At 39.5% G+C, this 288,358-nt stretch overlaps 3 protein-coding genes across 4 annotated transcripts in view; 2 read left to right on the top strand and 1 right to left on the bottom strand.

Moving 5' to 3' along the window:
* Positions 1-56,927, top strand: part of GPR149 (G protein-coupled receptor 149) — a gene marked incomplete at its 5' end in the record, with an annotated part of 71,636 nt that extends 14,709 nt beyond the window's left edge. Inside the window, one exon of the mRNA XM_082625492.1 lies at positions 56,265-56,927. Coding sequence (XP_082481618.1) covers positions 56,265-56,837 — 573 coding nt within the window. The 3' untranslated portion in view covers positions 56,838-56,927. The remainder of the gene's footprint in view (positions 1-56,264) is intronic.
* A 6,357-nt stretch (positions 56,928-63,284) lies between these two features.
* On the top strand, positions 63,285-116,072 carry DHX36 (DEAH-box helicase 36). Its single transcript, XM_082626123.1, has 25 exons — positions 63,285-63,614; positions 76,609-76,733; positions 77,504-77,735; positions 79,725-79,763; positions 81,149-81,319; positions 83,039-83,118; positions 83,857-83,931; positions 84,077-84,243; positions 85,830-85,911; positions 89,730-89,870; positions 90,159-90,261; positions 90,644-90,731; positions 93,763-93,818; positions 95,277-95,341; positions 96,056-96,199; positions 98,697-98,814; positions 99,816-99,914; positions 104,477-104,650; positions 104,799-104,885; positions 105,828-105,911; positions 108,095-108,194; positions 108,287-108,377; positions 111,263-111,383; positions 112,045-112,197; positions 112,599-116,072. The coding sequence occupies exons 1-25, from the start codon at positions 63,366-63,368 to the stop codon at positions 112,782-112,784; spliced, it is 3,030 nt and encodes a 1,009-aa protein (XP_082482249.1). The 5' UTR covers positions 63,285-63,365; the 3' UTR covers positions 112,785-116,072.
* Positions 116,073-122,255: 6,183 nt separating this feature from the next.
* On the bottom strand, positions 122,256-268,695 carry ARHGEF26 (Rho guanine nucleotide exchange factor 26). Of its 2 annotated transcripts, XM_082625676.1 has the most exons (15): positions 268,636-268,695; positions 267,079-268,213; positions 265,680-265,719; positions 261,751-261,896; positions 233,721-233,777; positions 230,293-230,453; positions 189,805-189,957; positions 186,252-186,381; positions 182,553-182,627; positions 171,032-171,121; positions 163,139-163,293; positions 144,759-144,968; positions 132,479-132,546; positions 131,078-131,182; positions 122,256-124,471 (listed from the first exon to the last, which is right to left on the bottom strand). In XM_082625676.1, exons 2-15 carry the CDS (start codon positions 268,156-268,158, stop codon positions 124,329-124,331), a joined length of 2,613 nt encoding a protein of 870 aa, XP_082481802.1. In that variant the 5' UTR covers positions 268,159-268,213; positions 268,636-268,695; the 3' UTR covers positions 122,256-124,328. The 2 variants fall into 2 exon arrangements, with proteins under 2 accessions (XP_082481802.1, XP_082481801.1); XM_082625675.1 differs by lacking the exon at positions 268,636-268,695 and having other exon boundaries at positions 267,079-268,258.
* Between the last annotated feature and the right edge of the window lie 19,663 nt (positions 268,696-288,358).

Here is a 288,358-nt window from a genome sequence, read left to right as displayed (position 1 = left end):
TTGTAACAAGCACTAAAACACTATACTAAAAAAAATGGACAGTGAGAACCCTAGGACAAGTGGCAAAAGCAAAGCTATACAGACAAAATCACACAAAGAAGCATGCACATACACACTCACAAAAAGAGAAAAAGGAAAAAAAAATATATATATATATATAAAATTTAAAAAGGAAGAGAGCAACCAAATCAATAAACAAATCTACCAATGATATTAAGCTCTAAATACTAAACTAAGATAAACATAAAACCAGAAACAAATTAGATGCAGAAAGCAAACCCCAAGTCTACAGTTGCTCCCAAAGTCCACCGCCTCAATTTTGGGGTGATTTGTTGTCTATTCAGGTATTCCACAGATGCAGGTACATCAAGTTGATTGTGGAGATTTAATCCGCTGCTCCTGAGGCTGCTGGGAGAGATTTCCCTTTCTCTTCTTTGTTCGCACAGCTCCTGGGGTTCAGCTTTGGATTTGGCCCCGCCTGTGCATGTAGGTCTCCTGAGGGTATCTGTTCCCCACCTAGATAGGACAGGGTTAAAGGAGTGGCTGATAAGGGGGCTCTGGCTCACTCAGGTGGGGGGAGGGAGGGGTATGGAATGGGGGGCGAGCCTGTGGCAGCAGAGGCCAGCATGACGTTGCAACAGGCTGAGGCGCGCCATGTGTTCTCCCGGGGAAATTGTCCCTGGATCACGGGACCCTGGCAATGGTGGGCTGCACAGTCTCCCAGGAGGGGAAGTGTGGATAGTGACCTCTGCTTGCGCACAGGCTTCTTGATGTCTGTAGTAGCAACCTTAACGTTTCATGCCTGTCTCTGCAATCCACACCGATAGCCTCGGCTCACCCCTGTCTCTGGAGCTCGTTTAGGCGGTACTCTGAATTCCCTCTCCTCGCACACCCTGAAACAATGGTCTCTTGCCTCTTAGGCAGGTCCAGAGTTTTTCCCAGATTCCCTCCTGGCTAGCTGTGGTGCACTAGCCCCCTTCAGGCTGTGGTCACGCAGCCAACCCCAGTCCTCTCCCTGGGATCTGAACTCTGAAGCCCGAGCCTCAGCTCCCAGCCCCGCCCGTCCCAGCGGGTGAGCAGACAAGCCTCTGGGGCTGGTGAGTGCTGGTCGGCACTGATCCTCTGTGTGGGAATCTCTCCGCTTTGCCCTCTGTACCCCTGTTGCTGCACTCTCCTCCGTGGCTCCGAAGCTTCCCCTGCTGCCCACCCCCCGTCCCTGGCGGTGAATGAGCTTCCTACTGTGTGGAAACCTTTCCTCCTTCACAGCTCCCTCCCAGAAGTGCAGGTCCCATACCTATTCTTTTGTCCCTGGTTTTCCTTTTTTCTTTTGCCCTACCCAGGTACGTGGGGAGTTTCTTGCCTTTTGGGAAATCTGAGGTCTTCTGCCAGCATTCAGTAGGTGTTCTGTAGGAGTTGTTCCACATGTAGATGTAGTTTTGATGTATTTGTGGGGAGGAAGATGATCACCACGTCTTACTCCTCTGCCATCTTGAAGGCGCCCCCCTGTAGCAGGTTCTTATTAGTTATCTATTTTTTACACATTAGTGTATATATGTCAATCCCAATCTCCCAATTCATCACACCACCACAGCCACCGCCCGTTTCCCCTCTTGGCGTCTATACGTTTGTTCTCTACATCTGTGTCTCTATTTCTGCCTTTCAAACCAGTTCATCTGTTCCATTTTTCTAGATTCCACATATATGCATTAATAGATGATATTTGTTTTTCTCTTTCTGACTTACTTCACTCTGTATGACAGTCTGTAGGTCCATCCACGTGTCTACAAATGACCCAATTTTGTTCCTTTTTATGGCTGAGTAATATGACATTGTATATATGTACCACACCTTCTTTATCCATTTTGCCTATTAGTCTTGCTGGAACTAGTCCCTCTAATACTCAGCGAAGAAAAAAAGACCTATTCCAGAATAGACCCAAGTGAATCTTTGCAAAAACACTGCTAAATGTTCCATCCTTTTAAGGATTGAAGAATAGTTTTTTTTTGTTTGTTTGTTTGTTTATTTATTTATTTTGGCTGCATTGCTTCTTCGTTGTTGTGTACAGGCTTCTTACTGCTGTAGCTTCTCTTGTTGCAGAGCATGGGCTCTAGGCACGTGGGCTGCAGTAGTTGCAGATGTGGGCTCTGTAGTTGTAGCTTGCGGGCTCTAGAGCGCAGGCTCAGTAGTTGTGGCACACGGGCTTAGTTGCTCTGCGGCGTGTGGGAATCTTCCTGGACTACGGATCAAATCCGTGTCCCCTGCATTGACAGGCAGATTCTTAACCGCTGCGCCACCTGGGAAGTTCTTATATGATGTTTTATAATGAAAGAATTTGTACCTTTAAGCTCATCCCATTCTTTCCTAGATTTAAGCCTGCCTAGAATGATGAGGGGTACTTCTTATTTTATTGCAATTGTAGTGTGATATTGATATAAGATTGTTCTTTCCTCCAAACGCTCATACCTGATAGTTAAAGTTGCTCTTGCTTTCCACACAATTGATTTACTAGGAAAAGGTATCTTTTTCTACATGACTTAATGTAAATCAGAGTCCACTTGCCCCTAATCTCTGGAATCTAAACTATAGTTTTTCAAATATCTGCTAGTAATGTGCAGTCATTGATCACAAGTATGACCATCTAACACCAACTATGAATATGAACAGAATAATCTGAGATTTCCTTTATTCTCCTTGATTAATTAAAACTACTAGTTTTTCTTTGATATCACTAGTTTTAAAAGTTGGATAATAAAACAAAATATACAAAATATATGATTAAAAATAATTATTCATAGTGTTTAGTGATTAGGTATCTCAAAAAAATCTAAATATTTGCTGTAAGTTGCAAAATACAGTGAAAATTGTATTACTGACAGTATACACTGCTCAGTATTTTTAGAACAATGTGATACCCCAGCTAAGAGGGGATTCCCTACAATATCATCATCAATTTGTTCCTAAATAATCTAAACCTCCTGGTTTTCTTGCACTTAAAAATTAAGTAATATTATGAAGCATGTATGTGTGTGTATATCTCAGTAACTTGCAACTACAGTACCCTGTGTGCCACTCCACTATTCCATCCTCATGCTCACCCCTTAGGGGTTTCAGCTATCTTGAATCTTGCTCATGCTTTTTTGTTTTACTGTTTTAACACAAATGAATGTATTTCCTTTTTTTTTTTTTAATTTTATTTATTTATTTATGGCTGTGTTGGGTCTTCGTTTCTGTGTGAGGGCTTCCTCTAGTTGCAGCAAGTGGGGGCCACTCCTCATCACGGTGCGCGGGCCTCTCATTATCGCGGCCTCTCTTGTTGCGGAGCACAGGCTCCAGACGCGCAGGCTCAGTAATTGTGGCTCACGGGGCTAGCTGCTCCGCGGCATGTGGGATCTTCCCAGACCAGGGCTCGAACCCATGTCCCCTGCATTGGCAGGCAGATTCTCAACCACTGCACCACCAGGGAAGCCCCATGAATGTATTTCTAACACAATATATTCCTTAGTTTGCTTATTTTGAGCTTTCTAAAGATGGTATCATTTCTGGGACTTGCTTTTTTTCTACTCAACATTACTTTAAATGACTTCATTTTCTATTGTATTTTGTCAAAGCAGTGGGAAATGCCATCTGAGCTATCACAACATACAGGCCTCATTTAAAAGCCTGAGTTATATTTTGGAGAATATAATCAATTAAACACATCTAGAAATATGTGAAAATATCAGGTACTGTTTACACATAAGCATGTTGTCTTATGAGAATGATGAAGCACAACTTACACACCTCTGTAAAATAAACAAACAAAAATGCTACATGGAAAGCACAAAATGTTTATCAATTCAGGTATCTTTCAACTACAAAGATTTGCTTATTGAGTATTAATATTTTAACATTTATGAAGAGCAAGTAGTTCAGGAAACTAATTTAAAATGATACTTGTAAAAAATGTTTAGTGGTTAAATAGATAATACAATATTCAGGAAAAGTAAAATTTATATTTTAAGAAACTAATTAAAATTAAATGAAATACTATCATAAATTTAAAACAACAGTAAGAAGTCCTTATGCCACAGGCTGATGTTATTGGTATGACTTTCCCTTAGCAAAATCACCTATGGACCTAAAGATTAACATTATAACAAAAATACATTTAGAGTTGAAAAGCTTATGACAACTTTTCCTCTGACCAAAGACTGGTTTTAACTCTTACCCTATTCTTCACCAACAGATATTTCATGGGAGTAGGTGGTGACTTAGAAAGCACTTTCTTTTCATCCTTTTCTTCCAAGTTCCTTCTTTGCTCTGAAAGCAAATTTAACTTAGTATCTTACAGTGATACAATAAACTGATAGATACTGTAATAACTCTCTGAAAACACTATCTCTTTTTATTTTCTATGGTTGTACTTTCAAATATTTAGGCTCAGTTTATCAGTTCACATCTAATGGTACTACATTGAATTGCGTATGTTCTTTGTTTTTAGGGTATAAAAAAAGCAGGTTTGATTTAAAATGTAGTTAATGAGCCTTACTATATTTTTACAATACACATTGCTTAATTTTTTTTAGAGTTTATGTGAGTAAACAAATTCTCAGTATATCTTGTTGGAAATCCTGGTAGGAGTGAGAGTGTCAGATCAAGGTTAAGTTATAAAGGAAATGGGAGTAGAATGGCTTCAGTAGGTTTAAATGTGGTCCAATAAAATGTATCACAGATGAGAGTGTTTGTAAGACTAAAATTGTGTTACACTTAGCCACACAATCACTTCTTTTTGGACCCCTAGTAGGTAGAGTCCTAAGCAGTTTACTGTTTAAAATTTCAGAAAAAATAGTCAGAAATGCCAGAGTTCTTCGGTTACAAAGTTTTAATGTGGTCACCATGGTATGACTGTTCTTCAAGTGAAATAATGATTTTCCACAACCCCAAAGTTTTATCAACTATGAATAAAGAAAATTGTACTTATAAAATAATTTAGTAACTTATGGGAGATCACTCTAATTTTCTCTTTTAATACTAAGCTCATCAAGTTATCCATGGATCCCATTTTCTTTTGTTTCAATGTGTTGTCTTAGAGCTCTAGAAACTCATTTATTACTGTAAACCAGAAGCAAGATATGCTGTCACTATGTCACTTAGTCCCACTAATAATTCTGTATCATCATAGTATTTGACAGATGAAAGGTCCTTCACTATGCCAATAGAATATAGACAACCAGATTCTGAAAAAATCCTTCTCAAATGAGAGTCAAATGGGGGAAGTGATTGCTTTTGAATTAGCTGCACACAAACCATTTAGTATAAGGATGAATAAACCAACAGAACTAACTTTACGGTCACTGGGGAATCAAAGAAATTTAATTTTTCTTTTAAGGAAAATGTTTTAACTACCTAAAATTAACTATCTAAAAATAGTTTGACAAATTAAAGTTGTGTTTGCTCACAGAGTTCAGGGGCAATATTGGTTTCTGTAATCTTTTTTTAATATTATTATTTCTTTAAATCCTTTTCGTAGAAAACTATAGAAAGCCAGTGCCTATCTAACTGATTTTGGGTTCTTTAGATCCGAGCTTCTCAAACTTTAATGTGCAAATAAGTCAAATGGGGATCTTGTTAAAATGTAGATTATGATTGAGCGGATCTGAGGTAGGGTCTGAGATTCTGCATTTCTGACAAACCCCCAGGTGACTGGTGCAAAATCAAAGTCCCATCCCAGACCTACAGAATCAGTAATGTGCATCTGAACCAACCCCAGTTTAAGTACTTAATTTAAGTACTTCTTTCTAAAATTTAAGAAGTACAGTTTTAACATCTAATCACTAGGAGACGGATACTAGTTTAAAGAATGGGGCAAAATCAATCCTCTTCATTTGACATATGCCCCATAAAGTGAAATAAGACTTGAAGAAAATACCCCAGTATGCATATTGCTTTCCTCTCCCTAAAAAAAGTGCATCTTCTCTTTTCATTTTAAAAAATAAACTATTTTCCTGTGACACTGTCAGCTTGATAATTGCAAATGCTGAAACTTGCTCTCTGAGTAATTTTTGACATTTTTAAGTGAAGTGACTAGGAGAAAAACTTACTTATCACCTATTTGTAGCCTCAAGGCAAAGATGTAGTCTCATCCTAACACGAAATGAGTGTTTGGAATATAGATATTTTATATTTAGCTACATCCGTTTGTTTGGAGTGGTTAGTTCCACTCACTGTTCAGAGACCTGAAAAATTGTTATACTGCTTTCTTTTTTCAAAACATTTATAATCTTTATTTTTTATGATTATAAGGTAATATAAGTATTGTAGAAAATTTAGAAATTGCTGATAAGCAAAGAAAAACACCCACTTCTAACCACCCAGAGTTAATCACTGCTTACATCTTATCATATAAAACTTTAGGCCCTTTCCTAAGCATATATTTTCACTTTTGACAAAAATGGGATCATATTGCATGTACTGTTTTGGCATCTGCTTTGTCCACTTAAGGGTATAATTTTCACCTGATTTAAATTGTTTGAGTCATTTGTGTGATTATCTGGTATAGTTTAGAATGGCTATTTAGAGTGTGGTTTAAAACTCATTCACAAATGTAAATTTGTTCTCAAGTATTTAAAGTCTTGAAAGTTGAAACTAAGGGAATTTCATTGTAAACTAATTTGAATATTTCATGACACATTTTGTGATCCTCACAGCATGTATCATTTGCTGAAATGAAGTAAAATTGAGCTAACTGTTCACTTTCTATGGATTCAAGGGGATTAGCATTGGATTAAAGCTTGTGTAGAATCCTATAATTCACTTTTTAAGCTAAGGATTCTGTTAATATCCTCAAAAAAGCTTCATGGTTTAAGGAGGCCTTACAGGCTATGTGTTGGAACCGCCCAGTTATGGCTTAAATCTCTTCTACAACTCCTGTTCAGTGTTATCCCTTATTTGAACTCAAATGGCTGGAAACACTACATTTTTAAAACATTTTATTATGAACTAATTTTAGAGTTACAGAACAATTTTTTAAATAGTATGAGAGTTCTAATATATCCTTCATCCAGCTTCTATTAATGTTAACATGTTATGTGATAATAATGTAATTATTAAGGAATTAATAACCAATTTATAGACCTTATTTCAGTTTTGCCAGCTGTCCTGCTGATGTCCTCTTTCTGGTCCAGAACCTGATCCTCAGTTCCTTGATGCATTTGTTCTCATGTCTCCTCAGATTCTTCAACCTATAGCAGTTCCACAGTCTTTCTGTGTCTTACATGATTTTGACAGTTTTGAAGACAACCAGCCAGTTTGTTTTGTTTTGGTTTATTTCTGGAATATCCTTCAATTTGTAATTAACATATGCTTATTAATCAATTGAGCTTATGCATTTTTGACAACAATAACACAGAAGTGATGTTTGCCCTTCCCAGCACATCGTATCAAGAGATACATGATGTTGATATGTCTTATGATGGTGATGTAAACTTTGATCACTTAGTAAAGGTGAGGTCTGCCAGATTTCTCCATGTAAAGTTACTATTTTTCCCTTTGTAATTTATAAGTATCTTGTAGGGAGATATTTTGAGGCTATGCAAATATTCTGTTTCCTATCATACTTTTGCCCACTAATTTTAGCATTAATTGATAAATCTTGCCTGTAACAATTATTATGTGAAGGTGATTTTCCATTTTTATAATTTCATCTATATTTATTATTGGAATTCTCCTGTAAGAAAAGGTTATTTCTTCTTCTCTGTTTATTTATTTGTATCAGTATGAGATCATAGGTATTTATTTTAATCTATAGGTTATTAGCCATACTATTATTTATTTTATTACTCCAATTATCCTAAATTTGGCCACTGGGAGCTTCTTCAAGTTGATGCCTTTATCCTCAACATGCCATTCTCATCTTTTTGAGCACTTCCTTACTTTCTAGCAACACAAGATATTCCAGCCTCATTTTGTATTTTCCCTGACCCATCCCTAAAATCAACCATTTTTCCAAGGAGTTCTAGTCACTTTTGTCAGAGAATGGGATTTAGAAACCAACATCTGAGTATGCTTATTGTTACAGAGGTGTCTTGGCCCTATCATTGGACAGATCTAGGAAATACATATATATGTGCTCATGTAGAAATCTATATTTCTATATCAGTTTCTCTGTATAAATCATTTAAAACCATGAGTTTATACTGATAGTTCCAAGTCCAATCAAATACCACAGAATTCATTCACACCTTTCCCTTTTCTTACTTATTACTTCTTTTTCTGACAGTGAGGAAACTGGTTCTCATTCTCTACAAATTTCTTTACTTATCTGCTCAATCCTGGTATACACATAAAATAGTTTTAGAATTGCTAACCCACACCACTGTGGGAAAAAATATTAACTAGAGTATAATAGTTGTGTATAGTTCTTTATCTTTAACCTTACAGTTTATCATCACAATACAATCTTCTACATTTATTAGGTTAGTTATTTTCATTTCCATTCCCTTCATTTTATATTACATTTTGAGTTCTTTTGATTCATTTTGATTCTTTTTGATTTTGATTATTTATGTTTAAGTATGTGAAATTATTACCATGTTTCCAAGAGTCAGAACTATAGAAAAGGTATACCATCCTCCCTCATTCCTTTTTCCCTGTTCTCGTTTTCCCATTCTTACCACCCTGTTCCCACCTATCCCCTGTAAGTAACCAATATCATACTTTCTAGTTTAATCTTCCTGTATGTCTTTTTGCACAATGAACAGATACATGCATATCTTCTTATGTCTTCTTCTTCCTTACATATACTCTTTCTCACTTTGCTTTTTTCACTAAATAATGTATCCTAGAAGTCATTCCATATCAGTTCATAGACATCTTCCTCATTCTTTTTATAGCTGCATGATAATCCATAGTGTGGATACACCATAGTTATTTCAACCACTCTCTTAAATGGACCTTAGATTGTTTCTTATATTTTGCAATTAAAAATAATATCACAGGGCCTCCCTGGTGGCGCAGTGGTTGAGAGTCCGCCTGCCAATGCAGGGGATACGGGTTCGTGCCCCGGTCTGGGAGGATCCCATATGCCGCGGAGCAGCTGGGCCCGTGAGCCATGGCCGCTGGGCCTGCGCATCCGGAGCCTGTGCTCCGCAACGGGAGAGGCCACAACAGTGAGAGGCCCGCATACCGCGAAAAATAAAAAAATAAAAAAAAATAATATCACAGTGAATAACCTCATGCAAATGTATTTTCATATTGTTGGAAGTGTATCTTTATGATAAATTCCTAGAATTAGAATTTCTGGGTCAAAAGTTAAGTGTAATTTTGTTAGAAATAGTCATAAAAGTTTGCACTGCCACCAGCAATGTATAACAGAAGACCCTTTTCCCCACCACCTCAGTAATAGCATATATTACCATGCTTTTTAATTTTTGCCAGTCTGATAGTAGAGAAATACTATCTCAGGTTGTTTTAAATTATATTTATATAATTATAAGTGAGTTTAAATAGTTTTCATTTGTTTAAGAGCCTTCTTTATCTTTTTATTTTTTGTAAACTGTTTTTATCTCTTTCCCATTTTTCTATTGGAGTTTTGTCCCTTTATCCTTCAATTTATAAAAGTTCTTTATATATTAAGGATATTAGTTTTTTGTGATATATATTGCCAATATTTTTTCCTAGTTTGTCGTTTGTATTTTAACTTTACTTATGAAGTTTTTTAGCACGCACAATTTTAAAATTTGTTTATAGTAAAATCTATCAATTTTTTATTTACTTGCATCTGGATTTTGTCATAGTTAGAAAGCCAGTTTTATTTTTTATTTTATTTTATTTTATTTTATTTTATTTTATTTTTTTATTTTTATTTTTTTTGCGGTACGCGGGCCTCTCACTGTTGTGGCCTCTCCCGTTGCGGAGCACAGGCTCCGGACGCGCAGGCTCAGCGGCCATGGCTCACGGGCCCAGCCGCTCCGCGGCACGTGGGATCTTCCCAGACCAGGGCACGAACCCGTGTCCCCTGCATCGGCAGGCGGACTCTCAACCACTGCGCCACCAGGAAAGCCCTATTTTATTTTTTAAAATTTTATTTTACTGAAGTATAGTTGATTTACAATATCATGTTAGTTTCAGGTGTACAGCACAGTGATTCAATTTAAAGAAGTTAAAAATAAAGTTTGTCCGGGGCTTCCTTGGTGGCGCAGTGGTTGAGAGTCCGCCTGTCGATGCAGGGGACACGGGTTCGTGCCCCGGTCCGGGGAAGATCCCACGTGCCGCGGAGCGGCTGGGCCCGTGAGCCATGGCCGCTGAGCCTGCGCGTCCGGAGCCTGTGCTCCGCAACGGGAGAGGCCACAACAGTGAGAGGCTTGCGTACCGCAAAAAAAAAAAAAAAAAAAAGAAAGTTTGTCCAGATGATTCTGATGAGCACCTATCACCCTAGGCCTCGCATGTGCCCTGCTTCTGCCTCTTGGGCCCACCCAGAACCATTCTGTTACCTCTCCCACTTGCTGTTAAGTTAATGAAATATGGTTATCCAGTTCTTCACATTGCTGTCCTTTATCATTTATGCTAACTAAATATTGTTACTTTCCTCAGCCTTTCTTGTGATAAATTCACTTACAGTAGCCCATAGGCTTTAATTGTGTAAAACCTAGAATCAAACAGAATGTTCAAGCTGTCTTTTCTTCTTCACTCTGTGAGCTACACTTCTCTTAATGCATCTTAAGGTCACATTCACTTATTCGGCAGCCATATCACACTGCTGGTGTGTTTAACATCAGCTAACACCCTTAAGCCCTTTTGCTCATGCTGCTGCTTAGACTACCTTTGTAGTCTATTGTTTAGACTCAATCTTATCTCTGCTCAATTTCATCTAGTTCCACTTAGTTAACTCTTCCATTATTTTCAATAACCTTTTCTAATGCCATCAAAATGCTTTCAGATGCTGATTCTAAGACCTGACTTCTATGCTGTAATACCCAAATTTATATCACCCATGGATTTAGTAAATCACCCTTCATATTTTTATATAAACAGTTGACTAAAAATGTGGGGCAAGACAGGGCCAAAGAAAGAGGCCTGCTGTATACCACCAGAAACAAGTCCCTCCTTTAGTTTGGTTTATTTAAAAACACCTTTAGTATTGTGGTTCCAATAGTTATTAATCTCTTTAGTTACCCTTGCAATCAATATATTTTTACTCTCTCTTGTTCACATGGATGTAATTAGTATATTATGCAATGCTTTAATGAAACACTAATATAAAATTTTCTAACACATTTCTTTTATCTGCCATTAATTAGTTTATTTATTCAATAAATATTATTAATAAAAACACTATGGATATAAAGATATAAGCTTCCTGCCTACAAGTTAGGAAGTAGACTTTCAAGCAAATAGCTGAGCCTTAGAGAGAAAAGAGTGGACAGAATACAGACAATGCATTTTTAGACCATGGAGGATGGAGTGATTATGTCCAGCAACCGTGAGGAAGAAATGAATTGCTCTATTAAGACATGGTTTTAGGGGCTTCCCTGGTGGCGCAGTGGTTGAGAGTCCGCCTGCCGATGCAGGGGACATGGGTTCGTGCCCCGATCCAGGAAGATCCCACATGCCGCAGAGCGGCTGGGCCCTTGAGCCATGGCTGCTGAGCGTGCGCATCCGGAGCTTGCGCTCCACAGCGGGAGAGGCCACAACAGCGAGAGGCCCGTGTACCACAAAAAAAAAAAAAAAAAGACACGGTTTTAGTAAACTAATACTGTGTCATCATCTTAAATCTTCTTTTTGTTTTTTGGCGCTCAAACTCTATCTTTTCATCAAGTAAATCTTAGAAATGTCCCAGGAATTGATGTAAATATCACTTGTCTATTTTGTTGATTTCATTTCTTTCCATTTGGAAACGGAGAAACATTTGCACATTTCCAGTGTTTGATTTCCCGTCTGCATAAAGGTCATCAACCGTGTTTATATACAACTTTTCCTAGTAACTTTGCACATGATTCTTTTGAGGGATTAATCTTGCACTCTTGCAGTAGCAAGTTTCTCCCCTATTATTTCTTTTCTTTTTTTTTTCATATTTTTTTCTCACATCTTCATTAGAGTATAAATGCTTTACAATGTTGTGTTAGTTTCTACTGTACAACAAAGTGAATCAGCTATATGTATACATATATCCCCATATCCCCTCCCTCTTGAGCCTCCCACCCACCCTCCATATCCCATCCTTCTAGGTCATCACAAACCACCGAGCTGATCTCTCTGTGCTATGCAGCAGCTTCCCACTAGTCATCCATTTTACATTTGGTAGTGTATATATGTCAGTGTTACTCTTTCACTTCATCCCAGCTTCCCCTTCCCACCCGTACCCTCAAGTCCATTCTCTACATCTACATCTTTATTCCTGCCCTACCACTAGGTTCATCAGTACTGCTTTTTTAAGTTCCATATATATTCATTAGCATACGTTATTTGTTTTTCTCCTTCTGACTTACTTCACTCTGTATGACAGTCTCTAGTTCCATCCACCTCACTACAAATAACTCAGTTTTGTTCCTCTTTATGGCTGAGTAATATTCCATTGTATATATGTGCCACATCTTCTTTATCCATCATCTCTTGATGGACACTTAGGTGTCTTCCATGTCCTGGCTCTTGTAAATAGTGTTGCAATGAACATTGTGGTACATGTCTCTTTTTGAATTATGGTTTTCTCAGGGTATATGCCCAGTAGTGGCATTGCTAGGTAATATGGTAGTTCTATTTTTAGTTTTTTAAGGAACCTCCATACTGTTCTCCATAGTGGCTGTATCAATTTACATTCCCACCAACAATGCAAGAGAGTTCCCTTTTCTCCACACCCTCTCCAGCATTTATTGTTTGTAGAATTTTTTGATGATGGCCATTCTGACTGGTGTGAGGTGATACCACATTGTGGTTTTGATTTGCATTTCTCTAATGATTAGTGATGTTGACCATCTTTTCATGTATTTATTGGCCATCTGTATGTCTTCTTTGGAGGAATGTTTATTTAGGTCTTCCACCCATTTTTGGATTGGGTTTTTTGTTTTTTTGATATTGAGCTGCATGAGCTGCTTGTATATTTTGGAGATTAATCCTTTGGCAGTTGCTTCATTTGCAAATATTTTCTACCATTCTGAGAGTTGTCTTTTCATCTTGTTTATGGTTTCCTTTGCTGTGCAAAAGCTTTTACTTTCATTAGGTCCCATTTGTTTATTTTTGTTTGTTTTTATTTCCATTTTTCTAGGAGGTGGGTCAAAAAGGATCTTGATGTGATTTATGTCATAGAGTGTTCTGCCTGTGTTTTCCTCTAGAGTTTTAGTGTCTGGTCTTACCTTAAGGTCTTTAATCCATTTTGAGTTTATTTCTGTGTATGGTGTCAGGGTGTATTCTAATTTCATTCTTTTACCTGTAGCTGTCCAGTTTTCCCAGCACCACTTATTGAAGAGGCTGTCTTTTCTCCATTGTATATTCTTGCTTCCTATATCAAAGATAAGTTGACTGTATGTGTGTGGGTTTATCTCTGGGTTTTCTATCCTGTTCCATTGATCTGTATTTCTATTTTTGTGCCACTACCATACTGTCTTGATTACTGTAGCTTTGTAGTATAGTCTGAAGTCAGGTAGCCTGATTCCTCCAGCTCTGTTTTTCTTTCTTAAGATTGCTTTGGCTATTCGGGTTCTGTTGTGTTCCCATACAAACTGTGAAATTTTTTGTTCTAGTTCTGTGAAAAATGCCATTGGTAATTTGATAAGGATTGCATTGAACCTGTAGGTTGCTTTGGGTAGTATAGTCATTTTCACAATATTGATTCTTTTAATCCACAACCATGGTACATCTCTCCATCTGTTTATGTTATCTTTGATTTCTTTCATCAGTGTTTTATAGTTTTCTGAGTACAGGTCTTTTGCCTCCTTAGGTAGGTTTATTCCCAGGTATTTTATTCTTTTTATTACGATGGTAAATGGGACTGTTTCCTTAATTTCTCTTTCTGATATTTTGTTACTGGTGTATAGGAATGCCAGAGATTTCTGTGCATTAATTTTGTATCCTGCAACCTTACCAAGTTCATTGAATAGTTCTAGTAGTTTTCTGGTGGCATCTTTAGGATTTTCTATGTATAGTGTCATCTCATCAGCAAACAGTGACAGTTTTACTTCTTCTTTTCCAATTTGTATTCCTTTTATTTCTTTTTCTTCTCTGATTGCTATGGCTAGGACTACAATACTATGTTGAATTATAGTGGTGAGAGTGGACATCCTTGTCTTGTTCCTGATTTTAGAGGAAATGGTTTCAGTTTTTCACCATTTGAGAATGATGCTTGCTGTGGGTTTGTCATATATGGCCTTTATTACGTTGAGGTAAGTTCCCTCTATGCCCACTTTCTGGAGAGTTTTTATCATAAATGGGTGCTGAATTTTGTCAAAAGCTTTTTCTGCATCTACTGAGATGATCATATGGGTTTTATTCCTTAATTTGTTAATATGGTGTATCACATTGATTGTTTTGTGTATATTGAAGAATCCTTGCATCCCTGGGATAAATCCCACTTGACCATGGTGTATGATCCTTTTAATGTGTTGTTGGATTCTGTTTGCTAGTATTTTGTTGAGGAGTTTTGCATCTACATCAGTGATATTGGTCTATAAGTTTCTTTCTTTGTAGTATATTTGTCTGGTTCTGGTATCAGGGTGATGGTGGCCTCGCAGAACTAGTTTGGGAGTGCTCCTCCCTCTGCAACTTTTTGGAAGAGTTTGAGAAGGATAGGTGTTAACTCTTCTCTAAATGTTTTGTTTTGTTTTGTTTTTTGCGGTACGCGGGCCTCTCACTGTTGTGGCCTCTCCCGTTGCAGAGCACAGGCTCCGGATGCGCAGGCTCAGCGACCATGGCTCATGGGCCTAGCCGCTCTGCGGCATGTGGGATCTTCCCGGACCGGGGCATGAACCCGTGTCCCTTGCATCGGCAGGCAGACTCTCAACCACTGTGCCACCAGGGAAGCCCTCTCTAAATGTTTTGATAGAATTCACTTGTGAAGCCATCTGGTCCTGGACTTTGGTTTGTTGGAAGATTTTTAATCACAGTTTCAATTTCATTACCTGTGATTGTCTGTTTATATTTTCTAATTCTTCCTGGTTCAATCTTGGAAGGTTGTACTTTTCCAAAAATTTTTCCATTTCTTCCAGGTTGTCCATTTTATTGGCATATAGTTGCTTGCAGTAGTCTCTTATGATCTTTTGTATTTCTGCGGTGTCAGTGGTAATCTCTCCTTTTTCATTTCTAATTTTATTGATTTGAGTCCTCTCCCTTTTTTTCTTGATGAGTCTGCCTAAAGGTTTATCAATTTTGTTTATCTTCTCAGAGAACCAGCTTTTCATTTTATTGATCTTTGCTATTGTTTTCTTTGTTTCTGTTTCATTTGTTTCTGCTCTGATCTTTATGATTTCTTTCCTTCTGCTAACTTTGGGTTTTCTTTGTTCTTCTTTTCTAGTTGCTTTAGGTGTAAGTTTAGATTGTTTATTTGAGATTTTTCTAGTTTCTGAGATTTTTCTAGTTTCTTGAGGTGAGCATGAATTGCTAGGAATTTCCCTCTTAGAACTGCTTTTGTTGTGTCCCATAGATTTTGGATCATTGTGTTTTCATTGTCATTTGTTTCTAGGTATTTTTTTATTTCCTCTTTGATTTCTTCTGTGATCTCTTGGTTATTTAGCAGTGCACTGTTTAGCCTCCATGTATTTGTGTTTTTTACTGTTTTTTTCCTGTAATTGATTTCTAATCTCATAGTATTGTGGTTGGAAAACATGCTTGATACGATTACAATTTTCTTAAATTTTCCAAGGCTTGATTTGTGACCCAAGGTGTGATCTATTCTGGAGAATGTTCTGTGTGCAGTTGAGAAGAAAGTGTATTCTTCCACTTTCAGGTGGAATGTCCTAAAAATATCAATTAAGTCTATCTGGTCTATTGTGTCATTTAAAGCTTGTGTTTCCTTATTTATTTTCTGTCTGGATGATCTGTCTATTGCTGTAAATAGGGTGTTAAAGTCCCCCACTATTATTGTGTTACTGTCGATTTCCCCTTTTATGCCTGTTAGCATTTGCCTTATGTATTGAGGTTCTTCTATGTTAGGTGCATAAATAGTTATAACTGTTATGCTTTCTTCTTGGATTTATCCCTTGATCATTATGTAGTGTCCTTCCTTATCTCTTGTAACCGTCTTTATTTTAACATCTATTTTTTCTGATATGAGTATTGCTACTCCAGCTTTCTTGTGATTTCCATTTGCATTGAATATCTTTTTCCATCCCCTCACTTTCAGTCTGTATGTGTCCCTAGGCCTGAAGCAGGTTTTTTGTAGACAGCCTATATAAGGGTCTTATTTTTGTATCCATTCAACCAGTCTGTGTCTTTTGGTTGGAGCATTTAATCCATTTACATTCAAGGTGATTATTGACTTGTACATTCCTATTACCATTTTCTTAATTGATTTGCTTTTGTTTTTGTGGGTCTTTTTCTTCTCTTGTGTTTCCTGCTTAGAGAAGTTCCTTTAGCATTTGTTGTAAAGCTGGTTTGGTGGTAGCTTTTGCTTGTCTGTAAAGCTTTTCATTTCTCCATTGAATCTGAATGAGATCCTTGCCCAGTAGAGTAATCTTGTTTGTATGTTTTTCCCTTTCATCATTTTAAATATGTCTTGCCACTCCCTTCTGGCTTGCAGAGTTTCTGCTGAAAGATCAGCTGTTAACCTTATGGGGATTCCCTTGTATGTTTTTTGTTGCTTTTCCCTTGCTGCTTTTAATATTTTTTCTTTGTATTTAAGATTTAATGGTTTGATTAATATGTGTCTCAGCGTGTTTCTCTTTGTGTTTTTCCTGTATGGGACTCTCTGTGCTTCCTGGACTTCACTGAATATTTCCTTTCCCATGTTAGGGAAGTTTTCAACTGTAATCTCTTCAAATATTTTCTCAGACCCTTTCTTTTTCTCTTCTTCTTCTGGGACCCCTATAATTCAAATGTTGTTGTGTTTAATGTTGTCCCAGAGGTCTCTGAGACTGTCCTCAATTCTTTTCATTCTTTTTTCTTTATTCTGCTCCCTGGGAGTTATTTCCACCATTTTATCTCCCAGCTCACTTACCCACTCTTCCGCCTCAGTTATTCTGCTATTGATTCCTTCTAGATAAATTTTAATTTCAGTTATTGTGTTGTTCATCACTGTTTGTTTGCTCTTTAGTTCTTCTAGATCCTTGTTAAATGTTTCTTATATTTTCTAAATTCTGTTTCCAAGATTTTGAATCGTCTTTACTATCATTACTCTGAATTCTTTTTCAGGTAGGGTGCCTATTTCATCTTCATTTATTTGGTCTTGTAGATTTTTACCTTGCTCCTTCGTCTATAACATACTTTTTTGTTCTTTCTTTTTTGTTTTTCTGATGGTTGGGGTCATATTCCTGCCTTACTGGTTGTTTGGCCTGAGGCGTCCAGCTTGGAGTTTGCAGGCAGTTGGATAGAGCTGGGTCTTGGTGCTGAGATGAGGACCTCTAGGAGGCTTCACTCTGATTAATATTCCCTAGGATCTGAGGTTCTCTGTTAGTCCAGTGGTTTGGACTCAGAGCTCCCATGACCAGAGATCAGGCCCAACCTACAGCCTGGGAACCAAGATCCCACAAGCCACGTGGTGAGGGAAAAAAAAAAAGAAAAAAAGGAGCAGTACAATAACCAAGAATAAAAAGCAAAATAAAATTAGAAAGATAAAAAATATATTAGGAAAAATAAAAATATAATTGAAACAACTACAACAAGGTAAAAGAAAACCACAACAGAAAAAAAAAAAGGGAACAGCCAAAAGGAGCAGAATAACAAAGTATAAAGAATAAAATAAACTTAGAAAAATAAAAGATTCATTAGAAAAAATAAAAATATAAATGAATCAACAATAATGAATCAACAACAAGGTAATACAAAACCCCAATCTAAAAGAGGAGAAAAGAAAACAAACAAAAAAAAAGCCTTGGCTATGGGAGGCAGAGTTTAGGCAGAGGTGGAACTTAGGGGTGAGGTTTAGGGTGGGTTGCCACCTAGGTGGGGGCATGGTGACGTTTGAGTGTGGGGCGTTGCCAATGCTTAGGACCTGCGCAGAAGGGGAGAGGCGGCACATCCAAAGGGGGGCTTCTGGAGTTTGGAGGTAGAATTCTGGCTGAGGGTGTGTGGGTGGGGTTTAGGCCCAGCACATTGGAGGGGGTCTCCGAGTGTAGAGGTAGGGCCCTGGGTGGAAGTGTAGGGGCGGGGCTTGGGTTCTTTGTGGCAGGAGGGAGGCTCCAAGGGCAGAGGATTAGGCCTAGGAGCCCAACAGGCTCCTTGGTGCCTACGTGGACAGGGAAAACACTGGCCACCTTCCCTTCCATTCCTCCACACCCTGCCCCCATCTCCCCCAGAGTCTCCCCCATTGCCACTGGACCCCTAACCGTGGATGGGTCTTGCTGGGTGTAGGAGCTCCTCCCCTCCCCCAGCCACCCCTCAAGGGTGCCGGTCTCAGAGGTCCAGCCTTTACTTTTGCTCCTCCTTCCCTCCCTCCCACTCCTTCAGGATCCTCTATTATTTCTTGCTTTACATCGTTCTTCCTTTATTCTCACAAGTGTTTTCTTTATGTTTTAAAATTCCTTTACAAAGGATACATAAGCAAATTAGGATTTGAGGATATCTGCTGTTCCTCCATCATCCTTCACTTATGGCACTGGCTGCAAGCAGTGGCCTACCCCTTTCTTTGATCTTCTGATCTGAACATGTTTCTAAAGGCCGTTTTGGTTGCCCTTAGTATGTTCACAAGCCAAAGATCGTTTTCTTCATTTGTCCTTCTGAATACCAATCTTCCCATCTTTGGTGATGAGTCATTTATTCTATAGTTCCCCTTAGGCCTGACCTGACCTGCACTGAATTTTTAATATACAATCTTCTTTTCTTCCTCAACTGGATCACTTATTATTACATAGCCAGAATTGTAATCTTGATGCTCATACCACTTTTGTTTTTCTTTTTTTTTTCAAATTTGGCTTAAAGTTTAAAGGTACACAGATGACCATGTCTGAACTTTCCCTCCCAGATAGCACATATTCTAGGAATAAACATTTTTCTCCTTATATGTCCAACTCTTCCAATTTTGCCAGTCATTTCTCCTTATTGGTCAGAGTCTAAGACACTGTACCCTATTACCTCCTATACTCTCTGTGAAGTGAAACTATCAGCAAAGCAAGGCAAAAGTATGCTAGATGATCTGCTTTATATTTAAAAATACCTTTAAGCAGAATCATTGGAAAACACTGCCTTGCCTCTGGGCAAACATAGATGCTCTGCCTTCATGAATATATCTCTGTTCAAGAGCCACTTTCATATATCTTTAGCTATGATCTAGAAATCTATATTCAGTTCACTGGCATTATCTGCAAAGCCAGTACAGTTTTGAAACAACCACTAAATTAATATCACTTACTGTCAAGTCACCAATTTATGATAGCGATTTTAAGCAGTTTTAGCAATAAAAGGGGAAAAAAGCTTTTAAGAATTTTAGAAAATAACTAATTTCTTTTTGAGTTTCATCCTTCAAAGAAAGATAACTTTTGAACCTGTTCCCTCATCCCATGAATCATGTAGCTACAAATGGTCAAACAAGGGTTCAAACATGTGGGTCATCCTGTGAAACAACAAATTCCATAGTATTTTAGTGTAAAAGTCCAGTAAGTATGTTACCGACATCCATTCTTTTTGGAGCAAACATTACTTTAAACAAAATGATATTTAATACACTTTGATGAATTATATAATCATGAATTATAATGCATTTCCACTCTAGTAGTGGCTAGTCTCTGATGGAATGTTGCAAGTAGAGCATGAGCTTTGGAAATAGGCAGGCCTGAATTGTCTTGCCTCCACCTCCCTGTACTCTATCCCCCTAGATAATAATATAAGCAAATAAAAAACCGATGTTGTGAACTTAAATAAGATAATGCATATCAAATATTTATTTCAGTGTATATTTCATAATAATATAGAAATAATGTTTGATACTATTATGTTATTTATTCCTTCCTTCCTTCATTCATTCATTCAGCAGCTGTTCAATGAATGCATACTAGGTGCCAGGCACTACACTTGGTGCTGGTGATAGATAGGGTGATAGATAACAAAAATGACATCCTCTGTGTCATCGTGCAGTTAATTCCTAACATAAAAGAAAAATTAAATAAATGAGTATTTAATAAATAGAGGGTATAACAGGAGTGTCTAAATGAAAACCTAGGATAGACTTGCCAGAATATAAGGAATCTATTTAAACAGAGACCTGAATGACAAGCAGGATTTAGCCATGCAAAATGGGGGAGAACACAACCAGGAAAAGATCCATCAAACTCCGAAGTTTATCTTCTTTGTAGAATTCCCTCATCTCTACAACCTTATAATAAATGAAAGAGGATGATGGACATTCTAGATACATTTCCCCAAATCTATTGAATTGCTTTAAATTTCCCTCAAAGATATTCAAGGGTACCTATAAAATGCTTATCAATTGAGTACAACTTAATTCCAAGAACTTAGGAAGGTGGTTTTACAACTTCTGTTTCATTGCAGTATAAATGAGGGAGGAATCACTTAGAAGTGATGTCACCTAATTCAATAGAATATAGTATTGTATCACCATGGGAGGCTCCAGGATTTTTATATAGATATAGCATCAGAATGCCAATCTTGTAGAAGGGACTTATGTTAAAGTGGTGTTTAACTCACTGGTTATGTTAAGTGGTGGTAAACTCACTGTTTTCCATTGGAAAGCAAATTTATTGAAGTGGCTTTGGGAGCATCAATGAAGAATATTGGGGAGGATATGAAGACCTTCCCCTAGATTGTCCATTGGCACAACCACTATATATTACAAGAAATATTGTATAAGACAAGGAATGTAACCTCTCTGGCCCTTAGTAAGCTCATAGGACCATTATGAGGATTTAATATTGTAATATAAATGATTTCAAATACATGAAACCATTTACACATGTATATGATTATAATAATATAGAAGCATCAAGCAGAGAAACCTTTGGATATGTATGTATGTCATATAGTAGGGACTCTAATATACTGTCGAATTAATGGACAAATGTCAGTGAAAGCAATTTTGTGTTTCAAGCCGGATTGTGGAGGTGACTTAGGTGTTTGTAATAGAGTTATTTTCCTGCTCTCTGGTAAAGAGAACTCAGGGTGTCAAATGGCAAGGACTACTTAATAATAGTGCCACAAAGATACTTCAGGTGATACCTTCAAATACTTCTAACAGTCCTGCCTGGGTAAATGGACCATCTATCTCTGGGCCAGAGGAAAGCTGCCAGCAACTCTGGAAACACTCTATGGGAATTTTTATTCCGATGTGGCAAGTCAAGTTCCAGAAGGGATTTGAGTTAAAGATAGGATCCGTAATGAATAGAAAGGAGGAGTCCAGGGGCTTCCCTGGTGGCGCAGTGGTTAAGAATCCACCTGCCAATGCAGGGGACATGGGTTCAAGCCCTGGTCCAGGAAGGTCCCACATGCCCCGGAGCAACTAAGCTCATGTGCCACAACTACTGATCCTGTGCTCTAGAGCCTGCGAGCCACAACTACTGAGCCTGCACACCTAGAGCTCATGCTCTGCAACAAGAGAAGCCACCGCAATGAGAAGCCCGCACACCACAACGAAGAGTAGCCCCCGCTCGCCACAACTAGAGTAAGCCCATGCGCAGCAACGAAGACCCAACACAGCCAAAAATAAATAAATATTTAAAAAAAGAAAAAAAAGAAAGGAGGAGTCCAAAACTAGTCTAAGGATAAAGATGATGTTTGTTACACAAAATAATAATTGACAATTTTTAAACATTTATGGGAAAGGATAGGTTACAACTTGCTTTTCTTATCCTCAAGATATTAACTTTATAGTAGCATTTATTCACTTTTTAATGTTACTTAAGCTGAACTTTTACATGAGAATTATAGTTTTATATAAAGGTGGGAAATTATAGCCTGAATATTTGATAAGGTATTCACATTATGAATACAACCTTTGATTTATGTTTAATGAGCCTAATCTCTGGAGAAGTACCTAATAACGAAAAACACCCTAAATCCAGCCAGTGGTTCTCAACTCCATCTGGACATTAAAATTATGTGAAGTGCTTTTAAGAAATACCAATACTCAGGCCCCACTTCAAACCAACCAAATGAGGATCTCAGCTGGCTGATTCTAGTATTCAATATTTTTTAAACTATTGATTCCAATAAGCAGCTTAGGTTGAGCACCACTAGTCTGTACTTTATAAACCAAAGTTATAAAATAATGAGAAAAACTGCCCCAGTTGTAATTAATCCCGTCCTCCACCTCTTATTTTTACTGGAATTACGTTCAGCTCTATGAATGGGATGAGATATCATTTCATGCCTTAATGGTGAAAACTAAACAGGGTTGACTTGATGCAGTCATTCTTCAGTTGGCCAAGTCAGTCAAGTGCTAATAACTGTATCACTGAACAAATGACATTGCTTCCTCTGAGTCAGTTCCTACATTGATAAGCTGAATAATGGACACTTTTAATTATTTTGAGATCCAAGATCATATGCAAAAATGTTGGACTTCAGAACTTGTCATTTCAGCCAAATCTCAATTTTAGTAACTATATTCTGCTTACCTCATTTCCTCGTGATATTTCAAGGTTATTCTTTCTTTCTTTCTTTCTTTCTTTTCTTTCTTTTCTTTCTTTCTTTCTTTCCTTTTTCTTTCTTTCTTTTATTTCTTTTCTTTCTTTCTTTCTTTCTTCTTTCTTCCTGTCTTCTTTTTTTAAATTACACCCAAAACTTCCTGTTCTCATTTGTGTATATTGGGAAACTATAATGGTTTCAATTCAGATACAAATAGAAATAACCATTCTAAATGGTCCAATTTTTAATTTAGGACAAAAGACCATAAAAATAAGCAAGAAAAATATCAGACATGGATAAAATTGACAAAACTTTACTTAACCCCATAAAGCAACTTTCTTCCCCAGTGAGTCTTTATTTCATAGAGCAGAGATTCTTTCCTTTTAAAGCCTTTGAGAAAATCAGAATGAAAAGAAAAAAGGGTGCTTTAACTTCCTTAATCATAATATTAATTGGAATTTGTATAGCACTTCACAATGTATAAAGAACTTTCACATATATTGCCTAATTTTATCTTCCCCCTAGACAGTCACAGATGTTTTCATCTGCTTTGAGGGATAAGTAAATTGAAATGAGATTAATATTCCAATGGTGTGAATATATACCTAGGTATGTAAGTACATAAGATTATTATAAATTTTACTGATATAATGAATATGTAGCACACAATCCTTTTACAAATAATATTAAAAAGATACTACTCTTTATTGTAAATTCCATATAGTTCCTTGATTATCACAAAATGCTTTCGCTGATTTTTGCCAAAATTTCAAATCCATAGCCAAGTTGCAATCGGCAAATAGATGTATTTCTAATATGAATGTGGGTTAACATTCTCATACGTTAATGAGTAAGATGAAAGTGAAACAACAAAGGCATATTGTCTTTTGTTTGCCAATGATATAAGAAAACCTTTATTGAATCAGATAATAGTTTTCAATTTTCTGTGCTCTTCAAATGTAATGACTATGGACAAGACACACTTTAATTCTAATAGTAGTATTAATATTTTCTCCACTACTTTCTTAAGTCTAGGCAATTAATAAAACAAACAAAATCAAGTACTAATTTGTAGCATTTGCTAACTTCCATGGTATAAATACTCCCACCATGGCTGATTTCAAATTACCAAAGTAATATCACTGAATGCAGAGTTAGGAAGAAATGTGCAGCTGCACATTATATAGTACTTCCAATGTACAGATACAATAGATGTAAATAATCTTAAGAGCATAGATAATGACAAAATGTAATAAGATAAATAGGAAGGGTGAATTTTGAGTGTTCATTATCTTTGTTTTAAATATAATATAGATTATTATCCTGTTCCGTTAGGGAGATGGATACAGGCTCCACTGTGGAAATCGATGTCTTTTAAAACATCTGTACAAACAGCCCTTTCCTGTGATCACAGAGTCACACCATGAGACAGCATCATCTTCCTCCCTCAAAAGAGTATTCTCTTGAGGTCAGGTCTGAGTCTTTTTAGGGGGTACTTGTCAGGCTGATCCTATACTGGTGCAAACAAAAGCAGAGGGGGCACTCTTGGGTCTTAAGAAGTGACGTCTAGTTCTTTGCAGTTGTGTAAGTTGTAATTGTGGTCTCAGGAGCTCGAAGCTGGCAATTTCTAGTTCTGACTTATGACCATTCTTCAACCTCTATTTGACCCTCAATTCCCTCAACTGTGAAGGGAGATAAAAATATTCACCTCACAGCATATTGAGGTGAAACAAGCTAAAAGTATGACACATCTTTCAAATACTAGGTGTTTAATGTTGATTAAATATGTATTAATTCATGTATTCATTTAACTAATATTTGTTATGAGCCATTAGTCATTCCCCTTATCTGTACCAAAGAGTCAGAAGGTTACAGAAATCTGTGAAAATTACCACATTGGAGACCTTTGAATTTATGCCTGTCCCTCAACCAGTTCTTAAGGGTATGTAGTCCATGTGTAGACTTGATGGTAAACAAACAAACCAAAAAGGAACTCCCCTAAAATCACATAGCTGGTGAGCACCTGGTCAAGATTATACTCAGAATGTCAGACTCCAGGGTTCTCTTTTACCTCACCTAGTCACTCCCCCGAGTAGCTCTGAGAGGACTAGGCAGTCACTCACAAGGGGTGAGTGTCATGCCTATAGTAAGGGTGTCAGGCCTATGGTAAGAGTTCCTCTTGTGAGTTTTAAGCTTCTTAGTACTCACCACCAGTACAAAAAATATATGAGTTCCTACTCTGGATTTTCCATCTCCAAAGGATCCCCAGGGATTGGGGATGAAAACCAGGTCAGATAACCTCCAAACTCATCATCCTTGCCTGCCCTATAGCAGGCATACTTCAAGTTTCTTTTCAGCAAATAACTTCTCTACCTAACCATATCTAAACACCAAGACCTCAGACATAGACTGACTCATATTCAACCCATAAGCTTAGATATGCACTACACACTCGTATCATTTAAGAAATAGTATTTCTCGAAACACAGGCATACACACAACCGTACTCACAAAACAAATAATATGCATTCAAGGCTGTAGCTTACTGACATGTCCATTTAGGGGAAGTCCATAAGAAAAGTTGGTAGGAGACGAGGTGAAGAAGAATCAGCAATGTCTCATACATCATCCTCTTCTGCCTAGGAGAAGTGCTAATAACTATTCTATAGTTATTCTGTAGCCAGAAAGAATAGCCATACTGATGATGGAATTCCAACTATGAACCCCAAGTTAGCTCTACCCTGACACACAGTAGTTATACATAAAGGCACACAAGCCCAGGATCTTGGTTGGCTTTCTTGTTGCTGGACAGAAGTTGGACTCTATCTCTGACTCAGGGACTGATTATGTGACACTGGGCAGGCTCTTTGCCATTTTTTCTCACCTGAAAAATGAGACATTTGAGAAAAATGAAAAGGTTGGAACTAGGTAACCTCAGGTCTTTTCCTAGCCCTAGAATGGTATGGTCTATAATTCTTTCATACATTGCACTGTACCCACATTTCACTTCAAAAAGCTTCTCTCCAGTGTAGTAGGGTTTTCTCTATCACAGTTATATAAGCCCAAATTTTAGGCTTCCATGGCAACCATGTAATCGCCTCAGTTGGCATTTCTTATTGAAGATGTTTGTATCTACTACTGAGCTGTATACCTTGAGGTAGTTACTGATGAGGCAAACAGACTTTGGTTTTGAATAAATCTTTTTAGGTTTGAGCTGTTCCTAGTTACTCTATATAATTAAAGAGGCTGGAAATGTTTCTACATGAGAAAATGGCTAGACCTTTACTAGTAATAGCTATTTATAACTTTGCTTCTTTGAAGTTTAGTTTACTAGAAATAAAATCTCACCTGAGATTTCAGGAAGATGCCTCAAGCTTTTAAATCGTCACAATTTTCTAAACCTCCTCTGAACTTTCAAGTGCAGAGGGCTTGGTTTCAATTCAGTATCTGTATGTAACTTTCTTCCTCAAAGGTCAAGGTACAACTGTAACACCTCTGTGTTTCAAGCATATGCCTGTGAAATATGAGATTCTGATTCCTAGGGAATTTGCCATATAAAGCATAAATTAGAATTTGTCATGAGAAAGGCCATAAATGATTTGACGTGAGTTTTCAGGAGTCCAGATATAACTATATCAAGTCAACGAGCATTTTTTAACCTATTTTGGGCGTGCCCAGTACTGTGCTCCATATTCATTGCCAGGGACTAAAACAAAATAAGAATTGAAAATACTGCTTCCTTTCAAGGAGAGAAATCTGTAGAGAAGTAGGTTCCAGCAGCCTCAGCCATACTCTACTTGAAGTGTCTCCTATCTTGGGACCACCCATGACTTAAAGGAAGCAGAGATGACTGTGTGGTCTGAGACGGTTTAAATGTGGCCTGCTCAGTAAAGCTTCTCAGCCCCAAGCCTGGTTTCTGAGCTTCCTCTTTCCCCAGTTCTCCCACAGCTGGGTCAACTAATTTCATCTTCTGCAGATCCAGCCTATTTATTTTCAGAGGAATCTGAGGCTATAAATAAGTAGCCTCTGGTCCAATGCCTCCATTCATCCAGGCTTATTATAGCAGCCCTTTTCCAGATATGGGGCATAGGCACTGTGCCCTGGGCTACCCTCATGACGATCTATACTAGAGCCATTTTCTAGTCTTTCCAGACCCCGACACTCCCATCTCAGCCCTAATCCTCCCCCAATCCAGCCCACAGAGCAATTCACCAAAAATCAACTCCCTGAAAGAGCAATTTTCTGAATGACTGATTCACTGAATTTAATAAATTTATCAACATACTCACAATTTGTTTTAGGGAACATTCTTTTTGAAAATATTAAATGAATTTGGATATATTCTTATTGAGAATATATTTGAAAATATATTTTACTTGGATATGATCAAGAATATATTCTTAAATATATTAAATATGAATATTCACCTTATAAAATTATTCTTCAAGAACATACTCATAAGAAAAGTTAATGATCCTATGACCCTCAGCATTTAATAAACTGAATATTATTTAAAGTATAGCTAGAGTAAAACACATTAATTATTCAAGAAAACTGTTTCTCTGTCTGAGCTTTTGATAATTGGTAAATTTGATAAATAGTCATTTCACAAATTGACCTTTTAGTAAGTTGGCTTTCTGCAAAATGATTTTTGGTAAAGGGATCTAGATTCACCAGGGTGCTGCATCCATGCTTCTGTGGACAGTCTCCTATACCTTCCTAAATTTCTGAGTATTTCCTTCACCACCCACCCCTGGCTGAACTCTGCTACATCTGGCACCAGGTGTTGATGGGAAAATGAATGTCACTTCCTGAATAGGTGGGATTTACCCATATGTCTGAAATGGTTTTGCTGGCTATTTTGTCTCACCAGTGGGCTCAACTCCTCTCCTCACTCCCTCCTGCTCAGCCCCACTGGCAAAATATAACAGATCCAAAGCCCTGTCCTCTTTTCTTTCAAACAAGCAGTTTTTTTGTTTTGGGGTTTTTTTTTGCGGTACGCGGGCCTCTCACTGTTGTGGCCTCTCCTGTTGCGGAGCACAGGCTCCGGATGCGCAGGCTCAGCGGCCATGGCTCACGGGCCCAGCCGCTCCGCGGCATGTGGGATCTTCCCGGACCGTGGCATGAACCCGTGTCCCCTGCATCGGCAGGTGGACTCTCAACCACTGCGCCACCAGGGAAGCCCTCAAACAAGCAGTTTTTAAATGTTTCCTATTCTCTCATAGTAATGCCAGAGTTATAAGAAACCTTGAAGCCCACAGGGAAATATTAACTCCCTATGTTGAAAAAAAACTTTGACTTTTAGCAGAATAACTTCTGTTGGAAGATGTCTTATTGTTTGGAGATGATAGAAGTAGTTGGGCAGCAAAATAGGTAATTTTAGCATCAGTTGGACTCATTTAGGTTGAGAATATTAACCTCTTACTCTCTTCTAATGACAAATGCATATTTCTAAGAAACTTGTACTAGAAAGTAATCACATCTTTTAAAAATTAGTGCATATCACCAATTCAGTTTTTTTTTTTTACCAATTCAGTTTTGAGTGCTATGACTTAACAACATATGACTGCCATGCTCTTGCATAAGAGGACTTCAAATCATTACCTTTATTTCTCCAATTAGATCTTAGCTGTTAGTTTCACATCAAGTATCTTAAAGTCTGTTTTAATCTTGAAGCTTCTCACTCCCACCACCACCAAAATAATGACTTTATATTAAAAATATTAAAGCAACTAGACATTTCTTGTATGGTAGGGAACACTTAAAAACAATCATTGTACAAAAAACGAAACCCTAAATATTTGGAGACCAACAGAACTGAGTTAATTTAAAAATACAATAATTCAAACAGTAAAACCTTATTTTGTTGGCACTCTTGAAAAATGCTACCTCAAAAATCTTGATTTCTCAAATCAAAATGATGTAATGATTGTTGATCTGCAACATTTATAATATAGAGTTATCTGACAAGCAAGTATATGATGAGGAACAAGAACACCAAATCTTCAGATTACTTTCTGTCAGTGGCAACATGAATGGGAGAGACAAGCTCACGTGAATAGCACAAGTCTTTGAGGTCTAGTGAATGCACCTTGAGAGTCTGCAGTGACCCGTCTCCCAAGGGCATCCATGTTGTTTTCAATATATTTTAACGAGGGAAAAAAAAAAATCTCACTTGCATCCGTCACGATGTCGCACTTAGCTGCCTTTTTGAGGTTTTGTTTAGAACAGTGATTCTTAAACCTGAGTGCACATTAGAATTACCTAATGATGCCTAGTCCCCACCTAGACTAATTAAATAAAATTTTCTGAGTGTGGATTCCTGGTATTTGTATCTTTTTAAATTTTCCTGAAGAAATGCTGACGACCCTCTAGACTTGGGAACCACTGGTTTAGAGCATAATATCTGCTAGATACAAAAAGTAAAATAGCTGTAGGAATTTTCCTCCTGCTTTTTCTGCCCCTGGGGCTTGGCTATTAGCTTTCATGTTCCTACTTTTAAAATCCTGTATCTGACATTGGCTTAGCTCAGTATATGGTGGGTTTGGGTTTGCCTGGCATTTATTTGGACACACGGCCTAATGGCAGGTAGTTAAGCTAACAGGCTTTTTTTTTTTTTTAACTCTGTATGAATAATCTAACCCTTAAGTGCTTTTACAGAATTGGATATTGGCAGTTTGGATTTAATTTACTTAGGTACAACAATTTTGACCTTGAAATAATTAGTGTTAATTATTAGTTTAAATATTAAATTTGAAACATAATCATTTCTTAAAAAAGGATGGGAAGGAGAGAAATTAATCTGGGGAGGTTTAAAGGGCTATTTGCAGAAGCACCTGATGAAGGAATGACCTCTATTTTTCTCAGCCATAATAAGACCCAATGATTCTCATCAGTGTAAATGTTTATCATTAATGAGCAATTGTCTCTACAATTTTAGTTAAATTAGGTACAAAGAGAATCACAAAATGCTTTTAGAAGATTCAGAAAATGGATTTGTCATGATTCCTTGGACACACCTGTTAATAATGAAGTCAGGCATCTAGATAATAAAATCACTATCTTTATGAGTTATCTTTTGAGTTATTCATGCTTTAATATTTCCATCCTGTGAGAGCAGTACTATGCTCATGTGTGATCCCATAACAGTAAACTGAGCACAGCACTGTATGTAGATGGAACTCTGGGATGAGAGGTGGAGAGCACAATAGTTAAGTCAAAGAATGTGTCATAATAATCTCAATTTTTCATGTAAAAGGGAGTTTAAATGGGGCCTTAGATGGAATAATATCATTTTATATCTATAAATCATGTAAATAAATAATTTAATGTAATCACATATATGTAGGAATAAATAGTGTAGAAGCAATTCTCTTGCAAAAAGGACAACTTTCCTGCTTACTTAATTTTATTTTGTTTTGTTCCCTATTTGTGTTAAATGACTGTGGCAACAGCAGGGGCTTGGGGAAATGGGCATCAGTTCAAATGGTAGAAAAATCTTTCCACCAAACAATAATTTTGCAATCATTATTTGGGTTTCTCTCGTACAAAATAATGCATGCAGTTAACTCCCTGGAAGTAAACTTTCAGAATAAAAGTTCAGTTTCATAAGGAACTGCACGTCATTGATGCTTACAAGTTTAACCAATAGGAAAACACACTCTTTAACAGAGGTGTTAATGAACAAGGACTAGCTGATGTAAAAACTGTGTGCCAGAATAAAAACATTTATATTCATTTACCATACAATCCTAAACCTTTGATTTTCTAGAATATATAAGAAGGTTGGGGATATTTTGTTGTTATTTTGTTTGAGTGTTTCAACCAAAAAGATGAACAGAAAACGCACACACATACCCCTGCATTTACATCTTCTTTTTTTTTTTTTTTTTTTTTTTTTTTTGCGGTACGCAGGCCTCTCACTGTTGTGGCCTCTCCCATTGCGGAGCACAGGCTCCGGACGCGCAGGCTCAGCGGCCATGGCTCACGGGCCCAGCTGCTCCGTGGCATGTGGGATCTTCCTGGACCGGGGCACGAACCCGTGTCCCCTGCATCGGCAGGTGGACTCTCAACCACTGCGCCACCAGGGAAGCCCACATCTTCTATTTTTTAAATGTAAAGGATGCTATGATAGCAGAACAAAAGGAAGAACAACAGAGTTGTAGGTCATCGACCACCTGATTTCAAAACTTCCTATAAAGGTACAGTAATCAATACAGTGTGGTACCAGCATAAGGATAAAAATATAGACAAATGAAACAGAATTGAGAGTCCAGAAAAGAAAATCTTTACATTAATGGACAATTGATTTTTGACAAAGAAACCAAACAATTTAATGGGTAAAAGATAGACTTTTTAACAAATTGTGCTGACAATTGGATATCAATATGTTAAAAAAAAGAATAACTTAGACCCTTACTTTACACCATATACAAAAGTAAACTCAAAATAGGTCAAAGATATAAATGCAAGAACTTTACTTGTGAAGGAAAACACAAGGAAAAAAATCCTTATAACCTTGGATTAGGCAAAGAATTCTTAGATACTGACATCAAAGGCATAATTCATTAAAGAACAAACTGATAAAGTTGAACATGAAAATAAATAAATAAATAGCTTTAATTTATAAAAGAAAGTAAATAAATAGCTGTGTGCTCCAAAAGACATGATTAAGAAAATTAATAAAACAGCCACAGACTGGGAGAAAATACTTGCAAATTATACTTCTGATAAAGAAATGTTTATCTATGATATATAAAGAACTTGCAAGCAATTATAAGTAGAAAAACAACTCGGTTTTTAAAATGAGCATATTTGAAAAGATACCTAACCAAAGAAGATACAGAATGATTAATAAGCAAAGATCCTTAATATCATAGAGAAATGCAAATTAAAGGCACAATCAGATACAACTACACACTCACTAAAATGGCTGCAGTTTTAAAAATATGGTAATAAATGTTAGCAAGGATGTAAAGAAACTGGAACATTCCACATTGCTGGTAGGGATGTAAAATTGTATACCCACTTTGGAAAAAATGTGATGGTTCCAAAAAAAGGTAAACATAAACGTATACAATCCAGCACTCCTAGGATTATACACAAGAGAAATGAAAACATATTCCCAAAGACAGGTACTTGAATGTTTATAGCAGCACTACTATTTATAATAGCCCCAAACTGCAGGCAATCCAAATGTCCATCAAGTAGAGAATGGATAAAAGGTGTGGCATACCCCTACAAAACAGGGATTCTATTCAGCAATGAAAAGGAATCAACTACCAATACATACTACCACATGAAACCATTTCAAAAACACTGTGCAAAGTGAGAGAAGCCAGACCTGAAAGACTATATATTGTATGATTCCATTTATATGGAATGCCCATGAGATTTAAATCTATGTATACAGAAAGCAGATTGGTGGTTGCCAGGGGCTGAAAGCCAGAATAGGGATTACCTGCAAATGGGCATGAGGAAAGATTTTTGGAGTGGAGTGATGGAAATGTTCTAAAACTAAACTATGGTGATGGTTGCACAACTCAATTTACTAGAAATCGTTGCATGGTACATTTACGATGGGTGAGTTTAGCGGTATGTAAATTATACCTTAATAAAGAATGTTTAAAAAAAATAATAATTGCAGAGCAAGAAGATGTTCTAGCCCAGAGCACACTGCTCATATTGGCTTACACAGATATGCTTTATAGATTTAAAACCAAAACATCCTTTGCCTAAAATCTTTAAGACTTTATTCTTGCTCAAGGGCTATACTATTGAATATTCATTAAGTAATGATACAACATATTCTCTTCCCACTCACTTTAAAATTATGTTCCACGGCTTCCCTGGTGGTGCAGTGGTTGAGAGTCCGCCTGCCGATGCAGGGGACACGGGTTCGTGCCCCGGGGAAGGTCCTATATGCCGCAGAGCGGCTGGGCCCGTGAGCCATGGCCGCTGAGCCTGCGCATCCGGAGCCTGTGCTCCGCAACGGGAGAGGCCACAACGGTGAGAGGCCCGCGTATCGCAAAAAAATAATAAATAAATAAACAAACAAATAAATAAATAAATTATGTTCCACTGCCAATTTACATCTTTTTACTTTCTAAATTCCTGCCACAATTTACCACCCCCATTTACCCTGTGTATTTTATTATTAGCTTCTGTTTTAAAATTCAGGAGTACTGGTGCTCAGGGCTTACAGTAATAAACGCTTCTTGAAACATACCCTCTTCGACAATACTTTACACATCTGTTTTATTTACTTCTCACCTTACTTCATTTAATTCTCAAAATAGCCCTATGAAATAAGCATTATTGTCATCCCTGTAATATGTTAAAGGAGACGGAGGCACAGGGAAGTCGCTTAATGTTACCCATATCTAAAGTGGTAGAGCTGAGATATGACTCCCAAGCCCAACCTCTTAACCATTGAGCTGAAAAGTCTCTCTAGAGCATTGACAGAGAGGGAATGTTTTGCAGTTATATTCCATTTCTATTACAATGGCCTTGTTGACTTGCATATTTTTACATAAAGCTCTCTAAAACAGGAGTGCTCTAAGTGTATACTGCTGTTTTCCTCCTGGTTCCTTAAGACAAACCATGAAATGTGTGGGCACATTATATGAATTTGTTATCCACTCCTCCAAAATAGCATTTGTTTCATATTAGTAATTGGGGAAAAGTATAAAGATACATACATACAATGTGAATACACACACATTGGTTATTTGACTTCCTGGTAGAACTTTGAATTTAACCCCAATAACTAATCTCTTTATACACATGGCTTCATCCTGACATGTATAATGTATATAAGGAGGAACAACTTGAACAGGAAGAATTGGTTTGTGAAAGAACAAAGCTACTATAGATGCATTTTTAGAAACTTTAGTTGTAGCGGAGGAAATGAGTCTTTTTAAGAAAATCGAAGGCCTGACTCTAAGACTTCTTTGTAAACAATGAGATGGGCATTGTGAAAAATGCCTCTTCCAGCAACTAAAGTTTGAATAATTAAGGAGCAAATGATAAAAATAAGGAAATTATTATATACTTTTCATAATCAGGGATATGAACATACACCCAACTTCAGTATAAGTCCTTTTATGACTTTTTAGACTGCCACTATGGATTATGAGTTATGAGAAAATATAATTTGATTCATAACTTTCAGTATTAGGATCTATTCAGCATGTTAAAAATTAACATTCTGGCACATCTAGTCCTCTGGTGAAAATAGTGTTCTAGTTTCAAGTTGACAAAATAGCCTAAAGGTATTTTGGACAGGAATTTATACAGATTTAATACCAGCAAAGATGCCCTGTGGTAAGCTTTCATGATGATATTGAAGAGAGTTCACTGGGGAGAAAAAAAACTTTTAAAAAGATGAAAGTCATTTGAAAAAATACAATATTTACACAATATAATATTTTGGCATGGAACTATTGAGGACAAAATGTTCTCAAACCATTTTAAATTTTTTAAGGTAATGTTTCCTACTTAACACAAATAAAATTGCATATTAAATTGTGTACCTCTACCGGGAAAAGAAAAGGAAGAAAGCAATATTAAAAAGTGGCTCTTGGGTGAATATTTGGATTAAAATTTCGTATTGAATACTTCCTAAGGAGCATAGGATATTAGAATTTTTAGAAACAAACCTCTGTCAAAAGCTGCTATAGAGCTAGTCCTAAATAGTTCTCTTTGTTCAAACTGTACCACATCATGTAAGACTTGAGAGGCTAACCAGAGAGAACAAGTCTATTAAGCAACTCTGCAATAGCATTCTGTTAGAAAGGATGGTGGGCTGTTGGAAATGCTGGTAAGTTTGCTTAGCCCATTTCAAGAGTTTCTCTAAGGACCAAAGTCTACATCTCCAATGATGCTATCAAAAAAGCAAGAGATGGGCCAACAGTCAACTGCTTTCCAATCTTTCCTTGCTTTCTAAGATTTGCCAAGAATGGTTTCTTCTACTAAAACATGACCCTTGAGCTATATACACTAACCCAGATTTGACATGTCTGTTTGCCTCCCCTTTGCTACTAAAAATATTGGGATATTCATTTTTGGGCATGTTGACCGAGCCTGGTTTGAGTCTGGAACACCCCTTTATTCCTGGATATTGTGACAGACTAGAGCCCTTGCCCTCAACCACTTGCCATTTGGGTGCTCTTGGAGAATGTTAAGACTTGTGTGAGCCACTTTAGATATGTAGTCTAGCTCTCAAAGAGTTCATAATTCTTTTAAAAACTGGTCAGACAACTCTAAGCATGCAAAAGATATTTTCTGTAGCAGTTCTTTTCCCCACTTTTCTATTAGTCATAAAGATTCAAATTGCTTCCTACATTTTCCTTTCGTTCATTTGATACATATTTATTTAGGGCCTATTATGTGCTAGGCACTGAGAATGTAGCAATGAATAGTCATCTACTTCTCTTTGCAGCATATTTCTGTTACCTAAAATCCCACGCATCATACTGGTGCAGAAAGGTTGACATGTAGACTCTTGAAAAAAGAGTCCTGAGGGAAGCAGGAAAGGTTCAGAATTCTGGAACCAAACTGTGTGCCTTCTCTTTAGGCTATCAGTATACAAGAAGGTGGAAAGCAGGGTAAACTGCATCTCTTGTTCTCATTATGTCTATTCCTAAAAATATACAGTGACCATATTTCCTTCAACAACCAACAAAAAAATCTGACTACAAATTCTGACTAATATAAACACATTTGACAAGAATGGATTTTATAAACTGGAACTGTCAGACAAAACCAGGTTATTTGATTAAAGTATTTGGCAATTAGTGATGAAGTTTCATGGACTTCCTTTAAAATTTCCCAAGGGCTTCTCAACATGGGTGGTTTCATCAGCCACTGTCCCCATGTTGGACCCTGAGAGAAAAGAGTATATATGTGCATCTTTGCATTGACTCCATTTGTGGTAGCTTGATTCTCCATCTCGTATTCCCTACCTGTCCAGGGATCAATGGACTTTTCAGTCTTTATCCTACCTGACATCTCAGTAGCATTTGACACTGTTGTTATCTTTCTTCTACTCTTTCCTTGGATTCCATTGCATTTTACGTTTCTGATTATTCTCCTATCTCTTTTTTTTTTTTTTTTTTTTTGCGGTACGCGGGCCTCTCACTGTTGTGGCCTCTCCCGTTGCGGAGCACAGGCTCTGGATGCGCAGGCTCAGCGGCCATGGCTCACGGGCCCAGCTGCTCTGCGGCATGTGGGATATTCCCAGACCGGGGCACAAACCCATGTCCCCGCATCGGCAGGCGGACTCTCAACCACTGTGTCACCAGGGAAGCCCTCTCCTATCTCTTTTGCTTACTCCTTCATGGACCCCTTTATGATCTCCCCTATCTCTGCCCATTCCTTAAATGTTCGTGTTCTTCAGGATCCTCTTCTCATTTCACACACTCTCCTGATTCAGTTTCATCTCAAATATATATACAAATATATACACAAATGTATATTTCAGATAGAATCTCTCCCGAACCCCAAGCCCCAATATCCAACCTCCTGCCGAGTTTCTCCATTTGGACACCCATCAGTCATCTCAATTCCAGCTTTCCAACACTGAACTCTTAATCTTCTCCTGACCTCTCTATCCCATGGCTCCAAACTTGCTTCTCCTCTGTGTTCCCTTTCTCTGGCAATCACACTAACACCCATCCAGTTGCCTACGCCAGACACTTGGTCAACCTCCTTGATTTCTCTTTCTCTGTCACAACTCACATCAAATCAGTCACCAATCCTACATCTTAAAAATATCTTGCTATTCTCATGACTCACCATAGCCATTGTTTCTCCCCTAATTTAAATCACCATTGTTTCTCTCTCAGTTGCCTCTTTGCTGGTCCTCCTGCCTCTCAGTGTGAATCCTTCCAGTCTATTTTACAGACCACAGTCCAGAATAAATTTGCAAAAATGCAATTTTCATCACATCAACCCCTTGTTTAGAACACTTTGTGGTTCCTTTATCATTCAGGACAGGGTTGAAAGTTTTTAATGTGGCTTAAGTGATTGTTTCCTGTGGTTTCATCTCTCCTCTTAAACTCTCTGCTCCAGGTTTTCTAACTATTAATAATTTTACTTCTTGAATATGTCATTCTTTTTCTTTCCACCAGAACTTTGAACCCTCTAGTTAAGGATTCCCTCTAAGAATCCCTCTCAGAGATTCTTCAAAAATTACCTAGTACTGTATACTATTATGTGATCACATGTCTCATGCTTCACCAGTGGGGTGTCTCTAAATAAGCCTGATATTCATACTATGATTTCTTACTACTGACCCTTAAGACAGGTATGTATACAGGTTATGTGGAATTGAACATTACATCTTTGGGGGCGATATCTTTTTTTTAAAAGAATACAAATCATCAGAAATCCCCTGGCGGTCCAGTGGTTAGGACTCTTCAGTTCCAGTGCAGGTTCAATCCCTGGTCGGGGAACTAAGATCCTGCATGCCACGCGGTGTGGCCAAGGAAAAAAAAGTAAAATAAAAAATAAAATAATAAAGTATACAAATCATGAATACAAAATAAGGTATGAAAATGAATATTTATTTAGAACAAGAGAAGAAATCATAACAAATGTACTGGTGCCCTGGAGATTCAGGTGTCTTTTTTCTGAGATCTTGTTAGGCCATTTCCCAGGTACACTTACCTAGAAATGCTTTCTGGTTGTAACCTCGTTTCCCCTCCCCACTCAGGGCACTACAGCTTCCAACAGTAATCAGTTTTCAGAGTAGCCCATACTTGTGAGTGGCTCTGGAACTTTAAATTTATGATAAATCTGTCTCCTCCTTAATAGTTTTTACGTGTCCCAGCCAATGCAAATGCCCATTGGCTTTTTTATTTGTCATTCTGACTAAAGCTTGGAAATCAGAGAATAGGAGCTTGTAGCAAGATATTTCTTAATGTCCTTTTCTGAAGTGTTCAGTAAATTAACTAGGAAATTATTTACTCTGTGTGACATCACATCTCTATCTTCATTTTCTTGTATCTTCTAAGTTAGTGGGTCCCAACCCTGGCTATATGTAGGAATCATTTGGAGAGCTCTTTACAAATATAAATTCTTGGTTCCAGTTATAAACATACTGAGTTAGGCTCTCCCACAGTGAGGCCAAAAATCTGTATTCTTAACAGACTCTGCCGGTGATTCTTATGGAGTCAGTTCAGCACCAATCTAAGAATGGCATTTGGAAACAACTGGTCTAAAGAATTGAAGAAGCCAGGTCAAAGGCCCGACTCATTGAAGAACGAATAGTCTCAATCGGTGGATTAAATTTTCTTCAAACACTTTTATAATACAGAGAATCATTGGTTCTAAGAACCTAGATGGTCTATTGCAGATTTCTAGGACTGCCACATTAGGATAGGACTGCCAACTTATTCTGAAACCTTAACTGATGGGGAAGAGAGAAGAAACACTATGCATTGGCCCAAATTTTTAAAAAAAGACTGGAGCATCACCAATTTTCACTCTGTGAAGTTAAAAGCATGCATTCGTGCATATGGTTGTCCTGTCATCTACTACACAAATGATTTACATGAATTAAAACCAAAATCCAGGAAAAGTTTAAATTTAAGTATCTGAGTAATTCCATCAATTAAAGATGCACTATCAGGCATGTTACAAATATGTAGATTTTATTAGGACAAAGACTTTAATCTATTCCTAATGTTGTTTTATATGTGTATATTATTCTCTTCTCAGAAATAAAAAGACTAGTCAGATATGGCATTTTCACTTTCACAGGACTCATTTCCTCTGAAGGCAAGTGGTTAATTTCTGAAGAGTGTTCATATGGGTGATGTATAACTGTATCATTAGCATTCTCCTTCTTTGAGATCAAATAATATCACTAAGACTTCTAGTTAATTTTTTCTAAAGAAACTTTGTAATGTTTTTAAAAAGAATTGCTTTAGTATTTGTTGTGTGGGATGGAAAGATTTTGGAGACCTTGACTTCTAACTCAGTCTGAGAAAACAATTTCCACATGTCCTATTCTTTTGCTTTGTATGTAGTGAGAAGAAAGAACGAAGCAGTCTTTTCATACTCCTTTGAGTTTAAGATTTGAAAATTTACTTTCTATTTCCTTCAAAAGAGAAACGAGCTACATTAGGTTTTATCTTAAGAATGATGACTATTGTTTTAATAAAAATAACATATGCTCACTATTTTAAAAATTCAAGCAATACAGAAAAGTACAAAGAAGAGAGAAATTAACCTAAAATTATACCACCCAGGAAGAACCATAGCTCTCTATGTGCATATATATAGAGAGAGGGATGGATGGATGATGGATGGATGGATGGATGGATGGAAAATCATTTCATACCCCCAGTCCCTGGAATAGTGTCTGGCTTATAGTAGGTACTCAATAAAAATACAGTAAATGAATGAATTGGATCGAATAATTGATTAAAATAAATGATTTTTTTTTCTGGAACAATACTGCCCAAATTGGAATCTCATTTCTATCACTTAATATGTGTTTGACCTTGAAAAAGACGCTTAACATCTCTGCAACTCAGTTAACTCATCTGTAAAATGGGGATAATAGTACTACTCACCTTCATCAATGACATCCTTAAGTGAAATTGGAGTGTGTGTGTGTGTGTGTCTGTGTGTGCACGCATGCACATGCATGTACAGTGGTGGAAGATACAATGCCTACTAGTAGATTTGGTGTTGACTGCCATGAAGCATGTTAAAGTGCCAGCAGTTTTACCTATCACTGCTTTTGCACCAGCAGTGAACATGCCAACACAGTGAAAATGGCAAATAAAGCTTTCATATCATTATGAAAATAGTCTTGACTACACAGACTCCCTCATTTTGAGAGCCACTTTTCAAACCAACTCTTGCCAAAATAAAATTTAGAGCCAGAGTTATCAGGATATTTAGGCATCTTCTTTCTGTACAACTGCTTTTGGAAGTGGGTGACTCCTTTGTTTCTTTTTGTAGCCACTACTGTACATGAGGCTGCGCCCTTTATTTCGTTGTTGCTTGAACCCGTGGCTGTTATTTTTCTTCATGTTATTACTGGATGAGAGAGATTCTGTGATTGGACTACATTCCCAACACCTTCGTCCATAAGCATAGTTGGGTTTTTGAGTTAATTAAAAATAATCTCATTTTTTTTACTCTTAAGGTCGGGGTTTCTCTTCCATTGAATAGGATTTTGGTCAGCTAAGGTTTAGTCAGGGGAGCAAAAGCACTGTTATGGGATAAGAGACTTATTTAGAACTGTGGTAAATCTAGGGAAGAGAAGAGTCTAGAAGAGAAGTTGGAGGGCCAGATGTGGAGTTACCAATTAGTCAATTTAAGAAGCCACATATGTCTAGTCCCAAAGTAGGAACACGAAGGGGGAATCTTTGTAGAGGTCTATGAAAACTGTTGCCTGTGAATAAACCACAACCTCTGTGGATCCATAGCCAAGCACCTAAGGGTGGATCTGAGCCACTGCTGGTCAACACTGCCAGGAGTCAGTAAGCAAAGCTAGATGTGGGGCAGGAGAGTGAGATGACATGGTGGCACCTGCCACGTATCTCTTCTTCTGTCTCTATACCTGCCTGTGAAAATAGTTCCAGGTGGTTATGACCACTATCTTGTTCCTACCTTCCAAATATGGAGCAAGCCCTGTCTTGGCCAATTCTAACCTGGAAGCATACAAGGAAGGGAGTTCTGGAGAATGGAGTCTGATGTCATGTACTGTCTTTTTTTAAGGTATAAATATTAGATTTATCAAATGATTTTCTAGACAAGAAGTATAAAAAAAGTTTCCAGAGAATTTCGCCACTGTTTTGCAAAAAAAAAATTTTGCAAAAAATTAGGAGAAAATCCCATTAATTTAGATAACTCATGCTATCCACATAGGCTGTATAGCATTGAATGAATCTTTTTTCAAAAGGATTAAAATTCTTAAAACTATAGCCACATGGAAGTTGTCCTTAATTTGCTATACCTAAGGACTGTTTGGTCCATATTCTTCAGATATTATTGTAATTGCAAAAATTTACAGTAATGTATTATTTTTACCATCAGGAAAAAGTTAGCTATAAATTATTATACACACATATATAATACACACATACACAAACCCCATATATACTCATATATGCAGGGTTCTACATGGTCTTTTAACTATATCTAGTGTTCAATAAATATTTCCTATGATTGAAGATTTAAATTAGAACTATATAAGCGTCATGAAACTCTCCTTACAGGTTTCTTTCTAAACAGTGGTTTATAATATTCTTCACTTTCTTTCTTGCTATTTTATTTTCCCACCACAGACATTTTCATTGTACACAATGCATGGTGGCTTAGGTTTAATATATTTTGAAAGCATAAAATACGTTCCATCAGCAACAATGTCCTATTGGTAAAAAAGGGGAGGGGTCTTTGAAGGGGCTTGGATCCATAATTTTGGGAGCAAGTTTTTAAAGGAAATTTTTATATTTCAATTTCTTTCAGAAGAACATCCCTGCTTAGATATTTTTCAAGGAACAAAGTGCTTTCTTTGAGGCTAACTTTGCCAAAATAGAGTCAAAGAATATTGAAATGGAAGTGCTGTTTTTCAGGGTCTCCTGAATATCAGTCAAATGTTCTTTAAAAAAATACTTTATTGAGGAACATTTTACATATTATATAATTCTCTCATTTCAAGTGTACAATTCAATGATTTCTAGTAAATCTGTTTTAGAACATTTCATCACACCAATTAGATCCCATGTGCCCATTTATTCTTTTTTTAAAATTATTTTAAAATTTTTATTTATTTGGCTGTGCCAGGTCTTAGTTGTGGCAGGCGGGATCTTTGTTGCCATGTGTGGGATCTTTTAGTTGTGGCATGCAGGATCCAGTTCCCCAACCAGGGATAGAACCCTGGCCCCCTGCATTGGGAGTGCAAAGTCTTAACCACTGGGCCACCAGGGAAGTCCCTGCCCATTTACTCTTAATCCATCACCATCCCCTGTCCCAGGATACCCCTAAACTACTATCTCCATAGATTTGTGTTCTTTTGATTTCATCTTTTTCTTATATTATGCTGTCTAATAACAACATTTTGTCTTCTGTACTTTTTTTTTTTTTTGCGGTACGCGGGCTTCTCATTGTTGTGGCCTCTCTCGTTGCGGAGCACAGGCTCCGGGCGCACAGGCTCAGCGGCCATGGCTCACAGGCCCAGCCGCTCCGCGGCATGTGGGATCTTCCTGGACCGGGGCTTGAACCCGTGTCCCCTGCATCGGCAGGCGGACTCTCAACGACTGCGCCACCAGGGAAGCCCTCTTCTGTACTTTTATAAATACCATCAACATGAATTTTAACACCTTTTCTGAAGTATAGTAATCTTACCAAAAACACTGTATTTATCCTTTGAAACTGTCTTACAAATGAAAATATACATTCATTCCTGAGCTAATTCAGGTTCATGAAGTATGAGAAAAAATATTTGTGCAACAATTTTTAGTAGGGTATCCCTAACTGATACAACATCCAATTGAATGGGTGTTTACCATTTAGATGAGAAAAACTATTTCACTTCTTAGGATTCATTTATTCCTGATAAAATTGTATATTCCAAATAGAATCAATGCATGCTTTCTTTCAAGTTACAGTTTATTCTCTATTTTGTTAGAAAAACAGAAAGAATTGGTTTCTTCTGGAAATAAAGAAGAAATTTATTCTTTATTTCCATTTATTTCACATGGAGATAAATTTGGATACATATGATATCTAAACAGAAATGTCATTGTTCAAGTTACAAGAGATTTCGTTTCTATTAGATCAGAGAATGGAAAACCTATCCAATAATCCCAAGAGCTACAATTTTACACACTTAAATTCAAAATTCCCACAGGGGACTTCCTGGTGGCGCAGTGGTTAAGAATCCGCCTGCCAGTGTAGGGGACACGGGTTCAAGCCCTGGTCCGGGAAGATCCCACATGCCCTGGAGCAACTAAGCCCATGAGCCACAACTGCTGAGCCTGTGTGCCACAACTACTGAAGCCCACGTGCCTAGAGCCCATGCTCCGCAACAAGAGAAGCCACTGCAGTGAGAAGCCAGTGCACCGCAATGAAGAAAACCCCTGCTCACTGCAAAAGCCCACGCAATGAAGACCCAACACAGCCAAAAATAAATAAATTTAAAAAAAAATTCCCACAGGATTTCTTATAGCCTGTGCTGATTGTGCTCATGGGCTCAGATAAAGCCCAAAAGTATGAATTGAAAATATGAGAATACTAATTTCCATAAATAAAAAATAGAGCAATTTAAATGCAATGATATATTCATTTCAGAAGCTTATGTTTTGGTCGTAAGATCAATGTAAAATGAAGATTCATGCTGAAACTTGATCATTTTTCATCAGGATGGTTCATCATTTGAAATATGTGTCATTTGAAAAAAATATTAGAATATATTAAAGGCATGTGAAAAGATACGAGTTTGTTTCTCATCCTATTCAGCTATAAATTAGCTTTGGAGGGGCTTTCTATTATTCTGTCAACTGATACTGAATTCTCTCTACTTTTCTAAACTGCTAACACTATAAAATAACAAAATCTATTCACCTGTGAAATCATGTAATTTTAGAATTGTAAGGAGCCTTACAGATTTTGCTACTTAATGTGTGGTCCATGGACCAGCAGCCTCAGCATCATCTGAGAAATTTTATTAAGTGCAGAATCTCAGACCAGCACAGACCTACTGAATCAAAATCTGCATTTGCACAGAGCAAAAGTTTTTAATTTTGATGAAGTCTAATTTATTAATTTTCCTATTATGAATCATGCTTTTGGTACCAAGTCTAAGAGAACTCTTTGTCTAGCCTTAGGTCTCAAAGATTTTCACCTATGTTTTTACTAAAATTTTTATAGTTTTACATCTTACATTTAAGTCTGTGATCCATTTTGAGTCAATTTTTGAATAAAGTATGAAACTTAGTTCTAGGTTAATTTTTTTGCCTATGGATGTCAATTGCTCCTGCATCATTTGCTAAAAAGCCTATTGAATTGGTTTTGCACCTTTGTCAAAAAGCAGTTGGGTATATTTGTGTGGGTCTACTACTTCTGGGTTCTCTATTCTATTCCATTGACCTATGTGTATATCCCTCCACCAATAACACAGTCTTGATTTTTGTAGCTATATTGAAGTTAGGTAGATTGATTACTCCCACTATATTCATTTTTTTTCAAAATAACTTCACAATTCTGTTCATTTGTCTTTTCATATTCATTTTAGAATAAACATGTCTGTATCTGCAAAAAAAATCTTGATGGAATTTTATTGGGAAGTGCATTAAATCTATATATCTATTTGGGGAAAACTGACACTTTTACTATAATGAGTCTTTCAGTCCATGTACGTGTTATGTCTCTCCTTTTATTTAGAACTTCTTTGATTTCTTTCATGAGTCATGTAGTTTCCAGCATGTAAGTTCTACATAGGTTTTGTTAGACTAACATGTATTTCACTTTTTTGAGCAATTGTAAATAGTACTGTAATTTCCAATTTTCACATCCATACATTCATTTGCTAGTATATAGAAATAGAAATGACTTTGTATGTTTAACTTGCAGGCAACCTTGATTAGCTCATTTATTAGTTCTAGGAGTTTTTGTAGATTCCTTGGGGTTTTCTGCTTAAACCAATGTAATCTAAGTACTGACAGTTTTAGTTCTTCCTTTTCTTGACTTATTGCACTGACTGGAACTTCCAGCACTATGTTGAGCAGAAGTGGTAAAAACTGACATCCTTGCCTTATCCCTGGCTCTTAAGAGTAAGAAGTCTCTTACCATTAAGTGTAACGTTAGCTATAGGGTTTTTATAGATGCTCTTTATCAAGGAAAGGAACTTACTCTTGATCTTACTTTTCTTTTATCATGAATGGATGTTGAATTTTGTCGAATAGTTTTTCTGCATCAATTCATATAATCATGTGATTTTTCTTCTTTAGCCTATTAATATGGTGGGTCACATCAACCTATTCTGGAATATTGAAACTAGCCTTGCATTTGGAATAAACCCCACTTAATCATGAAGTTTAATTCTTTTTATTGACTGCTTAATGCCACTTGCTAATATTTGTTAAGAATGTTTGCATTTATATTAATGAGTTATAGCTCTCTGTAGTTTTCTTTTTTGGATTATCTCTGTTTAGTTTTAGTGTCAGGGCAAAATTTTAAATCATTATAAAATGACTAGGAGATGAAGACTGTTAAAGTAGCATTAAATTATCAACATCCTCCTAAGCTCCTTATCTCAACTACTAGTACTAGACACTAGCAATAGAATCTCAAAAACATCGTGGTTTCCTGTCTCTTACCTCACCAAAGTAGCTAATAGTTATGGAGCACTTAACTTTGTGTGAGGCACTCAGCTAATCATTTTACATTCATTAACTCATTTATTCTTCATATTTTGCAAATGAAACAGCTGAGGCTTAGGTAAGGATTACAAAGACAGTGACTCGACAGAGTTCAAAGACAGGTATACGTGACTCCATAGCCGTATTTCACCAGGACCCTCCACAATCTCAAGAGTTTTGCCTATGCAATTCCCCTATAGTCCATCCCACATATGTGTTTCTACTACCAGTACTGAAGTTCAGATTCCCTTTTCTTTTGTACACAATGATTTTTAAAACTACCTAATTGGTCTCCCTACCACCACACTCTTCTTCCCCAATCTGTATTTCACAGGCTACCCAATTATCATGTTAGACCAGAAGAGGCATAGCAGAAAGCATATGGAATCTGAGATGAGTATATATCACAATTCAAAACTTAACTTCCTATGTAACCTAAGCAAGTTAATTAACCTCTTCACACCTCAATTTATTTATCTATAAAATGAAAATAACTTCACCTTCCTTATGGAGTATTATATTAAATTAGATTTCACATGTAAAGTGTCAAGATGAAGCGCCTGTACATAGTAGACCTTCCATATATCTTAATTTCCTTCCTTTTGATAAACAAAAATAGGTGGTTCCTGCTTGCCTATGGGATACAATCAGAACTTGTTATCCTGGTGGACAGGGCTCTTGGCCCTGGGCCCAAACTCTGTTTCCAGTCTCATTTCCCTCGACTATGTCATTTCCCCCAAATTCCAATTGCGTTTGTTCTTACTGTTCCCTCATCCTGGATTACATTTTTCCTACTTTTCTGCCAACTGAAGTTATCTTTTAGGACCCTATTTAGAAACCATTTTCTTTTTTTCAGTTTGGAATATGGCATTTGACTTTATTCTTGACAACGTTCAGGTGGTTTTACAACCATCTTGTGGAAGCACATTAAAGTTACATAAATATTACCAGGGAGCCTGGTGCTCTTCACTTGCTGTGCCGTAAGTGCTTGTGAGATATTTGCAAAGTGCATGATAGTAATGCTCTGAGTTTTCTAATTTTAAATTTCTTTTTCAGCCAAGCGTTTTGTACATGTATTTTCAGTAAGTGCCAAATATGTCAGTATTGCATGTAAATAATTGTGGTGGGGTTTTTTGTTTTGTTTGGTTTGGTTTGGTTGGTTGGTTGGTTTTTTGGCTGCACTGAGTGGCTTGCAGGATCTTAGTTCCCCAACCAGGGAGCCTGGGCCCACAGCAGTGAAAGCACGGAGTCCTAACCACTTGACCACCAGGGAATTCCTTTTTTTTTTTTTTTGTCTTATAATTGTGTTAATTCTTTTACTGTAGCATAGATTCTAGTTACAAAATGTTTGTTTATAAAGTTTTATGGATTTTTACAGTCAAGTATAGAAATGCTTTTCTTAAAGATCTTCTCTAAATACTCCCTTCACTTCCTAAAGTGAATAAATCCCCCTTCTCCCTTGTTCCCACATGACATCGCAGGTTTCAGCTGGATTAGAAGAGTGAGGTGTTATTCATGTTTTATTCCCTAACACTACGCCTTGAAGTAGCAAAACAGCTAAAAACAGGGGGCTTAAAACAGATAATCCTGGATTTGGATTTGACTATGCCATTTACTAACTGGAGTTACCTCCCTATGACTCAGTTATGTCCTCTATAAAATTGGGGTGATGAGTGTCTCTATTTAATAAGGTTGATGTGAAAATTAAATAAGAAAATGTATATAAAGTGCTTTAGTAAGAAGTCTGATATATGGGCTGTGTTCAGCAGATCAGTAAATATTTGTTATGATGAATATCAATCCTAAATCTGTCACTCAGTTGTGAGACTTTTCATCACTAACAAGGCAAATCTTAATTTATAGCTCGAAGGTCTGTGAGAATTAAATGGGAAATGTGTTAAAATACCTAATATTTTCCATGCCACATAATAGGACCTTTATAGAGGCCCTTATTTTCTCACTCTTACTCTTTTCTTTAAGCAATTCATGTATGTTCTTCTTTTTGGTTTACTAAAGATTTAAATGAAGGCGACAGGATGACACAAGGACTATTTGGGGACTTGAATATATGAAAATATAGTAATCACACAGTTTTAAATAAAATTCCAAAAGTAAATTATTAAAAGTCTAGTTTATTGTTTTTCTTACAAAGTTCTCACTCTCCCTGCTATTTTTTTGTGTCCCTATCTCTTCTCCTCCAAGCTCTCTTAGATGGTCTGCTTGACTTAATTCCTCAATGTCTGTACTTTTTGATGCCTGAAAGTCACCTAAATCACATAAAGATCATCTATATGATTTTAATTTAGATTAAAATTGTCAGTCACTTGGATTATTCATGACTTAGTGATAGAATTCTAGCTTCCTGGATAGAAAACCCATGATCCACCATCCCTGGCTAAAGCAGATTTCTTTCAAAGTAACAACATGGTGCAGTGGGAAGAGCATTTAGCTGGGAGTTAAGACACCTGAGTCCTGGTGCCAGTCCTACTACTATTACCTGTGTGACCCTGGGCCGGTAGTTTCACCTCTCTGGCTGTCAGTTCTCCCTTTATAAAATGGTCTCTGGTGAGTCAGTCCTATGATCCTACATGCTGTAATACATCTTTCATAAATTGAATGATTCAGATAATCAACAGAAACTTCACCTGTTAGGAGAGATATTTTGGAGCAACTCTTTTATATTATAATTTCACCCTGATTTCACTTAGAGGCTTATAGTGAAGAAACAAAAAGTTCATTATGCTCAAGGTCAGTTAGTCTGAATCAAATATCACAGCAGATTATTTGTGCTAATGTGTTTACATGGCATGATCTCTCCTTCTGAAGCATTTCTGAGGTTTTGAAAAACGCTTTTCATTTTCAAATAAAAAAGCTCCCAGCCACCTACACTCAGGAATACAGCAATAATGGATTGGCACTATTCCTGACAGCATATGCTAATTCATAGGCTTTTAAATGGAAAGAAAGCAGAGACTACGAAATGAGTAGTTTTATGTTCTCTGAATCTACCATTTTTTATCATGCAATCAACTTTCACATACAATTCAGTCCCTCAATATCCTATTTTATTTTCAAAAAAGAATATGTTCCGGGCTTCCCTGGTGGCGCAGTGGTTGAGAGTCCGCCTGCCAATGCAGGGGACACGGGTTCGTGCCCCGGTCCAGGAAGAGCCCACATGCCGTGGAGCGGCTGGGCCCGTGAGCCATGGCCACTGAGCCTGCGCGTCCAGAGCCTGTGCTCCGCAACGGGAGAGGCCACAACAGTAAGAGGCCACAACAGTGAGAGGCCCACGTACTGCAAAAAAAAAAAAAAAAAAGAATACGTTCCAATATGACGTTCTGATGCACTTGTAAGTATCATCAGGTATTATATAGGGCTGTTAAAATAAAAATAGATAAATTTTAAACAATAATACAGGTGTCCCCTGCTTTTCGAAAATTCACTTTTATTCCACTTCGCTTTTACGAAAGACCTACATTAGAACCAGTTTTCGCTAACTGAAAGAAATCCAAAGAGGATTTTTGCTTTAAATAAGAGAGGCAAAAAGTGAAAATAACATTCAGTTTTTGATTTGCAACAAGCCTTTATAGAAGCAGTGCACACCCAGAGCTGCGAGAATCGCAGCACTCAGCTCCTTCTCTGGAAAATATACTCAGCATCTCGGCATCAAGCCGCCATAGCTTTGAACCGTGTCTATGAGCATCTGTGCTTTATCTCAATTAATTTTGTGCATCTATTGGCAAGATGTGTCCTAGGGTAATTGCTTCTTCACTTTACGCCATTTTAGCTTATGTAAATTTTCACCCGAACACTCTACTTTCAGACAGCAAGGGAAACCTGTATTTTTAAAAATTGATCTTACGTTTTGTGCTTTAGAAAGTTAAGATAAATAAGGTCCTATTGTATAGCACAGGGAACTTTATTCAATATCCTGATAAACCATAATGGAAAAAATTTTTTAAAAGAATGTGTATATATGTATAACTGAATCACTCTGCTGTACAGCAGAAATTAACACAACATTGTAAATCAACTATACTTCAAAAAAAAAGTTAAGATATGGAATCTAAAAACTCTACAAAGTCAATGCTGCAGATTCATTCATTCCTGCACACATTTATTCACTCAACAAATATTTTTTGAGGGGCTCTGATGTGCCAGCCGCTCTTAGAGATAGCAGTAGCAGAAAAAATAAAGATCAACAAGGAAATGTTCCCTTCCTTTGAGGAGATTACATTCTATGTGGATTTGACAGAAATTCCACATAGTTCCAGTCTCCACAGGAAAATAGGCAGTTGTAGGGCTTTGCAAAATGTGTATACGCATATGTATTTTTGTGCCTCTTTTCATAAAACATTGTATTAGTTTCCTAGGGCAGCTGTAACAAGTTGGATATCTTAAACAACAGAAATCTATTGACTCACATTTCTGGAGGCCAGAAATCCAAAATCAAGGTGTCAGCAGGGCCATGTTCCTCTGAGGCTCTAGAGGAGGATTCTGTCTTGGTTCATGACAGCATGACTCCAAATGCTGTCTTCTTCTTCACATGTCCATCTTCCCTATGTGAGTCTATGTCCAAATTTCTTTTTTCTTAAAAGAACACCAGTTATTGGGATTAAGGCTCACTCTAATCCAGTATGACTTCATCCTAATTTGAGTACATCTGCAAAGATGTTATTTCCAAATAAGGTCATATTCACAGGTCATGGGTGGATATGAATTTTGGAGGGGATGCTATTCAACCCAGTACAAAAATCAAGATAAATTAAACCAAATATTAACAGTCTTTTGTATTATCTCCTTCTTACAATTAATTTTCTCTTAGGATTTTATTGCTTTTTATTTTAGTCCCTTTTTGAAATTGTTTTTGAACTTTTAGAATGGTTTGTAAACCTGTGGGCTGAACTGTAGTTTGTGACTCAAGATCTATAGTATTTCTCTTTTTTTTTTTCCTGAAGTGGAATTCTTTGTTTATTTGAACTCAGTGTTTACATTGACATCTTGTTGGACTCAAATGTTTATAGTAGTTTTTCCAGTAAAATTAGTGAGGAGACTCACTAATGTAATGTAGTGACTCATTACAGACCCTAGCCACTTTGAGAGTGCTATAAATTTGCGCCTGCCTAGGATCAGAGGGTCCTTTTCCTTTCTAATAATTAAAAAATTTTATTTTTCTTGTTGTCTACACTTTTAAAATGTGAATGGAAAATAAGCTGTACCCCAATGGGGACTCTCATTCTAACCAACCAAACTGTTAAGGCAAAATTTTGAGACAGTACCCTTCATCCAGCTTGTCTCCTCTCTCCTGACCTAAAACTAGCATAAACCCCATATGCAACACAAACCCCAAATGTAGCACAAACCCCCAAAGCAGCACAAACCCCAATCTGACTACCTAATTGAACCCTGAGGCTGATTACTATCATAGGCATCATCCTACCCTTGTAGTCTAGATTTCTTTCTAATGATATTTTCCACTCTCTGCCTCTTCTACTACCTAATCAACTTCCATGAGCAAAATCATCAAATAATTTAAAAATAAAACTCAAAATCCTCCCTCCAGGGCTTCCCTGGTGGCACAGTGGTTAAGAATCTGCCTGCCAATGCAGAGGACACGGGTTCGAGCCCTGGTCCGGGAAGATCCCACGTGCCGCGGAGCAACTAAGCCCGCGTGCCACAACTACTGAGCCCATGCGCCACAACAACTGAAGCCTGTGTGCCTAGAGCCCGCACACCGCAATGAAGAGTAGCCCCCACTCGCCGCAACTAAAAGAAAGCCTGCGTGCGGCAACGAGAACCCGATGCAGCCAAAAATTAAAAAAAAAAATCCTCCCTCCCATCCACTTACAGAGAAAAGAATTGTTTGGTATGTAGCCTTTCAAACCTTTTCTATGACTATAGTATACAGGTGTGCTTGTGTCTGTGTATTTTTTATTCCTATACATGTGTAATTTTCTGGGTTGATTTCTGGTGTTTTCCTGGGTGTTTTTCTGCAAGAAAACTAGATTATACCATACATATTACTTTGTAATTTGCTTTTGTAACTTAAAATGTATTGAAATTATTTTACCCAGGCACAACTCATAGTTTCACCTCATTCTTTCAAGATAGTTTTCCAGTATATTACTGTATGATAATTCATTCAACTATTTTCTGAATGATGGACATTTAGGGTATTTCTACTTTACAATAGTACTGAAATAGACATTACTATGGGTTGAATATCTGGTGGTGGAATTGACTCACAGAAATAGGATTGCTGGTAAGTATATGTAGTTTTTATTTTATAGTCAAATACAATCAAAATACACTTGAAAGATGGCATCTTTTTTTTTCTTTTTCTTGGTTTTTAATTTTTTTTGATGGAGGGCAATCTGAGATGCTAAAAATGATCAAGTGTTTTTACTTACACCTTTTTTTGATTATCAGTGAAATTGCATATCTTTTCATATGTTTATTCTCCATTTACATTTCTTCCTTTAATTGCTTTGCTCACTTCCTATTTCCACTTTCCTACTGGGATGTTTATCTTATTGATTTTGGAGAAAGTCTCCATATTATGGCTATTAAACTTTGTTTTATGCACACTACAAATATTGTCTCCCAGGCTGCCACTTGTGTTTTACCATTGCTTTCAGCATGTATTTCTATACAGATATTTTTAATTTTTCTGCAATCAAATCTGTCTATCTTGTACTTTGTCATTTCTGATTTTCATTCCTGATTTGGAAAGGTCTTCTTCACTCAGGATTTTAAAAGAATTATTAAGACTCAAGAAATCATTTTTGCATATAACATGAAAAGTGGTCTAACTTAATTTTGTAATGAATAGCCAATAATATGTAAAAGCTCACGTAAATCCTTATTTTGAAATGCTATCTTCATGATATACTATGTCTGGTTTCTTGACTCTGCTTGATTGATCAAATCTTGCCATTAACACCCTGTCTTAATTACATAGCTTCATATTATATTTGCAAAGTCACCTCATTAGTCTGTTTCCTCATTTCTTGGTTATCCATAAGCATTTACTCTTGCAAGTAAATCTTAGAAGAAATTTTCCAAGTTCTAAAATAAAATTCCATTGGAATTTTTATTAAAATTGTATTAAACCAATAAAGTAAAAGAAAATTGCCATATTTACAATATAGAGTTTTCCCACGTGGAAACATTGTTTCTTTTGTCTCCTATTTATTTCCAACTTTTTTTTTCAGGCCTCCTTTTCCCTCACTCCACTTAGGTTAGGTGCTTTTATTCCATATTCTCACAATACTCCAGCCTGGGTCTATTGTAGCACAAATCACAGGGAAATGCAATTGTTTATAAGCTTCAGTATTTCTGCATTCTATGGGCTCTTAAGATATGAGAGCCTCTTCATTCCACTGCTATAGACCTACCAGCTAATCAAGTCCTAGCATATAACAGTGGTTCAATTCTTCTGTTCTCCTAGCTTCTAATCTCTCTCCATTTTAGTCCTCCTTCCATATCCTGAAAGAGGTGGAAAATCCTGTTGATTTTACTCAAATTCTGTCAGCTCCCTCCCTAAATCTCTATTACTGCTCCGTTAGTTCAAGCTCCATTTTCCCTCACCCAGAGCAATGTTTCTCTAACTTAAATAATAGACAAGAGAAAAGAGAAAAAATTTTATAAACCTCATTGTCAAATCAAATTTTATGATTTTGCTTAAAGACATACAAACAAAATTTGTTGTAAACACCTTACGCTTGTACTTCTTATACAAATCTAAAACCAAAACAATTTATACATTAAATACTTTCATAACCAGTAAAATTAAAATAACTGAATTAGCTTAAAATGACAGTACTGTTTTCCTGAAACTAACCTTCCAATTTTGAATTAAGAGTATAAAATATGCTCAGATCTATTTCTATATAATCTGTCTCTGTGTTTTTACTTCTATGACTCTCAATCATAGTCTTTTGAATGTTTCACAAAATAATTTTTATAACTCAGCACTCTGTGTGCCATTTCAGAATAATCAGACTTCATACTTAGCTAAGCTCTGGCACTATGCAGCTCTCAGTTGCCGATTTTAATGAGCTGTCATTTGATAACTCAGTAAAGCTTGTTTTTTCATTTGAAGATGAGGTTAGCATGGGGGAGCTATTGAAATCTGCAATATTTGGATGTATAAAATCAGATGCAAAAAAAATCACATTTGCTTTTGCTTTTATATTAACTGCTCATCAGTGATGCAAGTTGGTACATATAAAAATATGGTTATGCTGTTGATCCTACAGTGAAAGTTCTTTTAAAAAAATATGCCAAGGGCTTCCCTGGTGGCACAGTGGTTGAGAGTCCACCTGCCGATGTAGGGGATACGGGTTCGTGCCCTGGTCCAGGAAGATCCCACATGCCATGGAGCGGCTGGGCCCGTGAGCCATGGACGCTGAGCATGAGCGTCCGGAGCCTGTGCTCCACAACGGGAGAGGCCACAACAGTGAGAGGTCCGTGTACCGCAAAAAAAAAATATGTATATATGCCAATACTGCTGGGTGCTGATAACTTAGTTTTCTCATCTCGTCTTTTTTAAACTAGCATACTCCATAGGGCTTTGTTTGTATAGCGTACCATGCCAAAGAGAAAACTTATGAACAATTTTTAAAGTACTGATTAGGGATGTTTTTTCTCCTTGCAATAAAGTATAATGTAAGGAGGTCAGCTTTCAGGTTAACTAGCTCTCAGAATAAAGAAGGCTGTACTTAAAATTCACATTATTAAATTACAGTCAAATTTTCTGATTAAATAATGTCTTGGTAAATTTTGTTTTAAAAAAGAAACAGAAGTTTCTGACTTTTTCTCAGGATGGAAAGTTTTTAGGTTCGTCCTTAAACTCATGATTTATTACTCAGAAAGCAAGGCTCTAAAACTGTTGATCTTTTCTTGATTCTTAAGATCAATTTCAAATGCCACCCCTACATGAAATCTCTCTGTCAGAGGTGGTCATTCCTTGAACACCTTTGAGCTTGGTTCCTAGCTCTATTACTATAGTTAGAGATGAAATTTTTACTTTCTTACCTGTCTTTCCCACCCAACCATCTGTGAGGTCTTTGAATGCATCCAGTGCAAGCTTAGAAACTTGCAGATAATATTCAGAAAATGTTGAATGAATGATGAATAAAAAATAAATGAAGGCACTCCTCCTTTACCAAAAGCACTCAAACAATGCTCTCGTATGGTAATGAAATTAAGTATTTTCCCTCTGTCTCTTTTGCTTCAGTCAACTTCACACAAGTGAAGTTGGTCAAGTTCTGCCTCAGCAGAAGGGCAAACTGATATTTATGCTGTAAGTTTTCAAAGTTTATGGCCCTTTAGGGTGCAAGGCCCTAAATGTAGGTCCCCAGGTCCCTTTATGGATAAACAGAATTGAAGCCTACTCCATAGGGAATAACTGGGAAAGACTAGTGCAATGTCTCACACATCCTAGACTATATTTTTCTTGGTCCCGAAATTCAGTGGGTGTGGCATGAAGCCACCTGAACGAAGCTCATGATGTATCCTCCCTTAAAATTTCCCTAAGTAGGGCTTCCCTGGTGGCGCAGTGGTTGAGAGTCCACCTGCCGATGCAGGGGACACGGGTTCGTGACCCGGTCCGGGAAGATCCCACATGCTGCGGAGCAGCTGGGCCCGTGAGCTATGGCCGCTGAGCCTGCGCGTCCGGAGCCTGCACGTCCGGAGCCTGTGCTCCACGACGGGAGAGGCCACAACAGTGAGAGGCCCGCGTACCACAAAAAAAAAAAAAAAAAAAATTTCCCTAAGTAGATGAGAATACAAACTGTTCTTTAATGTGGGACCCTGGTCCTAGGCTTTCTCTAGCTACTCTTAGGTCCAGATACAAAATGCCCATGGAAAATAGCGTGACCAACCGTCCTGGTTTCCCTGGGACTGAGAGGCTTCCTGGGATGCAGGAATTTCAGTGCTAAAACTGGGACGGTCACAGGCCAACTGGGAAGGGTGATCATCCTAAATTGGCAAAACATTAAGAGCCCTCACGCCCATTCCCCTGGTGGAAGGACACATTTAAGCCAATCCAGTGAGTAATTCCACGCTTTACAGATGGTGGGCACACGTATAAAAAGTGTCTGTTAACCACCCCTCCCCTCACCTTTTCTTTCTGGGCTACAGCATTTCTTTAGTTACAGCAATGGATCTTGAATCTCACCACGCAACAGAATCACCTAGAGGGCTTGTTATAACACAGGCTGCTGAACCCCACCCCTAGCGTTTCTAATTCGGTAGGCCTGGGGTAGGACTCAAAAATCGCATTTCTTATAAATTACCAGGTGGTACAGATAATGCTGGTCTGGGGATCTAGCTTTTAGCACCACTGCTCTAAGGTTGGCATATTACTGCCTTCTTCTGAAACTAACATGTAATCAAAAAGAGTCAACTGAAAGTATGAAGGTATGGATCAACAATATAAAGCACAGACTATCATAAGAATTAGTCTTCATTTCTTAAGCAGTTCTCAGTGGGGAGTACAATTTAAAAACAAAATTTTAATACTTCTAAATATAATATAAAAGTTTTGCAGGGATGTGAGGGCATTCTCTATTACTGGGTTTACTTTAGTGACTGTGATTGCTCTGTGGAAAAGTAAGCACACCGTACCACACAGTTCTGGTGACATTTGGTTCCTCTTCTGTGTGCTCAAACCTACAGTCGAAATATTCTTTGTATTTCATTTGAACCATAGTTTCACAGGTGTCACTCTCTCTGGCATACTAAACAGGAAAAAAAAGTGCATTTTGATAACACATTCTGCATTTCTTTCAACCTATATGAAAGCTTTTTAATGTAACTGAACATGTTACAAAAATATAAAAGCAATTCCAGAGTGTAAATATGAATTCGATTTTATGCCCATATTCTGCCCATCTCCTGCTGGCCACAGTACACAAATTGTGCCTTAAACTGTGGAAATATGTCTCTTTATCATCAAAGATAGGTTTCTGACTGCCCTCATTTAGATGTAGTATTTGACCTAGGAGAAACTAAGCTACAGAGCTTTGATGACAGAATTTCAGTCCCATGTCTGTAAAAGGTTTCTATGGAATTGGGTTTGAAATAGAAAAACGTTACCATTTTGATGAATAAAATGAATTACTAAATGGTCCAATCTCAGACACCAGTTTTCAATAATAACCATTTTGTTTTTGTCCCCAGCGTTCCGGTGGTGCCCTGGCCATTCCCCTGTGTGCATTTCAGGGGACCGTGTCTCTCCAAGCCCCAACCGGGAAAACCCTCTCTCTTTCTACCTATGAGGTGAGCACAGAAGGACAAAAAATAACCCCAGCCTCTAAGAAAATAGAAGTCTATCGATCCAAAAGTGTTGGCCATGAACCAAACTCAGAAGACTCTCCCTCCACATTTGCGGACACCAGCGTGAAAATACACTTGGAGGTTCTTGAAATTTGTGATAATGAAGAGGCCTTGGACACGGTGTCAATTATTAGCAACATCAGCCAGTCCTCCACACAGGTCAGATCTCCTTCCCTACGCTACTCACGGAAAGAAAACAGATTTGTTTCGTGTGATTTAGGGGAAACAGCCTCATATTCTCTCTTTTTACCCACAAGTAATCCTGATGGTGATATCAACATCTCCATTCCAGACACTGTTGAAGCACACAGGCAGAACAGTAAAAGGCAGAGCCAAGAGAGGGATGGCTACCAGGAGGAAATCCAGTTGTTAAATAAAGCTTACAGGAAAAGAGAAGAAGAAAGCAAGGATAACTAGTGATCCTTTGGCCTAATAAAGGCAAGAACGGCTCTGCAACTTCAAACTACTAAACTAACACCGTTGTTCTGAGGCTATTTGATTTCCTTTTTTTTTTTTTTTTTTTTTTGCGGTACGCGGGCCTCTCATTGTTGTGGCCTCTCCCGTTGCGGAGCACAGGCTCTGGACGCGCAGGCTCAGCGGCCATGGCTCACGGGCCCAGCCGCTCCGCGGCATGTAGGATCTTCCCAGACTGGGGCACGAACCCGTGTCCCCTGCATTGGCAGGCGGACTCTCAACCACTACGCCACCAGGGAAGCCCTGATTTCCTTTTTTATTTGTTGGTTTACATAAGCTTTACAGACTTAATAGTTAATTATTTTTAGTGCAAACAGCTGGAACTAGTGCAAACACTTGAGTGCTTTTGAAGTGCTACAGATCGCACACTGTGGCAATTATAAGATTCTGTTTCTCATCTGATTTCTAAAAACCTTTTCTAAATCAAACCTTGGTCTTGTTTACTAATGTTTTCGCCTACGTTTGTCAACCTCAGAGTAAACAGAAAATTGTATAAGCTCAATGAATATACTGTTCTCATGCATGTGTTTCTACACATAAAGTTGGCCTTTACAGCAAGGGGAAAAATATTTTGGGAATGGAAGAAATGTAGCAAAACTCTGAGTTGTATTTGAAGAGGCTTGCCTAAATGTGGCTAGCAAAGCAAGCTTATTATTACAGTTACTGCTTTAGCTTTACACTGATGTCTAGGAAATATACTCCTGTATAAAATGACAAATTAGCCTCCAACTTTGAAACATGCATGTCCCTAGTCTGTAAATAGTTGTTCCCTTCATGTCTGTAAAATACAAATTGTTTACTGAATTTTTTTTCTTTCTCTCTTAAATATGAGGGTTTTCCTTTCACCTTTTCAGTATGTTGACTGCTCTTAAAACAGATATGTTTTGTATGTTAGAAGTAGAATTGGAAGTAGCTCTTAAACATATTGGAAAAGTTTGTAGATGTATACTTACCATTTCTAGAATCCTTTTGTTTATTTGAACAGAAACTAGGGAAAAACACTAAGATTAAGTTCTGTGAGGTGCACCCAAGTAGACTAAAAAACTTCTGGGCAGAGCAGAAGGAAAATCCTCTAAGTCCAAACAAAAGTATCTGTTTCTAAAGCAGCAGATATGGCAAACCTTCTTCACCACTCTTCACCACTTCAAGAGTGGTGAAGAAAATTTTAGTTCACACATTATTCTAAGTTTAGGTGCTTTTTCATTTCCTTCCCAAAGATATGTGTATCTCAGCAAAGAAACAATTCAATATACTTTATTAAGTGATTGTGAGGTATACATATCAAGATTAATTTTAAATGTTACATTGCAAAAATGCAGATATCACCTTGTCAGAATATTAGTAATGTATATTTCAAAAAAAAATTAGTAAGTGATTTTTCCTCAAATTGCTTTATTCTGATCTTTCTGTAAACATATATTAAATGTATTACCTAAATGTTTATTTTCCAAAGTTATTGAGTTGACATTTTACGTTTTAAACTTTGTACACTCTCAACTCACATATCTTAGTTATTATTTACAGACTGAGTGAATTATTTTTTAAATGATTTATTCTGCTTTCTATTTCATTATATTGAATCAGAATTCTAAATTTCTTGACATGGGCTTTCAGACTGTTTTATCTTCAGATGATTATTTTGCTACCAAGAAGTTATTTTCAAAATAATTATCTCAGTGGACTTTCCCTATCTTCCACCTAACTTCGCAATATATCATTATCTAAACTTGGGAAGCAAATGTAATGCCACTAGTCATGTTTGTAAAGAAAGCCTCAAAGAATGCATAACGTATAAATTCAAATTCAGATGTATTCTCATTACAAATACATTTAACTTAAGATAATACTTTTTATCTCCAAACCTGAGGGTTAATTTAACATAACGACAAATGGCCAGATCAATCTGATGTTCTAAATCAACAGCATTAAATGTCTGTTATAAAAGCAAAAGTTGAATTGAATATTCTAATAATGCTTTGTAAAAGATAGGTTTTGATATATTAAATTTAGATGTATAATTTTATAAAAGAGAAAAGTGATTTTGCTGCTTAAAGTATAATTTCTGGCAGCAAGGAAATTAGAAACAGAATCATAATAAAACTGAACAAAATAATAAAGACAAATCCTTTATAACTGCACAGCACTTTGAGTGGAGAGGAGATGATGAAAAACAAGATTTAAAGAATACAGAATTGGATTGGAAGACAGTAATACCCATTTTCTCTCCTCTGTTCCATTTTCTTTTCACTGGACTTGGGCCTATGCTGGGGGAATTGAAAAACAAACAAACAAACAAACAAAAAACCTAGGATATTGTATCCCCATTTAACTGTCCTTGGTTGTTGAATTAACTGTATAATGGATACACTTAAAAGTTCAGACGTATTCATACAATACCAGGATTATTTACCGTAAAGCCACAGACTTTGGCATCACATTACTAACCTGTAACAGTTCAAACTTCAAGGCAACAGTAGTGGATCTACAAGAAAAATCTACAGGGGGCTATGCCTAAGCATGAAGAGCTCCTACCAATCCCTATTAAGAGAGGGGATGGTTCAGCTACACCGGTATAAAGTCTACTTTCTCTTTAATGTGATTACAATTGTAAAAATGCATTCTGGTATAGGACATACCCTTATAGATATTTTGTGCTATATTTAAATATCTTACCTTTGCATTGTTATATTGTTCTTATTATTAATAAATGCTCTATTTCATATAGTTTATCTCTTTTCTCTATACATTGATGTATCTGAAAACAAAAACTATTTACCTAATAAAAATATCACCATCTGGTGGTGACTTTTATAAACTGAAGACATAATCCCTAAGATTTCCCAGAATATAAACACGTATTACATAATCCCAAAGACTTCCAAGAATTATGACTGACAGAGGCAACCATTTTGAAGACAGCGAATATCACAGTATTACTTAGAATATAATTTTTTAAAAAAAGGCTTGGTTATGCATTACGTGGAAGCTTTTTCTCAACATAGTTCTGTAGTATTGGATTTCAAAAATAGATTTTCTCTTAATTTCTTATACTATTCAGCTACTTTCATTCGTGTACTCATCATAATATTTAATGAATGCCTATTTCATGCTAAAAATAGGTCTAGGTACACAGGATTATAACTGCAAACAAAACCAAAACAAACATATACACTGTGAATGGACTGTGAGCACACAGTCCACACGAGACTCCCCTCACTTCTGACACCACGTGCAAGTTCAGGGTGTTCCCTAAGCCGCTATCAATTTTAATAATTCACTAGAAGAACTCACAGAATTCCTTGAAAGTTGTATACTCTCAGTTATGGTATATTACAAGGAAAGGATATGGATCAAAATCAGCCACGAGAAGCACATACAGCAGAATCCAGAAAAAAGGCCTAAGTGTGGAGCTTCTGTTTTCCTCTCCCCGTGGAGTCAGGAACAGCAGCACTTCCCTAGCATCAATGTGTGACAAAACGCATGGAGTATTGCCAACAAGGAACAAGTCTTGATGTCCAGTCTTTAATGGGGCTTCATCATGGTAGGAGTAGGGTAAGCATGGTTGACTGCTCATAAGAGTGATCTCAGTATCCAAGTCCTCAGAAGGTCAAGCTTATATGGAACGAATAACTCAAAGCCTCCACCCTAAATCATACTGTTACTGTCTGGCTGGTCCAAGGCCTCCAAACAAAGTCACTCCTATCAGGCATAACATTCCAAGGGTTTAGAGATTACCTCCTCAGAAGGGCAAAGGCCAGCCCTCTCTTTGGATAGGATTAAGTTCTTCACTACACATATGTAATATATATACATATATATGTATATGTATATGTGTATGTATACATCTCAGGTAATGCTAAGTATTTTGACAGAAAATAGACACCAGAGATAATAAAAATGAAAAGAAGAAAAATAAGACTAAAGGGATAATGACAGAAGGAGTGCTTTTTCAAATATTTTAGTGAGGAAAGGCTTCACTGATTAAAGTAACATTTCATCAGAGACACAAGTCCAAGATCAAGGTGTTGACTGATTTGGTTCCTGGTAAGAGCTCTCTTCTTGGCTTGTAGACAGCCTCTGTCCTCACATGGCCTTTCTTCAGAGGGAAGACAGAGCAAGCTCTGGTGTCTTTTCTTTTAAAACATTCAAACAATCCACACTATTTCCTTCTCATTTTGTCCCTACCATCTCCAGTATGACTACCCAGTCTTTCTCACTGAACAGTTCACATACTTGTTGTATCAGGCATGCCCAATGGGTACATTTATTGGAACTACTCATTCCTATAATGTTAATATTTGCCAGAACTCCCAAAATGTATAATCTCAGTCTCCTCTCTCTGCGTCTTTAACTCATATAACCAACTGCTTTCTAGACATCTCAATTTGTATGTTTACAGGCACCTCAAACTCTACAAGTGTTAATTATACACATTAACTCAACCCTCCCCCAACCCCCCCCCCCAAATCTTCCTCATCCTATGTTCCTCATATATCAGGATATGGTACCTTTCCATTAGGTCATCTTTCAAATCTTAAACTTGGGAGCCATCTGACCCTTTCCTCTAATTCTCTACCTCCAGTGAATCATTAAATCTTGACAATTATTTTTCCTAGTAACTCAATTCCAGTCCTTCCCATATTCTATCTTGCTCTGTCATCTCATTTTGTCTCCCCTACACCACAGCCTGTTAACTAGTCTCTCTACATCCACTCTTGCCTCCTCCATTCCTTTCTACTCAAAGCAGTCAAAGTAATCACTCCCCAACTTAAAATGTATTATTGTTCTTTTTGTGGCATGTAAGATCTTTTATGGTCAGGCTCCTTTCTATCCCTTTGGCCTTCACCACCAGTCTCTTAAGTTTCAGTGTGGAATTTTCCCACTCCCCAACATTTTATCATCTTTCTTCACGCACATCATTCCCTCCACCTGTAATAATCTCTTTCCTCCCCATCAGTTTGGCTAAAGTCTACTTATCTCAGTCACTGCTTACCCTCTTATACCTTAGAAAGAACTAACCTGACTCCAAAATTAAATTCTTTTTGCTGTAACATCTCATGGCTGTTGCAAAGGGGTACTTTTTCCTCTACCCTCCCATGTTTAGTTCCTGGAGACTTGCAGACTACACTGACACAAACGGATTAGCAAGCGCTATAACAGATATAATCACATATCTATGGGAGTTCACAGAAAAATGTGACTCAAGGCAGTGGTTAGAACTTGGGGCTTATATACCATCTTTTAGGGAAGGGAAGGAAGGAGGAGAATGGTATTTATGGGAAAACAAATGACTTTTAGGAAAGATAAATGAGCTCTTATGAGAACAGATGGAAAATGTGTTGGTTTTATTATAATGTCTTTTTAGGTGTGGTGCTGATTTGCAGTCTCCCAATGACAAAAGTCAATCTTCCCTGGGTCCTCTCCCAAGGAAGGGATTTATGGCAATAGAGTTCTTCTGAGTTCTTTTGGGAGACTCTGTTTTTAGGCAATAAGCGATTTCAGGAACTCAAATGCCTCTGCTCAAAATAATTCTTCTGCCACAGAGATGCATTCTGGAACCCTTCATATGGCATTTTCCTTCCTTAACTCACAACACACATTTCTTTAGCCTTTATCTTTTCCTCAAGACTGTAAGCAAATAAAAGCTGATGCCAATCTTCTCTTGTTCAGTGAGTATTCCCAGCACCTTTAAATCAGTCACATGTGTAAATGAACTAGATATTCCCTGGTAAACCTGCAAGCCTATGTGGAGCAGCCACTTGAGTATACAAGAATAGCCTGTGCTAATCAACAATAGACGGCTTCACATGAACATAGGAATCTTCAGCTGCTGTTTTATTTAAATTGCCTAAGTGCTTTGCACTGAATTTGGGTAGACAGGCTTATCTTATGCCTTTGGATAAAGGTGGTAAATGATGATAACCATTTAAAAGAGGCAGGGACATTTTTATACTTAATTATAGATTTGAAACAGATGCTAGGCTGTTTTCATGACATAACCACTAGTTTAAAAAAAAGGAAAAAATAAGGAATTCATTTCATTTTTTTAAGGACTTTAGGAGACAAAGCATTCGATCCACAGGTTCTTTTACTGTGGCAACCGACGTTTACAGGGCCTACTGGGAAGCAAACTCCAGATTTTACCGAGAGAAATAAAGTAAAACCCAAAACCCGTTTCCTCACATGCTGGGCGTCGGGAAAGAAAACCTGTGAGCCTCCTGCTGGCTCTGCCTCCAAAGGTACAAAGGTAAACAATTCAGGGCACAGCAAAGATTTCACCTGATGCAACCCGCGAACGTCCAGGGCCGACGGCCCGTGACGTCACCGGAAACGTCTGCTTGTGACGCTCAACGTCCCTCCCTCTTGAACTGGGCGCCGGAAGCAAAACGGAAGTGGACGCGCACCCCCTTCCGCGCCCGGTCGCCATTTCCAGTGGTTGCAGGTTCTCACGAGTTTTGGCCTGCGGGGACAATGAGTTATGACTACCCTCAGAACTGGGCCCGCGATGGCGGGCCTCGCAGCTCCGGCGGGGGTTACGGAGGAAGCTATGGAGGGGCCCACGGAGGGAATCGAGGCTCCGGAGGTGGCGGCGGCGGCGGCGGAGGAGGGGGTGGTCGAGGCGGCCGAGGCCGACATCCCGGGCACCTGAAAGGCCGCGAAATCGGCTTGTGGTACGCGAAGAAACAAGGCCAGAAGAACAAGGAAGCGGAGAGGCAGGAGGTAATCTGAGACTCGGTAGTGGAGGGGGATGAAACCGGACAGGTTTTCTTTTCCATCCTAAGACCCCTAACTTTTTCTTTCCTTTTCGGTTTTTTAACTGGTGCATGTGCTTTGTGAAGTGCAAGTAAGTGTTGAAGCTTCCAGTAGTGGATATTATAGCGGTGAACGTTAGCCATGCGCATCTGACCTGAAGCAGTTGGGATTTATGCGAGTGTATACTTTGCTTAAAAGACGTGAGAACTGGGGACAAAACAAATGTTAAATTCAGGGTCCATCCGAAATTAACTTTTTGGGGGTGTCGCTGTCATAGTATAGCTGGCTACCCTTTCTCCTAGTAAAATTAATGTCACTTTAAGTTCTTTGCCTGATGAGCTCTAAAATTACGGCTTTATGTATTAGACACTGGTTTGCGCGGAACAAAAACTATCAAGCACTATTTCTGTAGATCCTTCAGAAGAGTACTCCAACTTCTACTTAGTATTAAAATAGGCACAAACCCAGGTTTTTTGTTTTTACGTTGGGCTACGGAGGTTTCTGCTGATTAGCAGCTCCTCTTTGAGAAGGAAACCTAGGATCCTAGAAGTGGAAGAAATTTCAAGAGATGATTTGGCTTAGTCCCTTGTCTTCAGGTTGGTAATTGTCCATTTGATTTGTATCCTGAAGACTTGTAGTAAAGGAAACATTAAAGTTCCCTGAGTGGCCTGTTCTAATAATTATATATGTGATTAAACCGAAGTTTTCTTAATATAAGCTTTATAAAAGCTTTTTACTGACTTTTTTCATATTAGATACAGAGTGTAATTGAATCACCATTTAGGCTTCTGTTTTTAAATCATTCCATTTCTTTACTTTTCTTTTATCCATGTCATTTTTGTTGACTTGGGGCGTTATCTATTTATCTTCACAACTTAAATTGTTCTTTAAAAATATATATATTTCTTCAATAACTAAAAATTAACTTGTTCATTGAGCAAACTTTTTTTTTTTAAAGGGAGGCACATCTAAGTCATCTTGAAATTGGAAGAATAATTGAGTGATTAGTACAGAGTAACTTCCTAAGAACTCTTTATCAAATTTTATTTACCCCTTTTTTCACACAAGATTTTATGCATGTTGCTATGGGGGTCTGAAGAAGTATGATATTCAAGGAGCTTACAGTTTAGTTGGGAAAAGTAAGAACTAAACAGACAAAACGTTAAGTAAATCAGGAAAAATTCTTCATTATTATTTCCATCTGAAACCAGTTGTGCAGTGGGTCATTATGAATTAAACTCTTGATTTCCACCACCTCCCCACACCTTCTCCATTTTAGTAAAAGTCACTACCATTTGTTCACTTGCCAAGGCCAAAATGAGATTTATTTTTGATTCTTCTCTTTCATTTCAGCAAGTCTGTTTTCTCTTCCTTCTTAATATATCTCAAATCTAACTACTTATCTCCGCAGCAGTTACCATAGATCAAGCCACTATTTTGTTGTCTGTCCATGGCTCTTAACTGGTCTCCTATTTCTACTCCCTGTTAAGTCTGTCTTTTGTAGAGCCTTAGATCATCTAATTCTGTAGCTCACAATTTGAAAGCCAAGTGAGTTCTGTCTCAGTCTCATGTTTCAGTGCACCCTAACATGTTTTCCAGGAATCCTGGCTATTTAGCTTCTACATATCAGGGTTCCCTCTATGTACTTACCTTTCTGAGCCTATGTTCCCAAGATGTAATGAAAGCTTTTGTAATGATACTTTTATTTTTGCTTTTTTATTATAGTTCTCATATCATTCTCTAAAATGTATGTCTCCATTTTCTCTACTAAATATGATCATATTTCAGTAATTGGCTCATCCTACCTCTTTCTTTGATCACGTTCAGCCCTTTGTGATCGCTTCCCAGTCAGAATTTCCATAGCTTTTACTTTTTAAGTAATACCTGTGTTTACAAAGTGACTGAATTCTAAGGATGCACGCTTATTCTTTCAACAGATATTTTTTAGGATCTAATATATTTGAAACAGTATCATAGGCACTGTGTTTATAAGCTAGATATAGTCCCTATCCTACAGAAATTGTGGTGTGTTAGGCACTATAGGGCAGTTAGAATACAATGTTAAAGAATTATAATAAGGAGGATGTGGGCTTATCCCCTAACTCAAATTAGGAAGAGCCTAGAAGATTTCCCAGAAGAGGTAACCCTTAAGCTGAAACTTGAAAGGTAGCAAAGTATGTCTGTGTTTGTGATTTGGGGGCTTGGAAAGGGATTTTTAGGCCGAGGCAGCAACATGTGCCACAACCTAGAGGTCAGGAAGACCACGTTCAAGGAACTGAGAAGGGGGTAGAGCAGTGGCTTTTACACTTTTGACCGTTTCCCACAAAAAGGGATATATTTTAATTTGCGACCCAGTGCACACACATATGTAAGTGAACAAAAAGTTTCATAAAATAATGTTTAATTACCTGTACATTGCCCTGGGGCTTTTGTTCTTGTTGTTTGTACCTTTCTGCCTTTTTTAAAAATTAATACTGGTCATGATCCTTTAATTTTACAGATTGCAGTATGAAAGCCCCTGGACTAGAAAATAAGCAGGGCTTTGAAATTCTTTCCCTTAAGAACTCTGGCAAGTCATTAAAGTGTTTCAAGCAAAACATTAAATGATTGGATTTGTGTTTAAATTCACCCTAGGTAGCAGCATAAAGAATGGATTGAAAAAGAGGCAGTCCTGGGACCGAGAGACCAGTTAAGTAGCTCTTGCAGTAATTAAGGTGAGAAATGACAGCTTGAATTAGGATATTGCTAGTGGAGATGGAGGGAAGCGGACAGCTTAAAGTGATTTAGGCGGTAGACTCAAAATGATTTTGAGGGAAGGGGAAGGCAGGTGTGAATGGATGACGCTAATTACTATATAAAGAACTGGCTTGATGGAGGAGGACGATGGACTCAGCTTAAGCACACTGAGTGTGATATTATAAGGCATACAAGTTAGAGGCTGTGTGGACCTGATGCCTAGAGAAATCTAGACTGCAGGTGAGTATTTGACAGTTTGTAGGCCTATGGATAGTAGTTGTGATATAGAAGTGAATGAGAAGAGGAGTGGGTGCAGACCTGAACTCTGTAGACCATTGCTTCTCAAACCTGAATCACCTGGCATCTTGTAGAAATGTAGAACTGGGGTGGCTCCAGAGATTCACCTTTTCTCACAGCCTCCCGGATGATGTCAGTACTGCTGGTCTGCAGAACACTCGGGCTGTACAATGTAGAACAAGAACATTTAAAGTATGGGCCGGGGAAGAGAAGCTTGAAAGAATCTAGGAAGGAACAGCCAGAGAAGAGAAAAATAAGGAGATGGATGTTGGTTTGGAACCCAGGAGTGTAGATTAGGGAGAAAAGAGTATATGAAAAAGAGAAAGTAATCAATAGTGGCAAACACTGCACTGATACCAAGTGAGGTAAGAGTTCAGAGTGTCTTGGATTTAGCAGCAGGGTAATTGGTAACCTTGATGAGAGCCCTTTTTGTAGAGTGGTGGAAGTAAAAACCAGATTGCACTGGAGTGCTAGAGAAGGAGAGAGGAAGAAATGGGGGTACCTCCAGGCAGTTCTGTGAGAAGGAGGGGGAAAAGTAGGGGTGGGAGAATTCAGGACAGGATTTTTGTTTTTATTGTTTTAAAAGTGAAGAGATTTGACTGTGTTCTAGTTCACGGACTGATGGTAAGGAGCCAGTGGAGAGGAAAAGTAAATATATCAGAGAAGACTAAATTATCATGCAGTCGTAGTAGACAGCCCGCAGATCTTAATGGCTTATAACAACAAAGGTTTGTTTTCTGCTCCCATTACTTGACCGTTGGAGTTCGCTAGAGTTCTCATGAGAATGAGGTCCACATAGCCTCCCACCCATCTGGAGCATAACTGTTTTTGGTGGCAGCAGGGAGGGATACAGGAAATCGCCCCTGATTCCTAGAAATTCCCATTCACATGGCCATGGGAAATGCAGTTCTGCCTTATATCTGTAAAGAAGCAAACCAGAATATTGATGTACAACCTAAAGACTACTAGAGAAAGAGATCTAGGAAAGGAGGATAAATCTTAATCGGAGATAGCCCTGAGGAGGTGGAAGGAAGGCTGCAGGGCTTAAGTGGAGAGATTAACTTTAACTAGGAAAATGTATTCCTATTCCATTTTAACAGGAAAGAAAAGAGCAAAGGATGGGTTCTGATACAGGTGGGTTTGGGTTTGGATTTGGATTGAGTCCTCAAACGATTGAGGACTTTTCCTTTGGGTTTTGTTTTCTTTATGAAATACCGTGTGTAAAATGTCGAGGGTGAACAGCAAAGTGGTGTCGGTGTGTTACAGAGAATGGAGAAAGTTTGAAGCAGTTACAGATAATTAGAAGCTGATGAGAAAAGACAATTCGCTGGATATAATTGAGGGTCTCCTTTGCTAGGAATTTCCAGTTAGAAGCAGAAAGAATATTTGAAGATGTCCAAAAGGGGGGGAAATAATAAAAAAATCAAATGGCTTGATAAAATAAGAGTCGTGAACCATAAAATGTGTGTCTGAGATTCTGAGATTCTTCAGGCAGGGGGTGAGGTAAAGTGAAGGATGATGGAACTGGAAGAAGGTTAGGAGGGAGATAACCTACAGAGAATCAGGCTAGATCCAGGTTTGGAATTTCAGCATTCCTAACTTCACTGCCCACAGCCTTTGGAGGCTCATTGGGCAGAGAATCACGTTGAAAATAATTTTTTTTAAGTGTATATTATGTTTTTATTAAAAAGTATAAAATTTCCAGGGGCTATTTCATTTTTCAGTCATCCCACCTTTTTCTGGATATCTAAAATTCATTTAACAAGGTGAGGAGGAGAACTTTGTTCTGCTAGTAGAGGTAAAAGCTTCAAAATGTGAAGTTCTCTGGTTGAAGAAATGCGTTAGTGTGATTGAGTTTCATTGGGAAAGCAATCGGTCTTAAATTACTTAATCTTTGCCGTTTTGAAAGTGAATGAAAGAAACTATGGCTATGAACCCTTGAGGTGTTTGGAAAGGGTGTAAAAATTAAGGAACTTGTGCTTAAGGATGACTTTATGTCCTGGGGCTTCCTTTTCAGAGGAGGCTTTAATCAAAGTATTGCTGAGGATTCTTAAATTTCTAAGGGCCAAGAAAAAACATAGTAATCAATAACTATCTTATGTAAGTACACAGAGCAGTAAATGTTAATACGTACTGAAGACCTACAGAATTTAAAGCATAGGGCAAAAATGTTCTAATAATGATCCTCTGTGTTGGGGGTCCCCAAGACCACCCTCAGGTCCTGAAATTTACTGGAAGGAGTCACAAATCTCTGAAAAGCTGGTGTACTCACAGTAGCTGTTCTTAACAGCAAATTATTACAGATTAAAATTGGCAGAGGTAAAGGTGCATAGGATAGAGTCCAGGAGAAACCAGGTGCAAGCTTCGACTCCTAGTAGAGAGGGCATATTCTATACCACGGAGAAAGGATACATTCGTCTAATTTATTAATCATTGTAAAAAGATTCAATTTAGTACAATTATTAAAAAGCAAAAAATTGGGACTTTATTTTTTGAATTTTTGAAATTTATTTTTTATACAGCAGATTCTTATTATTTTATACATATTAGTGTGTATATGTCAATCCCAATCTCCCAATTCATCCCACCACCACCACCACCACCCCTGCCACTTTCCCCCCATGGTGTCTGTGTGTGTGTTCTCCACATCTGTGTCTCTATTTCTGCCCTGCAAACTGGTTCATCTGTATCGTTTTACTAGGTTCCACATATATGCGTTAATATACGACATTTGGTTTTGTCTTTTTTTTAACCTCTTTATTGGAGTATAATTGCTTTACACTGCTGTGTTAGTTTCTACTTTATAACATAGTGAATCGGCTCTACATTTACATATATCCCCATATCTCCTCCCTCTGGTGTCTCCCTCCCACCCTCCCTATCCCATCCCTCTAGGTGGTCACAAAGCACCCAGCTGATCTCTCTGTGCCCTGTGGCTGCTTCCCACTAGCTAGCTATTTTACATTTGGTAGTATATATAAGTCCATGCCACCCTCTCACTTCATCCCAGCTTACCCTTCCCCCTCCCCATGTCTTCAAGTCCATTCTCTACGTCTGCGTCTTTATTCCTGTCCTGTCCCTAGGTTCTTCAGAACCATTTTTTTTCTTTAGATTCCGTATATATGTGTTAGCATACGGTATTTGTTTTTCTCTTTCTGACTTACTTCACTCTGTATGACAGACTCTAGGTCCATCCACCTCACTACAAATAACTCAGTTTCGTTTCTTTTTATGGCTGAGTAATATTCCATCGTATATAGGTGCCACATCTTCTTTATCCATTCATCTGTCTGTGGACATTTAGATTGCTTCCATGTCCTGGCTATTGTAAATAGAGCTGCAATGAACATTGTGGTACGTGATTCTTTTTGAATTATGGTTTTCTCAGGGTATGTGCCCAGTAGTGGGATTGTGCTGGGTCGTACGGTAGTTCTATATTTAGTTTTTTAAGGAACCTCCATACTGTTCTCCATAGTGGCTGTATCAATGTACATTCCCACCAACAGTGCAAGAGGGTTCCCTTTTCTCCACACCCTCTCCAGCATTTATTGTTTGTAGATTTTTTGATGATGGCCATCTCACTGGTGTGAGGTGATACCTCATTGTAGTTTTGATTTGCATTTCTCTAATGATTAATGATGTTGAGCATTCTTCCATATGTTTGTTGGCAATCTGTGTATCTTCTTTGGAGAAATGTCTGTTTAGCTCTTCTGCCTATTTTTGGATTGGGTTGTTTGTTTTTTCGATACTGAGCTGCATGAGCTGCTTGTAAATTTTGGAGACTAATCCTTTGGCAGTTGCTTCATTTGCAAATATTTTCTCCCATTCTCAGCATTGTCTTTTCATCTTGTTTATGGTTTCCTTTGCTGTGCAAAAGCTTTGCAGTTTCATTAGGTCCCATTTCTTTATTTTTGTTTTTATTTCCATTTCTCTAGGAGGTGGGTCCAAAAGGATCTTGCTGTGATTTATGTCATAGAGTGTTCTCCCTATGTTTTCCTCTAAGAGTTTGATAGTTTCTGGCCTTACATTTAGGTCTTTAATCCATTTTGAGCTTATTTTTGTGTATGGTGTTAGGGAGTGATCTAATCTCATACTTTTACACATCCCTGTCCAGTTTTCCCAGCATCACTTATTGAAGAGGCTGTCCTTTCTCCACTGTACATTCCTGCCTCCTTTATCAACGATAAGGTGACCATATGTGTGTGGCTTTATCTCTGGGCTTTCTATCCTGTTCCATTGATCTGTATTTCTGTTTTTGTGCCAGTACCATACTGTCTGGATTACTGTAGCTTTGTAGTATAGTCTGAAGTCAGGGAGCCTGATTCCTCCAGCTCCGTTTTTCTTTCTCAAGATTGCTTTGGCTATTCGGGGTCTTTTGTGTTTCCATACAAATTTTGAAATTTTTTGTTCTAGTTCTGTGAAAAATACCTGTGATAGTTTGATAGGGATTGCATTGAATCTGTAGATTGCTTTGGGTAGTAGAGTCATTTTCACAGTGTTGATTCTTCCAATCCAAGAACATGGTATATCTCTCCATCTATTTGTATCATCTTTAATTTCTTTCATCAGTGTCTTATCATTTTCTGCATACAGGTCTTTTGTCTCCTTAGGTAGGTTTATTCCTAGATATTTTATTCTTTTTGTTGCAGTGGTAAATGGGAGTCTTTTCTTGATTTCACTTTCAGGTTTTTCATCATTTGCGTATTGGAATGCCAGAGATTTCTGTGCATTAATTTTGTATCTTGCTACTTTACCAAATTCATTGAGTAGCTCTAGTAGTTTTCTGGTAGCATCTGTAGGATTCTTTATGTATAGTATCATGTCATCTGCAAACAGTGACAGCTTTACTTCTCTTCCGATTTGGATTCCTTTTATTTCCTTTTCCTCTGATTGCTGTGGCTAAAACTTCCAAAACTATGTTGAATAATGGTGGTGAGAGTAGGCAACCTTGTCTTGTTCCTGATCCTAGTGGAAATGCTTTCAGGTTTTCACCATTGAGGACGATGTTGGCTGTGGGTTTGTCATATATGGCCTTTATTATGTTGAGGAAAGTTCCCTCTATGCCTACTTTCTGCAGTGTTTTTATCATAAATGGGTGTTGAATTTTGCATCTATTGAGATGACCGTATGGTTTTTCTCCTTCAATTTGTTAATATAGTGTATCACATTGATTGACCGGCATATATTGAAGAATCCTTGCATTCCTGTAATAAACCCCACTTGATCATGGTGTATGATCCTCTTAATGTGCTGTTGGATTCTGTTTGCTAGTATTTTGTTGAAGATTTTTGCATCTGTGTTCATCAGTGATATTGGCCTGTAGTTTTCTTTTTTTGTGACAACTTTGTTTGGTTTTGGTATCAAGGTGATGGTGGCCTCGTAGAATGAGTTTGGGAGTGTTCTTCCGTCTTCTATATTTTGGAAGAATTTGAGAAGGATAGGTGTTAGCTCTTCTCTAAATGTTTGATAGAATTCGCCTGTGAAGCCATCTGGTGCTGGGTTTTCGTTTGTTGGAAGATTTTTAATCACAGTTTCCATTTCAGTGCTTGTGATTGGTCTGCTCATATTTTCTGTTTCTTCCTGATTCAGTCTTGGCAGGTTGTGCATTTCTAAGAATTTGTCCATTTCTTCCACGTTGTCCATTTTATTGGCATAGAGTTGTTTGTAGTAATCTCTCATGATCTTTTGTATTTCTGCAGTGTCAGTTGTTACTTCTCCTTTTTTATTTCTAATTCTATTGATTTGAGTCTTCTCCCTTTTTTTCTTGATGAGTCTGGCTAATGGTTTATCAATTTTGTTTATCTTCTCAAAGAACCAGCATTTAGTTTTATTGATCTTTGCTATCGTTTCCTTCATTTCTTTTTCATTTATTTCTGATCTGATCTTTATGATTTCTTTCCTTCTGCTAACTTTGGGGGTTTTTTGTTCTTCTTTCTCTAATTGCTTTAGATGCAAGGTTAGGTTGTTTATTTGAGATGTTTCCTGTTTCGTAAGGTAGGATTGTATTGCTATAAACTTCCCACTTAGAACTGCTTTTGCTGCATCCCATAGGTTTTGGGTCGTTGTGTCTCCATTGTCATTTGTTTCTAGGTATTTTTTGATTTCCTCTTTGATTTCTTCAGTGATCTCTTCGTTATTAAGTAGTGTATTGTTTAGCCTCCATGTGTTTGTATTTTTTACAGCTCTTTTCCTGTAATTGATATCTAGTCTCATAGCGTTGTGGTCGGAAAAGATACCTGATACAATTTCCCTTTTCTTAAATTTACCAAGGCTGATTTGTGACCCAAGATATGATCTATTCTGGAGAATGTTCCATGAGCACTTGAGAAAAATGTGTATTGTTGTTTTTGGATGGAATATCCTATAAATATCAATTAAGTCCATCTTGTTTAATGTATCATTTAAAGCTTGTGTTTCCTTATTTATTTTCATTTTGGATGATCTGTCCATTGGTGAGAGTGGGGTGTTAAAGTCCCCTACTATGAATGTGTTACTGTCGATTTCCCCTTTTATGGTTGTTAGTATTTGCCTTATGTATTGAGGTGCTCCTATGTTGGGTGCATAAATATTTACAATTGTTTTCTCTTCTTCTTAGATCGATTCCTTGATGATTATGTAGTGTCCTTCTTTGTCTCTTGTAATAGTCTTTGTTTTAAAGTCTGTTTTGTCTGATATGAGAATTGCTACTTCAGCTTTCTTTTGGTTTACATTTGCATGGAATATCTTTTTCCATCCCCTCACTTTCAGTCTGTATGTGTCTCTAGGTCTGAAGTTGGTCTCTTGTAGACAGCATATACACGGGTCTTGTTTTTGTATCCATTCAGCCAGTCTGTGTCTTTTGGTGGGAGCATTTAATACATTTACATTTAAGGTAATTATCGATATGTATGTTCCTATTCCCATTTTCTTAATTGTTTTGGGTTTGTTATTGTACGTCTTTTCCTTCTCTTGTGTTTCTTGCCTAGAGAAGTTCCTTTAGCATTTGTTGTAAAGTTGGTTTGGTGGTGCTGAACTCTCTCAGCTTTTGCTTGTCTGTAAAGGTTTTAATTTCTCCATCAAATCTGAATGAGATCCTTGCTGGGTAGAGTAATCTTGGTTGTAGGTTTTTCCTCTTCATCACTTTAAATATGTCTGCCACTCCCTTCTGGCTTGCAGAGTTTCTGCTGAAAGATCAGCTGTTAACCTTATGGGGATTCCCTTGTGTGTTATTTGTTGTTTTTCCCCTTTCTGCTTTTAATATGATTTCTTTGTGTTTAATTTTTGACAGTTTGATTAATATGTGTCTTGGTGTGTTTCTCCTTTGGTATATACTGTGTGGGACTCTCTGTGCTTTCTGGACTTGATTAACTATTTCATTTCCCATATTACGGAAGTTTTCAACTATAATCTCTTCAGATATTTTCTCAGTCCCTTTCTTTTTCTCTTCTGCTTCTGGAACCCCTATAATTTGAATGTTGGTGCGTTTAATGTTGTCCCAGATGTCTCTGAGACTGTCCTCAGTTCTTTTCATTCTTTTTTCTTTATTCAGCTCTGCAGTAGTTATTTCCACTATTTTATCTTCCAGGTCACTTATCCGTTCTTCTGCCTCAGTTATTCTGCTATTGATCCCTTCTAGAGTATTTTTAATTTCATTTATTGTGTTGTTCATCGTTGCTTGTTTCGTCTTTAGTTCTTCTGGGTCCTTGTTAAATCTTTCTTGCATTTTTCTCTAATGTATTTCCAAGATTTTGGGTCCTCTTTACTATCATTATTCTGAATTCTTTTTCAGGTAGACTGCCTATTTCCTCTTCATTCGTTAGGTCTGGTGGGTTTTTATCTTGCTCCTTCATCTGCTGTGTGTTTTTCTGTCTTCTCATTTTGCTTATGTTACTGTGTTTGGGGTCTCCTTTTTGCAGGCTGCAGGTTCGTAGTTCCCGTTGTTTTTGGTGTCTGTCCCCAGTGGCTAAAGTTGGTTCAGTGAGTCGTGTAGGCTTCCTGTTGGAGGGGACTAGTGCCTGTGTTCTCGTGGATGAGGCTGGATCTTGTCTTTCTGGTGGACAGGTCCACGTCTGGTGGTGTGTTCTGGGGTGTCTGTGGCCTTATTATCATTTTAGGCAGCCTCTCTGCTAATGGGTGGGGTTGTGTTCCTGTCTTGCTAGTTGTTTGGCATAGGGTGTCCAGCACTGTAGCTTGCTGGTTGTTGAGTGGAGCTGGGTGCTGGTGTTGAGATGGAGATCTTTGCCGTTTGATATTACGTGGAGCTGGGAGGTCCCTTGTGGACCAGTGTCCTGAAGTTGGCTCTCCCACCTCAGAGGCACAGCCCTGACTCCTGGCTGCAGCACCAAGAGCCTTTCATCCACATGACTCAGAATAAAAGGGAGAGAAAGTAGAAAGAAAGAAAAAACGAGGATAAAAGAAAATAAAGTACAATAAAATAAAGTTATTAAAATAAAAAAGAATTACTAAAAAAAATTTTTTTAAGGAAAAAACAAAAAAACGGACAGATAGAACCCTAGGACAAATGGTGAAAGCAAAGCTATACAGACAGAATCTCACACAGAAGCATACACATCATACACACTCACAAAACGAGGAAATGGGGAGAAAAGAATAAATCTTCCTCTCAAAGTCCACCTCCTCAGTTTGGGATGATTCGTTGTCTATTCAGGTATTCCATAGATGCAGGGTACATCAAGTTGAGTGTGGAGATTTAATCCACTGCTCCTGAGGCTGTTGGGAGAGATTTTCCTTTCTCTTCTTTGTTCGCACAGCTCCCAGGGCTCATCTTTCGCATACAGGCTTCTTGGTGGCGGCAACAGCAGCCTTAGTGTCTCATGCCCGTCTCTGGGGTCCACGCTGTTAGCTGCGGTTCGCGTCTGTCTCTGGAGCTCCTTTCAGCAGCGCTCTTAATCCCCTCTCCTCCGTGTATTCTTTTTATGTGTGTTTTACTTCTTTAAAGAGGAAAATGGTTTAACACAAAAGTCATATATGCTCATTCAAAAAGCTAGATTCATCCATTCATTTGATAGACTTCTCTGGGGTATGTACTATGTGCCAGAATTATAACTGGAAGAAATACTGCAAAAGGCATAGAATATGAAAAGCGAATAACCTTTTAAAAAATTAATAGTAGTGAAAGCAACATCCCATTGCACATGTTTTCTGTATCTGGCTTTTTTCATTCAATAACTTGGCCATCTTTCCTGTGTGGACACCTGGGGAAAAAAAATCTATGCACTCTTCTTTTTTACCTACTGTGTTTACTTATAATTTAGCTAATCATAATTTGCAATTATAGAAGGGCAGTCTTTAAAAGTTCTTATTCTTACTGTGTACAGTGTAACTCATATTTTCTCTTCCATGTATTCTATACTAAAAAAACAATCTAACTCATATTTTCTCTGGTGTCTCTTTTTAAGTAAATCTCATTCTCTGAGGTAACTGCATCGTTTGAAATATTATTTTCATGAGCACTGATCATTTTATTTATTCCCTCTGAGCTCAGCCGTCTTACTTCCCATTTTACTCCTCTTCATAATGTAAGAGATTTAAATGCTCTTAAAATGCTCATTGCAACCAAAATAGTATTTGCAGTTTTTAACTTTTGTTTTTACCAGAACACTTGGGTTTTAGTAAATTTAATTGTGAGTATCTTTTAAAATTTAAGGTAAGGAAAAGATTGTAACAATTAGTATTATGCAAGGGTAGGAAGTAAGGGAACCAAAGTTTTAATAAGTGACATAAATATGATTTCTTTGCCAGTAATAGTCAAGCTAATTTTATAGACATATAGTAGAAAAGGGTCTAGAGAGCAAGTGTGGGGTGACTTTAACTTTCTTTTATATATGTTTGTTGAACACGTTACTTTGCCTTTATTTTTTCAGTCGTCAAATAATTTTGCACATGCTTTCTCAAGCTGATGAGGATGCTTTTTCTTTGCACAAAATAGAGAGCTGTGGTACATATGGATGAACGTCGAGAAGAACAAATTGTGCAGCTTCTACATTCTGTGCAAGCTAAGAATGATAAAGATTCAGAAGCACAAATATCCTGGTTTGCTCCTGAAGACCATGGGTAAAACAAAAAGTATTCTTTTAAAAATGAACAAAGAGTGACACTTCTTTCAGAGCACTGGCCGGAAAAAAAAGATAATAAAAATAACATCTTTAGACTCTTCTATAAGTGAAATTTAGCCTCAAAGTAATCTTTTCTCTTATGTAGATTGAGCAAATTTAGTGAAATATTTTAAAATTTAGGTGGCATATTTATTCTCACAGGAGATCTAAATGGTAGGAATTGTCTATATAGGATGTTGATGAAGTTATTACTTAGTTCTTCCTACCCATCATCTTTGTATATCCGGAATTTTCTTGTGGAGGAGATCTGTAAGAAGTTAAATTGCTGCTGTTTTAGGAAAATCATAGGAACTGTATCATCAGGGGCAAATTAGGAGTAGTTTCTCTGGGACTGTGTAATGTAGCATCCCATTTATAGCTCAGAAGGGGTGGCAGGAAAATGAAGTTGTGAAATAAAACATGGCTCAGAAAACCTGATAAAGAGAAACACTGTGAGTCTTTGCAATGGAGGAATGACTATTGGGTGGATTTTTATTTTTTTAACTACCACAAGGAATAACCTATCTGGCAGTGTCTTATTTGTAGGGCGGGGAAAAATTGAGTTCATTATAAGAATCTAAGTATTTTCAAATTGCTCTACTAAGAGAAAAGAATAAAGGCTTCTGATTTTGATAACTTTGAAATCATTAAACAACATATATTATTTTGTTTCAGGGCTTGAGTGGCTCTTCATTCAATGTTTATCATTTTTTTATTTTGTCAAAATAGATATGGGACTGAAGCTCCTGCTGAGAACAAACCAAACTCAGTAAAGAAAGTTGAGGATCAGGAAAAAAAATTGATAAATCAAGAAAAGAGGCCATTTAGAATCAGGGACAAATATATTGACCGCGATTCTGAATATCTCTTGCAAGAAAATGAACCAGATGTAACTTTAGACCAACAATTATTGGAAGATTTACAAAAGAAAAAAACTGACCTTCGGTATATTGAAATGCAGGTAATGGAAAGCAAGATGGGGAAAAATTTTTTACTTGTCATCTCTTCTGACACTTGATAAAAGTGTATTTATGGTTAGAGGTAGTTGCCTGATATAAATCCGTGAGATTGCTCAACAAGCCATCCTCTGGGAATTTTTTCCCCCTTACAGTGCAGAAAAGTAGTGGGAATCGAATTACACATAAGTAGCCTATCTCATCTACAATAGTTTATGTATATGGTGAAGAGAAGAAATATCTGAGAAATGGTAGTGCAAATGAAAAAAAATCACACTTAAGTTTAACATTTCTAGGCCATTTTAATGAGATGTCATGAGAGACAAGGGTGGTTAGAATTGTAAAGTTTCTTCTTTTAGAACATCTAATCCAACTCTTTCGTTTTACAGATGTTAAAATTAAATTCCTCAAAAGTTATATGATGTGCTTATGTTCACCAACACTTTAAAGACAGAGGTGTCTTTAAATTCTGAAATTCTCCTGAGTTTTTCCAGTATTTTCTTTTCCTGCTAGGCAAGATAATTTAAGGTCCCTTACTGTTAAAACATAAAATTGAATGCTTTATGGATATTCTAGAAAGAGATGTAATAAAATGTTCAATTTTTTTTTTTTTTTTGCGGTACGCGGGCCTCTCACTGCTGTGGCCTCTCCCGCCGCGGAGCACAGGCTCCGGACGCGCAGGCTCAGCGGCCATGGCTCACGGGCCCAGCTGCTCCGCGGCATGTGGGATCTTCCCGGACCGGGGCATGAACCCGCATCCCCTGCACCAGCAGGCAGACTCCCAACCACTGCGCCACCAGGGAAGCCCTCACTTTTTTTTTTTAAGAGAAAATACTGAGGGAATTCTGAGGCTATGTCCTTAATATGCAAATATGTACTGCCTTTTTTTTTTTTTTTTTTTTTTTTTTTTTGCGGTACGCGGGCCTCTCACTGTTGTGGCCTTTCCCGTTGTGGAGCACAGGCCCCGGACACGCAGCCTCCGCGGCCATGGCTCATGGGCCCAGCCGCTCCGCGGCATGTGGGATCTTCCCGGACCGGGGCACGAACCCGTGTCCCCTACATCAGCAGGCGGACTCTCAACCATTGCGCTACCAGGGAAGCCCTGTACTGCCATTTTTGAGAAAGGCAGATTATCACATCCTCTGTAGGAAAGAAAGGATCTATTGACTGTCACTGCAGGTTGGATATCCTCATTAGAACAGATCAGCTGAGGTTATCCAGGACCAAATTGTGTAGCTCTTTGATGCCTTTTGAGTGAAAATATGATTTGGGGACAGGAGATTTCAAGATGTATTAATTCAGAATATTTTAGTTGTCTTATAGCCTTAGGAACAAGAAGAGTTAGCTACTGTCTCTGTTTGCTTTGTATGGAAGACAGAACTCAAATATTATTGAAGATGAGTAATTGATCTAGTTCAGAGAAAGTTAGAAGAAATGTGCAAAACAAAAACAGCTGGTGGTCTTCCTTTTGGTCAGGCACTGTTGTAAAAGCTTCACATGTACTACATTATTTGAACCTCTCAACAGCCCTGTACAAGAGATTACGCATGTCTGTTACAGAGGAGGAAAAAGAATCTTAGGTTAAGTGACCTATGTATGGTTGTACAGCTCGTAACAAAACCAAGTCTAAAATTTAGGTGTGTTTAAGAGCTCAACATTTTAATCCTTGGTAATAGGCCATATTTTTCTTTCAGTTATAAATTTTTTTAAACATTATTTTTCCACTTTCTAGATGCCTGTTATTCTGCTGTGTTTTCCAAAGACTAAATAAGACATTCCCTGTCCTCAGACAGCTTATAATCTCATTGCTAAGTTCATTAGTTCTTTTTTATAAAAATTCTTTTTTTTTTAAGTCTTGACACCTTCACATAAGCTGTGAGGTAATACTTTTGCACTCTTAACATATATATCTATGATATATTCTATTTACCAGGTTTATAATTTGATTACATTTCTTTTGTAAAAAAATTAAAAACTTTTTTTTTTAATTTCAGCATTTCAGGGAAAAGCTGCCTTCATATGGAATGCAAAAGGTAAAATGAATATACACTATTTAATTTGATTTACAAAATGTTTAAATACATTTTTTTAAAGCTCTATATCAAGAAGAAATATAAATTAATGAACCTTTCCCTAAAGGATATTCTTCGAAGTTCATTTTATTCCTTTGAATTGTTGAAGGACTTAAAAAAAAGACCCAGTTCTGAAACAATTTTTCTGAAGTTTTCTCATATTTATATGTCCATGAGTTTAAAAATAGAATTTTCACTTGTAAGTTGCTTTGGATAAATAACCCTTGCTCTTAATTTGAGATCAAATATTTTAATTAAAATTGGGGCACTGCTGAAAATACAGTGCTTTAATTAACTTATTATGTTTCCTCATACAATCACCCTATGTAGAATAATATAGTCTCCTATCCTTCTCTGACTTCTCAACCTTCCTTTATTTTTCTTTCCTTTTTATAGCACTTACTACCACCTGACATGTGTATCTTCCCCTCCTAGCAGTGTAAGTTATTGAGGCCAGAGTCTGTTTTGTTCACTATGTACCTCTTGACTCAGAACAGTGCCTAACATTCTATAGACCCCCAGTAAATATTTGTTGAATGAATGAATCACATTCTACTTCTCAGCACTTGCCACCTGTAATTTCAGTGTTCAAACTTGGAACTTGTTCTGATATATATGAGGTGGTAGAATAGATAAGAAATTTTTAAGCGGTGGGTTTTCATGTTAGATTGTTTCATAGATAAAGATACCTCATGACACCCCTTTGAAGTAGTGGGATGGTTTTGCTAGTATGGTGAATATTACTTTAAAAATACTCGTGTTTATCTAAACCTTCTAAGAAAGAAGATCTTTCCCAAGTAAGCAGTTTTCCAGATATCTGAATTTTAGTCATTTGATTTAGGTATTTAAAACTTGTCTTTATTTTAATTATTTGAAAGGGAATCATCTTAAATTATACTCTTCCTTGTTCTTGAAAACAGTATACAAAACTTGTCCTGCAGAACAAAGCCATATTTATGATTTATGATATAAATCCTTAATGTTCCTAGTAATTTTTTAGGTATCAGGGGATTTGCCTTTTACTCAGGAGCCCCACATGTCACCATTCTTCTTAATTTATGTTAATTCTTATGTATGGATTTATAACCTGTCTCTTCTTGTTCTTGTCAGTGTGTTTTTCATTAACAGAGCCATGGCCCTCTTCTTTTTATAATTTGGTGCTTCTTATCTCTTGAAAGCTAGTAGATCCAGATATCCAAACTGCCAGCATTGCATATAACAGAATTTTTAAAGTATTAATATGCTTGTTAAAAACAGTTACCTTCAGTTCAGTAGGATTTTGGTAACTATCTTTTCAGACTTAGTCAACATGTGATGTCCTTCACTTATTTTCCCTTTTGAAATAGGAATTGATAAATATGATCGATAACCATCAGGTAACAGTAGTAAGTGGTGAAACTGGTTGTGGAAAAACCACTCAAGTTACTCAGTTCATTTTGGATAACTACATTGAAAGAGGAAAAGGATCTGCATGCAGGATAGTTTGTACTCAGCCAAGAAGAATTAGTGCCATTTCAGTAAGTAATCTCTCACTTTTTAAAATTCCCCACTTTGTTCTCCGTTCTCCTATGTAGTCCTGTTAGAAGTTACTGATTCTGAAGGTTGGGGTGATTTTTTATTAGGTTTAAGATATGTTGCTATAAAAGCAAAATTTGGTTAACAAGTATTTGGCAGTAAAGCCCCCAAAATTGACCTCTCTCTGTTAGTGATAATAGATGTTTAGGAGTTGAAGATAAATTAAAAATCCAGACAATTTTCAGTATAAAACTAAAAGAACAAAAAATTGATAATGTTTATAGAATTGATTAGGAGCCTCAAATAATCTGCATCATTAGATGCTTTACATTTTACTCCTTGATTCATTCAATACTGTTTTCGGCTCTCTCTGATTGTTTTTTTCAGTATATAAGTACACTGAGTGGTGGTAGCTGTATTTCTGACTTTTTAATGCAAGTCAGTAAGAGGGAATTTATCATAAAAAAAATAAGGCATTGTTTCAGGTTTATCATGAAGCAGGTATAAGTACATGTTTATTACAAATAACATTTTTTGTTTGTGTTTAGTTAGATGACCTAGTTAAATATATGAGTTATATGTTCTTTAAAAATGTTTGGGGCTTCTTACAACATTCAGTGTGTATAGTACATTTATTTCAGTGTTATGTAATTCTGTGTGTAAATTTAAATTATGAAGATTTATGGTTGTATTTGGTTTTATGATAGTACTATTTATTACATCTCTAAGTCATTCAATACAGAATCTGGTCAGGAACTGCATTACCAATTACAGCATTGTTTTGTAGGAGCTACTATATATTTTTTAAACTATGGTTTCTAAGAGATACTATTTAAAAAAAAGTAAAGCAGCAGTCTTTATGGGAGGACGATATTCCTAGAAATGGCATACGTTCATAGAATGGTGAAAAATAAGCCATTTTTGTCATAACACTGTTATATAGCCTGACTTAAGTTAAAAATCTAATCTTACCATTTTCACTAATATATGACTATATATTGACAGTAAGGAGAAATGCAAATTAGGTTATTTCTTTGCTTATTTTTCTAAGATCTGTTGGTATTTGAATGGGCAGTTTAATCAGTAGTAGAAAGTGAAGTAATGGTCCAAGTCAGTTTATATGGGATAGAATGATTGAAAACTTTTCCTTCTGAAGTATTTCTTAAAAACTAATCATGTCATTTTCTATTTCTAACCTCATAAATCACTGTTCTGTCACTAGATGACTTGGTTACTTTTAGCTATACAAATCAGTGTTGGATTATAAGATTTCATCTGTCTAGAGCTTATCTTTGGCAGTCATAACTTTAAGAACATAACCAAGAACTAGAAATTAAGCTTACCAATCTCTATGAAAAAGAAGCAAATGAAAAAAAGTATCAACGTATGTTTACCCTCAAATTATATACAAGTTTTACAAGTTTAGATTATGATTTCCAACTTTTTAAAAAAAAGACAAAGGTAGAGAGGATTTATAGAAAGTCACTTTGAAAATAGTTATGAGGGAGAATTTCAGAGGAAATGAGAAGTAAACATAAGAAGCAGGTAGTCTTCAGCTCTTAAGGGACACAGTTTTAGATACCTCAGATTTTAATGTTTCTATTTTTTTAATTCTGAAAATCTAATGGATAGTGTTTCAGCAACCAGATTTTCATAGGCATTCACGATATTTACTCTAAAGGAAATGTTTTCTTTGTAACTGTACTTTATTTTAATTAAAGGTTGCAGAGAGAGTGGCTGCAGAAAGGGCAGAATCTTGTGGCAATGGTAATAGTACCGGATACCAAATTCGTCTCCAGAGGTAAAGAATGTTCACTTGTTTACAGGTAGATTTTACTGTAACTTTGGAGTTAGAGATTCAAAAGAAAGATCTTTCCCCTATTTTTATGCTGATTATTGCTATTAGAATTAACATTTCAAGTAACTGCAACATGTGAGGCTTGCAACCCACAAAATCATTTTTTTAACCCAAATTCAGATTTGGATTGCCATTTTAAGGTGTCTTTTACATTATGGAATGATTAGAGAAATAACATTTTTCCTGGGTATATGTTAGTAGACCATCACTCACCCTGAAAAGGAGTTGACCTCCTGTATATTTTGATACCACCATGCAGCCACTGACTGACTGAATTTAGTTTTGTGTCTTTAACCCCCTATCCCATTCCACTGTATTTCTTTAATCCTTCTCTGCAGGTCAAGATTCCATTTACCTTTTTAAATGAATTGATTTTCTAATCACTGAACAGAAGTTTAGTTCCCTAAATATTTGGTCTTTTTCTGAATGGTAGCACTTTTGCTTTTAAAAAGAAATCATGAACATTGTATCATAACAGAAATAATGTGTAATGAACTTGAAGCTAGTATGTCTCATTACTGTATCGTTGTAAGGCTTCCAGTAACTAAAATTTAAGTATGAAGTTTTTCATTAAAACTGAAAACATTTTTTAAATTGAAGATATTCTTTTAAACTTTTGTGGTACTTAAGTAATTTATTAGTAAAGAAAACCAAGAATTAACTCATGTCTTTCATTCACAGTCGGTTGCCAAGGAAACAGGGTTCTATCTTATATTGTACGACAGGAATTATCCTTCAGTGGCTTCAGTCAGACCCGTGAGTATGTTTCAACTCAGGACATTTAGTTAAATGTTATCAGAAGACGTAATTATTAAATTGGATTTTATTAATTTATGTAAAAGTAAAATGGTTCTGTTTTTCAATTTTGTGCTGAGTAACGAACTTTACACTTCTGCTTTAGGCATTTGTCCAGTGTTAGTCATATCGTGCTTGATGAAATCCATGAGAGAAATCTACAGTCAGATGTTTTAATGAGTGTTGTTAAAGATCTTCTCAATTATCGACCCGACCTGAAAATAGTTTTGATGAGTGCAACACTGAATGCTGAGAAATTTTCAGAATATTTTGGTGAGTAAAATTTATGGTTGTTACTTTAGAAAGTTATCACAAAGCCATTGAATTTAGAAACAATTTTTTAAAGAAAACTAATACAGTGCTAGGTACAGAGTAGTCAAAATAAATGTTTAGCAGTTCATTTTATTTGAATATTCATCTACCCTCTAGTCTCACAGAGAATTGGCCTGTTTTTAAAAAATGTGGCATCATCTCTGTTCTTATAGTGAAGACATGTAGCCTTTTGGTGCTTCCACCAGATAATTAAGGTGACATCAATGAAGTCAAACCACAGATTTGAATAATTTTATAAACTTTTTTTGTGATTCTTCTGTGTCTTTTATGTAATATCACAGTGGTTGCTAGTTATTACTGTTATTAGCAAACTGCCACAGGGCGGCAGTTTGCTAATAGTAATAACTAGCAACCACTGTGGAATACCTTCACTGTGCCAAGTAGTGTATTTGGCATGTCTTCATCAGTCTTCATAATACCTTGTGAAGTAGGTGCTATTCTTATTTTTACAGATGAGGAAACAACCTCAGAGTAATTAAGTAGCTTACCCAAGGTTACATAATTAACAGAGAGTCAAGATGATTTGAAACTAAATTTGAGGGAATTCCCTGGCAGTCCAGCCGTTAGGACTCAGTGCTTTCACTTCTGGGGCCCGGGTTCAGGCCCTGGTCAGGGCACTAAGATCCCACAAGCTGCACAGAGTGGCCAAAATATAAAAAAAGAAACTAAATTTGACTAGCTGCAGAGTACATTCTTTTAAAATTATGCCTCACTGTCTCTCCTGCTTAAATTGTTGGGGCAAGGAGGAGAAAAGGGAATTAAAATGGAATAGAACTGTATTTAATGTCTTTGTATTCAGCCCAGTTGACCCTCAAAGCCTTGTGAGATTAGTTGAGCATATTATACTTTGTCTTTGTCTCTGTCTCAGTGCTTTTTGATGAGAAATCCAGAACTAACTTTGAGTAAACTTACGCAAGTCTGGTGCCACCTCAGATACTTTGATCTGTGTCTACAGTGTTGGCCTTTGTTTACAGTGTATATGGTTTATTTTGTTCGATACAAAAAACCTAAATAGCATTTAAATAACAATACTAAGAGACTTATTTTTTAACTAATGATTCTAAAATAGTAAGCAACAGTTTAATATTTGGTTAGGTCTTGCTTTAACTACGTTTCTTCTTTCCATAATTCTGGATACCACGGGTTATGTTTCTTGTGTAAATTTCACTAAAACTTAGGTTCTGATGACACCATCTTGGCTAATGATGAAGAGAAATAGACTTAATAGGTCTTGAATCCAACTTAAATACTCTATTTTTTTTGGTATTCTGGGTTACTTTGTAGAACTGTGAGATTTGTGTACAGTTTGGTAACAGTAAATTGGTACTGAGTGAACACTAGACTGCTGGTTTTATTAAATTAGATATGGAAAAATAAGGTAGAGCTGTAAAAGTGTCAGGACCATTTTCTGAAGTTAAAACTAATGGAGTCATTGTCCTATTTACAGTCTGTTGAGTTGTTTTTTTTTGTTTTGTTTTGTTTTTGGAACATTCAAGTACAGATTTATGTTTTATCTACCATGATAGGTAACTGTCCAATGATACATATACCTGGTTTTACTTTTCCGGTTGTGGAGTATCTTTTGGAAGATATAATTGAAAAAATAAGGTAAGTAAATATTAGGAACTAAAAGAGATTAAAAGTACTAACATGTCACCATTTTGTCAAACTTTAGTCTCAGAAACTCACCCTTAGAACTGTTTCAAACTCATCTCTAAAACATTGTTTTTCCTTAAATCAGGGATTCCCAAACTTGTTTGCACATTAAAATGACCTGGAGCTTTTTAAAACCCACATTCACACTTCATACCTTAATTATATTACAGAGTCTGGGCTGGTAGCCAAGCATCAGTGTTGTTTAAGGACCCCTGGCCAGTAAAGTTTGGGAACCTCTGTCTTTAGCACTGAACCTCTCTTCTGGTTCTCCTACCTGGTATTCATTCTCTTTTGCTGGCTTCTATTCCCCATCCTTTAAATATGATTTCCCCCTGGAGTTCTTACTTATACTTTTCTCAGCCTTTTATGATTTCACTGTTAAATCTTTTTTCCATGACCGTAGTTCCAAATTTTCAGAACTATTTTCCAGTAGCTTGCAGAACTAGAGCTTCAGAACTGAAGCTGTTCCTGAATTCTAAACTTGTTATCTAACTCTATACTCAACAGCATTGCAGTACCACAGATTTCTTGAACCCCACATTTTTCAAACAAAAATCATGATCTTATATTTGATTCCCACCATGCTTCCACCAAAAAATTAAAGCAGTCTGTGTTGTTTAGTATGCCTTATTATAATGGTTACTCCTGTTATCCTCCACCCAGTTGTCTAAGCTGTAAGTCAGAAGAGCTGGTGTTTATCAGGCAGTTATGTACCAGGAGATGTTAACTGCTTTACATGCTCAGTAACCAAACTACTCTAAGTTATTCTATATGCCATCCCACTCTCCCGCCTCAAAAACCCTGAGAGCTTTCTCCTGAACATACCTTCTCATTTTTATTTCTTCTACTTAAGGTCCTTCTTATCTCTCCTGTGTTAATATAATTCCTCTCTTGGCACTGTGGTCTTCACTCTTACAGCTGCTGCCATCTATTTTCCAAAGAAAGCTGGTCATGTGAGCTTTCTCCCCCAGGGCACGCCCCTTGAGATTTCTTTTTGAAAACTGATTGAGGAACCTTTATTGGTGTGTCATGGCCTGTAGCAGAGCAACCTCAGCTGGTAGGCCCAAGTTATTGATCCCCTGGTCAATTAGCTGCTAGCAGGCTTCTCGAGTAGCCATACAAAATTATGTTAGTATTCCTTGATGAGAAAGGGCTGGGAGAGCACAGCCCCATAGGATCAGGTTCCAGTTCCTTAGCCTGTCATGCCAAGGCTCTTTTACAGTCTGGCCCTGTCCTCTCTTTCTAGCCTCATGCATCGCATGGTCTGCCCATGCTAAATGCACTATTCTGTAGTCTGCCAGCTTGTGCCCTTTCTTTCATGACTTTATGCTTTGTTACGTGCTATTTCCTCCTTTTAGAGCTACGTTTGCCACCTTCTTCATCTTTTAATCTATAAACTGTTATGTAAGAACAAATCCCAGCTTCATTGCCCATTAAGCCTTCTCTGATACCTCTCACAGAGTGAGTTACCTTCTCAACAAGACTCCCAGAGCACTTCTGTCATATCTCTTGTAACACTTATTGCCATGTAATGTATCTTTTTATATTTACCTCTTGCACTAGATTTCAAATTTTCAGTGTCGAGGATTTTGTCCTGTTCATCTTTGTGACTAGTGCATAGCATAGTGCCTGGCCGGTAGTAAACATCTGAGAAATATATGGACAGATGTAGAAACATTTGTGCTGAGATTTTTTTTCAAGACTCCACAGCTTACTTGTTAAAGGAGAAAATGAGGAAGTGATAGTGGGAAGGTGAGAACAAAGATCCTGCTGCATATTTCACATGGAGAAAAGTCAGCTTTTGAGTGGACTTATTGAACATACTTTTTAAACTTTATGGCTTGCACTGTGCACTAAGATCTGAGCATAAAACAAGTGAAAGGCTCGTTACACACCCTCAGAACTTTTATCTAGATAGGGAGACATACAAGCTATTACTCTAAGGTGTGATTGACCTGTTCTGGAGAAGTGAGAGTACATTGGAAATGAGTTTATAAAGCAGGGATAGGCTGGACAAGTCAGGAAAGTAGTGAAATCAGTGTAGCAAAGAGGGAAGTGTGTATGTCAGGGAGGAACATATAAAAGTGAAAGTGTATGTTGGTCTTCCATGCTCTGGTTTTATCATCAATGCTTATAAATTTTTATGCTCTCCCTCCTCAATTCCACTTTCTGCCATGTGTCCCATTTCCTACCATAGCACATTTACCAGTTGTTTTCTAAGATAATAATAGGCAACAGCTTGACAATAAAAACAAAGTTCCAGGGATCAGTAATCTAAAATTACATAAAGATGGATTGCTTTCTTAAGGTCCCCATAAGGCAGGGAGTACAAGGAATTGTAGCTAAGGGGAGTCTCTTGAAGCAAAAGGATGGTATCTGTGCACTTGTCATTCTTTAGCCAGCCTAAGAGGGGAGGTGAAGTAGGGTGGTCATTGAATAGAAGTTTTCAGCAGAGGCCCCCAGCTGTTCCTTTCCCAGAAGAAGAGCTGCACTACAGGGAAGTAGGGAAGAAAGTAGGTGAGGTGTTATGGAGGGTTGTGATTGGGTTCTTGGGGAGGGGGGTTAAAGGTTACCTCTGTTTTTGGAATTGCTGGGAAGGGAGCCAACTCTGGGTCCATCCTGCTGACTAGACTAATCTCTGTCTCAGGTTGCCCTACCTCACGTTGGTGCCTCTATATGTATCGAAGACTTAGGGGAATCCTGGGTCACAGGTACTGAATAGGGAAGGGGATTGATTAATACTTTTGGGGTGTCTGCTGTGTGTCAGGCACTGTGCTTTATCACTTTTTTTTTAAATTCTCATATAATACTGTTAAAAGAGTATTAATCTCTCAAAGAAGGAAACTAAAGACCAGAGGTTTATACCTTGCCCAAGGTCACACAGCTAGTCAATGGCAGAGCAAGGACATCAGTCCCATTCTGTCTGACTCACGAAGCCCATGCTCCAAATCCCCCATTCCATCTAGATGCTCTCCTCCAGGTGAACTCTGAGGTGCTTTGGGGTTAAAGTGTAGGTTCATTTTTCTTTGTCCCTCTCTACTCCCATGCCTCTGAGAACCCACTTATGGTAGGTGACATTCTTGGGCAGATATGCCCTCTGTTTTTAGCAGTCACTGCAGCATGGTGGAGTCAAAGCATAGCACTGGACTGACACGTAAGAGATTTGAATGCTGATTCTCGCTCTGCTATTAGCTATGTCTGTGAGACTGAGCAGAACTAAGTAGTTCTCAATACTGTAGATCTCCATACTGTCTGAATCTCCTGGGGCACTAATTAAAATTCCTGGATTAGCAGACTCCAGCCAGACCTACTGAATCCAAATCACAATATAGGATTTAGGAGTCTGTTTTACAAACTCCCCAGGGGATTCTTATGTGCACTCAGGTTTGGAAACCTCCTGTATTCAAAATCTGAGTCTTCTAGGCAATCATTAACTTATTTTAGACTTACATTAATGTTAACTTTTGATTTAAAAGCAAATTCAAACTTAAAGATGGAAGTTACTCTAGTTATTTTTAAATTTTTATTGCTGAAGATGATCTAGAGGTTTATATACTTTGATAGAGAAGAATGATTTTTATCTAAAATGTCATTTTATATGTTAATACTTGGCAATAAATTTATGTTTAGCATTCACTAGAAAGGATAGTGAAGATGTTCTTTAAAGTCTCTTTTTAAAATCCTAAATGTAAAAAAGTCAGAGATATTGAATATTAGCTAAAACCAGAGTTTCAAAAAAGTGAAGCTATTTAAGAATGTTTTTATTTTAGATATGTTCCAGAACAAAAAGAACACAGATCCCAGTTTAAGAGGGGTTTCATGCAAGGGCATGTAAATAGACAAGAAAAAGAAGAAAAAGAAGCAATCTATAAAGAACGCTGGCCAGGTTATGTAAGGGAATTGAGAAAAAGGTAAGTAAGTCTGTTTTGTTTGAAAGTGAACACGGTGGCTAAATGACTAAAACAGAAAGCAGGATTGTCTTGATTTTGTACACATTTAAGGATAGCATTGCAAGTCTCATATTCTAGCTGAATACTCTACTGATTTGACTTGTAAACGCTATCATAATCCCAGTAATTCTTTCCTATTTATTGATTATGTTTTCCCATTTTCAGATTGAGTTAATTATAAGATTTTATAGCAAGTTAAACTTCAGGAAACTATCAAGTATTTCATGGCTTTCTATTTGACTTTGATAGGTATTCTCCAAGCACTATAGATGTTTTAGGAATGATGGATGATGATAAAGTTGATCTGAATTTGATTGCTGCCCTTATTCGATACATTGTTTTGGAAGAAGAGGTTAGTTTTGTTTTTAAGTTTCAAAATTGAAATATAATTTCAATTTTATTTTTGTATCAAGCCCATAAAAAAAGAAAATTTTCTTAAATGCTTTAAAAAAAAAATAACCTATGGAAGAAATGGCTTTTGACACCAGAAATAGGAATTTCAGAATACCAAAAGATTTAGGCATTTAACCTGTTTGAAGAAAAGATTAAACAAATGAAATGTCTGGATTATAAATCCTATTTTTAAAAAGTGAACTTATATTCTTTAGTTATAATTAGTAACTAAAGTTATCTTGAGCTAGTATAATTTTAATGAAGGCTTAATTGTGCACAGAATTGTACTTAGTGTATTTTTTTATGTGATCCTTTGTAATGGTTCTTTCCCCTCCATATAGGATGGTGCAATATTGGTCTTTCTACCAGGTTGGGACAATATCAGCACTTTACATGATCTCTTGATGTCACAAGTGATGTTTAAATCAGGTATTACAGAAATGCATTTTATTGTAATTCCAAGAGTGGTACTTGAATCGTATGTAGCCTGGTTATTTTCTTTCATTTGAGCTTGGTGGTCTTAGTCCAGGTTGGGTTTTTTCAAAAGTTGGATCTTACTTTTTTCTTTTTTTGTTTTTTTTCTTGGAAGTTCTGCGTCAGAGATGAAGATGGTAGGTATGTAGTGAAGTTCCTTATTTAGTATTATGGTGAGACTATTTTTCCTCTCTTCCTAAATTTGCCTAATAAAATTTGAGTTCATAAAGTTAAGATGTTGGTTTTGAAGTTTTTGCTTTTTCACTCACTCCTGCATTTAGTTGGGCAGAAAAGAAGTTTGAATTTATCCCTTAGTCCACTATATCTCAGCTGACTACACAGCAGAGTCACCCATGGCACTTCTTTAAAATGCAGATACCCACATCCCAGAATATTAGAATGTGACCTGAACATCTGAATTAAAAAAAAAAAAAAAAAAGTCCTTAGGTGATTCTGATTGTTTAGCAGCATGTTTTGAGAGGTATAACCTCTTACATCTTAGAGAAATGCATGGGAACATTCTTCTCCTGTGAAATTCAGTTAAAGCTTTTTCAGGAGTCGTCATTAACTTCAGCAAAGCAAATTCTATTTAGTATTTTATAGTTCTGAATATACTTCCTAACCTTACGCTTTTGAAGTGCTTTTGATACATTTTATTTTTACAGAACACTAAAAAATATTTCGATCTAATTTTATTGGCTAAAATATTTTTTATTCTTTGTTAAATCCCATCATGGTAATGCCCTCAAGGATTCTCTACAATTAAAATTATTTATAATTATTAATAATTTAAAATTTATTAATAATTTAAAATTATTTATAATTAGAATTATTTATTCTCTAGCCAGAAAAATATTTTTGTCTGATCACCATGATTCCTCTCTAATGAAATACTGCTTTCTCTTTTCCTTGTCATTGATAATCTTTCTCTATAGAAAAAGTATAGCCGTGATTGAACTATACAACCGAATTATTTTTTTAAACAATTGAATACTTTTTTGACTGAACCTTCCAATTTTGGCCTTTCCTTCCCCCGTCATAAACACTATTGTATGATCTACTTTTATTTTTTTTTTATTTTTATTTTTTTTTGCTGTACGCGGGCCTCTCACTGTTGTGGCCTCTCCCGTTGCGGAGCACAGGCTCCGGACGCACAGGCTCAGCGGCCATGGCTCACGGGCCCAGCCGCTCCGCGGCATATGGGATCCTCCCAGACCGGGGCACAAACCCGTATCCCCTGCATCGGCAGGCGGACTCTCAACCACTGCGCCACCAGGGAGGCCCTGATCTACTTTTAGTTTTAAAAAATACGGGTGTGTATATATTTTCCTAGAAAAATGCAGGGAAGGTCATTTTGGGGGGAGTGGGGAAAGGGTGTGACATTATACATTATTATAATTGACTTGATTAACTTTCTAATTGAATTATTCTCAAGGATGGAGGTATTAATTTATACTTCTACCACCAGCTTAATTTCTTTTAAAGGAAATCTTTCAAAAATTTAACATACCTAATCTTTAACATCATCTGATAATCATCTATAATCAGATTTTCCCATTTTTCCCCCTGAAGTGTCTTTCACAGCTAGCTTGCTCAGACTATAGAAAAAGTCAAACTGATAGATCGTTTATTCTAGTTCTAGAACATCACTCCCATCCTCCCCTTACTTTACCCATAGCGGAAAAGACTAGGTCTGCAACATTTGGGAACTGTCTGAATCTTTATGGTATCATTTCATTTGATCCTCTCTTACCTCTATTCCCTTGCAAACTGGAAGTTATATCTGAAGGCTTGATTCAATTCAAGTTAAGTATTTAGAGTTGATGTATTTCGTGTCATGTCACAGAGACAAGTAATTAAGAGCATTCTTTTTTAGCAATACCAATTGTTTGACAGCATTTTACTGCTTTTTAAGTTCAGAGGGGTCATAGAGAGTCTATGGGGGAGCACCATATCTCCTTTGAATAACAACAGTTCTTTATCTGGGGGAAATACAGCTATCTAGGGGTCATTTGGACACTTGCTGGAGATGTAAGTCAGGTTGCACTTTGCTAACTATATCTAACTGAAATTTACCCTTGCTTCCTTAACATTCCCTCTCTTTCCCATTACCGTATTACATCAAACTTTCTGTCTATTGGCTAATAATTATGAATGGGCTTGAGCAACTTCATTTTGAAAGTTAAAACTTCTTATATTCCTAACAATTATTTTTTTTAATGTGGGTCACTTTTAGAATGTATTACATTTAACCAGTGCTATTTCATTATTTTTAAGTAGGACATGGAAATTTAGTAAGTAATTTGCTTTAAAAATTTAAATATTCTTTGTATGATTAAAGTAGGATTACCCAAAGTCTACAAACATATTCATCCATATTAAGCAAAACCTTTGGTCTTCAGTTAGTGGTGGGAATGGAGTTAATGATTTTTTTTAGTATAATTTGAAAAGAGAGCTTCCAACTGTTTTAAGCATTCTTTAGGAATTTAGAATTAACAAAAAAATATTAACAAGAACATAAAAAGAATAAAGTTGGTTTGATTATCAGGTGGCTTAGCATCTGAATTCATTGTTCCATATATATATATTTTTAAATAAATTTATTTATTTATTGTCTGCATTCGGTCTTCGTGTTGCGCGTGGGCTTTCTCTAGTTGTGGAGAGCAAGGGCTACTCTTTGTTGCAGTATGTGGGCTTCTCATTGAGGTGGCTTCTCTTGTTGCAGAGCACAGGCTCTAGGTGCGCGGGCTTCAGTAGTTGTGGCTCGCAGGCTCTAGAGCGCAGGTTCAGTAGTTGTGGTGCACGGGCTTAGTTGCTCCACGGCATGTGGGGTCTTCCCAGACCAGAGCTCAAACCCCATGTCCCCTGCATTGGCAGGCGGATTCTTAACCACTGCGCCACCAGGGAAGTCCCTGTTCCATATTTTTTTGATGGAGCTTTTCTGCAAGTATTTGTCTTAAAGTTTAATTTTCTTTTTAATTTTCAGACAGGTTTCTTATTATACCTTTACATTCACTGATGCCTACAGTTAACCAGACACAGGTATGTTGTTAAATTTATCTTTCAAACTGCGGCAGGCTTTAAGGACTGCTTATTGTAGGTTTTATTTTCTTTTATTATTTAAGGCACATTTTCAAATAGTAATCCATATAAAAAAATACTTCTTTGAGAACCTCTGCAAATGAATCTTCAGGGAATGATTGCACAAAAAGTTGAATAAGAGAGGGTAATACACAAATCAAATTAGTTTTGTCAGCATTAGGGAAATGTTTAAAGATTGGTTTTACCAAGAACTTGTTTGGGTTTCCTGAATAAAAGAAAAAGGTATGTGAATACCAATAAAAATAACTCAACCTAGAAATTAATACAGCTTGATATTTGAAATTTTGATTAACAGAATTAGTACATTTGCAGGCATGAGATTTCAATAATGTATTATTATGGTTTTGGATGTTTTGGGTCTGTCAGATGTAGGGATTTCTCTAGTTAGAATGAACACTGCTTTCTCAAAGGCAAGGTGATTTTCTAGTGTTTGAAGTTCCCGGTAGAATGAGATGGATCCATTTTTCCACTCTTTGTAAGAAAATATGACATTTTTTATTGAGAGCTTTTTAATATCCTTTCTGCTGGTACCTTAGTCCTGAGTAAGGCTCAGCCAGCTGGATTAGATACAGAGTGCATACCTGAGGGAAGAGAAGAGGAAAGAAAGAGAACTTTGGATTCCAAAGATTGGACAAAATTGTATCCAGTGTGGAGGTACTGCCATCTCTGACACCTTCATCATAAATTATTTATTCCTTTGCTAGAGAATATGTGACTAGACTGGCAAACAACATTTTCTTTATTGATTATCACTTTTATAAACGAGGGGATAAGTTTATGCATTTTTTTGCTTTTCGGACAAAGTTGGAACTTGCCATCATGACATTGTAGGATTTGCTATGTGAAGGGGATTTTTTTTTTTTAATCCAGTCCAGTCAAAAAGCTAGTACACGGTAGCACAGCCAGCTGACATTCATTCTGATGATTGGGCATCTGCCTGGTTGGTTGGTGATCTTACCTTTATACTTTTGGGTAATTCATAATTCTTATCTTTAAACTTCTGTCCCTCTTCCTTAAAAGTTTGCTTATACAATAAGACGTTTATACTCTCCAGCATTTGTTAAAAAACAAAATTATCATATTTAAATATCATTAGTAATTTATATACTACTTAAATATCTATAAATTCAATTTATTTCTATATTTATCACATTTCATTTGAAATCTTGTTTGTGGTAAGGTTCTGACATCTGTGGGAGATTCAGTTTGGTTTACCAAAAGAATTCTGTGGTATTGAAGATGATGTATACCGTATAAATATATCTATCTAAATATTAGGTGCATATGTCACACAGAATTGCTAAAAATGAATAGTACCTGAAGTAATTCCTCTATTTGCAAGAATGATGTATCAGAAGTTAGTTTACTTTTGGGATTTTGATGTATTTATTCTTACAGGTATTTAAAAGAACCCCTCCTGGTGTTCGGAAAATAGTAATTGCTACCAACATTGCAGAGACTAGGTAAAAATTGTTTTAATTACCAACTACTGATGATTACATTAGTTTTGAGCCCCATAAATTATTAACATACTTTAATCTTTTTCTTCTACAAAATACTTTGTAATTTCTTAAAAGTAAAGCTATTTTAATTTAGTTATGGTAGTGAACATAGGTTTTGTGGGGTTTTTTTCAATGTATACTAATGTTCTAGCCTCTTTAGAAATAGCCTATTAAGTGGTTGTTTTAACGCTTTCCTAAAGAAGCATGGGAACTGAGGTCAGTTTTTCTGGTTGGGAGTAGAATTGTTTGGTAATTAGTTATATACAGCATTTAAAATATATTGTATTCCCTTGGAGGTGCTATTATACCAGTATGTCGCTGCAACAGATTGTTCTGTGGAAACTGATATTAAATCATGGAACTGGAGGGCTCATAAAGCTAGGTACAAAAGTCCTCAGGCAAGCTGTGAAGTTTGTCTGTAGGCAAATAAGAATTTAGCACATGATCTGTAAGATTGGCCCTATGTGCTGCCACTGAAGCTGCTGATGCTGCCTGTGATTTGGTGCTTGATCCCCCTTATGTTGGTAACTGGGAAGAGTGGTGAAAATCCTGAACTGCTAAAAATCAAACTGATTTAATAAAAAATGCTTTAGAATCCCTGTTTGTAGGCCTCTTATCAGTTAATGTATTTTTCATGTGTTTTTAACATTTTTTATATATTTATTTTCCAAACAGCATTACCATAGATGATGTGGTTTATGTAATAGACGGAGGAAAAATAAAGGAGACACACTTTGACACACAGAACAACATCAGTACAATGTCTGCTGAGTGGGTTAGTAAAGCTAATGCTAAACAAAGGAAAGGTCGAGCTGGAAGGTAAGATGGGACCTTTGAATGAAGCCTTAAAAACCAAAAAAAATTTTGTGTAGCAAAATGTGTTGGTGGCATTTAAAAATATTTAGAACAGTTAGTTACCTTTCATATTTTTTAAAACTAACTGCAGCACGTTTTTAAATGGGAAAGTTGTTTTAATCATAGCTGCTTCAGAAAAACTATCTACCAAGTTTTCTATTTTATGATATTTCTACCTCTAATTCCTCAGTCTGGTTAATTAAAATTAATATTCTTTATTCTTTTTTTTTTTTTTTTTTTCTTTTTGCGGTACGCGGGCCTCTCACTGCCGTGGCCTCTCCCGTTGCGGAGCACAGGCTCCGGACGCGCAGGCCCAGCGGCCATGGCTCACGGGCCCAGCCGCTCCGCGGCATATGGGATCCTCCCAGACCGGGGCACGAACCCGTATCCCCTGCATCAGCAGGCGGACTCTCAACCACTGTGCCACCAGGGAGGCCCAATATTCTTTATTCTTTATGTTATTAGCTATATTACTTATAATTGTGTTTCTTTTTAAAAAGCATATATTACTAATAATGATAGCTATTAATAATATTTGAATGTCAGATCATCTCATAGATACTTTATATACATTAACTTGCTTAATCCTTACCACAATGCTATGAAGTGTAGGTTATTATCTCTATTTTAAGGGTAAAGAAATTAAGGTACAAAGAAATTAAGTCATCTGTCCAAAGTCACACAGTTTTTTAAGTAGCAGAGCCAGGATTTGAAGCCAGGCAGTCTGGCTCCACAGTCTGGACTCCTCATCAGTATACTTCACAGCTGTGCTGGTTTTTCAGTCTCAGTTACCAATGAAAACACAGGGAAAATACCTTTTCCCCACTGATGTGGTGATAGCAGAAGAAAGAGAAATATCTCTGTTTTAATGGTAGGAGAAAAGATTTGCCTTTAACACAAATAATTGCACTTATTATTTGCTGTAATGCATACTTCACAGTATTTTTACACCCTTACTCATATGAGTAGTAGAATCATGTCTGGAGTTTTAGAAGAGAGTTTTTATTTTGCCTCTTACACGTAGAATAAAAAGATTCCTATTAATCTTCAAATACTGCCTTAAGTAAGGAAAGGAGAGTTGAAAGAAAATTTTACAGACCATTTTATCAGTCCTTTAAGTTGGTACTATATCTTTAAAGCTCTGACTCACTTGCTATGGTCTTTGCTGATTATCCCAGGATAACTTGACTTCCAGGTAATTTATTAGATTATGCAGTTGGTGCTGTTGAGCATAGTCATGGCTTAATTCACGAAGTGTACCTTCTAATCAGTTAACCAGGGCATACCTTGATTGGGGGGGGACCTAGCAGGATTGGAGTTTTCCCGTGCAGACCTGTCATTACTGGATACTGATTCAAAAAGTATTCACTGTGGTGAATGGGTTTTGGCACACTTTTATAAATGAATAGTAAACACACTAGGTACACTGGGCCTTGGATTTGATCCATGAAAACAGTTATGGAAATAGAGTAAGTGAAGTATTACATTTTATCTGATTCTTCATCCCCACTATCCTGGTGAAGGTTAACTGTGGAATTACAGTGGGTTTTTCTCCTAATTGAAGTATAGTTAGTTTACAGTGGTGTGTTATTTTCTGGTGTACAGCAAACTGATTCAGTTATACATATATATGTATATATACACACACTGTTTAATTCAAATGGAAAATAGTCCCTTGTGGGCTCTCTAGATATAAATTCCTTTAGCAAAGCTAATTAGATTGATAATTATGTTGAAGGCCAGAGCAAACTATATTAAATACCTGGTCCTCAGTGGAGACCCTCTTACTTTTAGTTTCTGCAGACATGTAATATACTAGATAATGGGTCTTTGTAGACTCGTGACAGAAATAGCTGAGATTTTTAGAATTCATTTATTCCTATAGGAAAAGGGTCTCCCCCTCCTTTAATAGCAAGCACCTACAGAAATACTTTATTCTGCTTGAAGATAAATGAATTCATTAACCTCTTCATATCTGTCCTTAACATTGTACAAAGAATAGTATCATTCAGGTCACTAGATGCAAACAATAACCATTTCCAACATCCCTCTGAAAACTCAATAAATAGCACATACCTAAAAGCTTTTAAAATAATATAGACAGGTTAACATAATACTGGGATTTGTTACATAAAATGCTCACAAGGCCAAAGAGATTAACCTACGTATACTGCTGTTATTGTGAATAGAAGTCTGGAATCTGTAAGATAGAAACAGGGAACCAAATTATTGGTAGGGGGAGGCAATCCTGTATCTTTTAGAACTAGGACTTAGGGTTAATGGATTTAAGCTTATTCAAAACAGGTGGGGAGAAGGAATATGTGATTAATAAAAATGAAATAATAAGTAAATTAGTTATGGTGTGGCTTGAAAGAAATACTGACTACTTCCCCTGCCTAGTCTTTTCTCTGGAGTTCTAAAAAGTCACTGATAATACACCCCCCGCCCCTTTTTTTTTAAGAGTTCAACCTGGTCATTGCTATCATCTGTATAATGGTCTTAGAGCAAGCCTTCTAGATGACTATCAACTGCCAGAAATTTTGAGAACGCCTTTGGAAGAACTTTGTTTACAAATAAAGGTAAGTTAGCTGGGAGAGTTAAGAAAGTAAATAGGGTTCTATTTTTCAGCATCTTTTATAGAGGAAAGTAGTATACTAATCTGCCAGAAAGAATTTTTACCATGCATTTGTTTTCCTCTCTGTGTTAGTACGGTTGATCCTTGAACAGTGTGGGGATTAGGGTTGTCAAAAATCCACTTGCTGCCTTTTCTGCCTCAAAAACAAAGGAATTGATAAATGACTCACCCAGGGGTGGTTAGTTGAAACAGTTCGGGTAGAATCAGGACTCAAACCCTAGTTCTTTTGATTCTACATATTGTGACCTCTAATTGAACACAAACCTTTCCCCATGCTTAGTTAATTTAAAAATCTGTAAAATAAAAATGCAAGTACTATATTTATTGAAAAAAAATCTGTGTGTAAGTGGACCCATGCAGTTCAAAAAAGGTCAACTGTAAATTATATTTTTTAAAGCTTTGATCAGATATTGACTAAACAGTTTTTAATTACATACTGCTCTGGAGCCAGACTACCTGGGTTTGAATCCCAAATCATCCTGTGGCAAGCTGGTTCTGTTATATTGGGCAAGTTATTTAAATTAACTTCATATAAAATTCTTAGAACAGTGTCTGGCACATAGTAAGTGTTCAGTAATTGTTAGCTACTGTTATTATGTCTTAAGATCCCTCATTATAGACTACTTACCATTTTTTCAGCATCTTAATGTATTTTGATAAAATTAGCCGCCTTATTTTGTAGGTAATTGGTAGTCACCTCGTTTGTTGAGATTTTAACCAGCTACTTTTCTCATTAATAGAGTTGGTGGGTGTTAGAAAGTAGTATGTTGGCCTTTAAACATGTTTTTATAGAATCACAAATATAATTTTTACTTATTCTGGTAAAATAACTAACTTGAAAATCGTGTATAGGTTTGATGCTTTATTTTGAGTCAGTGACACAGGCAGGATTAAACTGTTATGTCATTATATGATATATGTTTAATTATATTTGTCTCTCCCCAGATTTTAAGGCTGGGTGGAATTGCTTACTTTCTGAGTAGGCTAATGGATCCACCATCGAGTGAAGCAGTGTTACTTTCCATAAAACACCTGATGGAACTGGTAAGTTTGATTTTTTTTTTAAATTCTAGCTTAGAGTGTTTAAGTAAGTAAGCCAGCTAATTATAAAATTTACTTTCATTATGGCAAGGTAGGCCAATGAATGTGCAGTGCCAGATTGATTCACTCTTTGGCTATTCGGCTTGGAGTATGAAATATAAATTAGAAAGTTATAAAATGATACCTTTGTGAGTTTTCTTATACTGGGCTCTTTCCACACAAGTTTTTTCATTATAGGCCTGATTTTAAATTACATAAAATTTTGAAATCTTTCAATTACTGGTCCTCTTCATTTGTATTCTAGAAATGAATTTGGTTGCTTTATTCTACTCTTTCTGATTACCGTAATGTTTTTAGAGCTTTTGTCAAATCCAGGTAACTTAATAACAGTATGAACATTTTATAAAGGCAACTCTTCTATTTTTGAAGGAATACTAGCAGGTGGCTTTTCTCCAAAATATTCTATCCCCCTACCTATCATTTTATTCTTACAGCTTTTTTCCTTAGTTTCTTTTATGAAGTCAGTGTTTTGAGGAACTAGTTTCAGTGTCTTCGTCAAGTGACCACTTAGTTGGTAGCCATCCCTGCATGAGACCATGTTGAGAAGCGGCACAGGACTGGAGAGAATTAGTGAGTGAGTTAATACCCAAAGTGGAGAGAAAGAATAGAGCTGTGCTGTCCAGCACAGTAGCCACTAGCCACAGGTGATTGTTTAAATTTAAATTTTGAATTAAATTACAAATTCAATATCTTGGTTACACTTACACATTTTAGATGTTCAGTAGGCACATATGGCTAGTGGCTACCACATAATCAGTGCAGAAATAGACATTTCTGTCAATGCTGCAAGTTCTGTTGATTAGTACTGGGTTAGAGGATGCTGAAGATATATTTTACGTATTTCAGTTTTATTTGTGCCCATCCATGTAGATAAATTTGAGAATTTGGTCCGTGTAAAAATAAGCTCTTAATGTGAGTATTAAGTTGTTTAAATGAAAAGCACTGTAACTTATCTGACCATCTTTGTTGGAATTTGGATTAGATTTAGTGGGGCTACTGGTATTTTAGGAAGCAGTGCGGTTTTACTCCTGACCTCTCTTCCCCTCCAGACTTTTATCGAATAGAACAGCAGTAGAGAGCTACGGGGAGATGAGAGAATCAACGTATTATTTGTGGTAGAGACAGACAACCAGAGGACGGCTGGAGTCTGAAGCCAGGGTGGGATGACTTCCTCTCTCCCAACTGAATTTAAGAACCAGTCTTTACTTAGCCATTTGTAGGCAACGAAATTGTGAAAAGGCTTGGAAAATCCTGGCCAACAGTAGGGTCTGAAGCCTACATTTTGAAACAAAACTTATTGTGCAATACAGCATGCCCATCCAGGGTAAAAGAGCAAAACAAAAATGTCCAGCTTAATGGTTTATCACAAAGTGAGCACTCTTATTTTTATTCATGTCAAGAAGTTAAGAACATTTCCAGTATCCTAAAAACCAACTTCCTACCCTCGCCCAATTACTCTACTCTCAGGCTCAAAAATAACCTCTATCATGACTTTAATGGTAATCTCTTGCTTGTTTTTCTTTATGGTTTTACCATACCAGTATACATCTCTATAAAGAGCTCAGTTTAACTTGGCCTTTTGTGAACTTTACATGAACTCACACGGGATGTGGGTGTTTTTTTTTTTTTTTTTTTTTGCAGAGGGAACAGGGTTCTGGATTCTTGCACTGAAACATTGTGAGATTCATGTGCATTATTGCTTTCAGCTATAGTTCATTCATTTTCATTTCTTTGCCATATTTTATTATATGACTACTGAAAGGCATTTTTGTTATTTCCAATTTGAGGCAGTTACATATAGTGCTGGTATGACTGTTCTTCAGTATTTATTGTTTCTTGGTGCACGTGTTTAAGTATTTCTCATGGCTGTACACTTGAGTGAATTCACTGAGCCATAACGTATGTGTATGATTAACTTTGGTAGGTAATGCCCAACCATTTCCCAAAGCTGTCAGACTACTTACACTCCTACCAGTGTCAGTGGTAGGTGAGCATTCTCAGCTCTGTAGCATCACCAACCTGTAGTCTTTTTATTCTAAGCATGTTGATAGGTGTGTAGTAGTTTTGTGGCTTTAGTTTGCATTACCATGACTACTGTTGAATTGTAGGCAGCTTTTTATGCTTATTGACCATTTGGATAGTCTCATTTATAAATTATTGATGCCTGTTTTTCTGTAATGTTGTAGGAGGTCATTATATACTTTTTGTGTACTCTTGATCTGAGCCTTTTGTCAGCTGTGTATTGCACATGTCTGTATTTTTACCTTTTCACTTTTTAACAGTGGTTTGATAAACTGAAATTCCTAATTTTAATGTGGTCAAATTTATCAGTCTTTTTCTTTAATGTTACTGCTTTTTGTCCTTTAGTTTTTCTCTACCCTGGAGTCATGAGGGTATATTGTTTTAACTTTGTTTTCTTTTTCACACTTACCTGTATAATCCATCTGCAGTGGATTTGTGTGTGTAGGTGAGGTAGGAATCAAAGTTTTTTAGATATGTAGAGCAGTTGACTGAAACCATTTATAGAAAAGTTCATCCTTTTCCTCTTTGTTCTGCAGCCATAGTCATAGATCAGGTGTCTATGGATTTATTTGTCCGTTTGTAGGCTCTCCTTTATTCTATTGGTGTATATTTCTATCTTGAGCTGGTGTCACACTGCCTTAATTACAGTATTGAGTCTTACCAAACAAGAACAGGATCTGTCCCATTGATTTAGTTATTTAATCTCTTGGTGTTTCAGCGTTTTCTGTGTATTATAGAACTTTTTAAAAGATTTATATCTGGTTTGTGGTATTTTTGGATTATATTCAAACTTCAGAATTTTTCGTTTTCTTGTGAGTCTGATATACAGAAATCAGATTGGTTTTGAATGTTGACCTTGTATTCATCAACGCTGTGAAACCCACTTACTCTGATAACTATAAGTAGATTTTTGAGTACACAGTCACATCTATAAATAATTGCACTTTTATTTATTCCTTTCCAGCTGTCGTCCAGGATCCTTAGTACAATGTTGAGCAGAAGTGTTATGATAGTGTGCATTCTTACATTCTTATTCTCAAAGGAAAAGCTGTCAAAAATTCGTTGAGCATGTTTTTTGAAGATTTTTGGTAGAAACTATCAAATTAAGGAAGATTCTGTTCTTAGTTTTCTAAGAGATTTTTATCATGCATGGATAATGGATTTTATCAAATACCTTTTCTGCCTCTAATGAGATTATACAATTATGCTGTTTTTTATGTTAAATTTGTAATATATTGAATTACATTGATTTTTCAATTGTTAAACCAACTTTCATTCCAGAAACAAACCTATCTTGCTGGGATTCAGTATGCCATTATTTTATTTTGAGTTTCTCATGTGTAAGATTATTTAGTTTCCCTTTCTCCAGATGTCCCTTGTCAAGTTGGTACCAAGATTATGCTAGGCTCAGAAAACAAGTGGAGAGTTTTTTTTTTTTTTCCTATTCTCTGAAAGAGTTTTTATAAGATTGAGGTTATTTTCTCCATAAATGTTTAGTAGAGACCTTTGTCTGATGAGACATTTGAGTTATTTTTGTTGTTTTTTAATTTAAATTTTTATACAGTTTTTAAAGGTTACACTCCATTTACAGTTATTACAAAATATTGGCTATATTCCCCATGTTGTACAATACATCCTCGTAGTCTGTTCTACACCCAATAGTTTGTACCTCCCACTCTCCCACCCCTATAACAAACTGGTGGTTGGTTGCCAGTGAGGGGGGGGGGCAATTGAGTTATATTTTTTATTATTTTTGTTGTTGTTGTTCAAATCTTGTTATTTTGAATGTATACTAGACATTGTATTTACAGAGGTCTTTGTAGATAAAAACTTGGAGCTTGGGGTGATGGTAATTTCTTCCAGAGAGGATTTATGTTGCTTCTTCTGGGAAAAGATGCCCCAATGTTGGGTTCACTTCCTTGGACTTCTGTCCCTCCCCTAATCCTGGACTTGTGATTTTTGTAATTCTTTTGTAACTCCTCAGTCTTCAAGCAGCTTTTCCATCTGTGCTCAGTAGGATGGTTGGATCAAATTACCTAGGTAGTCAGAGCAGAAGTCACCCTGTTGTGGGGGTTCTAGATAAATATTTTATCTCTTGCTCTCCTGTCTCATGTCTCCTAAAGTACTAGAATCTAGGGGCTATGCATTCTATATTCCAAATATGTAATAGTGTCTCATTTTTTGTTTTATTTCTCCTACAACTCTTATACTTTACTGGGTGATTTTATTTGAAGACTTACTGGTGTGTTATTTCTCTCGTTTCTCTTCCATCATTTATAGTAAAGCCAAGTTGTTTCTGTTTAAATAAGTTTCTAACCTTTGCTGACCTCAAAACTTATGTTGCAAACTTATGTTTTGATGAAGAGAACTAAAGCTGAACAATATGAGAGCATTTGGACTTAAGAGTGGCCTATTATTTTTTCTTAAGCAAACTAAAATGTGGTGCTTACAATGTGTTTTAAACATAAACTCTTACTTTACAGAACGCTTTGGATAAACAAGAAGAATTGACACCTCTTGGAGTCCACTTAGCACGATTACCAGTTGAGCCACACATTGGAAAAATGATTCTTTTTGGAGCTCTGTTCTGTTGCCTTGACCCGGTGCTCACCATTGCTGCTAGTCTTAGCTTCAAAGATCCCTTTGTGATTCCATTGGTAAGAAAGATACAAGTAAAAGGCCAGGTATTTTTAGATACACAGGGTAGTTGTTTGCTTAGATAGATATTTCATTGGCTTTTTATTAGAATGCCATTCTCTGTTATATACCATCAGAGCAATTTAAGTTGCCTTCATCTGTTTTAAGGGAAAAGAAAAGGTCGCAGATGCAAGAAGAAAGGAATTGGCAAAGGATACTAAAAGTGATCACCTGACAGTTGTGAATGCATTTGAGGTAAAAGGAATATATTTAAATTTTTAAAATCTGTATTATAGTTATCAGGAATGAACTGCTAAGTGAGAAGGCCTAAAATTAGGTGAACATTTGGGAGAAAAATTGTACATCATTTTTCAATTTTGTGATAGCTCATTACATTTACCCTTTTGGAAAAAAGTCTGTATTTGTGTTTTGATAACAATAGAACAAGTGAACAATTTATTTTAAAATTTTATTTGCTATTATTCTTTTGTATCTTTGTCTTACTGACATTTATGACAGAAGGTCCCTTTTTGTTCATTAATAAACTATACCTGTATTCAGATTTAACATTTTTGATAGAGCATGATAGTCATGTACACTATTCAGGATAAAGAGGCTTTATCTCTTACAGACAGGCTTATCCGAGGATAAACATTTATCATCCGTCTTTACAACATTTAAATGTAATTTGGTGTATAGAGACAGCATCTTTTTACTGTAGTTCTAGTCTCAGTTTTGTACTACGTATTATGGGAAAGTTTATATTTTTTTTCTTTTGAGCTCATTCAGTATTTTCTTTTTTCCCATCTTCCCTCCTTCTCTAGCTTAAAGCAAAGTAAAACAATATATTTTTGAAGTTGAAAATATATAATAGCATTGAAATTTGTTCAGCAAAGTGCTCATTTTGATTAATACAATCATGTACAGAATGGTGCTATTTTATGTAAAATGCACAGTATTTTACTATATAACTTGCTCTTTTTTGTGTAAAGAAAGGTCTGCAAATTCAGTTTTGGTTATCTCTTAACGACTAGGATCATGGGGAGTTTATGTTTTTTTAGTTTGTTAATTTGGAAATTCTTTGAATTTTTTACAAGAAAATGAAATATCAGTAGAAAGTAAAATTATTACCAAAATAAAGACAAACTGGTAAGCAGTCTTTGCTTTGGGGAACAATATCAATACTTTTCTTCATAGGGCTGGGAAGAAGCTAGACAACGTGGTTTCAGATATGAAAAAGACTATTGCTGGGAATATTTTCTGTCTTCAAACACACTGCAGGTAATGGTGAATGTTTTGAAGTGATTCTCATATGTTAGGTTAGGGACTCATATGTATTTTGTGTAGTCAAATCTATAGCAAAAAGTTAAGTTTTTGCTTAACTTTTGTGTGAGTTTGTCTTATGAAGTTGAATCATTATACAGAATCATAAAAGGAATCTTTATTAAATCAACTGCAACAAAACAAAAAGGGTGTATAGCATAATAAACAAAAAACTGATGTCTAAGGAAAAAAATGAGTCCAGATTTTAGCAGGAAAACACAGAGAGGTTCGATTACTGTTCCTGCACCCACACTTTAGTTGCCATTTTGATAATTCATCCTGAAAATTTTCACTAATACTCCTAAAATCTGTTTTAAAATCTCAGATAGAGCGAGTATCTTTTCTTTAACTTTTGGGTAGGTATTTTTATCTTCAACTGACTTAGTGTAGTGAGAAAACACTGGACAGGAGGCATTTGTGAAATAGAAGAAAGTGAACAATTAATAGGGCAGATGCACATCAGACTTCAAACTCTGCACTGAACTGGAGAAGTGATCTCAAGCCAGTGGGAGTAGAAATATCCTCACCTTCCCCCATTACATGTACACTCCATCTTTGTGGCATAGATTTAACAAATCTACGGGAGTAAAAGAATCCAGAATCTAACATATTTAATCAAAAGTGCCCAAACATTAACAGAATGAAAAGAAGGGTAATGACTGAAAGGTACTACAGCCAATGGAAAAAAAGGTAATAGGTGTCTCTACATAGAAAATTTAAGAGTAATTGAATATGTATTTAGAGATATATTGTAAGAACATTTCCCTTAAGTGGAAAAAATGAAGTGAAGTACAGTATGAAAAGATGGTTGACTCCAACCAAGTGTTTTTTGAAAATATTATATCCAGTCAAGATACTAATTCAAGTATAAAGAAAAATGACAGGCATTCAAGAAAGCACTTGAGATACTGTGCTCATGAGTTGATCTTGAAATATTTACTGACAATGAAATGCTGCCTATTAAGAAGTGAATCAGAAAGAATTCAGGAATGGAGAGTACATGCTAAGTCAGCTGGTGGTAGATACTGAAATTAAATATGGAAAAATGCAAAACAGTATTGGGAATTATGGATACAGAATAAAAGTTATTATCCTGAACAATATAAAATAATGGTGATAGAAACCAGGAGATGACCTAGAGAATCAGTTATAAGAGAATGTAGGTGGGGAAACTAAAGTCACATAATTCATAAAAGGAATATGTACTTAAATGTGACAATTTTGTTTCTCATAATCTCTCACTTTAAGCTCACAAGGATCCTTTATTAAATATCTCTTATGATTATAAAAATGTAAGATCCATCTAGTTCAGTTTCATTTCTTTTTAACTTCCTTAAATTGAACTAAAATTAATTTGAATGCTTTTATAAAAACAGCTTCTGTATTTACGTTATCCCATGGTTAGGGATAGCATTTTTGTCTAATTCTTCTGTCCATATAAATGCATAGTGTCTGCAATATTATTTACTTAGTTAATGATATTTCTGACAGTATTGAGATTAGGGTAGTCTTCTTTTGTACCTTGCTATACTACTTGAATGCTTTTTATAATGAGTCATGTATCATTTTTACCCAAAGAGTGATTTTTCTTATAAATAAACACAAGAAACAGGCCTTAAGCTTTTGTGCCAGGATGTAACAGTAGTTAATTTTCAGTAGTGTATATATATGGATGTTGGTTATTTTCTCTATGCTTTCCTGTTTTTTTTTTTTCAAAATATGGGGTAGAGAGCAGTTTTGAAAATTATGAGCCTTTTTGTAAACTGAAGTAATCCTTAAACATCAGTTGTTATTCCCTACAGCAGGCAAGCCTTAAGATTGGACAATAAATATTTTTGGCTTACAATCCATACAGTTTCTGTTGCAACTGCTCACCTCTGCCACTATAATGCAGAAGCAACCAAAGATAGTGTGTAGATGAATAGGTGTTGTTTTGTTCCAATAAAACTTTATTGACAAAAACAGGTTTTTATAAATTTTGTAGTTTACCAACCCCTGCTCCAAAACATCACATTTTTGCAAAAGTGTTTCATAAAGCAGGGAAAGCTCAAAGCTGAATTTATTTATGAGTACATGCTTTATAACCCCTGTCAATTTGTGTGAAAGGTATTCTAGTTCTGTTTGTTACCATTGCTCCCTAGATGCTGCATAACATGAAAGGGCAGTTTGCTGAGCATCTTCTTGGAGCTGGATTTGTAAGCAGTAGAAATCCTAAAGATCCAAAATCTAATATAAATTCAGGTAAAGCAGAAAATACAGCGTAAATAACTTGCTGCTGTTGTCAGTTGTATCCGTATTTTACTTTTTTTTCTCTACCTTCCCACCCCCAATAGATAATGAGAAGATAATTAAAGCTGTCATCTGTGCTGGTTTATATCCCAAAGTTGCTAAAATCCGACTAAATTTGGGTAAAAAAAGAAAAATGTAAGCATTGAAGATTATTATGAATTATTTGTAGTTCTCTCAAACTTTCGAAATCCTCTGATGCAACAGGGCTTATATTGTACATTTGTTCTTACTCATAATAGGGCCATATTCTTGTTACTGTTGGTCATTGAAGAGAAGGCAGACTGTTTACCGTGGGCATCACTTTCCCTCATAGCACATCCCTGGAGTCTGCTCCTTCATCACCCAGTTTTCCCAAAGAATGTTAGTGAAATATAATCAATGTAAATTTGAGAACAGTAAGCCAGCTGTACCTTGTTTAGAGTAAATTTTGTTTCAGGATTTTTTTTTTCCTGCCTTTTAAAACAAGTAATTTTCTACTTGAGCTCTTTGAATAAAAATGTGATTTTACTATTTTGAGAAATAAAGTATAACTTTAAATGTATGTACAAATAGAGTCAGCCTTAGTAGTAATTGGAGACAACAAATAAGGCATATTTTTGCCCAGTAAAAGAATTCATTCCAGTGAGGAAAAAGAGAAACTGAAAGTCACAAATGGCTAGTGGTATGTGAATTGGTGCCACCCTTTTGGAAGACAGTTTAGATTAGAGTTATGTATCAGCAGTCATTAAAATAGTCACTGGCCCTGTGGATTCATAAGTGAATATTTTAATTTAATATGTTCTAAGGAAGTAATTCCAGATGTTTTTTGACAGGTATATTGTAAACAACATAGATGTCTAGTAGCAGTGGGGAAATTATGGTTTTATAAGACCATATTATATGGCATTTCTGTTAGGCGTATAAAACATCACTGTATATTGACATAAAATATTTGAACTGATGTTAGCTGAAAAAGTTGGATGTTCTGTAAACATGAAAAAATATAGACCTCAAAGATAGCCTGGAGTGCAGCAGTGCAGTGGTTCTCAACCTGGGTGATTTTGCCTCCCTGGGGACATTCGACAATGTCTGCAGACATCTGTGGTTGTTATAAGTGGAGGAGTCTGTACTACTAGCATCTAGTACATAGAGGTCAGGGATGCTACTAGGCATTTCATAATGCACAAGACAGCCCCCCACAACAGAAAATTCAACATGTCAAGAATGCTGATGTTGAGAAACCCTATTCTCACGTGGAAGATTATTTAATCACTGAAGTTGGAATATCCACATTTTAAGTGATCTGAGTACTTTTTTGACATCAGTACTTCTTCATATCTATCCCTAAACTTACAGGTAGCTTAACAGAGAGACTCCTTGAAATACAAACATTTTATATATCCCTCTGCCATCCTGGGAAGGCTTTATGAAAGAAAGGTAGTTCTCTTTGGGTTTATGCTTTGTTTTGGTCTAGTGCAGGGGTCAGCACATTCTGGCATACTGGCTAAGAGTTTAAGTCTTTGTTGGAACACAGCTGTGCCTGTTGGTTCACATGTTGTTTTGTTTGTGCCTGCTTTCCAGCTGCACTAGCAGAGTTGAGTAGTTGTGACAGAAGGTCCACAAAGCATAAAATATTTTCTCTCTGGTCCTGTATAGAAAAAGTTTGCCAAACCCTGCTGTTCTGGTGATGTAGGGTTGCAGGATGGCATTGGTTAAATTGACTGTGCGGTGAGGAAAAACAGTTGCTGATTTTATTCTGAATAATGGTTCATGACTGTGATTCAGATTTTGGTAGACATATTATGGATTCTTAGAACCATGAAAAAGATGCTCTTAAAAACAAAGAGGAAGGATTAATGGATTATCAGCTTTATTCTGTAATTACCACTGACTGTATAAACTATCAGACATCTCCCTGTTGAATAATATTAATTAAAGACTCCTACAAATTGAGGTGAAATTTTTGTGACCATCGAAGGAAGGACCCGTAAAAATGGAGAGATTGAACTAGAGCTGTGTACATTTATTCCAAGTATTCCTGTTTTGAAGGGGGAGCAGTTCAGTGAATGAGAGACCATTTAAAACATATTTTAGAATAGGTTTTGTGGGGGTTTTTTGTGTTTTTTTTTTGCGGTACACGGCCCTCTTACTGTTGTGGCCTCTCCCGTTGCGGAGCGCAGGCTCCAGATGCGCAGGCTCAGCGGCCATGGCTCACGGGCCCAGCTGCTCCGCGGCATGTGGGATCTTCCCGGACTGGGGCACGAACCCGTGTCCCCTGCATCAGCAGGTGGACTCTCAACCACTGCGCCACCAGGGAAGCCCTAGAATAGGTTTTTAAAAACCAGTTTTAACTAACTCCCTTTTAAACAAATTTCTTTTTTCTTTTTTTTCTTTTTTTTTTTGTGGTACGTGGGCCTCTCACCGTTGTGGCCTCTCCCATTGCGGAGCACAGGCTCCGGACATGCAGGCTCCAGATGCGCAGGCTCAGTGGCCATGGCTCACGGGCCCAGCCGCTCCGCGGCATGTGGGATCTTCCTGGACCGGGGCAAGAACCCGCGTCCCCTGCATTGGCAGGCGGACTCTCAACCACTGCGCCACCAGGGAAGCCCCAAAATACTTCATTTTTAATTTTAGATCATTTCACAGAGTTATTCTGTAAATTGACAGCTGTTTATCAGTATCATGATTTACAGTAAAATGTAGACTATTCTCTTGGTCTGATTCCCTTAGAATTATATCAGGTATTTCATTTTTTGTACTTTACTGGTATAGTATATATACTAACATAATTAGGGAATATTTTGTCATCTTTCTAATATGTTGAGTAATTATACCTATAAGAAAAGGATTTTGTATGATTTAGAGTATTCTTATTTAGCCAATTATTTTTCCATGTCTTATTAAAATAAAAATTTGGAAATTTATATTGCAAAAATAAATTGAACTCATCTGTGGAGTTTGTTTTGATTCTGGGATTAGTTTGGAATCCTCTAGAGTTTTGTTTTGTTTTGTTTTTAAACTACATTTTAACTTTTCTAAAGGGTGAAAGTTTACACAAAAACTGATGGACTAGTTGCTATTCATCCCAAATCCGTTAATGTGGAGCAAACAGAGTTTCACTACAACTGGCTTATCTATCACCTGAAGATGAGAACAAGTAGTGTAAGTGAATACATAAAATAACCATGGGTCTGAATAACAGTCTTGTAGTTTTAAAATTGTATAGTTTTCATAATTATAAACAAAATTTATTTTCTTTAAAAAAATTTTTTTATGACATGACTTAATACCTTCTTTAAGCAAATAACCTATACTTTTAATGTGCAGATCTGTCATGATGTATCTTTGTATTTTAATTAATTGGGATGGTTATTTGATTTGCATAATTTTCTTTCAGAGCCTGCTTTCAAGACATACTGGCATTTTATGGTATATAAGAGTTTACACTTCTCAGAGAATTTTGTTGGCCTGTCAATATACAAGTATTGGTCAGAATATTAAGTGGGAATTCTGTTGATATATAAATAAAAAGAACTTCAGCTACATTAGTGTTTTGGTTTTATCACTTAGGAAATATTTTGTTTACAGAACAGTGCTATTGATTGAATTGAAACAAAAATATAAAACTCCTTTGTTCTCTGAAGTAAGAATGGCTTGTTTAAATGGTATTTCTTCAAATTTAGTCTCTGTAATTACACTAAAAGGATAATACCTGTTTTAGAAGGAAAGCACTAATAGATTGATACTAGTGATATTATTGAATTAATGTGGCAATAATCCTTTGACTCCTTAATGTATTAATTTGCCTTAATTCTCATTATAGATATACTTGTATGACTGCACAGAAGTTTCTCCATACTGTCTCTTGTTCTTTGGAGGTGATATTTCCATTCAGAAGGATAATGATCAGGAAACTATTGCTGTAGATGAATGGATTGTCTTTCAGTCTCCAGCAAGAATTGCCCATCTTGTTAAGGTGACTGACTTTACATGATTTGTCTTTGATTCTGCATACAAGTTAGTATGTGGTCTTGTGGTTTTGTTCTTCCAGGTGTTATACATGTTACGTTAAATATTTCTTGCTTTATTTCAACAGAGGAAATTGTGTTGAGAAATGGATTCATAGTTTTTCTGAATTGTTTTCTGAGATAGTTACAGACCAACCATTCTAAATGGCTCAGTGTGATGAAAGTTTGTATTTTTTTACTTAAGTTGGCTACTCATAACCACACTTTAGTTAGTTGCTCATTAGATAGTTCAGTCTTTTTGTATAATAGCTTATTAAATTTCTTGTACCAGCTGAAGTCACTTTTATTTATTACATTGTTTGATAGTACATCTGCCTTTGTTGAACATGTATAATTTTTCCAACTTCAGGAATTAAGAAAGGAACTAGATACCCTTCTGCAAGAGAAGATTGAAAGTCCCCATCCTGTAGACTGGAAGGACACTAAATCCAGAGACTGTGCAGTACTCTCAGCTATTATAGACTTGCTCAAAACACAGGAAAAAGCAACTCCCAGGAACTTGCCACCACGATTTCAGGATGGATATTACAGCTGACGGCTTTTCTGTGGTGCCCTGAAAAGCCAGTTTGATAGCCATTTTCCATCATGGTTTAACTTTTGACTAGATGTCAAACCCCAGGACATGAATAATTTTCATGTGTAAGGTAGAAACCTGCAGTAGGTAGTAAATACACACTTAATGTGCATGAATTAACAATGTCATCTGTAGCTATTATAAATATACCATAAAAAACAGTTACTCTGTAGTGGTCATGTCCACATTTTGAGAGTATTCCTCTTATATATTTTGAATGTTGTACCGCTTGAGAAATTTCTTTGTTCTGTTATGAAATATTAATCTCTCTGCCCACAATGACTGAGTATAGAATCAGTAAAAATAGAATGGTTAGCCAAAAAGCAGTATCAAATAAGAATTTGAACACATCCACATTTCTTCTAATGAAACTTCTATCAGAAGTAAATTAATTTTTTGTAATAAAGCCCAGTATTTAATAAAATGTACAGTGTGTAAATCTCAGCTAGCTTTTTGGGTTGCTTTCTGCATCTCCACCTATCCCTTGGTTTATCTGATGGTTTTTTATCTTAGAATATATTTGTACCACTTTTACATCACCCTGTGCAGTGTAATGTAGCAGTTGAGAGCATGGGTCTAGAGCCTATCTAAGTTCAAATTTTAGCTCCGTCACTTACCACATATCTTAGGCAAATTACTTGGCTTCTCTCGGTTTCCTTTTCCTTATCTGTAAAATACAGGTAACAATTATGAGGATTAAATATGTTATCTTATATAAAGTGCATAGACTAGTGTCTGGCATGTATTGTGTACTAAGTTATAGTTATTATTTGAAACATTTTTTAAATAACAATCCATTATGTTAAACTTTTCTTCCCCATGCTCTGAGTGCTATTTTACCCTCTCAGCCAGTGGAAGCTATTGTGACATGTACTGTATGTTTTCAGCCCTGTCAGATTTTGACAGATACTATTGGTTGCTATCCAACAGCCATTTTGTCCCTCCCTTCCTGCTTGCTTGTTCATGTGTCCCCTCCTCTGTGCAGCCTTGTTCCCAGGGATGTTGGACCCTCTTCCCCAAGGATGAATTGGATTGTTCTAAGCCAGTCATGCATGGTCTTTTTCTCCTTATAAGTAACTGATGAGGCATGAATATGTGAACCTGTCTTGGCTAATGGCAGCTGAGAAGAGATCTGCAAGGGGGCATCTGAGAAGATTTTCCTCACTTTTAGACTTAAAGAAGGAAATTCTATGTTCCTCCTTTGGACATTGTTTTGTCTGACTCTGGCACTTGGAACCGCTGCAACCCTCTTAGGATCACAAGGTTGGCTCAGCGGGCAGGTGGAAATCACCAGAGTCCTTGGTAATGCTAGTGAGCTGTTGAATTATCCGGACTCTGCAACTGCCCTGCACATGGACTTATTCTGACGTAATAAACCCTTCTTTGTTCTAGCCACTTTTAGTAGGGTCTTTTATATAACTTGGCAGAAGGGTATTAACTGAAACACATACTATCCATTGTTTAATGTTTGCTGAGGCTTCTATCACTTATTTTGTGACCTAACAGTTTGACCCTATGTCTGAGAAAAGTTGTAGTACTGGAAATACTGCAAAAAGAGGCATAGGAAGAACATCCTGCTGCACCCTAAAAACTACAGATTTTATTGTGCCTTCCAAAGAAGCCAAAGGAAAGGAGTATCGTATGATGACTGAGATTGATTGATAATTCTATGATGATCTTAACAGCACTGGTTCAGGTACTGCTTCCATTTCTGGGAATGTATGTCAACCTATCATTGCCTTCTAGGGTTCTGAATGTATTTGTGTGTTCTAAGTCAATTCTCTTGGCTAGTATCCCAAAAGTGATCTGCCTCTCACTGAATTCTTGTACTGGGTCATTTTGTGGCATATTAGTTTTGCCCCTAAACTGAAGGTGATCGTTAGGTCCTATTCTATAAGAACGTTTGTTTTTATGTTTGTGCCTTTTTTTTTTTTTTTGGCTTGCTTTTACTATCCAGTTTAAATTCAGTCAGTTGGCCAAAACGGTCTTGGCAGAAAGCATTTAAAAAATCTGTAAAAACAGATTACTAGTTAATTGGCTGCATGTTCATAGACAAATATTTAATCTCCATAAATGGGGAAAATGTTCCTGCAGAACTGTTTAATAGATGAGCTATTCAGAGAGATCAAAGGAGTTATCACCACCTCCAATTTATGTCTTCTCTATAGCCAGTCAAGATCGAAATTTTGCCTGAAGGTGCTATTTATGTTTTTCTTTTGTTTACAGAATAAGGTGTTATTTAGTGAAAAATGTATTCCAGGTCTCAAAACTATCTGCTGTTTGGTAGCTTTAAAGAATAAGATACTAAATTACGAAGAAAACTATTTGCCTCACCATTCTGAGTGATACCAAGGATAACTCTTAAAAAAAATGACCCTGAAACAGAAACTTACAGAAAAACAAAACAAAAGAAATAAACCACTGGATAATCTTTACGAAGTGTCTTCGAAAAGTGAGTCCATGCGACACATTTCCTAATTCATTAACTTGGGCAAAAGCTCTAGATACATTTATACCAATATTGCAAGTGATTTTCACTTCTTCATTTTTAAAACAAGGTCCACCCTACAAGTTAGAAATCATAAGAGCTAAAGCAAGAATTTATTTTAGTACTCCATTACCCAAAGTAAATGGTAATTTTCCTTCCCCTCTTTTAGCTCTGAGTTTGTGTATATTTTTAAGTAACTGTGATCATGTAGTATAATCATATATTTATAATATGCTAATTGTTTTTACATGGCATTTTTATTCTGATTTTAAAAGTACATATTCATTATAGAGTATCTGGAAGTGCAACATATAAAAAAATGTTACTGCTGTTACAAACTCTTTTTTAATAAGCTTTAAGGTATTATTTTATATATAATAGTTACCCAAGTATAATTCTGTGAATTTTGTCAAATGTATAAAGTCATGTAATTGCTATCACCACAGTCTTGATATAGAACATTCCTGTCACCTAAGAATCTCCCTTTTTCCCCTTACAGTCAATCCCCTGCTCCCACTGGCAACCATTTGGTCACTAGTTTTGCCTTTTCTAGAATTTCAAATAAATGGAACCATATGTAGTCTTTTGTGTACAGCTTCTTTCACTTAATGCTTTTGAGATATTTATGTTGCTGTGTATATCAGAAGTTAGTTCGTTTTTTATTATTTAGTATTGCATTGTATGGTTGTACCTGTTGATGGACTTCTTAGTTATTTTGTTTTTTTGCTATTATAAATAAAGCTGCTATAAATATGTGTGTACAGGTCTATGTGTAGATAGATGTTTTCATTTCTCTTGGGTAAATACCTATGATTAGGATTGTTGTGTCATATAAGAAATTGCCAACCTGACTTACAGAGTGGGTATACCATGTTTTACACACCCACCCTCCATATAGTATGGTTCCAGGTGTTACAAATTCTCACCACTCCTTGGGTATTTTTAGTTATTTGTTGTTTTAATTTTTGCCTTTAATGGATGTGGAGCCTCATAGTTTGCTGTGGTTTTGTTTTTTATTTCTATTGAATGTAATAATCAGTGATGAGCATATTTCATGTGCTTACTTGCCATTTTCCTTGGTTGTCTTATATACTTATATGTGTGTTTTGATTTTCCACCTCATATGTTAAGTAATTGGGGCTTTAGGGATATATCTGATTAAAAAGAGAAAGGATTATTCTTTATGAATTTTAGAGCTACAGAAAATTTTAAGTTCATTGACCTTTAAAATGGCAAAATGTGCCACTCTTCAGTTGGCTAGTACAGTGGCAAGAGTTAAGCCACTGTTACCAAGTGCCAGAAGAGAAAAACACCAGTTTTAGGGGTCCATGATGTCAGGAGGTTGCACATCCACCATGAGATGATGAATAGGGCATAATACAAAACATTTCTGGTGTGGGTAAAGGCATGGGAGCGAAGGAAGACGGCTGATGTGGAAGCACTGCAGAGCCAACCTTCAAGACTGCTCAGAGTTTTGGTAGTTTGTGGTTTTCAGTGAATTGGTCCATTTTATCTAAGTTGTTAAACTTACGTCGAGTTGCTTGAATATCCTCTTAACCCTTTTATATCTCTGGAATCTAACAATAGGTGCTCTTTCGTTCTTGACATTGACAGTCTCTTTTTTGGTCAGTCTTGCTAAAAGTTATATCAATTGTGTTCGTCTTTTCAAAGAACTAGCTATTTGTTTCATTGATTTTCTCTGTATTTAAGTGTTGTAGTGCCATAAATTCCTTTCTAAGAACTGCTTTAGCTGCCAACTACATGTTTTGATGTATTCTCATGGCATTCAGTCAGTGTGTTTTTTATTTCTTTATATATTTACCTCTTTGATCCACAAATTGTTTGAGCGTGCTGTTTAATTTCCGAGTGTTTGAAGATTTTCCTGTGGTGTTTCTGTTGTTAATTTCTAGTTTGATTCTTTTATGCTGGTTGGAAAACATACTTTGTATGATTTGTTCCTTTAAATTTGTCAGTTTATGATCCAGAATGTGATCTGTCTTGGTGAATATTACATATCTACATGGAAAGAAAGTATAATCTTCTGTGGTTGGGTGGAGTGTTCGCTAAATAAATGTTAGGTCCCATTCCTTGATGGCGTTCTGTTCTATACCTTTAACCACTATATTATGGATTTGTCAGTTTTTTCCCTTAAGTTCTGTTTTTGCTTCACGTATTTTGAAGCTCTATTATTTGGTACATACACATTTAGGGTTGTTATTGTCTTCCTCACAGATTGACCCTTTTATTATGATGTAGTATTCTTTGTTCCTGGCAATCTTCTTTGCTCTGAAGTCCACTTTATCTGTTCTAGTATAGCCCCTCCAGCTTTCTTTTGATTGGCATTTGCTTGATACTATTTTTCCATTCACTTACTCTACACTTACCTATATAATTACATTTTAAATGTGTTCCCAAACATATAGTTAGGTCACTTTTAAAAACTACTCTGGGGTTTCCCTGGTGGTTCAGTGGTTAAGAATCCGCCTGCCAATGCAGGGGACACAGGTTCGAGCCCTGGTCCGGGAAGATCCCACATGCTGCGGAGCAGCTAAGCCCGTGCATCACAGCTACTGAGCCTGCGCTCTAGAGCCTGTGAACCACAACTACTGAGCCCGCATGCCACAACTACTGAAGCCCGCATGTTTATCAGTATATCTCTTTAAGTTTGGGGGGGGGGTTTGCTTGCTCTATGGATTACAGTATACATGTATAGCTTATCATAGTGAACAAGTAGCAACATTTTGCCACTTCAAGTAAAATATATGTAAGACACCACCATTGAAGCCTGTGCCTAGAGCCCGTGCTCCACAACAAGAGAAGGCACTGCAGTGAGAAGCCCACTCACAACTAGAGAAAGCCCCTGTGCAGCAATGAAGACCCAACGCAGTCAAAAATAAATAAATACAATAAATTTATTTTTTTTAAAAAGACACCATTTAGTTTTCCCAAATAATTCCTTTACATACGTTGAGAACCAACCATATCAGACAATGTAATATAGCTTTCAGCCAACTAACATTTTAAAACCTTAAGGATAGTCTATTATATTTACCCAAATGTTTACCTGTTCAGTTGTTCCTTCTTTGTTCCTGATGTTTCAAGTTTACTTCTGCCACTTCCTTTGTTAGAGGAACTTCTTAATTACTGGACTATATTTTTTTAGAGCAGTTTTAGGTTTATAGGAAAACTGAGCAGAAGGTACAGGATTCCCATATCACCTTTACTCCCTCCTAGTTTCTTTCCCCTATTGTTAACATCTTGGTACGCTTGTTCAAGGGATGAGCCAATATTAATACATTATTAACTAAAATCCATAGTTTTAGTTAGCTTAACATTAGCTTCTTTGTGTTGTATATTTTGATCAATGTATTGATATGATGACAGGTATGCACCATAACTTAACCATGCAGAATACTTCCACTGCCCTGAAAAAAGTTCCCCGTGCTCCACCTATTCCTCCTTTCCTCTCCTTGAACCCCTGGCAACCACTGATCTTTTTACTGTCTCCATAGTTTTGCCTTTTCCATAATGTTATATAGTTGGAGTCATACAGTGTATAGCCTTTTTACATTGGCAACTTTTTCTTAGTAATACGCATTTAAGATCCCTTCATGTTTTTTCATGGATAGCTCATTTCGCTTATTGCTGGTTAATATTCGATTGTCTGGATGTATCACAGTTTATCCATTCATCTATTGAAGATTATCTTGGTTGCTTCCAACTTTGGCCATGATGAATAAACCTGATATAAAAACTTGTGTGTAGACTTTTGTGTGGACATAGTTTTAAACTCATTTAGGTAAATATCAAGGAGCGTGATTGCTGCATCATATGGTAAGTGTTTAGTTTTCTAAGAAACTGCCAAACTCTTCCCAGTGGTTTTTGCATTCCCCACCAGCAGTCAGTGCAAATTACTCTTGCTCTGTGTCCTCACCAGTGTTTGGTGGTGTCAGGGTTTTGGATTTTATAGTCATTCTAATAGGTGTGTAGTGGTATCTCATTTTAATTTTTCAGTTCCCTAATGATGTTTTATCTTGAGCATCTTCTCGTATGCTTATTTTCCATCTGTGTATCTTTGGTGAGTTTTCTAGATTTTTGCCCATTTTTTTAATTGGGTGTTTTGTTTTCTAATTATTGAGTTTTAAGAGTTCTTTGTATATGTTGGATGCCAATCCTTTATCAGGTATATTTTGCAAGATTTCCTCCAACTCTGTGGATTGCCTTTTCATTCTCCTGTCTTTTAATGAAATTCAGCTTCTCAGTTTTTTCTTTCACTGATCATGTCTTTGGTGTTATAGTTTAAAAGTCGTCTCCAAACCCAAGATTACCTAGATTTTCTCCTGTATTCTAGGAGTTTTATAGTTTTGCATCTTAAATTTAGGTCAGAGTTTCCATATAAATGGATATTTCTTAATTTTTTGTTATTGATTTCCAACTTAATCATGTTGTAATCAGAGACCTCACTGTGTATTAACTTCAATCCTTTAAAATTTGTTGAAACCTGTTTTACGACCCAGGAAGTAGTCAAAAGTAAATATTCTGCGTGTGCTTGAAAAGCATGTATATGCTGACATTGCAGCGTGTCCCATAGAAGCCTGTTATGTTGTTCTTCTCCAAAGCTTCTACACCTGCATTGATCTTTTATTTTTCCTATCAAATGAGAGAGGTGTGTTAAAGTCTCATTCTGTGACTTTTGATTTAATTCTTAGTATTTCTGCTCATTTTTGTCTTATTATTATTGAGGCCATATTGTTGGAAGAATATATATTTAGAATTGTTATATCTTCCTGGTTCAATGAAACTTCCATCATTATGTAGGCTCTATCCCTAGCCATACCCTTTATCTTACAGACCTGTTGTATCTAATATTGCATTGCTACAGGTAGTGAATGTTGTGATATTCTGCCCAGATCCTCTGTCAGGACTGATGGTATTCCCTTAGCTGCTGGAAGTGCTACCAGATGACAGCCTTCACTCACCAGCCCTCTGCAGGAATTGTCCTCGCCTCACCCAAGGCCACAGCCTGCATCCTATGACTGGTCAGAGCAAGGTTAGAAAGACCTAGTCTCCTTGCCAAAGCTCCCTCTCTTTCCCCTCTCTCTCCTCTGAGACTCCAGTTAAATCCTGCACTTTCCATCTCTCTCCTCTTCATGCTTCCTTGTAGGTTTCTTCTAGCCTCTCTTTCAGTTCACCAGAATCTTTTAACTATCAAATCTGATGTTAAATCCAGTTCCCTAATTTCTAGTTGTTTTTTCTCTGTCACTTCTTGTGGTTGTTAGTTCTATATTGCTTTTTGAAGTTTGGCTTTATCTCCATAAATGTAGCAATTGTATTTTACTAACGATTTTACTATCTAGAGTCCCTGTGAATGTATCAGTTTTTTTGTTTTGTTTTTGTTTTTCCTGTATCCAGATGCTGTCTCTCCAGAGGTTTTTTTTGTTTTGTTGTTTTTTTGCTGATCCTTTCATTTGAGAATCTGTTCTTTGGAAATAATTGAGAACTAAGATGATGATAGCTTTCTCCAGAGCAAGGTTTTATTTCCTCCTGTCAGGACCTTGGTATGCTAGAAGCCTGAAGAGTGAAGCTCAAGGTTTTCTTCCTCACTCCAGAGCAAGCCCTTTGGAGACCGAACCCACAATGGAGATTATGGTAGGCACTAAACTCTGACCTGTGTTATTTAACTCTGTCTGACCTGTGTTATTTAGTACTGCAAGTCTACCAAACAAACAACTGCCTCTCTGCTGCCTTCCAGAGTCCAAGGAAAATGCAGCAGTAGTTTGGGTTGGAGGAGGGACCAAAGAGGAGGATGCATCTGCTACTTCCAAAGATGATATTCCCCATCTCTCCCCTCTTTCGTCACTACCTTGAGCGAAAATCCAACAGAGATGCCTTTGATTTATGTATCCTATCACATAGCTGTATTTTAGCTGCACAGAATGCTGGAAAACTAGCATTTTAAGGTTTTATAGAGGGCGTTGTAGACAGAATTCTAAGATGATCCCCATGATCTCTGCTTCCTTGGTGTTGCAGCTACTATTGGGTTACACTGCATGGGAAAGGAATTTTACAGATCTAATTAAGGTCCCAAATCAGTTGATTTTGAGTTCATAAGGGAAATTATTCTATGGGTGTAATATAATTATATGAGTTCTTTAAAAGCAGAGTTTTCTACAGCTGGTAGCATAAGATGTAATGAGAGAGATTCCAAGTGTGAGAAGGACTGAACACGCCACTGCTGCCTTGAAGATGGAAGGAGCCACGTGGCAAGGAATTCCAGTTCCTGGAAGCTGTGAGTACCCTCCAATCTCCCCACCCTCCAGCAGCCAGCAAGGAAACAGGAGCCTCAGTCCTACAATCACAAGGAATGGAACTCTGCAAATAACAGGTATGAGCTGGAAAGCAGTTAAGCCAACACTTTGATTTCAGCCTTTTGAGACTCTAAGCAGTGAACGCAGCCAAGCCATCCTAGACTTCTGACTACAGAACTGTGAGACCATACAGGAATGTTTTAAGCCGCTAAGTTTGTGAAAATTTTATTCAGGAAAAGAAAATAACACGGAGTCATTCTTTGTCTTCCACCAAGATTCACAAGGTGGTGCAACGTCCCAAGCACAGAGGTTCAGATACTGAGTGGCCAAAATGAATGATAAGGTGTATACTCTCAAGGGTCAGCAGTTAGGAAGCCATGAACTATTTGAGATAAGGTGTTCAGTCATGCAGTTTTGTGGAAACTATAAGAAGAAACAGGATGGCCCAGTTCTTAAAAATGCCCCAGCCTTCTAGGGCAGCTAAGGCCCATATGTACCCAAAAAAGAAAGATCAGACACCTTCAGTGTTAGCTGCAGATACCTTTTGAGTAGAACTCTGATGTGGCCCAAAATTCAGCAAACTGTGTACTGAAATGAACACATCCTACAGTAAATTAAATCACATCAGCACGAAAGAACAAGTATATACAAAATCTTTATAAACTCACATATTTTGCCAAAAGTGTACAAGCAGTCTTAATTCATTGGGACAAAAATGAATATTTTTGTTCTCCACAGGTCACTGAATGAAGTCACTGTACAATTCAGAGAAGCTACTAAGTTTGAAAAACAATACTGTGTCATGTTCACGGTTGAACTGAAACACTGTGAATGAGTTAATACCTGCCATAAAACAACACTTTATCTAATAATAGTATTAACCTGCTTGCTAAATAGGCTCTGACTTATAAGATGCACATATTTCCAAAACTGTTCACCATCTCTACTGATAAATTAATTCACAGGATTCATATAGTTCCTTTTTAGTGTCAACAGGGTGTTAGCAAAAACAATACGAAACGGTCTCTTTGCAAGCAACACATTTACCTTCCTTCCTAAATGAAAACATTCCATTAGATTAGATTTTAATTTGTTAGCTTCTCCAGAAATTCTGTGACATCAAAGAGGAGATAGATTTCTTGTTTTACCAAACCCAAAACCTTGCTTGCTGGGTCCACTGCTATTCTCCATTGACAGACTGGCCCAGAACTCAAGGAGCTCGGGGCCTGGCATGTCTTTATACCCAGAAATGTGTGCACTGATAAAGGAGAGCAATCCACAGGCGAGGCGGCTGCAGGTGCCCCCTGCAGGCTCACTGCTGCAGTGACAGGACACAGAGCATGTGGGCTGAGCACACTCACCTCCTGCACTGGGCTTCTGCAAAGTTACTCACAATTGAGTAACTGGCTGGCATTCAGTAGCTGGGGACATGTCACACATGGATCTGAGTCCTTGAATGATGTACCCTTTGCCAGGTTTTACCCCTCCATGAAAGAGAATGGAATAGAGAGGGAACGTAGCTGCCAGTAAAAAAAATCACTCCTCCCCTCACTCTTCTAAACCCTCCAATTCCCTCTTTATGAAACATACTATTACAATGACTTTTCTCTCTCCTTGCACTAGTGGAAGAAATAAAGTTCTACTGACACCCGCAGTTAAGAGAGACTTCAAATCCAGCAAGCAAGGCCTTTAGTGCAAATAAAATGAGTTCTCATTAAGGTCAAAATGTTATGTTGCAACTAGGTACATACACCATGTTGCCTTCTTGATACCTTTTAAGGTCCAATTTTATCTTCCTTAAGATTGTTAAAATGTGTTTCAGCCAATTTCCTTTTGGAAATGGGAGTAGGAACAGTCAGAAACCTTACATTATTGAAGGCAAAGCAGCCTCACGTCAGTTTATCATCTCATATAGGTCTATTTTTAAGAAGTACGACCCCTGTCCTATATTCAGGATTTCCTCACATATATGAACCATCTAAATTCTATGTTGTTAGAGTAGCTTACGTTTTATTAGAATATACTTACCAAAGACCGAAGTTGGGTGAGATGGATTTTTTTTTAAAGATCTTTAAAGTAAGGCTTTTACTTCCCTTCTAATGAGGAAAGAGGTGGAAAAAATTCAAGTGTCAATTTCCCTTTCCTGGGAAGAGGTTTAGAACAACTGAGCTCACCTTCAGAACTCTACCAGTTCCTTTTGAAATCAAGAAAGCATTAGCATCAGATCTAAAATATAAGAGGCAGGAACAATATTTACAAAACTGGGTATTCCTTAAAGACATAAAACCTTGCTCATACTGGAAGAACCATATGAAGGAGAATTGTTTAAAGAGGGATAGCATACGTTCCTGGTTAAGTGAGGATAGAGGAAACCAGGATACAGCATCTTACATACATATATATATTTTATGTCAGAACATGATACAGCTAGGAGTGGCTGAGGCTGCCTGATCCCTGAAGTGGACTGCTCAGCTATTCTGTTTACCTAAAGAGGTTTGCAAAAGGATTGCTATGCACAAACTGAGCTTCGTGGACTAACTATCCAGTCCAGTAGCTGTTCTCCTGAGAGAACCACCTGGCAAGCTTAAAGGCAAGTGTTTCCTTTCTTTAAATAGGCTGTGTTAAAATTAACATCAAAACCGGCCTTGAACCAGCCAGCCCACCATGATGTAGTGCAGATCTCCCAGTGACAAAATACCATCAGAGAGGCTACACGTTGGTCTCCAGTCCCAGCAAACGTCCCATTCTCTCCACATTCTTATCAATTGTAGCTTGACATGTTATCTTCTTGGCACATTCCATAGGAAACCAGCCCCTTTCTCCATCTCGCAGTCTTTCCCCTTCATACCAGCCTGCAAAGAAGAGCAGAGTCCTCATGGGGCACCAAGTATTTGGATGAATCTTGACTGTTCAGCTCCGAGCGAGGACGATATGGGCAAATTTCAGAGGCAGTATCCTGCCCCAGGTTGGGTACCACGGATGATGCAAGGTGAGAGAGAGAGGTGGAACAGGGGGAAAGGTTTCAAGAGGGAATCAATGGCATATCATGATGAGAGGCAGAACATGATCAGAGGCCCTGAAGTGAGGTGTATAGGAGAGTATTGAGCTTGGGCTGAGTTGCAGAAAGGGATGATGTTTTGGGTAGGAAGAACATGACTTATTTTTTTACTTTATTTTTATTGAAGTATAGTTGACTTACAGTGTTCTATTAGTTTCAGGTGTACAGCAAAGCGTTTCAGTTATACATACGTGTGTATATATATATATCTTTTTCAGATTCTTTTCCCTTACAGGTTTTTACAAAATATTGAGTATAATTCCCTATGCTATATAGTAGGTGTTTGTTGGTTTTCTATTTTATATATAGTAGTGTGTATATGTTAATCCCAAACTCCTAATTTATCCCTCCGGCCCCCAACCCTTGCCCTGTGGTAACCGTAAGTTTGTTTTCTATGTCTTTGGGTCTGTTTCGTATATAAGTTCATTTGTATCTTTTTTAGATTCCACATGTAAGTGAAATCATATATTTCTCTTTCTCTGTCTGGCTTATACTTAGTATGATAATCTTGAGGTACAGCCATGTTGCTGTAAATGGCATTATTTCATTCATTTTTATGGTTGAGTAGTAGTCCATTGTATATATGTACCACATCATCTTTATCCATTCACCTGTCACTGGATGTTTAGGTTGCTTCCATGTCTTGGCTATTGTAAATAGTGCTGCAGTGAACATTGGGGTGCATATATCTTTTTGAATTATGGTTTTCTCCGGATATATGCCTAGGAGTGGGGTTGCTGGATCGTATTGTAGCTCTATTTTTAGTTTTATAAGGAACCTCCATACTATTCTCCATAGTGGCTGCACCAATTTATATTCCCACCAAAAGTGTAGGAGGGTTGCCTTTTCTCCACACACTCTCCAGCATTTATTTGTAGACTTTTTAATGATGCCCATTCTGATCAGAGTGAGGTGACCTCATTGTAGTTTTGATTTGCATTTCTCTAATAATTAGTGATGTTGAGTATCTTTTCATGTGCTTTTTGGCCATCTGTATGTCTTCTTTGGAGAAATGTCTATTTAGATCTTCTGCCCATTTTTTGATTGGGTTGTTTGTATTTTTGATACTGAGCTGTAAGAGCTGTTTGTATATTTCAGAGATTAATCCCTTGTCAGTTGCATCATTTGCAAATGTCTTCTCCCATTCCATAGGTTGTCTTTTCATTTTGTTTATGGTTTCCTTTGCTATGCAAAAACTTTTAAGTTTAATTAGGTCCCATTTCTTTATTTTTGTTCTTCCATTATTCTAGGAAAGAGATCCAAAAAGATATTGCTACTATTTATGTCAGAGTGTTCTGCCTATGTTTTCCTCTAGTAGTTTTTATCATATCTGGTCTTACATTTAGGTCTTTAATCCATTGTGACTTTCTTTTTGTGTGTGGTGTTAGAGAATGTTCTAATTTCATTATTTTGCATGTAGCTGTCCAGTTTTCCCCACACCACTTATTGAAGAGACTGTCTTTTCTCCATTGTGTATTCTTGCTTCCTTTGTTGTAGATTAAGTGGTCATAGGTGCATGGGTTTATTTCTGTGCTTTCTAACCTGTTACATTGATCTATGTACTGTTTTTGTGCCAGTACCATTCTGCCTTGATTACTGTAGCTTTGTAGTATAGTCTGAAGTCAGGAAGCCTGATTTCTCCAGCTGTTTTTCTTTGGCTATGCATGGTCTTTTGTGTTTCCACACAAATTGTAAAATTTTTTGTTCTAGTTCTGTGAAAAATGCCATTGGTAATATGATAGAGATTGTGTTGAATCTATAGATTGCCTTGGGTCTTAGAGGCATTTTGACAACATTGATTCTTCCAATCCAAGAACACGGTATATCTTTCCATCTGTTGGTGTCATATTCAATTTCTTTTATCAGCATCTTATAGTTTTCAGAGTACAGGTATTTTGTCTCCTTAGGTAGGTTTATTCCTAGGCATTTTATTCTTATTGATGCAATGGTAAATGGGATTCTTTCCTTAATTTCTCTTTCTGATCTTTTGCTGTTAGTATATAGAAATGCAACAGATTTCTGTGTATTAATTTGTATCCTGTGACTTTACTGAATTCACTGATGAGCTCTAGTAGTTTTCTGGTAGCATCTTTAGGATTTTCTATTTATAGTGTCATTTACAGTGTCATGTCATCTGCAAACAGTGACAGTTTTACTTCTTCTTTTCCAATTTGGATTCCTTTTATTTCTTTTTCATCTGATTGCTGTGGCTAGGACTTTCAGAACTATGTTGAATAAAAGTGGTGAGAGTGGACATCCTTTGTCTTGTTCCTGATTTTGGAAGAAATACTTTCAGCTTTTCACCATTGAGTATGATGTTAGCTGAGGGTTTGTATCAGGATGATTATGGCCTTGTAGAGCGAGTTTGGAAGTGTTCTGTCCTCTGCGGTTTTTTGGAATAGTTTCAGAGGATATGTGTTAACTCTTCACTAGATGTTTGGTAGAATTCGCCTGTGATGCCATCTGGTCCTGGACTTTTGTTTATTCGGAGTTTCTAAAACAGATTCAATTTCAGTGCTTGTAATTGGTCTGCACATGTTTTCTACTTCTTCCTCGTTCAGTCTTGGGAGATTGCACCTTTCTAAGAATTTGTCCATTTCTTCTAGGTTATCCAATTTATTTGCATATAGTTGCTTGTAGTAGTCTCTTTATGGGCCTTTGTATTTCCATGGTGTCAGCTATAACTTCTTTTTAATTTCTAATTTTATTGATTTGGGCCCTTTTTTTCTTGATGAGTCTTGCTAAAGGTTTATCAATTCTGTTTATCTTTTCAAAGAACCAGCTTTTAGTTTCATTGACCTTTTCTACTGTTTTCTTAGTCTCTATTTCTGCTCTGATCTTTATGATTTCTTTCCTTCTACTAATTTTGGGTTTTGTTTGTTCTTTCTCTAGTTGCTTTAGGTGTGAGGTTAGGTAGGTTATTTGAGACTTTTCTTGTTTCCTGAGGTAAGCTTGTATCACTATAAACTTTCCTCTTACAACTGCTTTTGCTGCATCCCATAGGGTTGGATCGTCATGTTTTCATTTTCATTTGTCTTTAGGTATTTTTTGATTTCCTCTGATTTCTTCAGAGATCCATTGGTTGTTTAGTAGCATATTGTTTAGCCTCCACATGTTGGTGTTTTTTCTTGTAGTTGATTTCTAATCTCATAGTGTTGTGGTCAGAAAAGATGCTGATATGATTTCAATTTTTTAAAATTTACCAAAGCTTGCTTTGTGGCCCAGCATGTGATCTACCCTGGAGAATGTTCCATGTGCACTTGAAAAGAATGTGTATTCTGCTGCTTTCAGATGGAATGCTCTATAAATATCAATTAAGTCGATGTGGTCTAGAGTGTCATATAAGGCCTGTGTTTCCTTATTGATTTTCTGTCTGAATGATCAGTCCATTGATGTGAGGTGTTAAAGTCCCCCACTATTATAGTGTTACTGTCAATTTCTCCCTTTACAGCTGTTAGCATTTGCCTTATATATTGAGGTGATCCTATGCTGTGTGCTTATCTATTTACAATTGTTCTTTCTTCTTCTTGGATTGATCCCTTGATCATTATGTGGTGTCCTTTTTTGTCTTTTGTAACAGTCTTTAGTTTAAAGTCCATTTTGTCTGATGTGAGTATTGCTACTCCAGCTTTGTTTTGATTTGGAAATCCTTTTGCATGGAATTCCCTTTTCCATCCCCTCACTTTCAGTCTGTACATGTCTCTAGATCTGAAGTGGGTCTCTTGTAGACAGCCTGTATATGGATCTTGTTTTTGTATCCATTCAGCCAGCCTATGTCTTTTGGTTGGAGCGTTTAATCCATTTATGTTTAAGGTAACAATATGTATGTTCTTACTGCTATTTTGTTAATTGTTTTGGATTTGTTTTTGTAGGTCTTTTTCCTTCTTTTCTCTTTTGTTCTCTTGTGATTTGATGACTATCTTTAGTGTTGTGTTTGGATTCCTTTTTCTTTTTTGTGTGTATATCTATTATACATTTTTGGTTTGTGGTTACCATGAGGTTTTGATATAGCAGTCCATATATATATATCATTGTTTTAAGTTGCTGATCTCTTAATTTCAAATGCATTCCAAATATCCTGCATTTGTACTCTCCTCCTCTCATGATTACTGATTTAGATATCATAATTTTGTGTGGATGATTTCCTACCTTTACTGTATGTTTGCCTTTACCGGTAAGCTTTTCCATTTTGTAATTTTCTTGTTTTTTCTTGTAGCCTTTTCTTTGCTGCCTAGAGCAGTTCCTTTAGCATTTGTTGTAAAGCTGGTTTGGTGGTGCTCAATTCTCTTAGCTTTTGCCTGTCTGTAAAGCTTTTGACTTCTCCATCAAATCTAAATGAGAACCTTGCTGGGTAGAGCATTCTTGGTTGTAGGTTTTTCCCTTCTCCCTTCTGGTTTGCAGAGTTTCTGCTGAAAAATCAGCTGATAACCTTATGGGGATTCTCTTATATCTTTCATTTTTGTCAATTTGATTACTGTGTGTCTCGGTGTCTTCTTCCTTGGGTTTATCCTATATGGGACTCTGTGCTTCCTGGACTTGAGTGACTGTTTCCTTTCTCGTGCTAGGGAATTTTTCAGCTATTATCTCTTAAAATATCTTCTCAGGACCTTTCTCTCTTCTTCTGGGACCCCTATAATGCAAATGTTGGTGCATTTGATGTTGTCCCAGGTCTCTTGAACTGTCTTCATTTCTTTTCATTCTTTTTTCTTTATTCTGTTCTGTGGCAGTGATTTCTACCACTCTGTCTTCCAGCTCACTTATCAATTCTTCTGCCTCATTTATTCTGCTATTGAGTCCTTCTAGGTGCACTTTTCATTTCAGTTACTGTATTCTTCAACTCTGTTTGGTTTTCTTACCTTTTCTAACCTTTGTTAAAAACTTCTTGTAACTTCTAGCTCTGTGCATCCATTCTTTTCCCACATTCTTGGATCATCTTTACAATCATCACTTGGAATTCTTTCTTAGGTAGATTGCCTATCTCCACGTCAGTTAAGTTGTTTTTCTGGGCTTTTATCTTGTTCCTTCATTCTGGAATATATTCCTCTGCCATCTCATTTGTTTAAATTTCTGTTTGTATTTTTATGTATGAGGAAAGTTAGTTATGTTTCTCAACACTGGAGAAATGGCCCTCTATAGGGGATGTCCTGTGTGTTTCAGCAGTATACTCCCCTCTCATCACCGAAGGGCCAGGGACCAACTGGTCTAAGGGTAGGTTCTGATCTGCATTTGTGTACTCGGTTCTGCAGGCTGCTGGATCGTAGCTTTCTTGCTTCTGGTGGCTGCCCCTGGTGAAGGGGGCTGGGTCTTGGCCCTCTGGAGGCAGGGCCGTGTCATGGGGTGTGTCTAGAGGTCCCTGTGGGTTCAGGAAGTCTTTAGGCGGCCTGTCTGCTGATGGGTGGGGCTGTGTTCCTGCCCCGTTGGTCGTTTGGCCTGAGGTGTCCCACTACTGGAACCGACAGGCTGTTGGGTAGAGCCAGGTCTTGGTACTAATGAGCCAATATGTCATCCACCAGGATTGTTCATGTGGTTGAATGTAGCCCAGTATGTCTGCCACCAGTGTCTATGTCCCCACAGTGAGCCAAAGCCAACCCCCACTTCCAAGGAGCCCCTCCAAGACCCACAGGTAGTGACTTCATAGGAGCCTGGGCCAGACCTGCTTTTGCCCTGGGTCCTGGTGCACACGAGACCTTGTGTGAGCCCTCCAAGAGTAAAGTCTGTTTCCCCCATTCCTGTGGAGCTCCTGCACTCAAGCCCCACTGGCTTTCAAAGCCAAATGCTCTGGGGGCTCCTCCTCCTATATGCCAGACCCCCAGGCTGGGGAGCCTGACATGGGGCTCAGAACTCTCACTTCTGTGGGAAAACTCCTGTGATATAATTGTTCTCCAGTCTGTGGGTCGCCCACTTGGGGGCGGGGGGGTATGGGATTTGATTGTATCACGAGCGCACCCCTCCTACTGTCTCATTAGGTTTCTTCTTCATGCCTTTGGATACAAAAAATCTTGTTTGGTAGGTTCCAGTTTTTTTTTTTCTTTTAATCAATGGTTGTTCAGCAATTAGCTGTGATTTTGGTATGCTCGTGAGAGGAGGTGAGCTTAGAGTCCTACTCTGCCATCTTGTCTCCCAACTGATTTTATTTTCTAAGTGAGGAAGGAAGAACCTCTGGAGATGAGAACTAGGTCACTGGGGGACTGGGAAGGAAGGAAAACATTTCATGTTCCTTTTGAATAACAACCATGTGACCAGATTCTATTAAAAAAACATTTAGGAGCAATAAAGTGTAGATAAAGGAGAGGCAGGCGCATATGAGGAAGCCAAAGGGATAGGGAATATGAGCAGTGATGACAAAATGAGACCCTGAACACTGGACCACCAGCACCCCCATCAGAACACTCCCACTCACCATCGCTGACACACTGATAAATGAGGACCACGTCTGCCACCTGCAGGGAGAGTTCATCTGGTTGCTTGGCAGTAAATGATCTAATGATTTCCACTTGAGTCAGTGCTAAGGGCAAAAGGGGACATAATGAACTTCCGGTAGCAGTGGAAAAACAAAACAGGTACAAATCAATAATCTGCATTCACTTAGTCTTTCTGTGCAATCAAAGCCAGCACAGATAGAAACAAGGTAGACTCCTAAAAAGCAGAAAATCTTTCCCAGGAATTCTCTTACTTGGCTAAGAGCTTTAGGATTTTAGAAGCTCAGAATCGAGAGAGGCCTTTTACGATACATGAATCCCCTCAAAAATAGCCTTGATAAGAAGTCATTAGATACATCACACAATAGAGCAGAAAACAGTCATGTGCATTGGGGAAACTGAGTCAAGATAGATGAGGTATGTGCCAAGGCCATGAGGATAAAATGCACAATCTATCCAGTTCTCCTGGCTCTCATCCAGGGTGTTCCCCCAGCCCACCCAACAGCACATAAAAGCTGCCAGAGAAGTTTAGAAATAAAAGGAGCTCCAAGCAAAAGTTACTTAGAAAACATTTTAGTTTCCCCCAAATTCTCAATCATAACAAATCAATTTTTACTTCAGTGACTTGCTACTGGCTGGCCTGAGTTTTTACTGTTTTTTTAATATGAAACTTGACTCCAGAGAACTTTCAAACCAGTCACTTTAGCTCTGACTCTAAGCTTAAAACTATGATTTTTGAGTGCTCCAGAATATCCACTTTTGCTGCCCTAATTCTTTGAATTTGACCTTCCAGCTGGAATAATCCAGAGCAGCATAACAAGATGCTTAGCATATGACACTAATCTTTACTGTACCAGTACCTAGTTCCCTAGAAAAATAAAATATATTTTTTAATATTACTTTAATTTAAAAAAAAAAAGTCAAAAGGAAGGGTCAAGTAATTTACCTTAAGGTTAAAAATCCATTTCAGCTTAGATTCACACTGTCAGTATGGAGAACGTTTAAACATGCTACTATTGCCCATAACAGGAATTTAAGAGCTTTATAGTATAAGCAGGGCTTTCAATGTACATTTAACTTAATCCTCACTATCATAACCCCATGTTGTATATAATAATGCACCTAACTTGCAGATGATTTAAGAGGCTCAGAAAGGCTATGCAGTGATCTGCCATGTTTACACAGCAAAGAACTGCACTTTGAATTCAGTCCCCTTGACTTCCAAAGCAGGGAGCATCCAGAGCTGAGGTGGGGCGGCAGGAAGGAAATCTTGGAGAAAATTTACAAAGCAGGTACTGTGGAGGTTAACCACTAATAACCCAGCGACCAGCAGGGGGCAGAGCCCTCCACGTTCCAGAGCAGACGGCCCTCCAGGTACTTACAGGTTCGGTCCGGAGGCTGCTTCCCGCTGCTGTGTCCCAGGGCAGTTATCCAGCGGGCTCGCTCGCTCCTAAACACAGAGGGCAGATCCGGTTGAGAGATTCAGCCGTGCTTAGACACAGAATGAAGTATGTTCTAGAATGCAAAGGCATTCCCCGAAAACAGGGCAGACATTCTCTAGAGAGGTAAGTGGCTGGCCTTCAAAGCTAGGGTAAGAGTTAGTTATTTAAAAATGAAAAACAATAAAATAAAAATAAAAATGATCATCTGGGAAATCTCAAATAGGCCTCAAACGAGTCATTGTCAAAAGATTCTGAATGAATTTAGCTTGTTATTAAGTGGAATTTCTCATATAACAGTTTAACATTTAACAAATATCTGATTACACTAATACATTATAATCACAAAAAGATATTTCATACGCTCACAATCTGATGTTTAACATTTCAAAAAAGTAAATTTCATTTAAAAATATCCTAGTAAATCAGTCTCTCGCCACTCCCTCCCCTCTTCTCCTTCCCCCACACTCAACCCATTTCCAAATAAATGAGAAACCTGACATTTAAAGTTGTTCTGTTCCTCGTACAACAGATGTTGCCAAATATGAGCCTTAGTGAAATAGAAATTATTTGTTCTCAAATGCTTAAAATAATTTAGTGATTTTTAAGGTAAAAAACAACCAAAAGCTTTTAAACAATATTAAGGTACAATTACATGAAACAGAATAATTATTTAACTAAAGGATCAAAAGTTTCAGATGAACAAGCATTACTCCATAATATAGTAACCAGGTTTTTGATTTAGAAAGTCAAATTAGTACTGTGAATAAATAAACCACACACTTGAAAATCTTTTAAGAAGCATTTACATGGCAGATACAGCACTTGACATGCATTATTTCCTGTAAGCTTCCCAAAAGCCTGTTTGTTTAAGGGATGAGAAGACTGCACAGAAGTTCGGAGGTAAGGGACCCAAACGAAGGTCAGATTCTACTATGCCACTCTACCTTCTTAAGCAGGGATGCCTTATAGAAATAAAAAGTAAAAATTTTTTAAAAGAAATGGGACCTAATCAAACTTACAAGCTTTTGCACAGCAAAGGAAACCAGGAAAAAAAAAAAAAAAGACAACCTATGGAATGGGAGAAAATATTTGCAAATGATGCAACTGACAAGGGCTTAATTTCCAAAATATACAAACAGCTCATGCAACTCAATATCAAAAAAGAAACAACCCAATGCGCAGAAGATCTAAATAGACATTTCTCCAAAGAAGACATACAGATGGCCAACAGGCACAAAGATGCTCAACATTGCTAGTTATTAGAGAAATGCACATCAAAACTACAATGAGGTATCACCTCACACAGGTCAGAATGGCCATCATTAAAAAGTCTACAAATAACAAATGCTGGAGAGGGTGTGGAGAAAAGGGAACCCTCCTACACTGTTGGTGGGAATATAAATTGGTGCAGCCACTATGGAGAACAGTATGGAGGTTTCTCAGAAAACTAAAAATAGAATTAATATATGATCCAGCAGTCCCAGTCCTGAGCATATACCTGGACAAAACTCAAATTCAAAAAGATACATGCACCCCAATGTTCACTGCAGCACTATTTACAATAGCCAAGACATGAAAGCAACCTGAATGTCCATTGACAGATGAATAGATAAAGAGGATATGGTACATACATACAATGGAATATTACTCAGCCATAAAAAAGAATGAAATAATGCTATTTGCAGCAACATGGATGGACCTAGAGATTATCATACTAAGTGAAGTAAGAAAGAGAAAGACAAATACCATATGATATCACTTATATGTGGAATCTAAACATGGCACAAATGAACCTATCTCTAAAACAAACAGACTCACAGATATAGAGATCAGACTTGTAGTTGCTGGGGGGAGGGGGGAAAGGGAGAGATGGATTGGGAATTTGGGGTTGGTAGATGCAAACTATTATATTTGGAATGGACAAACAACAGGTCCTACTGTATAGCACAGGGAACTATATCCAATCTCCTGGGATAAACCATAATGGAAAAGAATATTAATAAAAGAATGTAAACATGTAAAACGGAGTCACTGTTATACAGCAGAGATTGGCACTACATTGTAAATCAACTATACTTAAATTTTTTAAAAAGTAAAAAAAAAGTGGGGGGATGCCTTTATGCCTGGTACTTTAAACAGAATAACTTGGAGAAAAAAAATTTTTTTTTCTCCCACAACGGCCTGCACCTAAAAGATGCTTCTCACCATCACTCTATCTTCACTCCCCGACGTGTATCCATCCTTCCATCCAGACAGAGCAGACTTCTTACAGTCTGGAACTCGACATGCTGTTCCACACCTTTCCTATTTGTTTTTCTCACTCTCAAGTATGACCTTCCCCCTGTTTTTACCGAGCTGTGCCCATTCATCATCACTATTTGATTGCTTTATTCAAGAACACACACATAAAACACTGCACTAATCTTCAGTGTATACAGATCTGTGTTTACTTAGGTACAACCGCGTACACATGCCCATAGATCAAGACACCAACGTGCCAGGAGGTTCCTTTTTTGTCCCTTTCCAATCAATAACCTCCTGCAAAGGTAACTGCTGTTCTGATTTCCATCACATAGACAAGTTTTGCCAATCTTGAACTTTATGAAAGTGGAATCCTGTAATATTGTCCACTTTGGTATCTGGCTTCTTTTGTTCAACACATCTACTCAATATTGAAAACAAAAGCCTCACCTCCTCCAGGTGGCCGCCTCTGATGTGTGAACCCACACTTCCGTCCCCATCCCATTCTTGGGAATCCTGTTCCCACGCCCCCCTCTGCACAGCTCTGTCATACTGCCTGGCAGCTGTAGGCCTCCTGAAGCCAGGCACCTTATCTCCATAACTGCCTGCACATAACAGGAGCTCTGTAAACCCTGACCTCACGTAAATCACTACTACTCACTGACCCCCCGATCTTTTATGGACTAGTCTGTTTCTCTGACTGGGCCATAAACTCCCCAAGGACAGTAACTGGATCTTGTTCTAAGTAGCATAGGGGGTCACATATTTGCCAGGTACTGTGCTTTTCTGTATTTGGCAAGTACCATCTAGTCTAATCTTTACAACCATTTTGCAAGTATTACCGTTATTATTCCGAATTTTTTCCAGAGGACGAAGCTGAAGTCTGAACTGTTAAGTGCCTGCTCACAGTAAAACTGCTAAGTGGTAGTGTCAGAATATAAGCCAGGCAGCCGGGGATCAAAGACGTGGTGCTCCCTAGCAGGTGCTCACAAACTAACGAGGGACGGCAGGAAGGGTGCGAACTGCAGTCTGCTGAAAGACAGACAGACTGAAAAGAAAATGAGGCTGGGCCCTGGTCGAGCTGGTGAGTCAAGTAGTAATGTGCACAGTTTATGTAAAAACGGATGACACTGTCTTGCTTTTAAAAACTCTGTCTCTAATACAGGACAAAAGCCTTCAGGGTGGTTTTATAAGGAACAAGTAAACCACAACCTCCTTTCAGATAATCCCAAGCAAACACTTAAATCTTTGATACGTCTTTGTTGGGTAAGATTTTTAAAATTCAGGCTCAACTAGAATTTCCAAAGTACAAAGGCAATTGAAAGCTAAACAATATCTTAAGGATGGAAGAGCTGTTTGCCAAGAGTAACCTAAAACGATCCATTTGCGTCTCCACATGCCACACCCAGACGTGTCAGACTCATCTTTGGCTTACCATGACATCTTCACATGGCCCTCACTGCTGTCTGCAGTCCTTCAGGTCAGACCTCCCAGCCGTGGACCATCTCTGGCATTTGAGTGGCCGGTCGTGGCAGCAGCCTCACCCTGCAACCAGTTTCTAGAAGTCCAGGTGCAATCTTCCACTCCTGTAGCATGCTGCCTGAATGCTAATGGCATCCCTTCGACATGGCAGCCCCTCACAGGGGCTCCAGAGGACAGAGCAAGACAGTCCTTATTGCCTCGCTGGAAGGAGCCGCTTCTTGAAATGTCTTCAATTGAATCAGTCCCACCCCCTCTGAGATGCCATCAAAACCGCATGACGTTACCCAGGGCTTCCGAGAGCCATGCCAAGGAGCTCCCTCCCATCACGAGGCAGAAAGCACTGCATCTCTAAAGCAGGGAGGAGACTCACTCCACATAAAATGGAACTCTTAAGAACAAGAAAACCCCGGGCCTAGACATACCCATTATTAAATTTAGATATCAAGTCCAAGGCTCACACCTGTTTTCTCCAGGGACGAGGTAAGACAACACGAATTCACAATCCATGCCACACCCAGCTGAGATTTCCCTTTGCCCCAAGTGCCAGAATCAGCAATGCCGCTAATGGGGACCCAGGGCAGATCAACTTCTAAGGCGCTCCTGACCCCTCCTTCCTTCAAACAACATTCACCAAGTCCCTGCCTTTGCAGGAGCCCTGTGCCAGGCTGGGGCTGCCAAGTGAGTAAAATGGAGCCTCTTGCTCTTCACAGCCTTCCTTCAATGAGGAAGCAGACAGAGCAAAAGACAAAGGCACACAGATTCAATTCAACGAGATGAGTTCAATAAGCTGATCCATTAAAGAAAACCCACAGGGCAAAAATCATCCTCATGAATGCTGTGCAACAAAGCCTTATAAAGCTGGACACCAGCTCAACTTAATAATTTAAAAAATCTAACCAAAGCAAAGTAGTTCCCCTAGCCCACTAAGAGTTCTAGAAATTTAGATTCCATGACATGTTATATAGTTAAATCAACTGTTTCCTGTTTATCATATCAAACAGCTCATGAGATCTAGTCTGGTCCAGAATCCTGAAGTTAACCTTAAGTGGGTCAATTACCTGTTTCCTTGGAAAAAAGACCCACACCATCACCTGCTCTCCTGTTTTACTGGAGGTCAGTGATGAGAAATCACCAAAGATTTAAGTATCTTGACGGGCACTGTACAAATGTAAAAGATTATTGGACATAGATTCAACGAAGAAAAAAATACTACAATCTGTAATAAATACATTTTTTTCCATACAAATTGTGATCTCTATATGTGGATTTTTCTTAAAGGATGAAGAGTATGTCAGACGACTATTTACAATTTTATCCCATCCTATTTACTTCCTGTTAATTAAATCATTAACAGAAGCAGGAAGAGAGCAAAAGACTGCCTGCAAACAATGCCCCTTTATCAGGAGGGCCCAGGAATGGGTTGTCAGAATGGCTGACAGGACTATTAGGCGTCTGGTTCAATTTGTGAGACAGAAACTTTGAAAAGGGCCTTTGCTTACAGCTGAAGGTGATTATATCTCATAGCTAAATAGAACGGGTGAAGAAAGTTTTCGTTCATTACTGAACGTGTCCTTGTGTCTCATCTCTGCACAGGCTGGACCCAAATGCCATCCAAATTCCATTATGGACTCAGGAAGCCAAGGACGCCACTTGCCACAGCGTTGCTCTGTGCCAGCTGCAGCTGTCTGGGCTTCATTTTAATGAAGGCAGACAAAGGGGGCTCTCGGCCTTCAACATTCCTCTTGGAAGGCCCAGAGGGAAAAGTGACATTAGTAAAACATTCCTCCCTTGTCCTTTTATCAAGGGTAAGCTTCTGTATTTTCCACCAACCACTGTCTCATTAATAATGCAATGACTTAAGATCTTTAACAAGCAAACAGATATAACCCGGTATGGCTTAGAGGTACATGCTAAAAAGAAAGTTTAACCACATCCTTGACAGAAAATGTTGAAAAACAAGTGGAATTTAGATAAAACTTGCTCTAGCAGCACAAAACAAACAAACAAACAAAAACCCCAGTGAATAGAGACTGATAGAGAGGAGCAGTATTTCTCTACATGCTGCTACTAGTCTACCTTGCCTTGGATATAGAAAAGCAAATTTTATTAGTTGTAGGGCAATTCCAAAAAATATTTATTGGGAACCTGCTACATACAAAGTGAGAAAAGGACAAAACTGAAGCTGAGTGTGGGGATTAGTAATAAAACCGTGAAGAACTGATTGGAGAGAAGAATGGTTAGGAGGCTTTGAGGGTGGTTCAAAAGATAAGGGATGTATGGGTTGCCCTGGGAAGGAGGTAGTGGGATGGAACCATGTGGGAAGATGCAACAGCGTTTCATACAGAAAGAACCAGTCCAGGATGGATCTGTTCAGATCTAGAAGCATCAGAAATGACACCAAGTCTCCAGACTGGGTAACTTGAAATGGTGTCAAGGGTACCATTCACAGAAATGTGTGTGTCAGGGAAAGCAGAGCGTACTGGTGATGACTGGTTCCAGACAGGCTGCATTTCTGAAGGGGAAGTGAAGAGGAAAGGTTACATGTGGGAGAAAAACTAAGAGCACACAGATAACAGCTTGAGAATGTCGCAAAAAGGGGGTTAATGTCAGAGCTGGGCAGCTAACAAAATTAAATGATATTAGAGGTAAAGAAAGTGGAAGACTGACCTGCTGGGTGTGGTACCTAGGAAGCCACTGCTCATCTTCTGATGGAGCGCCCTCAACTGGGTGGCAGAGGAAGACACCATACTGAAGACGGTCAAGGAGTAACTCAATATAGGGCGTCAGCTGCTCAAGCCAAAAATCCAAAGCATCATCAATTCCCCTCTTTCACTCACAGCCACCCCAACTCATCCTGTTCTTCAGTTGGTCCTGTTGTCTCCACCTCCACAATGTTAGGTTTCCATCTCCTCGCACAGACCACAGTCCATCTCAACATCAAGACTCCCGTGGACTGGGACTTCCCTGGTGGCGCAGTGGCTGAGAATCTGCCTGCCAATGCAGGGGACACGGGTTCGAGCCCTGGTCTGGGAAGATCCCACATGCCGCAGAGCAACTCGGCCCATGAGCCACAACTACCGAGCCTGCGCATCTGGAGCCCGTACTCCGCAGCAGGAGAGGCCGCAACAGTGAGAGGCCCGCGCACCGCGATGAAGAGTGGCCCCCGCTTACCACAACTAGAGAAAGCCCTCGCACAGAAACGAAGACCCAACACAGCCAAACAAAAACAAACAAACAAATAAGTAAATAAATTTATAAAATAAAATGCTCTGGGCTCCACCAGCCTCTCAACCACCCACTCTCTCCCTGGCTTATTCTGATCTAGCCAGTTTCACTACGTTCAAGCCAAGTTTGATGGCCTCGAACTTGTTTCTCTAGGAGTTTGGCACTTGCTGTGCCCTCTGTCTGGACCGTTCTGGCCCTGCATTTTCCCATGGATGGATTCCTTCCAGGCACTCAGGGCTCAGTCCCAAATGTCACCTGCAGAAGTCTTCCTCTGCCATCTAATTTAGAGGACAGATCCCCATCCCAGCACTTCACACTCCGGAATACATTCCTGGCTTTACTGTTTCCACTGCACTTATTTATTTTTAAAATTGGATGAAGAAATGCTTTCCCACCAGTTCACTGTAGGCCATCTGCCCAGGCAGCCTGGCAAAAGTTCAGTGCCACCAAAGTCACCTCCTTGAGGGCAGGAGGCACACAGGCATAGGTTCTTCAGTGGAACAGAAGCCCCCAGAGGGCAGGGGTCTGGTCTCTGCACTGTTCACTGCTACATCCCAGCACTTAGAATAGCACCTGAAAGGATGCAGGTGCACAACAAAAATTCACTGAGTAAATAGGGAGAAATGAAAGCTGCTCTCTTGAGAGGTGCAGCTGTAAAGGGAAGGAGAGACTTAGGGGTGAGTCGGGGGCCAGGAGCTGTACAGCAGAGGGTGGGCAAGACAGAAAACAGCAGGAGAAAAATGAACTAATAAGAGGGGCACACACAGCAAGCACTTGGAATTCTCGGGGACAAGATCACTGAGGGGCCTCCTTGTAGAGGAAAGACTTGGCACTTGGCGTGAGCCCTGAGAAGTAAAATATTTGGTAATTCAAGGAGTTCTGAGAAGGGCATTCCAGGAAGTAGAAAAAACATAGGCAGAGGAACAAAAAAGGAAGTTTTAAATGGAAGATAATTTGAGGGATGCAACATCTAGTCAGCATTTTATTATAAAATATTTCAAACCACATGATGCCTTAAATTTACCACCAACTTTTTCATTTTAAGTCTATGAACTTAAAAAGTCACATTTTAGTAGTTTTTCACATTTAATAGCAACTAGCTTCCTGGAGTTTCCCTTCCAGAGCCAAGTTGAGCAGCAAGATGGGGGTGGAATAGTCTCCAAGATGGCAGCTTCTCAGTAAGAAGCTTAGAATTTGTTATTAGAAAGAATTTCAGATTCAGGAAGGCCAAGGTCCAGTCCCATTTTGGCAGTAACTCACCTCCTGTGTGACTTTAGGCAAATCGCTTCACCTTTTTGAGTCTCATCTTACACCTGGGAGGAAACTGAGGGAGTTGGACTACAGACCTATAATTAGGGTCACAACGTATTTTATCGTCTAAAGACACTTTGGAAAGTCAAAGAGGGTGCTATTCTTAATTTTGCCAGAACAACAGACATAACACTGATCCCAAAGAAACCAAGATGTACAGTCATCTTACTTATATGCTTCAGCTCTGAAGCACCATCCTTTCTCTAGAAACAGCCAAGGCTCCCTTCATGCTCTCTAGCTGGCCCTGTGCCTGGCACATCCCAGATGCTCACTAAGTGTTTGCCCCATTTCCTTTTGGTGAGCTTTTCTGCATTCTTTATGTCATCAAAGCTATTGATCTGTTCTTCCACAACTTCACTGCCTTATAATACTTGAACCGTCCTTGGGCCAAACAGCTGCACCCACCCTTCCTTCGGCTGATTTCACATTCCCTATAGCCCCAGGTGCCTCTACTACCAACAGTTTCTCAAAGAAGGTAAATATTTAGGTACAAACCCTATTCTTTTTCAAACCAAAGAATAAGTAGCCAAAGAATGTAATCGACTGGTCTGAAATTCTGCAATTACTCAAGGCCTGGGTGGTGGTGAAAACCTTCTCAACTCGATTGCTAATGGACCATTTTAACCATGTATAACATAAAAGAGAGAAAAGTTAAAAAACATACTCACCTATACATCTGGCAAATCTTAGAAGCAAAGAAAACATCCTACATAGGCCAAAACTCTGATTGCTCAAAACCAGGTAACCCAGAGCTGGCCTGCACATTTCCAAATACAGCATGTAACAACTCACTAGACTTTTAAAAGTTGATTGGGTGTTTTTTGGTTTTGTTGTGTTTTCTTTTAAGGAAAGTGCATCCTGGCTGTCATATATTTTCTTTCAGTACCAATGATACTTTATGCCTTGTAGGTTTAAAAGTATTTCTCCAGTTATTTACTTTAACTGTAATTGAGTTGGGGGGGGAAGGGAGTGAGGGAGTCACTCCTTCCGTACCCAAGGAGACAGCCGCCCCTCGCCCCTTCTGGAATGTTCTCTTGCTATTAATTAAAGAACTACAAATATGAGTCATACCCACGGGTTTACGGGTGACATAACTAGATAATCTGAGAACATTTCTCATTGAGGAAATGAACATCCATTCAGTCCATGGCAAGATCAAAAGGCAAGAGGGTGGAACAAAGGCTACAGAACATCCCAGGAAAGGATCTAGCCTTGGTGTAAAAACTGGACATGCTGGTTTACAGCCTACTCTCTTGGAATAATCTCAGAAACCAGCAGTAGAGATTACATAAATTATGAACGAGACAGTCAGGAAAAGCTCTGCTGATAAAGAGCAAACGATCCTTATAAACACAGAGAAAAGGAAAATGTAAAGCGAAACCAACAACACTTTCTCCCTTACTAAAAAAGACAAAATAAAACCTTCATTTCTGAGAATTCTTTATAACAAGCAGTAATCTCCAAAGTGTTTAAAACTTTTTCATCTTCAAAGTCCTTTAAGATCCAAAGGTCAGGCATATTAAATTCTCTCTTTTAAGAGAGGCTTCCCCAAACAGAAGAGGTCTAGGTCTGTCTTCGCAGGCCAAGGGGTTTAATCATTTTTAGAGTCAAAGAAATGCCTTCCTCAGCCCTGGTCTTGGGTGTGTCCCCTGCTGGTCACCTGCACAGACCAGCAAGCACTGCACCTCCCGGAGGTGCCCTCCCCAGAGGGGAAAACACAGAGGAGCATCCTTGGAATGCAGCAGGGCTTTCCAGCCGTTTCCTGGAAGAATTCTGGGACCTTAGGAAGAGGTATTTCTTTGTTTTATAAACAAACACAGAGGATGACGCTCCTTTTCTTATTCATTCCCTCTGTTAGCTCTTGAGCGCCTTTGGAATACTCTCTTTCGGCTGTTTTTAAATCTCAAATAGCTTTCTATCACCCTGCCCCTCTTGGTTTTCTTCACCCTTGGAAAAGTTACTTCTAGTGCCAAAAACATGAAATGAGCATTTATCGTTTTTATGTGGATGGCTTTTTTTTTTCTTTTCTTATATCTCTCTAACAATCCAGGGACCCTGTTAAAATACTCTTAAAAAGTGGAGATTATCTCTTTGGGTTGGCTTTCGCTAAGGTTCTGTTACAGTCTTAGGGTTGTTATTCAAGACCTGCCAATCCATTTTAATCACACCACGTAGGAGCCAAGTGGGAGACGGTGTAGGAACCCCAGGGGACCAAGAATTAGGGAACTTCTCCTTTCCCTCCACTGTTCCACCCTCTGACCCAACATAATACCTGCCTATGATTGTTCTAAGAGGAGGTTTCCAGTTTCCAAACAAATGGGTCAACTATCTCTAAATGGACAAAGTCGTGATGTAACCGAACAGGACCCTACAGGGCCTTCCCAAGACAGACAGCACCCCGACTCCGCCAAAACCCTCTGTTTTTGCTCCCCTCTGAAGAACCTAGGTAACAGTACCTGATGCACATTTCCTGAGTTGTTTTACAGATGCTAAAACCACCACCAAATGGAAGAACTTAACTACTTGATGATCGTGAGCCCCCCAGACCGACTGGCACCTAAGGATTCATAATGTCAACCACCGTGTTACCTCAACACCAACCAACCAGAGAATTGTGCACGAGCTGATCACATACCCTGTGACCCCCTCCCTCACGTGGTCTTTCCTTCGGGGATTTCAGGGTTTTTAGAGTGCGAGTCACCCATCCTCCTGTATTGGTGCCTTTACAATAAACACTGCACTTTCCTTCACCACAACCCGGTGTGTCGGTAGATTGGCTTTACTGTGCACGGGCAAGCAGACCCAAGTCTGGTTCAGTAGCAGCACGGGGGGACTTGACAATGAAGCCCCATTCCCTTCATCCTGTGTGAGGATGGACTGCCTACTAACTGCTGGTGAAACTGCAGGCACAAACAGGGTGGCTTCTGCCTCTGCATAAACTCTGGATGGGAAAGAGGGATCATCAACATGTTGATGAAACTGCCCACCTTGGCTAGGCACGATGATAACCACTTGCATTGAGTTGTCTCACAACAGGAGGTCCTGATAAGGACACGGTACTGCCGTGGAAAACTAACCAGGAGAATTCAGGAGGGGCCGAAAGGAGGGAGGAGATGCCAGCCCATAATGTGCGCCAACCTCCCAGAAACAGTCATGCTAGAACCATCTTGGCTGAGACATGTGCGAACCACCAGAGAGGACCCTGGGTCAGATCAAATATGGGCACAAGCAAGATGATTGGTCAGAGACAACCCAGAAACTAACCCCATTACCATAAAACCTGAGACCGAGAGCCACATGGCAGAGCAGTCCTCCTGGGTTCCCTGACCCTGCTGCTCTCCGCCCAGGCACCCCTTCCCAATAAAGTGTTTTGCTTTTTCAGTACGTGTGTCTCCTCAGACAATTCATTTCCAAGTGTTAGACAAGAGTCCATTTCCTCGGGCCCTGGAAAGGGTTCCCCTCCCTGCAACAAACATATTTCCCCAAACTGAGTATCTCTTTTGACAGAAATCACTGGTCTTTCTGCTGCCTGGTCGAAGGTAGGTGATACAAAATGACTTCAATTTCAGTAGCTAAGAAAACTCAGGCCTAGGATCAAACTACCAGTTAGGTCATATTCCTAGGGCTCCTGGGTCATAATTTTATCAATGATTAAAATAAAATGATTTTTAAAACACTCTGTAAATATAAAAGCACACCACCTAAAGCACAACACATCCATCAGGAGTCATGGGATGAAAATAACACTATCCATCTCTCAGGACACTGAGAAGATCACAGTGAGAAGACAAGCATCTGTATAAAGCACCCAGACCTATGCTTGGTGCGTAACAGGTAATCAATAAAAAAAAATAAATAGTAGGTAGAGTTTACTGTTTTGAGGGAGTCTGTGGACCAAGGGTAATTAGGTAGGGAAGACCGACAGCAGATATTCTGAAACCCTCTCCTCGCACATACTTACTGAGTCTCAGCGCCCAGCAGCATCTCCACTTTCTCGTTCACGTGGTTACTAAGGACGGTCAGCGTAAAGAGGTGACTGGCAGAGTTCTGTCTTGAATAAAGCACTGTGGAACTGTTCTTCCCTGGAGAAGAATTAAGCTCTTCACTGTCACAGGACTCCACCAGTAGCTGATCTCTTAAGGAATAATCATTGACATTGTAACTTTCTTCACTGTAAGGAAGAGGGAAAAAGAACACATCAGTAATTCAGTGGATGACTCTGACATCGGTTTCCAAATCACATTTTGGGGGAAGGTGGCAGGGGAGGGAAGGAGGACAGGGAGAGAATGATTTATTTTATTTTTTATTTTTTAATTTTATTATTATTATTTTTTGCGGTACGCAGGCCTCTCACTGTTGTGGCCTCTCCCGTTGCGGAGCACAGGCTCCGGACACGCAGGCTCAGCGGCCATGGCTCACGGGCCCAGCCGCTCCGCAGCATGTGGGATCTTCCCAGACCGGGGCACGAACCCGTGTCCCCTGCATCGGCAGGCGGACTCTCAACCACTGCGCCACCAGGGAAGCCAGTGAATGATTATTTTAAAATAGGAATTGGACTCTGAATTAATCTACTGATGACGAGTCAATACAACCCTCCAAAATTAAACCTGTTAATTACTATTTTTCTGTAGTATACTAAATTGTATCTTACATATAAAAGCAATATTAAAAACAATTATTAGCACCTACTGTATAGCACAGGGGACTCTACTCAATTTTCTGTAATGGCCTATATGAGAAAAGAATCTAAAAAAAGAGTGGATATATGTACATGTATAACTGATGCCCTTTGCTGTACTAACACAACATTGTAAATCAAATATACTCCAATAAAAATTTAAAAAAAAAATTATTAAACCCTCTACGTGTTATTTTACATTTTCCTGGCATTTCCTTGCAACAAGTGAGACACGCATGCATCATGGTAAGGCTTGAACAGCTATACTTCCCCAGCCTTACCCCCATCCGCAGGATAGAGGTCGTCCCAAACCTACTCACACTCCGGGTAGCGAAGCTGCCCTCGCAGCCTCCAAACCACCAGGCACAGGAGGGAAGAACAGCCCCAGAGGTCTGCTCGCTTCTGGCAAGATGCCCAGCCCATCCTTCTCTCTAACATGCATGGCCTCACCACCTGTTCAGAAATCACAAGGACTGATCCCGCCACGCCCTCTATCCCTGCTTATGCCCAAGACCGCCTGGTATACTTCATTCCCCTGAATGTACTCTCACCTGCACAGTGCTGTGAACATGCCTCATCGGTCCTCACCTTCCTAAGCCCCTCGGCTGAAGCATTCCACTGCATCCTCTGGAAATGCACCTCATTTAGGGAATCCAGCAAAATCTTCTAAATCCTCAGCCTCTTCTCTGAACTCTCCCTTTACCTTCTTGCCTTAACAGAAACTTGGCTCTTCTAGAGAGCGCAGCCTCCTCGGAAGGCTCTCTGCCTGCTTGAGTCTCATTACTCCTAGACAATGATCGCTTCCTCCTCCCAGAAGGTCCCCAGCTTTGATGCTCATGCCATCAGTCTCTATCTCATCATCACAGTCATCTCCAGGCCCCTGGACCATGCCTCATCCTCACTCATGCGTTTAGTTGCTGGCTTACTGTCACTCTCCAACACTACTTTCTTGAATTTCCATGTGGCAATCCTTCCATTACCCCGGCCTCTCAGTTCCTTGACTTCCCCTTCAACAATCAACCTGGTCACTACCACCACCTGCAACCTCTCTGCAATCCCAACGTCAAACACCTCTGTCTAACCAGCCCCGCCAATCTCTTTGACTCACCTCTTGTAATCCTCAACCTCAACAATTTTAACCCACCATATTCCTACAACCCACTCACTCCACCACCTTTCCCTCCACCCTTAAACCCTTCATGTCCTCTCTCATTCATGCTTATTCACTTATCCAACTTGAATTTCTTGATACCTACTTACAATCACTCCTTGCAGACACACTCATTTCCTTGGCAAATCCCAACTCTGGTTAGATACACCTCCCCTCTATTCTCTATCTGTACTCTCAGCTGAACATGGCAGAGCTCAATAATAACTGCTGAGTAAATGGATGACCATGCAATACATTTTAGTGTATTCTAGGAACCATATTGGAAAATTACCTTACCTAATAATAAATGCAAATGTATGAACTCAGGAGAGCTAAGAGATAAAAAAAATCCTTGTGCCCAACTATACTAGGAATTTCAGAATAGGCCATTTTGTTCAAGATTTCTTAGGAAGTTTTTCATTCGGTGGTGGGCATCTGCCTGTCAACCACTCCCTGTAACTCTCCTTTAAAAACTTTATAATCATTTAAAAAATTTAGTTTGATAGATTCTTCCCCCTCCAAAACCAGCAAACACAGTTACATCATCTATAAAAGCAAAATACTGCCTTTTGATCAAGTCTGTTTGTTGCTAGGGGAATCATCTGTATTAACTGAAAGTTCACATGGCAAGATCACCTCCAAAGCTCCCCTGAGACTGCCGACGGACCAGCACAACCATACTCAGAATATATAAAATATTTCTCATATCAAAATGAGGCTTATCAAAGGTCACATAATTTTTATAAAAGGAGGAAGCAGGGTAATACACTTTACAAACAAACAACGTTATACTTTTAAAAGACCGTGTTTACCAGAAACAAAGCAGTCGATTTTTGGCAAAGCTGGTGTCAGGCTGCACCCCGCAGGTCTACAAGCCTCGTAGCTGCCCAGCCTCGAGACCGAAGAAAGAGCACGGAAACAGCGACAGAGACATCAGTGGTTTATTGGAGAGGGGATCTCACACATCCGAAACATCTGCGCCCTGTGCTGCAGACGGCAGGCGGGACAGGGCAGCAGTCTTCATTGCTCGGGGCGGTGGAGAAAGAGGCTACCATTTATAGGGGGAAGTGACGCCAGGTGGGTTTATCAGTTACCAGGGAGACCAGCAGCTGGGGCACATCACTCACAGCCCCTCAGGTTAGTGACCATCACGAGGGTAGAGGTTTCTCTTTAATAAACTAGCAGATGGAATCCTTCTGGCCTGATGATTAGAACCATCACTAGCTGGGGCAGGGGGCAAGCACGTTCCTGTGAGTTAGGTATAGGTAGGTGGCACTGCTCCAGCAGGGGATGTACAGAGAACAAGAGAACAGCCATCTTGAGTGGCCTGACCATACAGCAAGTAAAGCTTATAATATTGTCTAGATAGCTCAGACACAGATGTAGTAAAACCCAGGACTCAGGATCAAACCAAAAAGTAAAAAATAAAGACAAAAGCAAAACCTCAACAACAACATCAAAAACAAGAGAAAAAAACAAGATAAACAAAGACTTGCTTGTTACTGAACTCTCTCTGCACCTCTGAGTTACTCTTTTGGTCCAACTCACAAGTTGAAAAAGATGACCTTTTAGTTAAAGACGCCCATTTCCAGTTAAAAATAATTCTGCTTCAGACAGAGAAATCCAAGCTCCTTAATGCTGCACACATGGGGTATGTAGGCAGTGCCCTAAATAATGACATTGCAAAGGTATTCTTTGTATTCCCAAAGAAATAAAAGGCAAAGAAATCTATATGCTATAAAGCCATCATTCAAGATGACTCAAGTTCCAAAAAGTCGTCAGCATAAAGTGGCTTTACTTACTAGGTAGTCCCCAGAAGAATTCAAGACGAAGAGTTCACAGGCAACTAATGTAAACAAATATGAAAAAACTAGTTAAGTCTTATTTTCCCTCTTAATTTTCAGAGTTCATATTTCTCCCAGTGTTTGCCTAAATACAACCGTGTTTGCCTAAATCCAAACAATACCAGCTATTGTTGTTTCATCGATGTGTTGAATCTTTGTCTTTGGGGGGGTTATTAGAGACAGAAGAAGTAGACAAGTTAATAGAATGGTTTTTGTTTGTTTGTTTGTTTGTTTTGCGGTACGCGGGCCTCTCACTGTTATGGCCTCTCCCGTTGCGGAGCACAGGCTCCGGACATGCAGGCTCAGCGGCCACGGCTCACGGGCCCAGCCGCTCCGCGGCATGTGGGATCTTCCTGGACCGGGGCACGAACCCGCGTCCCCTGCATCGGCAGGCGGACTCTCAACCACTGCGCCACCAGGGAAGCCCTAGAATGGTTTTTTAATTGTTCTCTTAAGCCATGACAACTACAATGCCATTACGACCTAGGGTGACTGTTTGATCCAGTTTATACCTGTGGTCTCTCAGATGTCCAGTTGGGATGATAAAGAGCAGCCACTTTGGGCTTCCCTGGTGGTGCGGTGGTTGGGAGTCCGCCTGCGGATGCAGGGGACGCGCGTTCGTGCCCCGGTCCAGGAAGATTCCACATGCCGCGGAGCGGCTGGGCCCGTGAGCCATGGCCGCTGCGCCTGCGCGTCCAGAGCCTGTGCTCCGCAACGGGAGAGGCCACGACAGTGAGAGGCCCGCGTACCGCAAAAAAAAAAGAAATGAGCAGCCACTTTATTTATAGCTATGTGAGTTCACCTCAAGGTATCCGTGTCTACACACCTGCACATCTGGGTCACTGAATGTGCCTGGACACAGGACTTTCCCACTGTTTTGCCTTCTGTATCCAAAATAAGATGCAGGAAACAAGTTTGCTTTTTTTTTTAAACTGATTCAATAGCAGTCACCCAATATCATTATTTCATCTAGACCTGCAAACATCTTCATTATGTGATACATAATGTCCACAACTTCTTCACTACTCCTTTAATGAATTTAATATAAAAAACTTGATTTAACAGTAGTCAAGTAAGTTGATGATTCATCCTTGTCAGCTATTATTCAAACCCAATGGAATAAAAACTGAAAAGGAGCTCACTCTAGCTAGCGTGTTTGTGCTCTCCCACACACACACTCACTTAATCTCATAAAGGTTCAAAATAATATTTTCCCCTCTCTAAATCTGCTAAATACTGAGTGAAATTCATTCTCCTCATGTCAGCCAGCACCTACTGTCTCTCTCATGCTAATACAGAAGGATAACTGTTAAAATATGGGCTTAAGCAGAAAGAAGAGGAACGAATCAGTCAGATGCAGCCATTTACAACCCCACTTCCTCCTCTGCCGACCCACTTACTGTGTCCAGTAAGTACAAAGCAAGCTCAGCTGGGCTGGGAAAGATGCTCCTTTCCTAGGGAAGTTGATGCTAATCAGACTTCCCCATGTTTGTTTCTTCCATTTAACACACATATGGTTTACACAGTCTCTGAAACAATTTGGATCATGCAATTAGGAAGTTAAACTGCTCAGAAAAAGGCAAATGGAAAAACCACCTTTCCTCGCACAGAGAAGTTTATATGTAGACTTCCTCTGATTGTCTTAGACGGGCTCCAAGTTTACCAGCTGCTCATGAAACAAGCGGCAGCTTTGTGCAAGCAGAGGCTCCTATCAGGCGCAGCAATCAAATCTATACAAGCCTGTTGCTCTGTGGTATAAACAATGATGGGTCTCCCTGTTGAAACCCACTTAAAAGTCCTAGTAACCTTTGTTGAGATTCCTTTCTTTTCTTAACAAGATAAAGAACTATCAATAGAGAACAGGATATGGTGGTAAATAAGTACCTCAATTATTCTTCCCTTGGAAGGCGTTCTTTTGTTAAGCAGCTCGATAGTGTTTGGTTCTACTACATGCTACCTAACAGCAAGGGCTGAAAACTGATACACCTTTTTGAGAATAGTGGATTTCTTTTTTTTTTTAGTTAATTAATTTATTTGTTTATTTTTGGCTGCTCTGGGTCTTCATTGCCGTGCGCAGACTTAGTCTCTAGTTGCAGCAAGTGGGAGCTACTCTTTATTGTGGTGCGCAGGCTTCTCACTGTGGTGGCTTCTCTTATTGCAGAGCACAGGCTCTAGGTGCACGGGCTCAGTAGTTGCGGCACGTGGGCTCAGTAGTTGTGGCTTGCGGGCTCAGTAGTTGTGGCTTGCGGGCTGTAGAGTCCAGGCTCAGTAGTTGTGGCGCATGGGCTTAGTTGATCCGCGGCATGTGGGATCTTCCCAGACCAGGGCTGGAACCCTGGCAGGGAAGATTCTTAACTGTGCCACCAGGGCAGTCCCAACAGTGGATTTCTTAAAGTGATTATTATGGAGCACTTTGAACTTTCTCTCCCACAGATTTCTATAAAGGTGGGAATTTTTCATACTGGGCATATATTTATTACTTTAAAATCAGGACAGTATTTACAACTGCATACAACATACATACACTTTTAGAATACCAAAGCTGCGTATGTACATACTCAGTAGTGAGTGCGGGGTGACAGACACCCAGCTCCACTCAGGACTTACTCTGGGAAGGTGGGGGAGGAAGAAGGGATGATGATGAAGAGGCTTTAGCTATACCTGCAGTGTTTTATCAGGGCTTTTGTTTAAAAAGAAGAGATCTGACAGCAATATAGCAAAAAATTTGTATCTGTTAAACAATGGATGATAGGCATGTTAGTGTTCGATAATTTTCTGTATGTTTGAAATATTTTGCAATTCAAGGAAAAAAATTTTTAATAATAAATGCATAGACATGAAGACTATCATCATTCCACATGTCTGTGGATGACTGAGGGTATAGGTGAAGGGACTCTTGGGCAATGGAATTATTTTGGCCCTATAAACAACTGATTATTTGCATATAACATCACTGACTGAAAATATAAGGTAAGAGTGAATTCACTAAAGTGTCTGGGTTAAAAAGAAAAAGGCTTTTCTGAGACTTCCCTGGTGGTCCAGTGGCTAAGACTCTATGCTCCCAATGCAGGGGGCCTGGGTTCAATCCCTGGTCGGGGAACTAGATCCTAGATCCCGTATGCCACAACAACAACAACAAAAAGATCCTGCAGGCCACAACGAAGATCCCGCAGACCACAACGAAGATGCCGCAGGCCACAACTAAGACCCAGCGCAGCTAGCTAAATAAATAAACGAATAAATAAATGTATTTTCCATATATGAATGAATAACACTCAGAAAATATAATGGAAGAAGTGATCTTATTTATAATAGACACGAAACCCACAAAATATTTAGAATTAAACTTAACACGTTTCTCCTCTATGAAGACAGCTTTCAAATACTTTAGAAGAAGGCCTGAATGGATAGAAAAGTTTGATATTAAAGAGGTATCAATTCTTCCTAAATTAATATATAATTTTGCCACCATCTCATTGAAAAAAATCTCAGGATTTTGGGGGGCAGCAAGGACGGGGAATAGTCAAGCTGATTTTAAAACACACAGAAAAATAAACATGTAAGAACAGTCAGATTGTGAAAGAAAATGAAACTGAACGAGCCATATGATATATTAAAGACATATTTTAAAGCTACAGTAATTCAAAGACTGAGACTGATAGGTATTAGCTGACAGACGGACTAGTGAAACAGAACAGTGGCTTCACAAATAGACCCCAAATACATCTGAGATATAAGTGACATTTCAAATCTGTGGAATATTGATGGTTTAGTCAACAAATAATATTGGGACATCTGGAGAAACATCTGAAAAATTTTTAAAAGCTGCCTCCCAATCTCACTCCATAAACCAGGGTACTTCCTTGGGTCCAAGCTCTGGGTACCTAACAGTCATGAAGAAGAGGTAGTGATGGAACAGGTCTTCCTGTGGGGCCTTGTGACCAGGGGGTTGCTTTTACACATGCAAATACCATCGGAAGGGTTCCCACCTTACCCCTTATGAGCAAACATCTTACGTTAATAAGGATGACCAGGAATGAGAAATAGGCTAGATGACCAAGACGGAACCAGGAATATGAAAGCAAAGATGGAGACGGGGAAAACGAGAAGAAGGGTTGGAGTATAAAGACCAGCTTTCCTACCCTCCTGCTCAAGTCAGCCTTATCTGTGAGTTGTCTCACCTTCCACCTTGCGTTGTTCTGGAACTTTCAGAGCCAAAATCTGACAGATTGGAAGGAGAACTTCCAATTCTTCCTTTTGTAAAAGAGTTAAATTTAAAAGAAAAGATGCTAGTAAGGATTATCCAAAACAAAACACAATGATTTTCTGGCTCTATCGTCAAAAGTAACATTTATTTTTCACCTAGGCGGTAGCTCCTTTTCCATAGGCTTTGTTTAAAACATTCACACAGTTTCCCTGTGCTGAAAAAAATCTTTACTTGAATCTGCTCGTCAAAAGACAAACGTCGGGCTTCCCTGGTGGCGCAGTGGTTGAGAGTCTCCCTGCCAATGCAGGGGACACGGGTTTGTGCCCCGGTCCGGGAAGATCCCACATGCCGCGGAGCGGCTGGACCCGTGAGCCATGGCCGCTGGGCCTGCGCGTCCGGAGCCTGTGCTCCACAATGGGAGAGGCCACAACAGTGAGAGGCCCGCGTACCACAAAAAAAAAAAAAAAAAAAAAGGACAAACGTCTCCTGAGCTAGCAGCTGCCTGCGTTTTCTGCCCACATGCCAGCAAAACTGCTCCCCAAAGCCATGGCGGCCCAACACCCTACCAAATCCAGTGACCGGATGTCACCACTGTTCACCTACAGAACTTGATGAAGCTGAGCACCTATGACATCCTGAAACTCTATCTTCCTCTCCTAATGCCTTCTGCAACAGTTCTAAGTCATCCTTTTATATGGCCATTCTCTAAGATCCTCTCCTAGACCCTCCTGCTTTTCTCTCAGCGATTTATAACGACTCTGCCATTTTCCCCATGTGCAGATTCACAGAAGTCCGTGGGGTTTTATAAAATCAAAGAGATTCTTCCCATTTCCCTTCAAGACGCGGTACAAGAATTCTTCCTCTGCAGATTTCAACTTGTTTCTCTTCCCCTTCTGAAAACATGACTGCTAAATCCCCACACTTGATCTTGGGCTTAACTGGAATAAGAATACCCTAGTTAAACATTTCTAGGATGGAGGAGATTGGATTATGCTGAAATTTACTTTGAGTTAAGAGGTTAAAACACTTTTTTCACATGACTGAAGTTGATTTCAATTTTAAATCTTGGTTTTAGAATTAAACAAATTTTTAGTAGAAGAATGTACAATTTTAAAGTGATAAAGTACAGTATAACAGGTAAGAGTACAGACTTGATTGAGAATGTCTGGTAAGAATCCCAATTCCATCACTCACTCACTTTGTGATCTTGAGCAAGTTACTGATCCTCTCTGTGTTTTCTCATATGTAAACTGGGGATAACAATACCCATCTCTTAGGATTGCAGGGAGAATTAAGTGAGATAATACATTTATTATCTTTTTGCATGTAGAGCTTTTACAATCATGCCTGGCTTACCGTCAGTAAATGTTATTAGCTATTATTTCAAATCTTCCTGCAGAACATCATGCCTTTAAATTGCCTGGCATTTTGTTAAAAGCCTAAGAATTAGAGGTGCTTTGCAAATGAGTCAGCGGACTAAGCATAATTAGAGCTAAATACCTGTGTCAAGAAATTCATAATTCATGATATTTACCCAAAACCTGATTTCAAACAGACTTATTTGCTCAGCTCCTCAAAATAATTCTGAAGACTAACAAACATGCCACACGCATGTTATGAACATTAACCTACAAGTCTTTGTGAACAGTTTTCATTTCTCTTAGGATGGAACATTGCATGGAATTGCTGGGTCATATGGTAAACTGCTTAACTTTTTAAGAAACTGCCAGAACACTTTCCAAAGTGGCTGTATCATTTTAAATACATTCTCACCAGCAGCGTATTAGGGCTCCAGTTTCTCTACATCCTCACCAACGCTATCTTTTTGTGGGCCTCTCACTGTTGCGGCCTCTCCTGTTGCGGAGCACAGGCTCCGGACGCGCAGGCTCAGCAGCCATGGCTCACAGACCCAGTCACTCCGCGGCATGTGGGATCTTCCCGGACCGGGGCACAAACCCGCGTCCCCTGAATCGGCAGGCGGACTCCCAACCACCGTGCCACCAGGGAAGCCCCCTTACTGCCTTTTCTTTATCCAAGATACTCAAAGTTAATTTTCCAAGGAAGGAGTTTATTCTGCAGAGACAGAGGGACAATGTCAGGTGGCCTCAGCTTTCTATAATGGGAAAGCTGTCAAAATGGAAAAACTCAAAATGGGGCCAAATCAGGCCATGACCCTTTCCAGGGAGTCTGCACCGCTTTAAGCTACTGGGCATTCAAACTACTTAGGAGAATGCAAGTTCTAACTTAAATCCCTGCACTCCTGATAATCATCAGGTAGAATTTTATTACAGAAAATCCTTCTTTGAAAACCTGAGGATTTGTAATGTGTCACAGAGTTCAAGTTATGTCAATACATGCAATATTTATGGAACTAGGAATCAGGAAGTGGAAAGCTCCTTTCTTAAATATCTGCGGGAAGGAAATGTTATGAAAAGGAAATGCTCTTCCCCACACTCCGACACTAGATTAGCTAAAGGTAGAGAAAAGCTCACAAAAGCAGTTTGGTACCACTTCTAACTTTCTCCCACGACCAGTAAAACTATAAAAATATTCACTTAAAAAAATCTTGCTTTGAAAAAGTTATTCATCAAAGCAAACAGAAAAGGTGCAAGTTTCTAGGCTATTTTTCCCAATAACATTATAGGATAGGGGAAAGATGATAATATTCTAGAAAAATGAAATTGAGAAGTAATGAACATAAATTGTTAAGAGAGAAGGTTTTAGAGTCAAAGACTCAGATTAGAATCCTGGCTTTGATGAGAGACCTTGAAAAGAGACTTTATCTCTCTCTGCCTCAGTGTCCTCATCTGTAAAATGGAAATAATACTAGGTTGCTGTGATAACTCAATGGTATATTGCATATACACTCTGAGCACAATTAATGGCACACTGTAACGTGCAATAATATAGGCGCTTATCATCATTATTACTATTACTACTCATCTAACTATAGGGATACCCCAAAACATCATGGCTAGATCATTTGTGGGTACAGAATCCAGGAGAAGAATGAAAGAAACAAATCAGGACACAATTACGTTGACTGGTATGGATAACAAGGCTAGACTAGATTTCTGCATTCTTTTGGTACTGTGCCTAACACCCAGACCAGGCCAATCTATCTGCAGCTCTAAGGGCACAGCAGGGCTGACTGGAGAAAAAAACGCACTACCAACGAGATATTCACATGAACCACAGCGGGAGGACTAATACCAGCCAAGGGGAAGTGGGTTCTAAATCTCCAGTCACTTCTGGATTTTTCTGAACCCACCCCCCAACCCCATTTATCTCAAAGGCAATGTATTAGTTCTTTTAAAGAGTTCTTGGGACTTCTCTGGAGGTCCAGTGGTTAGGACTCCATGCTTCCACTGCAGGGGGCACAGGTTCGATCCCTGGTTGGGGAACTAAGACTCCACAAGCCACGCAGAGTGGCCAAAATAAAAACTCCTCCTGTATTCCAAACTACCCATGTTAATTGGTGTTCTGTGGAAAAGAGAGTTTCCTAGTTGTGGCTGGAACTACCTACTATCAAATGACTGCTTCCTCCCCCTGCTTCACGGCTAATCTGAAACAACCCTGGCTGTCTGATTCCCCTGTCGTATGCTGCTTTCCCAGCCTCCTTTATAAGGACAAGTTTTGTGAACCAAGACTGACACGTGAAATACAAGAAGTCTTCTGGGCTTCCCTGGTGGCACAGTGGTTGAGAGTCTGCCTATCAATGCAGGGGACACGGGTTCAAGCCCTGGTCCAGGAAGATCCCACATGTCACAGAGCAACTAAGCCCATGCACCACAACTACTGAGCCCGTGTGCCACAACTACTGAAGCCTGTGGGCCTAGAGCCCACAAGCCACAACTACTAAGCCCATGCGCCACAACTACTGAGCCCGTGTGCCACAACTACTGAAGCCCGTGAGCCACAACTACTGAAGCCTGCAAGCCACAGGTACTGAGCCCACGTGCCACAATTACTGAGCCCGTGAGCCACAACTACTGAAGCCCACAGGTCACAACTACTGAGCCCGCAAGCCACAACTACTGAGCCTGCGCTCTAGAGCCTGCGTGCCACAACTACTGAAGGCTGCACACCTAAAGCCCATGCTCCACAACAAGAAAAACAACTGCAAGGAGAAGCCGCGCACCGTCATGAAGAGTAGACCCTGTTTGTCGCAACTAGAGAAAAGCCCGGGCACAGCAAGGAAGACCCAACTCAGCCAAATATAAATAAATAATTTTTTTTAAAAAAAGAAGTCTTCTGAAGACTGTCTGAGAAAGGTTTTCCTCTGCTGATAAAAAGAAAAGCCACTTGAGAAAAACAGTCCCTTTGGCCAGGCTCTATTCTTCACCCTTGTCTCCCTCCTATGTCTTTGCATGAAATGATGATGCCTGGACCTGCAGGAGCCACCTGCAACCATGAAGCTACGTGCACAGGGGCAAAAAGTGAACAGAGCACAGTGCAGCTGAAGAATGGGAAGGGGCTGGGTTATTGGTGACCACTGGACACGGACTGTCCACCCTCGGTCTTCATGTTTGGTGAGAGAGGTAAATGTCTTAATCACTTGAGCCACTGCTATTTGGGAATTCTGTTACTTGTCGCCAAAAGCCTTCCTAAATGATCCAACAGTGAATCTCCCAAAGGGGAATGGAGTATGTAGGGTTTTCCAAACTCACTTGACTTCTTATGTACGTGTGTGTGTGATAATTCAACATTTTTATCTCTTAAACCCTTTTGTATGGGTAGCTCAAAACATTAGTTGACACAATAGTACCAAATAAAAGCAAGCCAAAAAAAAAATAACTGCCTCTATAGAGCACAGTTTTGCAAATACAATCTTAAGTGTTTTTCAGATTGAGGTTACCTGTCATTTATGGATATGTTTATAGATAAAACTCCAGAAGATGTGAGAAGCCACATGATAAAGTTCCAGACTTGCTTTTACCAACATTAATTGAAAATGAATCTATAATGGAGCAGAATACAAAAATCACACGTCTTTTAAAAATAAAAGAGAATTCAAAGAAATTTTCACTTGGGTGTGGAATGGGGGGAGCCTGCCCACTGAGTAATGCAGGCATTCAAATTGTTTATATTTAACCATCTAGATGGATTGGTTCACGTTTGACAAATATTTATTAAATGGTCATTACAGGCCAGGCGCAGTCTCTGCAGTGAGGATGCAAAGGTCAACACGACAGACATGAACACATAGTAACACAAATATTATGACAGAGAAAGTGCAGGGTTCTGTGGGAACACAGAGCAGCGGAAATCAACCCACTCTAGAGGAATGGATAAGAGCTCCCAGTGGATGTGTGGCAATTAATCTAAGACCTAAAGAATGAAAAGGACTTTGCCTAGAAAAGGTTTGGGGTGGAACAGGGTTATGAGGTAGAGAGGGTATTCCAGGCAGAGAAAGAAGCACGTGCCAGGTCCCGGGAGCTAGAATGCCTCAGTGAGTGCAAGGTGGGACCATGGAAGGGCTGTTTGCACAGGACAAACTGAGTCTTTTAAAAAGCATACTCCGGCTATGGAATGTAAATGGATGGAGGGATGGTGGCATGAATCCAGCTAGGTGTGTCTTCTGGGCGAGTTCAAGGTGCTGGTACAAGGGCGTGGCAATGTGTGAGGAAAGAAGCTGTTTCATCGTGAGTCGAAGACTGAGGATTCAACAGACGGGGAGCACGGTGAAGAAAAGGACGAAGCGGGCTTTCAGATTTACTGTGGAGCAACTGGGTGGAAGGAGGTGCCCTTTACTAAGCAGGGAACAGACCCTGGAGAAGGAACAGGTTGGAAGGAGATTGGGACATGAAGGTAACCTGAGAAAACTCCAAATACAGCTGTTCACATCACATGACCATGATGACATTCAGAAATCTATGAAAAATGGCATCAATGTTAAAAAAACAATGTGTGTTCTAGAGCTAGCTAAGGCATTACAGCACATTTCTTCACTGTTTACGTGAGGCGGTGGCGATGTGCCGAGGAGTGTAGGAGGTTGAACTGTGTCCTCCAGAAAATACGTTGAAGCCTTAACCCCTGATGCCATCCCATGGGACCTTATTTGGAAATACAGTCTTTGCGGATGGAATCTGTTAAGATGAGACCATTCTGAATTAGAGTGGGCCCTAAATCCAATAACTGGTGTCTTTATAAGGAGAGGGCAATTTTAAGACACACAGAGACACAGGAGGCAAGGCCAGGTGAAGACAGAGGCAGAGACTGGAGTTACGCTGCCACAAGCACCACCTTCGGAGGTGCATGGCCCTGCCAGTGTCTTGATTTCGGAATCCTGCCTGCAGAACTATGAGAGAATAAATGCCTATTGTTTTAAGCCACCTAGTTTATGGTACTTTGCTACAGCAGCTGTAGAAACTATTACAGGGAGGAAGACTGTTTTTAGCTTCAGAAGAAATTGAAAAGGAAGGCCTAAGCCAGATACAAGGCACTGAATGAGACAAGAACACAGTTAACTACCTTGCAAAATAAGCGTTTGGAGAGTTTGAACCTGTTTAGGTCTTGAATTCAGTTTTCACGTTTCAAAACCGGGGACAACGGTACTTAATCCAGAAGGTTGTACATCGGGGTGTAGTCTGTGCACTGTAATGGATAACTAATTATAAGTTATCGCTGGGCAAAACCTGGATTTTATAACAAGTTATTATTCATTAATCTATGAGTACAACATGGCAATCTATTCCTTTTTTATGACAATGTTATTGCTACTGCTGTGTCAGGTCTGATAGATTTGCACACCTTCCACCCTCTGAAGGCAAAGCTGGTTGACAGCTTGCCATCATTTTAGTATAGTGGTTCTCAACTGGGGGACATATGACAATGCCTGGAGACGTTTTTGGTTGTCGCAACTGGGAGGGAGGCACCACTAGCAAACAGTAGGTAGAGGTCAGGGATGCTGCTAAAACATCCTACACAGCACAGGGCACCCCTACAACAACAAACTGTAGGGCTTCAATAGTGCTGAGTTGAGAACTCTGCTCTGGAAGTACCCACACAACCTGCAGTCAAAGCTTCAAGTACCAAGAATTCACTTTCTCATCCAAAGTAGTCAAACCAATCACGCATCCTTCTGAAATCTGACAGAACAGACTATCAATACGGTGACTCACAAGCAGTCCAGAGCTAATGGAAACTTTAAACTTCTTTCTGATAGTCTAAAAAAGAGTGAAGGGTTTCCCTGGTGGTTCAGTGGTTGAGAGTCCGCCTGCCGATGCAGGGGACACGGGTTCGTGCCCCGGTCCGGGAAGATCCCACATGCCGCGGAGCGGCTGGGCCCGTGAGCCATGGCCGCTGGGCCTGCACGTCCGGAGCCTGTGCTCCACAACGGGGGAGGCCACAACAGTGAGAGGCCCACGCAACGCAAAAAAAAGTAAAAAGTATGAATAATAATAAAATAAAGTAAAATAAGAAAGAGTGAAAACCCCTGTCCTAGAAGACAAGGGCATGGTCACTAGCCGCCCTGCGAGCAGTAGCAGTGACAGACACACACTGCAGAGCTGAGGTGGCCACTCCTCCCATTCGCCAGCATAAGCCATCTGCCAGACCGGAGCAAGAGTAACTGTCCTCGCAAGCGGTCCCTCCCAGTAGCCAGGGAGCCTCCCTGAAGCTGAAAACCACTGGAGTCCCAGCAGCTAAGCTCCTTGACTGAATCCTAGAATTATACTTAGGCAGTGGGCGGTTGGATCAGTCCTACAGAGCTGGCATAGGTAGTTATCTTTCATCTGTACCCCGTAGCCAAGCCTAAGCGATTGCCTTGTTCAAAGCTGATGTATCGCCTTCATGGCTGTCTCTGGCATGCAAAGCATCTGTAGCTGCCTCCTTGAAGCTATAAGAGAAATACGGCTGTGCATACTGTACATTTTTAACCCAGTCTGTTTATCAAGACTCTGTGGTCTGCTTGTCACCCTCACCAAATATTCAGGTCATAAACAACTTGAACCTCCAATGCTATTCTCGGAGTCAAGAGCAGCTTAGAAATATGATGAGCTAATTGGTAAAGGCAAGAAAACCCCAGTTTTGGTAAAGGCAGTTAGGTACTCAGGGGTGCCCTCTCCACTGAAGCTGTATTTCTTTCTTTTATTAACACAGAAGTGCAAGTATATCTAAGGAAACAAATATGGGATAGCTCACAGTGCAACATTAAATATAATGGCAAAATCTCCTGTGGAGGGCAAAGTACACTGCTAAGTAGAAGAGCATATATCTTAATTCTAACTTGGAAAAGTCTGTATTTACTGGGTTCTAGGCAAGTTCAAGAATAAAAGTTGTGGGACTTCCCTGGTGGTCCAGTGGCTAAGACGCCGCGCTCCCAGTGCAGGGGGCCTGGGTTTGATCCCTGGTCAGGGAACTAGATCCCACATGCCACAACTAAGAGTTCCATGCCATAACTAAAGATCCCACATACCATAACTAAAGATCCCGTATGCCACAATGAAGATCCCGTGTGCGGTAACTAACACCCAGTGCGACCAAATAAACAAATAAATAAATAAATATTTTTTAAAAAAACTCTGTTCCTTAAAAAAAAAAAGAATAAAAGTTGTGACATACTGGTTTAAATACCCTTAATGTTTTCATCACCATAAGCAAAACTACATTTACATTTAAAATTGGCTTGGTACTGTCAATGTATATTTTATCATTAAAAATCAAAAATTTAGTGAAAGCTTTTGGTCCATTGAGACAGAACAAATATTTCAACAGCTGGAAGATGTTAAAAGTCAAGAGTTCTGGCATTTGAAGAGTCATATATAATTACCCTCCTTAAAAACAAAACATCACAAAGAAAGCCAAAGAAACATGCTATCTCATAGGAAACTAACAAAACACAAAAATACAAAAATTATAATTCCTCTCCAATCTGTATTTATAAAATTTACTTAGTTACTAGAACTATTTAAACTGTCCCAGGTAAGAGAAATAATCTCTTCCTGAAGTTATGGGAACACTACTTTCCTAAGTATGAAAAATAATCATCAGCGTCTTTATGTATTCATCATTGTCACATTATGGCTCTTCAGGGCAGACCATACAAAGTTTTCATGTCACCTCAACAGCCGAGCAGCTGAAATAATTCATAATACAGTCTGATTAAAAGGAGCAGAAAGAAAAGCTCAACCTCTGTTTCAATTTAGTTTGAACTTTCAAGCTAAAACGTCAGCAACTCAGAAGTAAAATTCGAATAAACATTTCATGATAAATTTGGGCATTAATTTTATATATTCCCAGAAGCCTGTTTCCATGATTCTCTTTACTTTGTCTAAACTGTACCCCGTGAACTAACTACTACTATTCCTATCATATGCCAGCAATTCAGCCTACCTTCATCGCCTTCATATGTGGAAATAACAAACCACAGATTTATATTTTCATTCTAAGTTCATATTCTAGGAAAGATGGACTATTTATGGAGAAACAGCAGGAAAATATTTTATAATCCAACACACACTGAGTACATTTAATAAAGAATGCTCCCTAGAGAAAGGCAGAGCTAAGGGCTAAGGGGAGTATGTGTATGTGTATGTGTGTGTGTTTTGAGTGTGAACAGTTAGAACAAATGCTGTAAAGAAAAGGCTTGTACAGTATTCCTTCTGGAGCAGGACCTGACTCCACAACCAGAAGTCTAAAGTAAGAGGGATAAACACTCTGCCAACCAAGGGACTGACTTTCTTCCCTGAAGCAGGGAGTACTGGAGTATTGCTAACATCCTCCCAGTCACGGGGAAACTTTTTTCTAAGAAAAAAAAAATCTAATCTTTCTAAAGATTTTCTAACAATCATGAAGAGCAGTGGATTTTAAATTAAGTCACAAGAAGTGCTAGAGTCACACCCCAGCTTCTTCTCCACCGGAGCAACTTTGGTCTGTTTTATACAAAGGTCCTATGGCAGAAGAACTGTGAAAGATGCTGATCAAAAATATTAAGAGAAGGGCTTCCCTGGTGGCGCAGTGGTTGAGAGTCCACCTGCCGATGCAGGGGACACGGGTTCATGCCCCGGTCCGGGAAGATCCCACATGCCGCGGAGCGGCTGGGCCCGTGAGCCATGGCCGCTGAGCCTGCACGTCCGGAGCCTGTGCTCCGCAAGGGGAGAGGCCACAACAGTGAGAGGCCCACATACCACAAAAAAAAAAAAAAAAAAAAATTAAAAGGGTTGCCTCCCCAGGGATGTCAAGAGAATCCAATAACATAAACCTGTCAAATGCTTAGAACAGAGGTTTGCACTCTATAAAAGCCTAGCAGCAGTTGGCTAGGATAATGATGCTGGTAACAATTCAAGTCTTCGCTGTAGAGGTAATTTTTAAAAAATGAAGCACAGAGTCTATGAGTCCATGTGTAGAAACTATACACCTAACATCTCAAGCTTTTAAAGGATGATCACCTCCAACAGGTGTTTGAATTACAGAGCTTCAAAACTGGATGTACAGCGAGCAGCGCCACAAGAAGGCTTACCTCTTCTTCTTGGTGATAATGAGCACGTCGTTAAAGAGGAAGAAGTAGACTTGCTGTTTGGACGTCCTTTTTGAGAAAAGCACAGTGTCTTCCACATAGGCTGTCAACTCACCTCTTTTGACCAACCAGCGGGAAGAGGAGACTAGAGGAAAAGGCTACAAAAAGAGAAACACTCAATACCCAAAGCCAAAGTAAAGTCCTATTAGGATTATTGAAAGTATAAAACTTACATTCAAACAAATGATACATCACTATTTTAAATAACAGTGTATATAACAGGTACATAATAGTGAAATACAGTTAGAGAAGGATAGCACATTCTCCAAGAGAAAATCAGAAAGAACAATTTATTTTCCAATATAAAAAACTATTAGGGCTTCCCTGGTGGCGCAGTGGTTGAGAGTCTGCCTGCCGATGCAGGGGACATGGGTTCGTGCCCCGGTCCGGGAGGATCCCACATGCCGTGGAGCAGCTGGGCCCGTGAGCCATGGCCGCTGAGCCTGCGCGTCCGGAGCCTGTGCTCCGCTACAGGAGAGGCCACAGCAGTGAGAGGCCCGCATACCACAAAAAACAAAACAAAACAAAAAAATAAAAAAACTATTAATATTAACTTGCCTATATAAAAACTAAAACTCAATCAGAAAATGTTATTGGGTCAACCAAAAATTATTACCCTTCCATTAACTCTTAACTGAAAAAGAAGATTGATAAGGAGTCACTTAAAACTGAAAAGCCTCAAAAGGAAAAGGAGTCACTTAAAACTGAAAGTCTCGAAAGGAAACCTATTGGTATCAACTGAAGTTATTTTAAATATCACAAACCAGAATCCAAACATACAAAAAAAACATTGATAGCTGTGGTTAAAAAGAGACAAATTAAAAAGTCTGCATTCAATTCATGAACTAAAGACTTTATTCAAAAGGAAAGAAAAAAACCCTGCAAACGTATGTTTTGTCTATTGATTATCTACTTAGCTGTATTCTGGAGAAAACCTTTGCTTAAGTTTATGGTAGTTTCCCTCATGGAAGTTCATCCCTGAAAGCATCATGCCATTTTCTGGTTGTGAAAATGAACTTCTTCCAGAATAATCCATCTTAATCTCACAGAAAAGGCTATATTCAAGGAACGGCATACTGTCTTTTCTTTATTCAGTTTACAGTTTCCAACTGGAAAACTCTCAAAACCTCAGAATGATCCTTACCCTTGAGAGCTCTTTTTGTTAAGTTACCAGAAATGCTTACTGCCAAAAATCTGATTGAAAAAATGACATCCATAAAAATAAGCAAAAGTTCTTGGACACACAAAAGATAACTCTAGTAAGTGTGGTGCAACCAAATGTCATCCATTTCAGGGAATAATGATTAAAAATAGCCAAAGGAAATTGAGGATATTAGGGAGGAAATAAGAACGCTAAGAAAGGATTTCATATTTTTTTAATTTATAAAGGACATTTATAAGAAGGTTGCTCATCAGTTATATACTATTTTCCTGAAGATTTAACATGGAAGATGAAACAGTGTGGCTGATCTCAAAATTTCAAAACTGGCTATTTAAAGGAGATCATGTAGTTTTCAGCCTCCAAATCTCAAATCAGACTATGGCTGAGACTTAAAAGGTGACAGAGAGGTTGCTTAGATAACTCAGGAGGACCCCAGCAGCACACACAAGAGGTCACCACAAATAATCAGAGTCAGGTTAGGTCCTGCCACAGGGCTGCAGCTACTGGGAATGCACTGCTAACTTGTTATTGCGTGTATAGGATAAACCAATGACAGTATTATGTAATGCCACCCTATGACTGTTCTTAGGTTAGAGGACAGGGAAAAAAGTTTTTTTAACTCTTGGTGTTTTTTTTCTTTTTTTAAAGTTTTTTTTAAAAATTTTTGGCTGTGTTGAGTCTTCGTTGCTGTGCACGGGCTTTCTCTAGTTGCTGTGAGTGGGAGCTACTCTTCATTGCGGTGCGTGGACCTCTCACTGCGGTGGCCTCTCTTGTTGCAGAGCAGGGGCTCTAGGCGCACAGGCTTCAGTTAACTCTTGTTCTTAAAACAGATTGAGGGGCTTCCCTAGTGGCGCAGTGGTTGAGAATCTGCCTGATAATGCAGGGGACACGGGTTCGAGCCCTGGTCTGGGAGGATCCCACATGCCGCGGAGCAACTGGGCCCGTGAGCCACAACTACTGAGCCTGTGGGTCTGGAGCCTGTGCTCTGCAACAAGAGAGGTTGCGATAGTGAGAGGCCCACGCACCGCGATGAAGAGTGGCCCCCACTTGCCACAACTAGAGAAAGCCCTCGCACAGAAACGAAGACCCAACACAGCAAAAATAAATAAGTAAATTAATAAACTCCTACCCCCAACATCTAAAAAAAATTAAAAAAAAAAAACAAAAACAGATTGAGTTTTATGAACACATACTCCACTGGGCAAAAATAAATTTCCAACGTATATCTAAAATTGACAGTGGCTTGCAATACGTCTATGCTTCTTTAAAAAACAAAAATCTGATGCTATAAATGTTTTTTGTTTCAGTTTATTGTTGAAAGATTAAACTCATTCGGATGGCTTTCTTTTAAGAAGAAGCTATAAAAATGACCAAAATATTTAGAAGAATCACAGTAGCCCAAATTGCTCCTAAGTGAATTCCTACAGTTTAGAAGCTTCATCTAAGACTAGAATCCAGGTGTGAATCAAAAATAAGAAAAGAGGGCTTCCCTGGTGGCGCAGTGGTTGAGAGTCTGCCTGCCGATGCAGGGGCCACGGGTTCGTGTCCCGGTCTGGGAAGATCCCACATGCCGTGGAGCAGCTGGGCCCGTGAGCCATGGCCGCTGAGCCTGCGCGTCCGGAGCCTATGCTCCGCGACGGGAGAGGCCGCAACGGTGAGAGGCCCGCGTACCGCAAAAAAAAAAAAAAAAATAAGAAGAAGAAATTCATGAACAAAAACACATCCTTAAAATTATTGATATAATTCCCATGGAGAAAAGATTTTTATTCTTTTTGGTGTTCCTTAGCATCCTAGAAAACCAGCCTCAGCATAAAATTTAACTCATTTTATGGGCCAGTGAGACAAGGAAGAACAAGTTTTTTCTAAATTGAGACAAAAATGCATCATTTAGCCATTTTAAAGTATACATATAATTCAGCTGCTTTTAGTGCATTCACAGTGTTGCGCAATGATCATCACTATCTAATTCCAGAACACTTCCATTACCCTAAAAAGAAAGTCCATATGCACTGAGCAGTCACTCTCCACTCTGCCCTCCCATTAATTAAGTTAATCCTTACAATAACTCCATGAGGGAAAGTACCATTATCAGTCCTACTTTACGGTTCAGAAAACTAAGAAATGAAAGTCAAGTAATGCCCAAAGTCCTACAGCTAGTAAGTAGTGGAGCTACAACTGGAACTCAGGCAGGCTGGCTCCAGAGTCCACGCTCTTAATTAATAGCGGCTTCCTGTGCCAATCCAGTGGACTCTCCTCACCCCTCCCATTACCACGTGCAGCACATGATACTCGTCCAGAAACTTACCAATTTAAAAATGAAAAACACATGTAAGTAAACATACATACATACATTCATACATACATAAATATCTAATACACACACATACACACAGACATATATATAAGCTTTTATCCCCTTCAAATGAGAAAAAGACTAGCATTATTTTGCTGCCATGGTTAAGGATGTGGACGCTGCAGTCAGTCGCAGATCTGAATCCAGGCTTCAGTACTTCTTGGTGTATGACTCTGAGCAAATAATTTACTATTTCTAGCTTCGAATTCCTCAACGATAAAATGGAATAATAATTAGATACTTCATGGGGTTCCTGTGAGAATTCAATGAGACTATGTGAAAATGGCACATAGTAAATACTCCGTAAATATTCTCATGGCAGTAATAGCTACGGTAGGACCATAAACCAAATAGAACCAACACAGAACTCGCTACCTTTCCCTCAGGGTCGTTCCTCCTCTTGGATTCCCTACCTAGGTGGATGGTGTGACTCTCCATCCAGTCGACCAGACTAGACACCTGTGGTACCACAGCTACAGCCCTCTTCCAGGCATCCCACTTATCTCTCCGCCTCTGCTTCCAGTCTCCAAACTGGTTTTCTGCCTCCGGTTTTATTACGTTCCCAACTTACCCTCCACATAGCTGCTGTAACACATTTTTAAAATAATAAACTGAATCTGGTGTATGTGTGTAGAGTGGGAAGGGGGGGTTGTTAAAAAAAAAAAGTCCTATGAAAACCTATTAAGTGAACAACCTTCTTCCCACCCCGTTCCTCATCTACTCAGTTCCCAACCACTGATTACAGCCCCTACAAGTTAGTAACTGTTATTGTTCTTCTATAACTTTCCAGAGATTTCTTACACATAAGCAAATTTTATACTCTTTTTTCCTCCTGTTCTGCACCTTACTTTTTTCACTTAATAATATAAGACAGAAAGCTTACCATATCAATTCCTAAAATTCTTCATTTTTTTTAAGTTGAGTGGTCTTACATAATTTAGGTATACTATAATTTATTTAATCAGTCCCCTATTGATAGATGTTTAGGTTGTTTCTAATCTTTTGCAATTAAAACAATGCCATATCAGTAACTTTGTGTGTATGTCTGTAAATGTGTCTGTGTGTGTGTGTGTGTGTAATTTTATACATTCATGAGTATATCAATAGGATAAATTCTTAGAAGTAAAATTGCTGGGTCATAGTAACTTGCACTTGTAATTTTGATAGTTATTGACATATTGCCCACCATTGGGGTTATAACAATCTTTCCCACGAGCAACAGATAAACATGGCTTTCCCAACAGCTCACTGATAAAATGTTTTATCAAACTTTTGAATTATTTATAAATCCAAGTGGTAGAATACATTATTTTAATTTCAATTAGCAATTTTCTTCTGAATGAAGTAAAGCATCTTTTCAGATGTTTAAGAGTCATTTGTATTTCCTCTTCTGACAACAGTTTTCTAGTTTGCAATTTTCTAATGGATTTTTTCCTTATCTTCTTCTTATCACTTTGAGGTTATATGTTGGGAATATTAACCCTTTATCTATATGTGAGTTCTAAATTGTTTTCCCAGTTTCCTACGTCCCTTTTCACTTTTTAAATGCCCTTTGATTGTCATTCTATGGAGAAATTTTTTAAATTTTCACATCGATCAACTTTCCTTTTAATGACTTCTGGATTTGGAATAAGTTTAAAAGGCTTTTACTATGGTGCTAAAGTCATCTTTACTAACTGCGCATCTGACTGTGTCACTTCCACGCTTTGAACTTTGCAGTGACTCCCAGATGATCCCGCTCTGCTCTTTCCTTTGGCACACAAGGCCCTTCCCATGAGTTCTAGTGCTGCCCTGTTCCACTCCACCCCGCTGAATGTGTGCAATTCCTGGGCTACAGCAGCTGAAACCAAGTCCTGTGCATTTGCTCCTGCTCTTCACTCTTGGAAGACCCTTCTCTCTCTCCTTTCGAGATCAGCTCAAGCGTACCTCCAGTATGAAGCCTTGCCTGGCTGCTACAAGCTCCCCACCCCTTTGTCCCTCATTCTTAGGGCAGGCCACGCCCTCTCCATTGCTGGTGTTCTCAAAACTCTTCTATCTCCCATAACAGCTGTAGACTTGGCTCACTCCTTTGTATTTCTGTAGTCTTCTACTAGATGGTAAGCTCCCTGAGGGCGGGGATCATCATGCTTTTGTTTTCCCACTTCAGTCCACAAAGGTGCTCATGACATTTGTTGAAAGAATGCATGTGCTTGGACAAACCACTTAACTTCTTTGAACATCTGTCTTCTCATCTTTGAAATGAACTGAATAAAAATGTCCATTGTTATACACAAAGTGTTACAGAAATGAGGTCGTAAGGTTGTATTAGTATTTCTAAGTGGTTGGAATTAAGTCCTTCATTATAAATCTAAACAGAATATTTTCCTGTAAGTTTGCAATTTTAATCATTGAACCAAGAGAAAACAAAAAACCAAAAACTCATGCACTCAGCTGATGTTAATCACTTATTTTTAAGAACCCTTGGGATAAGCATTTTTTCAGTTACAAATTAATTGTGGTTCTGGAGAAACAGAGCTTAAAGGTATCTTAAACCAACTGATTATCAGTGAAGAAAGAAAAAGAAAAATGGTTAGGGAAGGGACTTATCAACTTTTAAAATGGAAATGGTTAGAGATTTATCATATTTAAAAAGGAGGGGATTTAAAAAATCCTTTGATGTATAGATATATTTTCTAAAATACTTAGAAACAAATGAAAGTGAAGGACAGGATTCTTTTTGAAGGATGGGAAATAATGGGTTTTGAAATTGCCGTAAAGTTCTATATGAGGGTATAATAACTAAAGTGCGTGTGTGCGTGCATGCGCACGCTGTTTTTAGCAAGTACCCATCATTTTCTAAGAAGAATCATGGATCACCTTTCTGCATTTAAATCTTCATAGTCAGGGTGTCACAGCAGAAGAGTTTACACTGATCTGCAAGTCAGGACGTCTGGACCCTAGTCCTGATTTTGCCACCACGAGCCGAATGACCCTGTTAACAATTAATTATTCTCTGGGTTGTATTTTCCTCATTTATAAAATAAAAGGGTGTAGCTGTACGACATCAGTGGCCCTCACACTATATGACACAGCAGAGCGTTATCTGCGTAATGCCGTGGTCGCTCTAATCCCACTGAACAAATTAGGAACACTTTCACTATGAAAAAATATGACCGCTTTAAGTTGCTTAATTAAATTCAAGTGCCATAAAACGAAACAGAATCACAACCATGAGCACTCACATCCATTAAGAACTGAACTGTGGTGCTTCCCTGGTGGCACAGTGGTTGAGAGTCCGCCTGCTGATGCAGGGGACGTGGGTTCGTACCCCGGTCCAGGAAGATCCCACATGCCACTGAGCGGCTGGGCCCATGAGCCATGGCCGCTGAGCCTGCGCGTCCGCAGCGGGAGAGGCCACAACAGTGAGAGGCCTGCGTACCGCAAAATAATAAATAAATAAATAAATAAATAAATAAATAAATAAATAAATAAGAACTGAACAGTGAGCCAACAAAGGAGTTGACCATGGCCTAGCCTCACCATTAATTGTTATTTCCTTCTTTGTTCATCCTGTCATCTGCCCCTGAGCAGTATGAGACAAGCAGTAACAGGCAGCATATATGCAAAAAAGAATTATGGAAGAAAAACAAATTTGAAAAGAACAATTCACTAATAATCCTTTTTTGCAAACTGAGAAAGGAGTGTCCTTATTTGATTTAGGAGAACACCCTGGTCCAGCTCGTGGGATACCACTGTTTGCAGGATACTTTAAGAATACTAAAGAAATCTCCTTTCTATTCTAAAATTCTTTTTTTTTTTTTTTTTTTTTTTTTTTTTGAGGTACGCGGGCCTCTCACTGTTGTGGCCTCTCCCGTTGCGGAGCACAGGCTCCGGACGCGCAGGTTCAGCAGCCATGGCTCACGGGCCCAGCCACTCCGCAGCATGTGGGATCTTCCCAGACCGGGGCACAAACCAGTGTCCCCTGCATCGGCAGGCGGGCTCTCAACCACTGCGCCACCAGGGAAGCCCCTAAAATTCTATTATTTTTAACCACCCTTTTCTCAAGTTTGGTGTCTTCCTAGGGAAAAAAGAAAGTGTCAGTTAGATAATACCTAACTCTGTGGCCTAGAGAAAGGTCACTTTATCTGGTATTAGCAAGAGCTGAATTGTCCAAAGCAAAGCATCTGCTATTTCCCCTGCCAGCCTCTCTGTAATCAATTTATGGCCCTGCTGTGAAAAACAAATTCCTCTCCACTTTGTTGCCTTCAACTATCTCTTTATTCACATAAGATTTAAGCAAGAGCAGTAACAAATCTATCTACGAAGAAGTATGAGAGAATACCTTAATTTTAAATTCCAGCTGGGAGTTAATTGTGTACATCATTTCAGTCCTTTCCATCTTCCGAGCTCCTTCATTGCAGAGTCGAACCAACTGGAAACAGAGAATAATAAGGAGGGTTAAGAGGTGAACGAGAGAAACCTCACTTTCAAATGCAGATCTCACAGGAAATAATTAGCACAGTGGAAGCTCCAGAGACTCATTCCAGACAGTTAAAGAACTCACAGTTTCACACAGTCAAGACTTTGTACCCAGTGGGAAGTGGTGTCATCAGGATGTGAAGACAGAGGAAAAAAACGTCCTGAGAATTTTCAGGGACACACATCCTCTGTGCATTATCACATTCCTCACATGGTCCAGTCGGCTCCATTCTGCTCCTTTCCTCTGCCCCTCCCGCCTCGCCTTCACCCACGGGAACATCACCAACCTCCAAGCAAGCTGCACCTCTCTCCCCACTTCATATCAGAGCAGCTGAGGGCAGACCACTGACTTCAAACGCAAATTCTTAGCAGAATGTTACATGCAAAGCATGTGACCAGTAACCTGGATGCTGGAAGAGGAAAGCCTTCCATTGGAACCTAATGGTCAATGATTCTTCAAGGATGGTCAAGCTAAGGGAAATTCAGTTTAATTAGAACTATTGATTTATCTACAAACAGAATGAACTCACAGTCCTTTGATGAGTAGCTGTGATATCATGATTTATAATAAACAAAATATATATTTTGTCTTTGTCCATGGTTTCTGGCACACAGCTCCTAAAACCCTTGTAATTTCCTATGTAAGAGCCACAGGGGCATCTCTGGCTATAATTTAGTTTTGTTACCAGTTCCTGAAATAGCTCCAGGGCATAAAAGTGAAATGGGTGTCTTCTGTTATTCATAACAAGCCCTCCCCTTTCAACCACATCTGAGTTTATGGTAATGAGGTGACTTCTGGTAAGCCCCTAAGGATGGGGCTGGTTGCCAGGGGAACCAACCAAGTGATTAAAGAGAAGGCTGGAACTTTCAGCCCTGCAGACTTACAGGGAGGGGAAAGGGGCTGGAGATAACAGGATCACTACTGGACAATGACTGAATAATTCACGCCGACATAATGAAGCCTCCATAAAAATTCCTGAACTTCGGAGTTGGAGAGCTTCCGGGTTGGTGAACAAGAACACTTCTGCATGCTGGGAGGGTGGCATCCTTCTGGGCCTCACCTTATCTCTTCATCTGGCTGTTCATTCTTATCCCTTAATAGCCTTTGTAATAAACCACTAATCTAGTAAGTAAACTGTTTTTCTGAGTTCTGTGAGCCCCTCTAGCAAACTAATCAAACCTGAGGAGGGGGTCATGGGAACTTGATTTATAGCCAGTGGGTCAGAAGCACAGGTAACAACCTGGACTTGTGATTAGTGACTGAAATGAAGTTGGGGGTGTAGTCTTGCGGGCTTGAGCCCTTATCCTGTGGGATCTGATGCTGTATCTCCAGGTGGAGTGAGAACTGAACTGAATACAGTAAGACACCCAGCTGGTACAGCAGAACTGCTTGGTGTGGGGAAAAACCCCACACATTTGGTGACCACAAGGGTCAGAAATGAAGTGCTCTGGGCTCCCCTGTTGGCGCAGTGGTTGAGAGTCCGCCTGCCGATACAGGGGACACGGGTTCGTGCCCTGGTCTGGGAGGATTCCACATGCCGTGGAGCGGCTGGGCCCGTGAGCCATGGCCGCTGAGCCTGCGCGTCCGGAGCCTGTGCTGCGCAACGGGAGAGGCCACAACAGTGAGAGGCCCGCGTACCACAAAAAAAAAAAAAAAAGAAAGAAAGAAATGAAGTGCTCTGTGGGTAGAGTACTGAGCACAGAGGAGACACACAGGAGTTTCTCCTTTACACTGTACCTAATACATAATTATTAGTTCACTGGCGTAAACCAAAACAAACTTTGTATTTCCAATTTCTTATTAACTGAAAAATCTATAAAACTTGTCCATAACAAGGATCATTGGCCATAAAGACATGTGATTGCTAAAAGCGAAGCTAGAAATTCTGATTGGATTTACTTTAATATTACTGCTTCATTAAGTTACCTATGCTTACTGTAAAAAAAAAAAATGATAATACATAAGTAAACAAAACAGGCCATAAAAGGCTCTGACCTGATCCTACTCCATGGAGGTAACTGGAAACAAGATAGGTTATACACTTTCTCTTTTTTTCCTATGCTTGTATGAACATACAAACACACACATATAATGTGTAGAAATTCTAATTTTTGTAAAGGGATTATTCAATGTTTCTCTGTGACTTAATTTTTTCACTTGCCAATATTTCGCCCTATAAATATAACATTCACTGAAAAAAAAGTTTATTTCGTACCTGGTATGTGCCAGATGCTAGGGTTACAACATTTAAGAGATACACAATCCCGGGGCTTCCCTGGTGGCGCAGTGGTTGACAGTCCACCTGCCGATGCGGGGGACATGGGTTCGTGCCCCGGTCCGGGAAGGTCCTACATGCCGCGGAGCGGCTGGGCCCGTGAGCCATGGCCGCTGAGCCTGTGCGTCCGGAGCCTGTGCTCCGCAACGGGAGAGGCCACAACAGTGAGAGGCCCGTGTACCGCAAAAAAAATAAATAAATAAAGAGATACACAATCCCCATCCTCATAAAAGAAGGGCAGACACAATAATTACAGACTGAAATCTTAAAGGGGAAAAAACAAACAAACAAAAAACCAGGGGGTCTGGGAGGAGGTGGGTGAGGAGGGAGCCAGGGACCTCTCCTGAGAGGTCATTTAGGCTGACAGCTGAAGGAGAAAAGGGAGTTAGCACCCAAATCAATGGAGAGCGCCGGTCCAGGCAGAGTGAACCCCAGGAGCAAAGGGCTGACACTGGGAAAGTGCCGTGTGCCTGAGCAAGTAAAAGGCCCTGACACAGGAAAATGGCACAAGAGGAAACTAGAGGACCAGCCCAGGGTCAAAGCATGCAAGTTCTTCAGGTGTGTGGATTGTATTCTAAGTGCAAATAGAAGCCACCAGCAGGCTTTCAGCAGAGGAGTGACAGGATGCAACATATGCTACGACCATATGTGCTTTCCACAGTGTACTTATTCAATCCCCCACTGATGGACACTTGGATGTTTCCAGTCACCTAACAGATATTCGAGGCTTCGAGGGTACACCTATCTTCAGTTCCAGCATATCTTTAGGTCTGAATGGTCTTGAGGAGTTCACTGATGCAGGGACTGATGGCTGCACCTGATCAAAGCTAGGCACAGAAAATATCCTGGCTGGGCTGAGGCAATTGCAATTAAAATATCCTAAAAGGGGGACTTCCCTGGTGGTCCAGTGGTTAGGACTTCACTTTCTAATGCAGGGGGTGCAGGTTCGATCCCGGGTCAGGGAGCTAAGATCCCACATGCCTCATGGCAAAAAACCAAGACATAAAACAGAAGCAATATTGTAACAAATTCAATAAAGACTTTAAAAATGGTCCACATCCAGGGCTTCCCTGGTGGCGCAGTGGTTGAGAATCTGCCTGCCAATGCAGGGGACACGGGTTCGAGCCCTGGTCTGGGAGGATCCCACATGCCACAGAGCAGCTAGGCCCGTGAGCCACAACTACTGAGCCTGCGCATCTGGAGCCCATGCTCCACAACAAGAGAGGCCACGATAGTGAGAGGCCCGCGCACCGTGATCAAGAGTGGCCCCCGCTTGCCACAACTAGAGAAAGCCCTCACACAGAAACGAAGACTCAACACAGTCAAAGTAAAGAAATAAATTAATAAACTCCTACCCCCAACATCTTCTTTAAAAAAAAAAAAAAAGTCCACATCCAAAAAATCTTAAAAAAAAAAAAGTGACTTTAAAATAATATATATATCCTAAAAGGTTTAAGACAGAACAAAATCCAATCAAGCAGCCACTGCTCAGGGCATTTTTATGATTTCTCTTGAAGAATATATGTTCATAGTTCCCAAATCTGTGCTCCCAGACTTGGTCTGTTCCCTAAGCTCTACATCCAACTACCTGGATGGTATCTCTTCTCGGGTCCCCCAGAGCCATCTCAAACTCAGGATGGAATGACCAAACCTCAACACTACCTTCATCACCCCCTCCCCCGGCCCAGTGTTCTCTATGTGATCAATCCCGGCATCATCCGCTTCCCCAAGCCAAAAAGCTGGGTCCTCACCGCTCAGACGCCTCCCGCTCCTTTGTCCTCCACATCCAAACAGTCCATAAAGTCTCCTTCATGTTGCCGTCCTGCTGTCCACTCACCCACCAGCCCTGTCCCCGCACTCAGGCCCAAACCCCCTCTCCTTTGGATTACTGGCCTCCTAATTCTCTGCCATCACTTCTGCCCTACCCTGATGTGTCATCCAGAGAAACGTTTTCAGTCTTTCTAAGTTCAAATCTGATCATGCAACTCCTCAGCTTGAAATCCTTAAAAGGCTCCTCGAAGCTTTCAGAGATTGTGAAATTTCCATATTTGTTAGTTCAGTGCCCAGCCCAGTACCTAAGACACAAGGAATGCTCAGCAAATGTTAATGTGTAAACTGCCTTCAGAGATCATTTATAAGCCACTTTAAAAAGGGGGGGGACAATTCCTTTTTAGTTATCCCACGTTAAAATGAAAGGGAAAATGGAAAATAAAGTTATAATCTTTATTTCCTAAACTTCCAAACATAGACTCCACCAGCCTCCACCTTCAAAGGCGTATTAAAAACAAAGAAGTTCCCCCCAAATATATCAAGCAATGGTATCATCAGTGGACTCTGTTTAATGACTATCTTGAAGGGACAAGCGCTAATTTGGATATAGTGTTTTTATTAAAATCAGCGTCTGCATATTAAGGCCGTGCCTTCCTTCAGCATCTGTCACAGCTTTATTAAATTTGGCTGAATTTTTTGTTTTAGGCCAAATTTATGTGGAAAAAAAAGAACTCAATCTCTCTAATGTAGAAATATAAATTAAAATGAAAATAAAGTATTTTCAATATATCAAATTCACAAAGATGAAAAGAATATTGGATGCTGGGGAGTGCACAGTAAGATAGACACTTAGAAATACTTCTGGTTGTCATGGATACAGGGACAACTTTTCTTGAAGGCACTTGGGGGTCTTTAAATCATACCTACCCTTTTTTCCCCAATAAACCCATTTCTGGAAACTTTTCAACAGAAATCATCAGAGGAGCACAATCATTTAGGTAAGGCCATAGTCCATGCAGCACTATTTAGAAGAGTAAATGAAATGGGTACCACATGAATCCATGTGTAAGTATACATTTACATCCACTGGAAGGGCACGCTGTAAAATGGCAATAGTCACTATCTTTGACAAGATTACTGATACATTTTATTTTCTCTTATTTCAATTCTTCAAATTTTCTGTAACGGACATTTAAGTACATTATTTTTAAAATGTTATCTTTGTAAACCTTAAATGCATTCTTTCAGAGCAGTACTTGGAGTGAAGGAAAAAAACCTTATTAATTCCTCCCTTCTGCACTCCTCTCCCTTTACCATCAGTAACCACGGTTGAAAGTCTGATGTGTATGATTCTGGGTACTATTTCAATAAACTGATGACATACATATGTATATAAACACATTTTATTACCTAGATGTCATTACACTATTTTTTCTGTTCTACAACTTAATGTTCTTCACTTAACGACACAGCTTAGAGATCTTTTCATGTTAATAGATAGATATCTACCTCTTTTAAAGAGCTGAAGCAATAAGTTACAGGAAAAGATTCAAGAGAACTTGGCTCTTCTGCCACTAAGAGAAAAGCTTATAACTTAATATTATCTCCAAATAGAAGGAGAATTTTTATGAGGTGCACGTTAAAGCAGTTATTCTTTTTCCACGGGAGAGTAAATAAAAGACAGCAGCAGGGACGATTTCATTGGCATAAGAAACCATGTCCTGAGCACCACTCCTTAGACACCAGACAAGACTCTACACCAGCTGAACTATCAGATTCCCTGGAAATTTCCCTCCCCCCGGCTCCGCCCCAGCATCTGAGCCGAAAATCTGGAAGTAAATACACATTTCACTTGATAGAAACATCTTTCTTGTTTTTGAGTTGTTTGACTAAGTCAGTAAGTCTTTCCAAAGTCCCATTTCAGTAAGTTGTCACCGTCATTTCAGCCACATACAGGAGCAATTTCACTGAAGTATTATTCACACTATGCAAATAAATTTCATTAGCATTTTAATTACCAAATAAGATATTACTCATTTTTTCCAAGAATGAATAACCATCTAGAGAGACTTGCCCAAGGGCCTTAGGTGGAGTCCGGCTCTAAAAACTTGGGCCTCATCACACAAAATTTCACTGTCTAAAATAAATACTGGGAACTCCCAATTTCTTTCATAAGGGAAGCAATTCTTATTGAAATTCTGCATTTTGATTTTGAACCATAAATGCTCTATGTACACAGTCTTTTTGTTAAAAATACTGACATTGTTTTCCCAGAATCTAGAAAACCCCATCAGTAACCTGCACAAATGAAAAAGAAGATGAATCTCTGAGCTGGCCGTATTGATAACCTTGGTTCCCTACAACACTAGGAGATTGCAAGAATAATCCTGATATTCATGACTCCTGCTCGAGAGAGAGAAACGCTGCCTTAGAAAAAACAATTCACTGGAACAGCACTTCTTCACAGAGAGTCCTTCATACAGTTAAGTATCAAGGTAAGGCAATTACATTACATTTTTGCCAGCCTTTCCTAAAAGAACCAGTGTCAAATCAAGTGAACCAGAGACACCTGAAGGAATGTAGCAGTCTACTGTAACTGGGGTGTAAAAGTCTCAAAAAAAATAAAGGATCATTGCTGGTTCAATTCAATTACTATTACCTTCCTCCTTCCTCTTCTGTGTGAATTCTTTTCCAACTTCTCAGTAACAACCAAACAAAATCTGACACAATCTCTTTCAGGGCCAAGGACAGAACTTCTCTAAGTACAATAGTTTCTCCTAAAGACCCCACCATCACCGCCTTCCCCATACGATTTGGGGTCCTGGAGGAGAGACCCATGGGCAGTAGGACCTTAGGTAATTTCATACCTGTCAGGCCAAGTTTCTTCACGTACTGTTTCCCTAAGTGGGATATGCAGACCACTGATGGTGCAAGAAATGCATTCAAGTGGTTGACAGACTGCTATGGTTTGAATGTTCATATCCCCCCATAATATGTGTTGGATGCTTAACCTCCGAAGATGCTATTAGGTATTAGCAAGTGGGGACTTTGGGAGGTGCTTAGAAGTCATGAGGATACAGCCCTCACAAATGGGACTACAGTAAGTCCCCTACATATGAACCTTCAAGTTTCGAGCTTTCAAAGATGCAAACATGCCTCTGGTCCCACAAAGGAACCAGAACCTGTGCCAAAAACGTCAGGTGTGAAAGAAATTGCAGCTTGCCCTCTATACTATTGCTGACGATCCTTCAGCTCTGCCATCTCCCACCTCCTCTCCCTCCTCCAGTCAGTAACTCTTCCTGCCTGTTCACTCGATGCCAGCCCCTGGATGCCAGCTGTTGTACTGTACTACCGTACTTTTCAAGGTACTGGACTGTGAGATTTAAAATGTTTTATTTTTTGTGTTCATTTGTTTTTTATGTATTATTTGTGTGAAAAGTATAATAAACCTATTACAGTACCGTAGTGTGTTAGTTGGGTACCTAGATTAACTTTGAACAAATTGGACTTACAAGCGCGCTCTCCAAATTGAATTTGTTCGTATGTAGGGGACTTACAGTAGTGCTTTCTCCAACAGGCCCCAGAGAGCTCCCTCGCTCCCTTCTGCCGTGTGAGGCTATAAGGAGAAGTCTGCAACCTGGCTAGAAGAGGGCCCCAACCCAACCACGCTGGCACCTTGATCTTGGACTTCCAGCCTCTAGAACTGTGGGAAATACATTTCTATTGTGTATAAGCCACGCAGTCCACGGTATGCTGTTCTAGCAGCCGAAACAGACTAAGACACAGATAAACTTCTTTTTTAATATAAAAAAGTGGGCAGAAGACCTAAATAGACATTTCTCCAAAGAAGACATACAGATGGCCAATAGGCACATGAAAAGGTGCTCAACATTTCTAATTATTAGAGAAATGCAGATCAAAACTACTATGAGGTACCACCTCACACCAGGCAGAATGGCCATCATTAAACAGTCTACAAGTAACAAATGCTGGAGAGGATGTGGAGAAAAGGGAACCCTCCTACACTGTTGGTGGGAATGTAATTGGTACAGCCGCTATGGAGAACAATACGGAGGTTCCTCAAAAACTAAAAATATTTTGAGTTGCTATATGATTCAGCAATCCCACTCCCAGGCATATACCTGAACAAAACTCTAATTCAAAAAGATACGTGTGGGCTTCCCTGGTGGCGCAGTTGTTGAGAATCTGCCTGCTAATGCAGGGGACACGGGTTTGAGCCCTGGTCTGGGAGGATCCCACATGCTGCGGAGCAACTAGGCCCGTGCCACAACTACTGAGCCTGCGTGTCTGGAGCCTGTGCTCCGCAACAAGAGAGGCCATGACAGTGAGGCCCGCACACCGCAATGAAGAGTGGCCCCCGCTTGCCACAACTAGAGAAAGCCCTCACACAGAAACGAAGACCCAACACAGCAAAAATAAATAAATTAATTAATAAGCTCCTACTCCCAACATCTTCCCAAAGAAAAGAAAACCACAGCTTAAAAAAAAAAAAAAAAAAAAAAAAACCCAGATACGTGCACCCCTATGTTCACAGCAGCACTATTCACAAAAGCCAAGACATGGAAACAACCTAAAAGTCCATCAACAGAAGAATGGATAAAGATGTGGTACATATATATAATGGAGTATTACTCAGCCATGAAAAGAAATGAAATTGGGTCATTTGTAGAGATGTGGATGGACCTAGAGTCTGTCATACAGAGTGAATTAAGTCAGAAAGAGGAAAACAAACATCGTATATTAATGCATGTATGTGGAATCTAGAATTTGGTACAGATGAACCTATTTGCAGGGCAGGAATAGAAACGCAGATGTAGAGAAAGGACATGTGGACACAGAGGAGGAAAAGGAGGGTGGGACGAATTGGGAGATTAGGTCTGACATAAATACACTACCATGTGTAAAATAGGTAGCTGGTAGGAACCTGCTGTATAGCACAGGGAGCTCAGCTCAGTGGTCTGTGATGACCTAGATGGGTGGGATTGGGGGGTCTAAGAGGGAGGGGATATGTGTTTACATATAGCTGATTCACTTCACTGTACAGCAGAAACTAACACAATATTGTAAAGCAATTATACTCCAATAAAAACAATATATATATATATATATAAAGAAACAACCAGCTCATAAAACCCATGATTTTGTAGTTATTATTGGCAAGGAAAAGTAAAATAGAGTCAATTTAAAGTTGATTAAAACAAAAAGTGCTTCACAATAAAGTGGTACAAAGATGTACCAAACTCAGAAGTAATGTGCAGCTTCGAGATATTTAGGACGCTTCTGATGCGATCATGAGCTTTGCTCCCCTGGGCCGTATCCTCACTGATTCCCATAACTTCGATTGCTTTCTTGCAGCTAAATATTCCTATTAGCATTTAAACAAACCCAAATTTCTCTAATCTTTAAACAAAAAAAGACCCTCCCTCACTTCCCTTTCAACTACAGCTCTCTTTTTGTCTTTTTACCCTCAGCCTGATTGTTGAAACAGCTACATTAGCTGCCTGCATGTTCCCACCTCCCACTCAGCCCTCAACACACTCCAATCTGGCTTCCACACCCACTTCTGCAAGGACACAACCCACCTGATGATAAATAAACCCAGTGAACGCATCAATCATTATCCCACTTTGTCTTTCAGGAGCACCCAACGGGTCTGGCCTTCCCCCCACCATATTACATGCAATTTGCCAGACCATTTATTAAGTTTTCCTCCGTCTTTGGTACATTTTTTTTTTTTGCGGTGCACGGGCCTCTCACTGTTGTGGCCTCTCCTGTTGCGGAGCACAGGCTCCGGACATGCAGGCTCAGCGGCCATGGCTCACGGGCCCAGCCGCTCCGCAGCATGTGGGATCTTCGCGGACCGGGGCACGAACCCGCGTCCCCTGCATCGGCAGGTGGACTCTCAACCACTGCGCCACCAGGGAAGCCCTTCTTTGGTACATTTTGTTTGTTTTTCAAGTCTCCTCTGTTGGTTCCTTTTCCCTAAACAAGATGAAGTCCGGTGTTCTTCACAGTTGTACTTCAGACTCACTAACTACTCTTCTTACCATACATACTCCTGGGTACTTTCATCCATTCTCCCAGCTTCAAAAATCATCCCTAGGCTGATGATCCACAAATCCACGTCTCCAATTCACGTCTCTCCACTGAGCTCCTGACTTGGATGTTCTATAGGAATGTCAGTTCCGACACATTCTAAATGGAACTCATCAGCTTCTCCCTATGTTCCTACTGTAGAGATAAACAAGGGCATCCATCTGGTTGCACAAGCCAGAGACTATTTTCCTTGATTTCTGTCCGCAAATACGCCCACCCAAACACTCTCCATGCCTACCTCCCCAGTGTTGAAGGTTTGCTTCTCTCCATCTTACTATCACATCAGTACAGGCCCCTATCATCTGTAGCCTCATCAACTACAAAGGCCTCATCACTGGGGCTCACGCCCACTGTCACCTTCACAGCACATGAATTTACAGCTTCCACGGCAGCCTAGGGTAAGGTCCACAATTCCCTAACATGGTTCCTCAGTGCTCTCTCTCCTGAACTGGGCTCTTGTCACATGAAGAACATTCTAGTTCTCCAAATTCTATAAACATGTTCCTGTCTTTGGGAACATGTTTATAGAATCTGGAGAATTCAACAGCTACTCCTGCATCAGGCTTCAGCTTCAACATTACTATGTTCTTGCCTCTTATGTCACTCATCATCCTTTATTGTAATTTTTTTTTTTTTTTTTTTGCGGTACGCGGGCCTCTCACTGTTGTGGCCTCTCCCGTTGCGGAGCACAGGCTCCGGACATGCAGGCTCAGCGGCCATGGCTCACGGGTCCAGCTGCTCCACGGCATGTGGGATCTTCCCGGACCGGGGCACGAACCCGTGTCCCCTGCATCAGCAGGCAGACTCTCGACCACTGCGCCACCAGGGAAGCCCTGTAATTCTTATTTAATGTCTGCCTTCCCCTTTACACAGCACGTTCCACGAGGGCAGTAACCACCGATGTCTTATTCATCCCCATATTTTCAGGGGCTGGCATCGTCCCTGGCACTGTAGTGGATACTCAATAAATACTTATCGAATGCAGACACCAAAAGAAAATGAGATATCTAAAGGCCCTTAAGACAAGACTGTCTGAAACAGTAAAAATACCAGTTTCATTTGAGTACAGCAAACATTGCTTTGTTTTTTGGCTACCCAAAGAATGGTGTGCAAATGGCTATGAGAATCTACCAGTTTTCAGCATCAAACTCAGATATGTTCTCTTCAGAGGGATCTGAATGGGTGATTCCATTACTGTGTAATGAGACTCTCAGCACTTACCTTGCTTACTTCCTTTAAGGCCCTTTTGCAGACTTCATACTTTGAAGAGTCCTTAGGTGTCTTTTGACAGATAGTCTGCAATCAAGTAAAAGAAGAACAAAATCAACTGATTTATTGTACTAAGTAAAACAAAACCAGCGTCCAGTCATGGAGTCTTACTTGTAGCAAACTTAACAATGCTGAACACAATACTATAGATGAGTCTGAAGATGACATTAAAATCCGATTACAAAACTAGGAAATAGTCTTTAACAGCACAGGACCCATGTTAATCCAGAGGATAGTTAAATAAGAGGATAGACTTCAGAGGTGGGTGAACCTGGTTTCAAACTCCAGATCTGCTCCTGACTAGCTACTTGACCTTGGGCAAGTCACCTACCCCGCCTCCATAAGCCTCCGTTTCCTCATCTGGAAAATTGGGATAATGCAATTACATCACAAGGTTGTTACAAAAGTTAAATGATAATGCATGTAAAGTTTTTTATGAATACCTGGCATACAGTAGGCTCTCAATGAATGACAAAATTAATGATCATCATCATCATTATTATTAGAGCTTATTATATTTGCAAATGAAATAATGTGAATAAAACCATCAAAAAAACGGCTGCTGGATTTTCCCTTGATATGTTTACACTGTTATTTCTGCGACGGTAAAATCGAATTCAAAGAAGGTCAACTGAAGGTATACTGAATTATGTAAAACTTTTGAAACTATACCCATTCAAAGCCAACAGAACCATTTCAACTGTTAAAAATGTTCACCTCAATTAACAAGCTTAACTAAATCTCCAAATGAAGTAACATTGAAGAGACCATGTTTTAGGTACATTTAAATTCTGCCCAGGTGGCCAGGTTCTCACACACAGGAAACAGATTAGGGCAACAGGCATCCAGCAGAGGTGGAAGATTTTAGGAACTAGCAAACCACTGGTACCTTAAATGCAGACGAGCACCAAGTCTATAAATCCAAAAGTCAGGTGTCAGGATTGTTACATGTGATACATGAGAAGCATAGAGTGTACCATCGATGGATTTATATGAATGGTTCTCAAAATTTTTTGACTATGACCCACTGCAAGAAATACTTTTACACTGCAACCAGTAGACATGCACATAAAAATGAAACAAGTTTTTTATGAAATAATATTTAACCACATTATGAACGATGTATATATCATATACCACATGTTCTATTCTATATTCATTTTTTTAAAACACTGCTCATGATTCAAAAATCAATTTCATGACCCACTAATGGGTACAAAAGCAGTTTGAAAAATACTAGTCTTTGTCTCTGGGAGCAGGCATCCTGAGTCCATAGTTTCTTTGCACACTTCAATTTTAGGTAAAATTTTGCACACTGAATTTTCTAGGGAGAATGACTACAGCTTTACTCACAATCTCAAAATGGTCTCTGACCCCGAAGTTTAGAGCCTACTGGCCAATCATGGCATAAACCTCCAACATGGTACCTACAACATGTATATTAGATTTTGTGAGTCCCAATCTATCTAAGCAATTTCCTCAGAATCACAAAGGGAGAGAATATAAAAAAAGGCTGAGATCACAGAATATACAGAATCTAAGGAAACTCGGCTAAAACGTGTTTTCAGAAGAAGAAAAAGAAAGAATCCTGAAAATTCATAACATTACTAGAAATGTTACATTTAGAAAATAACCATTTCTTGTTAAAAAATAGTAAAGTTTGAAAATTAATATTTTCCTATATGTGTCAAAGTTTCATTATTTCTATAAATGTCTTATTAGGCACAGGAAATAAACCTTTTTAGAGCCAAATCTTAGTTTTGATAACCTGGCTTCATTCTATTCTTAGACATGATAAATATTGATTTTTTAAAAATCAGAGCTAGATTCACAAAACTGCAAGTTTCCCAGTATTTACAAGGAGAGAATCTCGTTCTTAAATCACAGGGAACGGACAAGGAAGGGTGTAAAGGGAGTAGACTGAGGCGGCCTTGGAGAGCAGCAGGTGCTGTGAATTCTGAAATGACAGCTGAGCCTTCCCCTCACCGTGCAGCAGAGCCAGCAAAGTGACCATGATCACACACTTTCACTCGTTTCTAAACTTCAGTGCTTCTTCAGAATAGCTCTTAGAATTTATAATGGAATCGAGAAAATGGAATTTATTTTGTAATCTTACTCGACTGTAATTTTTTGCTTTATTTTTACCCTGTATTTTCACTTGTAAAAAGCAAGTGTGTCAAAACTGACATTATATTAATATTATCCATTGTAAAGTAGAACTATGCCAAAATATTTTAATTTGATCCAAAAGGTACTCTTTGAGCTACACCATATGATCCAGCAATCCCACTCCTGGGCATATATCCAGAAAAGACAAAAACTCTTAATTCAAAAAGATACATGCATCCCAATATTCATAGCAGCACTATTTACAATAGCCAAGACATGGAAGCAACCCAAATGCCCATCAACAGAAGACTGGTTTAAGAAGATGTGATACATAAAATGGAATATTACTCAGCCATAAAAAAGGATTAAATAATGCCATTTGCAGCAACATGAATGGACCTAGAGGTTATCATACTAAGTGAAGTAAGTCTGACAGAAAAAGATAAATATTACATGATATCACATATGTGGAATCTAAAAAATAATACAAATGAATCTATATACAAAACAAAGGAGTCACAGACACAGAAAACAAACTTATAGTTACCAAAGGGGAAAGGAAGGCAGGGGAGGGATAAATTAGGAGTTGGGATTAACAGATACATACTACTATATATTAAATAGATAAGCAACAAGGAGTTACTGTATAACACAGTATATATCTTACAATAACCTATAATGGAAAATAATCTGAAAAAATATATATGTATAAAACTGAATCACTTTGCTGTACACCTGAAACTAACACAATATTGTAAATCAACTATACTTCAATTAAAAAAAAAAAAAAAAAAAAAAAACTCTTTGCCCCTCTAGCTGGATGGGAGTCATGTCGGGCCACCCCCGTTCTCTCACGGATGCCCCTGCAGTTGCAGCCCAGCCAGTGTGCAGCCCTCCTGAGCTACCAGACGTCTGGCTGTCCTCCCAGCTGTGCTTCCCACCTGGCAGTCTCAACTCTTCTCCCAGCCACATCTTACCACTATTCAAAATCACATACTTGTTTTCTTCATGAATGTTTCCTAAGATAAGACGGACACCTGGACTTTCCTCACTCATTCTGAGCAATGCAAAATAGGGGAGGTTTATGCCCTGTGATGCTGTAGAGGACCTCTTTCCTGTGCGAAATGGAAGCACCTCATCATCTTGGAATGTGACAGGGAAGGGATCTTAGTGGTCAACCAGAGGAAACTGAGGCCCAAAGAGATTAAGTGACTTGCCCAAGGTCACAGGCCTAGTGGCTCAGCCGGAAAAGGAATCTGGGACTCTTGACTCCAAGAAGTCAATATTCTTCCCATTTCAAAAAATGTTAAGAAAATGAGGGATAACCTAACTTCTTCAGAGTGACCCCACAAGCCTAAATTGAAGATAATTTCCAAAGATATTAGACACAGGTGGGACTTTACGACCGAACAGCACCTTTTCACTTAATTGGGGGATTTTATAGAAGGGATATAATTTAAGCGGGGTAAGAATAATTTTCTTAATCGGACTTGCAGCAACACAGCTATCCACAGAGGAAAGAGACACCGGATCACATCTTACATCCATGAGCAGGGGAAGGCGGGTCACCCTCTGCATCGGGAGGATGAGAAAAGAGATCATGGGTAAGTTCCTACAGTCTTCGTGGGACTCGATTCGGGACAAGACGTCCTTAAAAGATGGGTTGGTGGCTCTGAGGAAAAACAAAGAAAGACAAAACTTCAAAATACTTCCCCGTCCAGTTAAGAAGTAAAAATGTATAATAAAATATTGTGATAAATTCATACATTATCAATGATTTTTAAATATAGAAACAACATAAACACCTAATTACATAGAGAGACATGGATGGCTTCTCTGCCTTGTACAGTCAAGACTGAATGTAAGATATAAATGTAAGGTAACAATATGAACAAAAAGATGAAAATGTATGGGCTGGAAATTTTTAAAAGTAGAAAGTAAACTAATGAAGCAGCAATGGTATCATAATGGTGAATGTATACATTATACATTAGTATACACACTAGAACTCATATCTGATAGTCTATAAACATTCCATTTAAAAGATAACACATGTTTTAAGCCACTGCTCTAGCCCGAGATAATAATCTAAGAAAAAAATGTCAGACTGGATTTACTTACTGGGAGGCTTCTGGACTTTTTCAAAGCTTCTAAGACAGAAAACCTTCTGATCATGCCAGCCAGAATATTCCTCCTCTCCCAGTGACGTTACAACAGTGTTAATACTGCCAGAACATTTTTACAGAATTTAGCAAGATACATCGACATAAAGGAGCTCATGTGGAACCACCCTATAACTTTCAAGGAAGGCCAAGAGGGGATTCCAGGAAGAATGGAGCCTCAGAAAGGTCTCCAACTTGCCAAATAAAAGATCTAGTATTCAGTAAAGACAGAAGTCAAACCGAGGTCTTCTGACTTTCAGTGGGTCCCTGACACTGCATCTCGCACTCTGTCACCTCACTTCACCCCAAAGGGAGCTCTGAGGAGTTCCAGGGTGACTTGTGAGGAGGAGGTGGGGAGGCGATGGCCCTGGATTCTGTAATCCCATGTTGAGGGGCCGGGGGTGGCGGGGGGGAGGCCAAGAAGCAGGGTAGTGGCAATTGTAACCTTTTTTAAAAAAATACACTTTGAAACTTGGATGGCTGGGTTCAAGGCTGCTAGAAATAAATCAGGAAATACCCAGAAGAACAAAGTAAAAGAAAGAACACAGAAAGGTTTTCATCTCATTTTCTTAAATTGAGGAGTTTTAGGTTTCCTGCTAGCTTTGAAAAGATTTTTAGGAAGTTAAAAAAAAAAAAAAAAAAAGCAAATTCTAAACCAGTTGCATATTTAAATTACTTAGGCCCCAGGCACCCCGGACCTCCACAGATTCTGATGAAACGGTCTAGGATGCACCCTGGGCATTGTTTGTTGGTTTTCAGATTCCAAAGGGCAACTGAAGTTGAAAGTCACAGCCTTAAACGAAAATTTACATCAACTGCAACAAAGTTTCTGAAAACACAGCTACTAATTTCCATGTGAAAGCTCCAATGATGATATCATTGAGCTAATTTAAATAAAACCTTTAGTTTTAAAGAATTACATAAAGTACAGCAGTACCTGATTCGCATTTTTTTAAATCCTGCAAAACAAAGTGAAATTTAGCTCTAATTCCAGACTTTGTTTTCGCACATGTAACTCGGATTTTCCAACAGTTACAGAGTAACCTTTACATCAGCAGTTCCCATGGGGGATGGAGGGGAATTTAGGGAAAGTGAGGGTTGTGATTCTCCATCCCCCACTCCTGCAAGGGATGTCAGGCAATGTTTGGAGATATTTTTGTTTATCACCACTGGGGTGTGGTGGTGCTATCAGCATCTCGTGGGCAGGGGCCGGGGATGCTGCTAAACATGCTACAATGTATAGGGCAGTTTCCACAACAAAGACTAATCCAGGACAAAAGGTCAGTAGTGCCTACAAACCCTGCTTTGTACTAATAGTCTCCTTTGAGGTTGGCAGCTGTGGGGTTTCCACCCTGCCTGGACGAGATTTTAATGAGAAGGTGGAGGGGGAAGGGACAAAATCAGCCTTTCTCACCAACTTGGGGGCTGTTTCTCCAAGCAGCCATGAGGTGATCGTCACCATGGGGTCTCACACATTGCATAGAAACTGACCTGGGTTCCATGCTGCCGTCATAAATGCCACAACGCACAGGAGGGGAGGAGAATGATAACAGCCAGTCAGCCCTCAAACTGAGTTTACAGCAATGTACAATTGTACTGTCATATAGACAGCCCCTTGTGATAAACAAGCCCCCGACCCCGGCAAGACAGCAATATAGACATTACTGAACCATTGCTGACTCTTTTAAGGATAGAGATAGCATATACATAACAAAATGCTCAGTAACCTAAATAGACAAAGGGAAAAAGTATGGGGGGAAATTTAAAGCTTAATTCTTTTTTTTTTTTTTTTTTTGCGGTACGAGGGCCACTCACTGTTGTGGCCTCTCCCGTTGCGGAGCACAGGCTCTGGACGCACAGGCTCAGCGGCCATGGCTCACGGGCCCAGCCGCTCCGCGTCATGTGGGGTCTTCCCAGACCAGGGCACGAACCCGTGTCCCCTGCATCGGCAGGCGGACTCTCAACCACTGCGCCACCAGGGAAGCCCTAAAGTTTAATTCTTTTTTGTTTCATAGTTAAAGCCTTTAAGAACTTTTTTTAAAAACTGCCTTCCTTCAGACCTTCCCCTGCTTTCCTTAACCCCTAACTACCCAGAGGGGGAAAAACAGCAATTCCTATAAACAATAGAGTTGTCGTTTGAATGGAGGAAGATTAGGATACTTGAGAAAGCTTTGGCTCCTAGGCACTAGTTTAACCTACTCAAAAAGTCTATCTTGGCCTCAGGCTACTTAATGGCCAAATAACAGCTTAGAGAACAATCTTCTCACCATTTAGAATGATGATCACTGATCACCAACCCTCCCACCCCCAACCCCGTGTCTTGCAGCAATTAAAAAAAAAAAAAAAAGAAACAAGGAAAACAGCAACAAACTATAATTTCATAATTGCTTTAGAGACAAAATTCTCCACAAACTGGATTTTTCTAATCAAATGCCCTCACCCTAAAAGCAATCCTCTTAAAAATTTCTCTCTGGGGCTTCCCTGGTGGCGCAGTGGTTGGGAGTCTGCCTGCTAGTGCAGGGGACACGGGTTCGAGCCCTGGTCTGGGAGGATCCCACATGCCGCAGAGCAACCGGGCCCGTGAGCCTTGGCCGCTGAGCCTGCGCGTCAGGAGCCTGTGCTCCGCAACAAGAGAGGCCGCGACAGTGAGAGGCCTGCGCACCGCGATGAAGAGTGGCCCCCGCTTGCTGCAACTAGAGAAAGCCCTCGCACAGAAATGAAGACCCAACACAGCAAAAATGGATAAATAAATTAATAAAAAACTCCTACCCCCAACATCAAAAAAAAAAATTTATAAAAAAAAATTCTCTCTGGAAACTAGATCATCAGGAGGCATTTCTAAATATAATTTAAGAGATCCATTAATTTTGACCTATGTGACCTAATTAAAACAAGATTAGATAATTAAAACTGTAACATTCAACACTGCTTACAACAATTTTTGTAGTGTCCGCTGTTGGTAGACTTCATTTGTGCAGTATTTCACATATGGGTCAAATGTGGATGCTGTGTGTTTTTCCACAATGTCACTTATGTCATCTATGAAGATATTATTCTGATGTCTTGCTTCCAACTCTGTAAAGAATCTGAAAAAAACAAAGAAAATCATTTACACTTTCTTCTGTGTGCTTTAATAGACAACAGATCATCCTCATGTAATACTATTATACGTACAGGATTTGAAAATATCAACAGTACACGGTACCAAAAAATACAAGAAAAAAACTATAAAATAGTCTAAATTTAAATCTATCATATAAAGACCTTATTACTTCATATGGTTGGCTTAAAACATTAATAATCCAGGGCATTTCTGTGCTTTCAGGTATATTTTAGAATGCACAGATTTCACTATTTTTCAAGAATTCCATACATACTAGGAGGGGGACAGGGTTCATGCTTACATATTTTACTGTATTGAAAAGCATATGAGCAAAACACCTAAGTTAGTGCCTAAAAAATAGGTGTGAAACAAACCTAGTTCTGTGTCTTTTCTCTCAAAATAAAAATAATCATATCATTTAAATCTAATACATGACATTTAAATGACTTTGCATATGATTGAAGATTGTGATTTAGAGTTGCCAGTGTGTGTGTGTGTTGTGTGTACCTGCACACACATGTATTGTGTCTAGTCCAGTTAAAATTAAATTTCAGATAAACAATGAATAATTTTTTAATACAACCATGTGCAAATATTGCATAGGACATCTTGGATGTCTTGTATTTTTTTCTGGCAACCTTAGATTGCATCCAATTTTAACAGAACATCAACTCAGATATTTGAAACAGAGTGTTCTTGCTCAAAATGTGGTCCAGTGACCAGCAACATTGGTATCATCTAACAGCTCATCAAAAATGACAGCTCATCAGAAATGCAGAACCTCACCACCTACCTCCCCCAATCTGAACCTGCATTTTATCAAGATCGCCCGATGATGTGAATGCACACTAAAAATTGGGAACTTCCCTAGAGCACACTTACTGAGCAAATTCAGAGTGGCAGGAAAATCTTGATAGAAATAACTATCACACAGGACTAGAGCATTTTCTTTTAAAGTGTGATGAAGGTGAAACCAACAATAATGTCTAATGTTGACCTCTGGAATAGTAGTACAAGGGAAGGTTAGTTTTCCATAAGCCCTTTAGCATTTAGCACATCATTGCTCCTTACCAGTTTTCTGGGTGGACTCCATAATATAAAATTCAAGGCACGCAGTGAATGAGACACCAGAAATTTATATGAGATAATTAATAGTAAACACAGGCTAACATTTTCTCACATTTATATCTCACTTCTTTTCAAATAAAATCCTGGCACTCAAATAAAAGAATTAAGAGGTCTTATTTTTATAAACTTACATGTACATTAAACTCATTTTAATGTAAATTGTATTAGCTTGTCATCATTATCTATTCTATTTTTAAAAGTCTCCATAGGAGCTTAAAAGACAAAAAACTGCATTTTAACTTCCTAGAAGAATAAATTTATTTATATTCTGGGTAAACACCTACATTTTTATTGCCTTTAAAAGGGACTTAGGGAAAATAATCAATATGGTTCCCATATACATGGCCTCATCATCCAAGCCCCTTGTTTAAAACAGCAAGAGGGGCTTCCCTGGAGGTGCAGTGGTTGAGAGTCCACCTGCCGATGCAGGGGACACGGGTTCGTGCCCCGGTCCGGGAAGATCCCACATGCCGTGGAGCGGCTAGGCCTGTGAGCCATGGCCGCTGAGCCTGTGCGTCCGGAGCCTGTGCTCCGCAATGGGAGAGGCCACAACAGTGAGAGGCCTGCGTAACACAAAAAAAACAAAAACAAAAAAAACAGCAAGAGGAGCAACTGAAAGCACACTTTGCTGGACCATCTGGCTTTCCTTCCAATGGGATCAGGGTTCATACACACAGTTCCTAGACAGCAGGTCAGAAAAACACATCTACGTTTCAAAACTCAGTCAGTAACTTGATGTCACTTTGTCACTCTGAGTTTATTAAGATTCAAATAAAATGTCAAACCCTCTCCAAAAAGTTTCAGAACTTCAAAAACATCCAACTTCAAACCCTATACAAACAAAAACCATGTTTCTTAAAGAATATTTTCTATCTAGACTGGTCCTTGACTTCAAGAAATTTGTGATATATTAAGAAGGTAAGAATGATAAACATAAATGATATAGGAAGAAAAAATGCTTGTATATAACTAACTACATGTTGGAACATATACGCTTAAGGGTGCTGGTGGCAGTTAACTTTTTTTTAATTATATGAACTATATTTTTCATTCTGGTAAAATATACATTTTAACCATTTTCAATGGCTTTAATTACATTCACAATATTGTGTAACCATCATCACTATTTCCAAAATACTTTCCTCACCCCAATCAGAAATGCTGTACCCATTAAGCAATAATCCCCCATTTCCCCCTCTCCCCAGACCCTGATAACCTCTAATCTACTTTCTATCTCTATGAATCTGCCTATTCTAGATATTTCTGGAATCATACAATATTTGTACTTTTTGTCTGGCTTATTTCACTTAGCATAATGTTTCCTAGGTTCATTCATGTTAAGGGATATACCAGAACTTTTTCCTCTTTATGACTGAATAATATTCCATTGTAGGTACATACCATAATTTGTTTATCTATTCATCTGTTGATGAACACTTGGGTTGTCTCCACCTTTTGGATATTGTGAATAATGCTCCTGTTAACATACCCATACAAGTACCTGTTTGAGTTGCTGTTTTCAAATCTTTGGGATATATATCCACAGGTGGATTTTCAAGCTCTCTGACTCTGCCACTAATAGTATATATTAAGAAATGATAGTATAAAACCAAGAACCAATACAGAATAAGCTGAGTTACATGCCAAGGAAAGATTATTTCCTTAAATGGGGTGGAGTAAGAAATGATCCTTTACCTCCTGACACTCAGAGTTGAGTGGCCCGTGGGAGGCTTGGAACCAATTAATTGCGATATAGGACTTATTAACAGAAACGTATAGTGAAACGCGCAGGGCAGGGTGACGGGCGGCGTGAGGTGAGGAAAGGTGTGAGGAGTCATCAGGGATGAGGACGGCGATACGGGGAGAAGGCGGGCAGAGCACCGCAGGCGGGGACACAACGTGGGCACAGGCGTGAGTCTCGGTGGGAAACCCGTGGGGTCGACGAGGTGAGGTGTCGACCACAGGAGGAAGAGGGGCAGAGAACGAGGGCTGCAAAGCAAGCGGGTCAGAGCTAGACCATAAAGGTTTCCCTGTCTACTGAGGAACCTGGGCTGAATCTATGCTATGGATAAGGAGAACCTGCTCGATGGAGATGTTGAAGCCATCCAATCAGACAGAGACCATTGAGACAGAAGTGGGGAGAGACAGACCATAAGCAGGCCAGTGAGATGCTAATCTGGACAAGTGAAAGTAAAGCCTTGGCAGTGGGAAGTCAAAAAGGGAGGACACATTAGGGTAATAATTTGGTGGGAAAGTTAATAGAATAGAGAAACTCACTAGATGGAAAAGTCAAGGAAGACATTGTGGTTTCTAGTCAAAGTTTCTAGCTGGGCATCAAGGTGGGTCATGAAACCATTCAGGTAGACAGGGACTTAGGAGGAAGGTGGAGAAACAAGAAGAAAAGAGTTTAACTTTCCCTGAAAATCTACATGTGTGAGAATTCAGAGCCACAGGAATTCTAGGTAGTATGTAATCAGGACAAGTTCATTTTTAGCTGGTTTTCATATAAATGCAAAATATTTGTAATTTCTTTTAGCTCTAAGTGTGGTTTAAGAAAAGTGTGTTCAAAGAAAATTGGAAAAATAAGAAACCATTCATAAGGTCATTATCATGTAAATCTAGGAAATAAATATCTTAGCGGCAAAGATCTCTTCCAATTTCTTGTCTTCAGCTAACTGTTACAGTCTGAGGAATGCAACTACATGACCAAAAACAACAGTAACTTGGCTTTTCCCAATGAAAAGGAAAATTCATTTATCACTATAGAAGGTTTGCCAAAGTACCAGATTAAAAACAAAATACTAATGAAATATCTCTATGCTACTTATTTTAATATAATATAAACGAAGCCACCCATCTTTTATTTAGACATTGGCATAATTAAAACATAATTCAAAGCTTTCTATGTTAAATTATATTGGTTATTTTTGGCAAATTTGCATATTTTACTAAGTGAGCTGAGCTACAAACAGGCCAAGAAAGTATTACTAAAGAATGAGGTATTGTTTCAATAACCAAGAAAGCTGGAGATCCAAATGAAATCTGAAGCAAAAAGAAAAGCATTCTGGTTCCCTAGATGAAACTTGAATGAGTCTGTGAAGCAATTTGGCTTACTTGAAGGATAACTTTTTAATGGAAATCTACTTCAGCCCAGTGAATTTTTTTTCTGGCACAATACCTTCATTATTTCCTCTTTGTAGCATTACCAAAATGATCATGTTTTACAACCAATCATGTTACACAACCTTTCTTTTTTTTTTCCCACCAAAATTCTAATGTCATCGCTAACATCTAGATGTTGGGAAACCTCTGATGAACCAGGAAAGGCTTCCTGGAAGCACTGCCTCTTAACCAGAAACCCAGGTTAGCCCTGCTTGATTGTTGACTCACCATCACCAGCATCCAGTGGCTCTGAATTCTCACAGATGCATATTTTCAGCTGTCTATTTGACACGTCCAAAGGAAAATTAAACTGCTTGCTTCTTGCTTCTTCTCCCTGCACCTTATCACATCCATACTTCACATGAGCACCGCAAATGACTGCAGCCTGCCCGGGTGAGCTCCTTGGCTGTGCAGAGAAAGGTCAGACCACCAAGAAACACAAGGGCAGCCTCCCAGGAGGTGGGGACTTCAAGATGAGAACTACACGGCCATGTTTGAGGAACTTGCTCAAGGCCTGTAACATCTCCTCTAATATTTCCTAGAGCTGCAGGGACTGGATATTCTTTAGGCTTTTTGTGGATGCTTTATCAAGTGATGGTCTTAAATGTGGCACTTCATTTTCAGGGAAAAAAAACAAAGTCAACACTGATGTAGCCGCTTCTGATACACTCAGCACATATACTTTTGTGAGCATCACTTTCTCCCTTCCGTAGTAGGCCGAAAAGACCTACAAATGGAGGCTAAATGTCCCCATACCATTACTAACAGTCTTCTTAACATTCAACTGGTAAGGTCATTGCCATGTCAGGGATGAGCGTTCCTGAGAGCTCTTGAAGACGGTACAGTAAATCCGCCCAACTATAGAAGAGATTAAAACTTATTTTATGCAGACAACAAATCTGGTTTCATCAGTCAGCCAACAAAATTTCTTCCCATGTACCTAGCACAGGATGACATGCTCCAGTGGATGTCAAGCAGCAAACAATGGATAACCATGACCTCCAGTCACTGTGCCAAGTTCAAGGCTTCTCATGTACTGCCTCATCTAATTTAATCCTCAAGCCAACTTTATGAGACGGCCAATAAACCCATAAGAAAACCAAGGCTAAGAGTACTTAAGTCAAAACTCGAAACAACTGAGCCTCAGTTGGAACCCAGAGCCAGAGGCTTTCTGAGTCCAGAGCCTGTGTTTGAACTACTACACCTACTGTAGCCTCTGCTCGCAGGTGCCCACTGCTCTGTTACTACTGGCCAGCCCTCAACCTAGACATCCAGAAAGAAGGCTAACAGCTGGAACTGAAGAAGAAATATATTACTTTCCCAAAAGACCAACTGTTTAACTATCTCAGCAAATAATTTACACACATCAACATAGTAAAGACTTTCACAGTAGATTTATCCTATGGCAAGATGTGCAAGACAGCAGATGAGTTGATAGCGTCCCTAGGTGCAGCCTCCAGGAGGGTGGCGGCCAGCAATGTGTGCTGATCGCCATCCACACAGCATGAGCAAATACTGTTTTATGGGTGCCAGGTGAAACCCTCTGGGAGTCATCATCTTAGCCCTCCCTGTTCCCTGCTGCCCTCCCCTTTGCCCCACTCATTTCTTCAAGTCTCAGATTAAAGTTCGCCTCTTCCAGGAAGCCTTCCCTGACCCTTCTGGGCTGGGTTAGGCATCCTTATTTTATGTCTTAATAAACCTCTGTGCTTTTCCTTTGGTGTACCTACTATGATCATAATTAATTATATTATGATTCTGTTTACCTTTGTCTCTCTTAGCAAGGGCTAGAGGACAGAGGTCATGTCTGTTTTGTTCAACACTCTATGCTCGGGACCTGGCCATAGCACCTGGAATACAAAAGACAGCCAAATATTTGATGGGTGAATACATCGAATTTGTGTTCTAAACAAATTAAAGAAAATTAGGAAGATGGAACCTGTTCAAGGAATTTTGTTCTGTTGCTATTTTACCAAGAATGGAACCCCTGCAAAGGCTCTACCTTGCTTTACTCACTGGTAAATCAAATCAGTATATATTTACTGATCACAAACGGAGTTCCCAGAGCTACTCAAGGCACAGTGAAGGTCACCAATGAAGACAATGAACTCTCAGCACAAGCTTTTACAATCCTGTCCAGTAGGGTCACTAAAATGAGACCCAGTTCAGCCGACGCTTCTTCAATGCCAGCTGCACTTACTGAAAGTGCAGACCGGCCCCTCCCTCACCTGATTTAGGGAGGATTCCAGGCCAGTAAGAAGCTCAGCACTGAGCGCTCTAGCCGGAGAAGCACAGAAAGCAGGGCTCTGGTTATAATCAGCGCTGTCCTGTGCCTTTCTCGGAATGGCATCCTTTCAAGGTACTTTTCCTTCATTAATATCCATCTGCCTAAAGCAAACTCAGATCATTCCTGGATACCTTCCTCACTTGAATGAGTTGTCAATCTAAGTGGCTGCAGTATCCCACCAGAAAGGGTCATATTCACTTATGCTGGAGACGTGTAACATACCAGGCAGGTTTCACATGTCTAAATGGCTATTATATAATAAAATATCTTCACTAAACAAAGAAATATTCCACATAAGTGGCAGCAAACTCTGTGCTGCTGGAAAAACTTTCCTAACAGAGCAACAACAGAACATTCTGTCCTCAACCAAAATGGAATTCTATTCTGCTGTGGATAAGTGAGATTTGGGGCTTCTTTGCTTGGGTTTGTTGGATGTTTGTTTGTTTTGGGGGGTTTTGTTTTGCTTTGTTTTGTTTGTGTTGGTGGTCACATGGACACGAAAGCATCAATTTCTTTTAATACATTAGGTCAGGACGAGCAAACGCAAGGCAACAGTAACTCCACTAAGCCACGGCAGGCATCACTGATGATGGCGCTTCGCCCACACGCAGACGCTGTACTCCAGGCAGCCACCATCAATCAATCAAAATCAGTGATGAACAAGATGAAGCTCATCTATGAATCCTTTACCAGACTCACACTGATAGGAAATCTGTTACTTCAACAGAAATACAGGGCTGTTGCTTCTCAATGAGAATACCCTACATCCTGATCTGGTAAAGGTCTCACAGGGTTTCCTCCCCAGCAGACTGTACATCTTCTCCCATTCCATTTTAGTGTTCTCTGAAATTTTCTCTCTGGGTTGATAATAAAAGGATAAGGGTTGAATTAAAAATGGGAATGTGAGAAGAAATGTTCTCAACAAAAATGTTCTGGTAGCCCTCATTCCCATCCTGAGAGCTACTGTTTGATCCTTAAAATCTCTAGGATGGTTTTTGTTAAAAGATTCTTATCATCCTATCAAAACCTTTAAAATCGGGCTTCCCTGGTGGCGCAGTGGTTGAGAATCTGCCTGCCAATGCAGGGGACACGGGTTCGAGCCCCGGTCCAGGAGGATCCCACATGCCGCGGGGCAACTGGGCCCGTGAGCCACAACTACTGAGCCTGCGCGTCTGGAGCCCGTGCTCCGCAACAAGAGAGGCCGCGACAGTGAGAGGCCCACGCACTGCGATGAAGAGTGGCCCCCGCTCGCCACAACTAGAGAAAGCCCTCGCATAGAAAATGAAGACCCAACACAGCCAAAAATAAATAAAATTTTAAAAATAATAAATAAGAAGACCCCAAGATCACTATTAAAAAAAAAAAAAAAACCTTTAAAATCAACCTGGACATATGACAGAAAGGACTGGGGTGAAGAGATAAACGAAGGGTTTTCTTACCCTTAATACCACACAACACAGAGCCTGCTAGGTTTAAATACAGCTCCCCACAGACACTTTCAGTTCAGGGCACCCAGCAAATCCCAAAGAAGAAAGGTGGAGCTGGGGGCCGGGGAAGGGAGAGGCATGGAGGGAATACAGAACCAAGTGCCCTGGAGACTCCGTTGCATAGGCTAAGGCTCCCATTTGCTTAGTCCTTCCTCTCAGTGATCCCATACGTGCTAGAGAGAACAGAAACAGGAGCATACAAATATAGAAAAACAGTATGTTTATAAAGTTCTGGAAATTTTAATATCATTAGACCAAGTTTTTGCTTAAAAATGAGAATTTAAAGTACTTATCATATGAATCTACTTCACAGAAGCTGGAGGAAAAGGGTCTTGTTCCCATGGTAACCTTCTGCATACCTGATTCTTTTGTTTCAGCTCTACGCATGCACTCATCCACATTTCAATTTCTCCCAGAAATGAAGATAACACGCTAATGAATGAATGGCAGGAAGCATGTGCCAGCACTCTTATCAAAATGTCCTGAGAAGAGAAGAAAGCCTGTGTATGCATGGGCCCGGGATGCTCTGAGTTATTACGGACAGTTTTGCAGTTTTTAATTATGTTTTTTTAAAATTTGAGCACAACTATACATTTCCATCTAAAGGAAAATCACACCCCCACCCCCGATTTTATATATGACTGTGAAGACCGAGACTGAGTATGCCTGGTTCATCACTGGATTTCCAGGACTTAATAAAGAATGAGGACTCTATAAACGTGTTGACTGAATCAACACCAGGTACCTATTATTTCCTCCTTGCCCCACTGTTAGAGTACTGTCTTCCAAGGAGAGGAACAATGATAATATAAAACATGCATCTGCCAGGCATGAGTTAATAACTTCAGGCATCAGTTACATTATCAGGGTCCTCACAAGGTGGGTGAGCTGGGGTGAGGCCGTGCCAAATGGTCCTGCTGCTTGGCAAGTATGGCAGGTGGGTGTTTATGCTCCTGACACAGCATCCAAGACACAGGGCTGTAACCTCAAGAATAGTTTTGCTAATCCACTGCCTGGCCAAAATTCTTTGAAAACTCCAAACCTAGAAAAGATTTATGGCTTTCTGAGGAAGTGTTTCCCTTTATTAGATGACAGTTACATAACCAATTCTGTGACCCTTTCCCCTCTGCTGCCTGGAAGGGTGTTGCTGTGTTTAACCCTCACTCGTAGTAGCTCTAGCAGGAGAGCTGGCTGGCAACGCTGACTCGCTTCGTCTTTGCCTTGTCTCCTATTTCCCACTCAAACAGATGCACTGTGCACGTGTCATTTACTGCAAGCAGACTTGAGCCTTTGGTGGATGCAGTTGGAGGATAAATGATCAATTACAAACAAACAAGCAAACCCAGAAAACGTGGATTCTTGGTTGCTGCTTAGAAACAGCACTGAGAATGAATTTATAAAACGTTGGAACAAAGTCAAATAAAACAATGACATCTTTTCACTCTGAAGCCCCCTTTCCTATTATGAATTGGTCATTCTGGATATCAAATCAGCACAGAGAAGAACATGTTTTTGCTTTCAGGCACTATTTCCAGATCCTTTTTAGGTGGCACCCTTGGTATTTCAAGTCAGAATGCAATCCACAAGGAAGAGTAACATTTAAAATAAGCCCCAAATCTTTGCATCTTGGTTTTTCTTTATTAAATATGCCCCCAGAAGTTGTCTTCCTAAAAGGAGGAAATGCTTTTCTACGGCTCCCATCAGCTTCATCAAGAAGAAAAAGGAGGGCTTCCCTGGTGGCGCAGTGGTTGAGAGTCCGCCTGCCGATGCAGGGAACACGGGTTCGTGCCCCGGTCCGGGAGGATCCCACATGCCGCGGAGGGGCTGGGCCCGTGAGCCATGGCCGCTGAGCCTGTGTGTCCGGAGCCTGTGCTCCGCAACGGGAGAGGCCACAACAGTGAGAGGCCCGTGTACCACAAAAAAAAAAAAAAAGAAAAGAAGAGAAAAAGGAACCAGGACACAGAATTTTTGAAAAACTCTAGAGGTTGGTTTCCTAAGCCATAATCTCCTAAGAAAAAGGATGTTTGTCTGCACGGGGGAAAAAGAATTCCACGTCTTCGCTGACATGTTTCAAACCTGCTCCAGTTTATCAGCAGCTGGCTCCAGTCTGCCCCTCTTCACACAACCCTCTCCTTCACCTTTCATCAAGGATTTTAAAAATACTTTCTTTTTAGATGGTTATTAGCACAGGTTGGCAAAGTAGCCAAAGAATAGGATCTATGGGGTAAACAAGTTCTTATCCTGGTCTTAAGTGGATTTGGGATAATAATAAATTTGTTTCTTCATTTATGAAAATGAAAGGAACCAAGCAGAGAAGACGGGGTCAGCGATCAGTGCTGCCACATGCACTAATCAGCTCAAGAAAGAGCACTGGCAACACGGGGAAGCCGGGAACATGCCGGGAAGAGGGGAACAGATCCTACAGTCCAGTGGTAAGGGAGCATGAAGGCATGAAAAGGGAGAACTGCAATTATTAAACCTCCAAATCACCTCCTCAATATCAAAGACCAGGCTTTCCACTTTCTTTCTCTCAACTTTTATGCTTTCCTCCAATATCAGCTATATGTGACCTCTTATCTCATGAGTAAACTCTATTAGACAACAATACCTGTAAGTAAACACACTTCCAGCTAAAGTCCATTTTGCACTGTACCTACTACAGCAAGGCTATTGTGTACCATTACATCACACTGCTGGAAGATGCATACAGGATATTGGTTAAGAGTGCAGGCTCTGGAGCCAGATGGCTTGGGTTCAAATCCCGACCCCCTCTTCTGCTAGCCATGTACCCTTAGGCTACTTAACGTTTCCATGCCCTGTTTCCTCATTTATAAAGTGGGAACAATAATGGTATGACTTCATGTGGTTCTCATGATGACTAAATGAATTTAAAAATGTTAAGTAGTTAGACCATGGTCTGGCACCTGGTACATGCTCATCAACATTAATTATTACTTAAGGTACAAAAAAATGCCTTTCCCTCCTGTGTGAATTTATACAATCCACATGTCTTTTAAATAAAGCCAGTTGGATTCCTTTTTTCTTCTTTTTTAAATTTAATTTTACTTATTTTTTTTATACAGCAGGTTCTTAAGGTCAGTTGGCTTTCTTGCTTTTTCAGTCCACTCTGTTCACGGACAGCAAGTCTAGCTCCTATGTCTCCATCAGTTAAGTCTGGGTGGGCAGATGTAATACCATCCCGCCATACACCGAATCGTTCAAAGTCACAGGTATGCACTTCCTCATCAACTTCTTAAGAACTGTAATAGGTACTTATCAATGACAAAATTAGAGGAGGATTAGCTCAGTCCTTTATAGGGTCTATGTGTTGGTACCTCCTTGGTGAGTGGGAAAGCAAGAGACCAAAGCAAACTGACAATATGCTGTCGAGAAGTGGTGGAACATATATAAACACTGTTCTTAGCCTTGGCCTCCTACTCATCGTGAGGAAGAAGTCATGTCAATTAAGAGGCTTTAAGCCAGGCAAGGCCCAGACACACTTGGCAAAAACACAAAGGGCACCATGTTTATTTTTAGAGTCTCCTTTGGTAGGATAAGTAATGGCCTCCAAAAATGTCCACGTCCTGTGAATATGCTACCTTCTGTGGTCAAAGGGACCCTGCAGATGTGATGAAGGATCTTGAGATTGGGAAGGCATCCTGGATGATCCAGGTGGGTTCAATGTAATCACAAGTGTCAGAGGCAGGAAGGCCAGAATCAGAGAGAAGATTTAAGGACAGAAGCAGAAATCAGAGAGGAAAGAAGGCATGATGCGGTTGGCCTTGGAGATGCAAGAAATGGTCAAAAGCCAAGGGATGCAGGTGACGTCTGGAAGCTAGAAAAGGCTCAGTAACAAATCTTCCCCTAGAGCCTGCAGGAGGAACCAGCCCTGATGACACCTTGACGTTAGCCCAGTGAAACTGACTTCAGACTGCTGACCTTCAGAATTACAAGAGAAAAAATTTGTATTATTTTAAATCACTTAGTCTGGAGTAGTTTGTGACAGCAACAATAGGAAACTAATACATCCCCTTAATCTGTTTTAAACCTCTCCCTCTTCTAACCTCCTGCTCCGTCTCCAGTATCCAACATCCACTGTCTGCGTGCAGGTGTCCTGATGCTTATGGGCCCAACTTTAGAGCTTCATCAAGTCTAGAAAGCTGGAGGTTCCAGACCCAGCTCTCCCCCCTAACTCATTTATTCAGTGACTATTTACAGAACACCTACTATGTACCAGGCTCTATTCTAGGCATGGAGAACACATAGCCCGAGGCAATTACAACAAAAATCCCTGCCTTCGTAGCACTTATAATCTAGTTCCTGGGGAGGTGAACCCCTCCTTGTTCAGCTCCCTTGAGGCCCTGCTGGAAGCTAGCACAAATAGCTATTAACACCACTGACGAAAAACAGAACAAAACACTTTCCCTTTTAAGTCCTCCAAAAGACACTCTAAAAAGGCAAGAGATTTTCACATTAGGTGACCAGCAGGAAGGAGAAGAGGTGGGTGGGGGCAGGAGTGGTACATACGAAGGAAGATGGGGGGGAAGGGAGACGCAAGAGGGAGGGGATATGGGGACAAATGTATACATATAGCTGATTTGCTTTGTTACACAGCAGAAACTAACACATCACTGTAGAGCAATTATACTCCAATAAAGATGTTAAAAAAAAAAAAAAAGAAAGAAAGAAAGAAAGATAGGAACTAGCAGGTTATGCCCAGGGAATGTGGTGATGGACTTGTTCATGCTAGACTTTCAAAGGGGTCCATGACACAAAGAAGTTTAAGAACCACTGGCTTTGAATCAAAATAGTTTAAATAAAGCTGAATTTCTAATTATTTGAGAATTTAATTATATCTTATTAAATTAAAAAAAGTCTTCTAACCATAAGTTTGTTTTCTATGCCTGTGAGTCTGTTTCTGTTTTATAAATAAGTTGATTTGTGTTATTTTTTTAGATTGTTTAGAAAACAAACTTAGAGTTACCAAAGGGGAAAGGAGAGGGGGAGGGATAAAGTAGGAGTATGGGATTAACAGATACATACCACTATACAGAAAACAAACAACAAGGATTTACTGTACAGCACAGGAAACTATATTCAATATCTTGCCATAACCTATAACAGAAAAGAATCTGAAGGTGTACATCTGGGAAAAAAAGGAGTCCAATTATAGAGTTCAATGTCCATCTCATCTATTTTACATCCTACCACAGTAATTTCTCCTTCCCTTCATTATCATGAAGGTCACTTCCTTACGAAGAGGTCTGATTCATTCCAACCCTGTGCAATATGACTTTTGCCCATTTCATCCCATAGACATTACTTCCTCAAAAATCTCAAAGTTTGAAATCCATTATTAGTTACAGCTTGCTTTTTTTAAAAAATTAATTTATTAATTTATTTATTTTTGGCTGCGTTGGGTCTTCGCGGCTATGCTAGGGCTTCTCATTGCAGTGGCTGCTCTTGTTGTGGAGCACAGGCTCTAGGTTTGCGGGCTTCAGTAGCTGTGGCTCGCGGGCTCTAGAGCGCAGGCTCAGTAGTTGTGGCACACGGGCTTAGCTGCTCCGTGGCATGTGGGATCTTCCCGGACTGGGTCTCGAACCCGTGTCTCCTGCATTAGCAGGCAGATTCTCAACCACTGCGCCACCAGGAAAGCCCACAGCTTGCTTTTTAACTTAAATAGATAACTGTAAATGTTTTAGAAGAAAACAATTTTTACTGAAACTATAATAAATAATTCAAAAATTTGCATTTCAGTTTAATACACATTTTAATGATAATCTTAATATAGTAAAATTGTGTATACTTTGAATATAATGACATTTTACTTTATAATTGTTTAGATTAGCACTATCAGATAGAAATATGAATCACATATGTGAGCCACATAAGTAATTTAAAATTTTCTAGTAGTAACATTAAAAAAGTTAAAAACAAAAACAAAAACCAGGGGAAGTTAAGTCTAATAATTTATTTACCAATACAGTAAAAACATTATCTTTTCAAAATATGTTCGGGCCTCCCTGGTGGCGCAGTGGTTGAGAGTCCGCCTGCCGATGCAGGGGATACGGGTTCGTGCCCCGGTCCGGGAGGATCCCATATGCCGCGGAGCGGCTGGGCCCGTGAGCCATGGCCGCTGAGCCTGCGCGTCCGGAGCCTGTGCTCCGCAACGGGAGAGGCCACAGCAGTGAGAGGCCCGTGTACCGCAAAAAAAAAAAAAAAAAAAAAAAATATATATGTTCAATATAAAAATTATTAATGAGATATTTTACATTTTTTTCATATTAAGTCTTGGAGTCAGTGTATATTTTACACTTATAGCCCATCTCAATTTGGACAAACCACATTTCAAGTGCTCAATAGCCACATAAGGCTAGTGGCTGCCACATAAGACAGCACATCATTAGATCACTGAAATCAAAAGAAAAATAAAATATGTGAAAATCTTTGTTATAACAACTTAATTTATGTTTTTGCTAAAATGAAGGCAAGGAAATAAAATGTTGTGAAATAAAAACTGAGAAATTACTGGAGGATGAATTATAAATGTAGCCAGGACCTAGACTGGGAGAAACTCGGACTGCCATGTTCAGGTAGTTTCAATTCCTTCCTCAAGTAATAGGGAACCACAGAAGTTTCTTCCATTTTAGGAAAGTAACCTAGAGGTAGCAGGGTGAAGAACAGGATGTAGGGCTGAAGGTTGAACTGAAGTGCAAAGAAGAAGGCAAAGGAGGCCAACCACAAGTCTACACACGTGATCCACTTAAGAGAAGAGGAGGCTGGCAGTTCCTCAAAATGTTAAACACAGAGTTACCATATGACCCAGCAATCCCACTCCTAGGTGTATAACCAAGAGAGATGAAAAAGTATGTTCACACAAAAACCTGTATACAAATGTTCGTAGCAGCATAAAATATAACAGCAGAAAGGAGAAATAGCCCAATGTCCATCAACTAATGAATGGATACATAACATGTGGTATATCCATACAATGCAATATTACTCAGCAATAAAAACAAAGACTTGTGCGTGTTACAACATGGATGAACCTTAAAAATTTTATGCTAGGTGAAAAAAGCTAGTCATAAAAGATCGCATATTAGGGCTTCCCTGGTGGCGCAGTGGTTGAGAGTCTGCCTGCCGATGCAGGGGATGCGGGTTCGTGCCCCGGTCCGGGAAGATCCCACATGCCGCGGAGCGGCTGGGCCCGTGAGCCATGGCCGCTGAGCCTGCGCTCCGCAACGGGAGAGGCCACAAGCAGTGAGAGGCCCGTGCACCGCAAAAAAAAAAAAAAAAAAAGATAGCATATTATATGATTCCATTAATATGCCATGTCCAGAATAGCTAAAGCCATAGAAACAGAAAGTGGATGGTGGTTGCCTAGAGCTGGAGAAATTTGGGGGAAAATGGGGAGTGAGCACTAATGGGTGCAGTGTCTCTTTTTGAGGTGATGAAAACGTAAAGTTGATTGTGGTGATGTCTGTTCAAGCTACGAATATACTAAAACCCACCAAATTATACAACTGAAATGGGTTATTTGTATGGCATGTGAATCATTCTCTCAATAAAGCTCTTTTAATAAAAGGGCAGCAGCTGGAAAATGGACAGAGGGGAACAAGTTGATAGCCGTGCACTCTGCTCATGTACAGAGCTCTCCCCTCTTTTCCTACGTTCCCAGGGAGCAGAGTCTGTGTGTGTTTCATCTCTTTTCAAGTGACTCTTATGAAAAGTCCCGAGGTTTAAATAAACGAGAGTTCTTCTGGTTCAGGCCAGGTCAGGAGGCCCAGAGTCCAGTTGTTTGGACCAACACTCAACTTGGCTGACCCTAAAGTGCCTTCAGGGAATTCCAGGCCCCCAGGAACGCAATCTGAAACCACTCAGTGGATCCAAAGGGTTGAGAGATGTGGGAATGTGAAGCATCTTTGTAGGGTCAGTGGGGCAGTGGTGGGGAGGAATCCAGCCAGAACCTCCCAGTCACACCAGGGAACGGCAGACAATGTGTCCACACCAAAGCAGCCCTGCCCCACTGCTCATGCCTTCAATCCAAGTGACAACTGTCAGCCTTCTCTGCCCCCTCACCATACAGACTCCCTCGTAAGGGTGAGTAATGGGTTCATTTATAGAAAGCAAAGACCATTTTTTTTTTTTTACATCCTCCCATAAGGCTTTCAAAGAGCATCAATGACACAACTGAGTCCAGAAGAGTCAAAATGATCCAAAACTTTTACCTTGTATTTGACCACAATCAAGATGCTGGCAGGCTTTAACTTTCTTTAATAATGGTGAATTTAGGATTGCAAAATACATTATCTATTCCCTTAAAGAAATTTCTATAGCATGTGTACTTTTTATTTTTTATTTTTTTTGCAGTATGAGGGCCTCTCACTGTTGTGGCTTCTCCCTTTGCGGAGCACAGGCTCCGGACGCGCAGGCTCAGCGGCCATGGCTCACGGGCCCAGCCGCTCCACGGCATGTGGGATCTTCCCGGACTGGGGCACAAACCCGTGTCCCCTGCATTGGCAGGCGGACTCTCAACCACTGCGCCACAAGGGAAGCCTGCATGTGTACTTCTTAAGTCTACATTGCCTGCTGCCAGTCAGTAACCTATAAACCATGAGCAGTCACATTTCACCAATGTTTGTGTTCTGTTTTATACCCGTACCCCTTCCTTCTCTTATTTCTCTACCAAAACCCTGGTCCCCAAACACACATCTTTTGCAATGGTATTTTGCTCTCTGTAGTATTCTCCATCTTTTCTTCTTTTTTTTCATTGTTTCAATCCACTTTTAAAGAACTTACCAAAACCCCTTCTAAGAACTCTGGTCCCCTCACCCACTTCCTCTGAACCATCAGTGAGACCCAGCTGTCCAAACCAAATCTCTAACTGTTGGCTTCTAACCACACAATTGCCTCTAAGAAAAGCCCACGATGCACTCCTCCTCTTGGTTCCTTCCTAACCAGCTCTCTGAGCCACTTTATAAAGCCAGCCTACTGCCTGCACCCACCTACATCCTGAAGAAGGACGATGTCATTGCAGAACCTTCTTTTATTGCTTGTTAAGAATACTGACACGGGCTTCCCTGGTGGTGCAGTGGTTGAGAGTCCACCTGCCGATGCGGGGGACATGCCCCGGTCCGGGAAGATCCCATATGCTGTGGAGCGGCTGGGCCCATGAGCCATGGCCGCTGAGCCTGCGCGTCCGGAGCCTGTGCTCCGCAAAGGGAGAGGCTCGCGTACCGCAAAAAAAAAAAAATGAATGCTGACACTAGATCACCACAACTGTCATTCACCAGGATACACAGTGGCTGGATTGCAGAGAGGTGACCACTTACAGTTTGCCGGGAGTTTGTCATTCTCTAGTTTCCCCTCTTTTTTTTTTTAATTGACATCTTCACAGTTGTGGAAATGACTATCAAAAGCTAATCTAGACTTTCACCAAGATACATATATATACACTTGCTTTTGGTCACTTCACCAAAGAGTAGCTCCCAACCGTCCTCACTTACTTTCTGCCCCAGAAGCAAGGCAGGCTACCAGCTAGCTGCAGGAACTTGAGAAAGACGAAAGAAACTGCCTACTTGTGGTTTACTCAAGGGAGAGCTGCACTGTGATCACTTCATAAGGTGATGGTCTCTAGTTTAAAAGGAATGTGAGCGGCTTCACCTGTAGGAGGGAAGGGACATGCTAGTGGAGAGCTGGACTGCAGGATCCACGTCCTGCTGAGGCATGTGACTGCTCAAGTCGTCAGCAGCTTCTCTAGTTCTCTCTAGAAATTGAAAATGCCTGGGCACCTGTGTTAACAAGGCCGGCGTAAGTTTCACCTACAGAATTGTTATCTGTTATGACACCTGACAGCTTAACTAGACACTGTATAGCGCTTTACGGTTTCCAAGTGGTTTTATACACCTTTCTATTAAACAGTAGTACCTTTTCCAAGGGCTGTCCTTCGCTTTTAGCTATGTAAAATAAATCCCCATTGGCTCCTTTCTGAAACAAAACATACAGCATAAATACTTTCTTTTGGGGGGGCAAACTGAAAAATCATAATTCAGCGATAGCAAATTACTCCACGAGAAGGCGTTTCTGAAACAAAAGATCATTTGTAGGTTTTATTATTCTTATGAATCAGTGATACACTAAATAAATCGGAGGCAGTCAGCTTTATAAAAAAGTATGCAGAATGTATCTCTAGGAATTTTAAAAGAATTCAAGACCTTTGAAAAATACAATTTTATTAAGGTTTGCTTTTCTTTTATAAATCTTCAGGTGTCCGTATGTTAATTCCTTATACTTTTTTGTTTTTTAAGTTTGGCTTGAAGATAAACAAGAGAAAAAGAAGAGGGAAGGATTTCATTTCCTTGGAAAGTTGATGAACAGAGGGCATTCGAGGTAAAAAGGGTCACCACCATGACTGCTCTCTTTCTCCAACAGTCTAAATGGCCTATGATAAGCAGCTTTCACATTCTCAGCTCCATGTGCAGGCCACAGGCCAAGTCAGACTTGAACTGTTTGATTGAAGTGCAGCTGCAGGTGTGGGGACAGAGGTCAAAAATCTAACCATGACCTTTTATAGAGGCCTTTAAAACAAGATGAAAGGGATGCCATCACTGTTTCTTAGACTTTCAAAACCTGGACTTCACCCTCTACTCTATGGCACAGGGTGGTAAATTCAATTTTTTAAAAAATAAACTCTTGAAGCATTACAAGTAGGAGACCCTTCACTGGTAAAATGCCGATCTGCATGCCCAGGGCACTTCCACTACATCTAGGACCTCCAGAGACTCAGCATAACAATAGTCTCCATCATCAGCTTTCTTTGCTGTGCTTATACAAGGTATGTTTCTCTCATGAGCTATTTCCTAACTTTAAGCATTTCTCAGTTTTCAGTAGTTGCCTTACCTCCTTGCCAGACTAATACCTAGAAGCCAACTCAAGTTTCTTAATTTTTTTAACCAGGGGAAAAAAAAAGTGTGTATATGTATACAAGTTTCCCTGTTCTTTTTTTTTTTTAAAAAAAGGGGGCACTGTTTTTACTCCCATGTTAATACTGTAAAAAAGGCAAATTGACCCGATCCTTTAGTTGCTCTAATGTCAAAAATTTGACAAAGGAGTATTATTTAACTGAGTACCCATCTAATTTTAACAGAGGGAAAAAATAAAAAGAAATAAGCATGTGTTATTGAAAATTATACAACTGTATTTTCTTAATGCCTCAAATTACATAATATTATAGACAAAGGTATATTTGAAAGTCCCTATGCCTAATTTCCCTAAATTCTGGTGAAAGCATTCACCCTAATATTCAGTACATTAATATATATTCCCCTTTCCTCCCCCTCCAATACTGCTAAGTTGATAGAGAGGGGCTCTGAGGGACTTCAAGAGTGTGACCTTGTGCACAGGCATGAGACCCACTGATTTTATCAGGCTAATTCAGAACAAATGATCAAACCAACAAAGTGCCCCCCAGAGGTCTCAGATGGGGCGTTGACGGGATGAAACTGCCCTACATATGTATGTTTTTAAAAATCTCATGTCACAACTACTGAAGCCCGTGCGCCTAGAGCCCGTGCTCCACAACAAGAGAAGCCACCACAATGAGAAGCCCACTCACCACAACAAAGAGTAGCCCCCGCTCGCCGCAACTAGAGAAAGCCCATGTGCAGCAACGAAGACCCAACGCAGCCCAAAATAAATAAATAAATTTTTTAAAAAATCTGAATTATCTCCCAACACTTAAAAATCAAGAGACTGAGCTGCAATGAACATTTTGGTACATGTCTCTTTTTGAATTATGGTTTTCTCAGGGTATATGCCTAGTAGTGGGATTGCTGGGTCATATGGTAGCCCGGAGCTGGAAACAACCTAAGTGTCCATCATCAGATGAATGGATAAAGAAGAGGTGGCACATATATACAATGGAATATTACTCAGCCATAAAAAGAAACGAAACTGAGCTATTTGTAATGAGGTGGATAGACTTAGAGTCTGTCATACGGAGTGAAGTAAGTCAGAAAGAGAAAGACAAATACCGTATGCTAACACATATATATGGAATTAAAAAAAAAAAATGTCATGAAGAACCTAGGGGTAAAACGGGAATAAAGACACAGACCTACTTGAGAATGGACTTGAGGATATGGGGAGGGGGAAGGGTAAGCTGTGACAAAGCGAAAGAGAGGCATGGACAAATATACACTACCAAACGTAAGGTAGATAGCTAGTGGGAAGCAGCCGCATAGCACAGGGAGATCAGCTCGGTGCTTTGTGACCGCCTGGAGGGGTGGGATGGGGAGGGTGGGAGGGAGGGAGATGCATGAGGGAAGGGATGTGGGAACAGATGTATATGTATGACTGATTCACTTTGTTATAAAGCAGAAACTAATAAAAAAAAAAATCAAGAGACTGCACCCACACACCCAGATTTCCCACTTTTCTTGAAATATCAGATCTCAACACTGAGCTCACATCCCCACAACAGCCACAGTGGCTGCGACTGCACTCGCACCCCCGTGTACAGGGACGCCCATCACTCAGGACCATCTCACACCCATCCTGCTTTACTCAGCTCCGTGACCTGGCTGCCAACACAGGGATTTGAATTTGTCCCCCTCTACAGAGGGCTCCAGAGTCAGGTTTAGCTCTGAGTTCTGGCTCATCCCTTAGTATCTGAGTACTGATTACTTGGGTGCAATTTACTCAACCTCTGTGCTTCTCATCCACTAAAAAAGATTTATCTCCTTCATAGATCATGGCAAGGATTAAATAACACAAAGTACAGAAAGGACTTAGCACAGTACCTGGCACATGGGGCTGAATAAATGGTGACAGACATTGCCATTATTATCATCAAATGACAAAGCATCCAAGGGATACCTGAGAAGATGCTAATTTCCATCCAAGTCAAAAGGTTTCTGAAATCACTTTTCCACCCCCTTAAATGTATGCATCATTTAGAAGCAACCTAAGTTATTAAGGACTCATTAAACTTTTGCTTCCATGTATCAGAATCTTGCAAGCCCAGACTCCACATATGTGGAAAAAACAAAAACCTACGTAACCTCTGGTTTTCATTTAATTCCTAAGAAGAGCAACATATTGTTCATCAGAAATACTTTTATGCACGAATCAATCCCTACCCCTGAGACATATTAATATAAAAACAAAGAATATAAGCTTTTATCAGCCTGCAAAATCTTATTTAAACTGTGAGGAAGAATTAATTGCTGCAATTAGTATCCAATTTTAACAAATGTAGAGCAGTAACATGTTTGTTTTTCATTATAAAGGCTTTGGAGTTTGCAAATTGCAATAACTGATATCTCCGTAAGAACTGTACTTAATTGGAAACTTTCACAGTTCAATTACAGAAGGAATAAAGGAAGAAAAATTATACCCAGCCATCACTTCATAATCTTAATGCAATCTCTGTGAGTTGAAATCAGTAGAAAAGTTTTTTCAATTTATATTTGTAATCTGAGCCAGAAGAAACTAGATGGGAAATTAAGTCCAATTATTTATAGCATTCTGGCAAAAGTCCATAATGAATTTTTAGACAGGCTGGGGGAAGAAGGGAAAAGAATCCATGGAAACCTTACTAATAAATTCTCTTGCAATGGCATATTTAGATATTAATAGCACCTGGCTGAACACACCATATTCTGATGATAAGTAAAATGTGTTATAAAGCCTTAAGGTTTTCTCAAATGTTGATGTTGGCTACTGCATTTTGAAAATTGGTATAAACAAGGGCAAAATTATGATCCTTATAAGCATTCTACTTCAAAGTCAACAACAGTAAAGCACAGCCCATCCCTTACACAACAATGTGAAGTTATAAAAGCAGGCACCTTACTTATGCAATAGAAGTTTTTATAAAGCTAATACTTTTTGCAAATCAAATCACTACAAATAACCAGGAAAACCCTTGGATGGCTCATTTTGTAAAAAGAAATGGGTGTGGAAATGCTCCCCCTTAGAATGTATCTGTGCTCTGTGTGAATCTTAAGCCAACCTGTTTTTAAATACAACCTGTACTTCCTGCATTCAGAAAACAAGTGAAAGCCAGGAAGAAACATCCATGTCCGCTGCCACAGTGAACCTTCAACAGCAGCATTATTGCCACGTAGAGTACAGCTCCCTCCCCTTCTTTTCTCCATTGGGAAGTGATGTCAATTACTCTGATAATCCTCCGTTAGGCACAAAAGCCACAGCGAGACATGGGGGTTCTGAAGGTACATCCTTGATTACTCGGTGAAGTGTAACTTCATCTACTGCTTCCTGTGCAGAACTTTGCATCTCACAGACATAGTACAAAATATGGATCCTCAAAAGGATTCCACAAGAGGTTCATGTCATTCTTAAGATGTTGATTTTTTTCCTTTATAAAGATAGAAAGGGAAAAAAAACAAAACCAAGATGCACACCATTCTCCCGGGTTTCCTTCTGCCCGCACTGGCTGTTCCATCTCAGTCTCCTTTGCCAGCTTCTCCCCCGTCTCCCCAATCTCTCAGAGCTGGATGGTCCCAGGGCTTGGTGCGTGGTGCTCTCTCCTCCATCTCCATTCTTTCTCCAGTAACCTCCTCCAGCACCATCCCTTGAAATTCCATCCATATGCCAACCACTCCCACATATGTCTTCACCCTTCAAACTGCCCCAATCCAAACTTACATATCGAACTGCCTATTCAACAGTGCCTCTGACGGCTCACAGCCATCTCCAAAGGTACAGGGCATGTGGGACAAAGAACCACTTCAGAACTCAACACTCTGTTAAAGGCAAAACTATGGAGACAGTCAAAAGATCAGTGGTTGCTAGAGGCCTGGGGAGAGGGAAGGATGAACAGACAGGCCACAGAGGATTTTTAGGGCAGCGAAAACCATTCTGCATGTTACTGTAATGGTAGATACAAGTCATTACACATTTGACAAAACCCACAGACTGCACAACAGCAAAAGTGAACCCTAACGTAAGCTAGGACTTTGGGTGATAATAACGTCATTGGAGGTTCATAAGTTGTAACAAATGGGCCTCTCTGGTGGGGATGTTAATAATGAGGGAGGCTATGCTTGTGGGAAGTTGGGGGGTAGATGAGAAATCTCTGCACTTTCTATTCAATCTTGCTCTAACCCAAAACTGTTCTAAAAAGTAAAGTATATTTTAAAAAAATACAGCTCAACAGTGAATGAACAAAGGGAAGAAGGACACCTAAAAACTCATCACTCCATTTCTGTTCCTCTGTATCACAATGTACTTATAGCATCTCAGCTAGAAAGGTAATGCTTTTCTTAAAAGAGCTCCAGGAGAAAGGAGGGTCCTAGGCATCCTTCAGTAGTGACGACACAAGTCACCAGTATTACTTGCTGACATCAAAGGGAGTCCATAGGCACCCTGACTCTTCTCATGAGGTTAAAATTTAAGACAAACTTCATGAGAACTTTCTTAACAAGACCCTGATCTCTTAGATCCCTTGACCAGTAGTGTTTCCTACAAGTCTTTCCTGGCTCCTGGAGAAAAAGCTGACCAGTGGGGAAGACATGGCCTCTCTACTCAAGTACCAGAACCAGACTCTGGACCACTCTTTTGTCGAGCAGGAAACAAAATGAGTAAGAGTCACGCAGCTTCGTGACACATCTGAACACTCAACCTGTCCTTCCCTCTCCTTTTCTTCTTCTCCAAGCAGCTGTCCAAAACTAAGAGGAGTCAGTTTTCAACTTCGTTCTTGAAGAGGAAAAAGAAATGAATCATCCCAGCTTTTATTTGCAGAAGTAGCCGCAGATTAAGAATCATCCTCACAGCTGACTGGCATCACCACACAGTGTATCCTTCAAACTAGGATACCTCTTGAGTGAGAAAGGAGTAATTAATAATTACACCCGGGGCTTCCCTGGTGGTGCAGTGGTTGGGAGTCCGCCTGCCGATGCAGGGGACACGGGTTCGTGCCCCGGTCTGGGAAGATCCCACATGCCGCGGAGCGGCTGGGCCCATGAGCCATAGCCGCTGGGCCTGCGCGCCCGGAGCCTGTGCTCCGCAACGGGAGAGGCCACAACGGTGAGAGGCCCGTGTACCACAGAAAAGGGGAGAAGGAAGGGAAAAGGAGAAAAAAAGAAAAAAGGGAAAGGCAAAGAAGAAAAAAAAAATTATACCCAACAAATGAAATTATCCTGGGCGAACAAGGATGTGCAATTATCCTAATAATTTAAGGAGCACTTACTATATACTAGGAACTATTCTAACTGCTTTTCATGTATTGACTAATTTAATTTCCACAACAACCCAAAGAAGTAGGTATTGCCATCATCTCCAGTTTGCACACATGCATGCTGAGAGACAAAGATGTTAGGAGGTTTGCCCAAGGTCACACAGGGCAAGAGGTAGAGCAGGGATGGGAACCCAGGCAGACTGATGACACCATTAGTCACAATGCTAATGCCGTCAGTAACACTACGCTTCGCAACATTCTAGAAGTCTCAGTCTTTACAGTGTTTTAGAATAAACCATTAAAGTTTAATTGTAGCTTTTCACAGTCCTGAGTTGTTTCATTCCTGAGAATATCTTTTTCTCTCACATCTAACTGAAATTATTTCTGCTGGACCTCTGGAGAGAAAGAGTAGAAATAAACCCAACTAGAGCTAGCAAGGAGCTGGCCACTTAAGTTTTGAATGTGTTGCCTGTTCTCATTATTCACGATAGTTGTGTTCTATAAAGTTACTCTGATCACTGAACTAGCAAACACCGAATCATTACTCCTACGTGGAAAGACAGAGTTAGGTTCCTATAAGCCTCTGGTCACAGCATTTTCATCAATTAATCAACACAAAACCTTGTTTTGTATGTGTTTCTGTTTGAAGATAGTTTATTTAATATTGTTATTGATTCCTAAGCATTGAACTCATGCCAACAGCACTATAACTCATGCCTGAACAATGCTTATCTAATACACACATTTTCTCCATAAAACACATCGCAGCCTTCTTACACTTGGGCACTCTAGACAGCACTTCAACACTATACTTGGGGGCCATGTTAAACAGCAAAATCACCAACAAATGACCTCCACAAAAATGCAAAAAGTGTGGCATTAAATAGACCGTGTGTCTGAATGACTACAAAAGCACAGCAAGTATTGATTTGGGGTTACAGGTAAATTTTAGTGGGAGGCAAATGAGCAAATATGGAAACCCCAAATAATGAGTATCAACTATACATGTCACTCACTCATAAAGGTATCAAGCTCGTGATGCAGAAGGAGCATAGAGATTTCACTTCTGGCAGGAAAATGTGAGTGCAAGTCCCCAGTCAGACACCCACTGGTTGGGTGACTGTGGGTAACTTACTTTACCTCCCTCTGAGCCTTCTTTCTTTCACCTATAAAGTAGTAATGCCCCAAACCTTCTCTTCCTTGGGTCAAATAAGAGCAATTTCAGTAACTTTCGATCTTGAGTTTTATTTTCCATTTCTCACTACATAGTCTTTCCAGAGCTAAGCTCCCATATTTGTCATACACTATGGAGTCAGGCTAAAAAGAGCAACCTGGTCCTGATCTAACTGTAGCAAATGAAGTGGGATCTGTAGGCGCAGGCTCTTCTCAAAAGCTTTCATTTAAACTTCAATGAGAGAAAAAAAGACGCAGAATAGTGTATATCATCAGTATGCTACTTCTTAAGAAATGGGGGACAATAAGAACTCATTTGTATTATATTTGCCTGAATTTGCATAAAGAAATTCTAGAAGCAGAAACAAGACATCTAATACATTAATAGGAGGTGAAAGGTAACAGGGTCGATGGGGAGAGGGGGGCAAGCAGGTGTCTCCAAATACAAGTATAGGGACTTCCCCGGTGGTCCAGTGGTAGAGAATCCACCTTCCAATGCAGGGGACACGGGTTCGACCCCTGGTCAGGGAACTAAGATCCCACATGCCATGGGGCAACTGAGCCCAGGCACCTCAACTAGAGAGCCTGTGTGCCGCAAACTACAGAGCCCATGCCCCCTGGAGCCTGTGCGCCATAACTAGAGAGAAGCCCGAGCACCACAATGAAGAGCCCGCACGCTGCAACAAAAGATCCCGCACGCCTCAACGAAGATCCCGTGTGCCCCAGCTAAGACCCGACACAGCCATAAATAAATAAATAAATAAATAAATAAATAAATAAATAAATAAATAATCTTTAAAAAAAAACAAATACAGGTATATATCATTTGATATGGTTGTACTTTTAAGCCATGTAAATATATAACTTATTAAAACCACAATGAAATATCCAATGAACCAAGGGTCAGAAGTCCTAGGTTCTAGCCTTAGCTCTGATTCTAATTAGCTGTGAGGCCTGGGTACTGTCTGTAAGTCCCAGAATGGGATAGATGGCCTCTGAGCTCCCTCTCTATCCAAAAATTCCATGGAAATAGTTTGTTAGTCACAAGACAAAATAAAAGAGTAAACCGAGCTCAGCTGTACCACAGTGGTTACTATGAGAAATAAATTAACAGCAGGTGAGCTATCTCTTAGCCAAGCTAACATGATAGACAGGTTTTACACTTTCTGTCTCATTTCAAATAAGTTACCTGAATTTTTATAAATAAGACAGTAATCATGAGAAATTTTAACAAAACCAAATGTTATGTAAGGACATGATGAAAAAGGGGTGCTTAGTAAACCTGAAGCATAAATAAGATGACTTTCCCTTAAGCTAGATTAACTGAAGGCATCCAAATCTCCCAGATTTATAAATAACTCAGAGGCAAGGAAATCAAAGAATTATGCACTCAAACTAGAAGTACGTTTAGTATTTTGAACCGAGACATAACCCCAGGCTCCATTATTCTTCAAAAGAAAATCTTTGTATTGTCGTTAAATGACCAATTATGTTGCAGAAATGTTAGTTTATTAAGCTCTACTCCATACATCCCAATTGCCCATCTAATGAAGTTACTTGCAAATATAAACTAATTAACAGCAAATGACTAGTGTGCGATTTCTACAAATAGAAACGAGACAGAATTACATTTGAACTAAAACATCTGTTAATAAAGTACAGCTTGGGGACTATAGTTAACAATACTTTATTGTATTTTTGATAGTTGCTAAGAGTGTAGCTCTTACACATTTTCATCACAAGAAAAAAATTTTATTACTGTGCATGGTGATGGATCTTAACTAGACTTACTGTGATGATCATTTCGCAATAGTATATACGAATATCAAATCATTACATTTTGTATCTGAAACTAATGTTATATGTCAATTGTATCTAAATTAAAATAGAAATCTACTAAAGACCATTAATCTTATGAGATTAATCTGATGAGGGAGCATAAGGAAAGACAAGTAATTAAGAGCTAGAGGAAAAAACACTGCCCCAGTTCCCCAGATCTGGTCCTGCTTTGAGGGGTACCCTGTTCTCAGGCACCTGTACCATGTGACTTTACCCCACTAGATCACCAGGATGGGGGTCTTGCCTGTCATCTTCACTGTTGTACTTCCAGTGCCTAGCACACTGCCTGGTACACAGTAGGTCTCCTACAAATTACACTGAAAAACTCACCCTAAAATATTTTATTAAAGAACAAAGATGTAACGCTCAATAAAAAATCTCATATTCAGAATAATAACTGTTTCCCCAAGAAAATAAATTCCAAAACTCATGTAGAACCACTCATTTAAAGTGCCTAAATAGAAGAAGCTAGATTGAGAACACCCTGGCTTATTTTGGGGAGCATAGGAAGAGAAAAAATGGATATAATTGTAGTTTAAAAATCATACTTATATATGCAGAGGACATCTCTGGAAGCTACATCACAAACCAGATGTACTGGGGGACTTTTCACTGCATACGCTTTGGCAGAATTTGAATTCTTCACCAGGTTATGTATTATTTGGGACAGTGGTGGGTGGGGTGTCTCACCCACTGTCCCTTGGATTAAAGCGGAGCGGCCTCCTCCACAGGAATCAACAGCGAGCCAGCCCTTGACAAGGACATACAGACCTCACAAGGGAAAAACAGGTATTTCAAATGGACCAAAGAGTCTGTAGATAAGTCAAGCGCTCCCTATGTCAAGCTCTGCCTACCACTCAATTCTAGGCTTGTTAAGAGAAACATAGCCACTAAGATTATCAAAATGCCATTCCCCATTTCCTCCAATATGGTGTTCAATGGTTCCCAGAGGAAGGAGAAGACAGCCCTGCCCATCTGTTTTTCATAGTTTGGATGTTCACCTTCAGAAAACTGTTTTCATACATTATCCTCCTATTAGAGGGTTCTTCACATCTTTACTTCCTCCAGTCAATCTTTCCGGCATTTAAAAAAAAAAAAAAAGACTGGCAACGTGTACAGTTGCATTTTTTCATACCATCCCCAAAAGGCTTTAACCATATCTAGGCTCTGATGGAAGTCAGATTTCTAAGCCTAAGGTGGCATTTGCAAAGTCCACTCTCTGTGAGACCAACTTGCCTGAGTTCATATGCTGTAGAGAGAATATACTGTGTAGAAAAAGCACTGGTCAGAATAAGTAATTCTTCAGTGTGAGCTGGTGATAACAAACTCACAGTCGGCAAGGACCTCAGGGCCCTGGTTTTAGACTCTTTAGTTATCTTTCTGATCACCATTAGCTCGGTGCTCACTTAGCAACTGATATGCAGAGGGGTGAAGTGATCTTCCTAAGGATGAGATTAGGAGGATTCCTTGCTCTGGTCTCAAGAAAGAGAAATATGATCAATAAAAACTAGTGTTCAAAGTTGGCGATAAGTTCATGCCAAGAAATTCTGCAATAAAACAGTCAAAGGCAAGCCAAAGTTTCTCCAATTTGAACATCTAAGTTGCCAAATACAGGGTCTTCAGAGAGTCCAGAAGAATACATTTTTTTCAACAGTATGCAGGGGAGGAGTGTTTGGAGTCTAAAGAATTATATTTTCCCTCCTCCCTAAATTGGAAAGGGAGCAAAAAGCAGAAAATCACTTAGTATACCTCTCAGAAATATTAATGATACTCGCATTTTTAAATTTATTAATAAATTGGTAAAATTCTGATATTCTAAATTAATAAAATTACATTCTGATCACAAAAGCTATTTTATGGGAGTAAACTGGATATTGGCCAGGAAGACTAAAAAAGATAAAGGGATAAGCAAAGGTTCAAAACAGAAGGCATTTCAATACAAGTGACCCCCAGGGACAGCATAAACACAAACAAGGTAAACCAAACTCAGCCCATATTTAGTGTGTTTTAAAACCCACAAAACATGAATTCTCAAATGACTCTATCAGATGTTCCAAAAATTAAAGATAAGATAGCTAAATCGTATAGATTTTATTTATTTATTTATTTATTTATTTATTTATTTATTTATTTATTTTTTGCGGTACGCGGGCCTCTCACTGTTGTGGCCTCTCCCATTGTGGAGCACAGGCTCCAGGCGTGCAGGCTCAGCGGCTATGGCTCACGGGCCTAGTTGCTCCGCGGCATGTGGGATCCTCCCGGACCGGGGCACAAACCCGTGTCCCCTGCATCGGCAGGCAGACTCTCAACCACTGCGCCACCGGGGAAGCCCAATCATATAGATTTTTAAAAAAATTTTATTGGGGTATAGTTGATTTACAATGTTATGTTAGTTTCAGGTGTACAGCAAAGTCAATCTGTTATACAAATACATATATCCACTCTTTTTTAAATTCTTTTCCCATTATAGGCCATTACAGAGTATTGAGTATAGTTTCCTGTGTTTTACAGTAGGTCCTCATTAGTTATCTATTTTATATTTAGAAGTGTGTGTATGTCTATCCCAATCTCCCAATTTATCCCTCCCCTCACTTATCCCCCAGTAAACATAGTTTATTTTCTACATCTGTAACTCTATTTTGGTATATAGGCGTTTAAAAAACTTTCCTCCTGAATATTTTTAACTTAATGTTACTTAGTGAAATCCAAGAGAATGATTTCACGGTTTAATCATTTCTGATCTCTTTTCAACAGGACAGACTCAAGTAAAATTTCAACTTGTTGAGAACGGCTATCAAAGATGTCCTGGAGGGCTTCCCTGGTGGCGCAGTGGTTGAGAGTCCGCCTGCCGATGCAGGGGACACGGGTTTGTGCCCCGGTCCGGGAAGATCCCACATGCCGCGGAGCGGCTGGGCCCGTGAGCCACGGCCGCTGAGCCTGCGCGTCCGGAGCCTGTGCTCCGCAACGGGAGAGACCACAACAGTGAGAGGCCCGCGTACCGCAAAAAAAAAAAAAAGATGTCCTGGAAAACATCTTATTCCTGGCAGATTTTTCAAAGATATCTACGTATATACACAAATGCATATCTTAAGTATGTATGTAACTAAGCATCGGACATCAAATATACACACGATGGAAGAGAAGTAGGAGTTACAACAGGCGGGACAACTTCAGCAGATAAACACAAACACTACTATTGTGCCCTGTTCTGGCTGCTCATATCACTTCTCTGCTAGAAAAGAAATTCCAATGAACTCCCGATACAGAGACAGTTTTCTTGCTACAAAGGGACTTTTGTTTGAATCCCCCCACAAGTGACAAGGTCAATCTTAGCCAATCTTGACATTTCTATGGAACCTTTCCACCAAACTTTTTTCCAAGTTCAAATCATTTCCCGAAACCTGTTTGAAATCCAAAGAAAACACTGTATAGATAAAGTATCGGGTAAATTCTTTAACAAATACCACTCATGACACACATTTTCCTCAAGATATTTTTCTATAAATATACTTGTAAAATCTAAAATCACAAGGCTTGTATGATTTACTCCACATTCTTAAAAACTCAGACTCAGAGTATGGTAATAATATACTGAATTAATATTTAAAACTGTATTCACCTGTCTTCTTAGCATATGGAAAGTGAATTCAGAATTTTTTAATAAAATCATATTTTCACAGCTTTTAACACAAAGTTGACATTTTCAAAAATAAAACATTTTGCCGTGAGGTTTCTCAGTATTTACATTACCAACTAAGGGATAAAGAATTCTTTCATGTAAGTCCTAAGAAAGACTTGCAAACTCACTTTCTACGAAAGTTTATTTTGGAAACATTAGATTTTTCAAAGACCCAGAAGATTATAATCTGAATTCAGTCAGCACTTCCCAAACATGCATTTTCTTCTCTTCCTCAAATCACTGTAAAAGTAGCTTAAGGAGTTTACTATAAGCAACGTGAATGTCTTTTTAATTTTACTATAGCGTTGAACATTAGGGCATCTGATGAGATAGGAACTACATAGGCACTTTCATAATCAATTGGTTTATTTCTAGAGAATATTGCAATACTTCAACCATGGAGACACATTCAGAGACTGCTTATAGATAAAGAAACTGGAAAATATCCTTCACTTAGGGAACCATGTCCACAGGGAAATGACGAGACAATGATGTCTATGACATGCCACGGAGCTGTGTCAGAAAACTAGCTGCTCTTTGCTTTTAAGGTCTCCACATTCTAACGGGTCAAAGACTTTCAAATATGAGATAAGAGTCTAATCACTCTCCATGACTAGCTTCATGGGTGATGTACATCAAAAAGAGCAAATCCTAATTCTTTTCCAGATGAGTAATCCCTAACAGAAGCCTAAACTGAAATTTAGTTCTTTAGACTGAAATCTTAACTGTACTTAAAATATGTGTATTTTTGCAAACATGGTCTAGGGGAATGCATTCTGAAGAATCAAAAAACTCACTAGTTTCAATTCCATTTAAGCAAATGATCTTAAACAAATTCATATAATTAATTGGGGTCTCAGTCTCCTCACCTGCAAAAGGGAAATGACAGTACATTGCAGGATGCTCTAAAGGATTAAATCAGATGAAATATGAAAAGTGTTGGAAAAACATAAAATTGATGTCCAGAGGCTAAAGATTAACGCATAGCAATTAGAGGCAACATCCCACAATAAACAAGCAGTCAGAAAGCTTGAAAGAGCTTGCTTTTGAAACTTAATTCATCAACCATCTTCCTTGTTCTTAAATCAAGTGCTAGATTTAACTTGGCTAAATCACGAAGTTTACATTAAAGTCTTTCCCATCAGCCAGAAAAACTGTGTGGTCCTGCGCTTGTTTAACTTACAACTGGCAGAGTCAAAAATCCATGTAATGGTTCAAAATCCACAGCTGCAAATGCAGTGCAGATGAAATACGGCAACTAAACCCCGGCCCTTGTTTCTTTTTCCACAAAGTTCTACTCTAGTTTAAGATTGATAACAGTTAATGACTAAGCTTGGTAACACTTCCGTCTGTCCCAACCAGGATCATTATCCAAGCTTAAATCTCCATGTGACAACTCAAAATCCACAGACTCTTGGAGCCTGCAAAAGCAATGCAAAAAGGCAAAAAAAGCATGTAATGGCCCAAATGTCTGCAAAAAAATAACCAGGAGAATGGCCCAGTTGGCAGCTGGAGCACGTCAGGGCCTGTTTTGAAGTCCTGGGTCAAGGTATCTACCACTCACAAGCAAACACCAGGCTGGGAGGAAGCAAACAACACAGGTTTTAGTCCTAAACTCATGACTAATACTCTTTATGATTAGGGAAGAACCCGTTTATTTTTTACTTCATTCAAAGTCAAAATAAAGACGATCGCTACAGTGTCATAAAACTTGCCATGGTCATCTTCAAATACAAACTCAGGCAAACCATCGCGCGAGGGTCTTTATAAAACAAGACCTGTTCTCTAACCCAGTCCTAGACCAATGCCAGCCGAGGCTCATCGAGAGGACATACACACCAAAGTCAATAAATACAAAATCCAGCGATATTTCAGAATACCAGATTTAGATGATCAAAATGACAGTAACGATATCAACAAAATCACTGCAATTTGAGAGCTTACCAAGTGCTGTGCTAAGCCCTCTACCTGTATTATCTCATTTAATTCTATACCAAGCCTAGGGGGTTAGATAATACTATTATCCCCATTAGACAGAGGCAGACACTTAAGATTTAGCACTAATAAGTACTTGCCTAACATGTTATTGAAACAGATATATTTATTAAAAGTTTGAGGTTTTATATATTTGTGCTGTACTCCTACAAAACTTAATATTAATAACATTCGAATATAAATACCATTGTTGAAAATTATAAAACGCTACTTAACTTGAACGAATGCCAGTCACCATTTGACAAAAATAGGCTGAAGGTTACACATACACCTGGTGACCAACGTTCCAAGAGGAGACTGGGGCAGAAGCCTTCAGGTGTCAACTGTCACTATACCCTTGTTTGCTGTACGTTGGTCCCTTCCTCACTTGGGGCTGGATCTCCTGGTCCAGAGTTCATCTATTTTGCCCTGCTGCTGGGGTGAAGCAGGGTATCCTCCAGCTGTGCGGTGCTGAAGAGAGGGTCTGGGCTCTGCCTATTTCTCAAACCGGCTTTCAAAAAACTTATGTTTTTAGTCACACCTTTACCCCAACTTCCTCAATTCCTGCACCTTCCAGAGGTTCTGGGGTTTAAATCTGGTTCCTTCTTGGCTTTCCTCACTATCAACTATTTAGAGTTAAACTTTCTCAGACTTCCTGAAATATTTAGAGAGTACTCATGTTTCTCAGGTTTCAAAATATTGTTCCTGATGTCTCTTTTCTTGTTTTTGTTTAATTGTTTTCTTTTTTTTCGGTACGCGGGCCTCTCACTGCCATGGCCTCTCCCGTTGCGGAGCACAGGCTCCAGACGCGGAGGCTCAGCGGCCATGGCTCACGGGCCCAGCCGCTCCGCAGCATGTGGGATCCTCCCGGACTGGGGCACAAACCCGTGTCCCCTGCATCGGCAGGCGGACTCTCAACCACTGTGCCACCAGGGAAGCCCTGTTTAATTTTTTAAAGCTTTTTGTGCCTTTGTGCATTGACTATCCCATCATTTTTAATGGGATTTCAGAAGGGAATGAATATTAGGGCATGTGTCTACCCAGTCATCTGTCTCACACTAACTTTTACAAAGATTTCAGATGTCCCCCCTGCTTTCCTTCAGTCTTAGCTAAAAGGACTGCATCTGTTATTAAAACATTTGTTGTCTTTTCTTTACGTCTCTACTTGAAATGATACTTAAATAGCTTATTTCTTTATTACTTCAGACACCAGTTATTGGTAAAAGCTGAACAAGGTAGACTAAAATACCCATATTATTGTAGCGTTCTTGAGGTGAATTTCAAATGAACTTCTTTGTTTATTCATCTCAGGATAGAGAAAACGTCAAAGAATGTCATAAAAGTAGCTTCTGAATGTCACTGTCTTTCAAACGTCAGCTAAAGAAGTTTGGTTTTAGAAAGAATAAAGTTTCTCTGTTACATTAAGTGAAATAGGGCAATTGCTTTAGTTACCAAATAAACTTTGTAAAGTTGGTACCAAATAAACTTGGTAAACTTACACTGCATATTGTGAAAGCAAAGAACATCTGCTAATGAGAAACCATGGCAACAGCCATTACTTCAGGGAAAAAAATTAAACAGGTTCTACAACATAAGGAATTCCATACTCTCTGGCCTAGTTAAATTTAATATGTTTTTCTTTTAAAATTTAGCTTTACAAACTAGTCAGGAAAGATGAAATGCTAATATTAATATTACAAAACTTCTGAAAGTTTGCTGTCAATGCATTAAAGTTGAGAATTTTAATTACCAAATAGAGAAAACACTTTATAATGCAGATACGTTGTGCCCTTATTTGAGTAAAATGTCATTTTTTATAATATGAAGTCATTTTATAAAATAATATTAAAACATGCATTAACAGTATCCAGTGTTCCATGATATTTCAATTTTAATATAATCTGATTACATTAGGGAAAAGAATCTTCTGGAGAAGCAAGTTCTGGGTAAGTCTCATTTTGTCTGTTTACTATTACTGTAATTTACTCTTCCACACAAAGCAGAAACTGGAGAATTTGGCATTAGCCGCTCATAATATGTTGGGAACAAATTCAGTTCCTCAGGACACAAAAGCACATTGATGGATATTTTTATTTTGCTCTGCAGAAACTGAAGACAGCATAGTTTTAGCTTTAAATTACTTCCCAAAGAAATACCAATATTTTAACTTTGTAATGGAAACAAGAAGAACAAGCATCTTGCAAAGTTCTTTAGCAGTGTATTTTTAGAGGTTAAAAATAACGGTATATTCCATTATTGAAAAAATGCAAATGAAGTATTGTTAGCATAATCTAGATATTTAGAACGAAAACTCAGAATTAAGATTAAAAACACATCATTTTATAAAACATCAAAACAGAGGTTCATCTAGTTTTCATTTTGCAGAAAACATTTTAATACAAAAGACCTTACTTAGACCTTAATGTTTCTAAACACAGCAGTGGGATTAATATTCAGTTTTATACAAAAGACAATCTCCTTTCCATAGTATCAGTCTTTTACCATCAATAGATCTTAGATTTAAAAACAAGTGGAATTAGTGAATAAGATCATATTCTGTTGCTAATTCATGTAAATTAATCATACATGCTATTAATATGGCAACTATCTATAAATTATTCTAAATGAACACAGATACGTAAAAGCAGAACAAAAAAAATAATCAAAGGATATATGCAAATAGGCATATACAGTATGTGGTGTTTAGTTATGAATTAAGCCTATTTATTTCTAAACAAAAGATATCTAATACTCCCTTTTTTTCATGGGATGATTAGGTTTTTAGGACATCTTTGGGCCTTAAAAGACAGAGAGACCATGAATCTCTGGGAGATTTCACGCATTTGAGTCAGAGGGAAGTTAAAACAGTCAGAGGTAGAAGGAAGTAGGTCCAGAGCTGGGAGGTCAAAGGCCCTGCCCTGGCACTGACCAAAGGCATACTGGGACTGCCTGAACTTAGGAGGATTTAGTTCTAATCATCCCAAGAAAAAGAAAAGGGCCGCACTCTTTGTAGGAGGGGTCAAATACAGAACCAGTAGGGTTTCAGCTGCCTCACCGAATATGCCTTTAAAGAAGATTACAAAGCAAACAGCTGCCTTGCCCATGGCACTGACACATGGGGTGACAGGAAGGCATTAAAGACAGGGGCAAACCCTCCACAGCCAAGGGGCCTGAGAAAGGTCCTGGCAGTAATTCTTACCCTATTGGCTTCAATTTTGTCCCCCCTCCTCCCCTGACGTAGGCTCCTTAAATGTTTCTGTGCCAAAATTCTGACCTTGGTTTTCTTTTTCTTTCTGCTCGATCTGTGCATCTCAAGGAGGACACAACGGGCATTTGGGTGGGACAATTCATGCTTGTCTGGGGCAGTTCTACCACTTGTAGGACGTCTGGCACCTCTGGCCCCCGCTTACTAATGCCAATAGAATCCCCAGGTCACTGGGGCAACCGAAAACACATTCCAAACGCCCCCAGGAGGCAAACACAACCACCACCAGTACCACCACCACCACTTAAAAACCATCACTGGGCTTCCCTGGTGGCGCAGTGGTTGAGAGTCCGCCTGCCGATGCAGGGGACGTGGGTTCGTGCCCCGGTCCGGGAAGATCCCACATGCCGCGGAGCAGCTGGGCCTGTGAGCCACGGCCGCTGAGCCTGCGCGTCCGGAGCCTGTGCTCCGCAACTGGAGAGGCCACAACAGTGAGAGGCCCGAGTAAAGCAAAAAAAAAAAAAGAAAAAAAGAAAAAAAAAAAAATCACTACAAGCTCTAGTATCTCATTTAAACCCACTGTGCCAAGAACGTACATGACTCAAATCTACATTCAAGTCAAGATTTTTCTGGAATTCTAATCTTTTTCTCCTTTCAACTAGACACCTTCCCCTCATGCTCCACAGTCATTTCAAACTTGCCCCAAATTGAATTCTTTATCTCCCTCATTAAGCTCCAACCTGTTTCTCTTACACCCGGGCTAATACAACCACCATCCACAGTCAACCAGGCAGAAGCTGGGAGGTAAACAAAACTCCTCCCTCTCTCTTGCCAAGTCCTCAGGATTGCAGGTTCTAAATGTCCTTCAAGTCCTTCCTCTTAGGACTCCTATAGGATTCCCATCATCTCTGGCTGTGTTACTGCAATGGCCCCAAACCTTTCACCATCTTCACCTCCTCTCTTATGCAAACACCATTCTACTGTCATCTCCCAGACCACCATGTCAGTCCCCTACTTAATTGCCCATTGTGTCCACCCAGCCTTCAGTAAACAGTAAAAACTCCTCAGCAGGCACACAAAGGCCATTACCATCTTCTCTCATCCTCACCTGTGATTCTCACCAGGGGCCCTAGGCCCATAACCTCCAGCATGACCCAAACCTGCCCATTTTGGGTAAGTGCCCTGCCCTGGGATGCCTCTGCACACACACTGGGGATGTTCCATTGGCCGCCACTGGCCCCTGAGGACCAAGAGCCACAGGGCAGATGCCACCAGCTGAAATGCTCTAGAATCCAGGCACCTGGCAGAATAGGAGGCTCCACAAGTGTTGACTGAAATGAACAATTCTTTATAAAGCAGGAAAGAATTCAGTAGGAACATCCACTGATAAACGCACACACCCAGAATCAGAATGATCTTGTCCCTGCCTGTTTGTTTTCACATAGCATCATCTTACACATAAGGGCTTCTTGGTGACATTTACTGGAAAACAGTGAAGAATCTGAGCCACTGTAAAGAGGACCAGACATCACATTGCTAAGTCAAATGTTGAGCATGTTGTGACCTCTGCCTCCACGGAATATCCCGTCACCTATAGCTACAATTTTTCATCAGGTAAAAGTAAAGCAATGAAAATAGTCTTGATTATGCCACACTTAACAATGCCCCACTTAATCAGTACTTAATTCAGACACTGATCGTTTGTTTATTCAAGAAAAAAATGAAAATTTTATGATTTCTTAAGACTGGAAACTCTTTCATGGGTAGCACATGAAGGCATTACCACTTGTCAGTCACTCTTGGAGCCCAAATGCTGGAAATTCAACAAGCAGGCTTCACATAATGAAATAGGTTTTGTAAATCTTCTGAGAACTTTGAATTTTAAAAAGGCTGTATCTGAAATGAGTATTTCAAACTTAAATAAACTTTTGTAATGTAAGTTATTATGATACAGACACAGGATTACCATGCAGAAGCTGATCATTCTCAGTTGAAATATAACAGAAATCAAATATTACATAGGCATCTCTCCAAATTAAAACACTACATTTCAAATAAAAACAAAACAAAAAAATGTAAGGGATAAAGACATTTCTTTCTTTATCATTTAATGCAGGCTGAGAAGTTTCTGAGTTTTGTTTCAAAAATGAAAAATAGACAAAGATGTCCAGAATAGCCTCTTATTTTAAGTTACTACAGAAATGAAAACATTTAAATAAAATCATAAGTGATTTAAATTTTGTAAATGAGTGAAATTAAAATAATAAAATTTTCATCTATAATTTAAATAAAATGACTTATTTCAGGGTTAACCAATTATGGTTTTTATCCCCATTTTATGTATAAGAAGTGAGTTGGAGAGGTTTAGCAACCTTCTCAAGGTTAACCAACTACCAAGAAAAGATGTAATTGCTGGGGCCCAGGCTCCTTCTGAAGCATGCCTGGTACATGAGCAGTGCTATCGAGGCCCAAAGACTCTTAGGACCCAAAACATACTCTGTTCAAGAACTGCTGCTACTCCACAATCAGAACTGACTAACAGCTTTCTCTAGAGTCATTTATACGCCATGAGAAGTGGACGGATGGCCACACGACTCAAAGAACAAGAGAGGAGTGAAAAACATGCCACCGTGGTTTCCAGGAAACATATTCTAATTAAAATCATGACTTACATTTTATGGTTATCAAAACAGAAATAATTCTTTATAGCGATATATCGAACATGGAGATTTATTTTCGTAGTTAAACCAAAGTACAAGTTAAAACGAAAGAGACTCATGTTGAAATCTGAATGCCTGTTGAACAGGGACACACCACCTAAGGCTCTTGCTCTGCCCCCGTCACTAATGGGGAGAAAGGAGATCTTTCATTTCTCTTACCAAAATGGGCAAGACTGGTACCAAAAAAAACCCCCAATAGGCTGAAACAAGCAATGACCCAGCTTCTGAAAAAGGACTTCCAAGCTGCAGTGTGTGTCACCACCTGCACACCACAGGCGCCTGTTCTCTAAGGCCCAGCAGGTCCTCTGGACACATATTTTTAAGTATCCATGCCAGGAATAAGATTGCCAAGATCTTTTCTTGTGGAAGAATCTGGCTTCTGAAGTTGTGTCACTACCATAAAATATTGGGAGAGCTCGCTGATCTGACCACGAATTGCATCTCTGCAGTGGCCCCAACTCACACGCTAACCTGTTCAGCACAGATGTTCAATCTTGCGGTTCAAAAGGAAAATCTGCCTGCACACAGCGATGGAGCCAGGGATACAAATGTGTTACCATCACTGCCTACTGGGATTTTCCCTAAAGTGACAAATGAACAACGTCCAGATTCAAAGGGGGTACTCACCCCAGGGACAGATCCTGTTTTTGTGGGCCTTGAAGCCTGTACAACTTGGGGGCCCTCTAAGAAAAAAATTAGGCACAAAAGCAAATATTTAAAAGGTGCCCTTGCAAATGAGGAGCCTTGGAGCTTAAGCTATGAGTTGTACAGTAAACCTACCTTTGACCCAACCATACAAAACTGCCAATATTCAATCCATTTTGATTTACCAAAATAGCAACTTCGGGTGGCTCAACACTGCTGGCACATGGCTCCAGTACAGGCTGTGTAGTTCCCTCGGAAGGATAGAAGAGCTCACCACTGTTGTACAAACTGAGCTTCCTGCACTCATTAAGAATAATAATGGAAACTCTTCTAATAGTGCTTATGGAAAGTGAAATAGGGAAAATCTGTAAAAATCGTTATGGTCACTATGACTGCATTTTAAAAATAATATATACATATCTTAACAAGGACAAGACTATGAAAATGTAAACAGAAATAATTTCTGTATTTGAATGGTTTGATAGTGAGTTACCTTGTTTCCTTCCAACTAACGCTGTTATATTATTGGCATAATTAAAAAGGAAAAATTAAAGGGAAAAACGAGAAATAGGGAGAAAGAGAAGGAATATAGAGACCTTAGATATAACTGTCTTCTGTGACAATTAATTACACACTTAGCATCTGTCTATACATCAACACCTTGAAACACATCTTAAAATTTATTTCAAGGAATAAAGATAAAAGCCAATTGAACAAATGAGAGACTTCACACCTCTAAATGTCTCCCTTTTGAGATAACACAGCTGTTTGTTAATAAGTAATGTCTTGGCATGACCAAAGGCAAACAAAAGTGAACTTACTTTTTGCTTGCCTCGCAGACATCTGTAATATTGGAGAAAAGATGGTGACTCTCTGTTTTGGTCATCGTATCACTCAGTGCTTTAGAATTTTTAAACATTCGTATCAAGATCTCCAAGCTGAGTAAATACGAATGTTCAGAGGATATAACTTCAAAGATAGCCTGATAGAAGGAAGAAGAAATGTGTTACTCATTCCTTCAATTAAAGAATTAAACCTAGCTCTCATAATTCTGCTATAAGAATAACATAATATCTTAAAAAGTACAAAAAGATAAGTATTAAAAACTACATTACCAAACTACTGTCTTTATATAAGGCACATACAACCAAATTTTGAGAAATAGAGTCACTGCCTAGAGTGTAAATAGGAAAAAATGAAAGTATTTGGATGACTTGAGACTGCATCCTGAGGTCACACTTTGCCAGGGGGCAGAATCTCTGGGAGGAAGCTAGGGCATGTCGTAAAATCTCAGTGTGACATTAATTAACCTTTGGGGTCATCTCCTCCAGCCCTGATTTCAAAGCATGCTGCTCTGGGACAGTGAAGATTTATGGACCTCACTTGGGATTCAGAGAAAATTTCTCACAAATACATTTCTTCCCTCCCTTGTGGGTCCTCCTTTCTCTCCCTATATTTTAATCCAACTAATCTGTGGTTAATAAGAGAAAATATTCTGGGTGCATTAAAGAGCATGACTGGACCTACCCTCAAAAGGTTCTTATCAGCCACAGGAATTCTTTTATACAAACTCATACAATTGAAAGTAATTCTGTCCAACAAGCCACCGTCTCTGCTCTCATCAATGGCTCAAGAAGGAGCGAAGGACCCTTGGCAGAAACTCTTGGTGTCAGGCACACAGTGTGGTTTACCTGATAAGCATTCATTAATAATCAAAAGCCAACCCACATATGTGGAGAGACACCAGCGCCCTGTGGAAGGAATTCATCTAGCACCTTAACAAAATCAGATTCTCCAAGAATGGCCAGGCAGGGAGAATTCCTCCTCAGGGAGGGGTAGTGAACATCCTTGCAGGCTTGAGGTTCCCATCCTTCCTGGAGACCTTCCCTAGTAACACTGCCATCAACCCCCTTGACCTCCAGGGTTCTTCCCCCAGTGGTTGGCCCAAAGGGCACAGAAGATTCTCCCCGTGAGACCCTGTGCTCCAGCTGAGGCCAGGTGGGGGCAGTCAGGCACAGGCAGGTGGAGGCCCCACTGCCGGTAGGTGAGCCATAATTCTTTAAGTCAGGTTAGTGGTGCTAGTCTCGGGGTTCACCTCCCTTTTTAGCATCCATAAGCTTTTAGAGAAGTCATACTGGTCTAACCTCAGTTGCGCTCCAGGGACTTAAGTGATATAATCATCTAATGAGTAAAGAGTAAGAACATTAAGAGTCTCATTCAACCTGGACCTCGTGTGATTCTATTCAATCAATACAACATCCCCAGGAAATGTAATGCAAACTAAAGAAAATTCACCCATCCTGACCAAAAATAATGGATTTCAGGTTGTTGATGGATATGGTGCCTTGGAATGACTAAAAAATATTTTCAAAAGCAGAGACTTTTGTAATCAAATCCAAAATGTGAAGATTCAAACAAAAAGATATGATAAATGATACAGAGTACATCACAGGAAAAGATGACTAAGTAGTAGTTTAATATAATAAGTTTAATGTAATAACTTAAAACATGCAATTGGGTCATCAACTACTGAAAAGCAAATCACATTAGACCTGTTAAAATATCTGTATAGGAACAGAAAGAAACCATAGTTAGATTTGCTGTCATTACCAGGGATTGAACCTGGGCCCTCGCCAGTGAAAGCACAGAGTCCTAACCACAGGACCGCCAGGGAATTCCCAGTCATTACTTTTTTATATCACAAATCTAAATAAATATTTTCAAAATATAAGGGAAACAGAATAGGTTTAAAAGAAAATAAATATTCAAATGGGACTAGGACCCTGGAGAAGCTCTTGAATTTGTCCACAAACAGAGAGAAATATTGTTTATGCCACTATGTTAACCGTAAAAAAAAAAGTACTGCCTGTTGTCCCTCACTAGGAGAACAGATTTTTTTAAAAAGTAGTATTTGGAGAATGGAATACTATAGAGTAGTTTGAATAAATGATCTAGATTAACATGCATTAACATGGATAAATCTCAAAAACAATGTTGAATGTAAAAAGCAACCAACCAAAACATATGTTCAGAATCATATCATTTATCTACATCTTAACAGACACACACAAGTATATGTACATAAATATACCTAATACATGATTGGATGGATACACATCAATTCATAATTATAGTTGCCTCTGGGGAGGAGAGGAAGGGAATGAGACAGAGGAGAATGTAGGACTTCTGTTTTAGTGAAAGTCTTAGTTTCTTTATAAAAGTAAGAAAAAAATTATAAATGTAATACATTTTTAATTCACAGAGATGTATACACCAATGTTATATACTATTTTGTTTTTTTAAAGTTAAAAAAATGGCACTACAGGGCTTCCCTGGTGGCGCAGTGGTTGAGAGTCCGCCTGCCTATGCGGGGAACGCAGGTTTGTGCCCCGGTCCAGGAAGATCCCACATGCCGCGGAGCGGCTGGGCCCGTGAGCCATGGCCGCTGAGCCTGCACGTCCGGAGCCTGTGCTCCGGAACGGGAGAGGCCACAACGGTGGGAGGCCCGTGTACCGCAAAAAAAAAAAAAAAAAAAAAAAAAAAGGCACTACAATGCATCCTTATATTTTTGTGTTATTTCAGGCCAATGAAATAAGAAAAAGGTATCTCATGTCCTCTGTGGAATTGATTTACATGCATGTATATGCCTAAGCTTCTGTATCTCCATGCTCATATGTATAAAACAGAAGGAAAGTACTCTGACAACTTCGCAATATTATTACAGTGAGCAATTTTCTTAAACTGTATTTATTAAACTTCAAGTTATAAAACCCTCTTATTATCTGTTTTACTTTTTATTAGGTAAACTTTTATTTTGGTATAATTTTAGATTTATAGAAATCTTGCAAAGAGGGTTCAGAGTTCCTATATTTCCTTCACCTGGCTTTCCCTATCCAGGGTACATTACATTTTGTCTGCAGACAAATATTCACACTTTATTCAGATTTCACCAGTTTTTTCACTAACATCCTTTTTCAGTTCCAGGATCTAAGTAATGTCTGTTTCATTTTTCAACGTATTTCTTCCAGTGTAAATACACGCAGACTAGGTGCTTTGTTAAGTTAAAATGACATTGGTATATTTTAAATTTTCTTTTATGGGGGTTTATGTGTAGTTTTATTTGACAATGATCACATACTCCTTCTGTAAAAAAAAAAAAAAAAAAAAAAGAATACATCGTCAAAGGAAAATGCTGAACATAATAGGCATCCCTTGGAACCCTAAAGCATCTGCTTGGTGGAAAACATACCTCTTGTCTCTTTCTTTCTTCCTGGCTAACTGTCTGAGATAATCCATTTCTTTTCACCTAGGGGGAAAAGCAAAATAAAGTTGAGCGCATTTACTTAAACAACTGCTCTATTATGTAAGACATAACTCTGTGCCCTTCAAAATGAATTAAGAGAAATTATGCAAAATGTTGAATTCAGTACATACTAATTTTGAGTCTCACACCCCTCAAATGACATTTAATTACACAAATAAATTAGTATAGCTCAACACTAAAGAAACGAAAAGTGTCTAGAACACTATCCTATCAGGTTGAGTTAATCTGTTCTACTTTTAGTTCTGGCTGTTCCTAAAATACTTATGAAATTAATCTTCTAATTCATAACTGAAGAAATTCCTGATAATAAAGAAAATGAAGCCACCACTTTAAGAGTTTACTGCCCAGAACCCTGGTCAGTAATATGGTGTCCTTATGACATTGAAAGAGTAATTTTAACACTATTTTTTCACAGAGACTCAGTGGAACAGCAATGCTCTTTATAAAAACCCAATCAAACAAGGAAATGCAGTCCCCTTGGCCCAATTTCAGCAGTCTTTCAGGCATATTTAATTTTGACAAATAAGGATATAACCTGATAGTCTTTGGAGAAGCCACAGTAGCTACAAGAACCAAGAATGCTAGTACCATACTTGCAGTAATACGGTTGTATCCCTAGTTGAATCCCTGAGGTTCCTATAACTCAACTGCCACACATTTTTACCTGACTGCTGTAGTTCCTATCAAAATTCAGTCTCTAACCCAAAGAGTAGAGGCTGAACTATGAACTCCATGAAGGCAGGACCTGGAGTCTCTTCTGATATACCCGGCACTGAGTCTGGCACATGAAAGATATTCATGCTTTTCAGTTAAAGTTTAATTAGCAAAAGGTAAGGCATATGCAAAATACCAACCAATTAAATCCTGCACTTCACAGGAAGAAGAGCAGGAAGGGAGTGCCCTCCCCTTGTGTGAAAAATTAATAGCAATAAAATATAACAAAGGTCTTCAAACGTTGGCTATCATACTTCTCAAAAAAAAACCTTAAAAACCATGTTCCCTTAGACCCATTTTTAAGTTGGCATCTTAAATTTTCGTCCTAAACGTAAAGAATTTTAAAGATACATTTTGCTGCTAATTGTAAATTTAGACATTTTAACCATGTGTTATTACACTCTTTTAAATGTATCCAATGTAATATAAAAACCATGATGACTAAATACCTATTGCATAACATCACCCATTTAAAAATAAATAAGCTTTTCTTAACAGTTGGAGATTTTACATTATTCTTCTTTCTCCTTGAAATCTCATTTCTATGTCAATCCCACCCCCCCCAAGTTTCCTAGTATAATTCTATGTGTCAGGGTGTCTTATTAGTCACCCTAGCATACTTTAACACAAAAATAGGTTTTTACATTTAATTTTCTAAAATTTCCTGTGAGCAATGAGCTTTAAGCATAAAGACTCTTCTGGATTGTAAAACCACTACAAATAGCATTACTAATCTATAATCAAAATGACACAATTACTTCCAATTTCAATGCATTTAGCCCTACAAGTAAAATTTTACTGACAATGCACCTCTGAGTGAGACGGTGGCTTAATTAAAGGAGGCTTTGCTGAAACCAGTATTTCAAATTGACCCCATTTTATCTTGTGCCTGTGATTTAACATGTTGGGACAGGGCACCAAAGTAAGATTTGATATGGCTTTCTTTAGAAAAATGGCAAAGGGGGTAACTGTGAAAGTGGAAGCTGGAAAAAAAACAGAACAAAACCTGGTGTAACACTTGAACTGCAGATACAGTCTCAGTTTTAGAAAAAAGAATACCTACGAGTTGAGAATCTGGAAAATGGTCCCCTTAAAACTACTCCTGCCCACCTCACATGGTCTTGCTGAATGCCCCGGGGTGTGATGCATATCCCAGTGTGAAGACCGCTGGCACACAGTTCTCTACATTGTGGGGTCAGGGAAGTAAAGACAACTACATGTTACTGCCTTTAATCTGATTGTTGGAAAAGGTTAGAAAGCAGTACAGTAGAGCAGAAAGAGTCCTAAATCAATAGTAAAATCAGCAATCATTTACTGAGCACCAGGAAATATGCTGTGTGTTTTATACCCCATTCCCATTGAATCCTCATAAACATTCTAAAAAGCCAATACTACTTTTATTCCCATTTCACAGATGGGAATAACAACTAAGGCTTAGGATCCCAGATCACACAGCTAATAGGTAGCAAGGCCAGGGTCCCCATCCAGGTCTGTCAACTTCAGGACTCCCACTCTTAATCATGATATTACCAGGGATAGGAACTCCCAGCTTTCTATGAGAGGCACCCCCATTTCTACGGTTGGATGATCATCACTACAACCCCTTCTAATGCCAGGTCTGTACCAAGTCTCCATATGTTTGTTTTCATCCACCCATATCACAGAATGTTGTAATGCCTTACCCACCATCCTGACCCTGGGTCAGCCTGTCAGCAAGAACTCATGGCTAAAAAGGCTTCTTCAAACATTTTAATAAGGTAGGAGACTGGACAGAAGAATGAAACCGTTCAGAGCTGCTCCCATTTGGTTAACCCTGAGCACGAACTTCACAGGATTTCCTGCCTGACACAAAGTCCTGGCAGATGGATATTCCGGCATCACGCCCACTGTCTCTGCAGGTGAGGTCACCAGCAAGAATTTCCAGGCCAACGGCACCTCTATCCACGCCTACTGCTGAGTTCAAACCCGGAAATCTTAAGGGGAAGAGAGAGAAGCATGTGGGCTTAGAGACCTACCCAGATACAGCTAGTTTACTGAGGGATAAAGAGTACTTCATCCTATCAAAAAGAAAAAGAAAAAAATCCCCAGCTAAAGTAGTTGCTCTTCTGAGGGGGGAGAGAAGGTAGTTTTGAAAAAGGCAAAGTACTAATTGCATAGAATTATCATCTTTCACTAACAATACTAATTTAAAAAATGATAAAATATTCCTTTACCCAAAAAAGTCATTAGTAAGAGAACAGCAGCCCATACAAAACTGACCAAAAAGAAAAAAAGATTCCATGAAGCAGTCTTGGGTTATAATTAAGAAAACGGGCACACTCGGGGAATCTGAAAACTGGCTCTGGAGAGTTCTGATGAGCCAGCTCCTCCTGGCTGGCTGCCAGACCACTGCTCCAGGTCCTGGCTGGACAGGTTCTTCTCCTGAGCCAAGAGGAAGCATTTTGTCCACCTGAGACCTTCCACGTTCAACTCTAAATTAAGCAGAGCAGGTGCCTGGAGGTCGAAGGTCAAGAGCGGCAAGATGATTTCAGAAACTGAAGAATTGGGAAGATGAAACCAGAGAAAGAAGGGGAGAGAGGATATAAAAGAGGGCCTCACAGAGACTGGCAGAAGGCAGGCAGAGAAAACTGGGGGAGAATGAAAACACAGAGCAAAATGTCAAGCGGAAAGAAACAAGGGAAGAAGTGGGTAAGGGAGGGAGGGAAAGGAAAGAAGGAGAGAGAATGTGTGCAAAGATTTTAATAGTAAATATCTCTGGAAATTGTCTATTCAAAACCAGTGACCTTATTGTTAAACTGAAGTAAAAATCATCTGAAGGCCCAGGCTCTTCTTTTGCACCAAAAAAAAAATGTGTATAAAGCATATGTTTATACCTATAGTTTTTACATTTACATGTTTTCTGCAGTTTGCACAGTTTTGCTAAGAGAATCTAGCAAAATTCTCCAAGGGCTCTCCTTGTTTCCATGTATGGAAAAGAAAATACACCACCTTCCAAAATGGATTCCTATTTTGTTATCTAAACTGAAAGAAATTAAATTGTACAGGCTCATTTTTTATTTTTTAAATATATATTTTGCAGTGGTGGCTCTGGCCCAGCACAAACGGGAACACACAGACAGCCAAGCAACACTCCTTTACAGCTCTCTTCTGACTTTCTCATTCCTCATTGGTCTAAATTTTTTTTTTTTTTTTTTTTTTTGCGGTACACAGGCCTCTCACCGTTGTGGCCTCTCCCGGTACAGAGCAGAGGCTCCGGACGTGCAGGCTCAGCGGCCGTGGCTCACGGGCCCAGCCGCTCTGCAGCATGTGGGATCCTCCTGGACAGGGGCACGAACCCGTGTCCCCTGCATCGGCAGGCAGACTCTCAACCACTGCACCACCAGGGAAGCCCTGGTCTAAATTTTTTATTCAACTATCTCATCAAGTAGAATTACATAAGTAGTTTAATGAAACATTAAGAACTAGATTCCATTTGGGGTTCTTGATTTCATATAAACTAAGCAATTCACAAAACTCTTCAAATCTTGCCATGGCAGATGATAGACTCTAAGGATAAAGCGTGAATATATGTCAATATTGTCAACATTTGAAGTGGATAAAAATTAATTCAAATAAAACAACAAAACTGTAGCTCACAACTATAGTTCTGACATAAGTTGAAAAATATGAACATATATTATATGGCCTGTCAAGATAGTGAATGCAGGGAACTCACTAATGCCATAACAGTCCTAAATTCATAAGTGTAAATTATATTTTTACTGCTGTAACTGCATTGAAATTCTCCTCCCATGATTTTTGTAACCAGTATATTTTCCAGGTTCAAAAGAGATAGAAGTTAACAACTGGCTAAAACTAATAAAGGACAGTAGAAGATACTTCATCTATGGATATGATACTGTCTTACTAGACCCAAGATATAGTTTTTGAAATTTATAAAAGGGTAAATAAACTCCTTAAAGTACAGACCCAAAAGTTAATTAATAGATACTCCACCTAAAATTGATGGCGAGTAAGTCAGAGAAAGACAAATATCGTATATGACTTACATATGGAATCTAAAAAAATGATGTAAATGAACTTATTTACAAAACAGAAATAGACTCACAGACATAGAAAACAAACTTACTGTTACCAAAGGGTAAAGGGAGGGAGGGATAAATTAGGAATTTGGGAGTAACATATACACACTACTACATATAAAATAGATAAACAGCAAGGAACTACTGTATAGCACAGGGAACTATACTCAACATTCTGTAATAACCTATATGGGGAAAGAATCTGAAAAAAGAATAGATATATGTATATGTACAATTGAATCACTTTGCTGTACACCTGAAACTAATTCAACATTGTCAGTTAACTAGACTTCAATTTTTAAAAATGGTTAAAAAATCAACAAATAAAATAAAATGGATGCCGATTTCCTTCTTGATACTTTGCCAATCTGAACTTGTTAGATGACTAACCCACAAAGGAACAAGCAGGCTTTAGGTAGTAATTCCACTCCCGCATTCACCACAGCTACAGGTGTTTTCACCTCGTGAAGAACTGTGTTAGGAAAACCACGAGCTTTGCACAATATTCCTTGGCCTTTGACGCCACTGACTGGAATAGGTAATAAGCCAAGTTCTCTGCACCTCCAACAGAGCCCTGAGGTTGCCATTTATACAGAGCCTATCTACAGGAGAGAGTCAGCCCTGTACTTGTGGACAGAGCCAAGATGAACTACACCAGTCTCCTGGCTGACCAGATGATCATTTTCTATGGGGTAAACAAGGATATGTCCTCAGGCCCTCTGTGACTTGACAGTGTTTCTAGATAAGACAGGTGCACATTCCTTCTGTTTTTCACCGCCAGCCAGAGAAACTAGAATAGGAGGGCCTCCAAAAGACTGACCGACCAAAAAGGCTCAGAAATGTAGTCAATTAAAAATTAGAGGGCTTCCCTGGTGGCGCAGTTTAGAGTCCGCCTGCCGATGCAGGGGACATGGGTTCGTGCCCCGGTCTGGAAGGATCCCACATGCCGCGGAGTGGCTGGGCCCGTGAGACATGGCCGCTGGGCCTGCATGTCCGGAGCCTGTGCTCCACAATGGGAGAGACCACAACAGTGAGAGGCCCGCATACCGCAAAAAAAAAAAAAAAAAAAAAAAAATTAGATCAGATATTTATAATCGAAGATCATTCAGGCTCCATAAAGCACTAATGTCCACTGAATACCCATTGGAGCTAAGACCTTTAAACTTGGAGTTATCCACTTGCTGAAAATTGACTGGTTTATTCATGCCTCCTGGTGATTTGCTATTCATGGGCTTCTATTCTGAAGAGTTCAAGTGGGAAGAGAATGAATTGCAAAGTAAAATTATACCACGTGACACAATCACTCCTAGGTCCTTTCTACAGACTTAACACAAGCTGAATAGCCCCTGAATTATAAATGAGCTAGAATTCTTTCACTGCCAACAACATGGGAACAGCGGCTCTCTGAGTGTATGTTTGAAGTTCCTAAAATGAAAAATCTGCCACAGGTCCGAAACACTGTCCTCTGTAAGCAGTCCCTGCAGGCTGTCTCAGGCCCCACCATGTCCACCGAGAAATCACTGAAATACCGTCCACCTAAGCCACAAGCGGCCGCAGAACATCCACATCAAAGAGCCAGAGATCTGGATAACCAAAGATCAGATAAATGAGGTCAAGATGGGGACAGTGCCATATTTTTAGGGAGGAGATGGTAAATAGAACACTATGTTTTAGAATAATGAGAGGTCGAAGACAATGGCCCATTTAATAAAATCATATGCTTAATTTAAAAAGATGTCAAGGGCCTCCCTGGTGGCGCAGTGGTTGAGAGTCCGCCTGCCGATGCAGGGGATACGGGTTCGTGCCCCGGTCTGGGAGGATCCCATATGCCGCGGAGTGGCTGGGCCCGTGAGCCACGGCCACTGGGCCTGCGCATCCGGAGCCTGTGCTCCGCAACGGGAGAGGCCACAACAGTGAGAGGCCCGCATACCGCAAAAAAAGAAAAAAAAAAAGAAAAGAAAAAAAATAAAAATAAAAAGATGTCAAGTAACATGCCAGGGACCTTCTCATTCATTTGTTCAAAAAACCAGATCTCCTCTCTGATCTACATTGTTAAGGTTAATTCTACAATCCTCACCAACGTTCTTGAATCTCAAGAAACAGCAAGCTCCCCCAGACTCCCAGAGGTAACCTCAGATCTGTTAAAACTGTGGCGAACTCAGATAAGACAGGCCAGGGTTTGGGGCTTTTACTCAGGGCTGAGTCACCCTCTGCAGACAGAGCCAGGATTCCTGATTGAGCCCCAGTTACTTCAGTACAGATATGAGGCCTAGGGGACAGACCACAAACGGCAAGGTCACTAAATGCACAAGAGTAAGCTGCTGTGCTTTGTATGATTTAGGAGATAAGCATGCATTGCTTCCTTTGTAGCCGGCCCTCGTAAACCAGCATCCTATATCTAGCCAATTCCTGATTCAGAGTACTGAATCTATTTCTCCAACTACCAATGTATCAAATGCTTACCATGCACCAGGCACTGTTCTTTCCATGCATCTAAAACGTCTAACAATGCCGCAAGGAAGCGATTACTATCTCTATTTTACAAATAAGAAAATGGAGACACAGGAAAGTTAAATCATCGTCAGCCCTAGTAAGTGGCCAAGCTGGGATTCAACCCAGGCCTGCTTGCTGCCTCCAAGGACTAATCTCTCTTTTTTTGTTTTTATACATGTATGTATATATTTATTTATTTATTTTTGGCCGTGTTCGGTCTTCGTTGCTGCGCACGGGCTTTCTCTAGTTGCGGCGAGCAGGGGCTACTCTTCACTGCAGTGCGCGGGTTTCTCATCACGGTGGCTTTTCTTGTTGCGGAGCACGGGCTTTAGGCACGCAGGCTTCAGGAGTTGTGGCTCGTGGGCTCTAGAGCGCAGGCTCGGTAGTTGTGGCGCACGGGCTTAGTTGCTCCGTGGCATGTGGGATCTTCCCGGACCAGGGCTTGAACCCGTGTCCCCCGCATTGTCAGGTGGATTCTTAAACATTGCGCCACCAGGGAAGCCCCAAAGACTAATCTCCTAACCACCGTGGTGCACTGTCTTCTCATGCTTCTGAATTTCTTAAGAGGTGTGACCTGCAGCTACTTTTCCCTTAAACTAAGGTCCTCCCCCTGGATGCCCCAGAAACTCATCCCTAACTGAATTCCCAGCTCCTGCTGCAGAGAAAGTTAAGCTGTCAGCAGGGCGCCTGGCAATTTAACTTGTTGATTAGTACTGACATTTGTGGAATCTCCTCAAATTCCTCTCTTTGACTTGTGGCTCTCAATACCATCATTCCCCTGTGGGCTACTGAGCCTGGACCCAAGTATACTCAATCTCTATTCCCCCATGAGAGAGAAACCCAGTTCTCCTTTTAATATCTGCAATCAAGAGGAGAAAATGAGATTAGGACATACATGAAAAGCTCGTGACACAGAAGTAGAGAGGATAAAAAGTAAACTGGTTTTAGGGGAAAAAGGCGATTCCATAAAGTTATTTAATAAAAGATGAGCAGTTTTTAAAAGTGGAATATTTAATAAAATACGGAGGAGGAGACCAGACTAATAACAGTGGTGAACAGTGGAGGGGGTTGGGAATGGTGGTAAAATCAGAGCATCTTTCAGTCTTAATTGTTGTGTTTAGTTTTGTAATAAGGTGAATGTATTTGCATTACTTTTGTAATTCAAAAATAATTGTTTCAAAGAACTTAAATTTTGATTTTAAGTTGGAATATTAGGAATAACCTAATGACTAACAAAGGGAATTGGTTAAAAGACCCAAACACCTACCTATTTGATGAAATATAATATGAGCTTTACAAAGGTTGTTGTGGAAGAAACTTTAATAACATGGAAAGTCATTCACAACATTGTTATGAGAAAAAAATAGGTTACAAACAGCAGGTTTAATGACCTGAGAAAATATTTACAACATTGTTAAAGGGAAAATATGAGTAATAAGACAAAATTATTGTGTTAATTTTTGCTTAAAGGAAAAGGAAAACTCTAAATACACATTAAGAAAAAAGAAAAAGTCTGAAAAGTTATATACCAAAATGTCAACAGTGATTGGATGGGAGGGATTTCAACTAATTTTTATTTTCTTCTTTTTATCTATTGGTACTTTTTGATTTTTCTATAATAAGCATCTCGGCTTTGGAATTAAAGCATTATTTTTAATAAAAACTAAAATATGTTTCAAAGTCCTCTCTCAAAAAAGAAACAAAGCAAGTAGGACAGGCAAATGGAGCTGTTTACGGATGCCAATAATACCTGCATTTCTTTGTTCCTGCCCACAGGGAAGCTCTTAAGTGAGAGGTGACCATGAGAGAGATTTCGGTCAAGCCCAAACCGGGCAGTGGCTTATGAGGCAGTGTTGAAAGCGAGTGATGACGGGCAGGTGTGCAGATGGGCGCGCAGAGGAGGACTCGGCTGGGGTCACATAATTGACAATGACGCCGATGACATAGGGAAGGCATGAGTCAGGAAGGGGCTGACGAAGGCAGAACAGGTCTGAGGGGCTCCTCTTGCAGAAGAGGACACCTGTTTGTAAAGGTGGTGCCAGCATCTTTGCTGCCATTTTGTTTTTGCTTGTTGTTTTTGGAAAGTGGCAGACGGAAGGAATGATCACCTCCAAACAGTAAGTTCCTTAGAAAAACACTGACACTGAAGATAGTTTCTTAGATTGGCAATAAAATCTAAGCTGAGTAAAACCTGTTTTGGAAAAATGGATACTAAAGTGAACTAATAGGGACTTCCCTGGAGGTCCAGTGGTTAAGATGCAGCACTTTCACTGCAGGGGGCACAGCTTCGATCCCTGGTCAGGAAAATAAGATTCCACATGCCACATGGTACAGCCAAAAAACTTAAAAAAAAAAAAAGTGGACTGATGTTTTTTTGTTTTTTTTTTTTTCTTTTTGCGGTACGCGGGCCTCTCACTGTTGTGGCCTCTCCCGTTGCGGAGCACAGGCTCCGGATGCGCAGGCCCAGCGGCCATGGCTCACGGGCCCAGCCACTCCGCGGCATATGGGATCCTCCCAGACCGGGGCACGAACACGTATCCCCTGCATCAGCAGGCGGACTCTCAACCACTGCGCCACCAGGGAGGCCCTGGACTGATGTTTTACATGAGATGTTCAAAGCACGCAGTGGTTCCACTGGACAGGAAATACCTTATTATTATATGGAGGAGACCTGAGAAATAGGCACAGAATTACCACTGTTCTCCCATTTACCTATATCTCAAGCTTCCTTCAAGCAATAGTTTATACTTCTATTGCTTTTATTTTCCACTCTTCTGCCCATCTAGCCCGTCTAGATTTTTGGGGGGCCTCTCACTGTTGCGGCCTCTTCCGTTGTGGAGCACAGGCTCCGGACGCACAGGCTCAGCGGCCATGGCTCACGTAGACCGTCTAGTTTATTCAGAGTCTCTAGAGAGCACTTTCCTGACCTTTACTGCTTTCTATGATATCTATCTGTGTCATTCATTTTCGCATTTTGTCCAACATTCTTTCAAAAACATCACTTAAACCTTTCATTTCTACTGTCTCCTAAACCAGCTTCTAAGTTCCTGCAGCGCAGGTACTGGTTTTCAGCTTGATTTGTTTGCCCCATCCAGCACAGTGCAGTGGGATACAAATGAATTCTGCAGTCAGATACCAGCGTTTTCAAGCTACAAGCTTATAACCTCTTAGTGAATAGCAAAATAAAGTCCAAGAATTTCTGACTGTCATCTACTTAAAGGTAACAAAACAGAAAGGACAGAACAGAGAATACCACAGTGCACTGCATGTATTAAGGGTAACTTCTGCTTTGTAAAGCTTTTGTTTGAGATACACAGACGTGCACCCATGAGCACACATACTGGCTTACAAGTAAAATGTATTTCTCATTATGTTAAGCCACTGATATAGACCATGGTTGCAATGTCAACTCCACCATATGTAAATTTACACTAGATATGTCGGTCATGTCACTTAACACTCCCACTCACCCTCAGAAGAAAAGCTGTTCTACTCAGAGCTTCTGCAAAAGCAGCAGCCCAAGAGCCCACATTTCACACCATCATGCATCATGGAGGCCAAAGCTGATTGGAAAAGAGCTACTTAAGCACCTGATCAAATAACAGTAAATGTTTAAGTGACCTATTTAAGTGGGGGGAAAGTGGCTGAGCCTATATGATTCTCTCTCAAGAAATTGACCTCGGGGGACCTCCAAGATGGCAGAGGAGTAAGACGTGGAGATCACCTTCCTCCTCACAAATACATCAGAAATACATCTACATGTGGAACAACTCCTACAGAACACCTACTGAACGCTGGCAGAAGACCTCAGACCTTCCAAAAGGCAAGAAACTCCCCACGTACCTGGGTAGGGCAAAAGAAAAAAGAATAAACAGAGACAAAAGAATAGGGATGGGACCTGCACCAGTGGGAGGGAGCCGTGAAGGAGGAAAGGTTTCCACAATAGGAATTCCCTTCACGGGCGGAGAATGCGGGTGGCGGAAGGGGGAAGCTTCGGAGCCGCGGAGGAGAGCACAGCAACAGGGGTGCGGATGGCAAAGCGGAGAGATTCGCGCACAGAGGATCGGTGCCGACCGGCACTCACCAGCCCGAGAGGCTTGTCTGCTCGCCCGCTGGGGTGGGCGGGGCTGGGAGGTGAGGCTCAGGCCTCGGTCGGAGCGCAGGGAGAGGGCTGGGGTTGGCCGCGTGAACACAGCCTGAAGGGGTTAGTGCACCACAGCTAGCCAGGAGGGAGTCCGGGAAAAAGTCTGGACCTGCCAGAAGAGGCAAGAGACTTTTTCTTCCCTCTTTGTTTCCTGGTGCACGAGGAGAGGGGATTAAGAGCGCTGCTTAAAGGAGCTCCAGAGAGGGGCGCGAGCCGCGGCTAAAAGCGCGGACCCCAGAGACGGGCGTGGGACGCTGGGGCTGCTGCTGCCGCCGCCAACGGGCCTGTGTGCGAGCGCAGGTCACTGTCCATGCCCCCCTTCAGGGGAGCCTGTGCAGCCCGCCACTGCCAGGGTCCCGGGATCCAGGGACAACTTCCCCGGGAGAACGCACGGCGCGCCCCAGGCTGGTGCAATGTCACGCCGGCCTCTGCCACTGCAGGCTCGCCCCGCACTCCGTGCCCCTCCCTCCCCACGGCCTGAGTGAGCCAGAGCCCCCGAAATCAGCGGCTCCTTTAACCCCGTCCTGTCTTGAGAGAAGAACAGACGCCCTCAGGGAACCTACATGCAGAGGCGGGGCCAAATCCAAAGCGGAGCCCCGGGAGCTCTGAGAACAAAGAAGAGAAAGGGAAATGTCTCCCAGCAGCCTCAGGAGCAGCAGATTAAATCCCCACAATCAACCTGAGGCGGTGGACTTTGGGAGCAACTGTAAACTTGGGGTTTTGCTGTCTGCAACTGACTTGTTTCTGATTGTTATGTTTATCTTAGTTTAGTTTTTAGCGCTTGTTATCATTGGAGGATTTGTTTATTGGTTTGGTTGCTCTCTTCTTTGTTTTTTTATTACTTTTATATTTTAATTATTTTTTTATTTTAATTATTTTATTTTATTATTTTCTTTCTTTTTTCTACCTTTTCTTCTGAGCTGTATGGCTGACAGGGTCTTGGTGGTCGGGCCTAATGTCAGGCCTGAGCCTCTGAACTGGGAGAGCTGAGTTCAGGACACTGGACCACCAGAGGCCTCCTGGCCGCAGGTAATAACAATTTGTGAGAGCTCTCCCAGAGATGTCTGTCTCAACACTAAGACCCAGCTCCACCCAAAGGCCTGCAAGCTCCAGGGTTGGATGCCCCATGACAAACAACTAGCAAGACAGGAACACAACCCCACCCATTAGCAGAGAGGCTGCCTAAAATCATACTAAGTTCACAGACACCCCAAAACACACGACCAGATGCTGCCCTGACTACCAGAAAGACAAGATCCATCCCCACCCATCAGAACACAGGCACCAGTCACCTCCACCAGGAAGCCTACACAAGCCACTAAACAATCATTAGCCACTGGGGGCAAACACCAAAAACAACAGGAACTACAAACCTGCAGCTTCCGAAAAGGAGACCCCAAACACAGTAAGTTAAGCAAAATGAGAAAACAGAGAAATACGCAGCAGATGAAGGAGCAAGGTAAAAACCCAACAGACCAAAGAAATGAAGAAGGAATAGGCAGTCTACCTGAAAAAGAATTCAGAATAATGATAGTAAAGATGATCCAAAATCTTGGAAATAGAACAGAGAAAATGCAAGAAACGTTTAACAAGGACCTAGAAGAACTAAAGAGCAAACAAACAATGATGAACAACACAATACATGAAATTAAAAATTCTCTAGAAGGACTCAATAGCAGAGTAACTGAGGCAGAAGAACGGATAAGTGACCTGGAAGATAAAATAGTGGAAAAAACTACTGCAGAGCAGAATAAAGAAAAAAGAATGAAAAGAATTGAGGACAGTCTCAGAGACCTCTGGGACAACACTGAACGCACCAATATTCAAATTATAGGGGTCCCAGGAGAAGAAGAGAAAAAGAAAGGGTCAGAGAAAATATTTGAAGAGATTATAGTTGAAAACTTCCCTAACATGGGAAGGGTAATAGTCAATCAAGTCCAGGAAGCGCAGAGAGTCCCATACAGGATAAATCCAAGGAGAAACACGCCAAGACACATATTAATCAAACTATCAAAAATTAAATACAAAGAAAAAATATTAAAAGCAGCAAGGGAAAAACAACAAATAACATACAAGGGAATCCCCATAAGGTTAACAGCTGATCTTTCAGCAAAAACTCTGCAAGCCAGAAGGGACTGGCAGGACATATTTTAAGTGATGAAATGGGAAAATCTACAACCAAGATTGCTCTACCTAGCAAGGATCTCATTCAGATTCGACAGACAAATTAAAATCTTTACAGACAAGCAAAAGTTAAGAGAATTCAGCACCACCGAACCAGCTTTACATCAAATGGTAAAGGAACTTCTCTAGGCAGGAAACACAAGAGAATGAAACAACCTACAAAAACAAACCCAAAACAATAAAGAATACGGTAATAGGAACATACATATCAATAATTAAATTCAATGTAAATGGATTAAATGCTCCAACGAAAACACACAGACTGGCTGAATGGATACAAAAACAAGACCCATATATATGCTGTCTACAAGAGACCCACTTCAGACCTAGGGACACATACAGACTGAAAGTGAGAGAATGGAAAAACACTTTTCATGCAAATGGAAATCAAAAAAAATCTGGAGGAGCAATTCTCGTATCAGACAAAATAGACTTTAAAATAAAGACTATTATAAGAGACAAAGAAGGACACTACATAATGATCAAGGGATCAATCCAAGAATACGATATAACAATTGTAAATATGCACCCAACACAGGAACACCTCAATACATAAGGCAAATGCTAATACCCATAAAAGGGGAAATCGACAGTAACACAATAAAAGTAAGGGACTTTAACACCCCACTTTCACCAACAGACAGATCATCCAAAATGAAAATAAATAAGGAAACACAAGCGTTAAATAACACATTAAACAAGATGGACTTAATTGATATTTATAGGACATTCCATCCAAAAAACAACAGAATACACATTTTTCTCAAGTGCTCATGGAACATTCTCCAGGATAGATCATATCTTGGGTCACAAATCAAGCCTTGGTAAATTTAAGAAAATTGAAATTGTATCAAGTATCTTTTCCGACCACAATGCTATGAGACTAGATATCAATTACTGGAAAAGATCTGTAAAAAATACAAACACATGGAGGCTAAACAATACACTACTAAATAACCAAGAGATCACTGAAGAAATCAAAGAGGAAATCAAAAAATACCTAGAAACAAATGACAATGAAAACATGACAACCCAAAACCTATGGGATGCAGCAAAAGCAGTTCTAAGAGGGAAGTTTATAGCAATACAATCCTACCTCAAGAAACAAGAAAAATCCAAATAAACTACCTAACTCTACACCTAAAGCAATTAGAGGAAGAAAAAAAAAACCCCAAAGTTAGCAGAAGGAAAGAAATCATAAAGATCAGATCAGAAATAAATGAAAAAGAAATGAAGGAAACAATAGCAAAGATCAATAAAACTAAAAGCTGGTTCTTTGAGAAGATAAACAAAATTGATAAACCACTAGCCAGACTCATCAAGAAAAAAAGGGAGATGACTCAATTCAACAGAATTAGAAATGAAAAAGAAGTAACAACTAACACTGCAGATATACAAAGGATCATGAGAGATTACTACAAGCAACTATATGTCCATTTCAGGACAACCTGGAAGAAATGGACAAATTCGTAGAAAAGCACAACCTTCCCAGACTGAACCAGGAAGAAATAGAAAACATAAACAGATGAATCACAAGCACTGCAATTGAAACTGTGATTAAAAATCTTCCAACAGGCAAAAGCCCAGGACCATATGGCTTCACAGGTGGATTCCATCAAACATTTAGAGAAGAGCTAACACCTATCCTTCTCAAACTCTTCCAAAATATAGCAGAGGGAGGAACACTCCCAAACTCATTCTATGAGGCCACCATCACCCTGATACCAAAACCAGACAATGACGTCACAAAGAAAGAAAACTACAGGCCAATATCACTGATGAACACAGATGCAAAAATCTTCAACAAAATACTAGCAAAGAGAATCCAACAGCACATTAAGAGGATCATACACCATGATCAAGTGGGGTTTATTACAGGAATGCAAGGATTCTTCAGTATATGCAGATCAATCGATGTGATACACCATATTAACAAACTGAAGGATAAAAACCATATGATAATCTCAATAGACGCAGAAAACGCTTTTGACAAAATTCAACACCCATTTATGATAAAAACTCTCCAGAAAGTAGGCATAGAGGGAACTTACCTCAACACAATAAAGGCCATATATGACAAAGCCACAGCCAACATCGTTCTCAATGGTGAAAACCTCTAAAATCAGAAAAAAGACAAGGATGGTCCACTCTCACCACTATTATTCAACATAGTTTTGGAAGTTTTAGCCACAACAATCAGAGAAGAAAAAAAAAAATAAAAGGAATCCAAATCGGAAAAGAAGTAAAGCTGTCACTGTTTGCAGATGACATGATACTACACATAGAGAATCCTAAAGATGCTACCAGAAAACTACTAGAGCTAATCAGTGAATTTGGTAAAGTAGCAAGATACAAAATTAATGCACAGAAATGTCTTGCATTCTGATACACTAATGATGAAAAATCTAAAAGAGAAATTAAGGAAACACTCTCATTTACCACTGCAACAAAAAGAATAAAATACCTAGGAATAAACCTACCTAAGGAGACAAAAGACCTGTATGCAGAAAACTATAAGACACTGATGAAAGAAATTAAAGATGATACAAATAGATGGAGAGATATACCATGTTCTTGGAGTAGAAGAAGCAACATTGTGAAAATGACTATACTACGCAAAGCAATCTACAGATTCAATGCAATCCCTATCAAACTACCAATGGCATATTTCACAAAACTAGAACAAAAAATTTCACAATTTGCATGGAAACACAAAAGACCCCGAATAGCCAAACCAATCTTGAGAAAGAAAAACGGAACTAGAGGAATCAGGCTCCCTGACTTCAGACTATACTACAAAGCTACAGTAATCAAGACAATATGGTATCGGCACAAAAACAGAAATATAGATCAATGGAACAGGATAGAAAGCACAAAGATAAACCCACGCACATATGGTCACCTTATCTTTGATAAAGGAGGCAAGAATATACAGTGACGAAAAGAGAGCCTCTAAAATAAGTGGTGCTGGGAAAAGTGGACACGTGCATGTAAAAGAATGAAATTAGAACACTTCCCAACACCATACACAAAAATAAACTCCAAATGGATTAAAGACCTAAATGGAAGGCCAGACACTATAAAACTCTTAGAGGAAAACACAGGAGGAACCCTCTCTGACATAAATCACAGCAAGATCCTTTTTGACCCACCTCCTGGAGAAATGACAATTACAACAAAAATAAACAAATGGGACCTAGTGAAATTAAAAGCATTTGCACAGCAAAGGAAACCATAAACAAGATGAAAAGACAACCCTCAGAATGGGAGAAAATATTTGCAAACAAAGCAACTGACAAAGGATTAGTCTCCAAAATATACAAGCAGCCCATGCAGCTCAATATCAAAAAAACAAAAATCCAATCCAAAAATAGGCAGAAGATCTAAACAGACATTTCTCCAAAGAAGATATACAGACTGCCAACAAACACATGAAAGGATGCTCAACATCACTAATCATGAGAGAAATGCAAATCAAAACCCCAATGAGGTATCACCTCACACCGGTCATAATGGCCATCATCAAAAAATCTACAAACAATAAATGCTGGAGAGGGTGTGGAGAAAAGGGATCCCTTTTGCACTTTTGGTGGGAATGTAAATTGGTACAGCCACTATGGAGAACAGTATGGAGGTTCCTTAAAAAACTAAAAATAGAATTACATAGGACCCAGGAATCCCACTACTGGGCATATACCCTGAGAACAGCATAATTCAAAAAGAGTCATGTACAACAATGTTCATTGCAGCTCTATTTACAATAGCCAGGACGCGGAAGCAACCTAAGTGTCCATGACAGATGAATGGATAAAGAAGATGTGTCACATATATACAATGGAATATTACTCAGCAATAAAAATAAATGAAATTAAGTGATTTGTAGTGATGTGGATGGACCCAGAGTCTGTCCTACAGAGTGGAGTAAGTCAGAAAGAGAAAAACAAATACTGTATGCTAACACATATATATGGAATCAAAAATAAAGGTTGTGATGAACACAGGGGCAGGACAGGAATAAAGATGCAGACGTAGAGAATGGACTTGAGGACTTGGGAAGGGGCAAGGGTAAGCTGGGACGAAGTGTGAGAGAGTAGCATTGACATATATACACTACCAAACGTAAAATAGCTAGCTAGTGGGAAGCAGCCACATAGCACAGGGAGATCAGCTTGGTGCTTTGTGACCACCTAGAGGTGGGATAGGGAGGGTGAGAGGCAGGGGATATGGGGATGTATGTATATGTATAACTGATTCACTTTGTAATAAAGCAGAAACTAACACACCACCAAAAGCAATTATACTCCAATAAGAATGTTTAAAAAAAAAAGAAAGAAAGAAATTGACCTGGGTAGCTATACATGGAAGCTGAAAGGATAACATGAGGGGCTGGACCACGCTAGGTAACCTCAAGTGTAAGTTACAAGAACTCAGAAACTCTGAGTATGCAGGAGCTCTGAGAAGAGAAGACAGACCTGGCAAAAAGGGCAAATGAGCCAATTCATGAGAAGAAATAGCCAACAGGCCACTTCTAAGACTGAGTCACATTCCTGGCCAAGTACCAGACAGAAATGTGGTTCCTGCTCTTCCAGAGCCCTGGGTACACATCCGTTATTTAGCGAAACTTTAGAGGCTCTGTTCCAGGTAACCTCAAGACCCTAAAGAAAACAGTAGGAGAGTAACCATATTTGTCACTTCGGAGTCTCAGCTGCCTCAATATATAGTAGAGAAATAGTACCCGCTCTCATGGTATTGTCACAAGCTCGACATAAGCTGAGTGAAATGACCTAGTATAATCCCTGGTGCACAGTCTCCTCTGCAAACACTGTGTTAATAATTTAACTGCATGTAAATAAATTAATATCATGATGATCCAATGACAGGTCCCATAGCTACAGTTATCTGCACTGCCTGCTCACACTGAGAACTTAACCCCAGCTGAATATGAGTTGAGCAGACAACAGCCATACTCCTTTGCACATAACCGCCAGAAGCAGGGCTTCCTGCTGCCCCAGATAAGAACTACTCCATTTTTATGTTATTGCAGTTGGATGGGTAGCAGAGTTTATCTCCTAGGCTAACAGGGAAAATAATCTGCAATTTCCTTTCACTGGCAAAAATACTTCCTTCTGCAGAAGCTGTCCATTGGTTATAGTCCTTATCCCCCCAGATAACAGACATACAGACAATAAATGCCATAATAATTGTAAGACATAAGAGTACGGATTAATCATATAGAACATCAACAGGCTATAAGTACTCTGGATAAATCAACCAAGTTTGAGAGAAAAGTTTTTAAGCACGAGTTCCACATTTAAAGACCCAATAGTAATTTTGATGGTGACAATTTCTCTAATCAATCATCATGGAGACAAATCACTCTGTGGATATGGCTCTGATGAATAGCCCCATCACTGGACCAAGAGAAGAGACACCACAAGGGGACATCTTAAGGTCAAGAGGGCAGATACAAAAATCTGATGGATGATTTTCACAAGTGCAAGCTCAGTATTATAGAGCCTTTCCCCACAGTTATTCAGAACTCCTCAAAGTAACCGAGTCTTCTTTCCTTTTACCTAATTACACTATATTCCTACAGACTCCTATTGTTCTTGAATGCATCCGTCTACCTCCCCAAAAGAAATACCAAGTGGAGGATGAGGGAGGCTGTAATTTAACTTGATTTCGTAGTATGCAAATACCTACCATAGGTAGTTCTAAAGTATGAAGATACCAAGTTTCCTAATGTATCAAAGATATTTATTAAATCCAGGATGTAGCCAAACTGTCAAGAATTTTTCCTTTAAAATAAAAATTAAAAACAGCCTCCAAATAGCCCCAAATAGGAAACCTCCTGGCTGCTTTCCCCGCTGAGATTTTTTGCTGTTATTTTCACTTATGGGATTAGGTTTTTGCCTTTACTCATTCATTTATACATTCACTCATAAATTCACCACATATTTACTGCAAGCCTACTGTAAGTCAGGCAATGATGTGCTAGGAATAGGATAGGAAACATAACAAACAAAAATCTCTGCTTTCATGCAGATTTTATTCCAGTGGGAGTAGATGGACAATTAACAAGAAAAGTAAATCACGTAGTATGATAGAGGGGTAAGTGTCAGGAAGACACTGGAAGAAGAGCTATTTATTGTAAGCTGAGGAGAGAGCAAGTGCAAAGACCCTGAGGCAGAGTGCACCTTGTATTGGAGGAACACCAGTAACTGAGCAACAAGCATGGGATGAGTCCAGAGAGTAACCAGGGGCCAGAACACACAGCCTCCCTGGCCCCTGTAAGGCTTGGCCTTTATTTTGAGTGGAGGTAAGAAATAACTTGAGGGTTCAGAACAAAGGGACAACATCTCAGTACATTTTAACAGGATCACAATTCAACAACATAACTATATAGCTGCTATACGGAGAAGAGACCAAAATGGACCCACGTAGATGCAGGGAGTTGAGCTGGGAAGCAATGGGGACAATCCACCTCCACAGTGACAGGGTGGCAGCAGAGAAGTAGCTCTATTCTGAAGTTACAGGCAACAGATTTTGCATCAAGTCGGAAGTAGGTTATGGGAGAAAGAGAAGAGTGAGCAAAGGCTCTAAGGGTTCTGACCTTCACAGGTAGAAAATGGAGTCATTATTTGCTGAGAAAAAGAAGAGATTATGAGAGAAGCTGATTTGGGTGGGAGAGAAGGGAGTGATCAGAAGTCAACTTTGGGAAAGGTTAACTTTGAGATACTGGTTAGATACCAGAAACAAAGCTGGATATCCTTGTCTGACGCTCAAGGAAAGGTCCAGTCTAGAGACAGAAACTTGAAAGTCATCAGAGTAGATGATGTATTTAAAGCCACAAGACTGGATGAGATCACCAAGGGAGTGCAGATAAAAGAGGAGCCCCAAGGATGGAGCCTCTGGACCCCCCAACAGGTAGAGGCTGGAAGAAAAGAGATCAAGAAGCTACAGGTGCACTGACTTTTTCTCAAATCCTCTGACCCTCCATCACCCCGAAGGGTCCGCAGAGCGTACGTGATGTTTTCTCTGCTTGGGACTCCTCCAGCCTGCACCCGCCCCTCTAACAACAACTGTGACCTGACACTTATCTGGTAGCTGGTCAGATGGCAGCTCTTGTCACCTCCTTTGCCACCTTCCCTTGACTGACAGCATCTTGCCCAGACAGGTGCCCTTCCCACAGGATCTCAGAGCAGCACAAGCACGTCCTTCACAGCATTAACACAGCGATTCTGCATGTACCTGTGGGATAATCTGGTGTCTGTCTTGCCATTCAGGGTGTCAGTAAGGACATGAAAGCAAAGTGGAGTCTGTTTGTGCTCTATCTCCGCTGCCTAGAACAGGGCCCTCCATAAAGACTAGGTGAATGAAGGAATCATGCATCAATCTCTCTGATCAATTTTCTGCTCAATGAAATAAGACCCTCTTTGTCTGGGTCCCAGGTCTAGGTTTCCAGTTGAAACACCTCCTTCTGTACTTACACCAACCAATATGAAACACCCCTGTGCTCATGTCCTCCCACTTTCTTGGAGCACTTGTCTCTTCTGCTCCGTACCTGCCCTCAGGGCCTAAGGCACACACACACACACATTTTCACAGCCCACTGTTCTCTCCGGAGAATCAACAACATAAATATTGGCACATCTACCACTCAGTTGCCCTTTGCTTACTAAGCTCCAACCAGAGTAGTTTTTTTCTCAGTCTCTATATATTTTTCAGAAGGGGTTATAGTCCCACCATCACTATAATTCAGAAAAAGAAAAACTTCTAAAGGTGACATGAACAACATGGAAATGTACTCAATACACAGGAAGCTACAGTGAGGTATCCCCAGTATTTGGAGATAAAGTCAAAAGACAAAAATACTCCCAAACTGAAACTGAAAAAAACAAAAAGTATAAACTAGTTTTACACATCTACTTGTGTGTGCATTTTTCTAAAGAGAAGGTCCATGGCTCACAACTTTTATCAGATTCTCAAAGCAGGTATAGCTCCCCAGAAAAGAAAGATGGCAAAATGCATACCCATCCTATAGCCTAACCCAGAGACTAGAAAGAACACTGAAGATCATCGTGTAGAGACGTGAAATGATTTATAAGACACACTGTTCAGGAAAAAAACAAGTTGTAATAGCTGCACAGTATATCATTTATGTAAATGCACGTAATCTTTATTTTTTCCTTACATGTATAAATGTGGATTTCAAGAAGAGTGTTACCAAATTGAGAACAGCCTTGCCTAGAGAGAAGGCGAAAGAGACTGGGATTGCAGATATGATCAAAAGAGACTTTGGTCTCATCTGAAATGTTTAATTTTGTTTCATGGAACATGTGCTATGTATTGCTTATATAGTCAAAATCAATTTTCAAAAATGTTGAGGGAACACCACAATCGAATTGTACTGAAATGACAAGAGTGTAACAGAGCCTGCTCCCTGCCCCAGGCTAAGCAGATCCCAGCTCCAGCCCTCTTATCTGGACCAGGATCTCTGCTGGGGCTCCCAGGTCCAGGCACATGGACCTCCAGTTCTGTTCATAAAGATACAAACACTCCAGGAGACCTATTCTCCAACTTAACAGTGTGCACGAGTACACGTCTAAAGCCCTGACTGACTGTTTACATTGTAAGTACCAAAAGTAAGCCAGATGTGAAAAATGGGAATGTTTTTTCTATTTTTTAAACATAAAAGATAGATATGATAAAAGGTATTAATCACCATTTAAGGTAAAAAAAATAATTTTATGAGACTGCTATGTTGCAAAAATGTAAATGGAAAATTCTATGACTGAAGAGATTATTTTAAGCAGCAACTCACTGAACAACTGAAAATTAATTCAGACAAGTGTGAAAATGTAAGGGAAAAGGATGAAACTGTTGATGACCTCTAAATGCATTAAGCATTTCTGCAAACAGAAGGATATTCAGATTTATTACATCTGTTGAGCTCTGATTTTCAGTAGAAAACAGTGTCTTTCACAATAAGCATGGTGTAGATTCTAAAAGAATACGTCCCACCGAATGGAACTGCTAAAGACTCCAAAATGTGTTATATTTTCAACTGAATGAAATTACATTTATAATCAAATGGCCATTTTTCAAATCGCCCTTTCTCATTTGGCAGTTCCAGAAGGTCAACCAGAGCAAACTATGTGTCTTAGGAGCTGATTCCAGAACTCAAGAGACCAAAGTCCTAATTCTAGATATGAACCTAGTTAGCTACACTAAGGACAGCTGAAGACGTACTTTAGAGAAAACATAAAAAAACAGTTCCAGAATAGAGTTTAAAATTTTTGAGCAAACTGAAGAAATATTCAAAATGATTTAAGATTACTGATAAAGCCACGTGTCAGCAAGTATAAAGGAAGAGTCCAGTAAGAGGATGACTATAGCAGGTGTATGTCAGGTGACCGCAGTCGGTATTGAATCCAAGTAGGAAGTTTACCTGTGTGCTTGTTTTTGACTCTGGAGCCTGAGCACCCTTGTCAAAGGTACCTGGGGTGTCAAGGCGGTGGAAATTACACAAACACACCCCATGGCAAACAAAGGGGGTCAGGGCATGGCTGGCCAGTGTGGCTTTGGGGCTGTCACGGAACTTAACGAAACAAACACCGGTTTCACAACTGTCATTTTTTAGTCCAACGCATAGTATGTGATGGGGGGGGGGGGTCAAGTTATGACAAAAAGCAAAAAGACTTCAAGATTGATTGTTTATTTTCAGTAATACTGTAAATCCTTCTGGGAGCCCATTAAAGGATGAAACGGATTAGAAACCGGAAGCTCACCTTGCGTGGAGGACTCAGCTGCCACCCACCTAGCATTAACTGTAGCAGGTACACGGTGTTCTATCCCACACTGATAACGCAATCAATATGTTTCTTCAAACCCACAAGCTTTGCCCAGAGATCCAAGAACTGCTGTCTTAGTCCTCACGATGCCATTTTAGGAGATTCGCTGGGCCATTCACCTGTGTATGGCAGGTTCCTTTGTCTCTGGGCACAGATCTCTGGAGGACAAAAATGACTTTTCAAATTGAAACCTCACATTTCTTCCACTTATGACCAACTAAAACCTGGTAACTACGATCATTTATTTCTCATATATTAGTGTTCCCCAAGGCCTGAAGAGTAGCATAAAGTTATGTTCCCTGGAATGAAGAAATCCTATATTTCTGATGAAGAATAGATCGATATCCTCTGACAATCAAGTGAAGGAAGAGTAAGCCTGGCACCATCTGATGACAGCATGGAGCTCAGGCTGTGTTTCTGACAATGGAGAACACCCCACTTCTACATGGAGACCCTGTCAGCAAAGCCACACTGCTACACACAGTCACCACTAAGTCACTATAATCCAACTAGGGAAGCCGAGACTTTCTCTATGCTAGGAAGGCCCAACTAAATGCCTCTCTTACTTAGTTCTAATTCTCCCTCATCTCTAGGTGACCACAATGCAACAGTTAAACCTGTCCCAACACCATACACGGAGAACCACCTTTCGTGGTTGTCCAATGAAACCAAAGGAGATACATCATAAACAAACACATGAAGACAAATTACATACAGGCTGAAGGCTTCAGGACCTTACACAACAACCAGAAATGACTGCAAATTGCAGCTCTTCTAAAGAGTCTCCTGCTTACTGGATGCTTCTTACAGTCAACCGATAAAAGTTTCATCACCTCAGGAGGCCGTCACGTGTTGGCAACAAAGATAAGAGGTTTTTTGGGCTTCCCTGGTGGCACAGTGGTTGAGAGTCCGCCTGCCAGTGCAAGGGACGTGGGTTCATGCCCCGGTCCGGGAAGATCCCACATGCTGCAGAGCGGCTGGGCCCATGAGCCATGGTCGCTGAGCCTGCGCGTCCGGAGCCTGTGCTCCGCAACGAGAGAGGCCACAACAGTGAGACGCCCACGTACAGCAAAAAAAAAAAAAAAAAGATAAGAGATTTTTACAAAATAGAACAATCAACAGCAGCTAATGCACAGGTGTGCTCACACGCACCCCTCCCAAGTAGAAAGTCAAGGTAGATGCCAAATTGAGACCTAACCCCTTTGCCAGAATACCCCTTGTCCTATTCCCTTTCTGGGATCAAGGCCTTACCTGAGGAAGACTTTTGTGTTAAAGACAGGATGGGGACTACCCTACTTATTTGGTATTATTAAAAGTTAAGCATGGAAAAATGATGGAAAGTCGAAGTGTTCCAAAACCTGCCCTAAACACTGTAGCCCCTTTACAAGGAGAGATCAGAGCACAAGGTCAGACAGAGAAACGGAGGTGTCTACCCCTTACGGAAAACATCCTGACATTTTTCATAATTCATGAAGCCTCTTCTCTTTAGGGTTCTAACTGCAACCTGGATATTTACTAATTGCTAGGCTTCTAAAAAAGTAATCGCTGCTTTCTGTTGTTTTCCCTAGAAGCCAGAGCTGCTTGAAACTTTTTAGTGGGTAGAAAACCCACGTGGGAAGGACAGAAGAGAACTTCAGGACAGTGATGACCCCTGGGGAGGAAGGAAAGAGAAAAGGACTGGAGAGGAGGATTGTTAACTGAATCTGTCTCAAAACATAGAAGCCTGAAATAAATATGTTAAAATGTTAACATCTGTTCAAGCTGGCACCTGGATGGCAGATACCTGGAAATCTATTACACAAACTTAAGTTTTAATTTTTCTACATGTTTGAAGTACTTTATAATAAAAAAAATTAATATGTTTTAAAAGTGAAACAGAGACACAAAAGGCACGAAGAAAATGCAGGCTGGTGCCCAAGTGACGCAAAGTGGCAAAGTCCAATCATGCTGCTTTGATTAAGTGTAATTGCCACCAACACAATAAATACACACAAGCCTCCTAGGAACACTCAAATCCAAGATAACACACGCTGCAGTTAGAACCCATTTTATAGCTTTACATTTTATCACCAGATAGTCTTCTGATATCAATCTTGTTAACAAAAGGCGCATCAGCACATTGATCCTTTGCCAAATAAAACACATGCCCATATTTGAAGTTGTACTGAAGGATATGTAGTATTATTTCAGTGTGCATTTGTTCATCTAAATGAAAGCCAAACTCCAGGAGGCATAAATATGGCAGCCTGGTTTTTGGTACTAAAGCTAAGCTGGAGCAGAGTGTAAGTGACACAGAAGTACACATTTTTGTTTAGCATTCAGAGAACAACAGAAGGATTTAGGCCTGTGCTAACAAACGCAGCTGCTGTCCCAGAGAAAGAACTCAAAAACTCCACAGTTTTCTTCTTGAGGATCTTCTACCAAATGGTCCATACCAACAATGGAATGACAGCCATTGAGAGCCATCTTGGCCTGTGTGGGCCTAGTCACCAGTTTTTCCAAGTATCTGCATTGGTATATAATACCACCAGATCATCAGATTAGGGAATAAGGCTACCAACATGCCGGCTCTGTGGACAGATGATACCACCTCACCACTGCGAAATTCACAGAAGCATCACAGAAGCTGCAAACTGTTAGCACAGGAGCCAAGTCTGGCCCATAGATATTGTTGGGCTCATACAACATTTTTTAAAACTTGAATTAGGATAATACTCGTAAAAATCTGGCTTTCTGTATTCTCTTTTTTTTTTTTTTTTTTTTTTTTTTTTTTGCGGTACGCGGGCCTCTCACTGTTGTGGCCTCTCCCGTTGCGGAGCACAGGCTCCAGACGTGCAGGCTCAGCGGCCATGGCTCACGGGCCCAGCCGCTCCGCGGCATGTGGGATTTTCCCAGACTGGGGCACGAACCCATGTCCCCTGCATCGGCAGGCGGACTCTCAACCACTGCGCCACTAGGAAAGCCCCTGTATTCTCTCTTTTAAATATCAGAAAATACTGTAACACGGGGCTGGTTTGAACTAAGTGTCCGCTACTCAATTCATACAAGGCCTATGGACCACAATCCCTGCCACTCCCCATCACCTACACTCACCACATCACTTATAACACTACCTGCTCTGCCCCTGTAAGCATTTTAATTTACGACATAACAGTAAGGGTGTCACACCTTGGGGGGACTGGAAATACATAACTTCTCCTTAGAACAAAATTAGGGGCTGTGAGAGAGACAGGAAGAAAGGGCTTGGTTTCTAGAATTCTAATTCCAATACAGGGCAGAAGAGGGGAGGAAGAGCCTGAGCCAGAAGTCATCCCCATTATCAACATGCACCCATTTCCACGGTCAAATTTATGAGCGCCAACATATACAACTTCTTCACTTATGCTGACGGGTTCCCTAAATACATGAGATTCCTGACTCTGAACAATGCTCATTTCGGCTTAAGAGGGAATCACTTCTGCTCCCATATTGCCAAAAGACTCACAGAGGTGCACCGGCCTGTTTTTCATGCAACGCTCCCACCACCCAAGCCAGCCACGGGAATTCCTTCCTACTTGGTAATGCATCAGATGCCCACAAATGCTGTACCCAAAGTCACATCAAGTAAACTAAGCATCACACTGTGACATTGTTAAGCCAGGAGGAAAAGAAATTACGGCTAAAAACAAAAGACGTTTGATGCAGAGAGGAGAAATTACTCATCAACACAAAAGTAAGTGTCAGATACTCTCAAACAAAAGATGCACACGGGGAGATAGAACAGAATGCCATTCGTTAACCATTTTCAAAAAAATATCAATGTGTCCCTATCAAATGAAATTTCCAAGGAAGAAGTGTAATAAGTTCCTTGTTGTGCGTAGGTACATATACATATATACATATATCATACATATACATATGTATATATAGCCATAATTACGATAAAGCTCAGGATATATTAAGCTACCACTACATACACACTCTATAAAGAAAACAAGAAAAGATACTGAGTAAGGGGACGTCCCTGGTGGCGCAGTGGTTGAGAGTCCACCTGCCGATGCAGGGGACACGGGTTCGTGTCCCGGTCCGGGAAGATCCCACATGCCACGGAGCGGCTGGGCCCATGAGCCATGGCCGCTGAGCCTGCGCATCCAGAGCCTGTGCTCCGCAACAGGAGAGGCCACAGCAGTGAGAGGCCTGAGTACCGCAAAAAAAAAAAAAAAAAAAAAAAAGATACTGAGTAGGAAGAGTTTTCAGAGTCCATAGTACATCAGTCTTTTATTTTATAAAAACCTGATAAATTTTCCTGATCAGAATTGTCAAAGGTCATGTTCTCACTAGTGCCTGCAGAGTTTCAAGAAATATTTCACAATCCAAAAAGAATACTCTTTCTCCTTAGGGTTACAGGATCACTGGTAGAAAAAATTAAAACCACAACCAGGCATAATGTCCACAACTTGGTCTTCTCACGCACGCAGATACAAAAAGAGAAGGTACGCACTCACCGCAGAGAGCTGGCTCCATGTAGACCTCAGTGGCTTATGGTGAATCACAATTTTTTCGTCTGATTTCTGTTCTTTGGGCTCCGACTCTTCATCAGAGTCAATGTCAAGGGCCTTTTCTTTGTAGTTCTGATACAGAACAGCGTTTTCTGCAAGAAAACCAAATCCTACATGTCACTAATTGCCCCCCCCCATCATGATGCTACTTGTTCTAAACACACATCTGTACTTATACGTATACGATGTTTGGTCTCCAGTTAAACAAGAGACAAATGGATTTTGTCACCGAAGAGTCATTACCAAAAAGTGATTTTCTCATTCACACAGCTCTACCCCCAATTCATCTGCAGGGGAAGGGGAAGGGCCCATACATGAAATGCCAACTGAAGCAGAGTTTCCACGTCTCTGTCCACTACCCATGAAGGTCATGTCCCATTACATCGCTGTTTTTTAGGTTAAATTGAATTTACACCCTTTTATTTGTCTATCTATTTAACAAATATTTACGGTACATCCACAGTGTGCCAAGGGCTGAGAGTAAATAGAAAATGAAAGACACTTCCCATGCCCTCATGAGCTAAAAATTTAATGAGAAAAATAGTCAAAGTCATTCATTCATGTATTCATTCAACTGATATTTAGAAAATGCCTAGTAGACACTAGCGACCACTAGGCACTGGGGCTACAGCAATGAACAACAACAGAAAAAGATAAAAATCTCATTCTTCGTGGAGCTGACATCAGAGTGAGGAGAGAATGACAATAAATAAACAAGTAACTTTTATAATATATCAGATGCTGATAAGTACCATGGAGAAAAATAAAACAGGGAAAGAAGGAGCATGTTACAAGGGGTGATACGTAGATTTTAAACAGGGTGGTTTAGGAAGCCCTCACAGAGGTGACATTTAAGCAAAGATCTAAAAGAAGTAAGAAAGTAAGCCACCTGTACAACTGGGGAAAGAACATCCCATCAGAGAGAACAGCAAGTACAAAGGCCCTGGGGCAGGAGTCTGTTTGGTGCATCTATATGTACAAGGATCAGCAAGGAGGCCTGTGTGGCTGGAATAGGGTAAGGGAGGGGAGAAAGTATAGGAGTTGGGGGTTGGGATGAATAGAGGGCAGACTTGCCTCAATGTCATTGAAAGGACTTTGGTTTTTTACTCCAAGTGAGAAAGCAAGTCATTTTATTGATTTATTTTATTTATTTATTTATTTATTTTGCGGTACGCGGGCCTCTCACTGTTGTGGCCTCTCCCGTTGTGGAGCACAGGCTCTGGACGCGCAGGCTCAGCGGCCATGGCTCACGGGCACAGCCGCTCTGCGGCATGTGGGATCTTCCCAGACCAGGGCACGAACCCGTGTCCCCTGCATCGGCAGGCGGACTCTCAACCACTGCGCCACCATGGAAGCCCAGCAAGTCATTTTAGAGTTGAGGACACAATGATCTTGCACAAATACATACCTACACACCCAAAGATTTACATACAGGGGCTCTGAGAACAGACTGTCAGCAGGATATGATCTAGTCTGGGGGTCAGAGAGGTGTTAATGAGGAATATCTTAAGATCTGAAAGCTGAGAAACTACAGAGCTACAGAAAAAAAGCACATGTGAAAGCCCTGAGGCAAGAGGACATATATTACCTTAGAAGAACAAAGGAAGGTCATTCACTGGAGTGTGGGTGTCTAGCGGACAAAGGGTGCAAGGTGAGTTTAGGAGGAAGAACCAGACAGTCCAAAGAAGCAGAGTTCTGCTGGCCATGTTCAAGAACTGGATTTTACCCTGAGTCCAAAAGGACTGAGTTTCTTTCACACTGTAAGGGTTGTATTTTATCCCGATTGCAATGGGAATCCACTAAAAGGAAAAGACTTTATTAGACTAGAAAAGCAAAATATTGACTACTTAAGGGACTAATTAGGATGCTACTGAAGTGGTCAGTGAAAGACAATGGAGACTTGGGGGGATGGGCTGGATATGGGGGTCAACTGGATATGGTGGTAAGGATGTTTCCTAGCTCTATAAGTCCCACAATGGAAAAGTAGGAAATGGGAACTCCAGAAGAGATTCACCTTTAGAGGAAAGATTATGAGTTTGGTTGGGGATAGACTGAGTTTGAAATGCTTTTCCCATCTACTGAAGCCAGCAAACATCTGTCTCGTCTCTCAGCAACTACTGCATGTTCCATACGTACCATTACTAAAGTAATACTGGAATCTATGCAATATTTTACTGTTCTCTGATCATTCTAAATATGTAAAGCAGATTATGAGGGTATAGACTGAGTTCCCCCCACCTCTGTGGTGTCCTTTAAAGTACTTAGTGTGTGGCACAAAATATATGCACACATTGTTGATATACATTCATTCATTCTCACAACATCGTGGAAAATAGTACTATTAGCTTCATTTTATGCAGGATGAGACTGAGGCTCAGTGAAGTTAAGAGGCTTGTTCACTGTCACTCAACTGATGAGTAGAAGCAGCAGGACAGGAACTCAGGCCCCTGGTTCCAATATCACAGGTTCTCACCACTCTACCACACAGCTTCCTGACTTACATTCTTTCTAGTCATTAACTGTAAGGCTCCTGCATTCCTCATGTACATATATGTGAAAAAGAATTTCTAGGTCATCATATCTGAGAAGAGAGGAGAGGGTGCACAGAAACAGCTCCTTGTAAAAGGAAACAACATAAAACTAGTTAAAGTGAAGGTCTGTCCTCGGACTTCACAAAAGCTCGACATTTTTAACCCTTTGAGGCAAAGGTTCCAAAACCACTATCAAATTCCAGAAGATGCAAAGCATCTTCTCAAAACCGGTATTAGGTAGATGCTCTGTTCACTGCACAGTCATAACGGGGTGTAAGAGGAAGCAAACTGGACTAAGAACCAGATCTCTGTCCTAGTCCTGGCTGTGTGAACGTGGACAAGGTACTAAACTCTCCGAGCTTCCAGGTTCCTCAATTATAAAATCTGAATTTACCCCAGCCAGCTAAAGTACTGTATTTGGGTTTCTTCCTCATAGAGAACAGTTTTCTAAGATTGGTACAGTAAATACACTTTTATAAACTGGTCTTGTTTAAAAGATCCAAATGAGAACTGATTTTTATAAGAATTATATAGGGAAATGTTTTGTAGTCAGCCAAGGTGATATAATTCTGGGTGGTTTTACCTTAGATTTACTTATAGAGGGGCATACCCTTCTTCATTGTTCTTTAAAGGTTGGGAAATCTTAGCATTTCAAAGCATGACAGAAAGCAACTACCCTCACCTGCACCACACTCCGCCAGCCCTACATGCACTGCACCTGGGGCTTCTCCCTTTGTGCCCTTCCAGACCACTGACACTGGATCCATCTATTTACACGAAGTCCGCTAATCTGATTAGGGTTTGAACACCTGGTGAAAGCTGCTTTTATTTTTGAGATTCTTCACAAAAATATTATATGGGTTCGAAATTCTTAGGAGTATGTTTCTGTCAGCCAGGAGAATTAGATTTCCCCCAAATTGAAACTGGATTAGGAAACAGGAAGTCAGAAATGATATTAAAATGTAGAAATATGGGGAAAAGAACATTAAGTCAAAGGAAATATGACTTAAGATCTAAATGCCAAACTTAATTTTTAACTAAAGGGCTAGAGCTTGCCCTTACTCTTTCTCTACCTTATGAGGGAGGTGGGGATGGAGCCAGAATAGAGAAGAATTAAAAATCCCAGAACATTGGTCTGACAAAGTCATCTGCTTACAAAGAATGACATTAATTTTACTCACTGCTGGTGAATTTAGCTTAGTGCAGAGCTTTGTGCTGTATAATTTGTGAAGAAGTTGTACATTTTTCTCATCTTGTGTTTTTTGTAACTTCAGTTGGATTTCAACTTATAATTGATATTCCACATTGAAACAGCAATAAAAGTCTGGAAAATCAAATGCTTACCTTCCCCATCAAATGTTCCTTGTCCTTTCAGCATTTTTTTCTAAGAAACAAGAAAAGCAAAAAGAGGAAAAGCAAAGCAAACTATGTATGAATGAGCCAAACAGAAAATACAGCTATTTTAAGAAAAAGTATTTTTTGTTGTTGTTACATTCATTAGATTTCCAAAGGCATACAGCAGATGATCCCTGGAGTAGTTCACTCGTAACACTACTACAACTCACTAAAAAGGTGAAATAAAATGTACAATATCCCCCATGCTCTGTCAATACAGCTTGAGAATCCTCAAATGACCAGTAGTCCAGTTTATTTCATTACTCATGATTCACCATCACTGTTAAATTGAACTATGCTATACTTGCAGAGTTGGAGGGGAAAAAAAAAACACATAAAATGTTATGGAACCTCTTTAAGGCCATGGGATCTAAAATAAAACAGGCTTGCTTGTGTATTACACATGTGACATTTATATAGACTCTCTGATTAATCAAGAAAAGATGTGGCTGCCAAAATGAATTCCTGCCCGATTGCTGAGATCTGTCTTGTGTCTGGAGAAGACAGCACATGCACACTCCAAAATCTCCTTCCCTAGTTTTCCCTATTTCTTTATGTCATATTTAGTAATATTTTAATGAGCACAGTTCCTAGGCCTTTATCTGGGAGCAACACCACACCATTCACTGGAACCTGAAGTTTTCAGCTACCAACTTGTTAAATGCACTCAAGGATTAAGTGGGCACAAAATGGGAATAAGATACAACCACAGGCAGTGGTGAGAGAAACCAGAAACAGCAAAGGTGACAAATTATGTCTTTTGTGATCTGGCAACTGACTTTTAAAATTCACATTTTACCTGAATCGTATTTAGCATGTGATCACCACTGAAAAAAATAATTCAGTAATTAAATCATTAGTGTAAGTAATTAAAATAATCAATAGGCTCAAGGGAAATCAGTTTTCCTGTATCAGCTGTGATGAATCAGCAACGAATGACTGACATTTCTAAACAAGCACCAGGCAGCGCAACCACATAATCAAGAGAGCAGATCCACGCCTGCCCACCATCCCCTTTCAGCTACCTGTATTAAAACTGTTCGGGGCTCACTCGGCCAATACTTAATTTTCTGTGTTTTTTTTCCCCCATTTGTCCCCCACTTTTTGCCCGAACTTAGAAAATTAAAACATAAGAGTTTCAGTTCCTCCCATGAAGCTGCATTAACCTGGGCTGTGCCTGCCAGCAACAATGGGCAAGAGATAAATGTGCACGGGTCTGATCAACAAACAACAGAGTTAAAAAATAACAATAACCTCTGGTTTCCTCTGTGCCCTTCCTCCCCACCCCCGTCACCTTCACCTGTGGCTTAGTGAACGCCTAACTTGCGACACTCTTGCCCATTCTTACCTTTATCCTTCCCAGGCTGGAAAACTTCTCCTTATCTTCCATCACCGCTTTCAGAATAGGCTGGGACATTCTGTTCTTCTTCTTCGAGGCGGTAGGACTGTCAAAATCAACGCCACTGACCACCGCCCTGCGATAGGACGTGGACCTCAAGCCTCTCCGCAGAGACCCCGGACTGTCCAAGTCGTTCTCCGCCTCGCCCTCGTCCTCTGCGGGGCCCAGGGGCGCTCCAAGGCCCTCCACCATGCTGCGCACCTTAAGCAGTCTCTTGTGGGGCTCCACATTCTGACTGTTGGATTTACTTATCTTAATTTCCGAGGCCAGGCTCTTCGGAATGATCTGCTGTTTCCCCACTTTGAGGGCGGCGGGGCTGTTTGTGCTCAAAACCACTGAAGGATTCTCCAGGAGCTCGTTCTCCTGTGAGGGAAGCCTTTGGAGGGGGAGTTTTTGCTCCAAAGACCTTTTGTGGGGCGCGGGAGAGAGTCTCGAAGGTCCCCGCTCAGGGTCCTTAGCCATCTGGCCGGACAGCGAACGCGCGCCTGGGGAGGCGGTGTTAGGGGTAAGCGCATTTGCAGCAGGCAAAAGCAGGGGGCTGGCGGGGAATCTGGCCCTGTCCCCCTCGGGGCTGCAGGGGGCAGACGCATGAGGAGTCCGCGGGCGGTGCAGCGGCTGCTGCGCGAGAGAAGTCGCAGTGCCGTTCGCTGGGGATCTGGGGTAGCCGCCCGACGCCGCTCTGGGTTGCTGGGGTGACTTGGGTCGTCGAAGCCGAGGAGAAACAGCCCTGTACTCCGGGGAGACGGTCCTCCCATTGGTCACCAACCTCCGATGGGCGCACAGAAGCAGGGGGCTCCTCTGGATCGGCCTGCCGTCGGAGGCGGTGGGCACCTGGGCCGGAGTCTGCGCCGCGGGGGGCCTCCCTCGGTCCTCCACTGGGAAATCCGTGATCAGCAACCCGCTGGAGCTCTGGTAGGACTGGGGCCTCGGCTTGCTCCGGCCCAGCAGCTGGGGCTGAGGGCTTGAACGCCTCCGCCACAAAGGGGTTAAGCTGCTGCCGGAAAAATCTACTTCGGTCTTGCCGTCCATAGCAGAGCCTAGGGCGTCAGCCCCGGGGGGGAGGACAGCACCCAGTGAGTCTTGCCTAAAGAGGAAAGAAGTCATGGAACTTTGCCGCCCGACAACCAGGCACGCCTTGCAGACACGCGCGCTCTGAGCCCGGGGATCACCCGGCTGCCGCGCGGGACACAGCTGCGCGTCAATTACCCGCCCTTTCTGGGGCAAAAACTGCGCCCACCGCGCCGAGCAGTCCAGTACAGATATCTGGGCTGTGCCCAGGCGGATTAATCCAATCACCTCCGCGTCTTTCCCGCGCCCAAAGACCACCCGCACGGAAAGAGACAGCCACCAATTCGCCGGGTGCAAACTGATGCACAAGAAACCTGGGACGAGTTCAGCTTTCTCGGGAAACTCGCCGCGGGACGCTCCCCTCCTCCGCCAGCCAGCCGCCCGCCCCCGGCTTTGGTCCCCTAGCGCTCTAGCTGCCCGTCTCCCAGGCGGATTTACCTTAAGGGCTTTGCAGAGCCCAAGGCCAAAGAGCACGCACCGCCCCGTGGGTGGCCCGGGTCCCAGACCGAACCAAGGCTGCAGGAGCTCTGGAGAGATCTGCAGCCGACCAGGCGTCGGCTCCGCCCCTAAGCTTGACCCCGCCCTCAGCCTTGGCCACGCCCGGGCCCGCCTCAGCCGCAGCCATCCTGGAGCCGCTGCCCTCCTACCCGGGTCTCTCGTTAAAAAACACACAAGCGCACCTGGGCTGGGTGCTGAGCTTCCGGGTTCCGGGCCGCGAGATGCGGGAAAGGGGCGGCGTGGGAGCTTCGAGCGCGCAGGTCCGTTGCCTGGAGCACAGCGTGGGAACGAGCGTGGGAGCCCTGCCAGGATGTAATTTACGAAGCCCTGGGCCCCCGGGGGATCTCCCCGGTAGAATCCCGGAATGCTGAGCAGAGTAGGGTCTGTGAAATGCGTGAGCTGGAGCGCGTAGCTCTGAACGCAGAAATCCAGACGCCTCTCAGCATTCGGGTTGTCTTAAAACACAAATCCGATGCCTTGCTCCCCTGCTTAAAATATCTTACAGACTGATAAGTTTTCTTGTTTGTGCCTGGAGTATTTCCGGAGGTATACTTACAGCCAGCTCTGGGGAGGGGAAACTGGGTGCCTAGGAAACTGGAAGGAGGGAGTGTTTTCATTCAATAATCTTTGGATCTTGTATACTTTGGATTGCGAATGTTACCTATTAAAAGTAAACGCAATTTAAATTACAAAACAAAGCTTATTGGTTTCTAAGCATACACAGAATAAAATTCAAAATCCTCTCCATAGCTTATGAGGCCCTACAGGAAGTGCTTACGTCTGTAGCCTAGTCTTTTCCCGCAACACTTGTTCCTTCACTGTTTTTAGGCCACACCCACTTAAAGTTGGACAGCCTCAGAATCCTCCCTTTTGTTCCTCCTTGACCTTCTGACCTGTCACTCCAGAGAGGCCTTCCCTCTTGAATCAGATTATAGCTTATTTATTTTCCCAGCCACCTGTTCTCTTCCTTTTCTCCACTTGCCACAATACGCAAATATATTTAATCATATATTCATTTTTATGTTTATCTGTTTTATCTTCTTTTGACTGAAAGCTGCAAGAGGGCAGGGGCCATGTTTCTTTATTACCCCCTCTGTATTCCAGGCACATAGAGGGCACTTAAAAAATATTTGTTGAAGGAATGAATGAATGAATGAGAGGAGTGATGTGAGGACAATGACCAACTGCCCCAGAGTGCTCCGTTGCCAAGTAGTAGACAGTTGGTTGTGTCCTGGACAAGCTCCAGCTATGTGAGAAGAATAAGGCAAAGTTGAGAAGACAGATGATTTTTAGACCATAAGATCTGTATAATTAATTCCATTAGCAAGACATATGGGCTGTTCTCCAAGTTCCCTTTTTTGGCATTCACGCATTCAGTAAGGATGTATGGAGCACCCACTGAGTGCTCCTGCTTGCCCTGGACAGGTTGAATGTGATGGCCCAAAACATTAAGAGGCAATCTCTGGGTGGTGGTGAGATGAAGCCTGATGTTTTTCATGCTTATTTATACTTTGCTATACTTCCCAAATACTGTACATTAAATATATGTTACTTTGATCTGAGATATTTTTGTAAACTAGAAGAAATGGCATCAAAACATTTATAAGAAATTTTTCTAAAAAAAGAAATTGACCAAATATTTTGGTTGGAAGAAATATGGCTGCTTACATACTTATACCTACCCACTTTTTAATATATCTTCTATACTAACCCATATTACTTTTATATTGGAAAAATATAATACATTTAATTTTAAAAGTGCTTAGCTAATGACAAATGAAATGTTACCTAATTCAGAATGCAATTTGTGACTTACGTTAAGAAGTTGTAAATGGTGATGTGAGAAGCTAGCTTCTCTTCAAATTATGTTGGTTCTGCAAACAAGCCTAACTGATAATTGTGAAGAAATCGCAGGATCTCCCTACCTCATTCCTAAGCAACAACATGATACCCACCAAAACGAGAACAACGACAAAACACCAAGCTCTGTTCCTTCACTAAGGGAAGCTTGGAAATTCACAGATCTACTGCCCATTTTAACCTCCATTCAATTTACCACATCTATTCAAATCTAGGACATCTTTGATTGTATGTACCACCGAGAAAGAAAAAGAGCTGCCAATTAAACTATGACACAATGTGTTGTCACATAGGATCTTTTTAATACTGACTGAAACAGTGCTTTTAGACTTAGATATAAATTTTTCAGTAATGTGCATATTTAGAAAAGGAAAATATAAGCAAAATAAACTGATTAAAGTATTTCTACAAATTCTGTACACAGAGTCTAATTCTCCTGAATCCCTTTTCACACAGAGCATCAATAAGTGTGTTTTTCCACACAATATCACTGATAGTATAGCATTTCTTAAAAGGATGTCCTAGCCTTGTCTCTGAGATTTGCTTCCTAGCCAGACACTCATTCTTCAAGTTTGATGCTGGCGTGATCCTGTTTGACTAAAAGCATAGTTTTCTTGTTCAACTGAATTATATGTCACTACAACCTATGCAGCCTCTCTATTAATGGCCAGAAGGAAGTTTCTGACAAACAACTTCCAGGCCTTCACTATTGACCTGTGTGATACATGAATTGATTATATTAGCCTCTTGTTGTTTTGGAATTTCTGTCATCTAGTCTGACACATCTGGCAATTTCTCCTGCCTTCAACTGCATTTCTTAGCATATGGCTTTGACAAATGTAGTATTAAATTGCACAGAACTCAATAAAATGATGAAATTCGAGTAGTTATAACCATGTTCACAAATACAAAGGCAATGCCAACTATATCAGGACTGCCACCTGGCCATTGGCTGTTTCCTTAATAGTAAGACTCATCCCAGTTTCAGAGATGTTACAATGTGAGACCAAAGTACTTCTTAGAATTGGAGAAATACAGTATGTTAAACTATTAGGAATGATACATTCCACTGGTAAATTCTGATGGTATATATTTTTAATGAAAAAATTTTAATTTCTTCCCAGTTTTACTGAGATATCATTGACATATAACATTGTAGTAGTTTAAGGTATACAACATGATTTGATATATGTATATACAAGTAAGTCCCATACATATGAACAAGTTCCATTCCAAGAGCACATTCATAAGTCCAATTTGTTCATAAGTCCAACAAAGTTAGCCTAGGTACCCAAACTAACACAATCAGCTATATAGTACTGTACTGTAATAGGTTTATAATACTTTTCAGACAAATAACACATAAAAAACAAACAAAAAATATAAAAAACATTTTTAATCTTACAGTACAGTACCTTGAAAAGTACAGTAGTACAGTCAACAGCTGGCATCCAGGGGCTGGCATCAAGTGAACAGGCAAGAAGAGTTATTGACAGGAGGAGGGAGACAAGGTGGGAGATGGTAGAGCTGAGGGATCGTCAGCAATAGGAGATGGAGGGCAAGCTGCAATTTCACTCATGCCTGACATTGACGGAATGCACGTTCACATCTGAAAGTTCACAACTTGAAGGTTTGTATGTAGGGGACTTACTGTATGGTGAAATGATCACCACAATGAGTTTAGTTAATATCCATTACCTTGTATAGTTACAAGTTTTTTTTCTTGTGATGAGAACTTTTATGATCTGCTCTCTTAGCAACTTTCAAATATACAATACAGTATTGTTAACTGTAATCACCATGCTGTACATTACATCCCAGAATTTATTTTTCTTATAACTGGAGGTCTGCACCTTTTGACCACCTTCACCCATTTCCCCCCAGTGATGTACTGAACTATTAAAATATTCAGTGGTATAATACAGGGTCTTAGAGGCTGAGATACCAATTATTGCTACATTTACTAAACAAATTTGCATTTATCACCAATTATGTGTCTGGAATAATAATTAGGCTAATTTTAAAGTGCAATTTGCTAACTAGTGTTATTACATTGAAGTTAAATCTCATGCATTCTTTTTTTTTTTTTTTGGCCACACCACGAGGCTTGCAGGATCTTAGTTCCCAGACCAGGGATCAAACCCAGGCCCCAGCAGTGAAAGCACAGAGTCCTAACCACTAATACTTATTGGGTGCATTTAAGTGCCAAGCACTGGGCCAAGCCTTCCTGAAGTTTATAACTTGCTGATTAACAACATATGAAACATTAAAATAAAAAATTAAGGCACCTAAGCTGAGTAAGGTGTATGATAAGCTCTCTGTTCTCTGAAAGCCTCTGTGAAGGAGTCTGGGTGGAAGTGAACCAGAATAATAGGTAAAATATCACGAGATGGAGAAGAAGAGAAGGGCATCTGAGAGACATGTCCCAGTATGAGCAAAAACATGGGGGCATGGCTTGGGAACTAATATTTATTAAGTGCCAACTATATTTCAGGAACTAATTTAATCTCAAATTAATCCTGTCTCCACTTAAATAATGAAGAAGCTGAGGCTCTAAAAGCTCTTCTCATACTGCTGGGAAGTGGTTGAGTCATAATCCTAACTCAGATCTATCAGGCTCCAGAGCCCATGAGCTCCACATACCAGAAACTAAAATCACAAGAACAGGGAATTGGCATTTAGAAGTTGTGGGAGATAGATTTGGCTAAATGTGGGGAGAATAGAATGTGGTGTGTTACATAAACTGAGGGGTCTGGATTTTCCTTGGATAACATCTGACACTCTCTGAAAGTATTATATTTAAACTTTGCTATCTTTTAAAACAATAAATCTGATAACACCAGTCTCAGAGATAAAATAAATAAATAAATAAAAATAAACAGATTTGTTTGTGCATTAAAAAAATCCACCTAAACCCATAAAATCTGAGGGAAATCTTCTCTTGGAAGGAAATTACAGAAAAAATATTTAAATATATACATAACAAAGCATTATATCAATATCACTCACAGATCTATAAGGAAAAGATAACAGTGGAAAAATGAGTACAGTGAGAATACAAATTTTAGAGAAGACACAAGTGCCTTCTATACATTAAAACACACTCAGGCCCAATAGTAATAACAAAATTAAAATAGTAATGAGATCATAGTTTTTCATCCATTAGATCAACAAAGATTAAAAAAAAAAACCCACTGTTGGTAAAAGTACAGGCAAAAGAGGGTTCTGACTCATTCATGGTAACAATGTAAACGACCTTTCTGAAGAGCAATTAGATGATACTTAATCAAAACCTCGAAAACAGGCAAATCTTCAACCTAGTAATTCCATACACAGGAAATAATCCTGAGGAAATAATCTTTGATGTGTAAAAAGAAGTATATTGTTCAAAGATGTCCGTCAAAGCATTTCTTATGGTGGCAAAAGATTAGAAGCTGACTTTATCATTAGAAGACTCACTAGTAGGGCTTCCCTGGTGGCGCAGTGGTTGAGAGTCCGCCTGCCGATGCAGGGGACACGGATTCGTGCCCGGGTCTGGGAGGATCCCACATGCTGCGGAGCAGCTGGGCCCATGAGCCATGGCCGATGAGCCTGAGCATCCGGAGCCTGTGCTCCGCAGCGGGAGAGGCCACAACAGTGAGAGGCCACAAGAGTGAAAGGCCTGCCTACCGCAAAAAAAAAAAAAAAGAGAAGACTAGAAGACTCACTAGTAAATCATGATGTAAAATGCAACCACCAAAAATAATAGTGTAGATATATAATTACTCATACAGAAATTCAAAATAGGATAAGTGGGGGAGAAAAGCTACTTTTAAACACATTATGCAGAATATCCTACTTTGAGGTTTTTTAAAATTTTTATTTATTTATTTATTTATTGGCTCTGTTGGGTCTTCATTTTTGCACGCAGGCTTTTCTCTAGTTGTGGAGAGCGGGGGCTACTCTTCGCTGTGGTGTGTGAGCTTCTCATTGTGGTGGCTTCTCTTGTTGCGCAGTATGGGCTCTAGGCTCATGGGCTCAGTAGTTGTGGCTCGTGGGCTCTAGAGAGCAGGCTCAGTAGTTGTGGCGCACGGGCTTAGCTGCTCCACTGCATGTGGGATGTTCCCAGACCAGGGATCAAACCCGTGTCCCCTGCATTGGTAGGTGGATTCTTAACCACTGCGCCACCAGGGAAGTCCCGAGTTTTTTAAAATGCAAATAGCTATGTGTAAATACTTAATACTGAGATTTGTAATATTCAAAACATTAGCATGTCCACCTCTGGTACCAAAATTAAAGGTGGTATTTCAGTTATACTTTGCTGTGAAACAAACCACCCTACCACTTAGTGGCTTAACAGAGCCAATTTTATTATTTACTGTTCCTCACCATTCTGTGGGCTGGTGTGGTGTGTCCTTCTGCTTCTCCGGCAGGTCTCCCGGGGCTCTGGCACGCTGCTGCCGCCAACTGTGGGGAAGGGCACACAGAGCCTCACTCACTTGTCGGACAGTTGGTTGGTGCTGGCTGTTAGGTGGGGGCTCCTTAATTCTCCCTTTCTCAGATCTTAAACATCCTGGACAGGCTTAGTATCCCTTGTACAATGAAGTGATAAGTCAAAATGACAAAGAAAAAACCTGGAAAGGATATTTGAAAAAGAGGTTTTGAGAACTGATTAGTTCTCACTGGGAAAAAAAGTTCTTAAAAAAAGACTTTCTAAGTAAATGGTTCTGATGAACCTAGGGGCAGGACAGGAATAAAGACACAGACATAGAAAATGGACTTGAGGACACGGGGAGGGGGAAGGGTAAGCTGGGATGAAGTGAGAGAGTGGCATGGACATATATACATTACCAAATGTAAAATAGATAGCTAGTGGGAAGCAGCCACATAGCATAGGGAGATCAGCTTGGTGGTTTGTGACCACCTAGAGGGGTGGGATAGTGAGGGTGGGAGGGAGACACAAGAGAGAGTAGATATGGGGATATATGTATATGTATAACTGATTCACTTTGTTATAAAGCAGAAACTAACACACCATTGTAAAGCAATTATACTCCAATAAAGATGTTTAAAAAAAGAGAGACTTTCTTACAGCTCTTATAATAATGATTTATATATTACCCTGTGTTTTTTAAAACGCTTTTTTGAGCACTTACAATACATCAGACCCTCGCTGAACTGCTTCAAGTGTGTTAAATGACTTAACCATCACAACAACCTTATGAGGTAGAAGCTGCCACTGTCTCCAGTTCATAGATGAGGAAACTAAAACGCAGAGAGGTTAAGTACCCATGCAGTCTTGCTCCAATCTGCCTCATAACTATTACACCATTATATTATTTGTGATTCCATTATTCATTTATATTCGTCTTTTTCACAAATAAAATGTAAGCACCCCATTGTCAGTTTTTTCTCTATCTCCTATAGTTCTTCAGTAATGAACAGATTGATCAATCGATGATAACATCCAGAGGAAGAGCAGGCAAACCAAGGGAGGTCATCCAATCAGGAAGAGAAACACTAAAGCCTTAGAAAGGAAGAGTTTCTGAGAGGAAAGTCAGATCAGTAGTCCTGTTTGTCAGCTAGTATTTATTTGGCCCCTGGCTGGTACCAGGCTCTGGGCTCACTGTAGGTACAGTAGTAAAGAAAAGTAGGTGGGCTTCCCTGGTGGCGCAGTGGTTGAGAGTCCGCCTGCCAATGCAGGGGACACGGGTTCGTGGCCCGGTCCGGGAAGATCCCACATGCCGCGGAGCGGCTGGGCCCGTGAGCCATGGCCGCTGAGCCTGCGCGTCCGTAGCCTGTGCTCCGCAACGGGAGAGGCCACAACAGTGGGAGGCCCACGTACTGCAAAAAAAAAAAAAGAAAAAGAAAAGTAGGTATGGTCTTGCTAACTGTCCCTGCTATGGTCTTGCTAACAGTCTGTCAGTAAAGACCAACACCAGATGGCATCTAACGCTAGCCATGTTGCTCATTTAGTGCCCTTTCAACCAGCCCCTCCTGCCTTGGTGGGCATAAAAGCCAACATGCAGGGCTTCTGGAGAAAGCAGTCAGCATGAAAACTTAGTACAGGCACCTAACTGCAAGTGTGGGAATTTTGACAGTAAAAGGGAGGAGAAAAATAGGACAGTTGCTGGAGGGAAAGGGAGAAATAAGTGGCTTTATTTCAAGACTAGGGACACTTGGCTGGAAGTCAGGCAGCTGGGTCTCCAGTTTGTGTCTGCCACTTTCCAACTGTGGGAATGAGGACAAGTCACTTCATCTTGAAGACCGTAGTTTCTTCAACTGCAAAATGAAATTGTTCCCCCTCCTCAGCACAGCTTGAGAAACACTGGTTCAATTAGAATAATTTGGATGAGGCCAGTCCAATGGCTGGAGAAAATGGGACACAGAAGTGGGGCGGGGAGTGGAGGAGATCTGACAGATAACTGTACAAAAATGAATTCCTAATTAACTTTTCCCCTATCTTGAACAGCAAATAATTAGAATAAAGTTGTTCTTTAGGCTACTGTCTCCTACTCTAGCCTAAAGAAAAAAGATCATAATGAGAAAAGGATTAGATCTTGTTGAAAATGGCTCAGAGGACTCTTCTTGACAGGACCTAAGGAAATGGTAAGATTTGTTCGAGAGGAAGGGCTTCTTTCTTGCTGCCAGTTTTTTCCAGCAGCATCCAATCTGCTAATTCACAACTGCAGGGAGAATGATTGACATCTGATCTATTGACCCTCCAGTGATACTGTGTTTTGAGGGGGAAGCTCTCCATTGAACTAGAGTGATTAAGATTCCCGGTAAACCACAAGGTCAGGTGGAGAGTGACTCCCTGAACTGGTCAGGCCCCAGAAGCTACTGTTCACTGTTGTTCTTTGAATTGTAGGGATGACATAAGCAACTGAGCAGCCAGTTTCTTCAATGGGTTCTAGTCTGAGGTCACTGCATGGCTTGAACAGACCCTTCACCTCTTTAAACAGTAGTTTCCTTGCTGGTTTGGTATTTTATTTATTTATTTATTTATTTGAATTTTATTTTATTTATTTTTTTATACAGCAGGTTCTTATTAGTTATCCATTTTATACATATTAGTATATATATGTTAATTCCAATCTGGTATTTTATTTTTTCTTTTAAACTTTTAATACATTTATGTGGTAAAAATTGGGGTTGTACAAAAGTAAAAAATACCCCCTACTCTTGTCTCTAGTTTCCCACTTGGCCCTCTAGAGGCATTCACTGTTAACAGTTTGTGTATTTTATAAATTTTCAGATTTATGGTGGGACATAAACCAGCATATATATCCCCACATACACTAGACACCCATACACACACTAGTATCCTATAATGGGGTTCTTATCATTTACGTGGGATATCATTCTATACCAGTACTTATAGAGCCACCATATATTTTTCTAATGTCTGCATAGCATTAGGTAGAATCAAATGGAATTGCCATTTTTATAAGTCAAAAAGAGTCAAATACCAGCAATTTCATATGGTTCCACCTAATTGTACATCACTTATTGGCAAATTTAAACATTTAAATTATTTCTTCACAAAATCTGAGCACCATTTAAGAAAAAAGGTTCCTTTTAGTTCTAAATTTCCGTAATTCTTTGCTTTGTTTCCATTCTTCAATGCCTGGGACAGGTAAGATAGTAAAAGAGAATACTTTATTGAACAAAGATACAGGTATGGTTTAATTCTGCTTTGTATAATTAGAAGTCTGCTCTTAATACAACCTTAATGGTGAAATATGGTGAACATGCTCTAAGGAGAGTTGTGTTCCTTTTTGGGGAAACTGGATTAGGGGTGATATCATCACTAATTTCCCTTGGTGATAATTTCCCAGTGTCTATGCCCCTTCTTTTCTGTCCTTTACTGGACCCTGCTCTTTCTCTGAATTATCAAAACGGTATGTAGAATCATAACTCTTGTTTCATGAAGTTTGTTAAGTAATTTGAACAAAGAGTTATCTGAATAGGCCACACTGTTCCTTCTGTATGAAGTATTTGGTGTTTGCAAGAGAAGTCAAGATAAAAAGAATTCTGCTGTGTGCCCTCCATTTTCCAGGTAAAACTGTATCAGGAATCATGTGGGGATACTTAAAACTGGCCGATATTTTCAAGTTTTCTCCTGCCCAGATTTGTTTGGAAGAAATCCAGTCTTACCTATCTCAAAAATTCAGCAGGGACAAGCAGCTGAAATAAATTAAACCCGTGATTATTAAATTCTGTGTTTACCTAGACATTCTGGCATTTGGTTTAAAAGACAAAGCTTTTTAGAAGGGTTATTTAAATTCAGTTTTGCTACAGATTTTAAATTGGAAGAAAAATGGTAACAGAGTAAAGCTCTATAAACCATACCCGTTTGGGCTCATTACTAAGCTACTCATTACCAAGCTACTCCCACCAAGCAGTACTGACAGAATTTGAAAAATGTTTTCCAGAGTTGAGATCTGCCACCTAGCAACCACTTTGAAATGCTTCCTGTGCTGGCCCAAGACTACTCAAAATGCCCAGTTTTAAAATTGGTGGGTGTTTTGCTGTGCGTGGGCCACAGTCATTGAAGGGAGGATGAGAACTTTGTTTTTAGGGCAAAGACGTGCAGATGAGAAGAATTGTTTAATTTAACTGCTCAACTGGGTTTTGGAATAGGGTTGGCAGATTAAATACAAAGTAACGATTGCCCAGACATACTGTACTAAAAATTATTTGTTGTTTCTCTGAAATTCAGATTTGACTGTGCATTCTGTATTTTTATTTGTTCAATCTGTCAACTCAGTTTTGGAGAGAATTTTGTAGTACAGAGTGGGGGAATATTTATAGAATATACATCACATATATTAACTTGATTCCTCAAGGCTACTGATGTTATGGGTCTAAAGAACCTTTCCCAGAGCACTGGCTATTGGACCTAGCAGGGAGCCTGAAGCATAAGAGGCCACAGGTAGGGTGGGAGCTAACAGAAGGGGACAAGAAATCAACCCAATGTTACACCCTGGGAAGCTAAACTGAGGGGAGGACAGGCAAAGGAAGGGGCTAGCTGTGCAGAAGCAGGCCTCACAGGGTGTAATGGTGCCAGGTGAGGAGGGGGCACTGCCTAGACACCTGGGAGGAAGAGGGAATGGTGTGATGTCAGCATTCATTTCACTTTTAAGGAATAGAGGAGGGGAAGGAAAGCCCTCTACGTAAATGTGCCCTCTGAAGCTTGGGCTGAGATGGAAGAGGTGCAACCTGGGATCCTATAGAGGTCACTGCCACCTCCACGCAGTGTCCAAATAATCCTTAGGTCGCTTAAACCAGCCTGGAGAGCCAGCCTGGGGCTGAGAGGCTTTGTCAAGACTCTGCCCTTACAGCTTCACCTGGCCCAGTTCTGAGCTTGGGAGAGGCTGTGACTTTGTCTTCAATCCAGATCACAGTCCCCATCCCCACCCCAGAAATCTGCAGCCTCTGCTTGTTAACCCAGTGGCACAAAATAGTTAAAACAGAATGTGTATGTATTTCCTATGTGTTTGCACATTATTGAACATCTCCTGAAGGACACATAAGAAACTGCTAAATGGGGTGTGGAGAAAAGGGAACCCTCCTACAGTGTTGGTGGGAATGTAAATCGGTGGAGCCACTATGGAGAATAGTAGGGAGGTTCCTTCAAAAACTAAAAATAGGGGTTCCCTGGTGGCGCAGTGGTTGAGAGTCTGCCTACTGATGCAGGGGACACAGGTTCATGCCCCAGTCCGGCAAGTTCCCACATGCCGCGGAGCAGCTGGGCCTGTGAGCCATGGCTGCTGAGCCTGCGCGTCTGGAGCCTGTGCTCCGCAACGGGAGAGGCCGCAGCAGTGAGAGGCCCGCGTACCACAAAAACAAAAACAAAAACAAACAAACAAAAAAACTAAAAATAGAACTACCATATGATGCAGCAATCCCACTCCTGAGCGTGAGTTAGAGAAAACTCTAATTCAAAATGATACATGCACCCCATTGTTCATAGCAGCACTATTTACAATAGCCAAGACATGGAAGCAACCTAAGTGTCTGTGGACAGATGAATGGATAAAGAAGATGTGGTATATTTATACAATGGAATATTTTACTCAGCCAAAAAAAGAATGAAATAATACCATTTGCAGCAACATGGCTGGACCTGGAGATTATCATACTAAGTGAAGTAAGTCAGAGAAAGACAAATATCGTATGATATCACTTATATGTGGAATCTAAAAAAAGTGATACAAATGAACTTATTTACAAAACAGAAACAGACTCATTGATGGATGTAGGAAACAAACTTATGGTTACCAAAGGGGAAAGGGGTGGAGGGATAAATTAGGAGTTTGGGATTAACAGATACACACTACTATATATAAAATAGATAAACAACAAGGTCCTACTGTGTAGCACACGGAACTATATTCAATATCTTGTAATAACCTATAATGGAAAAGAATCTGAAAAAGAATATATATATATATATACTGAATCATTTTGCTGTACACCAGAAATTAACACATTATAAATCAACTATACTTCAATTAAAAAAAAAGAAAGAAACTGGTAACTGTGGCTACCTGGGGGGAGAGGACTGGAGTATGGCAGTGGTGGGGCGGGGTTTTGAATGGAGGTATATTTGCTCCCATTCCTTGCATACTCATTGATTTTATTTTCCTATGTGTATATATTACTGACTCAAAATAAAAATTTTAATGTGATGACTATGATAAATTCAGTCCAGAATCTGACTCATGTTTCAACTTGCATCTTTGATTTAAGATGACTCATGACAATAAGGTGTTTTAAAATAAATGCCTTTATATACTGTCTCTGGTAAAGAGGCCTGAGATCTGACATTTCAGCATATTTTCTGGAAAATTTACTGCTGAAAACAATGACAAATCAACCCTTGACAGAAAGGTTTGCTTATCTTTTTAAATATTTACTCTGAGTTCGGTGCCATGTTGTTTTTACATATAGGTATGTAAAGCTCAAAATGAAAATTTGATGGAAACTAAATCAGTCTTTTATATCTTTTTTTTTTTTTTTTTTTTTTTTGTGGTACGCGGGCCTCGCACCGCCGCAGCCTCTCCCGTTGCGGAGCATAGGCTCCGGATGCGCAGGCTCAACGGCCACGGCTCACGGGCCCAGCTGCTCCGTGGCATGTGGGATCCTCCCGGACCGGGGCACGAACCCGTATCCCCTGCATCGGCAGGTGGACTCTCAACCACTGCGCCACCAGGGAAGCCCTTATATTTTTTTTAAAAAAATAAAAGCAATACTGAATCCCACCTTGTAAGTTCTGTTAGGCCAGGTGTCTGTCTCTTTTGTTCAGTAATGGATCCCTAGGACCTAGAGCAGTTCATGGCACATATCACATGCTCAATAAACAGTTGTTGAATGAAGCAATACATGATCTATATAAAAATTCAAGCATCACAGAAAAATATGGTACAGAATGTCAATTTCCTCTAATCTCTTTCCTCCCAATTATCAGTTATTCTAGTCTCTTAAAATAAAAGAACAAATCATTTACTTCTTAAGGAGTAAAAGTGTCATCATAAGTATGTTTTTTAAAAAGTTAATTGAGCAACGGAATGCAAGAAAATGTTTGTAACAGATAGTAACTGGCAAAGGACTAGTACCTAAAATATGTAAAGAACTCGTTCCAATCAATTGGAAAAACTGGCAAAATACTTTAACACACATCTCATACTAGAGGAACTCCTAATGGCCAAAATCATATGAAAAGTACTCTCTCATTTAATCATGAGTGAAATGAAAATTAAAACCACACAGTCAACAGATGGACAAAAGTGTTGAAGTCTCACAATACTAAATGGCGATGAGGACCCTGAGCAACCGGAACGCTCGTATATGGTCTGTGAGTGAGGAAATTGCTTAACTCTGTGTAGATAACTCCACGACATTATCTTCCAAAGCTGAATATACAGCAATTGCACCCCTAGGTATGCAAGATAAAATCATTAACACAGCAAAATTGAAATGGGCCAAAATTGAAAACTACCCAATTATCTGCCAGCAGAAGATGGATCTAAAAATATGGCAGAGTCTTACCACGGACTTCTACACAGCAATGAAAACAAACAAAGGGCATCTTCAGGCAACAATATGGATAAAGCTCACTGATATACAGTCATCATAAAGTTTTATTATGATTTCCCTAGGGGATCAGCAGGTGGCTTCAGTGGACAGATTCCTCTAGCAATTCAGAAATGCCCCAGGGCTGGAATAGTTCCATGTAGACAGCCAGCTCCACCTGAGGGCTGAAGGGTCATGGGGGCTCGGTGAGGGGAGGAGAGGTTCATATAACGTCACTAAAGGGGTTTGTGGGTAAAGGGTAGACTGTGAAGCCAGGAAAACCTTCCAACAGTGACATGAAGTCCCTGACAGAGAGATCAGAGGGCAAGTCTGGGGCTGAGGCTGCCCGAACCTCTACTGGGGTCTGTGCCCTGGGGCTCTCAGGCCTGGCTGTGGGTTGAGAGAGTGAGTTTTGCTGAGATGGGGATTCTCAAGCACCTTGGTAAACACAGGCTGCAGAAACCTCAGACTAAGGAATCCACAGCAGCAGTAGCTCTGGGTCAGTTGTCTGTGGCCTGGGGTCATTGTTGCTGTTCTTATGACTGCTGCAGCCTCTGCTGCTGAAGGTTTTAGGCCCAGTTGTTCTTGAAACATATGAATTTGTGCTCAACTCAGGTTGTGTTTCAGACATACCTCCCTTCTTTAGAAGTTGGCTCTCTCATCTTCTCTGAGTACTTCCTTAACTGCTGTTCCTGTCTCCTGCTGTAGGGGTGTGTTCCTGGCCCTGCCTTCTTTTCGTAACAACTGTGTGATCATGTACCTCTCTGTCATCTGTGACATCGGCTCCTTCCTCCTAGACCCACGGGTCCCAGAGGTGCTCTCATCCTTCACTACTGCCACTCAGGCCTGTTGTCATCAGTTTGTTCTGAAGAATCACCATGCGTTTGCTCTACAAACATGAAGAACTGTGAATTTTAGGCGGTTTCTATGAAGGGGTGGAGATGGAGTTTGTACTTGTGAAAAGATCATCAAAATCTGAGCTCCACCATTTTCTAGGTGAGCAAGTCCCTAAATCTCTCTGAACTTTATTTCCTTATCTTTAAGTGGGGCTAATAATACCAGCTGTGACAATCCCCAGATCAAATGTAAATATGGAGTTAGAAAACGCTTGTGGAAAACACTCTGTAAACTCCATACAAAAGAAAGACAGACATTTTATTACTGATTCACAGGGGCAGAATTCTCAAAGGCAAGTGCACATATGAATCACCTGAGAAGAATTTTCAAAGCACTCAAGGTCAGCTCCTGCCTAGGCCACCATGGTCTTCTGGTCTCCAGAGGATTTTCATTTTGTTGTCTGGGTCAGTGCCCATGAATCTGTATTTTATAAAGTATTCAGGTGAGTTTAATGCAGGTCATCCTTTGACCTCACTCTGAGAAAACACTGGTTTCACTTTAGGTAATAATAACTATTTCATATACATACATTATTTGTTCAAAGAAATTCCTAGTATTTCCAGATGAATAGAGGGGACATTAATATGGAGTATCAAGTTAGGGATGCTATAGGAGTTCTCTGGGAAAACTGGAAAACTTTCTTGAGGGCATGATAAATAGAATTTGAATAAGCAAAAGGAGGAGGTTTTTCCTGGCCAAAGGTCTAACGTGTGTATACATTTATACAATATATGTGTGTGTGTGTGTGTGTGTGTATGTGTATATATATATATATATGTATATATATATATGTATATATATATGTGTGTATATATATATATATATATATATATATATATACATACACCATGAGCTAATTATTTATATTCTTTTTGCATTTTAATGTTGGCTGGTTAATCCTTTCCTTACTGAATATGAACTACTTGCATATCTAGAAAAATAGCCCTTTGCTGATTATATATTTTATAATATTTTTCCAGTTTGTTGTCTTTTCACTGTCTATATACTCATTGCTTTACTGATCCAAATAAAAGGTTTCAGTATTTTCTTTTATGTCATAATTAAAAAGGTCTATCCCATTCTGTGATTATTTTAAAAATTACCCGCGTTTTCCTCTGGGCAGTGATGGCCAGAGGGCATGTCTTACAGTGGGTGTTTTGGCACTAGTCATGGGGACCTCAGCAAATATGGTTTCTTTCCCTTCTTTCCACTTAAGTTCTATAAATCATTGAATCACTTGCTTTATTTATAGTAACTCTTAATTTTACCACCTCATCAGATGTTACTGCCTGAACTTTACTATGAGACCTAGAGAAGTCTTAAAATGAATAGGAGCCTCCTTCTTTCCCTAGCCTCTTGAGTTTCAATAGCACAAGACTTGCCTGTTTTTTGAAAGCTGGAAAAGTTAATGATGAAACTGCTTGAACCACACTTTTTGGAGGGTAGTTTTTTATATTCCTTTCAGTATTACTCAACTACTTGGATTTTATAGCTTTTCTTGAGTCACTCTTTGTTTCTGTATTTTCCTAGATTCGCTTTTTCCTTAATTGTCTTCACTGCCTCTGTTTCTAAGATCCGTTATATTTTCTGTCCCATTATTAACATTCTGTACTTTTGCATTATTATTTATGTAACATTGGCGTACAAGTTTGTCTGTTTAAATTTGGCATTGTTTTCCAAATGGTTCTCAAGTTTATTTATCAATCCTACTGACCTTTTCTAATTTGTTAATTTCTGCTTTTATCTTTAATAATGTCTGTGTTTTTCTTTTGTTTATTTGTTTTGTTCTTTTTCTAATTTCTTGAATAGTTTGTTCATACATTGTATCAGCCTGCATTCAATCAGGAGAGAGAAACCATATAATAATTTACACAGGGAAAGTTTAGTATGAAGAATTATTAACCACTACAAAGGATTAAAGTAATTATGCATTGTGCAGTAAGAAGTAAAGAGAATTCTAAAGGTTACAGAAACAGCAAATATAAGGAGCAGCCACTCCCCGTGGGGTTGAGATGGAGCCGCCAGGGCGTGGGATGGCGCTGAGATGCAGATCTTGTTGAAGGGGTTGCTGCCCTGGCTCACCGGGTAGCAGAAAAGTCATTGTATTGCTGTGCCGGGGAAACTTGCTAGAAATCTGTCCTCTTGGAGTTTGCTAAAAATCTGCCCTTGAGGGTGCCAGGGAAAGCTATTCATAGGGAGGTGTCTTCTTAATGGAGGCACTTCGCTGAGGAACTGCCCAAGGTGGGTCCTAGGGCAGGCTCCTGGCCATGGGGTGCTGCGGTCAGTTGCACATGCCAGGAGCAAAGCACTGGATGGAGAAGCTGAGAGTACTGCAGGAGCCTGCCCTGGAGAAGCTACCAGCTCTGCAGTAGGCAGAAGAGCTCCTCTACAAAGGCTACAAGGGAGAGCCCATGGCGGGGTGGGGGTGGGTAGCTGCTGACCTCTGGGTGCTGCTGGCTGCCATGCACAGGAGTCTGGTGCTGAAGAAAGCCACCTGCTTACAGTGCAAGAGCCCGCCTCACAAGTACCACAGAACAAGGAAGCAAGCCCCTTTCCTTCTGCAGTGTTTCTGCAGCACGCTATACCGATACAACTTCAGTGCCAGCGAGCAGAGAAAATATATTTAAAGGGCCCAGGTCCATTTTCACTGAGCTGTCTAAAAGGGTGAATTTGGAGATAAGAGGCAATCCATAGGTAACTAGCACACCTGTTGACATTAATTCTTATTGAATAATAAAAGCATTGAAAGAGATGCATTTTGTCCCAAGTACACTTCTCATAAATTTAGTGTTGTCATGTTTATATGTTACTACTGTTTTCTAATTAGTCTGTTATTGAAACCGTATACAAGCCCCTGTGACCCTGTTTTTGAAGTAAAAGGCTTTTGCTTTGGTCTTCCAGGCCTCCCCTGAATTGCAAAGGGCTGGCTCAGAGAGGTAATGATCAGGAAATGTGAAGATGTAGAAACAAAGAATAACTGCTGGGCTGGAAAACTGGTAACAATTTAGATTATAAATCAGCCATATAGCAGAGGCTCTGAACTCCCAGGTCTCTGAAAGCTATAAAGGTCTGGCCCACATTCCTAAATTGTTTTTATAGGAAGCAGACCCTCACCAGATGAACACTGCTGACTGCAAGCCTGTAGACCCCAGACCAGTTGAAACTAGAAGATTGATGATCCTCTAAACTTCACCTTGATGCCAACTAATCTGAGAATTGAGCACAAGTTGATCACATTCCCTATGGCCCCCTCCCTCACACTGCCTTTAAGAAACCCTTCCCGGAAAGCCGTCAGGGAGTTCAGGTCTTTTAAGCACTAGCTGCACATTCTCCTTGCTTGGTGACCTGCAATAAACACTGTACTTTTCTATACCGTGACCAGCTGTCATTAGATTGGCTTTGCTGCACATTAGGCAAGCTCCAGGCTCAATAACATCATTAATTCTTTCACTTTCTATGACTCATTAGTTATAGATATACACTCTATTTTTAGTTTATAGGTGGACTTTCATTTCTTATTTACTTATGTATTTTTTTGCTTTACAAATATTTACTTTTATTATACTGCAGTCAAAGAATGTGCCCTTACTAGTTATACTATTTGAGATTTATTAAGGTTTCCTTTACAACATTTGGTGAATGCTACATGGAGTTTTGAAAAGAATATATACTGTCTATGTGGAAAAAGCTCAATACATATACTAATTAAGGTTTAATTAAATAATGTTTACTATATTTGTTAACTTGGTCTATAGAAAACTGACAGAGAGATTAATGTCTCTGTGATTTTTTCAATTTGTTACTATAATTTCCCACAAATTTTATTTTATTTTTATATTGAGTTTTTTGACACATAAGCACTCATTAATGGAGTTTGGAAGAGCATATCCAATTTTCATCATAGTATATTTGCCTAGATGCCTGGCACATGGTAGATATTTAATAAATACATATTTAATAGTGGTCTTAAATTTTTTTAAAAATCATTTTTGGATGTATTTATTTATTAGCATCAATATCATATCACTTATATTGTTTGGAATATATTCAATATCCTGTGATAAAGCATAATGGAAAAGAATATGAAAAAATATATATATAACTGAACCACTTTGCTGTACAGCAGAAATTAATACAACATGGTAAATCAACTATACTTCAATAAAATTTAAAAAATATATATATATATAAATTTATGATTCCTCAGATTAATCCCTTCCCTTTGTACTTTTGATCCTTTTATTTGACTATTGATTTTTTTCTACTTCTACTTAAAGAGTCCAGGATTAGAATTTGCCAATTAAGAGAAAAAAAACTTTGTCTTATTAAAACTTTTAGCCCATAATAATAATAAAGGGGAAGGAAGAATTTTCCATTTTCCTTAGTTCTACGTTCTAGATTGGGTATTCAGTTGACTCTGCAGATAGAGCCTGTGGGAAGTAGCTCTTGATTAAGTTATTACTTCTTAGCCACAATTTACAGCATTTCTGCCATCTGGAGTCCAGGGTCAGTACTGGGGACACTCTATGGTTACCATATCCAGCACATGAGCACAGTGGGTGGGCAAGTTCATATCCAGACCTTAAGACTGATCAGAGACTAATGAGTCTACAGAGGCCAAAAGGTAATTTACCTGTACAAAATTGCCCAGGGAGACCTGTGGGAGCCTGGAAAATGCACGCCTTGTCTAAAAGGAGCAGCTGCTACTCAGCTTCAGTCTATTGTTGCCACATGGGAGTGTGGGCTCAGTACCGCCAGAGAGAGCTTTTGATTCAAGAGAAGCCAGAAACCCAGATTTTTTTTTAATGCAAAATCTCCCAATTTTTTAAACCTTGGCAACAGTTTT

Source organism: Mesoplodon mirus, assembly GCF_964341445.2.
Source record: "Mesoplodon mirus genome assembly, chromosome: 6".
Lineage (NCBI taxonomy): Eukaryota > Metazoa > Chordata > Mammalia > Artiodactyla > Ziphiidae > Mesoplodon > Mesoplodon mirus.
The sequence above is the reverse complement of the archived record's forward strand: the minus strand, read 5'-3'. Positions and strand labels throughout refer to the sequence as shown.

Excerpts from the sequence above, each read along its gene's own strand:
- DHX36 (XM_082626123.1), top strand. The coding sequence starts at position 63,366 with ATGAGTTATGACTACCCTCAGAACTGGGCCCGCGATGGCGGGCCTCGC. Across the intron at positions 77,736-79,724 it reads TTCGGTATATTGAAATGCAG|CATTTCAGGGAAAAGCTGCC; the intron begins GTAATGGAAAGC and ends TTTTAATTTCAG. Across the intron at positions 84,244-85,829 it reads GAAATTTTCAGAATATTTTG|GTAACTGTCCAATGATACAT; the intron begins GTGAGTAAAATT and ends CTACCATGATAG.
- ARHGEF26 (XM_082625675.1), bottom strand. The coding sequence starts at position 268,233 with ATGACTTCTTTCCTCTTTAGGCAAGACTCACTGGGTGCTGTCCTCCCC. Across the intron at positions 144,969-163,138 it reads ATTATCACCAAGAAGAAGAG|TGAAGAAAGTTACAATGTCA; the intron begins GTAAGCCTTCTT and ends TCTTCCTTACAG. Across the intron at positions 124,472-131,077 it reads TTATCAGTGTGTCAGCGATG|GCTGGTATGAAGGGGAAAGA; the intron begins GTGAGTGGGAGT and ends TCTTCTTTGCAG.